The sequence below is a fragment of the Misgurnus anguillicaudatus genome, chromosome 22, assembly GCF_027580225.2.
Source record: "Misgurnus anguillicaudatus chromosome 22, ASM2758022v2, whole genome shotgun sequence".
In the NCBI taxonomy this organism is placed as follows: Eukaryota; Metazoa; Chordata; class Actinopteri; order Cypriniformes; family Cobitidae; genus Misgurnus; species Misgurnus anguillicaudatus.
The window spans coordinates 30021766-30310123 of NC_073358.2; the positions used below are offsets into that span (position 1 = coordinate 30021766).

General features: G+C 38.1%; 5 protein-coding genes across 10 annotated transcripts; 1 reads left to right on the plus strand and 4 right to left on the minus strand.

Annotated features, from left to right (window-relative positions):
- Positions 1-11498: 11498 nt before the first annotated feature.
- On the minus strand, positions 11499-24155 carry enc1 (ectodermal-neural cortex 1). The gene is made up of 5 exons (XM_055199623.2): positions 23912-24155; positions 23694-23811; positions 21954-22253; positions 20218-21746; positions 11499-15728 (listed from the first exon to the last, which is right to left on the minus strand). Exons 3-4 carry the CDS (start codon positions 22245-22247, stop codon positions 20265-20267), a joined length of 1776 nt encoding a protein of 591 aa, XP_055055598.2. The 5' UTR covers positions 22248-22253; positions 23694-23811; positions 23912-24155; the 3' UTR covers positions 11499-15728; positions 20218-20264.
- A 2015-nt stretch (positions 24156-26170) lies between these two features.
- Positions 26171-36762, plus strand: hexb (hexosaminidase B (beta polypeptide)). Of its 2 annotated transcripts, none has more exons than XM_055199621.2 (14): positions 26171-26465; positions 26680-26828; positions 27102-27167; positions 27974-28020; positions 28352-28462; positions 29626-29727; positions 30065-30197; positions 30301-30481; positions 30561-30647; positions 30811-30883; positions 33957-34134; positions 35878-35968; positions 36169-36273; positions 36398-36762. In XM_055199621.2, the coding sequence occupies exons 1-14, from the start codon at positions 26224-26226 to the stop codon at positions 36459-36461; spliced, it is 1629 nt and encodes a 542-aa protein (XP_055055596.1). In that variant the 5' UTR covers positions 26171-26223; the 3' UTR covers positions 36462-36762. The 2 variants fall into 2 exon arrangements, with proteins under 2 accessions (XP_055055596.1, XP_055055597.2); XM_055199622.2 differs by lacking the exon at positions 33957-34134 and adding an exon at positions 32533-32707 and having other exon boundaries at positions 26175-26465.
- On the minus strand, positions 36730-45160 carry gfm2 (GTP dependent ribosome recycling factor mitochondrial 2). 2 transcript variants are annotated; one of them, XM_055199620.2, is made up of 20 exons: positions 44828-45157; positions 44651-44732; positions 44499-44544; positions 44251-44348; positions 43873-43998; positions 43354-43442; positions 43048-43136; positions 42877-42937; positions 42613-42798; positions 42399-42479; positions 42130-42278; positions 41587-41727; positions 40651-40750; positions 40016-40205; positions 39854-39930; positions 39098-39236; positions 38450-38629; positions 38234-38349; positions 37963-38145; positions 36730-37137 (listed from the first exon to the last, which is right to left on the minus strand). In XM_055199620.2, exons 1-20 carry the CDS (start codon positions 44858-44860, stop codon positions 37009-37011), a joined length of 2295 nt encoding a protein of 764 aa, XP_055055595.2. In that variant the 5' UTR covers positions 44861-45157; the 3' UTR covers positions 36730-37008. The 2 variants fall into 2 exon arrangements, with proteins under 2 accessions (XP_055055595.2, XP_073717237.1); XM_073861136.1 differs by lacking the exons at positions 36730-37137; positions 37963-38145; positions 38234-38349; positions 38450-38629 and having other exon boundaries at positions 39101-39236; positions 40020-40205; positions 44828-45160.
- A 2453-nt stretch (positions 45161-47613) lies between these two features.
- aif1l (allograft inflammatory factor 1-like) lies at positions 47614-72632 on the minus strand. 2 transcript variants are annotated; one of them, XM_073860228.1, is made up of 6 exons: positions 72478-72632; positions 72224-72285; positions 64897-64963; positions 59295-59336; positions 58592-58763; positions 47614-49375 (listed from the first exon to the last, which is right to left on the minus strand). In XM_073860228.1, exons 1-6 carry the CDS (start codon positions 72494-72496, stop codon positions 49288-49290), a joined length of 450 nt encoding a protein of 149 aa, XP_073716329.1. In that variant the 5' UTR covers positions 72497-72632; the 3' UTR covers positions 47614-49287. The 2 variants fall into 2 exon arrangements, with proteins under 2 accessions (XP_073716329.1, XP_073716328.1); XM_073860227.1 differs by lacking the exon at positions 47614-49375 and having other exon boundaries at positions 58483-58763.
- Positions 72633-75123: 2491 nt separating this feature from the next.
- On the minus strand, positions 75124-175031 carry lamc3 (laminin, gamma 3). Of its 3 annotated transcripts, none has more exons than XM_055199618.2 (29): positions 174854-175031; positions 174226-174602; positions 167430-167734; positions 147234-147364; positions 143609-143775; positions 138687-138875; positions 136680-136797; positions 131802-131900; positions 131389-131525; positions 129198-129314; positions 117255-117453; positions 113995-114098; positions 110752-110985; positions 92344-92532; positions 91997-92248; positions 91492-91645; positions 91211-91353; positions 89855-90033; positions 86564-86756; positions 86139-86383; positions 85981-86057; positions 84468-84602; positions 83923-84169; positions 83285-83428; positions 81554-81656; positions 80055-80257; positions 78213-78356; positions 77760-77859; positions 75124-75773 (listed from the first exon to the last, which is right to left on the minus strand). In XM_055199618.2, the coding sequence occupies exons 2-29, from the start codon at positions 174599-174601 to the stop codon at positions 75526-75528; spliced, it is 4932 nt and encodes a 1643-aa protein (XP_055055593.2). In that variant the 5' UTR covers position 174602; positions 174854-175031; the 3' UTR covers positions 75124-75525. The 3 variants fall into 3 exon arrangements, with proteins under 3 accessions (XP_055055593.2, XP_055055592.2, XP_055055591.2); XM_055199617.2 differs by having other exon boundaries at positions 174872-175028; XM_055199616.2 differs by having other exon boundaries at positions 174226-175031.
- Positions 175032-288358: the final 113327 nt, after the last annotated feature.

Genomic DNA, 288358 nt, shown 5'->3' on the forward strand with positions numbered 1-288358 from the left:
CCTTTATAGTTGAAGAAAACACTGATCAATCAATCTCTTCACCCTTAAAAATAAAGGATCTTAAAGGGACATATTTTTTTGATAATATGAAATATGATAATTTTCCAGCTCCCCTAGAGTTAAACATTTGATTCTTACCGTTTTGGAATCCATTCAGCCGATCTCCGGGTCTGGCGCTACCACTTCCAGCATAGCTTAGCACAATCCACCGAATCCGATCAGACCATTAGCATCGCGCTCAAAAATAACCAAAGAGCTTCAATATTTTTCCCATTTAAAACTTGACTCTTCTGTAATTACATCGTGTACTAAATTAAAAGTTGCCATTTTCTAGGCCGATATGGCTAGGAACTATACTCTCATTCTGGCGCAATAACAAAGGACTTTGCTGCTGTAACATGGCTGCAGCAGGCGTAGTGATATTACGCACTGCCCGAAAATAGTCCCCTTGGTTATTTCAATAGCACATAGGGGAGCTGGAAAATGAGCATATCTTCAAAAAAAGTGGAATGTCCCTTTAAAAGGTACTTCATAACGATGACTTAGAACAGTGGTTCCCAAACTTTTTCAGCGTGCGGCCCCCCTTGTGTACCGTGCATTCCTTCGTGGCCCCCCAAAGAAAATTTGTGACAAAAAACTGTTCTAAAACTCAACATTTTAATTTAAAGAAACATTAAATTATACAAAAAGTAGTGCTTTTGGTTAGTAGCCTTATTCATAATAAATTAATGTATTTCATAAAATGTCATAAAACTGGGGCCCCCCTGGCACCATCTCGCGGCCCCCAGTTTGAAAACCACTGACGTAGAAGACCATTTTGGTTCCGCAAAGAACACTTCAGTCAAAGGTTCTTAGAAGAATTATTTCTTTCATACCTTTCTAAAAAAAACTTTATTTAAATACATACTGTTTGTTTGTAACAAAAAATGTTCTTTGGACGTTAAAGGTCAACCAAAAAGCAATCTTGAAGCACATTTATTTGTGAGTGTTTTGTACAATACAGTTTTAAAACAAACAAACAAACAAAAACTTTAAAAAGAGTAACAGTGCAAGGACGTTGGAATTGATGAAGTGTGGATAACACCAACATCGTGGCACAAGATATCATATCCGGTTGCCACCCATATTCACAGATGTTTCCACAGTCTAGTTGCACATTGGTCTGGGTTTTAAAACCGAAATCAGACCAGACTATAATGTGCTGTGAACCCGGATGATTGCTTTCATCTTATTTCTGGCCACAATCCATGGGTGTGAAAATGTGTCCAGCATGTGTTTGTGTCTGTATGTGTGTTTACTTACAGTAAACATGAATTGCTGGCCTCTATACAGTAGGCATGAGTGGTTTAAAGTGTGCTAATTACCCGTTATGTTTGCCAGATGTCTTGACATTTGTGTGTGTGGTCTAAAATCGAACTAATTCGATATCTGTTCAGAACATTTATACTAAGAATGTATGTTTGCATACAGTACGTGTGTGTTTCCTGCGTACATTATCTCTGAATTCCTCTGGTTTACATCTAGGACAGCTTACAGAAGTCAACAAAGGAATCTGAATGTTAATTAACCAGAAAATGCCAGATTAGGCAGAAAAATAAGAAGGGAGAGAAAGGGGCGTTCATCCGCTGAAACAAATGGGGAAATAGAGAAACAAACTAAAAGAAAGATTCACTAGAGAAGCCTACAGCTAATAAGCCACCGTGGGAGTTACAGGAAAAGGCTCATAGACTCCCACACACACCAACTCACACTCATTTTCGCATTTAAATGTAGACAAGGGAGATTTAACATATGATAAGAACCGCTGTAGAGTTTCATGCTGATTCAAAGTGTCATGGTGAGGGATTGCAGGATTGCTTATAAAACTGTGACGATTTCAAAACAGCCATTGAATTTCCTACAATATTTTACTAATTACAAACTCTACAGGCCTTCGCCTCCCACTCCCCAAACGCACACTCCATCTGCTCGTGTGCTGTCTAATTAGGGAGCAGCTTATTTAACCGATGAAAGGGGAGGCGGCCCCCAAACGTCAGACCACAGTGCCAGTGAAGAATCTAAATCCACTGCTGATTTAGACTATTAACAACACAAACTGGTGGAGCAGAGGCTGCAGATGGGTACGTGTGTGCATTATATTGCCCTTTATTGGTAGGTATTATAACTTCATACGTCACATTGATAGCTCGATAACTGCCCTTATGAGTAAGTACACAGTCTAATTAGTGTGTTGTACATTTAAATGGCAGGCGTTTTATCCAAAGCGACTTACAGCTATTCAGTCTATACTGAATATATTTTTTCCCCTGAGAATCAAACCCACAAGCTTTGCTATGTTAATGCAATGCTCTACTATGTGAGACAGAGGAACATACTAAAAGGTATTGCAACTGTATGCATTAAAGTAGTGAATGGAATTGCAGTTTTGGCCTTTTTCTCATGCACACACACTTTTAAAAGTATATAAAAAATTTATTAGCAGCATGCACATATGTATATTAAAGGTAATATACACTCACCTAAAGGATTATTAGGAACACCTGTTCAATTTCTTATCAAAGCAATTATCTAATCAACCAATCACATGGCAGTTGCTTCAATGCATTTAGGGGTGTGGTCCTGGTAAAGACAATCTCCTGAACTCCAAACTGAATGTTACTGTGCATTCAGACCGCCACCGGCGAGAGCGTCAATAAAAGCTCTGGCTGCCCTGCCAACGACGCTAAAGAAAAGGTGTAGTGGACGCTCTGACGCTTGAATGCATTCTCTGAATTCCTCTCAGGCGGAGGTTTCCGCCATCCGATTGGTTGCCGCCGAACATTTCCGCCTTCCGATTGGTTGCTGCCGAACTGCGTCATATCTCATTACCATAAAGTTGAGCTGATTTTAACTCTCCTCGACGCTCACGCTGTACATGACGCGCCGCGCAGCTGCTCAAAGGAGCTCGCCGCCGGCTCTTATTAAAAATGAATGACTTCCGGCCACTTTGACGCTCTCGCCGGTGGCGGTCTGAATGCACAGTTAGAATGAGAAAATTTTGAGCATGGCATGGTTGTTGGTGCCGGACGGGCGGTCTGAGTATTTCACAATCTGCTCAGTTACTGGGATTTTCATGCACAACCATTTCTAGGGTTTACAAAGAATGATGTGAAAAGGGAAAAACATCCAGTATGTGGCAGTCCTGTGGGCGAAAATGCCTTGTTGGTGCTAGAGGTCAGAGGAGAATGGGCCGACTGATTCAAGCTGATAGAAGAGCAACTTTGACTGAAATAACCACTCGTTACAACCGAGGTATGCAGCAAAGCATTTGTGAAGCCACAACACGCACAACCTTGAGGGGGATGGGCTACAACAGCAGAAGACCTCACCGCATACCACTCATCTCCACTACAAATAGGAAAAAGAGGCTACAATTTGCACAGCTCACCAATCTCACCAAAATTAGACAGTTGAAGACTGGAAAAATGTTGCCTGTTCTGATGAGTCTCGATTTCTGTTGAGACATTCAGATGGTAGAGTCAGAATTTGGCGTAAACAGAATGAGAACATGGATCCATCATGCCTTGTTACCACTGTACAGGCTGCTGGTGGTGTTGTAATGATGTGGGGGATGTTTTCTTGGCACACTTTAGGCCCCTAAGTGCCAATTGGGCATCGTTTAAATGCCACGGCCTACCTGAGCATTGTTTCTGACCATGTCCATCCCTTTTGACCACCATGTACCCATCCTCTGTTGGCTAATTCCAGCAGGATAATGCACCGTGTCACAAAGCTCGAATCATTTCAAATGTTTTTTTGAACATGAAAATGAGTTCACTGTACTAAAATGGCCCCCACAGTCACCAGATCTCAATCCAATAGAGCATCTTTGGGATGTGGTGGAACGGGAGCTTCGTGCCCTAGATGTGCATCCCACAAATCTCCATCAACTGCAAGATGCTATCCTTTCAATATGGGCCAACATTTCTAAAGAATGCTTTCAGCACCTTGCTAAATCAATGCCATGTAGAATGAATACAGTTCTGAAGGCAAAAGGGGGTCAAACACAGTATTAGTATGGTGTTCGTAATAATCCTTTGGGTGAGTGTATAATGCATACTACACAGCAAACTTTAATGTAAATAGCGTATTGTTTCTTTTGTCAAAGATCTGACAAACACAGCTCAAAGATCAAAAGTTTAAAAAAAGAGATACAATCGATGACTTTAGCACATAAAAGTAATAAATTAACAGTTTTAACAGATTATGTCGTGTAAAGCAGACAACCCTCTTTCTTAAGCACGCATTAGGCAAGTATTTAATGTTAAATTAATCAAAGCAATGGGGAAAACGGTCAATATATGTCCGGGTCAGAGCAGGATGATATTGACAACATCCATTCCTAAGTAATTACTTTTCCAGTTCGTAAAGACCAGCGTTTTAACGAGTGTGGCTGAGTCCGATAAGAGTGAAGTCCCTCATGCAGATTAAAGCCTGAGCATTCTCTTCTTTAATTAAAGGGCAATAAATCTGATAAATTTGTCTTTTCCTTATTCCAGTTTCTGGATGGAGTGGTTATTTATTGTGTGTAGATTAAATATCCACCTTAATCAGTGATGCCAGAATTTCCAGTCTTGTTTTAAATTATGCTTGTTGTTATGACAGCCAGACTAACATGCGTAGCATCTTAAACAACTAGAATATTTTAGGACGGGTTCAAGGAATAGTTAACCCAAAAATTTAAATTCTTTCATAATTACTATCATCCTATAATGATCTATCTGACATCCTTTTAATTAGCTAAACACAAAACTTTTTTCAAAAAACATATCTGTAACTACATATGAAGTTCAGATGCAAAATCCGCAAAGTGTGTCTGGCATGATTTTCTGTTAATAGCATCAAACTGGATTACTGGATTCTTGCCTAGAAACCGATATTTTTACATTTTTACAATTGTTTAAAGTTTAGAAAATATAAAAGTATAAATCAGAAAAAATAGTATAAACCAATATTTAAAGTGACATACTAACGCAAACACCAATTCTAACCCTAAACCGAAGCGAAAATGGTTTGAAAATAGGAAAAAGCAGTTGAGTAACTAATCCGTGAGAATGCCACGGAAAAAGACAGTCCGTAGCAGGGCCACGGAAAAATGCGGAGATCCGTGAGAATGCCACGGAAAAATTAGCACAAAATTCCATGACTATCCCACGGAACTTTGTGAGATCATGTTGATAAAGGAGTGCCTGTCAATGTTTAAATTTTTTCGAGGAGCAAGAATGGATTATATTTCCAAAAACCTGCAGCAATCTAACTAAGCACTTTTCCACATCAAAGACAGTTTTAATAAATATGGACTTTGCTGTGGATTTTTGCGTACACACACTTTATAAATAAGGCCCCAGGAAGGCACTGGCCCACTCAGATTTACGGCTGGCCCACCCAGTCAGAAGAGACACAAAATATTGGAAAAGCAGAAGAAATCCTGCATAAAATATAATAATTTTGCTAATAATAATCCCTCAAATGCCCATCATTCAGAAATAAATAGCTATTTATTTAGAAATTGTATAATTTGTATGTGTTGTTAAACCTTTTAAAGAAGACAGTTATTATTCATTTCATTGCATTTCTGTTCCTAAATACTGTTATACCTTAATTTGTAACTTTGTTCTTTTCAAAAAAAAAATTATGCTTTTCATTTTTTGATTTGTTTTTATATTATTTTCCTCTTTTCCCTATATGTTTTTTTTTGCTGATCCAAAAATTATTCGATCCATGACTCAAAAAAGTAATGTAATCCTTTTAACCACTTCTTTAATGTAAAATTGAGGTCCACCCACTAAGTTTTACTTTTCTGGCCTCCACTGATTTTATGTGAAAAAATTTACTAAACATATAGGTTGTGTCAAGAGCATTTGGTTACAATCATTATCTTATTTTTTTTAAGGAAGTGGCGTTTAGCAGCTTTTGCATCTGACCTCTTTACTGTATGTCCCAAAATGTTAAAGATCTAAAAGCATGTATTTATTCATAAAGTATAATCTAAATGACTCCAATGAGTTAAAGTCCCACTGTGGGAAGAATCAAGTTTTTATTGTTGTTTATATGTCTATGTGGTGTTTTTAATTTGCTTTAAGACAATTCATGTGCAAATTCATCATTCTACACCATTGCTGAGTATTTTCTCCATAAAACTGGAGACAGTCTTATTTTCTGTGGTTTAAAATCGCCTTGGTTTCCATCGTCACAAACATGTAACCAATCACATCAACACAGTTTAACGTGTGGATCAGTAGTTTGAGTCATAGATATATTATGTATGGATATCTCATAGACTGCGCTGAGAGTGAGACGTTTGCAGCACAGCTGCTTTAGCTCTGCTTTTCTGATGCTCACATGTGCTGCTCACACATGCACTGTGAATGCTGTAACCTGTTAACATAAGCGCTAAAAGATTAGTGCTGCAAACGCGCAATTCATGTATACATTGTGTGAAAACGAACTTAGCAGTTATGTGTCTGAAACTGCTGAATGTAGCATCTATTTACATATATATCTATAGTCCGAGGTGGTGCGAAAGAGTAATCATTTGCATATTCATATATGGTCCGAGCTGTGCTACTGAGTAGATGCAGGGAATTTGCATATTCATAGAGCAACGTATACTAAATGAAGCAAGGGTGTAGAGTTACAATCAAGCTGTTTTTTTAAGTATGAAGAAATTACTGTGACAGGGAAAACTTTTATATGTAATATTATGATGGTCAAAGATGAGTTTTAACCGAGGGGCAACCTTCCGATCTCTCTGATAAAGCCAATACGGAAGTGACTTAAACTGCAATTTATCGACTGGCCGCTAGAGGCAGGCTTCAAAAGGGAGTCAATTCCAATATACCCCAATGTTAAAATGGCCAACTTTACAGTAGAAAATAATGTTTACAGCCTGGTACAAAAATAGTTTTTGGTCTATATAGCTAAGTTTGCCCTTCATGACTACTATGAGGGGGGGTGCATTTTTTGTAACTCCTCCATTTAAATGATATTAAGCTTTAAAGTTCTGCATAATTAAGGGCAAGGCCACTTGAGTGAAGGATGACCAGCCACTGTGGTCACTAAAATCGAGCTAGGCGGGCGTGATTTCAGCAACCAGACACCTCAGCTTCACCAACCTCTTTACCCATTTTCGGATATTTACGAGTGATGTGTGATGACGCGCGGCCAAGATGGCGACAGAAGGCAACGCCTCCTCTAAGCTTCAAAAACAATCTTCAGATAGGTGACGTCACGGACACTACATCCATCTTTTTTACAGTCTATGGTTTTAAAGGGAAACAAGGCAGCATTTTTATGTTAATAAATCATTTTCGTAAGTCGGTATATGGTTAAATGACTCATTACATGACGAATGAAGACTCTCTCGCCCGCCCCTACCGTCTGTAGGAAGAATACCCCACTTGCAAGTGTATCCGACCCGGTGTCCTTCAGTCTCGTAAAGTCTCAGATATAGAAAGCATTTACTCCCAGACACTAGGGGGAGCTAGTAGAGAAATAATACTCAGACTTGCCTTGTGTGCCTTTAACTGATAAAATGATTGACTATGGAAAAAAATTATTTTCTTCTAAAGCATAACGATAGGTATGTGAGAAAACAACTAATATTTTTGCTAATTTAGCATACGGAAAAAAAGTTTTTTAAAATATACAAAAATTTGTTGAAATATATTTTGGAACATGTTTACAAAAATGTATTTTTCACTGATATATTTTTTGCCTATTTTTTGTATATTTTGAAATATATTTTAAAAGTAAATAAATTTTAAAGCTTTAAAAAAGCTCCCTCCATATATTTTAATCCATAGAAATATATTCACATCGCATTGGAAGAAAACCATTGTTTATGTTACAAACCTTTAAAAAGTTAAAAATGTAATATATTTTCAACTTCAAAAATATACTTTATAAAATTAACTTGTATTTAGCATATATTTAAAATATATTTAGGCAAAAAACAAATTTTCCATATGGGATGTAAACTTAAAAAATGTTTGCCCTTAAAATACATTTTGAAATATATGTTGATAAATTAAGGTTAAAACTAAATATATTTCCAAATTTAAAAATATATTCAATATTTAGCATATTTTTTAAATATATTTTGGCCAGAGAAGTGTATTTTTTGTGTAAAAATCCGAGTGCTAAACTACACCGTCAAAAATAAAGGCCCTGTCGCTAGGGCAGTACCCTTAAAAAAGGTCCCAATATGTACCATTTAGGTACAAATATGTATCTTTGAACTACCAATATGTACCTTTGTAGTACTAATATGCACACTTTGGGTACAAGGGTGTACCTTTTTGAAAGGGTACTGTCCCAGTGACACAGTTTACCTTTATTTCTGAGAGTGTACAAAATGGTAATAACTTTTAATCTCATTGGTTCTTGCCTGTCTCGTAGCAAAATGTCATAAGACCATTTGAGTTAGAGACACATGGGTGTAATGTTCTAGTTTGCATAGTAGCTACCGTCTATCGCATCAGTTTTTCCTGTAAATCGCATGCGCTTTCAGAACATCATATATTTGCTTAGAACATTACAGTGGGAACCTATATATGTGTAGGCTAGTTTTTAACTTCACATGTATGTAAAGTTAGCTAACAGATATGTTTTTATTAAAAACATTGTTTGTGTTCAGCTGAGAAGGAAGTCATATATATCTGGGATGGCATGAGGTTGAATAAATGATAAGGGAATTTTTATTTTTGTGTAAACTATTCCCAATAGAGAGAGTGCAGTAAGCCACCCCACAGACGCACGCACACACAAGCCAAAAGGATTTACTACTTGCTGCTTCTTCGTCACTGAAAGACATCCAGAAAATCAGTGAGTTGTTGTGGTTTTGGGCCTGACTGCGTGTGCTCAGACTTGATAAATAGCTCACTGTACCGGAGTACAAAATAATGACGTTAAAGCGACGTTTATCAGAATCAAAGGCTCAGAGGGAACCTTTATCACGCAGGTGGTGTAGGTAATGGACGGTATGATAGTGTGTATTGATATGTAATGAGCTGTTTCCAGTTTATAGTGAGGTCGAAAAGCAGTAATAACAACAGTGTGTGAAAAGGATAAGAAAATTCAGCTTCATGCTATTGTACAATGATAAGAAAAGAGAGATAGATTACGTGTTGTGTGTGTTTGTACAGTTTCAGAGAATCTGGGCATGGTATTATAGACGGTTTAAGCAGTAACAACATAAACAAATGACTTTCGTGAAACAAACGTAATCTCCGGTGAACTCCGCAAGGAGTCCTTTTAGAGTAGTTTACTTCTGATAACAATCAAAATAAACAATGATTACCTTAGTTAAATCATAGATAAAGCGTATCAAAAACTACACTGAGCAGCTGTGTAAAATGTGTACTATATAATGTATACAATCTTATACTACAGATTGTCTGCCAAACCTTTTCTCATCCAAGCAATAGCAACAGAGGCTGGTAGGTAATCCTAACCAAATAACCGACTTGCAGATTCTGAGAGGATATTCAGTTCTGGCAGTCCCCGTAATACCGATCCAAAAAGCTCTTAGTGTGAGAGGAGCCAGGCCTGGATGAGAAAAGGAACAGGCTCGGATGGTTCCAGCCATTTGTGTGTGGTCTGAATCACAAGCCCCTTGAGACTCACCCCTCCTCTGCTGCCCTCTTTCTCCATCTATCGCATGTTTACATGCTCACTTTCTCTTCCTTCCCTTCCTCTTCTTTTTAATGTGCTACAGGTGGGCCTGATCACAAACAGGCACTACTGGGGGCAACTAATGGGACCCCGCTAACCTTTCTGGAGGTTGTTAACAGATATAGAGGCTCAGTGAGAGCCATTATGTGCGCGTTTTTTGCGTGTGGTCTTGGAGTGAACCCTGCTGAAACACGGCTTGCTAATTCAAGACATTATACATTTTTTATTTTTGTACTGAAAATACGGTTTACCCCAAAATTTTTATTCTGTCTATCTATTCACCCTTAGAAAGTTTTATTTCTTTACTCGGATTCCACAAGGGCCTAATGCTCCATAAAAGTAGGTAAATGAAGATATACACTTTCATTTTGGGGGTTTTATGTCTTTTTAACATAATTTTACACTCGCAGGAAAAAATATTTTTATATTTAACCTACAGAAAAGGGTCATGTGAAATGTTGTAGATGTGCAAGTAATAAAAAAAATAATGGAGGTATAATTTAATAAGCTGATAAATTACAGCAATAAAAGTTAGGCCTATAAAGTGTCAATTGAGTAGCAGTAGATATGTAACTGTCATATCATTCGTTTCGGAAACGTTCTGTTAGTTTATAGGTTATAAACTGTGCAACCCATAAAAACACTTCAAAAAGTAGATGTAATATAAGACTGTAATTGCCTGTAATTACAGACACATTTAAGCTTCCTTTTAGTTAGCGTTGCCTGTTATTGGCTGGGCTCCAGGTTGCTTTGCACCTGATTGGTGAATGGATCAGATTTCGCAAAGTGACCTATAATTGGTCAAGACACCGTGTGACATCTACGATGACAGTAAAAACAGAGCATACAGGCTCAATGACAGACATGTTGCCAGGCAACAGGAACACAAGACATCATGTCGCTCCAGTGTTTATTTTAAGTGTACCTGTACTACAAATGATTTTTTTTGCATAATTTAATTTAATTTCTGATATCAGTATCTGTTGCTATAAAATATTGTAATCATGGATTCCTGAGCCGTAAGAAGTGCAAACCTTGTGACTTTCTCGGTGTGCAAATAAGCACATCCTTATCTTTCCGAAGCGTGCTTGGGTACATCTCAGCAGCCGGAAAAACTGGTCTTACTTTATCCTACTGAAACGTAGTTGCTTTATCACAGGAATGTAAACACTTGTATCCTCAGGAAGAGCAGGTTTGTAACACTATGCATGTGTCTGTTTATTTACAACCGCAAGCTTGCGGTTGATAATGTTGAAAAGCACACTAAATGACTAGGGTTAAAAACAAAAAGCATATGAAAAACTAAAGAGAAAAAGGAGGACAGCTAAGAACATATGCTAGACAATAAAAGGAGTACGGGAATAAAGATGGACATGGATGGGTGATGAGGTCTTTTAAAATTTTATGTTTTATATCAGCTGCCAGAGTTTGGTGATAATGGTCAGGGTTACCAAGGCAACAATGAAATGAAATGGAAAGTATCTTATGGGTCACGTAGGGTGTTGCTTCCTGTCTTGCAGACAGACACACACGACGATGAGATGATCTCAGCCTTTTCTCTACTTTTATAAGGGCCCTTAATAACCCAAAGTCATTTAATACTTTCTACAGTGCTGCTGGCCACGTAAAGCTGCCCAGATATGTGAGAAATGTTTTAATGAGCTTGTCATCCAAGGCTGGAATAAAAAACTGCTGTACACTTCAAATCTCTCTGCATGAACAACAGAAAAAAGTGAGCTCTGAAACATCGTGTTGAATTAGGAAAAAGAAGCTCGAATGAAACGTTGTGCTTTTATATCGATCAAGAGGAAAAACTCTTATTTTTATTAAGCCATGAATTTCACATTGTGAAAAAATCACTTGTACAAAATAATGTTAACCGCTGTGGTTGAGATAAAATAACAATACAATAATATAATACGACAAATATAGAAAAGAAAAAAAAGACATTCACGAAAACAACAGTACAGCCAACATTGACAGTATTTGAGCAATGCATCTGTTTGTGAAGGCATACAGCGTTGAAGAGTTCTCAGTGCGCACAGGCCTGTGAGTCACATCTGATTCAATCGTTCACTTGAGACGGAGGAAAAAGGAGCAGAGAAGTTCGAGAGAGCGAGAAAGAGAAAAACAAAACACTTGACTATTACCAGTTGAAGTAAAGGGGGGGGGGGCAATGATTGTTGACCATCACTGTGGCAACTGTGGGTGGAATGGGATTTTCTGATTGGCTGGAGGTCAGAATGGGGGAAGGTGGCAGGTCAAAGATGGAGGTGGTGTAAGACCCCCTAAAGGCTAAAAGGGAACACAGTAAGCAAGAATTTCCTACTTTGCTGGGGGGTTGTGCGAGGAATGTGAACTACTCATTGCTGTTTTTTCTTTCTCTCTCTCGCTCGCTCTCTATATGGGCTTTCCAATAGAAAGCCATTACAATATATATAGCTGTTACATGCTATGTCGCTGTGCAGTGAAACAATACAGAACACTATATTCTGAATGTCCATAAATGTAAAGCGATTTAGTTTGTTTGTACTCGACACAAAAGCTACAGCATAGTGAGTTGCTAGCGGTGTTATTCAACCTAACCCAAAAACCTTTGTCGTCTTGTGTCGCTTTAAAACTAATATCTATCTCTACAGATGTTTCGCATTGCCATAAAAGCACCATAGTGTCTTTGCCCTTATGAAGACATCGCTTTTAAAAGTTATTTGGGATGCAGCTTAATCATAACAACACAAAAATTATAATTTTTATAGTATCACATTTTCTACACCACAGGCTGTAGCTACATCATCCAGGGAGGTGGTATTCAGCCACTCATACTGCTTATAATACTTCAAACTGCGAGGGACAGTCAAAATTACGACATGCTGGTGACGGTTCCAGCTGTTCTTAGAGCAGCTGCCGATGTCAAATTCCTCAGATAGCTTTACAAGCTCCTTACAAGTCACAAAGGACGTTTAGAGTGATGGATGCCGAGCAGAGCTTCCTTACTGGACTGTGTTTAGCACTGGGCACTAGTTAAAACCACTTGTAATGGACAACAATCTGTGGTAATGTTTCAGAGGTTTGTAGTTAAAGGGATAGGTCAAAAAAAGAAAAAAAAACGGTCTACTGCAAATTCACTGTGTAAGTAACACTACTGGTTAGAAATAATTTTTTTTCTTTTTAGGACCCACTTCCATGTAAGCTGGAAATGCATGTGTGGTTAAATAGGGTGCCTTTCATATATTCTGCTTAACATCTTTGTATTTCACAGAAAGTAGAAAGTCACAGAAGAAGTTTGGACATGATAAGAGTACGTTTTTTGTGAACTATCCCTTTAAATTTTATTTTGTGCATCAGTACTGGGTATCATGGCATTGGGATCACTTGGGGAGTGGTTAGTGTTAAAGGGATAGTTCACCCAAAAATTAAAATTCTGTCATTTACTCACTCTCATGTTGCTATAAACTTTATACCACGGGCCTGTTGAACGCTTTATTCTGATTGGTTGAGAAATGTTCCATGGGTGTTGATTAGGGCTGTAACGATTAATCGTGCAAATGCGCGTTTTCTCAATTAATGAATTTGAATGAATTATGGTGAAATCCCGGCACATCCCAAAGACAGGGGGCGCTCTCGTTCAGAAACTCCCTTTGTGCCACAGAAGAAGTAGCATTACTAACGCTATTCCAGGAAATGTCTAGAAGAATATTTATATAGCCATTCTTCAGATTGTTTCAGGTATTTTCATGATAATAAAGAAAATTTTGAATGATTTTGTTTAACGAGTGTTGCTTTTTTAAATGCACGTTATAAACGACTCAGACTCATAATGATTTTAGATTGATAAGGACTTCTTACTGACCAAGTACACGCACAAGCTGCGCGTGAAACACGAAATCGCACCCTTGCGATTCAGAATCGATTTTAGACAGGTCTTTTTAATGGGATACGCAATTTATGGTTAAAGCCCTAGTGTTGATTATTTTTCTGTAAACCGCACACCTAACTTGTCAAATGCTTTAAAAATAGGCACCAGAGCAATGTTTGCGGTAACGTGGTATAAGCGGAATAATTGACTTTGGTCCTTTGAATTATTCGAAAATAATGCACACCCACGGTTTAACATTGGGTGTGCATTATTTTCTTATAATTCAACGGCCCGTCGTCAATTATTCCTTACGTATAAATTTAATTGTTCTACTTAACACAAAGAAAGATATTATGAGAAATGTTTGTAACCAAACCCTTTTTGAGCATTTTATTGACTTTCATAGTATTTTTTCCTACAATGGAAGTCAATGGTGTTCCTGTTTCCTGCTTGATTACAAATATCTTCCTTTGTGTCCAGCAAAACAAAATAATTTATACAGGTTGGTAACAACATGAGAGTGAGTAAATAATTTTTTAGGTAAACTACCCCTTTAAGTAGTCCATTTATGACTAACTAGTCCACCAAGTTTCTGCCTCTCACTTCACAGCTCCTCCACCTACTTTGCACCCTGGGTAATATGAACCTGTGACGTCATTCGGCTCATTCTTATCCTGTCAATAACCTACGACCTCCCAAGACCCGTTCTGGTTTTGATCAGATGAGCTCAAGCTGACCACTACAGATTCCACCCGCTCAGTCAAAATTACCATACGCTAATGTGCAAAAGAGCAGCAGGAACATTAGCATTTTGGGCCATGCGCGATACAAAAACCTGTCATCTTTGATACATCCAAACATGTACGCAAGCAGAAAAACAATAAATACAAAACAATTGTTAATACACCATGAATCGAAACAAAAGCAATATAAAAAAAATATAAATTAAGACCATTAAGACACTGAAATATTTTAAGACAACCAGTTTCTTCTTGCACTTTTTATCCTTTTTTAATTTTACAGTTCAGGTTTTTCATTGACGTTGCCATAGAGACTGCGTTCCCTTGCAAGGTGACGAAATGACTCTCACCTCTTTCTCTCTCTCTCTCCTTCTGTCGTTCACGTTTACTGTGAGCGTATGTGCTTAGAATAGTACAGGCAAAGCAGAAGTGTCTTGCACGATACAGGAGTACCTCCAGTCAGTCAGTCATTAGAATCTACTTACGAAACGGACACTGTTTATTGGTTATTTTACGCCGTCCTCAGAGGGCACGCTCGCTCCCTTTTAGGCGTTTACAGTGGCGGGGGTGTGTTTGCGATAGGTTGTTGTGGGAAGGGGCTCAGTGGGGTCAGAAGGATTTTTACTCGGACTAACATGCTGGGACATGACTCTCTCGCACCCACTTAGTCACATAAACACAGCTGGTGTGTACATTAGGACACACTGTGCCCATGTCCATTTTCACACCGAGCTGCTAAGGTCTGTTCAGCAAGAAGAGTCCAGCATCAGTCTGCGTACAGAGGCGTGAAGAACAAGTAGAAAAGCCTTAATCATTTTTTTTTCTTGATCACCTTAATCTGAAGCTTAACATGTGGTCCCTTAGTCTTTGTCATTCCAAGTAGGATTATCTTTTCAAAAGTGGGAGAAGAGAAGGTAAACACACATGATAAAGTGAGGTACTTGTCCTAGAAAAAGAGGGAGTTGTTCATCTTCCCGTCCTAATGTTTGCAATCATGCGCCGAGATTCCTGATCTCCCAGTGAAAAGCTTCCAGTCTTCCTTCATGCAGTACACAAATCGAGGCAGGCATACAAGTCGGTTTTAGCTCGCACAGCATCAACATTATACAAAAATACACAAATATGGGAGAGAAGTGCGACGATTATGCTGGTTATGATGAAAATGTGCTGGGTGCATTGCAGTACTTTTGGTTTTCAAGGTGAAGCCCACTCCACAAAATACTGGATGTGACAATGAACGCACGCCGCTTCCGAAGCAGGAAATATTTTGCAGAAAAGCTTTGTGATCGGACACTGTGTACATCAATGTTTAGCTCTTATGGGAGAGATGATCTCTTCATAAAATTGCACACGAGGGTTATAGAATTTCTTCACAGTTCGAATCCAGTAGACGATACGACACAGGGATATGAGAAACTCTGTGGAGAAAGAAGACACACAGTCAACACACACAGTCATCAGTTTTTCATTTAAACACTGAAGCTACTTCCCCATTACGCCATTTTCAAAAGCTAAATACTATAACAACTAGACTTGTAATAAAATCCAGAACTATAAACGCTCACAGATCTTCTTGCATGTCCTCCAAACAACTACACCCACATTAAAACTCACTCCCACGCAAAATGCAGTCCAGGAAACAATACGTTTACAAGACACAATCCAGACACGGACCATTTGGTCCTACTCTCTTCCTTTTCTCTCAAAGAAAAACAAAAAGGAGAGGATGTGTCAGACGCTCACACCTGTTAAACTGTGGACACAGGTCAGATCTGTACTTCATTCAATCAAATTACTGTCGGAACAACAACAACAGCAATACAATTAACAACAAAACCTTCAGGAAACTAAAGCACATGTAATACAGTAAAACTAAAGCATTCGTCTACTAGTGACATCAAAAATTATTTTATTTAGTCTTTGACTCTACAGCTGCCTTATAGCCTGAAGCTTTAGCAATATGGGCCAATATCCATTTTGAAGTCATAGCTTCCCTGTCTTTCTCTCTTCGCCTCTAGGTTGAATTAAAAACAAAGATGAGGTCATTTGAAAGCAGAAGTTATCCGCTCCCATCCTTTATATTTCATTACTACCTTACAGTTGTGCATGCATGTCATGCAAATAACAGAACAGGGGCCATAAAGCTCTGTGGTTTATTGCAAATTAAAACCGACTCATAGAGGACTCCAAAGAGACAATGCTACATCCAAGCCTCCATTGATCCAGGAGTTGGATGGGTGTAGATTTTACAGAGCTGCTTTTGAAGACAAAATGTTCTGTGAACCGTGAACTTCATATAAAGCAGCATGAAGCTGACAGTGAATGAACGTAGTTTAGACTAATGACCTCCCTTCACTTCCACACCCATCTAACATAGTCCTGCTGTACACAACACACACACACCATGATGTAACTTTGTGTTTGTAGGAAGCAAATTACTTTTGATTATGAGCACCATGGATGATGAAACAATGCATTATCCAAGCCAGTCTTTCAAAGGAACTATGTTGTTATTTCTTTTAGATTAGGACTGAAGGCTTGTCAGAGATGGAAATCTCTTCCTATCTGCCATTTTTAAGGCACATAAAGATGGTAATTATTTTAAAACAATGCTTATCTGTGATAAACATGACTGCAATTTTTCAGAGTTCAACAGAACGAACTTTTTCGTAAAGAGAGACGAAAATAGATACGTCTGTGTGAGAATTAAAGGGAGGATGAGATATCTGCAGCCAGATTCATCCTCATGAGGAAAGAGAGATCAGTAGTTTCAGTGTGAGAAAAGACAGCCGCGTGGAAAGCCCGAAAATCTGTGTTTACCCTCCCTTATCCACTCCTCCCCCATCTCTCCCCTCATCTGTGTTCGTTTTCCTCCCACTCCTCTGGTCAGGAGTGAAACTTCTCATTGTTAGTAGGGAGGAATCTTGCTTTAAACACTTCATGGTCTTTTAAATGCGAAGGAATGCCTCTCTGAACAAAGGAAGGACCACCGCTTTGAAATCAACTGACCTGTCGTGGTGGGCGGCGTTCACACGCACGTTCCAAGATTGTAAAAACTAAACGTCTAACGGCGAACACCAAACAAATTTAAGTGTTGGAAAGCTTCAGTTTTTGTTTTGGTTTGCTTTGCAGAGAAGACGATTCAAGTTAAGTTGGCGTATATCTTGCTTAGTCTACCGTCTTTGACCTCAACTACGTCCAGTTGGATGTGGTTCACTCTGTTTGAGGTTATGGTAGTCGTCCCCCAGCCAAACCGGTTACCAGTCATAAAGACAGATAAATAATGAAGGTATAAATTATTAATACCCATGCAAAGCTTTCTATTGTTAGCTTGCCCTTTCAATCAGCTCTAATGCTACGTTCAGACCAGCCGCAGTAGAGGCGTCAAGCACAAGTGATTTCAATGTTAAGTCAATGTAAAGAGTGGAGGTCTCGCGGCGAGAATGAGCTGTTTAGCGCTTTGCGTTAGTCGTGATTCCGCCTCATTTGCGCGAATTGAGCGTTGCCGCGGGAAATGCGCGAGTTGAAAAATGTGAACTTTGGCGGAAAAATGTGCTGCGTTAACCAATCAGGAGCTTGCTCTAGTAGTGACGTGATTACAGGAAGCGAGTGGAGTCACAGAAGCCTATGGCCCTCCCATGACGTGAATTTCCGCGTGAATGTCTTGATGACTAGAATTTCAAGCGCGAATGAAGCAAGTAAACTCAAAATGTTCAAGCGACAAACTAGATGCGAATTTGACGCCTCGAACGCGGCAGGTGTGAACCCACGGTAAAGCAGAAGAGACAAGGAAAATAATGTTAATATTTCAACCACCGATTCTTATCTCATTTTCATGTGGTTTTGTGTGTCTATATTTGTGGCTAGGGCTCTTCTGTGGTGTTGTCTCTACCACATGTTCTTGCAGTTTTCTTCATTTCTAATTGTTGGCTCCCTCACCCCCGTTTTTATTTACACCCAAACTATATGAACAGCGGTGCTTGATTTTGGTTGCCACCCAGAATCCTTTCATAAGCCCTGAACTGCGATGATTTCAATAGTGTAAAACATGAGTGACCACACTAAAACAGTTTATATGACTCATCCGAGTTACCTCATCTCATTTACTTGTGTGTTTTACTCCAAGTTAGTCGATCCACGAATCAAGCCAGAATTTCTCAAAAATCATTTGAATCAGCATTAAAGCTGAGAGCGAAGCCCCGCTGTTGTTTCACTACAGCAATAAATCAATTAAATTGTTATGTTTGGCATTTAAAACAACAGGCATTTCAAACAGGCGGGCCCGGTCTTTAAAAAGCATTTTTATTGTATGCAAGCATCACCAAACATTACAGCCTCGGCAGCATTTTCCACCATCGCCATGCCAGACCACACCAATCATGTCAGGTACTGTAATGTTGATTCGACTTCCTGCTAGCATGCTGCATGCCGTCAACATGCTTGCTCATCCAATTACACCAAACCTCTCTCTCCCTTTCTTGCCATCTCTCTTCTTCTCCTCCCTTCCCTCCTTCCTCCACCCCTAGACAAATTTTCCCCTCAGGAACAATAAAAGTCTTCTATTCTGCTTCAATTACCCGCTGTGCAACGCCCCTCGCTGCACACTCATAACTCATTCAGCCCTACCGCAAGCCACCTCCTCAAAACACACACACACACACACGCTTACTTTGAATCTAAATTTTAATGCGAACATTTGCATGCACCCACACATAGACCGAAATGCAGGTGTAGCCTATGGCATTGTGGTATACGTAGATGTGTGTCTGAATCTCTGACAGCTAAATCTCTGGCTTTAATTCAAAGTCTCTCAATTCTCTGAAGCAAAGGTGCCAGTCTTTCTTTCTCTCCATTTTTCCTCTTTCACGGTGTGTGGAGGACAATCAGATGCATCAGTCTCTGTATCAGCCAGGCCAGACAGAAGAGACACACAAAGAGACACAGCATCACAGGGAATATCACTGCCGAGCAGAAGATACTGGAAGGCCTGATGCCCTTTTCCATTGCAGTCCTGCTGTGACCCAAGTCTGTTTCGCAGGAGACTGGGCAAGGCTTAATGCTTAATGGCCAGTATTTTTCTGGACTCTGCACAACCATCTTTGTTGAACCGGCCTCAGGAGACAAGTCAACTGTAGCAAACCACTATAACCATCCATTAATGTGCCAGATTTAAAAGCACCACGTTATTGATTAAAGTAAACTGATGCATTTTTGGACATGTCTACACAACAGAAAAGACTCCTTACGGTGCTGATAGGAGAACTAGGAAAGGAAATAGATCATCACAAAAGGAAGCTGAGAGAAGAGAGAAAAGTGGGAAATTGATGGATTAGAAATCTGACTATGCATATTAGCTGACCTGGTTGATATTCTAGGAACGCTGGCTCTCTTCTCGGACACCTACGACGATGTAATTGCTCCGTCAATACTTAATTTGCCGCTGATTTTAATAAGGTTCTTTGTCAGTGCAGGAAGGCCATAGGGGATCAATTAAATCTACATATCCAGTGTGCATATAAACCAAGAAGGATCTAAGATGAACTGTTTTAATGTATCGATATGCTTACACAAGGCCAAAGTTGGAAATTGGAAAAGTAAATTCGCAAATTATTATCTAACAAGTTTATGACTTTAACAAACAGTTGCTTCATGCATCTAAACATTTCTTTTGAAATTTCCTTGTGTTTCTAGGCATAATTGTCTCAGAATGCCTAATTTCCTTTAACCTACGCTCATATGGAGTAATTTGGATGGAAGGCAAACACAACAACGTGATTTTCTGGAGGAATATCCACTATTAAATAGAACTGAAATTTCACATAAGACTCTTCATCCCATGTTTATCTGTTATATGGTCTAGAAAAGACAAGGTCTCATACTGATTTTATTGATTTCATTCTGACTTACCTCTCAAAAACAGCAGGGTCACACAAGGGGGTACATGCATGCGTCCATCAGGCTGGGAGGTGCTTCCAGGTGCTGACAAAAGCAGTGGGGATTAACGAATAAGGTACGGTAGTTATGCTGTTCCAGGCGTCCAATGTGGGGTCGTAGCAGTCTAGCGTTTTACAGCGCTGTGTACCAAAGTAGCCACCCACCACATACAGTTTGTTCCCAGAAGCCACCGCCTGGCAGCTCATACGCTTTGCTGTAACATCTCCTACCTTAGTCCACTGATAAGTCTCACTGCTGAATTTATAGGCAGAGCAGGCTGAGAATTCGGTGTCGCCCCCCATTACAAAGATTTGGTTGCCGAGAACGGCAGCTGCAGTGTAGCGCCACGGTTGCGGGCAAGAAGCTGGAACAGTCCAACGGTTTTCTGCAGGATCGTAGCACTGAACTTTCGGAAGCTTGTCATGGGCTACGCTTGTTCCTCCAAAGGCGAACAACTTGAGCTTTACGCTGACAACTGCTGCATTGCTTACCCCCTCTCGTAGCGGGGCCACCATGTTCCACTTGTTAGCAACTGGGTCGAACTGCTCTACCTGCTTCAAGGACACAGATGGTGATGCAGGCAGGCAGCCAGTGGCGGCTGTGTGACCTCCAACAACATACAGACAGTGACGCAACTCGGCTGAACCGTGGCCGAAACGTGCTATAAGCATCGGAGCTGCTTTGGACCATTCCTCCTGAAGCGTATCATACACCCAAACATCCTTGGACACACCGTTCTCAGAGCCTCGACCCCCTGTCACATACACTTTGCAGCCAATCGCGCAGGCGCTAAACTCCTTGCGGGGGCTGGGAATGTCCGCCTTTGGAATGATCTCTTTGGCTTTCTGGTCCACCAGGTAGAGCTTGTCACACATAAACGTCGGGCCGCCAAGCAGGAAAAGCGCATGACTGGTCTTGCGGGGCCGAGCACACGGACTGTTGACGACGCCATCGTTCTGCAAGATGCGCAGTTTGCATCGGATGGCCTCATCCACCAGCTCCTTGCTTTTGGCTTGGGCGTTGATAAGCTCCTCTGTGGAGACGTTCTCCATGAGAAAGATGGCGGGCAGGAGAGCCAGACGCACGGTACGCAGGAGCTCTGGGAGTTGACAGTGCCTTCTTTCAAGGTCATAGTTCACCCAGTTGAGGGCTGACTCGTAGACCAGACGCTCATCCTCCGTTTCAAGCTCCTCGTGCGCCAGCAGTTGGACCAGCATGTCCTTGGGCAGCTGTAGAAACTCCTCGGTCTTGCAGATAGCAGGAAAATTGCTGAGGCACATGCTCCAGGACAGTTGGAACAGCTGGGTGCACTGGTGAGCATCTGAAAGCAGCAGCATGCCCAGACAGTTGGATGGGTGGAGGTTCTTCTCCAGGAACTCGGCGCAAGCGTCTCGGATGTCCTGAAACTCCAGCATGTCGCCGGCCTCAAGCAGAGACTCCGCATTTTCCTCATTTATTATCACTCTTGAAGAGTAGGCATAGTCCAATAGGAGCTCCAACACCTAGTCAAAATTAAGTAAAAGCTTCTTTATAATTAAAAGCTACAGAAAAACAATGTTGTTCTTACATAGTATCCTTTGGCCATGCCAACCTTTGTTTTACAAAACTAAGAACTCATAGCTACTTTTTTAAGTGACACTCCTCAATCAATTGAACTTTAACATGAAAGTTGAAAGTTAATAGTACACAAAATACAAACAACATAATACCTCTGGATGAATGGAGTCCCTAAAGTCCACTTCACTGTCCTGACTCTCTCTTAGCCCTCCGCTGAACATTGCCTCAAAGTATCGACTGCAGGCAGCCAGCACGGCCCTGTGGCATGGGAACGAACGGCTTCCGGCATGCAGCATAACATCAGTGAAGAGCCTCTGCTGCCGAAGAGCATTCAGGTGCATCAGCACGCTGTCAGCGTATGAGGACTTGTGGAACAGATAGATGTTCATGGAGCCCGTGCTGGCACGAGACTTGCGGTTCTCGTGAACGCAGACAGACATTTTCATTGAATCCTAAAAAAGAAAGAGATATATTTATATACAAAATTTCAAAAGAGAGCAGTATATGTTTCTGATAGACAGATTTTTCTGCAGGCAAATTAAAAAAAAACATGGCATTACTAAATAAAACACAGATCTTTATCATCTTTATGTCGTAAGCACGTCTGAAAGCTTTTGAGGATCGACAAGCGGCAGGGCATTGAACAGCTTGTCAGTTGTTGTATTGCAGGATATGACTGACATCACCCTATAGAGTGATTTGATCAATATCAGCAAAAATCCACAAAGCGCACGCCAAGCCTCAGTAAAGCAGCAGATGATGTAACTCTGCAAACACAATATAAAACCCACTGGAAGCCTCTCTGATGTCTAGCCGACTGGAATGTGAACATTTGCAAGACGGTCTAATCATTACCAGGTGTTCAAAGGCGGCTGATAAAAATGCAGGGAGGCCAAAAAAATAGAAACTTTCAGAAGTAAACACCCCTGCCTCCGTCGTACTGTGGAAAATGAACAAAGAGTCGAGTACCAGGCACAGAGTCAACACTTAGTGTGTCAATGTCACCGGCCACCATCTGGTCGCCTATATGGTGCGCATTCAAATCCAATCAGTATGAATTTCCATGTAACCGATACACATCCCCTGGTCCCTGTCGGCTGTCAGCAACCCTCCGGGGAGAATTTAATTGTGTTTCTGCTAATGTTGTGCGGAGGTAAAGCGTAGTTCAGAACAGAACTAAATACATTAGATACACACAAGCTATGGTGATGTATCACACCTGATAATGCATTTCTCAATTGGCCACAGCTGTGAAGTACACGAGCCAGAAGCCCTGTGCTGACACTGCCTATTAATTATTGTGCAACACATCTCTGTAAAACAGCAATGTAATGTATAGTGCATAACACAAGTGAACCATATACATATAATAATTATTACTACAATATAGGATCAGCTGATAGTTTACAGCAAGTGGTATAATGACAGTCTGTAATGCTTTAACCGGTGTCAACAGATATCTTTTTTTGTACGTTTACAATGCATTCTGCAGTGCATTCAAGTTATACATTTTTACCAGAATTTGATCCCTGGGAATCGAACCCACCACCTTTGCGCGGTTGAGCTACAGGAACACTCATGAACTGCATGTCAAAACACTGCCTGATACTAGACAACCCTTTATACGGAGCTCTTGCGAATATAAACATGTTTCTGTAGCTCAGATGGTAGACAATTGTGTTTGTACCACAAGGGTCATGAGTTCGATTCCCGAAGAAAACATATGGATAAGATGAATTGAATGCAAGTCACTTGGATAAAGCGTAAATAAATGTAAATAAACAAACAACCAACCGCGAAACATGGCTTTCCATGTAATGCAACACATATTCACAGCACACAAAAATACACAAGAATTTACATTTTTTGCATACACAAACTGCATAGATTACCTGTTCAGGAGCAATGGGGACCTCAGCTCTGTTTGCTTTAACCCTCGATCATGCCACAATATTGGCGGCGCTGGACGCTCTCGCAGCCGCGTCCGATGTCTTGTGGATAAACCACAAACTGAAACAAATGATGGGTTACTTTAATCCAGAAGGTTTAGACGTTATAAACTACCGTGCTATTACGGTGTGGTAGATTGTCGAGTTACATAGAAACCAACGTTTAGGTTTTTGGGAGTACGGTTTTAAAAACACACTCGCGCGTATCGCCGTGCAAGCTCCCACTGCCGCCAGCGCTCGCGCAGGTCTGACTCTGAATAATGAACAGCTGAGGGGTGTGAACAGCTTTAAGCGGAGAAAGAAAAGTAGGCGGAGCACCTCCGCTCTTTAGGAGGCGATAGATTGATGAAGTGAGGATGAGCAACTTGTCAATATCAGTGGTTTTTATCAAGTTGCATTAGGCTACACATTGGGGTTCGAGTATTAATTTATTCATGCCATATAAACATTAACTTTTGCCATATAACACCCATTTAATTGAACTGTTATTGGTATTTGCCGTCAATTTTAATTTAATTTATCCTGCTGAGCCTGTGAAAATTCCTTTGGAAACTGCTCTATGTTGGCTTATTTGTTACAAGTTAAAGTCATCTTATAAACTAGAATCTGAGTCGAGACTCGAGACCAAAGTTTGTCGATCATTACTAGTTTGAGATGCCCTGCCATGGACATTGGTGTGCTGTGTTGTGAGCTGCCTTTAAAGTTGTATGAGTGGAACAATGGCGCCCCCTATCGAACATGAAGTGATGTTTCAACATTTTCAAAATGTAGTACTTGATATGTGCAGGGGAGTTTATTTATATCGTTTGGGTAATATTAAGTAAAAAAAAAAACTACGAATTCTGCGAGCTAATAGTAATACACATTAGTAGATATAAGTGAAAAAATGGCAAATGAAAAAAATGCATCTATGCAGAAACGCATTTACAAAATGCAGCGAAATATAAATCCTCGGGAGTGAACATAAGATTATTGAAAGATATTTTGCTGTGGTGCAATATCGAATTTGAAAACGTTTTAAATGAAATTGATATATAGCGTCACATAGCGGAACTTGTTGGTACACATGTAGCTGTCCACAGCTTGAAGCTTGATTTTATTTTCAGTAAAACAGGAAACGTCTTTCTGCTAAGAGAAATTCAAGAAAATTCAACGTTTTTTTCATGCATTCACAAACCCCATTTAATTCTGGTTCACGCTTTATTATCTTTTACCTATGTAGCAAGTTTTACATAAATTGTGTCATATCATACCTAAAATGTTAGGACCACTGTTTTGCTGCCTTGCCATTTTACTTGGGAAAATCACATTCTAATCTATTTTTCAGTGTCTAATTTCGCCAGTTACGTAGGTTTCAGGGCTAATTTTTATTCGCTGTAAAACTAGAGATAATGGGACGCATGCTATTTGTAAACAAAGTAGGCATAAAGCTAGTGATGGGCGATTTTGAAACACTATAGAAGCCTCAAAACATTTGCGAATCTTTTGTTTCGAATCAGTGGTTCGGAGCGTGTTCAAACTGGCCAGTCACGTGCTTTTAGCAAACGATGCTTTCGTACGTCATAACTGAAAATCTGATGGTTCACCACTAGGGGGAGTTGATCACAAATGGTGCAACTTCATAAAACATTCATCCTTCTGACTGATAATAACGCTACCATTTACCTACTTTTTGTTTATAGACAGATTTTATGACAAACATGTGCATACTTAAAAGTGTAGCTAGAATGTTAATTATTTCTTTGCCCTAAATTAAACTAAAAATACAGAATAAACTTTTCTTAATGTCTTAATTAAGTTAAATAATGTATTTTTATTAAAAACATATTTTTAGAAAAACCTTTGCTATTATTTTGTAAAAGTGTTACATATTTGTACTGACATCTTGTTGCTTGTACAACGTTTTCACCAGCAGGTGGAGCCATATAAAGGTGTTTCGAGCGCTTCGAAACAGTGAATCATTTTTCGAAGCAATTGAAAATCTTCGTTTCTCCCATCACTAAGTAAAACATGTACTTTCTTTAGACTTTTAATCTCTAAACTACCTAAAAGGGGTATTGGTAATTAAGTCTAAACAAGACCAGTGCTCCATTAGGCGAATTTATGCGGTGCTGCATTAAAAAATGACATCAAAGAACCGCGATAGCTATTGCAGAGCCTAGCTTTCTAGTCGTTCTCTCGGTACTTTGATGTCATACGCCGATCGCTCTGCGCAGTTTCGCATGTGGCTTTGTATTTTTTATTTATTTTACTTTTTCAAAAATGTTACGTATTAACAATAATCAACTAAATATATTGGAAAGGCAAACAAATTACACTACGTATGAAACACTATTCATGAATAATACACAAATAGGCTTTGTAAGTCGCGTGACTCGAGTGCAGTTTAGACACCGCCCACAAATCCAAAGCACATCTCGATGCTTCATACAAGAAACAGAAGTCAGCTGACCGCTCACCATTCAACACAGCGATGTACTACATGTTTAGACTGGCGTCGCTGGTCGCAGCGATAGCCTTTAGTCACGGCTGGCTGTTCGATGACTTTGGTGAAAAACTGAACGAGCTGGATGAAATCTCACTCTGGCCACTACCGCAGATTTTTAAATCGTCTGACCTTTCTTTTCAACTCAGCCCAAACAGCTTTCAGATCGTCCACGGTAAAGAGTCATCCGCCGGGCCGAGCTGCAGTTTACTTCAGAACGCGTTTCGCAGGTAATGTATACAGATTTTGTATTTGTGTAGGCTACATATCCTCTCGTGCATGACGCTATTGAGTATCCATACACACTCAAGCAAATAGAAATTACAGTATCGCGCACGCGACTAACTTACAAGGGTTACTGTGCGGTTGGTGCTGAAATGTGCAATAGTAAGCAAAATTGACTATTTCAGTCATGAAAGCCATGAACTAACCATCTGCCTTCAGGTATTTTGAGTACATATTTGGTGAAGTGAGGAAGCAGGACAAAAGAAGCAAGCAAGCTTTCAGTCCAGATCTCGTTGAACTTCAGGTGTGGGTCACATCAGCTGATCCAGAGTGTGACGGATACCCGAGTCTACAGACCGACGAGTCATATGAGTTGTTTTCCTTTCCGTGTTTCTTTGGCGGGTGACAGAGCACTAACAATGGCAGTCAACGTAATAATCTGTCACCGGTGATCCGCTCTCTCTAATCCAATAGAAAAAGACAAATCCAATGGCGACATATGTGGAGTGTAATCTCGTTAATGTATTTAGTGATTGTTGAGCTTTTTGTTTATTTGACATTTAACCAGTAAGAAGTAATAGGTGTTCTGTTAAAGTCCTGTAAACAATATTTCTGTGTAAAATTCTGTCCTCTTTGTGTAGATGAGCTGACAGTGAATCAACCATCTGCTGTACTAAAAGCTTCTAATGTATGGGGAGCATTGAGAGGTAAGCGAAAGTTCCCAATAAAAAATAAGTTTTTTTTGGCTTAGTATATAATTATGTTAGCCTTAAGTGTAACTTATGTGCTTCAAAACTTGACAGAACCCTCTAAGAAAGGATGTTCACTTTTTACACATTTTTTGTGTTATGCTATTTAACACATTATGTGTCATGTTGTGTTGCTTTTAATTTTAAAAAAAAACAAGTTGTGTTAAAAGTAACACTAATTGTGTTGTTTTAAACACAAAAGTAAAATTTGTTTGTAAAAAACGACTTAAATGTCCCAATTTAACTAAGGCCTAGTCCTGGATTAATCTAAACCCTGTCCAAGAAACCACCCCACAGTTTCTTACACCATTACAGATCAACGTTTTTTATTACATCATATTGGACTTCACTTTTTCGTAAACTAAACACCATTGGTTGTTTTATACAGGATTCACTTAATATGTCTCACCATTATTTCCTGTTTCAATTAAAATAACAATGACGCATAGACAAAGTGCGAGTATTTTAAGCCACTTCCTTGGGTCTTTAAATAATTTACTTTACCAACAATGTGTATTATGAAAGAACGATAGTTTGTAATATTTGTAAAGCTTTTGCTGCTTATACTTAAGTAAAACTAATAACAATGTAATTACAAGATAAAGTGCCTTATTATAAGCATGCCACAACTTTATATAAGATAGCAGCTCAGTTCCAGTCATGCGTTATTAAAATTCTACTCTGAATACCTAAAAGATATATAAATGTCCTTTTGTTTAAGTGATTTTTAAATGTGTAACCACTATTGTGTTTATTGTTTTAAGGATTGGAAACATTCAGTCAGCTGATTTATGAAGATGACTATGGAACCGTAAGTTCACACCAACCAAACCTTTAACCTTAGCTGCAGTCCCATATAAAACAATTTGTTTTGAGAACTTTCCTTGCCTTATCTCGATTAGCAATGGGGAAATGTCAGTTTGACCTAATTTTTCTTCAAACATGTAGATATATGTAGTTTAACTTGCAAGGTGATGGCTAGGGAAAACTTACAGATTGCTGCCTTACATTTAAAAGCAGTTTATAAAAGCATACCTTTATCTGTTTTATCATTTAAAATCATAAAATTGTACAGGACTAATCACAGTATGTGTATACAGTAGATTTCAAATCCAGGGATCATTTTTGTTTTTTCTTTACAGTATCACATCAATAAGACAGTCATCTCAGATTTTCCACGGTTTGCCCATCGAGGAATTCTCCTCGACACATCCCGTCACTACCTGCCACTCAAAGTCATTTTGAAAAATTTGGTAAGATAAAATATTTTGTTTAATGACCATTAACCATTTACAAATAGGTCTGTTTATTAAATAAGGTAGTGATTAAATCTAAATGAGCCAATATCAAATGCACTCTTTTCTCTATAGTAGGGCTGCAACAACTAATATAAAATATTATATAATATAATAAAAATATTGTTCAACAAATGTCATTACGGTGATGTCACTTGCCTACCGCCCCATTAAACCAGTGTGATTTGCACTGTTACAAAGTCAGGTGTGTCTGCCCTACATAATATGGGCTCCTAAAGACCAATTTATAGTATTGAGTAGGAACTATGCCATAGCTTCTACGCATAGGCTACACTTCTGTTTTAATTTATACTTCTGAAACGTTGTTCCTGTCGACATTCAATTACACATGCAGATTACTAGTATGCAGTGTACACGGGTATGTTACTGATGTAACTTACAGTATCAAGCAAACCAGTCACAGCGCTTGCAGTCCACGTAGAATATAACGCATTGTCATTTTTGGAGAGGTGCTTGTCGGCTATGCAAAGCTTATACAGCAGGTAATACGGAGCAGCGGGAGTTATGTTGTTACATGGCAAAAGAGGTTTGTGACATTGTCTTCATTTGACTTTAATTCACTTATTTATATAGCGCTTCTCACAATTGTTTAATTGTTTCAAAGCATCTTTACATTAATAGATGCAGGAGAAAACACAGAAAAATTGATGGACAACATAAGCAGCAGGCTACAGCGGCAAAGATTAAACTGTACGAGTGAGCGTAGTAATAATATGACATGTAGAAGAGGGTGCTAAGTTAACCCAATGTCAGCTGACTCCCCATACTTTAGAAAGGGGAAGGAAGTTATATTATTTAAAACAGGAAAGTCAGGTTGTCGACACATGACAGGAATCACGAGACAGGTTGAAACTTACCTCAGGGGTTTTCTAAAAAAGTGTGTAGGGCAGAATATGGTTATAACCAGTATACTGTGAAAGAACACTTGTTATTTCTTGAATTGTGTAAAGCTCTGTAATTTGACCCAAGATGTCCCGATCAATGTAATGGCTGTTATTATTATTATTATTATCAATTGTTAACAAATGATCTATTGCTTATTGGTATTGAAGTGCTTCTTATTTCACAGTGTTCTGTAATGAAACACTTTATTTTTACAGGAAGTGATGGCAATGAACAAGTTTAATGTATTCCACTGGCACATTGTGGACGATCCGTCTTTCCCATATCTCAGCCGCACCTTCCCTGACTTAAGTCAGAAGGTGAGCATGTCATGCACTCTAAAATGGTCAGAGTAATCTACGGTCTGTCTATCAGATGTATGTATTGTAGGTTTCAAACATACGGGTAGCAATTATAAAACCAGCTGTAGGAGTCACAGTGTACTCAGGGTTATAATAGCAATTTTTTAGTTTGCTTTTCTCATCGACCTTTTTTGTATATGCTGCACTGGAAGCAAATGGTAAGTGAAACATTAGAATAGAAATACCGAAGTTGTTTCCTTAGGATATTTTTTTTTGTTTCATAGCTTTTGAGGAATTAATCTCAAAGCACTTAAACATTTACGCTGTTTTCTTGGTTTGTTTTGTGAAATGACAGGGAGCTTATCACCCATATACACATGTGTACACGCCGTCTGATGTGAAGATGGTCATCGAATTTGCTCGCATGAGGGGGATTCGGGTCATCCCTGAGTTTGACACCCCAGGACACACACAGTCATGGGGCAACGGTCAGTCAGTGAACATTAACCATAACCATGCATTTTTACCATTTTACCAAATTAGCAGTTATTATGATTGATGAATATGACAATGTTCTCTCCCTGCCCTTAGGCCAAAAGGATCTACTAACACCCTGTTATTCTGGATCTACGCCATCTGGAACATTCGGGCCGGTGAACCCCATCTTGAACTCCACTTATGAGTTCATGACCCAGTTATTTAAAGAGATCAGCACTGTTTTCCCGGATGCCTACATTCACCTGGGGGGTGATGAGGTTGACTTCACTTGCTGGTAATTAATAGAAAAGTGAATACAATAAGCAACTTATACTTTTCCAAAATATTAATGCATACCTTATTTGTTCCTGTAGGAAGTCTAATCCCGACATTCAGAAGTTTATGAAGGAGCAATCCTTTGGCACAGACTACACCAAACTGGAGTCCTACTACATACAGAGGTACTACATACAGAAGTCATTATCACAAAATGAAGAATATGAATATATGATAAAACTTTGATTTGCTGCCCTTTGATTTACTTCATACTGTGAACTAAACTATTCCTCAGATTGCAAGATGTTGTTATTTAACATATTATAACTATTCATTATTGACAAACAGGTTGGTTGACATTGTGGCAGCTACCAAGAAAGGTTACATGGTGTGGCAGGAAGTGTTTGATAATGGTGTGAAGGTATGATTCATCTTTATTCATCAATGCGGTTGTGAAGTAATGTAGCTCCTTATACTGCATAAAATGACTTTCTTACTTAGTATTCTTGTCTTGTTTTTAGTAAAAATATTAAAAAATTCTTAAATTAAGATGCATTTTCTTGTTGAGCAAAAGGACCTAGGAAAATACGTCTAGTTTTTAGACAAAAAAATAAACATTAAGGGACAAGTTCGGTATTTTACACTTAAAGCCCTGTTTTCAGATTGTTTATGATGAAATAGAACGGTTTTGACTGAAATTTCGACATAGGCGGCTGCCCCAAGAATTTTCGGGTGTTTATTGTTTCACCTCCCACCTCTACAATGGATGTATAGGTGCACTGGAACAATCCTTCATAAAATGCATTAAACTTTCGTGTACAAAGACGTGAAACTCACCGAGTGGTCAGGGGTGTTCACTAATATGCTCACACAAAAATCGCTTTCCAACAGGTGTTTTAGCATTCGTTGTAAACTTGTGGACCTATTTTTCCAAACGCCTCACACCCGTACATTCTTCCGTTGAGAGCTTGAATAATAGACACCAGCCCAGTTGGTGGGGATAATCCACTTTTGCCAATTGCAAGAATACAAACAATGTTCCTGGCGCGGAGTAATACCGTAACTCACAGCACATCTAATACAAGTCAATGGAGTTGGACAAAAACTAAGATAAAACCTGTTGGAAAGCAACTTTTGCAGTGATTTTTGTGTGAGCATATCAGTGAGCGCCCCTGGCCACTCTGTGAGTTTCACGGCTTTGAGGGTTGATTACCGAAATTGTCCTTTAAGTAAATTAGTGCTTTTCCTGAAAGTTTACTTTTTTATAAACACCTAATTGAAGAAATTTTTTTATTATTCCATTTGCAGATTTTTAGTTAAGCACAAATTTGCTTACATTTTATAATTTTTGTATAAATTTGTATAAAAATTCCAAGTACGAAAGTCATTTTTTGCAGTGTAAAAATCACATACATAAACATTGAGTCTTGCTGAGACTCTGATTTGAATTAGTTTATGTATCTCCACTTTGCTTCGCTCCGTAAAACTCTGGGTGTGCATTATTTTCAAATAAATCAAAGCAGCGGAGTCAATTATTTTGCTTATACCACGGGTACCACAGACATTGCTCAAAGATTATTTTAAGACATTTGACAGGTCAGGTGTGCATTTATCGAAAAATAATGCATACCTATTGAACCTTTTCTTAACCAATCAGAATAAAGCATTCAACAGCCCCATGGTATAAGTTTAATTGAACTGTCTTTTTGAAAGTATTATTTATTAAACAGGTCAAAACAGTGATTTGTGAAAATCTAAACTAGTTATTGTGAAAATAATTTTAAGCTACTAGCATCAGTGATTTTTAAATGGGATTTCTGAACACCTGTCTTCTGCTGCTTGAAAAAAAACAGACCATAAACTTGGAAAAATTACACACATCAGCTTTGGCTTACATGTATTTGCCTGCTTGCTTGCTCACTGTTTCACTGCTAACATGCAACTAAAACATTCCTTTAATTGCGCTTGCATGCATAACTGCTTTAGCCTTGCTATGCTTTACCCTTACTAACAGCAGGGAGGGAAACATTCAATATAATTTGCACAAAATGTGCTTTATGCATGTTCCAGCTGAAGGATGACACTGTGGTGGAAGTGTGGATTGGGGGCAATATGGAGGAGGAGCTAGCAAATGTGACCAGGGCGGGATTTACAACCATTCTCTCAGCCCCGTGGTACCTGGACTGGATTAGCTATGGACAGGACTGGCAAAAATACTACAAAGTTGAGCCACTCAGTTTCGATGGTTAGTTTATTTTTGTTCAACACAACTACTTTAATTTGCATTCAAATCTAGGGATACTGTAGTAGTTAGTTTAGTTTTACATAGATGTGGTTCTCTGCATGTTCATAGACCTTGTGTAAAAATCTAATATTTAATTTAAGTAAAATCATGAGAAGTGGTGTCAGTTTCAACAAACCTAGTATTTATACTACAATACCTTAAATACATGCATTAAAATACTGATACCCTGAGTGAAGTATGCAAATATGAAATAATCCATATCAAAGTCTAAATATCATAGATGAATTTGACAGATGGATTCATTGCAGTTGTGGGAATTTAAGGGCGTACTGTGGTGTTTTTGTTGTTGTTTTCAGCCTGGCTGTAGTGTTGATTTTGGTTGAACATCCCATTTCAATCAGAGCTCCTCAAGTTATTTAACAATTTCACACATTTTTGCCCATGTGCTGTAAAATACGGGCTGCAATATTTCCCCCTCTATCTTGCCCGTCCCACAAACTATTTAATTTCTTTAACCCTGCCAATTTAAAGGCATTACACAAAATGCATCTCCCTGAATGTTCTGCTTGTCTTTAGCGGACCAGTAAAACAAAATGTATACCAACACTACATTTCTACCTCAGTGATCACAGATATTAAAGTATAAACTGTGTTAACTGCTGTCCGGTTCTAAGGCTACTAACCTGAACACTAAGCATGCTTTGCTTGCTTAATATATGTACAGTATTTATAGATGTTGATATTCTAGGGATGCACCAATATTATTCCAATAATATTTATTAAAAATTTGTTGATTATTTATAGATCTAAATAACTATTTATAGCTAATACATGATTTACTACAATAAAAGTTATTATACATCTATACTGCAATGTTTTAATTCAAGTCCTGTAGGGCATCAGAGTTTAGCTGTAACCCTCATCAGGTTATCCTGAACAGCTTGACTAGCTTGTTTAGGTGTGTTTCGATTAGTAGGAGCCAGAGCTGTGCAATATGTTGAATATTAGATATTATTGCTGACATAAAGAGATAAAACTACAGTCATTTTGTTGACATAAGTATAAAGAAAATATACACTTTAGGTCTACAACAGGATAGGACAACCATGTTTTAGATTTGTGCATCCCTAGGAATATTTAACAGTTGTGTGTAACAAAGTAAAGTTCGGAAATGTGGTGAGGCAGGAAGTATCCGCATATGTTGACGCATGCATGTTTGTTATACATGCGTGTTTGTGTACACGTGTAGCTCAAAGCAGACACACAGATCCATGTGTGGAAACGACAGCCACAGTACCAGGATGAAATGGCGCGAATAACAGCAGCTGGTTTCAATGCTCTGCTCTCTACACCCTGGTATCTCAACCGAATCACCTACGGCCAGGACTGGGAGGACATTTACAAAGCCGACCCACGAAATTTTACTGGTGTGTTTGTAATTTCTTGGATAAAGATTGCAAAAAAGATGCACTTTTTTACCCATTCTGTTTCGGGTAAATACTTGGATACAATAAGGTTTGGTGAATGAGTGGGAAATACAAAGTGCATGAATGTTGTCTGTAAAAAACCTAAGTTGATTCAACATAAAAAAGCAAGTTACCTGTGGTAACTTTCAAATTTTGAGTTAATTCAACTTTTTTGAGTTAACTAATATTTTTAAAGGAGCATTTCACCCATAGAAACATTCACCTTTATTGAAAGTGCGTCATATTTGTAGTCGAATGTAACATACATTTCGAATTTGGTGCCTATTTGACTGAGAACAGGGGTGTTTGTAGTCTCACCCCCTCAACAAAGATTTTGGACTTCCTGCTTTCAATGATGCAAAATGATGATTTTTACATAATTGAAAGAAGGAAGTGCAACACCCAAATCTGTATTTCTCCTGTCTCAGGCAACTGGGTAACTTACTTTTTTAAGTTGAACCAACAATTTTTTTTACAATGTAGATGCTACTCTGTATCAACTGTGTTGTAGCCTCTTCAGGCTATGATTAGTCTGTTTATGGGTCAGTGACAAAAACGATTTGGCAAGATGAGAAATTCAAAAATCTTTTAAAAACATTTTTAAAGCATGCATCAGGTGTATTTATGTTGATTTTATCAATTAATAAAAATGGTGCAAATGTAATTTTATTAAAGTTAAGAATGACTGGATCTGAAAATGTCAAACGGTGTAACGCCAATTGCACCAAAGAATGAGAAGTATTAAATATTTTATCCACCTTGATGGCATGTAAACGTATAATCATCAAAACAATATATATTTTAAATATAACACGAAAATATATTTTATTAGTTATTACTACATGTACATTTTAATGCTTTTTGTAATATTTGTCCAGACATATGCTGTAAAAAGCTCTGTTTTTTAAAATAATCTTCGACAAAATTTTTTTTTAAAAAATATCATATTACACTAAAACCTAGATGATTATATTTTATTCCACATTTTTTATTAATATATTTATATTTTCATAAAAAAATACTAGTTACACCAATTGACACAGACCTGTTATACCACATTGACATTTTTGCAATTATCCCCCGATATTCTTTCAAAATGAAATAAAACCAGAAATTTTAGACTTGGTCCTCAAAAAAGAGAATGTATGCAGATAATCTGCAAATTTATTTTGAAATTTTAACCCTTTTACATTTAATTGAACTATACAGACACAGAATAAAATAATTAATGTAACGTCATTAGGGCCCGAGCACACCGGGGTGCGAGGACTCTATTGTTCTTAAAGGAGTTATTATTATTATTGACCCTTATATTTATATTGATCATAGTACTGGCATTGAGAAGAACCTTGCATTACATGTGAATGAACCTTCCATAAGCAGATAGACTTAATGTGCCGACAGACTAACAGTTGTCTCTAACCAGTTAGGAGCGAGTTCAATTGGTTTGTATAGTATTTAGGTATAGAAGGAGGTGTGTACAGGTATTATGCATGTTTAACAAAGAGTCAATTCACACTCATGTAGAGGATTATATACAGAAGGACCAACTTTTCTAAATTTAATGTTATAAAATAATTATTTGTAAAAAAAAATGGGCAGCTGAACGTAACCATCAGGAACCCTTGCAATTTTTGCGGTTGCGAATTTCTTACATTAGTAAACCAAACAATAATTTTTGTGTAATTGACATTTTGTCCTCAGGCACAGATGCGCAGAAACAGCTTGTGATTGGTGGAGAGGCTTGTCTCTGGGGAGAATTTGTGGATGCCACCAACCTCACTCCTCGATTGTGGTACGACTGAAACCTCCCTTAAACTATATAGATATTAATCATGTGCATTATAACTATAATGTCACAGTAAGCACTGTTAGTGTGTGAGTGTGTGTGTTTCCTCTTGTAATAACTTACTTTTAAGCTTTGAGTATGAGCCAAAACTAGTATTGACTGACATATTTAGAGTTGTACAATAAATGCGTGTTTTATCATTACAGGCCCAGGGCCAGCGCTGTTGCAGAAAGGCTTTGGAGTAATAAGAACGTGACAGACCTCAGTAATGCCTATAAACGCCTAGCACAGCATCGTTGTCGCATGGTCAAGTAAGTATGACTATGATTGTATATCCAATTGATTGTTAGCCTAAATTAATTTGCTAGCCACTTAAAACTCACACAAACAATCACATACCTTTTTTAAGGTTAATTATGTTTTTTTAACCATCAGGAGAGGTATACCTGCACAACCTCTGTTCGTCGGTCACTGTCGTCATGAGTACAATGGCAAATGAAGTATGGGATACAGTTCAAGTCGAGTTAAAGGGATCAACAGAAAAAACACTTAAATCTAAATCATGTTAGCAATCCAGTTATTATGGTTTGTTATGGTATGCACTGAGCCATTTATCCAGGAAATTACTTGATGTTTGTAATTGTTTTTTAAATGAGTAATTTAGTACATTGTGTTAGGAGACGATGTATTAAACCTCTTGTATAAAGCCTTTTGTAATGGGACCTTCTATTGGTAGTTATATCACGGGATGTGTTTTAGGCACAAAATAAATAAAATGTTTATGCATTTATGCACCATCATATGTTTACTTTCTGTACACTGTCCATTTTCATTAGAGAATTAGTTTCAAAGTTTCTCTTTTAAGCGTATACGTGAAAAAAAAAACAGGGCATGTCTTTGTAATGTCCATATGCAGATTTGTCTCAAGGATACAGTATATCTTCTGTTTTTTGATTGGACAATAAGCGTTGTCATGCTAAAGCCAATCAAATTTGTATCTGTAACAACAGTCAGTTCACATTTCAGCTGGTGATTTGGTTATCAGCTCAAGCCAGTCCAGCCATCTTGTTGAGCAGTGTGTTTTGATCTTGAAGATTCATGGGCTCATAGCTGGACAGCTCCAGAGAAAAGGTGGCATTCCCAGAGGTCAAAGTGCGCAGGACGGTCGAATAGCCCTTGAAACAAGCACACGATCACATTATTTTGTTTAAAAATTAACACATTTTTTTTCATGATTAATATTATGTTAGCATAGCCTTAAAGTGACACTCCAATTTTTTTGAAAAATGCTAATTTTCCAGCTCCCCTAAAGTGAAACATTTGATTTTTACCGTTTTGGAATCCATTCAGCTGATCTCCGGGTCTAGCGGTACCACTTTTAGCATATCTTAGCATAATCCATTGAATCTGATTAGACCATTAGCATCGCTATATTGCTGCTGTACCATGGCAGCAGGATGCGCAATGATATTAAGCAGTGCCCAAAGTAACCTTAGTAACTTTAAATAGCAGGGGACTATTTTCGGGCACTGCGTTATATCATTGCGTCTCCTGCAACCTTGTTACGGCAGCAAAGTCCTTGATTATTACGCCAGAATAAAAGTATAGTTCCTAGCCATATCGGCATAGAAAATCGCACAACTTTTAATTTTCCGTCGGTCTTAGTACACAATATAACTACAGAAGAGTCAAGTTTTAAATAGGAAAAATATCAAAATTCTTTAGTTAATATTTAGCGCGATGCTAATGGTCTAATCATGTTCAACTGATTATGCTAAGCTATGCTAAAAGTTGTACTGCCAGACCCGGAGATCAGCTGAATGGATTCCAAAACAGTAAAAATCAAATGTTTAACTCTAGGGGAGCTGGAAAATTAGCCTATTTTTTATTTTATTTATATTTTTAAAAGAGTGTCCCTTTAAAGCAGTAAATCTGTGCTATTACTTGCATATCAGTAACACTTTAGCGACTCAAAAAAAAGCTCTGCGGTTACTACTTACCATCATCTCTGCCAAAGGTACCGTAGCCAGTAAAACCTTGTTTTCCTGCTGAGTTTGGATCTCGCGGACAGTCCCGCGCCGTTGGGCGAGATCCCCGAGTACAGAGCTCAGATTCTCCTCTCCCAACGTCACTTCCAGCTCCATTACTGGCTCCAAAACCTGCCCTCCCGCCAGCCTCAGAGCCTATCAACACAAAGACATCAACAAAATAAAGATGTGCCATTATTTCAAAATTACCATAACAAAAAACCCAAGGCAGAGTTGCAAATACCTTGAGCATGCAGCGGGACACGCAGGCAGACACCATGGCTGAAGAAGTGCCCGATTCCCAACTTACATGCTGGATGACTGTTTGTACTCCTTGTACAGGACATCCCATCACAGGACCTGCAGAGAGAAATAAGAGATGGGTTACCAGCAGCATGTAAATGATCCAGTCTTAAGTGACTTTTCTTCTGTACCAAATACAAGCAAATGGTTCTGTTACCTTGAAAGTATGCGCTTTGAACTCCATGTTCCACGGCCTCTCTGATGTCAGAAGAGAGTTGAGCTTTCACTTTGTCCTCAAAAGTGATGTCACAGGAAGTACCAGACTCGGTCCAAGAATGGACTGTAAGTTCTACAGTAACTACATGCCTCTTATCTCCCAGGGTCCGATCTAACGTATCTGTAACACACGTTATACAGGATTTGGAATTGATGCATTTTTGTTGTTGTTATTAAAATTCTTGCAATTCTTTTGTGTTAAAGTTTAGGCCTAGTACTTCCTTACAAACTATTCTTATCATTGTGTGCACAGCAATAACAGATACAGTATGGCACCAACAGGACTTATAAGCAATTAAGGTCATCCACTTTGCCTACAACTAGCCAAACAGTATATATATATATGTTCTGTTTACCGTGTGTTTACATTTTATCATTTTATGACTATCATCAACACGGACAAAGTCTGTTATAAACATCGTTCAGAATCATAAAGAGTCATAAACAGAAATACAAATGACCTGCCATAAAATAATGTGGTTATAATCCACCACATGCAATATGACTTATAGATAAAGAAACAATTCACATTTTTTGTTTATCTACAATGATATTTATGTTGGTGACTGCTGATTGGCTAAAGCCTCACCTGAGGCTGATGCTGATTGAAGGATGGTTTCTCTGTAGGCCACCTGTAAGGGTCCAAGATGAGTTTCAATGTTGAACTCTCTCTTGATGCGGTCATGGATAATCTCAATGTGGAGCTCCCCCATACCACACAGGATCATCTGTATGCAAGCAGAGTTTGAGAATGAGAGCGAAAGAGATTTCTTTACCAGGTTCTGTTTATGCTTTAATTTGAAAACAAAGATGTTCTGTTAACGTAAATGATGAACTTGACTACGTTTCTTTTAAAGAAAATGTGAGTGGGTCTCACTTGTGTCACCTCTATGATGCTGTGGTGTCGTGTGCCTTCACACAATATGATATTTTAGTATGACTATACAATACGTGTTTCTGCAGCTTATGTGCTGGAGCATTGCGTTAGCAGTGTCATGGGTTAAATTCTCAGGAAACAGACATACTAATATAAAGTGTAGAGCTAAAGTCATTTGAATAAAAGTGTCTGCCAATTGCATAAATGTGACCCCGGACCACAAAAAAAAAACAGTACATTGTATGGGTTAAAATATTAATTTTATGCCAAAAAACATTAGGTTATTGAGTAAAGATCATGTTCCATAAAGATATTTGGTACATTTCCAACTGTAAACATCATTTATTTTATCTTGCTAAGGACTTCTTTTGGACAACTTTAAAGGCAATTTTCCTTATATTTGGATTTTTTTGTAATAAACAAAAATAAGACCTAAAAATTCGGAATAAACGACTGCTAAATGTTTACCTGTCCTGAGTCAGGGTCTGTTCTGACTTTCAGACTGGGGTCTTCCCTCTGTAGGCAGCTAAGCGCATGCTCCAAATCTGTTAAGACAAATCACAGTGAGATCTCCTGTTTGGCACTGGCTCTATCCTTTATTTTCAAATCCATCAATTTTCCTGTTCTTACCTGCCTGTTTGGCCATGGAAGGAGGTTCAATGGAACAGAAGAACACTGGCTCTGGTACTTCCACCCCTGCGAGCACCAAACTGCTGCTCTCCCTATGTGAACTCCTGTTGTCCTCAGCTTCGTTCTCAGCTCTTTTTACTGCAGCTGCTGCCGAGGCTTTGGAGGAGACGATGGTGTCGCCTGTCACTGTCTGACTCAAACCCGGGCAGGGATTAGTTTAAGACAGGACTAGGCCTTAGTTTAATTAGGAAATATGGCAAACTAGTTTTAACTGCCTTACTAGAAACATTACTTGTGTGCATTTTGAGGCAAAACAAAGGGCACTGATGTATTTAATGATATCTCAGTGCAAGTTGTTTTTGGTTTGGACAGTTCTTACATTTATTTTAGTCTAGGACTAGTCTTATCCCTGTCCGGGAAACTGCCCCAAAATGTTATAAAAAAAATTATTCTCCAGTAAATTAATTACAATCTGTAAAAAAACCTTCATATCTGGCCAGGGCAGAATAAACAAAAAACTACTATGTGAACATTTAAACTGTTAACTACAAACACATGAAGAACAGTCATACATTTTCAAGAAAAAAACTATCTTTAAATAACTTATTGTGCATTTAAGGACATTACATATTTACCTGTTTGAGTCCTACTGTAAGCGCAATGTTTCCTGCAGAAAGGGAGGGAATTTCTATGTGCTGATCAGCAAAAGGCAAGAGAAGCCGACTCATTCTTTCCCTGAGCAATAAAAAGATATAAGGATGTTTTTACATGTTTAAAAACTGAAGAGCAATTCAAAACATCAAGAGGAATACTTTTGCTAGATCTTATGTGTGGTCCTGGACCACAAAACCAGTCACGTGGCTCAATTCTTTTTTAATTAAGATTTATACATCATCTAAAAGTTGAATAAAAACTTTATATAATAAATCTGGAATCTGAGAGTGCAAAAAAAAGAGAAAATCGCCATTCAAGTTTTCCAAATGAAGTCCTTAGCAACACACACATCATATATATATGGAAAATTTTACAACATATCTTCATGGAATATGATCTTTTCTTAATATCCTAATGATTTTTAGCATAAAATACTTTTTTAACCTTAAAATGTATTGTTGGCTATTGCTACAAATATTCCCATGCTACTTTTGACTGGTTTTGTGGTCCAAGATCACATATACAGTAGATATCTCATCAGCATGATATGATACTTTTTTTACATGTAAATAATGCATTTTATTTCAAATGTCATTATTTAATTAAATAATTATTTCATATAATAATTATTTAATTATTTAATTAATTTTTCCATTCGATTAATTCACCACTATGAACTTTTCAAAACAGGTCAGAAAATATGTACTGTGATTTCCCATTGGTATGACCATCAAAAAACTTTCCTAATCAATGTCGATTTGTTTTCCTAATTAATCTGAATTCACACATACTACAAAAAGTGTAAAAAGACCTGAAGCCACAAAACATAACAAAATTTTGCATATCTAAAAATATACAGAAAACCAATCTGTGCTCATAGAATCAATCTTTACATACTAAAAATTAGTTGAACCTACGTCCCGTTTCTGTTAATGTTATACACTGCTGACTGAGCCTTCATGGTTCCCGAGTATATCCTGACAAACACCAGCGGACCCCTTTGCTTGTCATGGATCACCTTAAAGGCCAGTGCACACAGATCATCCTTATACCAGCGCCTACACACACACACACACACACACAAACATACACACAAGTACACATATGAGAACAACCATAACTAATCTTGTGAATGTTATGAAGGGTCTTAGGATCTGAGTTTCTGAAAAGCAGCCTGTGTTTGTGTTTAATCTCTAAGAGATGAGTCGAGAGTACAAACATACATTAGTGGTGCATTTTACTACTATTCATACTTTACTACTATTCATGATTTTTATGTATTTCAATGTATGTTTGTTTATTTATTTGATCATTTATCATTGCTGTTCAATCTTTTATTAGGTACCGTAATGTATCCTACAAGAAGGTATCCTAAGATCCTTCATTAACTAATCCATATATAAGAAATAATGATGCAAATTAAAAAGATGTAGAACTGAACAGAAGAGTGTAACACTCACACCAGATCGTGATGCCTCTCATTGGGGGCGGGTAGATAAGCAGTTATGGCATCCAACAAAGTTTGGACCCCTTTGTTTTTTAGCGAGCTTCCACACAACACGGGCACCCCCTTACGTGCTAATGTCACTCTTCTCACCGCCTCTTGCAACTGGACACAAACGCATATAATCTGTATGCCCTAATTTCTTTCTTTATCAGGTGTGTAGCAACGATTAGAGAAACAGAGAAATAAAAGGTGTACAAATACACACAGGAAGTGTTTCTTTACCTTCCCTGCAGGCACTGCATCGAAGTTTTCACCGTAGTCTCCCAACAGCAGCTCAGCAAACTCGTCATCTAGATCTGCTACCTGTCAAAACAAGTGGTGGTAAACATTTGATTCTAACTGTAGTACAAAATGCCCCTGCAACAAATCATACACAATGAATCAATCAATATCGGTGCTGTGGTCATCATATCAGCGAGAACACTTTTCTCTTCACCTGTTCAATCAGAGCTCCTCTGGCCTCACTGACAGACTGAAGCAACTCAGGGTCTTCAGATGGCTGAAGGGCTCTCATCTCAAAATCACGACCATCGGATGCTAGCGAGTTTTCCAGCCACATTATTTTCTGCTTGGTGATCAAGTCAACCAATCCCGTGAAGCCCTTTCCTGAGCCAATAGGAATCTGAACGTGACACAAAATATTAACGCTTATAAAGTTTTTATTGGTCACTGAATAGCTGGTCGGTTACACAAAGGTTACCTGAAGGAGAACAGGGTTGGCCTTTAGTTTGGTCTTTATGCTGTCTATTGAGTATTTGAGGCTATGAGGAAAGAGAGTGATATTAAACTTTCTTAACGTAAGAAAGTTTTAACAAAAGACGATGTGGTATGGCATCCTGAAAATAAATAACAGTAAATATGTGTGTATAACCTAGCCGCAGGTTTGTCCATCTTGTTAAGAAAGCACACGCAGGGGATTTTATGTTTTTGAGCCTGTCGCCACACAGTCAAGGTTTGAGCCTGAAATTGAGGTTACAAACAGACAAACATATGATAAATAAATACAAATGTAAATGAATGCTTTTATTCTCTTTTTAAATGGTAATTCTGTCACAGCTTAACTATCAAAATACTGTACAGTATCTGTATGGAACAGAAAATTACTGGAAAAATCATTTTAATTGTCTTCATTACAAAAAAACAATACGCCAAAACTCCACAAAAGTTTCAGTCGAACCTGTACTCCAGCAGATGCATCAAACACAGCGACTGCTCCATCCAAAACTCGTAAAGCTCTTTCAACCTCCAAAGTAAAATCGACATGACCTGAGAGCAGAAAGACAATCCATCAGAATGTGCAGAATGTGTTAGATGTTAATTCCATATGTGTGTGTACTCTATAAATACACACATTCATGTAAAAATTTAAGAAAAACTTTATTTATATATAAATGTATTTAAATATTTTTATTTAAAAAAATCTCTTAGTGAAAAGTGTAAAATTTTGTAATTCATTACCTGATTGTCTAAAATCTGTGGCAAGTTTTAATCTTTTTTAAAAAGCTACCTAATCATGGTTAATTCAGCAACAATCTTTTTTTTCTCATCTTTATTAAAAAATGTTCTTTAAATTACTTTTGATTGTTGTGTTATTATTATAGTTAAAAAGCATGTCTAGAGTCAAGTGTTGCAAATTAGCTTGATCTACAAGAACGATGATGCATGCATCGGATGACTTATTGTATACGTCCCATACCTGGTGTGTCAATGAGGTTAATTCTGTGGTCCTTCCAATCAAAGGTAACAGCAGCTGATTGGATGGTGATGCCTCTCTCCCTCTCCTGGGCCATATAATCAGTTACAGTGTCTCCATCATCCACATCTAAACCACACAACAGATGTCTAATCACAAAAGCACACATGCACAACTAAAAGCCTAGGCCTGCTACCTATACATAGTTCCTATAGCCCCACTTGGAAAAATGTTGTGTAAAAAAATAAAGATGCTGGGTTCGATCCCAGTGATCACACAGATGTACTGCTTGAATGCACTGTAAGTCACTTCAGGTGAAAGTGTTTGCCCAAATGCACACTGTAAATGTAAACAAATGTTTTAGTTCTGAATTTCTCTTACCTCCAAGAGCTCTGGTATATCCTGAGTAGTACAGCATTCTTTCTGTCGTCGTGGTCTTTCCTGCATCTATATGTGCCATGATTCCTATGTTACGAATCCTAAACAGGAGGATAATCAGACGTATGATTGCATCTGACTACATGTGACTGCTGTTCATTGTCCAGTGCACTAAAATGTTTCTTTGCATGTTTAAATACAGAAAAGATACACATTTGTACATGCATTGAATATACATACTAATTTCTTACTTTGAGATGTCCGGGTTGAGCACCGCTTTAACAGATTTGACATCATCTGCAAAAATGGTGTGAACAGTGAAACATTGTAGATTTCAACTAATATACTACTAATTCAACTGAATTAGCTTATACTTCTTTATTAGCTATACACTTTATTTTACCTCTAAAAAAGCTGTAATTTCTTTTCCACGCTATTCTGCATCTGCAGGTCAGCGAGGATCCATTCAGGAGGTGTCGGATACACTGATAATGACAGATGTTGTCAGACAGTTCAATCAATGTCAAATGTGTGTAAATGCACGCATTCATTTGGCAGACATTCAAGACCACAGACTTACCCCTCGGAGAACTGGAATCGTTACAACGTGCATTTTTAAGGTGAATGTTTGAATAAAGATTTACAGCTTCATTTCTTTAGTTCCACAAGACTGTGCGTGATCAAAGTCACGGTGAGACTGGGTTAGTATGGACTTTAAATTCATGTCAAAATCGATTTTAATGATACGCTAAATTAAACAACACCAGGAGCACCCCCTGTTATTTGTTTCTGTCACTGACAACACGCAGAATACAATTAAAACTGTCAAAAGCTTTTAATATAGATAACTTCCAGCCGGTAACAGTTTCTCGACGCACTCCACTCTCCACTCAGTGGTGCAGCAGTCAAATAAGTCCGTTCGAAACAAATGAACAGAAAACGTTCCGGACATAGCTCACAGCAAAATTTTTATTTATGTTCTTGAAGTTACGTAATGTTTTACTGTTAATGTAACACATTTTATATAATTTTATTAAAAAATTTATTTTGTCAATTTTATTTTTTCTTAGGTTAAACAGATTGAACTGAAACCTATTACTACACTGAAATAGTATGTTACTCGGCCCCATCACAAGCACGGTTTGAACAGCAAGGGCGATTTCGAAACACACGAAGCTTCGAAACATTTACGACTCTTTTGTTTCGAATCATTGGTTCGGGACCTGTTTCAAACTTTTTAGCGTGTTTCAAACTGGCTAAATCCATAGATCGCGTGATTTTAGCAAACGATGCTTCATTTACGTCATAACTGAAAATCAGATGGTTCACCATTAGAGGGAGTATGAAGTAACTAAGAACCCAATTTTGTTCCTTTTCAAACAGCCTTTAAAGTATATTTAGAATCTAAAATGTGTAAGGAACAAAAAAACAACAACAGAGATACTGTTTCAATTTTAAGTGAATTTAATATAGTTTGTGATGCCCTTTATATTTGAAAAGTTTCGTTGCAAAACGAGATAACTCCGTTTTTTTTATTGTTCAGAAATCTTGTTTTTTGGTTGTGCATTCCAATTAACATCAATTTAACTGCAGTTGATTTGTTTTGAACCTTCATAACTTAAAAAAATACAGCTAAGTAGCACCATAAAACAAAATAATAACATGATAACATAATAATAAACATGTTTTGACAAAAATGTTAAAAAAATTTATTTATCTCGTTTTGCAACGTAACTCTTCTTTATTTGTTTATATTATTGTAAACAAAAGCACACAAGGGGGAGTAGACCACAAATGATCTGTGTCTAATAGATATTATGCAAGTTCATTGAGCATCAATGCTTCTGATTGATAGCGCTACCATTTTGTTTATAGACAGATTTAATGACAAGCATGTGCATATGTAGCAAGTGTAGAATGTTAATTATCTGTTTGCCCTAAATAAAACTAAAAACACAGAATACACTTTTACTTAATGGTTTAAGTATTTTTAGAAAAACCATTGCAATTTTTTTTTTGTAAACAGTATACAATTTGGACCAGCAGATGGCGCCATATTTAGGTGTTTCGAGCGCTTCGAAACAGTGAATCATTTTTCGAAGGTTCCATTGAATCGAAGCTTCGAATCTCCCATCACTACCTTACGTAAGGTATTTAACCCTGACCATAAAATGTTGCGAGATACCTTGAACAAGATAAAATTGTAAAACAAAATTAAACTGTAACAAAAAACGATCGGAACAACAACAAACCTGCACGTATTTAAAAAGAACTGTACAAGGTCAATGCCAGTCTTGACCATAACTGGTTAAATATGGAGTTGGCTCACACTTGCAGCTATAACAGCTTCAACTCTTCTTAGAAGACTTTCTACAAGGTTTAGGACCTGAATTTAATGATTTGGAGGGGTTTCCCAAAACTTTTGGCAATATGTGTATATGGCGGCACCTTTAAAAAGGAACAGGGGAAACCCACATTTCTGTGAATCATTAGTGAAATAACGTGCTTTCCTATTTTACACCAGTAGGGGGCAACCCAATATTGACAATAATAAAGTTTGTCTTACACCTTATAAACAGTATCACAGTGCAAACAGCATAATAATAAGTTTGTTAAATCTGTAGGAACTTCCACAAAATGTTGATATGTTCAATCATTGTGATTGCCTCACTGAAATACCCATCAAAACTCCAAGACGTCATGATTAATAAAATATAGATAAAAATAAAGACTACAAAGGCAGTCATTAGTGGATGTGATTCAGTGTTAATCAGTCTAATGCATGTGAGAAAACAAAGTCGCATCATTTGACTGTGTGTGGACAAGGCGGCAACTTGACACTTTATTTTCAAACAATATTTAATATGTAGAGCACATGGCTGTATAAAGAACTGTGTGTGGTGTAAACAAAGCCAGTGCTTTCTAAATCAATAAAGCAGAAGTCCAGAGGAGGAAGTGAACTGACCACTGAGGTTAAAACTTAAAGGTCCTTATCATCATTTTGGAAATGCCTAAACTTCTTCATTTTAAAATATAAGTTACAATGATAATTAGTTTAGGGAACCACATTACACAACTAAAAAAAAAAAACAGTTGTAATCTGGGTTTTTGTTTAAACACGTGAAACAATTAAGTGTCTTGTTTCCATGTGTGAAACGCAGAAGCAAACCCTCACACAAAACGATGCAGCGTGCTATAAACCATAAACCTAATAGATCTTGCTATACCCATAACATATTTTCAGGATGTGGGTGAGATCACACATGCCAATTATAAACTACAGATTAATCATATAAGTGATGTGTTCACATGTGAATATAGCATCAAAACACACACACACACGCACAAAGAAGCACTACTAATAGCTCAAGGCGTAACAGCAGGGTATTTACTTTGGTGTTTGATAAAAACTTTACAAATGCCTTTGCTAATTAATATGCTGGCAAAGTAAACTATAAATCAAATAAATCATTAAAATGCATTTCTAAAAAAATAAGCAATACAGTGCCGCCATTGATTCACACTTGGCCCATATTAACAAAAAAAATTAAAACATGTTATTGACAAACTAAACAGAAGCACAAAAATAAAATCTATAAAAATTCACATGACAGCTGAAAAGAAAAGTGGTTTTGCATGTAGTAATTCAAAATACAATTGAAAGCCAAACCTTTACTGCTAGCTGATTTTTAACACTTTTATCCTTCTCTGTCAGAAATAAAACTCAATTAAAAATCCACACATCAGCTCTTATAAAACAAACAATACAGAATATTACCAGTAGAGCTGCACAACATTTAAGCCTGCTTGGGTTAAAATAAGATAAGATGTCCAAGGACTTCACACAAAGACATTCCTGGATGTCTTAAAAAAAAAGATCAACAATAAAAACAGATCTGAAGCACACACACGCAATCCTTTTCAAAGATGCTTCACTCAATATTCACTCAAAACCTCGACTACATTAAATGAGTGAGGCACTTGGAAAGAGCAGTTTTTCAAACTAATATGCTATACACTGACCACAAGTCTCCTGTCCCGTCTCTTAAGACTGTGCTCGCCTTTATGTCACATCTATCATATGCCGTCATTCACAATTCACATAGGAGACTTTAAAAAAGGCAGGTCGTAAGTGTTCGATTCAAAGCATATCTGTTCTTACAGTATCTGTGAATTTCATGTACAAAACACTAACATTACAGACTGCAGTTCAGACAAATCACGACCAAACATACTCACAATCATCAGGGAGAGTATGAAGACAATGTAAGGAATGAAAATGGAGAGATACAATATCCGAGCGATTATAGTTTGATGAATGTAACCTGCTCTAGCAAATTATCCTTCCTCCTTTGCCACCTCTCTCAAGTTTTAGTATTCCCACTTCTCTTCCTGTGAAGAAATAGTATGAAATCCTGCATTAAGGAGCACCAGAACAACTCAAATCAAGAGCCATTTCATGGCTGAGCACTAACTGGATCTTACTGTAAGCAAACACCCCATTAACATCTACAGTATGATGTCACATTAAGAAATGGTAAGCCAAGTTAATGAAAGCTAAAGCGAATTAGACTGAACTGGCAAACACAAATGTACTGGGATGATAAAACACACTATGGTAAAAAAAGCACACTATGGGAGGAGAGAAATCTTAATTCTAAAACCATTCTTTCCTCACAATTTGAAATGGTATAATCTTGTACACCCCTATACTTAGTACATTTGCAGTGTTTCACACTAAACTTAACAATTACTTCACTCACAGGATTTGTGCTTGTACACACTATTCAAAAAACATAATTTTCATATAAATATATACATTTTGACTTATAAAAAGCTACTGGTTTGAGCATTGACCGATTCACAGCAAATATATATATATAGACTTTTCTCTCTTTTATCCATTTTGTCCTTCACCAAACTAAGATTTTCCCTGGGTCCTGGCAAAAGTTTCTAGGTAAGGCCTAGCCCCTATAATGTTACATGGGCGGGTTTTGCAAATGCAGGGATGTCAATCAAAATCTCCACTTCGTCTGTGATCTATGGCAGGCTGGTGATGTCACGTTTGGGTGGCGGGCCTTCGGGTTTACAGCTGGATCCGTTAGCTTTATCTTCAAACATCATCACCCTGCACAGAAAAAAAAAATCACCCTTAAGTACAATTGCACATATGCTTACAGAAAGTCTATTAAAGTACATACTACATACACATTTACCTAACGGCTATTTTTTTAAGCAAATGGAAAGATTTTAATAAAAAAAAAAGTCATCAGTCACAGCCTTTGGCACTTAAAAATGTAAATTACAGTGGGAAAACAAATTCAGCTTCAAGTAGTCAAGCTATATGAAAAATTCAAGATAAAATATTTATTATATGTTTTGCAAGTCTTTCAATGTGCAAGGTGAACACAACACCTCTAAAGCAATATAAAACAGACTCTGTTGCTCTCTAAAAACATTACATTAGAAATTTAGGTTTCATTAATTAGATAAATGTCCCTTTTAAAAAGTATTAACAAGCATTAACAGGTCAACATATCCAAAATATTTCAATACACAAAACACTAACACAATACAAACCATTGTTATTATTATTGATTCGGTGATGCATCATAATGAACTCCTGATGATCAATACAGCACCCTCCATATCGATTTTGACACTTTTTATAGTATGTAATTATAATGCCCGTTTTGGTTTTGTAACCATTATTAGTGAACGCATGAAGACCCCCAACATTCGAAGCAAAAGAAATTCAATTCAAATTTAACCCATATCGTGATGTGCATCATATCGTGGCTTTGGGATGCATATCATATCAAGAAGTTGTTGGCAATGCACTGCCCTACTACACACACGGTCTTGTCTTTTAAACAGGGTATATACAGCAATCCTTAAGTTAAATTTACAACTTTTTAATACCTTTTTTTAATACCTTTAGAATATTTTTTTTAAAACCATCACGACACTGAATTGCAAGTGTTAATCAGTGACCTTTCTATTATTTACACATATTTTGACATGTATAACATACAAAAAGAATAGACATGGATTAAAGTGAAAAAAATTATTCTGACTGAAATGTTTTTCAGGCCAAGTCATATTCCTTTAACACTTTATTTAGGTGAGACCTATAACATTTTAAGGGGAGATTTTTTGCCATAAATTCCATATTGAAGTCTCCTGTTGCATATATAGGTAGCTGTAGTTTGCAGGGCATTTCAGATGTGAAGGCGAAACGGCTAAATAACTCACTATATAAAAAGAAAACATGAATATCACCACCTTTAATGAATCTTTTATTCATTATTTATTAATTGTAAATGTATTTATTTTAGCATTTACTAATTTTTTTTAATCAAAGTTGAAACTGTTAACATTAGTGAATGCACCATGAACTACCATCAATTACTGTAATGACATAAACAAGAATTCATTAATGCTTATATACTCAATATTTTTCATTGTTTGTTCATGTTACATAATGCATTTACTAATGTGAACAAATACAACTTTTCATATCATATTATTCAGTACCCATAAACGACTAATCCAGGGTCTGTTCTGTTCACACAACAGCTTACAGTCACAGCTATACAAACGTTATGTATGAATATAAACCCTGAACGAGTAACTCGAGTCAAACTCGTGTAGAATTCGCACAGGATGTCTGTAACCATAGTGAATGAAATTAAATGACTGTACCTTTATCAACTAAATATTATGTTACAATAGAGGCAGCGCTGATGTGCTATTTTATGCGCAATGTTTCTGCTGTTTACTTTCTCCTAAGACCTAAATGGTCGTGTTTATATGAGGATATTTGCAAAGACGGGATTTTTGAGGCATATATAAATAAAACGTAACATTTGTCCATATATTTAAGCACCGCAGTTTAAAAACAAGTGATTTTAAGCCATTCAAACACATACAACAGTGCTAAATGCATCCGCTGTTTCTGTGTCAGAGGAGCACGCAAGCCGCACATTTGATTCTCATTGAGCTTGTGTTGTAAGTATTTTTGCCGTGTTATTTAAGGCCAATAAAGCGGCAAAAATACTTACTACACAAGCTCAATGAGAATCGAATGCGCGGCTTGCGTGCTCCTCTGACACAGAAACAGCGGATGCATTTAGCACTGTTGTATGTGTTTGAATGGCTTAAAATCACTTGTTTTTAAACTGCGGTGCTTAAATATATGGACAAATGTTACGTTTGTGTGACCACACGCAAATGCAACTGCAAGAACCGACAGGTCGATGACATCAAAGTCCCGCGAGAGCATTTCGGAAGCAGTCTCCTCTTATGATTCCTCGTCAATCTCTCTGATGGGATTTGGATGTCACCTGCCTCTTGGTTCTTGTGGCGCCGCATGAAGTTTACCCACGAGTTCAACATACCCATCGCGGCTAGATCAGCATAGCATTAAAAAACGTGACGCGGATGATCACGTACGTGAGAAATCATTTACCCCCAAAATACAGGACCCCTAATGTAGTCATACTGTGCGGAGACATGCAAGTTACCTGGCTGTTTGGGTTTCTTAGCCCCCGAACTGAAAGCAGGGAGCTACACTGCGACCAAAATGGTCGCATATGCGACCTTTTGAACTGCCGTTGCGACCCTAATTTTTAATGGGTCGCAAATGTGCTACCTAATGTTTTAGACAATATGCTATGATTTACTATGAGCATTTATTAAAACAGAAATGTGGATTTTAAGAATACGTTTTATAACGTGCTCTGAGCCATCAACACGTTGGCTTCATTTTGGGTGAAAGCACGTCGTGTCTCTCCCTATCAGTGTGCGTTTGCGTGCTCAGCTGTTTCTCAATGAATTAGGTGCGACGCGACGCAAGCGCAGTGTCTTCCATGTTTCTGAACTTGAGCAGAGGTCTTTCTTCACTGAGGACGCGGGACCCGTATGGTTCCGGGTTTATATTTTAAGTGGTCTGTCGGGTCCGGTTAGGTCCTAGTTTAATTACTTTGGGTCCCAAGTCTGATTAATGTTGTGTTTATAACCCGAGTCGATCGGAAAACGGCCATGAGCGCTACCGCGCTAAAGCTCGAGTGAAGTTTCAGCGTGCCTTCGGTTTCTATGGCGATGGTTCTTTTTACGACCACGCGCTGCATTTGCTTTCTCACGTTTTTTTAATAATCTTATTATTAATAAACCATATCTTTTCTAAAACCATATCCATATTAAGTTTGGACAGAGATTGTAGCAAAGAGCAATGCTAATGTCAAGCCAATTGCACTGAACGAGCAAAGCAATGTAAAGTTTGTCACCGGGACAGCAAGTAGACTTTTAAAAATGAGTGGATTAAGCTTTTGAAATCGGCAAGAGAGAAATAGAAAGAGAGCAGAAGCAGGAAAAGTGCCTATCTAATAGAAATTATTACCATTATAACATCAGTCATAACATCAGTCACATTTATAATCTATAGACCTGCACTGTCTATTAATATACTATACATATTGTATTATATTGAGTTTGATAAAAGGGGTCTAATTGCTTCATATATCAGTGCAAAAACAGTAAGTGTTTTCGTGATGCTTTGACAAACAGTGTCAGCTTTGTTAATGGCAAAGAAAGTTTGGGGTGGTTAGATTAATGAAATATAATGTGAAATTAATATTAATTTTCAATAAATCAAAGTATTGTGTTGTGTCACACATTATTAGTTCTACGTCACATGTATAGTAGACCATTATTTGTCAGTGGGTAATAATTGCCCTTTTCACCACCAAGTAAATTTAAGATCTGTGGGAAACACGACTGCAACGTTTAAGAAAACAAGGCGGCATGTGGTTTAAAAGATGGCAAGTAAAATAAAAAGCATCTCTGTATGCAATACAGTTTCATTATTGTTCATTATTATCCAGAGCACCTTAATATAACTTGAAAAAAATATGTGCGACCAAATCATATTTTGCACCAGTAACTGAAAAAGTTGGTAGCGCAAGTGCCACCAGTGGAAAAGGTTAGTGTAGTTCCCTGGAAAGGCTTGCCAATCTTCATCATTTCGCTAAGCCAAGTCAATCTCCATTGGTCTTTTACACCTTTATCGATCTTCAAAACATCGGAGCCTTCCTGCTCTATAAGTTTGACCATGCTAGCTGAAAGTTTTACCTCCGCTTAACGGGATACAGTCAGAAAACCCGGAGTGGATCCGGTGCGTAGTGATTTCAGTACGCTCACAGTAGAGAGGAACGTGATTTGGCTCCACTCCAGGCTTTGATAACATCCCAGAAACGAAAGATCTTTGATTATGTGCCCAGATAAGCCCATATTTAAACGAACTAACGCGAACGCAGATAGAATTTCAATCAGAATAGGACACCTGATAGTCTGAAAAAATAATACCTAATTTGGAAAAAATAATACCTCTAAGCCGAATTTAACACTTTTAATGGCCTTAAATTTGACAATTTTGATTTATCACTTTTTAATACTTTTTAAAACCCCGCGGACACCCTGTTAAAGGATAAGATTTCAGTATCCAACTATAGACATTTAAGAACACATGAAGGCACAGGATTTAAGTGTTTTTGTGTCCACTCAAGTGTCCAGCTCTGACTAAAGCAAGCTTAGCTTCCGACTGAGCAACACGGGTAGATAAATAGAGAGATATTAAAGTAGGCAAAAAAAAACAAAGAAAGATTGTACATAACATACAGATAGACCAAGCAAATAGAGCACAAAATTGATTTCTTCCAAAAATAGTGCATTGTTTTATGCATATAAAAAAGATACAAAAGAAAGCTTTAACAAGCATGTGGAACTGATTTATGACATGGACAAATAACAGAGCAAGACCATCACAGTAAGAATGTAAAGTGAGACTGTGAACAGATCTAGTGAGAGCAGGTGACTTTCCATGTCAGGTAAACCTTCACAAATCTCTTATAAGCCCTTAACTAGCCCTGACTCAACTAACAGCTTACCACCAATTAGCCATTCACAATGTGCACAATTCTGATGTATACAGATGATACAGACTAGGGGTCTACTCTTCACGGGTCTTCTTGGATCCGAATACCCGAGGTCCGACCCGCGCAGTTTCACGTGTGCCTCAGACACAGGTCGGGGATAATATTAACAGCCTTGGGTAATTTAAAATGAATGTGTTTGCCGAACGGACCCGAGAAGACCTGAACTGTCTCACTTGTGTGCACCGAGTCCCTTTCCAAACCTCTGTCTGGTGCATGTGGGCTGCTGACTGCACACACATCGATGCCATTTACATTTGGGTCCAGTTGGTTAAAAAAGCCACTGTGTTGGGTCATACTTGGGTCTTATTCTGTCAGATTTTTCTCAGATCTTTCTTTAAAAAAACAAAAAAATGTATGCATGTCGCGTTCGGGCATCATTTGAGCCATTTAAAAATATCTTGCAACCACCCAGGGCCAGGACACAGCTGGTGTTTTTTTCCCGCTTGAAATATGCAGGCAATACTTTACTTTTTAGAAAAAAAAATTTTTTTTAAATGTTCCTATTAAGCGGACTTATTCATGCCTGGACACATTTTCAACATAAGCTAAGATAAATGTTTTAATTTAGTATCTCAACAGAACAAGGTACTCCAAGATGTACAAGATCATATTTAACCCAAACATCACTCTCATTCGAAGTACAGAGAGATCCATCCCTGGGTTTCCAGTGGTCATTAAACCACCAAGCAAGCCAACATTGTTTTAACCTGGGTATAAGAGACTTCCTAGTGTACAAAAATGACTTAATATGGTAGCATTGTGGAACTTGGGCCAAAGTCACATTTTTGTCACACACACACACACAATCCAAAAAAAGTTGTGAAACCAAGCAAAAAAACAGGAAGCCTGAGGTTTTGTTTATCGTCTTCTCCAGGACCAGGGAGGTGGTCAGTGGAACCCTTGCCAACTTGGACAGGATCTTAACTAGCGTTAATGCAAAACATGATTTTGGGATTGGTCTGTCCTCAACAGTGTGTTAGTAGATTTATGGGTGCCCTGTGGGAATATGACATCATTCAGAATCCAAATCTGCACACCCCTTGTAACTGCTTACAGAGTGCAGAGTTTCCTATAGGATTTTTAAGAGTATAGGAATGGACCTCTTTGTTACATTACATCACATCACATCACACCACACACTAATTAGCATATTTAGGCTACTGTAGCTTTAAGACGTGAAAGAGATCGCTCTGTACACGTGCACTGATGACAATGTATGTGAATGTGTATGCGGACAAAAGGCAGCTGTGAGGAAAATGAAAGTTTAAAAGGTCAAAACGCATGCAAATAAAAAACTTACGGCTAATATGTGTTGTATACGCTGTGTGATGGGGATGTGAAGACGCATCACGCTATCAGGACCGGAGCACTTCCTCATAGAAAATAATCATATCTCTATACAGGCAAAGAGAGAAATCCAAATCTGCACGTCGCATGAGCAACGGGTTATAAAAATGGTCGCTCTGCGTAAAAATGGTCTCTAATTGCAACCGCATTCAGGAGCCCCATGATGACAAAAGTAAACAGAAAGATCGGTTCGTGAGATCGGCAAATTTAGCGAGTAACAATCGAGTCATTTAATGCCATTATCGGCTGATATCAATCTGCAGTCGATCAATCGGAGCATCCCTATGGAAGAGCAAACGCAACATTGAGGAACACCAATGCTAATAGATTTAAGATCAGAAAGTGTATTCACTTTTACATATCGAGTACGATTTGTTAAAGAAAGACACTTGACAATAAAATGGTTAACAGTACGATTTACAAGCTTGGTTAAGAGTAACTGTGGCTGAAGCGTGTTAAAAGCAGAGCTAAAATCTACAAATAGCAGTCGTGGATATGCATTACAGGTTTCTAAATATCAGATGTGTGACAGTATTGCCAGCATCCACAGTCCCCCTTCTCTCCTTATAAGCAAACTGTAATGGATCCAACAATGAATTTATTACATTTCAGTCTGGACACCACATATTACTCCAGGCATTTCGCAATAACAGATGTTATAGCAATTGGTCTGAAGAAGTCATTATCAACAGCACCAGATTTTTTAGGGACAGGTGTAGTGATTTTTTTTTTTTTTACATATGTTGGTCTAGAGATTGCTGGAAGATTGGACACCATGCAGGGGTTAACTCTTCTGCACATTCCCGTAAAAGATAAGCAGAGATGTCATCTGGCCCAGACGATTTCTTTGAACATATTTTAACAAAATATTGAAGTGACCTCTTGAGGGTCCACAAGTAATCTAGCTTATGGTATACACTCAACAGAATCTCTTCAGATTCCTTAATAGTATCTGCATTATCAAACCGTAAAAAAAACATTTAACTGCTTTCATAAAATCATCAGTTGTAAGTAGGTGCTGTTTCTTAAAATTCACATTAGAAATGGATCTCAGAGAGTTCCACAGGTTTTTAGTAGTGGTGTAACAGTTCTCGGTAAAGAATCGAATAGTCCCGTTATCCTGTGGTGCACCGTGTTTGATTCAACCACGTATTTCTAATATAGTTTGGTAAAAAAAACAATAAAACCGCTTATGTATGGTTCCGAATAAGCTATTCGTGCGTTTACATGAGAGTACCTGTCCAATCAACTCGTAGTATGCAAATCTGTTGCCAACCTCAGTTCCTCCTCACGCGTTGGTGCGCGTGTGTGTTTTGTGGACCGTTTAAAACGGCGGCAGAAAAGGAGAAAAGCCGCTAATAGAGGCACCGCCAGTCTACTGCAGCAGCGATGCTCAAAAAACGTGAACAAAACTGTAAAACTCACGAGTGCCGTATGCACATACATACATAAACGTGACTAATTGACAGACAAAATACTACAGTTTGTAAACTTGCTATATGCTTTATCATTTCTCTGAGTCATAAGAACAACAGTTCATTGATTAAAACACGAGTGGTTTACAATTTAATTTTGAAACTTTGCAACTTATGCAGAAACGACAGCTTAATGCAACAGTTTAAATTCAGAAACAGCGCTTTCTCTCATACATGGGAACACACGGACGGAGGGGCAGAGAGAGTGTGAAAGCGAGTGAGAGAGGTAGAGCGTGAGTAAGAGGGAGGGAAAGTGTGAGAGGGGGAGACTGTAGCACTGACTCACCCGCACACGTTGCTTGCTTCTGAAGTATAAAGTGTTAACACACAGTTATCATGTCTCTGCCAATTTAACAAGTACAACATTGCTGTCTGAGGGAAGGGCTACGAGCTCAAAATTTTAGCCTGAACCCAGAGTACTCCCCCCCCTTAGCTGGTATAGGTACTAGTTGAGAGTAAGGCGATGGTCCCGCCGGCCGATATATCGGGCCGATATTTGCGAGTTTTATGTGTATCGGCATCGGCTGACATGTGGCTGCCATGTTCGGCGATTTTTTTTTTGGCATTATTTACAGACAAAGTGCTGGAAGCCGCAAGCGATTGGCAGGTCATATGACTAAAAACAACCAGGCCTTTACAGCTGACAACATCAAAAGCTCGGCCTAATAGCTGATCATAGCTGGACAAAGCAGGTTTTTATGTCTCATCTCTATGGGGCAGTTTCCTGAGCAAAAGCATGTATCGGCTCCAAATATCGCCATCAAGAAAATCTTGGAACAGGGGTCTTGTATCGGTCATCGGCTAAGGCTGATGAAACAAAAATCGGTATCGGCACTGAAAAATCCACATTGGTCGATCTCTAGATGCCAGACTGTTGTGCTGCGTATGGATGTTAGGCCTACTAGCATGATGCATTATATTTAGAAAAAGTAGATTTTCTTAATATCAAAACTTTAAATTTTCTGATGCAGGGCTCCCCTGTTTCAAGATGGTGGCTCCTTTTGACGCATTGTTCCAATGAACTGTCTTAGCCAAGGCGACATCTAGTTTACATATCTATGCCTGTGTAAATGGTACTACTTCTGCGGCACATACCGAGTTTCTGCATGAGAGCCCCCTCTGGCTTTTGGATGTACCTGCAATTCACTGTAATTCATTAAGTAGCATAATCGCACAATTAATTGTCACATCCCTAGTTTAAGGTGAATATTAAACATTTTTTGGGGGTCCTCAGGTATGTTTAAGAACCATCTGTAAAGAAAACAATGGCCTGACAGAGACACCATCCGTCTCATAGTGATGACACAATGATCACCAGTCACAGCAGACCTTCTGCCACAGAGATAATAGCACAGATATGCTGATCCTGTTGTGGATTTGCTGACGAGATTAAACACAAACCTAAAAATAGCCAGACTGTGCCAAAGCACACTTCAGTAGAAAACAGAAGAGGAATTCTGCATAACAGAATTTTCCAACACAGAAACAAGACAGAAAGAGAACAAGTTAAAACATGCACGCACACACACACTTACCAGTTTGAGAACAGCTGATCGCTTGCCAAGCATCATTTTGACAAAGTCCCTGTAGTTGATGGTGTCGCTACAGCCCCCTGTCACCTCCGAGATCATTTTCTTCATCTCCAGATGAGTCTTTGGCACACCCAACTTTTCCATCATTCTCTTTAGACCCATCATGTCTACAGAAGAGATAAAAATACATCATATACACACAACTTCCTTTGATGGCACACGACAGAAGAAATACTACACACACACTCACAGCAGGATAGATGACTAGTTGCCCACCATCTGACAAATACTGTATATTAGTGATGCTGACTAGATTTTTAGCTTTACTAGTTTATGACAATACTTTAAAATCATCAAAGACATTAAGAAACCAAAAGCGCCTTTACATTTATTTCAAACAGAGAACATTAGCATGTAGAATTGGGTCATTCAAATGTGTTTAGAGCAAAACCACTAGTTAAAAGTAACTAAAAAAAATGTATATGGTATCTCCAGAAACATGGTGTTTTTCTTTACATCTCTCCACATGCCACAGTCATGTCTTCTCTTTCAACAGCAATGACAACCTGTGGCTGTTAATGGTTACAGGGAAGTTCTCACGTTTCCCATCTGTCACATACAGTATCATCTACACAAAGAGCTCTTCCCCACTAACACTCACACAGTCTTAACTACACATACTGTACACACATACTTACCGATTTCCCCTTGATCGTTCAGGTCAAATTCTGCATATTTATCTGGGGGTTGAAAAAATATGCAACATTTTATAATCAAGTACAAGGAGCAACAGTCACATTAACAAAGCCTTTCTTTACAGCAAACCGCACAAACACAGCTGTATGCACATGTTTATTCAATTTACACGGGGCAATTTTTTTTTTCTACTCCCTAACCCCTACACACATCTTTCTGCATTTATACTTTCCAATGAAACCATTATTGAGGAGTTTATTAGGCCGTTTCTCTTGTGGTGGGTTCCCATAATCTAGGCAAAATCGGACCCACGCACCCTCACAATTGCTAGTAACATCTGACAGTGGCAGAAACAAAAGTTCAAGCACGACAGATGCAGTCCTGAAACAAACAACAGAGAGGCGTGTTTGGAAAAATGATGCACTTCTCAGTGCTCTAACCGTGATGAGGCCTATTTTACAAAGGGCTGCTGGCTATATCTGCAAATGAGGACAGCTAGTGCCAGATTTGAATCATTGTCCCATTTGATTATTCCCATTCCAGAGTATTTTCTCTCTCTATATAGTTTCAGACTCACAATGAGGCTTCTGTCAGAGCGGTCTCATTGAGTGTGTAATGGAGCCCCCGTGAGATGAGGCTGATGGGAAGGAGAGGGTCACAGTGGATCCCTATGAACACAAACACAGTCTGTTCACCCTTGAGCTGAATATGCATGTGCGAGCGATGGTCAAAAAGGTTGTCGGTCAAAATGCATCGATGCAGCCACAGCCACACTGTACAAACTTTCCCTCCTTAACATTTTCGATTTATACCTCTTTTGGTTTGTGTTCCCATTTATTCTCAGAGTTATTGTTTTTCCCCCAACTTCTGCATTTCATTTCTGTTTCTAGAACAGAGCCATCCACACATACTGACATTAGTAGGTCAAACACTGTGTTGTGGGCTCAGACCATGAGAATGTGCATGCAGGCTTTCACTTCAACATTGTTAAGAGCAATTTAGAGAGTATGACTCTCCTCTTTGTTGTGCTTTAGGCATTTTGTCCTTTTCTGTTCCTACATTTTCTTCTGTTTAACAAAACAACAACAGCACAACCTCAAAAGCTACCTTAACCCTATTAACCTACAGTAACTCTTGCTATAATGACCTACAAACCCACATATGCACACTGCACGCAGTTAATAGTAAATTATTCAGAGCAATGGCGAGCCCTTAGGGTTTGAGTTAACATGACATGTAGTTTGCAAACAGTTTTACTTCCGTAACCTGATGCATTTGTGAGTGAAGCCAGATAATCAATGAGAAAAAAAGTGTTGGCTTGGACCATAACTGATTTGAATGGTAAAAAGCGGGTGTTACATAAAACAAAAATGGCCAGATTGTTAAATGGGGTGGGAGGGGGTGGTTAAGGGCGCACTCACACTATCCAAACCCAGGTACATTTGACCCCCAAAGCCCAGGGTGAGCTCTGACACGGACCACTTGGGCTCAGGCGCAGAAAGCGCAGCGTGATCGGAAATCTTGCCAAGGTGCTGTTCAAAAGGAGAGACGTCAATCGCGGGACCACTCACCTTCATCAGGGTTACATGAATGTAGGGCCCTATAATTTCCGCGATCACGGAATCGCGGACAGAATCGCGGAATTGGCTAATTAACACGGAATCTAGTATTAACGCGGAATTTTGCATATTTTGAATAAAATTATGTTTTTGTGTGGGAGACGAACGTATGTCTGGGGGAAATGCAGACCAGGGGAAGTAAATCTGTGCGACACGCCCCCTCCCGTCGTTTCAGACCCCCTCCAAAACACTGAAACCATGGTGAAGCGGCTCTCCACGACTCTGCTTTCGTCAGCGAAAAAATTAAGAAATTCGACGCTAAGCACTTAGTTCCGAGCAGGTCTCACATGACTTTTATGTGACCGGAGAACTGTTATTTTGGAAGTTTAGTCAACACTCTGTTCACGGTGAGCGCAAAGATACATGCACTCTCTCATCCATGTCTGTCTCACTGTACCTCTCACGTGCACGCGCTCACGCATCTGTCCGAAGTCCGAACACAAATCCTCATGTATTTGTTCAGTTTTATGCATTTCAAGCGAGCTGAGGCAAACTAACTATCCCTCGCATTTAAAATATAATCATCTGCATCATGGCGCCGCTCTCTGTCTCTCTTTCGCTCGCACGTGCAAAGAGCTGCGTGCTCATGCTGTCCTAAGTCAGATCCTGTGTATGTTTGTAAAGTTATATGCATTTCAAGCGATTGTGTATAAAATATGGATCGCGTTCCGCTGGATTGATGTGTTTAAGGCACTTCTGAAGGCACCACTGCTTTGACACCTTGTTGTAGCCTCCTGCAACAACACTAAAAAACAATGCATTGAATTGAGTTGTGTGTGTGTGCGCGCGCGTGTGCGTGTGTATGTGCGTGTGTAATGTATCTTTTATAGTCATTAAGTAATCCTGTTATCCAGTTTTTCCCCCAAATCATTTACATTTTAATCATTAACATTAAAGGCACACTCTTTTTATGACTAAAATAAAAGTAAAGGGTAAAAAATATAATTGCCAAAAATTAAAACAGAGAAAATGGAATTTGGGAAAAAATAAAACGGATTTTATAGGGCCCTATACATGCGACAAATCAACTACGCAATATGATGTGTCATTACGCTCAAATAACTCAAAAAACACACACTTAACATTAGGATGGGCTCCAATGTTAAAAGAGCACTTTATTTCCTGTTTTTTTCTAAACAATCGCATCCTAATGACGAAAGCATGCCGGGGTTCGGATTGCTCAAAGTACAGTGTGAGTGCATGCTTCTGGGGGGAATAGGGAAGGGGGGACAATCATGCTGGGGCACGGTTTGGCCCTAATGTGAGTGCACCCTAAAATGTAAAAGAAAAGTCATTTTATAGGATGAGCTATGAATCTACATTTACATTTATGCATTTGGCATACTAAGTGCAAATTTCAGTGCATTAGAAGGTAAACCTTTTTTTAATAGATTTAATCAGTATGCGTGTTCCCTGGGAGCTATACAGAGTATGCAATATGACCAGTACCAGTCATGTAAAGAACATATTGAAAAAAAAATGATACTGATATCACAATGACTTTAAACTTCAAAGATCAGGTATCAGAGAGAAATCATGAGATTAGAAAGAGGGAGATAAACTCTAAAAGAGTTTAGGTGACCTAAGTTTTTAGAGACAGGGTTCTTGCAGGTTTCAGCAAGTTAAATTTAAGACCTTTTTAAGACCTTTTAAGACCATTATGAGTAAAATTTAAGACCAACACGACACATTACTAGAAGCATTCAAATTATCTCAGAAATTCTTAAAACATTCTATTTTTATTGATTCAGTTATAGAAAAATATAAAATGAACGCAGTTTTAAAACAGATAATCAAAATACATGGAAATACATTATGCTTAACTCTATTAGACCGCGATTGTTGGCGCCGACAAATATTAGATCAGTTAGTATGGTCAGCTGCTGGTTTGTGCCTAGTTTTACACTGCCTCATACAACTAAGCTTTAAAATGCATCACACTCTGTAGTACATAAGCTTATAGGGGAGGTTTCCCAGACATGGATAAGAGCTTTCCAAACTTGAAAACAATTTGCACTGACATATCTTAAAATACATCAAAATGCACACAAGTAATGGTTTTAGTACGGCATGTTTATTAAAACTAGTTATACGTCATAATTAAACTAAGGCCTAGTCCTGGTTTAAGCTAATCCCTGCCCGGGAAACCACCCCATAATGTTTAATGTACAACTGGCTGTGTGCTGTGTATATATCTTGTGCCTGTTTATAAATATAAAAAGAACAAAAGATCACTTTCAATTATTATTCATCCCTAAAAGCATTAATATATGCATTTTATTAATACAAGTTATTAATAAATTAATGTATTGCATTTAATTGAATACAGAATCACAGAGCCAAAAAAACACTCCACCCATACGTTTTATGCATAAATATGCACTATATACTGCCATCAGGTTTAATAGCCTCTCTAATTACACAATAACGGATGAATCTGCATTAAGAAAATGAAATTTTCTTCTTTTTTCAGGTTTAATAGCCTCTCTAATTACACAATAACGGATGAATCTGCATTAAGAAAATGAAATTTACCATTAAAAGGCTGTTTGATATGTGTTGCTAACGTTATCCACTAAGACCGTTTCTCAATCCGAAGGCTGTAGCCTCCGAAGGGTCGCATTTCTTATTTCAGAATATTAACTTTGAAATTAACTTTAAAATATTGATTATTATTCTTAGTTAATCGTTAATTGTTGTAATATGCTTATGACTTGCGAATGTAATGCTCAGTTAACTTAAATAAACCAGGCGATGCCGTATGCAGCAGCCTGCCTATGCGAAAGGGCTCTGATCTACCGCTGTTCATTTAACCGTAACTCCTGAAGCATTTGCGCAATCAAAAAGTTTGAATTGTTCCTAAAAGAAAACAATTGCACTTTTTTGAAATATATGGCTAATTACGGTACTTTCTTGCTTTCCGTCTGCCAATCGCTGCTGTTTGTGAAGAGCTGAAGGGAAAGCGCGTTAGGTTCAAGTGCATCGCAGCAAAGAGCAATATTAAGGTCTAAAATATAAAACTGTGTAACACTAAAGTTGACACGCTGTTGGTGGCTCGTGACTCGATGGCCCGACTGTTTAAGTTGATTTTCAATAAAGCAGCATTGATTTTTGTTCGCTTCTGTGTCCTCTATGTTTCAGAACCTGGCAAATGCTCAGGTAAGCCACGGGCTTATAAATTACCCCGAAAAAGATTTTTGCCTATACAGAACTAAGTTTAAGGATTGTTTCTCCCCAAACCCACAGTAAACAGTCAGATCACAACACCTGAAATATAGCTTATGGCACGATTTGCGTGGATTATGACAAAGGGCGGAACGTTCTTTTTAGAGACCCACCATCATACACTTTCTGCCTCCGCCACTGATTAAGTTAGTTCTTCAGCGTTTTAAATTACTATTTTATATTCTGCGGACAACGCTTTTTGGGAATGAAAAGAGGTAAGAAATTTAAGACTTGGGTAAATTAAATTTAAGACCTGGGATAAAAATCTGGGTGTTTTTAAGACTTTTTAAGGCCTTAAATTTAACATTCTGAATTTTAGACTTTTTAAGACTTTTTAAGACCCCGCGGGAACCCTGTAGAGAGAAAGGCAAAACCACAATACAAACTGACCGAAGAGTCTGAAGGACTCTGAAGTTTACATTCCAGTTGTCTTATTCCCACACACACACCCACAGAGGCTGTTATTTCTCTCTCCCACAAAAAGCACATGTTCAAAAGCCCTTAACGCTAAAACAACAACAAGGGGGCAAGAACAGCACATTCTTGCAAGACCATATGGAAAAACCAACTGAACCGCACATGTGCAAACACCCACACAAGTTATAAGCACTGACATCAGCTCATGAATTATTCCTCCTCAAACAAACAAACAAACGTTTGTAGGCTATATGGTGGCTCAACAGTATGTTGGTGTTCACCCTCATCTCAGCCGAGGTTGAAGATCACTGAAAAACAATCTCTTTTAGTCTGCACCTCTTACTTTTAAAAGAATCCAGCTTCTCTGCCAAATCCTCCTCGTCCCTGTACTTCTGATCTTCCATAAACTCCTGAAAACAAGGACAGAGAGAGTTAGTATGATCTGTAACTGGAACAGAGAGGGTGAATGAATTACGACTCTCTTGGGATAGTTGATCTTCCTCAGGGCAGGAAGCAATATAGAGCATGTGTACAGTGTCCACAGTGATATACATCAAGCCTCTTGAATGCTGATTCTCAGTTTAATTTTCTATCATGACATGCTTGCAATCTGTGACAATTTTAAAATACATGAATAAGTTTCTCACATCCCAGGGCCAGCAAACTTTCCTGATTCTCAAAGTCGTCAGTTTTAAAATTCCCTAACATTCCAATTTTTCTCATGGCTATGGTAACATTTTAAAAACTTTTCTGTTGGTCAGTAATACAATTTTAAAGAGATGGTTCACTCAAAAACAAATATCCTAGCAACATTTTTATGTCAAGTCCTGGTAAATAAGTGATAGAATTTTCATTTTGGAGTGAACGGTCATCATTTTCTCATCCTCAAGGGGTGCACGATTCTTGCTAAAATGTGATTCACAATTTTTCTCCATGGGAAATGAGATCACAATTCTCTCACACGATTCTCATTTTTTTTCAAGAAAAACATTTATTGCATCAAAGTAAAAAAAAGTGCCACACACAACTTTCCCTCTACAGCAGTGCTTCACAATTCTTGTCCTTGAGGACCCCCTTCCTCAAAGTTTTAGATGTCTCCTTATTTAACATACCTGATTTACCTCATCAGCTTGTTAGGGATTACCATTTTGGAAGGAGGCTTATTAGTTGAATCAGGTGCTTTAAATTAGGAAACATCTAAACCTTTTTGAAAGGGGGTCCTTGAGGACCAGGATTGGGAAGCACTGCTTTACAAGATACAATAAGCATTAGGCTGGGATGATAAATCGTGTAATTAATTATCTTGCTATGCTTCTCAATGAATTACGGTGAAATGTCACTACATCCAAAAGCCAGCGGGCACTCTCATGCAGAAACTCCATATGCCCAGCAGTAGTACCATTTACACATGCAGCTCCAGGAAATGCCTATAAGCATATTTATATTGCTGTTCTTCAAACCTTTTCAGGTATTTTCATAATAATAAAGAATATTTATAATGATTATGTTTGACGAGTGTTGCTTTTTAAATGCATATTATAAACGACTCAAACTAATAGCAGTGTTTCCCATATATTGATTTATTTGTGGCGGCCCGCCACAGAATCAACACTGGCAGCCATGAAAGAACGCGCCTCTCTCTCAAATGACAGTGAGTGAAAGAATAAAAAAGGTGGACGGAAATTAAGAAATTACTGTAAAAAACTATATATTGCTCAACAGCGCAAATTGTCTTTTAGGAACAATTCAATTTTTTTCAGATAGTGCAAATGGTTGAGGAGTTACAGTTAAATGAAAAGTGGTAGAATCAGAGCCCTTTAGTGGATGACGTTAGCAACACAAACCACGAACAACCTTTTAATGGAAAATTCAATTTTAAGGCAGATTCATCCATTACGGTGTAATTAGAGATACAGGCTAGTAAATGCAATGGCAGTACATAGTGCATATTTATGCATAAAAAGTATGGATGGAGTGTTTTGGCATTGTGATTCTGCTGGTTACTTTAAACTCATTAAATACGTTTATTAATAACTAGTACTTTGTGTTTTTTCCATTTCATGAAAAAGTAGCGGTTTTAAAGACAAGGAAGGTTTTTATTAGGGCTGGAACGACGCGTCGATGTAGTCGATTACGTAATTACGTCGATTTGCCGGAAATGCGTCGATGCGTCGCATTGTTTACGTTTTCAAATGAAGGCGGCTTCAGCTCCGACCGGATAATACAAGTGTTATACCAAACAGCCAGAACGTGATCAAAAGTGTGGGAATACTTTAAGCAGAGACCAAATAAAACACATACTGTGTAAAACTGAAATGGCATACCACAGCAGCGCAACATCTGTGCATGATCATCTTAAAAGAAAACAACCTGGAGCTCTCCGACCTCAAAATGACGCGACGGCAGCGTAAGTATTTGAATTTTTACAGTAAGTTTTTATACAACAATAGAATCAATGCAGGCATATATTGTGCTTAATACAGCTGTGTTTACATCTTAGTTTAATACGAGCTGCGAGACGCCTGAGAGACACGACATTGCATCGCGTCTGGGCAGTATGTTGAAACAGTAAATAAAGAGCGGGACATGTTTAACCTTTTATATTAAGAAGTTATGAAATAATAAGTTACTGTTACACTGAGATAGGCATGTGCCCGCGTGCACTGAAAGCCAGCTGGCAGCGCGGAGTTCCCATAGCTTATTTTTTTTCTATGTGCGCAGATATTATAAAAGCTCGTCTCGTTAGGTATTCCTGACATGCGTTTATTTAAAGTAACAGCAGCGTAAACGCCGTTTATAAAATATTAGAAGATCATGCTAACTAAATTTGTATTTACCCGAGACTTAAGAAAAGTTAAATGTTGATGCTAAATGAGAATGCAGTAACGTTACTACTGATAGTAATAATATTAACAGTAATAATATAATGGTTACATTTTATAATAAGGGTTCATGAATCACAATGAACTTATTTTTACTTCAGTCTGAACTAATGCAGAGTAAATGCATGTACTAATCATAAACTAATGAAGAGTCATCATTAAGTACAACATGACATGTTTTTTAGTTAATGTATTAATAAACAATGATTTCATGTGAGTCATTTTGTAGTTAATGATGACTCTTGATTAGTTTATGATTAGCACTAGGGCTGGAACAATAAAGAGCGGGACATGTTTTTATATTAATAAGGAGTTATTATTCAGTTTGATTTATTTTTATTTTACTTCTTTAATATTAATATATTTTATTTGTTTAAGGTGAATAATGCCCCTTTTGCACTGTTTATGTTAGGCTGAATTAATGTTGGACTTGTTTTTATGTGATTTGTTATATTTTCCTTGGCACTGGCACTGTTTGTGTATTTGTTTAATTGAGGAAATGCTTCAATAAAATGTTGGCATTAATAGCAGATGTTACATTTATTATTTGTAAAAAAAAAATCTTTAGACTATTCGATTAATCGAAAAAATAATTGATAGATTAATCGGTTGAAAAAAATAGTCGAAATTTGCAGCTCTAGTTTTTATTGTGTGGAAAATACCTTGATATGAATTTTAGCTCATACTGCCCACCCGAACCGTGAAAGTAGTGAAAAATGTGGTGTGCAAATATTTATTTGTGGTAGTCAATTTTGATGTGGCTGACACAAAATCAAATAAATGATTGTATGAGAAACACTATAATAATCAAGTGCTTTTATCTGCGAAATAGCCTTTGTTCTATACTAAACCAAATTCACACGGCCGAAATCACTCTCTTTTTTTGGGCAAGTACCTTTTTTACTATGACTCGGAAGTGACTGACAAATTTACCACATGACAATGCTTAATGTCAAGCCCTGTTACCCTCATGTCATTTAAAACCTGTATGATGACTCTTTATTCTAAGGAACACAAAACATGATAAGAAATGCACATGTTGTTTTGTGTCCATACAATGGAAGGCAATGCAGGTCGATGTTACTGCATTACTTTACTACTGTTTTGAATGTTGTAGTTTTCTAAAACTTCACATTATTAAAAATTTTTTTTTACTTTTGATTCCATTTTTTTATTTCAATTATAGTGTTACTTTTAGAAAAGTTCGAATATTTTATTGGTTTGTAGTCCAAATCAGTCTCACTAAATTAACGAAACTAAAAAAATCTAATATTAATACAATTTTAAAAAACTTCTACAATTGATTTTTTCAGTTTTCAACCAAGTGCATCCAGTATCTGGTATCCGATGTGGACCAGAATCTCCTTTTGGGTAACCTACCCCTTTAAGGCTATACATTTTCAAAATTGGTATTAAATGACCTTTAAAGCCTCTATCAGTTTGAATGAAAGCATATTTAGTGATGCAACGATAAAAAAAAAATAGAAAGTGTTACTTTCATTCCAACTGGAACTCCTGACATTTAAACTCGATTTACTTCTATTTTGAAAAAGTCAAACTTCAGGATGTGCTAGAGCACTAAATAACCGGTAGATTGAGCAGTACTTTAACACATGACACTCGTGTTATTAGAAAAAAATGACAGCTTTAGGAATTTACTAATCATGGTTGAAAACAGCTTTCCGGACCTAGATGTGCAAAACGATACGTAATTATTATACATATTCTTTATTATCATTAAAAAAACCTGAAAAGGTTTGAAGAACAGCAATATAAATATATGCTTAAGTCATTTTCAGAAGCTACGTGTAATGGTTCTTCTTCTGTGGCATATATTGAGTTTCTGTACGAGACCGCCCTCTGGCTTTTGGATGTAGGGGCATTTCACCCTAATTCATTGAGAAGCATAGCAAGCATCAACGGCCTACTTCATTAGTGAGGCATTAAAGCAGGGGTGGGCATTCCAGGGCCTGAAAGGCCACTGTCCTGCAAAGTTTAGCACCAACCCTAATTAAACACACCTGAATGTCATTGCCAAGTCATAAGGTGTGTTCGACTTCATGCGGCGCTGCGCAGACCGATCGGCGGCTGACTTGTAGCAGTGCATTTTGGTTAGTACTTTTGTCCGACTTCAGCTGGCGCTGCAGGCACGTGACTGTGTCAAATGGTTTTTAAGTACCGCGAGAGCGTTTCGAGAGTAGCCGGCTGGCTCAGCCGGTGCAGCTTCTCCAGAGCGGCTGCCCGGAGTTGTGATGACGTAACAGCTTTACTTGATTGGTCTCCTCATTGATGTCAACTATCACGTGCGTTTCAAGTTTAATACAACCTTTAGTTTCACTAATAAACTTTATAAATTCATGTTTTAAAACAGGAAAAAACACTTTAATATGCTTAAATATGTTATATTGTGTCGTGTAATAAAATAAAAATGAAAATAACACGCTCTATTGGCATTTTAATAATATATGCTTGTTTCCCGTTATTTTCGGGTATACAGTATAAGCAGCAATTAAAATATTCGATATAAAATGTTTCTGGTTGCAACTTTTTATTAAAAGATTTGTTTTTATCAAATTCAGCATCTAAATTCACTTCATTCGCGATTAAAAACAAGGAAACACGGCGCACACGTCACTACGGCAAGCAGCAGGTGTCCGGCTTGACGGCTCCGTCTTCAGTTCCTCCCTCGACTGCAAGCGGCAAACCTCGCCGATCGGTCTGCGCAGCGCCGGATGATCTCGAACACACCTATACTGAAGCCTTTGATTGAGATTTTCAGGTGCGTTTGATTAGAGGCTGGACACACCAAAACTTTTAAACGTGGCTGAAAACGCCTTGAGGATGCCGAATGCCAGCTGTTTTTCAGCCAAGCGCTTTGGTAATTCTGATACTTGAGCTGTGAGCCGGTTGGTTGCTGTGGTAATGTCCCGCCCCTCCTCCATTGTGATTGGATGGCTGTGTGAGAACTGACATTGACGAGCGGAGCTTTTCACTCAAAGTTGAATCTCTTTCAACTCTCGACGCTCCGAGAAAAAAAAACACTAGCTGCTGGCTTATTTGAAAAACACAGAGTTTCCATTGGAATCAAATAAAACATGCGCCGGCCGCGGGCGTAAAAGCGTTGGTGTGCACGCCCCCTTAGGGTTGGAGCTAAACTTTGCAGGACAGTGGCCCTCCAAGACCAGGAATGCCCACCCCTGCATTAAACTGTGTGTGTGTGTGTAGTAGGAGTCTGTGTTTTAATTAAGGTTTAGTGAAGATGCTGACTAGAAAATGAATTTGCTGTACAGCAAATACTTTGGGTTTGTGTGTGTGTGTAACATCAAGAATCTTGAACATTCAAATATGACTCATGACATCAATACAGCTCATAGGTTTGCTGCATTATTTGTCTCTGCGTCTCTCTAACACACACACAGATGAAAGGAGAAAATAAATAAATAAACTACTGATAAACACAATGCTGAGAGGATAGGACAGATCTGAATCAGCCTATTGAGTCATGTAGACTGAAGAAGATAAAGCTGGTTGTGGTCAACATCTCACTGCATCACGACTGCCCGTCAACACATTTTCACCTAGGTATCTGAAACTGGCTCGATAAGTAAACTATTTGCTCCAGTATCTCAGCGTTACCATCAAAAACTCTTATCAGTTAGTTTATAAAGGGTTCACCTTCAAGACAACTCTGCAATGTAAAAACCCACACAGATCAGATATTGTATCAGATATATCATCTTGTGGTGTTGCATTATACTAAAGATAATGCATGATGCTACAAGGTTAGTATGCAGCTAAATTCCCCACAAGTCAGCTAAAGCAGTTTTAATTAGGCAGATAAATGTGTATTATAAAAATAAAGTAAAGCAAATATCAAACATCTTATTAGACCCGAAAACAGGCTACATGTTCTTAACGCCGCTGTATTTATTTGACCAGAGAAGTGCAGGTGAGCAGCTGAGCGCTGCAAATATCATATCAGGCCATCATTACCAGTCCTGATTTTCTTCTAGAAATTCAGTGGAACCAGAACAAGCTATCAGCAGTCCACATAAGGGACACGAGAGAGAGAGAGAGAGAGAGATGTGGAGAACAGCCGCTGTTGTCCTTTCCTCCATCTCTCTCCCACATAATGACTCTATTCATGCCCACTCACAGACACCTGTTTCCCCTCTGAAAGCACAGAGACAGCCGTCTCGTATCACTTCAAGGACAACTTATCTTAAATATTAGCTTTACAATAACCCCGGTCTAAAAACGGTCTCTTGGGTTTTTCATGAAAGGTCTGAGATTGTCTGTAACCTTTCAAACAATAGGTCAACACGTCTCCTCTTGTAGCCTATTTTAATGCAGCTGTGACTAAATGCGCGCGTCTAACTACGTTCTAAAACTTTTTAGAAACAGCATTTATCCCTTTATAATGCCTACAGGATGGATAAATTGATATGAAATGTGGTTAAGGTAGACAATAGCTCAATAGGTTTGAGACACGGCCCTGCTCTGGATCGTGAAATGATCTCTGCGGCTTAATGTGCTCGAGTTGTCCAACTAAATTAGGTCATGCCGCTGTAAAATGGAGCTTAACAATTGAGCTGCAGTCTGAAATAACGATTTACAGGTAAGAGATCACGGAGATGAAGTGAAGAAAAATAAGAAATAAGAAAAGCGGTAAGAATAATGCCATTAGGGCTGATGGGGAGTGTTCAAGGCCACTGAGATAAACGCGCCTCACACATAAAACAACGTGTCCTGAAAAAAAAAACAATAATAATCCACGAGCTCCGTTACCTTATTGACTTCCTCCAGTTTGTCCCTCTGTTGAGCTTTAAGCAACCCGAAGGCTTTCCCGCCTGAAAATGAGACATAAAGACCGTTACCCACCCGTTTGGTGTGTTTTAGCCGGGCTGTTTGATACACTTGCAGGCACGAGATAAGGACAGTCGACCGCTAACGGCACGGCACGCACGCACCGAACAAACAAGCGTCGTGCATAAAATGTTAAATAAGCATTGTTTAATAAAAAAAATAAAAAATAAATTTACCTTGTAAGTTTGAAGGCATATTGAGAAGGTAATGTAGATGGACAGCAGGGAAAGGCTTGTGCTGCTCAGTGAATGGTCGCGTCGGTTATGCGGGAGACAGGGAATCTCACGCTTTTAAAAAGAGAGACGCTGCTCTACTGTGTGATGCGCCCACTGGCCGCTGCACGCAGCTGCAGACGCCACCGTGTGGTGAAGAGAGTTAATGCAGGCACATTACCAGCTTTCCCCTGGGAAATATTTTGTCACGATTCATTCACGTCTGGTTTTCATGCTTGATCATTTATATTATAAATTATTGTATTTGTTTTTATATATGGCATTGTTTAGTGGGCTTTATTATGGGTAGTGGTTGCTTACATAGATATTTATCTTTAATATCCACAACACTAGTTTACAGTGACATTTCTGGCAGACACTTTGTCCAAAGCAGCTTACAGTGCATTATGATTCAAGGTATGCATTTTATCAGTATGTACAGCAAAATATTCTGGGTTATTTATAACCCAATGGGGCCATAATGGGACAAACCCAGTTGTGTTAAGTGTTAACCTAAAGGGGACATGTCATGAAAATCTGATTTTTTTCATGTATAAGTGCTATAATCTGGTCCACAGTGCTTCTATTAACCTAGAAAATGTAAAAAAGCAGCAACAGTAACTTTTGAGCTTACGTGAGCTTGTGAAAAATAGGTAATTGAAATTTGTCTCCTCTTGTGATGTCAGAAGGGGATAATACCGCCCCTTAATCTGCAATTAATCCAACCACAGCACAGCCATTTAGTGCAGAGATCAACTAATTTGTATTTAAAAGGACACTTAAAAAAAACTTTTTTCACCCCATTTTTGCTCACACCTACAAAGTAGCAATTTTAACATGTAATAATAAATTATCTATATGGTATTTTGAGCTAGAACCTCACATATGCACTCCGGGGAGACCAAAGATTTATTTGAAATCTTAAAAAGTCTTGTGAAATGTCCCCTTTAATATTAACCTAATGTTTATGTTTGTTAAAACAACCCATAGGTTAAAGGGATAGTTCACCCAAAAATAAAAATTGTCATCATTTGTGCACTCTCATGTTGTTACACGCCTGTATAAATTTCTTTGTTCTGATGGACACAAATGAAGATATTTTGAGGATGTTTGTAACCAAACCGATCATGAGCCGGGCCCCATTTACTTCCATAGTAGGAAAAATATCTTCCTTTGTGTTCATCAGAACAAAATACAGGCTTAGCAACATAAGAGTGAACAAATGACGACATAATTCTCATCTTTAGAAACTATCCCTTTAAATTACAACCAAATGGGTTGGGTTTGTCCCTTTTTGACTAAATGCTGGGTTGAAATCAACTCAACCTTTTTCTAGAGTATGTTTCTTGGTAATCAAACCCATAACCTGTGTGCTGCTTCTAACACAATACTTAAGTTGAGCTATGGGAACATGCATGGTTCTCATTTTGTAGTTTCATATGATACACTTTTTTTTAACTTGGTTGTTTGTCAAAATAGATCACGTTTAGTTCTTTCACTAACTATAATCTGAAACCAAAACTGGTCTGCATTACAAACCATATTCTACCAAATACAATATGAAAGTTGTTATCAATGAGAATTTGTAATGAAATAAACATGTGTTAGCTGCAGTGTAAACATGTTTCTGAAGTGAGGTGTTCCCTAAAATAACAGATTAAAAACTATCACTGAAAGCAGCTAATACATAATCCTTTTGTGGCCATAATAAATGAACAGATGGATAATAAGCACAGAATAAATATTTAATATGATGTACTAAATAATATGATAGATACTAAATATGCTGTCAAAATATGTCAACATGCACTGATGCAAACAATGTTAAACAATGTATGATAAACATCTTTTAAAAAGGGGGTAACAAATTGTTTAATTGGTCTTGATTTACAGATTTTAAAAACAAATTCTAAGTTTCGGGATATTATCTCAAAAACTGTGTGTTAACAACACCCCCAAGTGGCCAAAAAGTGACTACATCTTTACAAGAACTCCCATGAACTGAACATTTAAAGGTCACCTATTTCATTGCTAAAAAACATTATTTTGTGTTTTTGGTATAATTAAATGTGTTTGCATGGTTTATGGTTAAAAAACACATTATTTTCCACATACCGTACATTTTTGTAGCTCCAGATTTTGTACAAAACTCATTGATTTGAAAAGCGCTGTGTCCCATACAGATAATTGTGAGTGGCCTGAATACCTCTTACGTCAGCCGGAAATGTGACGCTCCTTACCATGTTTGAAACATTCGGTTGCTAAAAGGAGTTAATTTACAGGCTGTGAGTCCAATCGGGAGGAATTATGATAATGTCGGGCTTGTCTACATCACCAATCCCAGGAAGTAAACTGTTGTCTACAATGCATGTGTTTGTTGTTGTCCAAGAAAAGAGATTTATGTGCATCATTTACTTTGGGGTTTCCTTTTGCATATCGTTAACATGCACTAATACACACTAACACACCAAAGAAAATGTAAAATCGTGAATAGGATAATTGGTGTTGTTTAGTATTGTAAAATTCCTGCAAATACACTATTTGTAATATTAAGTCAATTTGTAATATAATAAGTCTGCACATCATCATTATTCAAGCATAAGGTTAATATGATTATCTATTAAAATGACACTCAGTTTATTCTTGAATATTAATACATTTAAAGTGCGCACGCTTTTTGACTTTTACCAGTAAGGCTGAAAAATAAATCAGTATAAAAACACACTCAGTCTTCACAACAAATGAATAGTTAAGTAAATGATTTGCATTTAATGCGTCACTTATATGTTTAATCTTCCTTTGTACCAGTCAATACAGAGTTAAATGAGGACTGCAGATGGAGGATTTTAGAAGTTTTTTCTCTTTTTCACTTCAGCTTCTGTTGTTATATGAGGTGACTATTTCTCTTGATCTAAGTCAACATCTCTCTGACAGAGAGATTCATTTGTGAGGGATTCCTCATAGAAATAGACAGTCTCTATAATTCCTCTTCCTTTGCCCCCTCGCACAAGCTCAGTGCCCGCTTTGAGGGCATTTGGGCAAGTTCTGGACGATGTCAGCCAGACTGTCTCTTTCTTCTCGAATCTCCCGCAGGTTCTCTTCAAGACTTTGAAGCTGTTTCTCTTGACTGTGTGCAGCATTGTGAAGTTTGTGGATCTTTCCTGTGAGTGCCGGGCTCTCCACAGCATCTTTGAGAACATGAAGACGGGCTGCTGTCGCATTTAGGATGTTGTCAAAGTTCTCTAGCGCCACTTTATCTTCTGCTCATGATAAAAGAGAGGAGAGTACAAATATGAGATTATTAACTTATTGGAAGAAATACATTTAAAACATATTTAACAACAACATTAACTTATAAAGAAATAAAACTAATATAAAAAATATGCTCTCGTCCCGTTTTTCCTGATCCCATTTCAAACTTTAGTTAGTGTGTAATGTTGCTGTTAGAGCATAAATAATACCTGCAAAATTATAAAGCTCAAAGTTCAATACCAAGCGATGTATTTTCTTATTTCTTTAATATAATTCCCCTTTTAAAGCCTACAGCAAACGGTCGGTTTGGACAACAGCCCTCTGCTTCCTGGTTGAATGACGTCAAAATAAGAGTTTCTGACTAAACTCCGCCCACAGGAATACGTCAGTCGCCTGCTAAGCACAAACGGCTCTGCTAAGCTAAGCTGCTGTTGAATCACAAAACAACAAACAAGCTACACAGTCAAAACTCCATACATATTTCTGATGGAGGGACTTCATAGAACAAGGAAGACATCAGCCCGTTTTTTGAACAATAAAAAACAGCACTATAGAAATAAGTCAATTGTGGGAAAAAAACAGCATTATTCACACGAAACATGAAAACATGTTATATTGCGCACCTTAAACAATCATAGCTTCAAAAACGCAGGAAAAACGTTACCTATTCCTATGTAGTACAAATCTATGTAACTTTTTTATTAGGAACTTTTTTTATTTATATATTCATAACCGTAAATCGCAAAAAAATTACTTACGTTTTTATATATGGGCTTAGGACAACATGAAGGTAAATAACACAACTTTTTTTGGGTAAAGTATTCCTATAAATCATTAATGTATTCAATCAACTATCCAATCATTCTCTGTCTGTACATAATAAAAAAGACATAGTGATGATTAATAGAGATTGGTTTTATGGTTGCTAAAACAAAAGATATTTTATGACGGTATGAACAGAAATGTATTTGTCTAACATTTTATAGAATAGTAAAGTAATATGGACAGAGGCACCATTTAAATTTTTGCACATTAAGTGGAAAGAATGAGGACATGATGACACATTTCAATGTGATTTGTTTGCAGAGAAAAATCATCTGATGCACCTTTAAATACATCAATTATGAAAATATAAATAAATGTATTAATATACATTTGGGTGATTCTCACGAAATTCAGACTTAGAAGGTGTCCAGCATCAGTTCTTTTTAAAAGCCCTTGAAGCCAATTTTATTTTGCACATGTAAGATTAAAGTCTGAACTTACTATAACAATTATTTTTAGAGGATTAAAAAAATATTTCCTATAGAATTGTTTACATTTTTTTAGATTATCATTATCAAAAAGTATCATTACCGCAACGTGATAAACTCATGTTTCGGTAAGAGAACTAAAAAGTTGTCTCGGTACTATGACAAACAAAATGTAAACTTTTATCAAGAGAGAAAAAATAAGAACTGCTTACCTGGTAGCCATCTTGAGTGTCACAGTCAATTATGTCCCTTCCAACTATTTTTTTTTAATGTTTGTTCCTTGAGGGCTTAAACAATGATTGAAAATTTTTCTTGGACACATTTATATTCCTTATTATTGTCTCTACATTTACCAATGTTCACCAAATACCACATGTTTCTACTGTAAATGTTTATAGTATAACTTGCACTGACGCGTTTTGTTTTTTAGATTTTTTTATTATAAATATTGCCATGTCAAAGAACCCAAATCCAGTCATGGACATGTTCCGGTAATAAAAAATTTCCCCTTAAATGTGGAAAAAACAACAAAATAGGTTTGTATGATGTTATTTGAAATTATGTGCAAAATAGTACATGAAGAGATGTTTGTAACTGTATGCTTCTTATTTTGATTCTCTTACTTTGCATTTACTTTTTTTTCAAAATGTTTCATGACACCTCATAAGTCTAATTTTGTGAGAATCACCCATTTAGTCACTTTGCAAGTGAATAGAATAGAATTAAGGGTTGCACATTTACCCAGTTTTTGTAGGAGCTCAGCTAGTATTTCTGTAAATGACTCCAGCTGACCCCTGGCTGTCTCCATGCTGCCTATGACACTCTCTGAAGAATGCAAGTCCTGAGGAGACATAACATTATCAACACCATGGAAGTTTAAAATCACCATCCCCTGACACCTAATCTAGACTTTCCTGATCACACTTTATACTTTTACAGTTCAGTCCTTCTACAGCAGTGGTACTGCACATCTACCTTGTTTCACGGTTCAGTTCATCTGCTAATGAGATGATGATTTAAATAACACAGGTGTGTTAAATAACAAAGTATATTTGTAGTGACTCGGGTCCCTGCAAGACCAGGATAAAGAACCACTGTGCTAATGACACTAAATGTACAGCAGAGGAACACATGCATCCTATCCAACTTCACAAAGACTGGCAATACTACTATAATTGAATGCCAAACGTTTACCTCCTCGGCCAGCACGGCTTCCAGCTTCCCTGCGGCTTGGCTTTCCAGCTCGGTCAACTGCTCAAGGGTGACATCCAGCCCTGAGCTCAGCTGTGCAGATGCATGTTTTGTCCGCTTCCCCCGTGTGAAGGACACTTTGGCCTCCTGACATGAATAACCAAAAAGCCTTTTAATTCTCATGTTTTAGATTTGTTTCAGGCAAGGTGCCCTAAGGCAATGCCACATTTATTCGCTTTTTGAGAGTTTGGGGACTTAATTTGCTTAAAAATATCAATTATACATGAATTCAATAACTGCAAAGTGATTAACCAAAGTTGCTGATATTTTTATACATTTTAACACTTCTTTCTTTACTTATTTAAAACAAATAATGTTTACATTACATACACTTCATATATCCAAAAAGTCTTTAGTTTTATTAGATTTGTAAAAGACAGATTACACAGTCAAAAATAAAGGTACAAAAGCTGTCACTGGGGCAGTACCCTTTAAAAAGGTCCAAACGTGTACCATTTAGGTACAAATATGTATCTTTGAACTACCAATATGTACTTTTTGGGGACGAGGGTGTACCTTTTTGAAAGGATACTGCCCCAGTGACAACGTTCGTACCTTTATTTCTGAGAGTGTACCTGCACTGCAAAAAATTACTTTCTTACTTAGTATTTTTGGCTTGTTTTCAGTGAAAATATCTAAAAATTCTTAAAATGTGTAAGATGTATTTTCTTAATGAGCAAAATTATCTAGGAAAATAAGTCTAGTTTTTAGACAAAAAATACAAAATTTTAGCAAATTTGTGTTTAAAAAATAAAATAAAAATCTGCCAATGGAATAAGAAAAATTTTCTTGAATTAAGTGTTTATGAAAAAAGTAAACTTATTTCTTCATTCCATTGGCAGATTTTTTTGCTTGTTTTAAACACTAATTTACTTAAATATTATATTTTTGTCTAAAAACTAGACTTAGATGTAATGATGTAATTTGTAAAAAGATGTAATTTTTTACTGAAAACAAAAATACTAAGTAGGAAAGTCATTTTTTGCAGTGTGTACCAATTCTTTCCAAATAAACTCAACCCCCTCGAAGTGTATCACAGGCGGAGCAAGTCACGAGCAAGCAACACACACAAAACATTATCCCACTATCTGTGGATATATAAGGATTCACTATGTACGTGTCCTTTACACTATGCACTTACGTGGAGATAGCCAATTAAACACAGACACAGTTTTACTTACCACCTGCGACTCATGACCTGAATGGGACCGCCCCCATTTCAACGAAATCAAGCGTTATACAAACACACACGCACAACTACATTGCTACCCCGGATAAACAAACTATCCATTGTTTCCAACAAGCTTAAATTTTCTTTTTTGACATAGATTTCGTGTAAGCTCTTGGTTGGTGTGTTTGTGCCCTATTCCGGTTAAAGTGCCCATATAAGGACTTCCACTGTACTTCATGCACTGAAATTGCCCATAAAAGAAATAAAGCTTGTTATGCATGAATCTTTCATGTTCGAAAAAAACTTTCTGAAACTTGTAAGAACCCTGGCGAAGTGCATTCGACACAGAAATACTTGAGGATGAGGAATCTAACTCTCATGTCAATTTGTACGTATTTTACAAAGTAATAATTTGTACGATTTGGTCTGGCCCCTGTGGCGTTGAATTTGGGGGTTTGTTTGTTTTCTAATAATCATATGTTTTTGTCATAGGAATTTGATTCACTTCGTACAAGTTTATATAAATTAGCCAGCTCGTTAAATATGTACAAATTCCTGTGAGATCAGGTTGGAAGTCCATGTAGTTTCTGTATTTGTACTTTAGTTTAGCCTACTTTAGCCACTGTTGCTGCAGACGCCTCAGCGAGTTTAGCCGTGTTGTTAGCAGCCACAGCATTCTCGGTTGCACCTTTGGTCAGCCTCTCTCCTTGCTTCACTTTTTTCTTCACATCCACCAGGATCTTCTCCTTAAGCACCTTCTCTCTCTTCAGAAACTCTTTGTTGAGGATGCGCAGTCGAGGCCAGTCTTGCTCAATGTCTACAGCAAAGGACATTATATACATATAATTATATACATAACATTTCCACCTTATCTTTGTTTCTACTGGCACACAATCTTCAGTCATTGTTTCAATCCAAAAAACTGCGCTTAATACTTCAGTGCCAGAAGTATTAAGCGATTAAATGTTTAATGTATATAATTTTGGAAAATACAACCATTCAAAACTGACATTATATATATGAAGAGTTTGGTTCACAAAACGCGATAAACGCCATTTTTGAAAAGTATTATATCAGGTCAGTAGTTAAAAGTAAATTCTTAATTTTATGCAAAATCCAATATCCGCCGTGTTATTCAGTCATCTTTTCTCCTTTTTTTCCCAAAATGCGATAAACGCCACTCCTCCTTTTTTACAGAACGCAATAAATCCATTCCTGAAATTACAGCCCACCAGTCACGCAATGTAAACAAACAATGGTGGCGTTTTGAATACACACAGAATCCTAGTTTTCCTCATCTACTTTGTACTTCGGGTTCAACAAACAAAACAAAATAATACTTTAATTGCATTGCTAAACCTGTGATGGTTTTCTGTGACGGGAAAGAAACGCCATCAACATCTAATAATTTCCGCGAGAGGCACTCAGGTGCTTGTTCTCCCGACAGCATCAAGCTTCTCATGCTAAAACATTGACCCCAGAGGATCTTATGAAAACTTTACATTATTTTACTCAAAGTCAACGAAAATCGAGCAGGACCAAAACATTTTACAGCTGATCGCTGTAAAAAATGTAAAGAGACAACGTCAAGTACAACCGCAGCAATGATAGTGTTCTTAATATAACAAAGAAACTTAAGTTTTTTGGTTGATGCCATTAATGTTTATTTTTTAATCATTGTATATCACTAGTCAACTAAATAAATATAAAATGGTAAAGATGAATGCACATTTATACATTGATTTTATAGATTTATAGCATTTTGAAATAAAAAATGCTTTTTTGTATTTATTGCATTTGGTGGAAAAAAGAATTCGTTTTTATAATAAATTTTTGAAAATCAAGTTATGGATTTGAATTTTTTATGTTTTTATAACCTAAAGATGCTATGTGAAAGTTTGTAACAGAAAATAGTGGTTTTCATCTTGTCACTTTCTTGGTATAGAAAACACGTTTTTACCGAAATTTGTCAAAATGGATTCATTGCGTTTTGGAACCAAACTCTTCATATGTAACTGATTATATAAAGTCAGTTTTGTCAGACTGAATGGTTATATTTTAATAACAACATAAAATAACATTAGATGCTTTAAGTGTAAAGGGAAAACCTTACCTTCTAGACCATTTTGCAGAGACAGAATCTCCGCCTCAATATTTTTCCCTGTCACCACAGAGGAGATGGCTGACACTTTAAATCCTTCAGCCACAGTCGTCAGCTTCAGATAAAACAACAAAGCATGCGTCTCATTACACGTTCTTTTGGCAGGAAATTGTCACATTTGAATTTGCTTCGAGCTGAGAAAACATCACCATTGTTTTCCCCTCATGCAATTTCCCACCCGACTGACTGGCAGGAGGTGCCACTATTCACAGGATGAAGAGACTTCTAATTGATGCCCTCACAAAGTTTGGTTACCACGTTACAATATGGTGTGAAATGGTAAAATCATGCTACTTGGATATACACAAATGGTATTGAAGGATTACCATATATATAACATAACATATGGAATTTAAGATGTAGTACAAGTTAATCCAATGTAATTTAATAAATGTGACCCTGCTTATAAAAACCCACCTTAAAGGGACACTCCACTTTTTATTTGAGAATCATTTTCCAGCTCCTCTAGAGTTAAACATTTTTGGAATCCATTTAGCTGATCTCCAGGTCTGGCGGTACCACTTTTAGCATATCTTAGCGTAATTTATTGAATCTGATTAGACCATTAGCATCACGCAAAAAATAACCAAAGAGTTTCGATATTTTCCTATTTAATACTTGACTCTTCTGTGTTGTTGCATCGTGTACTAAGACCGACGGAAAATTAAAAGTTGCGATTTTCTAAGCAGATATGTTTAGGAACTATACTCTCATTCTGGCGTAATAATCAAGGACTTTGCTGCCGTAACATGGCAGCAGGAGGCCCAATGATATTACGCAGTGCCGGAAAATAGTCCCCTGCTATTGAAAGTTACCAAGGGGACTACTTTCGGCTGCTGCGTAATATCATTGCACCTCCTGCAGCCATGTTACGGCTACAGAAGATACAAGTTTTCAATAGGAAATATATAGAAACTCTTAGCGCGATGCTAATGGTCTAATCAGATTCAATGGATTGTGCTAAGCTATGCTAAAAGTGCTAGCGGCAGACCCGGAGATCAGCTGAATGGATTCCAAAACGGTAAAAATCAAATGTTTAACTCTAGGGGAGCTGAAAAATGAGCATATTTTCAATAAAGTGGAGTGTCCCTTTAAGTCTTTATTTAAATAAAATCATAATACATAATGTTTGTTTGATTTTTATTACTTAATCGCATTCCAGCATCCAGGGCTATATTCATGGTAAGAACTGGTGGTTAATCAACACACAAGGTAATCCATACAGTACACAAGTTATGGAAGGACGATTTGGCATAAAAGATAGGGACACACCAAACCGATGCCAACAAAGTAGTGCACACTGTTGGCTCACATTGCTGCTGGCTGAGTCCAAAGTTGCACTGACTTATTTAGCAGACAGTACAGAGCACACTGAAACAAATAACGTCAGTTTATGTCCAAAACCTGACGACCGCCGATCCTGCATGTCATTAGAATGTGGGATGATACCAGAGTACCCTGAAAAAACCCATGCTGACACAGGGACAACATGCACTCCAAACAGGGGACCATACATAATCTAAAGAACATTTTGTGAAAATATTACTTTTAAAGTGAAATCAGTTCATGAAATCAAATAATTATATTATGGATTTAACAGACAGGGTCACACATGTCATGGACTACCATCATACAGTATGTGTCCAAAAACCTTGTACCTTTTGATTGGTGTGTCAGACTCACCTGCTCAAGCTTCTGAACAGTTTTCAGGTGTTCTTCTGCACTATCCACAAGAGCCTGAATTTCCTCTCTAGTCTTGTTAACCAGATGCTCTTCAGTCTGGACTGTCACGTCCAACTCTGCTGTTCTGTTCATCAGGTCCTCGCTCTGAAATGCAGATCAGTTTGGTTTATAATTGTTTTCTGAATGCAGTTTCATACTCGGACTGTGGCTGTCACTCACAATAAACACAATTAGACCACATAACACGGTTTATGAAAGCTTGTTTATGAGTGTTAGTGTTTATCATGGGATACCGTAAAATAGACAGTTCTGGAGCTTGATGCGGATTGGTTTCAAAATACATCACAGCTATAGCCTTTTCACTATGCTTCTGTTGCTATTATTATTACTACAGCACAGCAGTGCCCGATTGTTATGTTTGTTGCATAGTAACGTTGTATTGCTCAGGGATTATATCTTGCAGGCAACAACAATGCCTAAAGGCCTTTTCAATCCAAACAACAACAAACCACTAGCATTGTTCCATTCCGGTGAATCAATTCTGCATGCACAATAAGATTTCAATTGGTTCTCAATAATTACTGTATTAAAGCAACAATAATAAACCCAAGGCTTCCAATTTGGTCACATGGACAAACCTGAGAGAGTTTTGGATCCTGAGTCATTGTGACATTTGTTTGATTGAATATTTGTGATGTTATGTTGGTCTTCTCTCCCGTGAAGGTGAAATTGACATCCGTCCTGTGCAGTTGTGATATTGATGTGCTGATGTTCTGTAAAAGAGCAGCAATCTCCGAGTTCTGCTTTTGAAGTGACAGCTGTGTCGCTTGAGTCTCATTAACCTCTAAAGTCAAATTCTCCTTCAACTGTTGCATCTCCTCCAGCCTTTCAAAAAGAAAATAGGGACAGAAAATAAAGAGTGATGTTCAAATATAAGGGTTATGAAGGGTCAATACATGCCCAAAACTAGTTTTTTATTGTTTTCTACATAAAATCATCCAATAATGTAAAGAGTATTTTGTGAACATATAACCTTATCTTTAATATTTACCAACTGAAAGATTCAAATTATAATTATTGAATGGAATCTTTATCTAATTATTCGATTGAAACTTTAGCCTGGATTTCATAAAAAGGGTCACAAATGTGCATAGAAAGACAAGACAGACAGAGTATAACTTACTTGACTGTGAGATGTTGTATATGAGATTGTGTAGAGTTGTCTTCTAGCAGACCGATGAGTTGAGAATAGGCGTTGTTAGCCGTTTTGAAGGCATCTTTTGCAGTCTGTTCTATATGAGCTGCCATGTCTATATGACTGTTGAGTCAGACAAAACAAATCAGTACATAAACCATCATTACGGAAATCTGAGCAAACATTTTTACGTGAATCAGTGTCAAACATATGAAAGATACACAAATCCAATTTACTTGCATACATTTTATTCTTTAGGGCACTTATCTACATACATGTACACTCACCTAAAGGCTTATTAGTAACACCATACTAATACTGTGTTTGACCCCCTTTTGCCTTCAGAACTGCTTTAATTCTATGTGGCATTGACTCAACAAGGTCTATTCTTTAGAAATGTTGGACCATATAGATAGGATAGCATTTTGCAGTTGATGGAGATTTGTGGGATGCACATCCAGGGGACGAAGCTCCCGTTCCACTACATCCCAAAGATGCTCTATTGGGTTGAGATCTGGTGACTGTGGGGGCCATTTTAGTACAGTGAACTCATTGTCATGTTCAAGAAATAGCCATCAGAGGATGGGTACATGGTGGTCATAAAGGGATGGACATGGTCAGAAACAATGCTCAGGTAGGCCGTGGCATTTAAACGATGCCCAATTGGCACTAAGGGGCCAAGAAAACATCCCCCACACCATAACAGCACCACCACCGGCCTGCACAGTGGTATCAAGGCATGATGGATCCATGTTCTCATTCTGTTTACGCCAAATTCTGACTCTACCATCTGAATGTCTCAAAAGAAATCGAGACTCATCAGACTAGGCAACATTTTTCCAGTCTTTAACTGTCCAATTTTGGTGAGCTTGTGAAAATTGTAGCCTCTTTTTCCTATTTGTAGTGGAGATGAGTGGTACCTGGTGGGGTCTTCTGTGGTTGTAGCCCATCCGCCTCAAGGTTGTGCGTGTTGTGGCTTCACAAATGCTTTGCTGCATACCTCCGTTGTAACGAGTGGTTATTTTAGTCAAAGTTGCTCTTCTATCAGCTTGAAACAGTCGGTCCATTCTCCTCTGACCTCAAGCATCAACAAGGCATTTTCGCCCACAGGACTGCCACATGCTGGATGTTTTCCCCTTTTCACATCATTCTTTGTAAACCCTAGAAATGGTTGTGCGTGAAAATCCCAGTAACTGACTGGCCCGTCTGGCACAAACAACCATGCCATGCTCAAAATTGCTTAAATCACCTTTCTTTTCCATTCTGACATTCAGTTTGAAGTTTAGGAGATTGCCTTGACCAGGACCACACCCCTAAATGCATTGAAGCAACTGCCATGTGATTGGTTGTTTAGATAATTGCATTAATAAGAAATTGAACGGGTGTTCCTAATAATCCTTTAGGTGAGTGTATATTGGTTTGATGTATATACAGTATACTGTATTTATAACCAGAAGTCACCAAGGTTGAGTCAGATATGTTTAGAAATCCTTTTCCAAACCTTTTAACCAGCATCTCAGATTCATTCACTATGGCGTTCCATTCATTTGGCTTTTTTGGGATGACAGTAGGGATGACCTAGGAAAATATTTTACCATTAAAACATGTTCTCTCCTCAGATGGGTTAAACATTCATATCTCTGATTTTTGCAGAGTTACCATGCTGTTAAGGTCATTAGTCATCGTTTGAAGTTGTTCTTGCATATTAAGAACAGCCGACAGCGTGTCAACAAGCTCCCGGCACTCATGTTCCCTCCTTGAAGTTTCTTTTTCCTCTGTTGATTCCTCAACGCCCGCTGTGAGGTTGCAGTTCAGCGCCGCTGCGATGTTGCGCAGCTGCAGCTGTAAGGTCTGAGCAGATGTTTCCAGCTGTGAGAACTGCTTGATGAAGGCCTCGCGAGCCTCTGCACAAAGGAGGAACATCAGAGATTACTTTTCTTCAACAAAGTAACTGTCAGTCTTATGACAGGTGAACACAAGTAAAGCAAGACACAAATTTGCTTTGTCTCCTTGACTCTGCTAGAAAAGGGTGCCCAAATGCGCCTCTGCTTAAATGCTTTTTTTAATTCATATGGGCTTTTTACCTTGAATAGCAAGAAGGTCTTCCAGGGCATTGGGCAGGTAGTCTTCATCCTGGTCCTTCTGAATGTGATTGTCCAGACTGTTATGCTGGTGTCTGGGTGACTGTCGCCCCTTATACTGGCGAATGTGTTTGTTGCAGTCATAGCTGGAGAGAAGTGTCTCCAACTCCTGCAGTCTGTCTTTCAGTTTACCGGCCTGTTCACATAATAATGTGAAAAATGTTTTAAGCACATTTGAGGAAGAATAATTAATTATCAGATTGGCATGTTAAAAGCACATCGAAACACTCCTTTTAGACATAAAATAACAATGCTTTTTTTTAAAAAAACTAGTGTTACTATTAGGGGTGTGATGAGATCTCGTGCAACGAATATGTATGGCTAAATTAACTGGCCGTTTCTCAAACAAAAGGCTGCATCCTTTGGAGGTCGCATTTGTAGACTGCAAAGTCTTATTACAGAAAATTAACAATTATAAAGTTTACTATCAAATTTAGTTAATCATAAATTGTTGTAATATATTCATGACTTGCGAATGTAATGCTCAGTTAACTGTAATCAGCCTGCATATGCGACCTCCGGAGGCTCCAGCTTTCCGTTTGAGAAACGGCCACTGTCCTAATTTCAGTATAAAGTTAAAGGAAAACACCAATGTTTTTCAATATTTTACTATATTACTCAACTTAGACAAATTAATACATACATATCTTTATTCAATGCGTGCACTTAATCTTTGTACAGCGTGTCGTGAATGTGTTAGCATTTAGCCTAGCCCGATTCATTCCTTAGGATCCAAACAGGGATAAATTTAGAAGCCACCAAACAAATGTTTTCTCTATTTAAAGACTGTTACATGAGTAGTTACACGAGTAAGTATGGTTTAAAAAAAAAAAACATGGCGATTTTTAAACAGATAAAAAATGAGAACTATAATGTATGGTGGAAGAGGACTTAGTTTGCAACACTTCGACCTCGGTGTGCAGTAACATCATCACTCCTGATCATTCCCCCTCTCGCTCAAACTTCCATCAATATTACTGTACCCGTAGTTGAAGTGCTGCAAACTAAGTGGTGATGTTTTCCTTTAAGTTTCTGGCTAAACCTTTTCTAGTGCAATGTGCATGCATTATATTCTATCTTCTATTGCATGTGTTTTTTTTATGTGGGTTTCCAATGATGTTCGTCTGAGAGGCGTTGTGTTTATCTGTTGATCGGTGTCATATGTGAAGCGTTTTAGCAGATTAAACCCTCATTTCGACTTTACATGATTTTATCTCAGCATCTTCTTACTCAAGAATAACAGTGGCTGTATCATTTTTATTGTAAAGAATTGGACACATATTAAAGATTTAAATGGATTTAAACGTTGTTTGGCTAAAAGTAAGCATCTACATGAACGTAACAGAAGCGGGTACGTTAGCACCCCCTGCAGGCATTTGTTATAATACATAAGGCTGTTTTTAACTCCCCGCCATTGACTAGTTATCTCGTCAATCTGCAATACCGCTATTATCCACCAGGTGGCGCTATTCCGCAACTCATATTAACCGGAAGTATTGCCCTAGGGCAAACAGCTGTATGTCTGTGTATGTTTTAAAGATCGCTCTGCATCTGATCTCTATCAAAAGTCCTTCACAAAAATTTAATTATCTCAGCTTTTTGCTCAAAAGTTTGCTTACATATTTGAGAGGTGATAAAAACAGAACACATGAAGGTAGGATGAAACTGATTTTTTTGTTTGAAAGCAGATTTTGTTTTAATTCATATATTGTATGTTTATATATTTAAAATGGAGCATTTTCTGGAAGGCATTAAACTTTTGTGAAAATCATGAAAAATGCTGGCAGGGAAAGAGTTAATTACAAAGGCTACATATTACTGTAATGCGTTTACTTGTTTCGATACTTTATTTGAAACAATTTTTATTTCTTCATCATTGTTATGTAATTTTAAAGGTTATTGCTCACTTGGGTTTATTTTTATTACAAAAAAATCTAATAACTTCATTATCAATTAGCAAATAATTGTTAGGGACAGTTTTAGAATAGTGGAAAATAATGTGATTTCAGTTTCTCATTCATTTATTTTATAATAAAATATATTATAAATCTTGTCTCGTCTCGTTAACCCAATCTCGTCTCGTCTCGTGGATTAAGTGTCTCATCTCCCCTAGTTACTAGTGTTCACACAGGTTCAATTCTGGCCCCCAAATGATTTATCCTCCTTATTATCTTATTTGCGATGGCAAACGGTGGTTTAAAATCACTTTTTTATTTCACATTAAATCACAAATCTAATTTATTTTAAGAGCACATTTTAAGATTCTAACTTCCTTAAAAACCCACATACTAGCCCCAGACATTTTTATTAAAAGACTCATCACACCCATTACCTTTAAACCCTTCAGATTTGCACTAGAGTTTAGAGCCATTACCACCCATTCATGGTCATTATGAACAACTCGCAGTCCTGACATTGGAAGGCATTTAACTAAAAGAGTTTAGTAAATGCTTGAGATAAAAGTGATTATAAACATTTTAATTTCCCTGGCAGCCATTACATAAACAGATCACATTTCTTATATTTAAGTAACAGCAATTGGGAATGAAGTCCGCGTCTGAGTTTTGCTTGTATACTGGAAGTGGAAGGGTTTTTAAAAGTAGGTATAATAGGTATAATGTAGCATTATATAAGGATATTCCATATATGACAGAAAGCTTATAAATCTCAAACTTATCAGGAGACACAGAGCAAAACAATGGGCCCACAACGTCTAAATTCTTTTTGTTTCCAAAACATTTGTCAATAGCTCAAGTTTTGTGTACTGTAAATATTTAGATCTCATGGTTTGGACAACAGATGGCCCTTTGTGCTCACATACCATCTGCAGCCCCAAACGGCATCATACCTTGTTCAATAAAGAACAAAACCTAAACAGCTCAATATTTTTGTTTGCATGTAAAAAAGGGGGAAGTGCAGTTGGAAGCTAATGATAAACCCTCAATGCTCAGTATATGAGCCCTACAGACCGATCCAGAGGTTGAAGAGGGAATGTTAAGCAACTAATAGGTATCATAAAACTACAGGAAGGTTATCGAATGTTTATTGCACACATTGGAGAGGTGATTTTTGTGATTAAAGTCTTGTTTCCATACACAATCACACAAACAAATAGACATACAATGGAAACAGAGCAGAAGCTGTGTTTGAGGGCTCTCTCTCGCACACACACACACACACACACGCACGCACGCACGCACACACACACACACGCGCACACGCACACGCACTGACCTGGTCTCTGACTAGACTGTAGCACACTGGACACTCTTCACATTGGTGAGTCAGACGGTTCTGGTAGAAGTTTAATTCACACTTGTCACACTTGTATCCAACAAACCCCTGGCGACAAGAACACGTCCCATTGTCATGGCACTGCATGGAGGTCGAGCCCATGGGGTCACAATTACACGCTAAAGACAGATAATTACATTAGAGGTGGGCAAAATGATAAACAGACAATGACTTTCTAAAACTGAAGATAAGTAATTAATGACGTGTTGGACAAAACATACAAAATTATGTATTTTTAATTGAGTAAGATTAAGTTATATTACTTCTAAAGTTGTTTTGGTATAAATAAATGTAGTGCTGGGCAAAGATTAATTGCGATTAATCGCAAACAAAATAAGAGTTAATTTTTGCATAATATATATGTGTGTGTGTGCTGCGTGTAATTATTATGTATGTTTAAACACACACACAAATACATGTATACATTTCAGAATTGTTTTATTTATATGTATTTAAAATAAAATTATATATAATATAGAATAAAAATATAATAAATATATATACCAGTGGCGGCTCATGACTGCACTTACGAGGATGCGCTAATTCATAATAAGTGTTCGGATTGTCAGGTGTGGGGTTCCCTTTTCCAAAATATGTGTCATGCGTGTGGAGAGATCCTGTGTGCATCACGTGTTTTGTCAAAATAAGTGCCTGCTGGAGACGCGTCAATGATAAAAGAGACGCTCGCGTTCCCTAAATACACGCAACACACTCCCTTAACAGTAAATTCTGATTACACATGAGACACTGACACGCGAGCGTCTCCTTTCAAGTTCAAGTTCAAGGCAGCAGGCACTTATTTTGGCATGACACGTGATGCACACACGATCTCTCAAAGCGCAGAACACATATTTTGAAATGACGAACCACACACATGACAAGCTACATACATGTTGTGACGAACTTCGCATCATGAGCTTCAAAAAAAGAAGTCACCAGGCGCCACTGATATATACACATGTAAATGTTTCTTAAATACAAACATGAATGTGTGTGTATGCGTGGTGACGCAACGCTAAGATGGTGACAGCAAGCCCCGCCAACTATTGGCTTCAAAAAAGCTCTTCACAAACCTACGGGTGACGTCACGGACATTAAGTCCATACTTTGTACAGTCTATGGGAAAAAATTATATATATTGAAGTGGGTGGTGAATTTCAGACAGGTTTTGAAAATCATTGGGCTTCTTTGACATCATGACATCCAAGTACCGCAAGAGCGATTCGAGAAAACATACGGAGAAGCCTAAATTTGATATGCTCTCGTAGTACTTTGACGTTTTCTGCGTGTTGGTACCTCTGCAGCCTCTTGAGGAAAAACCAAAGAAGCCGGTTCGACAAGCATCACATGACGTCCCCTCCACACCTGGTCGACACATGCACTGGCCTGTGACTGGATGACATGCTGAAGAGGAGGAGCCAATAGGATTGCAGTTACACCTAAAAAATGAGAAAAGAACAGAGCATTATATTTTGTTAAAAATGTAACCATTGTACTGTACCTGAAGTTAATAAAAATAAACAGACTGATAGATAAACAGACAGATAAACAGAAAGGCAGACAGACCCATATCTTACATTTCACAGCCAAAGCCTAGTTGAAGATTAAAGTAGCCAGCTTCACATTGTCCGCAGTCCCTTCCTGTCACATGACTCTGGCAAACACAATTGCCTGTTTCTGGGTGGCAGTCATTGAAAGGACCTGATGTTCCCGCTACATTACAGGCACAAGCTGAGAAATAGAAAAAACAAAAAATACGTATACAATGCTGTGGATACATATTGGAATTTTAAGTGCACATAATAAAAATAGGAATTAACAATTTGACTTTTTTAATTTAGTAGTTCCCTGAATAATCTATTTCACATAAAAGACATTAACAGATAGCACACAACACACAATCCTTGATGCTTTGTTCTTTATACTGTGCAATGTTACCTGGATGACCAACGATTGTTTTTGTGTTGACGTAACAGATGTTGATCAGATGTGTATGTAAACTTCAACTGTATATCTACAATCTGTATCTGTGTAAAGTAAAAAGTAAATTTTGTGCTTTTTCATCTCATACATTACACTCACGTTTGCACTTTTGCTCTGGGCTGACTTGACCAGCCAAAGCGTTACCATAGTAACCAGATCTGCATTTTTCACAATGGTCTCCAGCTGTATGTCCAAGGCATTTCAGACAGCGTCCAGTCACGTGATCACACACACCCACTGCGTTGAGATCCACATTTCCATTACACGTGCACCTCTCACAAGGCATAACTTCACCACCCCAGCCCAGAGGGTTGCCATAGAAACCATCCTCACACAGTTCACACCTTACACCTGAGACAATATTCAAATTCATTAACAGAATATATTTAATTCAAGTTTTTGTGTTTCAGAAGCATGTAGATGTCAAAAAAATGTCTGCAACTGACCTCTCTGGCTTGTTGGGCAGTTGGTACAAACAACGTCCCCTGTGCCTGGCACCTGGGCGCAGGTGGTACGATCTGGGCAAGGACAAGGTGAGCAGTCGCCTGGGCTGCCAGTCAATGCGTTGCCATAGTAACCATCCTGACAACGCTCACAATAGAGGCCAGTGGTGAAATCTGTGCAATCACACACACCTAAAATAAAATATACACAATTAGACAAAATAAGAGTATACTAGATATCAACCTGTGTGTTTTATCAGCTGATACCTAATCATAAATATTCTATCCCATGCACTGTGAATTTTGTACTTTTCTAAAGTCATCTCAAAATGTTAATATACTGGCTAGTTACCGAACACCAAACAAATATATCTGTTACTAGCAGATATATAGTTGGGTGTAATAGTTTTTAGTTAGTAACTAATTTCTGTAATTAAATTACATTCCTCTGAGACTAGCAGCGGCTAGCTGTAGCAGAGCGACGCAATCTCATTGATTTCAATGGAAGATTGGCGACATGAGCGACAATGACCGTTTGCGACTGGACGGGGCGTGTCCAGTCGTGCGACAAAGTTAAGAAATGTTTAACTTATGCAAATTATGAGCGATTTTCGGGAGGGACTACCAATGAGAACAAAGAAGTTTCAAAGCATTTCACTTTATTATGACTCAACTTGTATACTTAAATGTTTGGATTTTTTGTATGAATTCAATATTTGGCTTGGTGAAAATTTTTTGTCAATAGCCCACTTAGAAATCCCCCTACTGATAAAAATGCTGATGTGTCAAATATTTATTTTCCCCGCTGTATATATAAAATGGCAAGCAATCATTATAAGCAATATCATTATCTCATTTTTGACAAAGGTTACGTTTTCCGGCTTTTGCATTGAGCTCTTCATATCTTAATACCTATGTGACCCTGCCTGTGAAAACCCAGCTAATATCATTTTTGTGATTTACAGTTTTTTGCAAAAAATCATCCTACAAAATGAACATTCTGTAAAAATATATTCTTTATATATTTAACAATAACCGAGTAAGGCCATTTCAAAGATTAAAATCATAGTGAAATAATGGATAAAGTGAATGTTTGTTGCTCCTAATCTCATAATTAGATTATGAGACTTAAGCCTGGGTTTCACAGCATACAGGAAATGAATTTGGGACCACATAGAAAGGCACATAATCTAAAACAATCATCAAATTTATTTAACCTCACACACAAACACGCCCACACACAGAGAGAGGGAAACAGTGTGTCTTTTCCCAATAATAAATGTAAAATTAAACGCAAAAAGAAGAATGTTTGTGTGAGTGTGGATCATAATTTCTTATTCTAAGTATTTTAACAGATCGATGCCCCAAAATAATAAAATATCTAGTAATGGAAGAGCGTTATGAATTTAATATGAGTTTCTAAAAAGCAAACAAACTCAGATGTGTTTCTGTGGTGAACCAGAATGCCCAAGGTACAACCTTTCATGTATCAGCTCATCTGTGCATACATGCAGCTCGACATTTCGCTTAAAAAACAGCCTGAAATTTGCCACTGGGAAAACACAGGGCTCTATTTAGATTCTGCCCACATGCAACTGCTGTCCTGACAGTATTCACAGAGATAAACAACACATGGAAATATCTACACCAGGTAAACAAGGAAGCACACAGACACACACAACATTATGCTGTTTAATATACTATAGTACTTTAATATAAGGTTTAATATACTGAAGTGTAATTTTATAATGCAACCAATATCATAGAGGCTTGACTGCACACACTTACACCCTTCAATAATAAAGATGAATTCAGAAAATGCTCTACCTACTTAAAACAGCAGATGGCAATAGACCATTACAAACAGTATATAAAGACAGGGAGGGTGTGTGAGACAAAGAATGAGAGACAGTTTGTGTACAGGTTTGACTACATGTGAGGGCCAAATCTTTAAAAAAAGTCTTTGCAAATATAGAGGAAAAAGGTCAAAAACTGATTTGCGTTGACACTGAAGTTGACCAAACTATATTAGTCCAAATGCTTCATAATGCTCATAAACAGGCTTACTTTACTGCTGTAAATCCAATAATGTCAACCGATTTGTTTGTGTAAGGGTTATGTTTATAGGAGAGAGAGAAAGAGAATGAGAGAAAGAGAGAGAGAAAGAGAGAATGCATCAAAACATCTATGCAGTGAACAAAGACAGTCTAAAAGGTCTTTCAAAATGTACTGCTTCTTTCTAATTCAGTGGTAAAAACTCATTTAATTGATAGGTCCTCTTGATTTGTTAGAAAATAACGATGAAGACTTCAGATGCAAAACCCTCTAAGTGCATCTGACATATTTTCTTGTAAATTAGCATTTTTCATCACTCTTATGTTTTGGTCTAGTAATTTCACTTTAATGGCAATTAAAAGGTTATTGAAATGCATTATTTTAACAATGTCACTTTAGTCATTTCATTGGTATTTAACAATTGTCTGTCTTTCACTCCAAAAAAGCACTTCTAAAAACATTGAAAATAATGAAAGTCAGAAACCAGACATTAAGGGGCACTGTGATCCATGTGACTGCCACATTCGGGTTGTATGCAGGTTACTCACAAGGGATTCAAGTTTGAATGTGATCTACGGTCGTTTAGTGTGCCGTCCTTCTTCCAATTTATCTTCTGTGGATTTAGAGGACATTGATAAAAAATCTATGTGGCTTTTTTGCCATTTTGCCTTTATTTGACAGTGAGTAAGAGATGACAGGAAAGTACAGGGAGGAGAGAGGGGTATGGGACCTGCAAATGACCACCAGCCGGGAATCGAACTCGGGTCACAGAAAGTGCGAAAGAAATACATGTCGAAGCGCTGCCCACTGCATCATCGGCTCCGACATTGCTGTGGCTTTTAAAGGATTTTGCCAACAAAGCCATATTTCTGAATGCCTGAGGCTGGGATTAAGCATTTTTAAAATGAAGGTATTTGATAAACTTGCAGTAGACTGACAGTTATAGGAGGGGCATGATTAATGGGAGTTCTGCCCAATTTGGAAGTACATGTTTTTTAAGGGCAGATTAATAAAAAAATACTGAAAATACGTGCCGAGAGTATTCTTTCAATATCCTTATCTCATTTTTTACAAAGGTGGCATTTAGCGGTTTCTGCATCTGAGCTCCTCAAATAAACCCTGCAGATAACTATCTGTCAGTTTACTGGACAATGGAGCTCTAAGAGAGAAAATTATGGCATTATAGGAGAAAAATTGTATGCCCTGATTGCTTAATCCTACAACGAATCAATAACTTCTGATTGAATATCAATGTTGACATGTATGGAACATACAGAATCAAAAAAACACCCTCCACACTTACACAAAGAGAAGCAACTCAGTACTGAATGTCAGTGTCCATCAATATGTTAGTGTGGAGAAACTGTTATTGGTGCCCTGTGTGCTGCTAATTTACGACTAGCAGTCAAATAATCACCATCATTAACATTTAAGGACAAAGTAAACTGCTGAATCCTGCTGGCCCACAAAATCACTAAGCACCAGTGAGAATGTGTAAGGTTAACAATAACAGAATTAAATTTGTACTAAAAATGAATGTTAGGAAATATGACTAACACTACAGTATTGCTGACTACAGAAATGTAAAGGGAAGGCTTATCACAGTATTATTATTTTTTTTAAATCTATTGAAATGAAAGATTTTATTTTATTGAAGCAATAATAATCTGTTTGCATTTACATTCGCGATGTCATAGAGTGTATACAGTTTTTGAGGCTCCATGTAGAACCTGAAAACATTTTATGGAAAAAAATGCATTTACATTTTACGCTTTAAATTCAGACTTTAATCACATTTCCTTCACTCTGACTAATGTGAGCATGTGCTTGAGCTTCAGATGGATGATGTGTTACTCTGTTTCTTCATGTTTAAAAACGTGTGCATTGTAGGAAGTCACACTTTTTTTTAGAGCTAAGGAAATGTTTATGCTTACAGCTAACAAGTCTGTGTACAATAAAAGGGCTTGTAACAACGGTATTGTAAAATTAGCATTTGAAGTAAGCAAATAAAAGCAGCAACCAACAGGCCTGCTGAGCTTGAACTGAATAAATTGTGTTATGGGTCGGGGTACAAGCACACAGTAGTAAAAATGATAAAACAGCCGCTTTTCCTATTGAATAATAGATGCACTGGCAAGTAACATATGAAGGGGAAGGAACTCGGATAAAAAAGCACCTCCGTCAAAAATAAGTTTATATTATCTTAAGCTAATGCTGTCAGCAATTTTTATACGTTCATCAAATACTTTCGCTTAAAATCTGCTTAATTTCGGCCTCAGGCCATTCAGCAGAAAGATAAAAAATGCTCATTTACAAGAAAACATGTCATACGCACTTAGAGGGTTTTGCATCTAAGCTCTTCAAAGGTTTGTTTTGTGTTAATCCACGTAATCCTTTACTCTCATAATTCTGGATGATCAGGTAAATATAAGCATATTTTTCATCCTCATCTTTCCATTCACATTTTAAAACTTCTATTAAAGTATTTCAGATGAAAAAACTTTTTATTTCTAGAGCTTCAATACTCTCGTTCTCAGCCTCATGTCTTCATTCCTTCAGACTCCCCATCTTTACCTAAGATATAAATAAAACAGTGTGTTGTCTGTGGTCTGGAAGGGGCTCTAATTTGAACAGATTTCGAGTGCATCAACAGATCTAAATCAGAGGGAGAGAAAGCCAGAGACAGAAAGGAATAGATAGATGGACAGAGAAATCAAAAAAGAGAACCAGTGTGGTAACTTTAATAAAAAGCACCTTAGTCCATAAAAAGGTGTGGGGTCTTTATAGAAAAGCCACTGCTTTGGGGGTGTCTGGCTTTTTCGAAAGCTGATTTTGAAAGCAGCCGGATTCCTCTTCCTCTGTTTATTTGTTCTGGTGAATTAGATTTAAGAGGCATTTTATTTGCAGTCTTTGGGTGGTCTGGAGACAGTTTGTGTGTGTGTGTGTGTGTGTGTGTGTGTGTGTGTGTGTGTGTGTGTGTGTGTGTGTGTGTGTGTGTGTGTGTGTGTGTGTGTGTATGCAGGCATGTGTCTCTATCAGTCTGACCTGGAGGAAATGAAATTAAAATTTAGTGCTACTTCTTATATCAACTCACCAAGAACAACTAAACAGTCACAAAGATCAATATTATTCTTTTATATAACACAAAGCACAAACTCTGTATTTTAATACACTTAGTAGGATGAAAAGCGAAGTGATTTTAGTGGTGCTAAAATTTGTTGTAGCTCATCTGGACTTGTAACGTTTTTGAAAAACTGCAATCAAGCTTATCTCTATTAAACAAGCTGAGATGCGTGTAATTGGATGCATTAAATCAAGTCCGAGCAGGATTTGTACTGGTTACCAAGCCAGCATGGAAGTCAGTCCACAAACAAGGAGACTAAGGGACAGATTTACTAAACGGGGCAAATTAGAGAGCGCAATTCCTAAAAAGGATGCGATATGAGTGGTAATATCTGCGGGTTATTAAAGTTAAGTTAAATAACACAGACACAACAGGTGATTTCCATAATGACCGATGCAATCTACTAAGAGCAGCGTAAATTAGTTTAGGGTCGCAAATAAGCAGAGATGATAAGTTGCACATGATCTACTAACGTGTGAGTTCAGCACCACGGACATCTCAGCTAACAAAGCCATAGGACACTGAAAAGTGCTGGTTTGCTGTAAGTTTTGAAACACTTGTGACTCCAATTTAATTTCCTCCGGTAAATAAAAAAATGGCTTGGCAAATAATATTTTTGAATATAAAAAGTTTGGTTCCAAAAGGCGATAAACGCCATTTAAAGAAATAGTTACCGCCAAATATCAGTATTGTATCTGGTCAGCATTAAAAAGTAAAATCTTAATTTTATGCATAATCCGATATCTGACCCTGTTATTCTGTCATCTTTTCTCCTTTTTTTTTTCAAACCGCGACAAACGGCAGTCCTTCTTCTCTACAGAATGCAATAAATCCGCTCAACAAATCACAGCGCACCACTCAACGCATTGTACACAATAATCGCGGTGCTTTGAATACACACAGAATCCTAGTTTTCCTCATCTACTTTGTACTTCATGATCTACAAACAAACAAAAAACAAAATAGTAATTTTGATGACACGATAAACCTGTGGTGGTTTTCTGGGGAAGGCGGGGAAGAAACGTAAGGCAAAACGATAGAATCAGGCACATCCAAATTAAATATGGGTGCAGGATTAAATATAAGTAACAAAAGAGAAAGATCCGCACACCAAAAAGCTCCCTTTCACATTATTTATTGGAGTGACTGTCTGAGGAAGGGTCGTAGAGACCCGACACGTCACTCCAATAAATAATGTGAAAGGGAGCTTTTTGGTGTGGGGAAGAAACGTAAGCCATCAAAATCTAATAATTTACGTGAGAGGCACTCGCGCGAAGGAAAAACACATTGACCCCAGGAGATCTTATAAAAAACGTTCCATTATTTTACTCGAAGTCAACGAAAATCGAGCAGGACCAAAACATTATACAGCTGATCGCTGTGAAAAAAGTTAAGCGACGACGTCACAAGGATGACAGCAGCAATGACAGTGTTCATAATATGTACAAAAATAAGTGTTTTGGTTAAAGCCATTAATGTTTATTTTTTTAATCAGTGTATACCACTAGTCAACTTAATGAATATAACATGGCAAAGATGAATGCACATTTATATATTGATTCAATAGATTTATAGCATTTTGAAAAAAAAAAACTTGTCATGGATTTATTGCATTTTTATAATAAATCTTTGAAAATCAAATTATGGATTTAAATTTTTAATGTTATTATAACCTAAAGATTCTATATGAAAGTTTGTAACAAAAAATTGTGGTTTTCATCTTGTCACTTTCTTGGTATAGGAAACACATTTTTACCGAAATTAGTCAAAAAGGATTTATTAAGTTTTGGAACCAAACTCTTCATATATTCCTCTGACATTCCAAATAAACGGTTACATGTGAAAAAAATCCTCTGCCTTGTATCACACGCTCTCTGATGACTCTTTATCAGCTACATTTATAGCCATTTCAAGCTCAAAACGAAGACATTTTGGCGTTATATAATGGTGCAAAAACACTAATATCACACGCACAAATATTAATAAATCGCATTGTGTGAATCATTTAACCCTAAAGGGGATCGCACACCGGCCGCGCAGCTCGGCGCCGCGCAGCGCCGCGTCGCGTCGCGCCTAGGAGAACTCGGAGGTATTGTAAACCGAAAGTGCACATTAAATAGCGCGAGCTTCGTCAGATAACGTCTATTTCAAAATGTAAAATATACTTTAGCAGCCAATGTTACTTGTTAATGATTTGGGACACATATGATGTTATGTAATGTTAAACTGTGTGAGTGGCGCTGTGTGGCGCGACAGGGATTTGAACAACTTCCTGAGTCACAGCTGGGCGGCGCGGACAGGCGCCACCTGTCGGCGCCGGTGTGCGTACACTCATAGAAAACAATGTGTTACATTTTTTTAGAACGGCGCGGCGCTGCGCGGCGCTGAGTTGCGCGGCCGGTGTGCGATCCCCTTAAGAGCCCTAAGGTCATTTTTACAATGTATTGTTCGTCTGGTTTTATTTTCTTAAAAAGCTTGTAAAACATCAACCCTGTAGTGCACAGAAAATCTACAAACATATTTTTTTTCAGGACAAGTTGGACTGTCAGAATATGTGTGTTGTATTGATGTCACATGAATGTAAAATAAGTTATGGGACCATAAAGACAAATAAAAAAATAAAACAGAAATTGAATCAATTATATATTTATTGTAATCACACACAAAATAATAAAAGCTAAGTATTTTTCCTCTGTAAAACAGTTGTCTCATGTCTTTGGAGTCCTTGAGCACAGAAATGAACATTATAAATTATACAGATCAAAAATTATTTACATTTTTACAAAAAAAGTCCAAGCGTTTTCATGACATTTATTGATGCCAAGCCTCAAGCCACATGCGTGATGACGCACACATGCGTGATGACGCACACAAACAGAAAGCATCAGTGGACATTGTAGCATTTAGCTAGCAGTAAACCCGATAGAAAAATCGATAAATTATGGACATCAAGTGGATACATCTAGGATGTAAGAGTTTGGATGCATTGCTGAACAACTCCGAAAAGAGGGACAAGTTTCAGGCTGAATAAAAAACCTTCTGTAAAAGCTAGAAAGACACCAAATATATCCCCGTGATGGCTAACTCCTCAGCTATTAGCAGAAAAAAACGGTACGAAGCTACGTTTTACGGTTAATAAATTATTTAAATATGAATCAGAGGTGCCGTTTTCAATCGTCGACGATTGATTAGGTTTCTGAGGGTTAATACTCTCCTTCCACAATTTTTTTTGGAGTCTGAAAGGAAAACTCCCATGAATGCATATGCAATAAGGTCAGTTGCAAAAATAACTAAAACGCACCTTTTCAGCGATAATTATCCACTGCGCGTCTTTAGGAAATCTCGACAGTCGTTATTTAACGCCAAAATGATGGTTTGCGCTGGCACAAACTGTTAGTAAATCTGGCCCTTAAGGATATAATCTCTAGCATCAGTTGCAAGTGCACCTCTTGAGATTGGGGAATAAGGCTTATAAACCACACCCATACACTCATCCCTAAACCTCACTCCAATCTGGGTCACGGCACCACTTAAACCGGTTCCACTTGACCTGCGCTTAGTGGGATTTGAACTGGAGGCCAAGTCAGCATGAGTCAGGCACACTAACAAGGAGGCTAAAGGCTATATGTTTACACATCTCACAGGTCATACCAGCAACTGTACCACCCACTTTACACGAGGCGAAAGAGAAAATATTCATTTGTGACTGATTTACATTTACATTTCAGCATTTAGCAGACATTTTGATTCAAAGTGACTTACAAAAGGAGAAAAACAATAGTAATTCTCTGGAGGCAATAATATGAGAAGTGATTGTTTCAGTGTTCTTACAGTCAATACCTGTTTAGGAAGCGAATAAAGGCTAGAATTTTTTTATAAGCAGATCATTCAACATATTTCTGACAATGTTGTGAGGGATGCAGCTGACTGGACAGAGTTTGGAAGAAAATTCAACCAGCAAGGAATAGTAAAGATGAATGAGCGGGAGAGTGATTTTGTGGTCATTTGTGAGGGTGCCGCAGGGTTCTAGATGGGGTGTAGATGTACAACACCGAGTAAAGGTATACAGACCCAGTGGTCGTTCTGCAAGCGAGCAGCAATGACCTGAACTTGATGTGTGCAGCAAATTGTAGCCAATGAGGAGAGAGATTTTCATTTCATTCAGTGCCCACACCATGTTGCAATCCAGGGGCAACAGGTGACAAGTAGATTTAAACCAAAGGTATTCAAAATCACTCTTGATCCTAAAGCGAAGGCTTAAAGATGACAGATGACAACATTCTTGTTAGCACTGTGATTGCTGATGAGAATGTGTGCAATACACCTGAAATGATTAATCATAGAAAGCACATCAGCATAAAGAGGCAGACGCCAAGTCACACACACAGAGAGTGTGAGAGAGAGAGAGAGAGAAAGAGACAGAGAGAAAGAGAGTTACATTCATTTTACATTAATTCCTTTTGAGTGTAAAATACATTCTTGCTACCATCTGCCTGTTGCCCTCGGCGAATGTTAGAGTTGCCCTTATGGTAATATGAGACAGATGTGGCACCTTTTGACAGGCAGATGTGATACACACAAAGAGAGAAACACAGTCAAGGCATTAAAACAGAACAAGACCGTCCCTGTGTGCAGATCAAAAACTGTTGGCGTAGAGCTTGTTCATTTGCATTCTGGAATAAAAGTCTCCTTGTTTCTTCAAACAGCTTTTTGGCTGACAGTGATTTCAGGTCAACAGTCTCACAAAGAGAAACCGATTTATATTTAATGACTACTCAATCAAGATTAATCAGGTTTATCTTAAAGAGCACCAATTATCTGATTCACATTTTTTACATTTCCTTTGGTGTGTAAGTGTATATTAGTACATGTTAACGATATCCAAAGGGTAAATACCCCAAAGTAAACGATGACGCGAGTTATCATCTCCAACGTAAATCTCTTTTCTTGGACTACAACAAACACATGGATTGTAGCCAACAGTTTACTTCTTTGGATTGGTGATGTAGTAAAGACCGACATTATCATAAATCCTCCCACTTCAGACTCAGAATACAATGCTAACAGGAGTTAACTTACAGGCTGACCGAATATTTTAAACATGGTAAGAAGCGTCACATTTCATTTCCGTCTGAAGTCAGAGGTATTCAGGCCAATCACAACAGATTACCTGAACAATCAGTTTTCCACATTAATCAGTGCATTTCAAGAAGAGAGGGAAATCTGGAGCTACGGTATGTGGAAAATAATGTGTTTTTTAACCATAAACCATGCAAAGACATTGTGTCTCATTCACTAAGCATGCATACGCACAAATTTGTGCGTGAGATGTGCGTACGGATGTGTTCACAAACAAATCATGATTTAACAAAATTTTTCGTAAAAATGAATTCTAAATGTACGCAAAAATTCAAGAAAACCTAAAACCACCCGTACGCAATAATCATGTATGCTATAATCAAAAACTAGGCTATAATTATAATGTTTATAATAATGTTAATTTATAAAATTTACGTGATTATATTTTATATTATAGTATTTTCTGTATTATTTATTATTAAACATAATCTATATTATTATTGTTATTATTATTATATACACATTATATTATATATTATACAACAGTCGAATCTGATTGGCTAAGAGCTATGCGATATTGTACTGATAACGGCAAAGTAACTGCTTCACCTTTCGTATCATTCCGCCACCTAGTGAATGGAGGTCCTAAACAGGCTCATCTCTGAATGGAAAAACACAGACGCCCTGTTTTTAAACACTCTCCATGTGTCTCATTAGTTCACTAGCTCATAAATCAGTCTGTGAATCCCCAATCGGAAGTTATTATTCCGTCAAAGATCAGCGCTCTTGGATGTTACGTTAAAGTTAATGGGAGTTATGTCTTGTCACATCGTGTGGACGACTAACACTTGGAAAGAGGAATTTAAACACTCATTTTTTTTCTGGAGCTATATCTCTTATCAGAACGCGAAAACACCGTGGAACTGCAGGTAAGAACCGCAGCTTTTAAATGTGGACATTGATCATTTATTTAATCGCGGAGTGACTATTAAAACATGTCATGAGATATCGCCACTGGTATATTTATAAGCAGCATGCAAAAACATCTCTCTGACACTTATAAAAAACAGTTTTATATAGTACTGACAAGAACGAAGTCTAATAATAACCGAGTGCTTGTGTCGCGTTAAGATGAAATGGTAAACCAATAGTAACATTATAGAAGTATAGTTTTATTAACTTTTACCTCGCGCCAAAACAATAACAACACAAAAGACACTAAATATGAATAAGAAAACAAGTAATAGTTTCATCATGACACCAAATACTGCTGATTTGATCTAATTTTTGACCATCAGGCCAACATGAGAGCCAGGGAATCCCTGTCAGAGATGTAGCCCAGAGAGGGCGGTGGTCAGCGGGGCGAGTGAACACTGACGTCCGCTCATGCTTTGGTTCCCATACGTACCGAATCTCACTAAGCAAACGTTCAAACAGGCACTATCTTTACTAATCGACTGTAGATTTAAATATAATAATACATATATATTCTCGACTGAACTAATCTTAAAACTACACTTTGTGACCAAGAAATTGTAATATTTAAAAACGGCGAATCCATCCATTGAGTTAATATGAGATTCAAAGCAGCCGAAAATGTTACCTGTCATTCTGGCCGCCCTCAAATCCGTGGCGGAAGAAGTAGTTCTCAAACAAAGAGGCTTTTAAAATTACTCCGTTGTTGTTTTCTAGTTTTCGTTTTTCAAACGTGTGCTGTCGAACTGTTATAGCCTACTTATTTTTTTTAAACATATAAAGAAGATCAAATCTTCACGCTTTCCTTCCTCACTTTTTAAAGGATAATTCCGGTATTTAACACTTTGAGTCTCATTTCTGGTTTGTTTTGGATGAACTACAGTGATGGACACTGAAATTTTGACAATGGGTCGTGTCTTGACTTTTTGACTCGTTTAGAAGCGTCTCTTGACTGCTTCAAAATGGAAGTCAATGGCCATGCACAAACATGTCAGTAAAACAACACTTAACGTTCATTTTCAAAACTGTACTACTCACAGAGTGGTTTGTGATGTTTGTTGATGATAAAAAAATTGTCTAAAGAACACCACGAACCACTCGGTGAGTAGCACAGTTTTGAAAATGAACGTTAAGTGTTGTTGTCTGTTTTATTTTTGATACAAATGCGCGTCTCTGTCATATTTAAATGTCATAATTGTTAACGCATCCAATACTTATTTAAAGGAACAGTATGTAAGAAATTTATATAAATTAATCATAAAATGGCCCTGAAATGTCACTAGACATTAAGAAATCATTTTCATTTCAAATACTTATATCACTGACAGTGGTACAGGCATGATATTGTCATTTAAAAAGTGGAGTTGCAGCCCTCAACTGATGTTTATGTTGTCATTTTGTGTATTGGCCACCAGTTGTGTGATTGCAGTACCAGTTTTAGCCACAAGTTTTATGATTGCAATACCCGTTTTGGCCCCAATCCTACATACTGTTCCTTTAATGTTACTCCAGTCGGTGGACAGCACTGGCTTTCTCCAGCGACAGCAAAACCTTCCAAATAAAAAATGCGAAGCAAATCGGAACTTTACCAATAATAAAAATGATCAGGGATTTCTTTTAGAGCTCTTTTGCTTTTATGACAAACTGCTCTAAAATTTTCTGTGGACCAGCACTGCGCTGCGGAAAACTCCGTGTATGGAACTTGTTTGAGCGTGTTTTATGCAAATTACCAACCTCGTGCTCGCGGCCACTCATGTAGAACACTCCAAATTCACTAACGTAAGAACAAGGATAAGATCAAATGAATTAGGCGGAACGTTTTCGTACTTGTACTTCAACTGTGCGTATAAATACGAAAAACGTACGCAATTATTAGTGAATGAGACCCAATGTATTATACCAAATACACAAAAGAGCTTTTTTTTAGCAATGAATCATGTGCACTTTAAATTATGTCTAACTAATAGACACAAGATGGCAAATGCATTATCAAAATCTTAAATATTTGCAGACTCCTCTGAGCTAAACACAACTATATTCATCGGCCAGATGTCTACTGGGATTATTATATCAATGAGATTTCTTTATTTGAAATCTCGCATCTCTTCAGGCAATGTTTTTTCTCTTTGCCTGACATTTGTACCTCTCCTCTTTTTAAATTATTCACTGCTCAACGGTGGCTAAATGTCATCACCTCCACAAGGGCCCTTCCAGACTCTTTCAGAGGGGTAAAAGAATGAGAGTAAAAAAAATCAAGACGTTCCCCTCTTTCTAAAAACAGAAGGATGAAAGGACCCAACCCTACAGCTGTCCTTTAGGAAAAGAAAGGAATATCTTTATCCCGAAACCTGTCGGGGTGTATCCGTCGTATCGCAGTTGCCGGTTGGAATATTCATTAAAGCGTGGTCTACATTAAAGGCCTAATTAGACTGTAGCATTTTAATTCATGAGGCTCCAGATGGTTAGCAGAATACTTTTTGTTGCAAACCCTTTTCCTCAGAGTAAAGCTCACAACAAACAGATTTATTTAGGAGAACGCATGTGTGTCTATTAGAATGTAAATGTGTATTTATTCATTTGTACAGATAAGGCTGGGAAGTTTTAAGAAACTATGAGATGTGCTTTTCATTCAATCATCAATGTTAAGATTGTGTTCACTATAGACTGCTGATATCCTATGACAAGACCGACAGTTGTCTTTTCTCACTAAAAAACCTCTTTCTCCTTCCATTATATGTTTTAAAATGTCCTGCTGCAGTAAATGAGAACAATAGTGTCTGTAGGAGCAGACCGAGAGAAACCTTGAATAGAACATACTGAAAAACAAGCTTTTAAATCCATGACTCACTTTTTTAAAAACACATTTCAACACTTTCTCAGATTTAACACGTATAACATGATGATCTATGAATAAACTTTATTTTTAAAGTCTGAGGCTACCATACAGTATTATGTAAATGTACAACAAAAAAGCATGCTAAGCCGATGTCAGGCTTTAGGCAAGCTTGTGGGAATTCTGTATTTGCTGATATATGAGGTGTTTCATGTGGTGTGTACAGTATTTAGCATACAGCAATTCATTGTTTCCATTAAATTTGCTGATCCATATCTGATTACTCCACGCTTTTGCGTTGCAAGAAGCGCAGAATGAAAGTAAAAAAATTGATAAAAGGAGAAATAGACACCACAACTACAATACATATATTAAGGTGAAGAATGAATGTGCTTCACATCAGTGAGTGAAACAGTTTATACATTTATATGAAAAAACAAAACAACCGTTTCTCTGTTATTGTTTACCTTTTTCCACGTACAAAACAAATACCAGCACTCCCAGCTTAATTTTATGGATGGAATCCCTTAAATTAACTTTCTCAAGTTACTCAAAAAAAAAAAAAAAACACATGGGCACAGAATATATGTGCATTCGTAGGACATATGCTTGACTTCATTAGCCCTCCGGCGCAACGTTATGCAAGAATACCATTTTTCTGCTGCAAATATTAACATTCTCCAATCTGTTGTATTGCTCGCAGGGAAATAGATATGACACAAAGAAGCACACTTTAAATAAATCACAATTATGAAGCACCACCGGCTCCAGCCTGGAGGGGTAAGTGTCCCTCCTCTCCTATCTCAAGCCAAACAAACAACACCTGCGCTGAGTGACAAGACTAATAACCAATTAACAGCCAATTACACCCAAATTACTTTAGCGTGAGCAACACCCGATCATTCTGAGAAAATAAATCGGGGGGCGTGGCCTTTCGGCATGCTAAAACCGTAACCCTACGTTGAGATGGAATTAGCAATCATCAAAGCACTAACATAACGTAATTAGGTTTACGAATACGAAATGAGCATAAAATACGCTGTGTTTATGGTGCACAGTGAAATGAAGAGCGACGTGAGCGTATGCAAATGAAAAGTCGGGACTTAGTTCAAACCTGGAAAATATTTAAGCAGCTAAATGGCAATGAACAGCACCCGCTGTGACTCCTGTGAAATCTGCTTTGAAGTTAAAAAGGTTCCTAAATAAATAAAGAAAGACAGCTCCTCCTTTTCTCCAGGGAGGTGGAGATTTCCTGTGCATACATTCGATATTCGTGCGCCTCCCTCAAGCTCATCAAGCTCCCGCATGCTCACTCCATCCTTTCGTTTTTCTTCTCTTTTATACTTACAAACAATTTGCTCTTTTTTTCCCTCGAAGTAGTAGATAAAGTCATGTCTGACATTAATTTGTAATGTTAAAGTCTTGCACCAAACTAATCACACATTATGCTCATAATACGAATGATGGGGATTTAATTTGCTGCATATTAAAAGGGTGAAATTACTCATCACTTTGAAAGAAAGACAAAGTGAAAGAGAGAGAGAGAGAGAGAGAGAGAGAGAGAGAGAGAGAGAGAGAGAGAGAGAGAGAGAGAGAGAGAGAGAGAGAGAGAGAGAGAGAGACGAAAAGACAAATGCACAAATCCACGCCAGGAGTCGTTGCTTAAAGGAGACACGCACAAATAAATTCTGTTGTGTAATCGACATTACAATTAATTAGCTGGGGGCTTGTTCACAGGTCTACTGGAAGAGAGGACTGAACTCTATCTAGCTTGAACAGAAACACAGCCCACCTTTCTATCTGCTAATGGGGTCAGAGAAAGAACAGGAGGAAGAATAGAGGAAGACCTTAGGGAATGAGAGGAAGCTGTAAAGAATATGACAGGAATGGGATTATAAGAGATTGTGCCGAAGGTGTAGATAAACTGAATAAAGAGACTGTAGTTAGAGACAATATGAGGAGGAGGAGGAGACAGAACACTTGTAGATGAAGAGGAGAAATCACAATGGTTGCAATAATGGCAGCTGCAGGATTGGAGGTTCTGCTTATCAGTTGAAATTCTTATTTTTGGAGTCTGTTATTATATGTAACAAATGTGTGCATTAGTTGGACCGGCCTTTTTATTTATGTATTGTTGCATTTGAGTTAAAATGCAAAATTCATGATACTATTGTTTTAAGCTTTCATTACAAATAATCATGTGTCATAATGTTTAAAAAAATTGAAATGGGTACAGTATGAGCTGGTCTTGTACCTTTAAAGAAAATAGCTGCATTTGGGCGTAGCTAAGATGGCTATACCGATTAAACAGATTTTATTAAAGGGGTCATACATGACATTGCTAAAAAAGAACGTTATTTTGTGTATTTGGTGAAATGCAATGTGTTTACATGGTTAAAGGTTCGAAAAACACATTATTTTCCACATACCATACTTTATTGTTGCTCCTCTATGCCCTGTCTTTCTGAAATGCATTTTTATGCAGCTCACAGATCTCAAATGTGCTATGTGATCTGATTGGCCAACTATCCAGTGCATTGTGATTGGCTGAATACCTTAAGTCTGTGACAGAAATGTTATGATCAAAGGGGTGCAAACTCATCAGGGGTGAAAAAGGTGAAAAAGACACAAGCGCAAGTTTGGTGTGTCTCATCACATCCATCACGTTACAATATATATATATATATAGTGGTATTATTAACAAATGACTTATCTGTGAGCTTCATTATTTTAAAAAAATGTGTGTGTGCTCATAATCTTTAATCAAAAATGCAAATCTCCTCCCCTGCTCAAAACGATCTCTCTTCACTTCCGGTCATAAGTATGGCAGGTTGGCGGGGTCCGGGAGAAGATCGCAGAGATTAGCAATTAGCAACATGACCCAACTTCAAACAATCCAATCAGATCTCGATGGACAAATTCAAATCCAGCCCTGCCTTATTTCATTTCAGAAGCCAGTTTCACTCGGATATACGTCACCACGGGGAAAAAAGGCACTTCTGAGTCATGGGGACTTTAAGTCAAGCAATGCCGTCTATACCTGACACATCAAACTTGCAACACTGTATTCGTGTAAAACAAATAAAACTCCCTCAATGTCTCATTTAAAAGAGAAGCAGAGTAGATCTCGAAATCACAATTGTTCTGTCTTTGGCGCAAAAAGTCACTGAAAGTGTTTACTGCCCATTTAGTTGTGGTTTTTTTGTATTGACCTCATCTTTGTCGTAGACTTTAAAGAAAAGACGCACACAGGTAACTCGCGCACGCATCGCTCTACGAGAACCTCCGCCTCCGCTTCGAGTTGTTCTTCGCCTCAACGTCGTGCATTAAAAACCTTTAATGTGTGGCTAGCTGTGGATTATCCATTACAATATATTGTTAATTTTTGTTCATAATGCATTTACTAATGTGAACAAATACAACCTTTTTGTAAAGTGTTACATACATTTGTATATAATATTATTCAGTACATATTAACAAATAATTCAGGGTCTGTTCTGTTCAGAGTAAATAGGTTTAATACAGTATGAATATAAACTCTGAACGAACAACTTGAATCAAACTCCTGTACAATTCGACGTGTACAATGCGTTGCTTAAATACATGTACAAATGTTACTTTTTTGTCACCACACGCAGAGCAACGTGACATGGGCGCATAACCTCGAAAATACTATGAGATAAGTGTGTGCGCTCAATATGCACAGACTGCTTAACCTTCAGCAGCAAATAAGGTGACTATACATTGTAAAACATAACCCACCAAACTGGCAAGTGATTTGACATCATTACCACAATGGCTGGACATGATCTTCATAATTTCATTCACTGCCACCCTGTCGCAGACCCCCCTCACCCCTCATTTTCAAAAACTCATCAGATCTAGATGAATCACATTTTTTTTTTTTTATCCAAAACGGCAAATTTCACTTAAAGGTGACAAGTTTGCACCCTGGCCCCTTATGATATTTGGAATTTCAGCTCCCAAAGCGTCTCCATGACAACGCAATAACAAAGTTACACCTTCCTTCTTCGCATAAACTTTGGGTGGTGTTATGCCAAACAGTGACATAGAAATGTGGGGGTGTGTTAGGAAGGCGTGGATGAGCATTTTAGAAAGAATATCTCTCTGGGGTTTTTACTTTAATCTTTGCGACTTTACGGATCTGCTATATGCACAAACATCTTTTAACACATCGAAGACAAAGGAAAACTGAAGAAAATGACACATTTAAATGGAGATTGTTTTGCTGGAGAAAGAAAATAGTACATACTAATGTATGTTTGGATGGCACACTGCACTGTGTACAGACTGCACAGACACACAAATAGATCGTCTCTCTTACCTGTCTCAGGGTGGCAGGTCCCATGTTGATTGCAGTTACAGGGTACACAATGGGAGAAGGGTCCACCATTAGGGGTCTCCCTGGTGAATCCAGGGGCACAGAGCTCACAGAATTGTCCCATGAATCCCGTGGGACATGAGCACACTTCCACCCACGAAGCAAGTGGACCGTGTCCTCCCATATAAGTCAACTGGACGGCAGATTCAAGGGTTACCATGGAGAGTTGAGAGGTGTCTGTAAAAGAGAAAAGAAATGTGAAAAACTGTGAAGAAAGGGTGGTGGCTGATGTATGGGCTTCGCTGAAGAAGGAAAGCCGTACAATGATGAGTAACAATTCATACATTGCCGGTTTATGCACTGGTCTTTATTTGGTTTCTTTTGGAACAATTTCGGTTAGTGGAGGAAAACTTGCCATATTGTGTCTAAAAGTAACTTACTCAATATTGTCATCTTGTTAATATAACTCTGTATACCAGTCACATTACCTTCGGCTCAACCTTCAGACTTGTGCCTTCGGCCGAAACCTGGTTGTGTTGATATTCAGTACATCAGCTCTTGCTCGTGTGATACTGCTTAAGCGTTTCTTCTTGCATTCTAAGCTAGTTGCCACACTGCTACTAAGCTAAGCCACTACTTGTTATGCCAGATTCACTTTAGGAAAAGTAATCACGGTGTCCGATCCAATTGCAATTGCCCTCACGGTGTATCACAGCTAGCCTGCCTGCTAAAGCTCACCTTTGCTTACACACAGACATGGACCACTGGGTGCAAACAGATTGAATCTTTGATCACCGTATGAATAAATGAAGAAGGAATGAATTAATCAATAAGGACTGGGTGGAGGAGAGGTGGAACATGGCGAAGGTGAGTGGGTCTTTGTTTCTCATAGATCCATGCTGCTTCATAAATAGTTAGAGGGAGCCTGTACACAGACAACTTTCTCTCTCTCTCTCTCTCTCTCTCTCTCTCTCTCTCTCTCTCTCTCTCTCTCTCCCTCTCTCTCTCTCATCTCAGGGTCCTTTGCTTCTCAGCCTCTGAATCTTCAAACCACAGTTACTGCAAATTAGATTGATCTGCATGCATGTTGTTGTAGTATCTATAGTGCAAATTTGTCTATATAGAAATTGATTACAATCAGCATATTGTGGCTGAGAAGTTAAAGGAAAACACCACTGTTTTTTCAATATTTGATTAAGTTATTACCTTAACTAAGATGAATGAAAACATACCTATCTTTTTTCAATGCGTGCATTTTTAATCTTTGTACAGCGTGTCGTGAATGTGTTAGCATTTAGCCTAGCCCCATTCATTCCTTAGGATCCAAACAGGGATGAATTTAGAAGCCACCAAACACTTCCATGTCTTCCCTATTTAAAGACTGTTACATGAGTAGTTACACGAGTAAGTATGGTGGCACAAAATAAAACGTTTGTTTGGATCTTAAGGAATGAATGGGGCTTGGTTAAAACTTAACACATTCACGAGGTGCTGTACAAAGATTAAAAGTGCGCGAATTGAAAAAAAGATGAATTTGTCTAAGTTGAAGTAAGAACATAGTAAAATATTGAAAAACTGTGGTGTTTTCCTTTAACGCACATACACTCATTTTAACAAAGCAGTTTCTTGAATCAATAACAGCAACTGTGTAAGAACTGGGAGATGAATAATAATGGTCTTTGGTGAGCTTTAATTTACTTCCTTTGATAAAGAAAACACAAAGAGACAGAGATTGAATGTGTGTGAGAGAAAAAGAGGATGAGACTCATGCTGATTAGCTAAAAAGCATGTATGTGTGTACAGGTTGGCAGGTATGAACCCAGTTTCTTGTAATTTACTCTTTCGGCAGCTCCATACTGATGTATGCATGTGTGTCGTGACAAACTTAAATTCATAATGTTTAGCTTATTTATTCAAATTACAGCAAATTTAAAGAAATATAACACATGCATGCTTTTCAGCCATGATAACTGTGCCACAATCAAAAGCAAATCTCTTAATTTAAAACCTATTTATGATGATTTACTTTAAAGCAAAAAACAATTTTTTTATTTAATTGACCTTTTACAATATTTTAATACATTTTGCAGTAAATTTAGTACTGAACAACTTAAATTGTGCATACATCCGGCCATATGACATACAATCAATATCCAATCACAGGTCAGGGGAGAATTTAGGGGCATGGCACAGACTGCAGGCTCACCAGAAAAACGACTATTTGATCGCTTATTAAAGTACAGCAAATCTAATTCCTGTCATGAATTCGGGGTGATAAATGTGTGCAATGTAGCAAATATAACCCAGCCACAACCCAGAACTCAGTTCAGACTTGACTTGCTGCACCTGCCTCATGAATTTCAAACTTTATTTGTTCAGTGACTCAATCATAGACTGTAAAAAAGATGGACAATACGTCTCTATAGAGTTCCATTGTAAAAAAAACGAAGCCAAAATGCCAGCTGACATCTTGCGCCGATGACATCATTTGGACCAGAGTAGTGATCATGAGTTGGAGCAGCAGTAAAAAGGCCCTGCCTTTTTAACCGTTTATGATAAAAGAGACGCTCACATTTACAAAATACACGCAAGACACTCAATTAACAGTAAACTCTGATTATGCATGAAATTATGCGAGTATCTGGCAAACGTGAGCGTCAATTTTATCATAAACCCTTTTGACGTGTCTGCAGCAGGCACTTATTTTGACAAGACACGTGATGCACACAGGATCTCTCTCTATATTTTGAAATTACGAACCACACACATGTTTAACAGCATCTAATAAACAACTTAAACCAAACCTATATTTTGGTATATTACATGTATATCAATATGATAATAAATAAATAAAATAACAGAAACCATAATTTGGAAAAATTTGAGAGGGCAGCACTTTATGACCTTTACTGCAGCTAGCCATCAAAAGGCGATCAAAATGTTTTGGCTTCAATTTTTAGGACGTGTGTGGCACCCTTGGACTCAATTCTTTAATCTTTCGTAAATTGCAGGGATTGACATGTTTATTTTTTAAAACACCATTCATTCATAAATCACAGGTCAGGGGACAATTTTGGGGGCATGGCCAAGGCTACAGGCTCTGCAGAAAAAACAACTATTTGATGCATATTACAGTAAAGTACAGTATATTCTGTCCGGTTCGAGTAAAGATCACATTTTATTTTGAGATGAATGATCTAATTTTCATGCTTGCCCAAACATACACCCATATAAACAATCACTCACAGTTCTGGCCTCCTGCGTTGTTGACATGTAGAGCAGTCAAATTGTAGAGCATTCTGAGAAATTCATACGTGGTTATAGATGGCTGTACATCCATCTCTGTCAACCTGGGAACATTAAAGAGTAATAACAAGGTTTTAGAGTAATCAGAGTGGTTTTTAATACATTGCTATGCGGTTGCTATGGTATTCATAGTGATTTTTAGTGGATTGCTAAGTGGTTTCTAGGATGCTCTGGGGTTTTACTGTTACTGGCCTCCAAATCTCTAAAATTAAGGTCCCTAGATATTATGTTTCTAAGCTAGATATTTTCCTATAAGGCAAATATTTTTAGCACTACTTCCCACCTTTTCAATTATCACATATGCAGGTGGCATGCCTGTTGTTCTTGTTTTTCCATAATATTAATAATCTATCTTCTCTGTCCCTGCTAAAAGATTATAAAAAGAAAAACAAACAGAAAAAAAACAAAATATGATCTATTTTAGGTCATCTTACTATTTACCATTAGCTATAGCATTTACAATTCAGCCATTTAGCAATAGCTACGGTATAATTGCTTATTTTTTTACCTTTTGACAATTTTGATGATTCTAGCAAATTACATGAAAACGTGTTTTATTATTTCATACATTTAATTTCTGTGATAAATCTCTTTTTTCAACCATGACAGATATACATACAGGTACATTTGAGCAATATAACAAACATTAACATTGTCAGCAAGCACATTCTCAGTTCAACACTGACTTGCTGTGCACCTCCCTTATGCATTTAACAAACTTTTTTTTCTTCATTTAAAGGGGCCATGGCACAAGACTTTTTAAAGATGTCAAATAAATCTTTGGTGTCTCCAGAGCACATATGTACATTTTAGCTCAAAAAACCATATAAATAATTTATTATAGCATGCTAAAATTTCCACTTTGTAGGTCTGTGCCAAAATGTGCCGTTTTGGGTGTGTCCTTTAAAATGCAAATGAGCTGATGAAATTCAAACACTTATCACAATGATGGTGGATTGTTGCAATTAAAACTCAATTGTGCTTTTCTCTGCATTAAATGGCAGTGCTGTGGTTGGATAGTGCAAATTAAGGGGTGGTAATAATAAGAGCTTCTTATGACATCATAAGGAGGGCCAAATTTCAACGACCTATTTTTTCATGTGCTTGTAGAGAATGGTTTATCAAAATTAAGTTACTGGGTTGATCGTTTTCACATTTTCTAGGTTGATAGAAGCACTGGGGACACAATCATAGCACTTAAACATGGAAAAAGTCAGATTTTCATGCCATGCCCCCTTTAATCAATTCTTAAAACTTTTCTAAGCTGCAGGGATTGGCATGTTTTTTAAACACCAGCATCCATTTATAAAAGTGGAAAAAGGCCTCTCAGAAGGCCATGCAAACTTCCTAAAAAAGCATAGTTTCTAGGAAGATTGTTTACTTGGTTATCTCACACAAAAACTGAAGAAAAAATTGATGACAGCACACAAAAGAGCATAATTATAGACAGATCAAGCAAGCGTCTTGTCATCCGGTAGCATCCCTTTCGTTCTTTTCATTCTTTTGTAAATAAAGTTGCTCTTACCACATTCTCTTTGCTCTTAACTCTTTCTCAGCAGAAACATTTTTGAACTTTACTTGTCTATTGCCAGGCTCATGAATCTTGTCTGCAGTATTCCACAGAAAGCACCACAGATTTCTGCTGATTCCTCCCCTTATATTTTTGTTTACTAAATATTTAGCATTGCCATGTGTGACTTCCATTGCCAGGGTGGCCATGTTGAGCATTGCATTGTCCCCTATTCATAGTAATAAAAGTGCTCAATCTTGTTATGTCCAATGCCTTCCTAAATAACAAAATATATCATAATAAATAATTTATTTCAACATTGTTTCAACGTGATGTGGCCGGTGATGTAGTTGAACAATGAGATACAGGCAGAGACATGAGTCATGGCAAGCTAGTTGTTAGTACCCTTAGTTCCATTTAAAGGGGAAATATCATGAAAATCTGACTTTTTCCATGTTTAAGTGCTATAATTGGTTTCCCAGTGCTTCTATCAACCTTGAAAATGTGTAAAAGATCAACCCAGTAACTTAGTTTTGGTAAACCATTCTCTGCAAGTATGTGAAAAAAAGGTAATTGAAATTGGGCTCCACTTGTGATGTCAAAAGGGGATAATACTTCCCCCCTTAATCCGCACGATCCAACCACTATACTGTCATCATCACTGTACTGCCCACCTACAAAGTGGCAATTTTAACATGCTATAATAAATTATCTATATGGTATTTTGAGCTAGAACTTCACATATGTACTCTGGGAATACCAAAGATTATTTGACATCTTAAAAAAGTCTTGTGAAATGTCCCCTTTAACACTTTTAATTGTATCAAAATCCATCCTAAAGAAAATTAAATGAGGGCAGGAAAAGTTGACTCCATCTGGTCCTATTACCAATGTTTACGATACAATACAAACATGAAGTACAAATGACACAGTTTCAAGATGGCCTGCTTTCTCTTATTATAAACCAGTTGTCTTTTATAGTGCATAAGTCAATGCAGTCACATACTGTAATTTAAAAAAAAAAAAATCTCGTCCAATAACATTAATAACATTACCTTGTTATTTTGCCAAACCTTTCAGCTAAACCTGATCATTGAATCAAATTTAACCCATGATTCAACCCATGTTATTGTTAGGCAAATTACAGACAAAACCCTTTCGGTAGGTTAATAAACACGGAAAACACATTATTAACATATTAATCAATATAGCTTGAATTTACTATAAGCGTATGAAAATGTATAAAAATGTAAATGTAAAAAAGTTAATAGTGCATTGAATTTTAACGTCTGATTTTGACAACTATTCCACCCACATCAGGGTATATCATAAATATGAAGAGTTTGGTTCCAAAACGTGATAAGCGCCAATTGTAAAAAAAAAAAAAATAGTTACTGCCAAAATCAGTATTGCATTTGGTCAGTATTAAAAAGTAAATTCTTTCTTTTCTTTTGAAAAAAAATTGTCATGGATTTATTGCATTTTGCTGAAAAAATAATCAGTTTTTATAATATATTTTTTTAAATCAAATTATGGATTTTCATTTTCCTGCTATTACAACCTAAAGATGCTATGTGAACGTTTGTAACAGAAAATAGTGGTTTTCATCTTGGTATAGAAAACACATTTTTACCAAAATTTTGACCAAGTCAAAATCATATATATTAAAGAATAACAAACTTGCACACACCTGAGAGTGAAGGTGTTAATGGGTGTCTTGTCCAGTGAGCGATGAGGCTCCTGTTGAGAGTATAATTCAGCACTAACAGATATTCCCGCTCCTTCCAACACCACGGTCACACTTCTGGGCAAGAGCTCCTCCAGTTCAGCCGTAAATGACACGCTAAGGGTCCGCCCGTAACTTAGCAACATGTTCCCCAGAAATCTGTCTGTGAGATAAGATAAAACAGACCCTAATTTTTCAAAGTGGCACCAATTATCATGTGTATTACGATTTGCATACTGTTTTGGTGTGATTGGGAAACACAACTGTAACATCTATCAGGCAGCAACAGCTGGCCTGTGAATTGAGTTAAGAGGTTTGCTCAAGGGCAGCGCAGAATTTTCTGGAACACAAATTCACAACCTGCAGATTACCAGCACATTACACCAGCCACTGAGCTGAGATGACCCGATTACCAAAGATAAACACCAGAAGAACAAAGTGTGTGCGTGCTTGTACACCATAACTGTAAAAATATAATTGGAGGCAAACATTTTTAATTCACAAAATAAAGAGATCTTTCTACTATGGATCTCTGTGTTTTACACCTCCAGATGCAAGAGAATGTAAGAGGATGGCCGTAAATTCAGCTCATGTCCCACTGCCTCATTAAAAGGCATTAACAAAACTTCAAAGAACCCCGTGATGTACCGCCACACATATCCTCAAAATATATCTGCATGCATGCACACAGCAGAGCTCACACAGTGCAGACACATACAATTACACTGCTTGTTTTTCATGTTTTTCAGCGTCTGCTGTTAGATCTCATGAACATCATTAAGGTTCAATGTTGCATTGTGAATGGGTAAGTACTATTGTAAAATGTCAAAATGGATTTATATGCATGCATCCAACTCATTTTAAAGAGTAGCAGCAGTCATATGCTTGAAAACATTTCTTTTACTATTACCAGTTAACAATGCAATGCCTTTTTATTGAATCCATTTTCTGTCTTCACTGAATAGGCTATAGGGGTGAACTCACGTTGTGTTTGTACAGTATGTAGGATTTATATTTTATTTGTAATGTGACTTGTTAATAAAGTTAAATCTCTTAAAATTGAATGTATGAGCGTTTTTTTTTTGTTGCACATTTTATTTATTTTTTTCTCATTGTTTTTTTCCTATCTTACCATTGTCGCTTGGGGTTGGGGTTAGAATAACTTTTTGTTACATTTTTAGACAAGTCGTGCCAAGGACATGAAAAACTATTTAAAGAAATTTGTGCGGGTTAAACGAAAAAGACATTCCTGCTCAAAGCAGGAAAAAGCTGAATTTCGTGCCATGGACACAAATAAATTAATCACATTTTGCGTGACTATAACTAGTGCTGTGTTCAAAATATCGATACGACAATACATTGTCATGGACGCCTGACGATGCGTGCATCGATACATCATCTTCCATATCGATTCGGATGCACTTTTTAAAGGCTCTCTAAGCGAATCTGCGAGACGTTAGTTATTGTTGACGTTTGAAAGTGTTTTCAAACAGACGGAGCGTAGCTAACTCCTCCCCCTTCCCCTCCCTTCCGTGCTTTCATGAACGCGTCCAACCCCCACCCCCAAATCCTTTTTGTCGTTTATTGGCTGGAATACTTTGTTTTGTTATGTGATGCTAGGTTTGGCCACTTGTTGATATTGCCGTTTGTGAAGCCTGGGCTGTCTACAGAGATCGCGTTTTTTTACAGTTTGATCAGCGGACAGGCAGCAAGCAAATAGTGAGGAGATGTTTCCGGTATGTAACAAAAAATGTTTTATGGTCTAAAACGCTTCAATTCGCTTAGAGCGCCTTTAAAGTAACGTGACCAATCGCTGCTGATGCGTGATCCATATGGAAAGGATGCATATGTCCCGCGGAGTATGTAGAAAGGTAGCAGGGTATATTTTCACTTTACGTGTCTGTCTCGCTGGCGCACGTGCCTGTGAGCCGCGTTCTCTCTCTCTCTCTCTGAAAAGTGTACATATAGAGAAGAGATACAGAGCTACTTCAAACTATAGCTGTCACATTAATAATCTGATTTCTATTAAATAGTATTAAGTCTGACTGCATGTTTACACATATATTCATAGATATAGAATAATGAAATGAGAGACAAATATAATGCCTAGAGTAAGATACTTTTTTTTAACTCTGAGATTTTAAGAATTTCTATGAGTTACCCCAAAAGCTAATAAATGAATGGCAAAAAGACAACTGTTACAACACTGCTTATTCAATGTACATTAAACAATAATAGTAATAATGTTACTTAATTCTGAACAAAATTGTAATTCAAAATAGTCTTGTATCGTGATGCGCATCGTATCAGGGTCCTTGTATCGGGATACGTATCGTATCGGGAAATTGTTGGCGATACACAGCCCTAACTATAACAGGACTTTCCGTGAGATCATGTTGCTATTTTGACATTTCAGGAAGACTTTGGTTTATTTTTGAATGAAATATGGTTGGCTGGTGCTGCATCTTATAGACAGGTGCGCCTTGTAATTCAGTATGAATTCATTTTGACATTTATGAGGCAAGAGACAACATTACCGTCTACAGCCGTGAGAGTCCGCCATATGCTGCTCCTGTATTTATATAATTCAATGGATTCTGTAATGTGGAATGACGAGTAGCCTATTCAACCTTCCAGGTAAGTTCTGTATGCTATGGTTTATCGTTTAAATACCTGATAATATTACTTAAACGTACAGACATCTATTCAGCTTGCTATTCTGTCTGCTATTGTTTAGTTGAATAACTCGCCTTAACAGATTAAATTTCTGTTCTTTGGCTTGAATTTTATGAAATAATTATCTAAATAAACGCGACGTACAGTCCACTGTGACTTATGTTATTTTGTCTTAATGACGCATTTTTGAATGATGCGGCTTATACTCGGGTGCGGCTTATAGTCTGGAAAGTATGATAGTTTAGAATGTTTAACATTTTTTATTTGGTCAATAAAAAGCAATTAATGCAATCTCCTGTGTCTAAATATTTTTTAAATCTACCCTCCCTGAAAAAGTAATGTGTAATTTGTCTTAATGGCTAGTCATTAATATTAATAATTTAGTAGATGAACTGTTGCTTACTTCAAGTAGAGTTAATGTTATTCAAATTTTTATAAGTAATTAGTTATGTAATGTAATGAGAAATAGGTAGGATATAATCTACCAAAACAAAGTGAATGCAAATTGTTACCTCAATTTTATTGATTAAATTCTTTGTTTTTTACAGTACTGTATGTGGACCCTAAAAGATTTATATGAATTAATTTCTATGAAATAGTGTATTTTTACAAACAACTGTGAGGGTTTTGTAAGAGATGAACCCAGGCGCAGACAGCGGATGAAGTTTAACAGATAATTTATTGAACAAATAAACAAGAAAACAAAAACCCACGAGGGGGCAAAACAGGACAGGATAAACACTACACTAAACTGACACTAAACTTGACAAGATATACATACACTAAACTGCACAAAAACAAGACAAAGTAAACACTAGAAAAATACTCTTTTGATATACACTCACATGGAACAAGACAGGAACCAGAAAGAACAAAACGCACGTGTAAAGAACATCAAACACAAGGACTTTAAATAGGGACAAAATAAATTACATACACCTGGAAATCATTACAAGTAAGGGATCGGGGAAAAAGAGACGAGACCCGGGAAATGCGTGGCCAGAATAAACCAATACTAAAACCACGCATTTCCCACATAAAACACGGTACTGCCAGGACCCCATCACAAAGATAGATATAATTCAAGACATGATTCTGGCAGGATCCTGACAACAACATCATAAAAAAGTATAAAAAATATGTGTTGATACTCTTTATTTGATTTTTTTCAGGTTTTAACAGATTACATATAAGAATAACCATATTATCGGGAAATTAAGGAGTTTGATTAAATAAAATACAGTTTGTGCTGTTAGTTTGGCTCACTCTGTATTCAGCTGGTTTTTACCTCACAAAGATGTTAAAGCTTTCATTTCCCAAAAGGTAAAGTTCATTTCTCAAAGATGAGGACATAAAGAGAAAGTAATATCTCCGAGTATGTGGTAGAAAGAACGTAAAGGGGGAAGCCATGGGAAAGAGAGGCTGTAAAAAAATTGTCTAGACATCAAAATAGCCAGTGGTTAGAGTAAAATTGTTTTATGGTTTTGGGACGTTGAGAAACCTTTCGTAACGCTATCAATATTTGAAAATAGCTGGTATTATATAAATATTAGTGTTGATTCGAGCAATGCTTTAGGAGAAATCATCTGGCTTCTGCACTTTCATAGAAAAGGGTACAAAAGTTGTGTCTTTTTGTCACTGGGATTTAGGTACACATATGTACCTTTGAGGTACCAGTATGTAGGTACAATAGTTTCTTCTGCTTTTTGCTTTATATTCATCAGACCAAATGATTTGAGGATCAAAATATAAAATCATATTGCATACAAAAAAAAAACTGTTAATCTGTAAGGCAATTCCAACAATTTCCTAAAAAAGAGATATTAATTTCTTTAGCTGAAGCCCACACACAAATCAAAGTAAAATTACAGTCCTTCATTTTACATAAAGCAGTGGCCTTCCGTGGGGCACAAATCTCACATATTGGACCATTATCAGACACCCCCTGAGAGTTTCCTGTTCCCATCATCCTCTCACCATCGACCTAAGGCCTCAAAAACATGTACCGCGCCGCATGCCTCATCTGAAACAAAGAACCATAAAACATTCTGAGCCTAGACAACCCGAAAGCTTGTTAGATACTTAGCAGGAGTGCGTTTTCTTCTCCGCCCCCCCATCGCTCTACATGCAGAGACAAGTACGAATCAACTTCAACAAAGGGAGGCTAAAACGTTCTATACCTGTTGAGGTCCTGCTGTTTTCAGGCTTGACAGCATGTTAAAAACAGCCCTATGAGAGTTGATTCACAAACTGTGGCACCCACGGGGATGCAGAGGCAAACTTTAACTTCAAGAAAGTATATATAATATATAGTTGACATGTTGTTTCTAAAACCCAACACTGACTTTCCCAAACCAGAGGCACTTACGATTCTGTCTCTAGTGAAAAACTGAAACTATAAATGAGAAAATATAAAAACGACTGAAGGAAAGTGAAGAGGCATTCACAGCGCAAACAAATAAAATATCCCTCCCAGCACTTGTGTTTAACTCCATCTTCTCAACCTGTTAACCCTCTCTCAGACAAACAAATTAATGGTGGCCGCGATGACAAAGCCTGGTGACATTTAGCCAACCACCATCAAACTCAACAATCAATCCGAGCTTTAACTTTTCCCTGACTCAATTAAACCCACAAAGCTGCAATTATATTTCTTGAGCTTCACACAAACAAGAGAAAAGGAAAAAGGACCCAGGGGAGACGCTGATAAAATGCACTCCCTACATCTTTTTTGAGGTTTTGGATTTGTGCTTTTAAAAGGAAATGAGAAAATGAGATTACGATAAACAGTATCTCCAAAGTAACACAATCCCTTTTATCCCTCACAGCCACATTTCTGTTAGCGTCAAATTTAATATGTTGTCTGCCCATACTGAGGTCTGTAATTTCACACTTCTGAGTTTTTTGTTACACTGGGAGCCAGGGGAGCAGGAGGGAAACATAAATGGGTTGACACACCTGCATCATCTGTCTTCACTAGGACTTCCGTTTAGAGTTGCGTCTAGTCAGTGAGGGTCGACATGTTCATATCAAGTATTAACCTCTGAGCATTCTCATTGAAACCACAGTGGGGTGTGCTTGCACTTTTCGCCGGTGTCATCCCACAACATTTAATTTAATAGAAAACCCTGCAGGGGTATCAATGCGGTATACTCTCTCACAGCAGATCTTTTAACAGAGGTGTGTGTTCACCCACATAATTGGCCGTATTGCTGCAGTTGCTGCTATTGACAGCTCTGCTTTTAAAAATTAACTATTTTAAAATAAATAACATTTTAACCAAAGAGCCATTCAAGCCAAGTAGACTCCAAAATGAAACTATATTTCAAATTACAATACAACTACAATAATGTTTGTTCACTAAATAAATGAAGAATAATGCTGATATTTTATATGCACCAATTCAACAATCCTACTGTGGTCAGCTAAAATGAGCTATTATAATGATAAACAAAAAATATTGCTTGCAAAGTAAACTCAAAATATTACTAGTTTTCTCTCACAAATGTATTGCTTTGCTTTAGAAGACATAAATACATCAACTCATTGAGGTCATTTGGATTATTATAAAGATGGATGGATGTGTTATTGGAGCTTCACCATGATGAGCCACAATAACATGATGACATTTATAAAGAAGTCAAATATATCTGGAAAGACATAACGGTGAGTAAATTATGAAAGAATTTTTATATTTTGGTAAACTATCTCTTATAACATGTTCCCAGATGTAAACAGATGTTGCACATCACAGAACATAATGTACACAATCTATAAATTTTTACAAAAGGAGAAAGTTAGGTTTGAGCTTTATTTTTATATTTAATCTGTTAAAACCAGAAATTAAACAGATATTGAGTATCAAAAAAATATTTTGTATACATTTTTTATGTTGCTTTCAGTGTTGGGGAAAGTTACTTTTAAGAGTAATGCATTACAATGAGTTACTCCCTAAAAAAGTAACTAATTGCTATTTTCATCTTCTGGGTTTTAAAATGTAGATGTCACAGCTTTGTGTATCATTCTTTCCAACGATAAGATGTTCACTTAATCCTTCATGAAAAAATACATGACACTGTTGAACACACACTCTCAAAAAGTACACTATTGTACTGGTACCTCAAAGGTACATCCTGTATGTGTACCTAAATCCCAGTGACAAAAAGTGGATAAAAGCATCTGCCAAATGGATAAATTAAGTGTTAAATGAATAAAAAGAGGCGTTTATGGGTCAAAACTAAATGTTTCTGTGGTGTATTCACACCAGACCCGGAAGAGGTGGCAAGCGTGAGTGATCTACATTTGCAAATTGAGTGCCGCAATGGGAAATGCGTGAGTTAAAAAATCTGAACTTTGGCGGAGTTTCGCATCGCGATAACCAATCAGGAGCTTGCTCTATTAGTTACGAGATTACAGGAAGTGAGCGGAGTCGCAGAAGCCCCTCCCATTTTATGTGAAATTCCGCGTGAATGTCTTAAATGACTAGAATTTCACCTGCAAATGAACTGAGTAAACTCAAAATGTTCAAGTGTCTAACTACGCGCGAATACCGCGTGTTTGCCGCCTCGACCGCATCTGGTGTGAACGCAGAGTAAAGCTTTGTTTATACACGCGCTTTGGTCCGCAACGCAAGCCTCCGCGGATCACGCGCGCGTCTCACCAAACGGACGAGGCGTTTATAGTTAACGCGCTCGCTGTTGCACTATTTTTTTAACCACTGGGTGGCGACGCGAGCAATAACGTCAAAAACAAACACAAAGAAGAGGATAGAAGAAGTCGTCCGCTGGAACAACACTAGTGCTTTTAACATTAGAGTTTGATATATATAAATATGAGAACATGAATAAAACAATCCTTTAAATATGTCTTTATTAAACATTATCATTTCATTAACGTTTTTACTAAACAAACATTACAGACATCTTAAGGTTTGTATTTTATTCCTCATCCAGTGGTTCATTCAATACAAATATAAGCCAAACATTCTGAATCGTGTAAAATAATTAGTGTTTTAAACTGCTAAGTTTCCATACTTTACTTCCAGAGTGTCAGATGAATATATACATTGTTTTGCTTGGATTGATCAAAGAGATACGTCACAGGCATGCCTGCTCGGACAGAATCGCCTCGAGTTCGGTCATTTTCGGATGCGGAGCCGCGCGGAAAGTAAAAAAAATGCCCACTCCACGTTGACCCGTGCGGACGCGTCGAGTATAAACATAGCTTAAGAATGTAAGTACATGCCATGATTTTCCCTGCCATGCACTCAGGGCTAGACTTGGTTTAGATGCAGGCAGTTGGTTTACCATCAGCTACAATTTATCTTGGGAAAGCTTCAAGAATTGGAGACAACAGGTTGACCTCCACCTTGCTCAGGAAGGCAGTTTGCGTCTAGTCTGAAGGGGGTCGCGGCATGAATGTAATAACAGCACACATTATTTTCTATCTATGTACTCACACCGGCGGCGCCTGTCCGCTATGACTCTGGACACTGCTCAAATCCCCGAGCGCCACTCACATAGTTTAACATTAAATAACATCATATTTGTCCCAAATCTTTAACGATTAACATTGGCTGCTAACATATATTCAGCATTTTAAAGTAGATGCAATTTGACTAAGCTTGCGCTATTCAATGTGCACATCCGGTGATACGGTACCTTCGAGTTGTCCTATACGCAACGTAGCGCTTCTCGTCCGGTGTGTGACCCCCTTAAGGATGCTGTACGATGTCCTGAGGACTTTTCCTTTTTTTTGAAAGGTGGTACTTTCATATTTCAACTATAACAGTTTCACCTGACTTTTCTTTTAATTAAAACAAGTGTAATTCTTTCTGTAATACCACTGCTACTACTCTACGTCAGTCTTACTAATTGTTAATGATATTTTTGAGAGGCAACTGACATCACAGTCGCTCGTCCTCACTTGTTCTCCTGTGCCCCGCCCACTTCTTGCTCTTCTCACAGGGTCACACCCATTTAAGTTGCACTTTTTGAAGCGATGGTGAGGTAGACTAGAGCTGAAAGAGGGGGCTTTCATAACCCTTTAGTAAATCTGTAAAAGATCCCTGAATCAGAGTTTTGAGTCGATTTATCACAACAGACAGTGCACACAACTAATTAACCAAAAATATTCATTTAAACTAACCCCTAATCCAACTTTAATGCAACCTCAGTTTAAATTGGAGATGGTTCTAATATATCTATGTCTTGTTCACAATTTTGCTTTATATAAGTCATTGTGAGTAATAGTATGTCATAAATATCTGATCTATCAGTCAGCCCTAGTTGAGATGGAAATTATGACTGAATCATAGTTTTAAACATTAATCTGAGCGATTAAAGAATTGAGCATAATTTGTCTCAGTTGATCACCATAGACACCGTACATCCCACCAATGAGTCCTGATCGCCTGTGAGAGTTCATCCAGGCATATGTTGGGCTGTCAGAGTGCACTGGCAAAGGTGTCCATAGACACAATGGTACCCGACCGCATCTATCAGTCGACAGGGGATATTTAGATCTGCTTTCAAACCTTGCCCCATCCTTCTTTTACTTTAATCTTATTCCGACCCCTGTTTCTCTCCATCTGTGTTTCTGACAACGAGACAGACTGTGACCAGCTTTAGCGGTGTGTTGAGAGTTTGCGTGTGCATGTGTGTTTACGTGTGCATGTGTGTGTGACACGTTGTTTTCTCCTCAAAGCTATGATAAATGTGCTACTCTGTCCTCTCACCACGGAGCAGATGTAGCTCTGGGGAGATCACTCACACGCATACAAAGTCTGGCTCGGTCTGCTAGCTAAACTCTTGGCTTGGTTGCTTGGCTATGGTATCTTGTCACCACTGTTGACATGGCAGACTCACTGGTGTCAAAAGCCCAACGCTGTGCCGGGCTAGATGAGCTATTCAAGTGAAGAAACATTTGCGGTTTCATTCAGTAAAGCATACACAGAAATGTAGTATCTATTAAACTCCTTCCAATACTCAAGACAGGCTTAGTCAGAGAAACATCCCTTCTTCGCATAGAAATGTCTCTCTGCAGAGTGCAGTGATGTGTGGAAAGCATTAAAAGTACAAATAAAGCACACGGCTCAAATCAAACAACAGCGTTTATAGAAAGGATCACTAAGCAGTCCTCAGGTGGCGTGACGGGAGAAATGCGGCCGAATACAGGGACACCGCCGAACGAGACGACAGGGGAGGGAAGGAGAGAAAATGAGACCGTTAAAAGCATCGGGGGAGCAATAGATCTCTGCGCATTTTAACCAAGCAGCCAGAACAGCACAAACAAGCTCTGCGCCGCAGCGATAAGCAAAACTGTACCGAGTGTTGCAGAAAGCTGCGAAGAGATGCAACGCTGCATCTATCCGGCTGGTTGGCCACTAATCAACGCAGGTTAAACAAAGACAGATGAGACTAAACATGCACGCTACACACACAGACTTGCTCATTTGGACCTTGTAAATACATGAGAAAGTCTGCTTAAGATGCAATTTATGCACTGACATGAATGCATTTTAGTTTTGTTTGTAGTAAGCTGCCAGAGATGAAGACATGATGTTAACAGGATTTACTCCAGAGTGAGCAGGAGAGCTATTTTGGCTAAGTGTCTTCCCGTGGTGGTGAATTGCTGTGTAAACTGCTCAAAAGTAAATACCCTTAGCCTATCCACTATACAAAGAGTACCTGGACTAAAATCTAGCCTTTGGGTGGCTCTGTCTCACTGTTTTAACATCAGAGCCTGCATTTTGGATGACTATTTATGGCCAAACATGTTGATTCTTGTTAATTATTTATCATGTGTCGACAAAGGATAAAGGCGACCCCTTCCTTGTTATTTCTAACCGATTGTGAAATGCGACAAATGAACATTTTGTCAGGGGCTTGGTTTCACTTTTTGTTTTAGCATTGTGTCTGGTAACCTTTTCTGTAATGAGAATTGTTGGACTAAAAACCTTATGTACTGTACTGTATCAACCATCCAAAGCTCTTCATTGCTTAAAGTCATTGTTAAGTTGGCACATGGTATGTGGTTTACACGGTGAAGGGATTTGGCATATATTCCAGTTTTCTTCAAAACAATCGCATCCTAATGCCGAAAACGTGTCCGGGCTCGGATCGGTCAAAGTACAGTTTGAGTACATGCTTCTGGGGTAGGGGAACAATTGCGCTCAGGCACGGTTTGCTTGGGTGAGTCCTAATATTGCTCGTCACTGGAAACTTGTTGGATAGGACAGTGTTAAACTGCCATGGATGGTCCAACTAGCTTGGTACATTACAGGAAATTTTAATCTTAAAAGGGTGGTTCAATGGTATTTCATGCATTCTGACTTATTAACATAGTTATATAGTTGTTTCCTCATGCTTAACGTAGGCAAAGTGTCAAAAAAGCAATTGACCGTGTTACAGAGTATTTCTGTGACGAATGCACGTCGCCAGGGTTCGTACAAGTTTCGGAAAGGTTTTTTCAATTACAGGTCCAGCTGACGTTTCAGGGGTTTCTATATGCATCACTTCTTTATATGGGCACTTCCCCCGGAAACCCGTCAATCAGCGGGAGACGCTAGAACTTACAAACATCACATCACGGGACAGCTTTGTTTAATTTCAAAACTCAACAATGGCAGGAAAGAAGAAGTGTGTGTTTGGATGTAAGGAGAAGAAAGACAGCCTTATGGAAACAATGGATATAGTTTATTATCCGGGGTAGCAGTGGAGTTTTGCGTGTGTGTTTGATGCGTTGGATTTCATTGAAAAGTCCCAACCGGTTCAAGAGTTGCATGCGGTAAGTAAGACTTCTGTCTTATGTTGGAAATAGGTGCGTGCATTTTATATAAATGACACGAACATGTAGTAAATCAAGTTAAACAGTGTTGTATAAAGTGTTGCATGACTCGTACTCGCTCCTCCCGCGGTAGTAACTCCTCCTTCTTCATTTTTTCATACGTTATCGAAAAGATTCGGTAAAGCTAATCTTTCTTTTATAAATCTGATTAATCTAAAGACTCTTCAGAGATACAAAGTATGTAATACTACTCTCTAGGTACTAAAGATTAACATCAGAAATGCAGAAACAGCGTGTGTTATGTGAGCTAACAGACCTAAAGAGACAAACAAGGTAAATCATAGTAAACTATTTAATGACACAAGAAATCTTTTAGCAAATGTTGTGCAACAAATTACTTTGGAAATTGGTGTTTGATCAATTGTAAGGGATTGGCTTTCCTACCAGGTGCTTTGTAGAAGCCATTCTCCTCTCTGTTGGGCAACAGATAAACCTCTCCCTCCTTCCAGATCAGTGATTGGTCCTGTCCTCTAGTGAATACACCCCTCCATCCATCTGGATCTTCACATAGAGCACAATTGACACTGAGAAATATTTAAAGCATGTGTAAAACACATAGGGACAGTTTCCCAGACAGGGTTTAGATTAATCCAGGACAAGGCCTTTGTTATATTTGGACATTTAAGGGTGTTTTCACATATACACTGTTTAGGTCGTCCCAAATGACGTGTCGCTCCGAGTACGGTTCGTTTGGGTCAGTGTGAACACAACAGCTGCACTCGGGTGCGCACTAAAAGGCCGCTCCGAGACCGCTCTAAACAGGTGGTCTCGGAGCGGCTGTCTCCAAACTCTGGGGCGACCCACCTGTGGTGTGAACACTGCTGGACCTCGGGTCGAACCAAATACAGGAAGTTCACCACGGTGTGCACCAACATATGTGAAAACACCCTAAAGTAGTTTTTACAAACACACCTTACAAAAAACATCTGGTGTGCATCTTGGAACAAAACAATGGGTCTCATTCATGATTGTGTATGCACAAATTTGTGCGTGAGATGTGCGTACGGATGTTTTCACAAACAAATCGTAAACATTTTCGTATCAAAACGTCTTCTAAATGTACGCAAAATTGCTTGTCATAACTAATAATTAAATGTCATATTTGTTAACGCATCCAATACTTATTTAATGTTACTCCGGTTGGTGGACAGCACTGGCTGCCTACAGCAAAACCTCCCAAACAAAAAATGCAAAGCAAATCGGAACTTTACTGATAATAAATATGATCATGGATTTCTTATCGAGCTCTTTTGCTTCTATGACAAACTGCTCTAAAATTTTCTGTGGACCAGCGCCCTTATATGGAGCTGGTTTGGCTGTGTTTTATGCAAATTTCCAACCTCGAGCACACGACCGGTCATGTAGAACACTTCAAGTTCACTAACTCATGAGCGTACGCACGTGTTGTGAATTAGGCGGAAAGTTTTCGTGAGAAGTTCAAGTGTGTGTATAAATATACGAAAAACGTATGTAATTATTAGTGAATAAGACCCAATGGCACTGGCATATGTAAAGATATGTCAATCAAAGTTGTTAAAGCAGCTCAAACAGGCATTTTAGTCTGGGGCTATTGTACACTCTTTTAAAAAGGTCCTAATATGTACCATTTCGGCACAGATATGTACCTTTGAGGTACTATTACTGTATGTATTTCTAGGTACCAGCTTGTACCTTAGAGGTACCAATATGTACCTTTTAGTTAAAAAACTGTACTTTTTGAAAAGGTACTCGCCCAGTGAAAACTTTCGTACCTCCTGTACCTTTGTCTGAGAGTGTAGGATAAGCCCTGTCTGGAAAACCACCCCATGAAGTCACATTAAAGATGTAACTATATCTGTTCAGTCAAGATTTCACTTAGTAGGCAAACCTGACAGAAAAATTAGCGATGTTACATTTTAATGTTTTTTATTTATGAGTAAAAATAGCTCTGTGGTTTACATTATCTTCATGTTTGGTTCTTCAACAAATAGTATATTACCTTTATATTTTAATTTATTCTGAACTCACTGTGTGGTTTGAAAATGCTACACAATGATTATCAGATGACTCAAGCAAGTAAACTCATATCCTTGTAAATGAACAGCTCTTACTTAAAAGAATGTGCGTATATAAATGTGTATAACCTATGAAGAAAGAACAAAATTACCATAAATGTGAATGCATGTAGCAGTGCACTAAACTTTTAATGCATACTGGACAAAATCATTTGCTAAAAAATGCAAACCACAGTATATCTGGGTTTTATTTGAAAATAAAAAAAATGGCTAGAAAAATGCCATACGAATAATAAAGCAAACATCAATTATATCTGTTATTAATATTATCTTTTGTGGTAATAATTTGTAGTAATTGTCCTAGGCTATGTCTTTATAAACGTGTTTTACTGTATGTCATTTTTTTGCCAAGCCTCCTTAAATTCTTCTCAAAACTGAGCTTTATTTTATACTCCATTGTAAATCCATTTTATACATCAATGCAACATGCATAAAAATAAACCGCAAAGATGTCAATTGTTCAAAACTGGACTTTACATCTGGCCACCTGTCAAACCATTGTAAGATGCTTTGCAATTTACCTTCTAGAAAATCTGAAGTAATATTGACAGCCACATGCTGATTGGAGGATGAGCAGGCGAGGGAGTGGCCAAAGCAAAAACATTTCTTACAACCTTCTGGATTATCCAGCTGAAGGTTGAAGGAGCCTGGTTTGCACCTATTACACAAACACACACACATCATATAGGTTTTATCTCTATCTAAATTATATATATAAAGACATTTTAAATGCTCTACTTATTTATTGAGTTGTTTGCAGAAGTGATTAGAAATGTCAGTTTCTTTATTGATTGATGGTAACTGTAGATACCCTGACTGTATGTGTGTGATACGAAAACAATAGGAGGCATTTTTAGCAATTTATTACATATCAGTAATCCAAACCCTCCAATGAGAAAGAGAGGCCAAGAGGGGGTGTTAAGTATAAGGTCACCTGTTGCATAACTGTCCTTCCACATTATTTCTGCAATGACAGTGTCCATCTTCAGTTGAACACACTCCCACACTTCCCCTCTCATCACACTCACACAACCTGTTTGAAACACAGACATATAATGTATATACAGCCATTAAAAAGAGCGAGCTCAAGCTGATGCACTGCTGTTGAGCTGGAGCTGATCTCTCAGGTGTAAACTTTATGTCACCATCTATGATCTGCAACATGGCCTTAAACCTAAGCTTTAACTGAGTTGCTATTACCCATAATGCTATTACCTGACAAATGCTCCACGTCTTTCACCCTTTTCCCATCTCTCTTCATTCAAGTTTCGCTCCAATGAACCAATTAATTTACACCCAAAAACACTTATCCACATGGACCATGTTGGTAAGAAAAAGTGCAGATCTCCTCAGCTGGATGCTTCAAAATGCAATATTTCATTTTATTAAATAATATTTCATTTTTATAAATAAGTAAATAAATTATTTTAAATTAAAAATAAAACTGTGAATTATAATAACAAAATAATGAATTATGGTAATAATAAACATTGCTTTTCACTCTATTGTTATGCTTGTCTTTCTTTTAAAGGTGATATGATGAACTATTTCATTAGTACTGTATTAGTTTAATCTAATTGGTATCAATGTTGTTCTGGTTCAGAGCCCTTAGCAAGGTTGTGTATATAGGTGCACTGCAATGTGTGTATAGGTGCTCTGGAACAATCCTTCCTAAAATGCAATAAACTTTCGTTTACAAAGACGTGAAACTCACCGAGTGGTCAGGGGTGTTCACTGATGCTCACACAAAAATTGCTGCAAAAGACGCACTCCAACAGGTTTTATCGTAGTTTTTGTTAAACTCCATTGACTTGTATTAGATGTGCTGTGATGTACGGTATTACTCTGCGCCGGGAACTTTGTTTGTATTTTTGCAATTGGCAAAGGCTGATTTTCGCCACCAACTGGGCTGGAGTGTCTATTATTCAAGCTCTTAACGGAAGAATGTACGGGTGTGAGGCATTTGGAAAAATAGGTCCACAAGATTACAACGAATGCTAAAACACCTGTTGGAAAGCATCTTTTCAGCGATTTTTGTGTGAGCATATCAGTGAACACCCCTGACCACTCGGTGAGTTTCACATCTTTGTAAACGAAAGTTTAATACATTTTAGGAAGGATTGTTCCAGTGCACCTATAAACCCATTGTAGAGGTGGGAGGTGATAAACAAACACCCGAAAATTCTCGGGCCAGCATCATATGTCCAAATTTCAGTCAATACCGTTCTATTTCATCATAAACAATCTGAAAACAGGGCTTTAAGTGTAAAATACCAAACTTGTCCTTTAAGGGTTGGGGAATCTTTGATTAAATGTTGATCCAGGATTAAAAAAAAAATTATTTAAAAAAAAAGACTCATAAGGGATGTTTAATTTATTATAAATTATAATAATAATACTGGCTCAGTGTCGTTTTCTTTTAAGGTTGTTAATATGAACATCTGATGGGAGATGCCATCTTCATCACTCCTATTTATTATTAATCCCAGAACTTACTAATATATGCATTTTTTAATACAAGTTTTTAATAAAATAATTTACTGCATTTAATTTCATTAACCAGCAGAATCACAATGCCAAAAACACTCTACCCATATGTTATACCGCCATCGTGTTTAATAGCCTCGTTAATTACACAATAATTGATGAATCTGCATTAAGAAAACAAAATGTGCAATTAAAAGGCTGTTCGTGGTTTGTCATGTGTTGCGAACGTTATCCTCAATCTGTCCTAGCCTGGCCCGTTTCTACTAACATCCGCCTAAATGTACAAATTTTTGATGAGAAATAATCCACTACACACTCATTAATACACAAAGTGATTTGATTCAAATGTATTGCATAGAGACAGAGCGCAGTTATGCAAATTTGAAAACCACGCCCACCTGGGGGGGAAATCAATCACAACCATCTCCATTGACTTTGTTTTGCGAGAAGCCGCCTCCTTGTCATTTCTGGCTTATAACAAAAAACTGAATAATGACTAAAAGCTGCTGTGTGACAATATGTACAGCTAACAAGCCAAATAACCCAGAAACAAGCTTTCACAAGCTGTCGAGCCGTAAAACCCAGTCCTCAAGGAGAACAAAGTGGATCGCCGACTACGTTTCCCCCTATTGGACGCAGTTCTACTAATAGAAGTACTATGAAAAGTTGCCTGTATCCATTTCTGTGTCTTTAAACGCTCGTTTTTTGGGGTCGACAGCTTATAAAAACTTATTTACAGATTAAACTTAAAAACAGAATAATACCTAAAAGCTGCTGTGTGACAAGGTGTACATCTAACACGCCAAAAAAAAAAAAAAAAAACGTTCTTATAAGCTGTCGACTTCAAAAAACGAGCGTTTAGACACAGAAATGGAAACAGGCAACTTTTCATAGTACTCCTATTAGTAAAACTGCGTCCAATAGGGGGAAACGTAGTCGGCGATCCACTTTATTCTCCTTAAAGACTGGGTTTTACGGCTCGACAGCTTATAAAAACTTATTTCTGGGTTCTTTGGCTTGTTAGCTGTACATATTGTCACAAAGCAGCTTTTAGGCATTATTCCGTTTTTTGTTATAAGCCAGAAATGACAAGGAGGCGGCCTCTTGCAATACAAAGTCAATGGAGACAGTTGGATTGATTTCCCCCCCGGTGGGCGTGGTTTTCAGGTTATGACGCGCTGCGCTCTGTCTCTATATACAATCAATTGAACTGAATGGAGTTGACAGGTTACTAAAGGGCTCTGATTCTACTGCTATCCATTTATCCGTAACTCCTCAACCATTTACGCTGAAGAGGGGATATAGGCCCCGTCCCAAATGGCAAACTTCGCCCTTGTGGAACTCCACACTTTGATGACATCATGTAGTGCAGATCTTAGGGACCCTTGACGCGAGACCACAAGGGCGCACCGGAGTCGTATTTTGGGACAGACTCGAGCGTCACACCAGAAATAGGAAGAGAAGCTGCCCATCAGTGTGAACTCCTCGCATCCATTGTCCGATTGCTATTTTGCAAGGACCTCTGGGTTGGTAAAGTGTGTGAAGCCTGCACAGGGCGCCGGCGTCATGGGGGGGCATTCGCGGGCAGTGCCCCCCGAACAAGGTGTTGTGCCCCCCCTACAAAGTTTTTTATTACTTTAATATATATCAAGAATAATTAAAATAAATTAAACATTGAATGTTTCAATGTTACTTGTAATATAATCAAATGAGGAAAATATAGTTGATATATGTTTTCTTTAATTAAAATAGACCAGTTTCTCTGATTGGATGTATTGCCGCGTCTCACCCGTCTTACGTCTTTAGCATATTTGTGACTTGATACTAGCAACGTGTTTTTTCACGGCATTTTATGGATCGTGTAAAATATGGATATTAGAACATTTAGAACGAACCAGCACCGCCTGCTTCATCTTCATGCAAACACCGATTGGCTCAAACTCAGAGATTAGAGGTCGAGGTGGAATTTACAAATCTACAGGACACTGTTTTAAGGAAGTTTAATGTTCTTACACGCCGTCTTCAGCTAATTTAAAGGTAAGTTAGCGTTGTTTTAAATAACGTAAGCTTAAATGTGAAGTGTGGCTATAGACCGTTAACAGCATTACGACGTGATTATGGTAAAGCGGCTTTTTTAAAGCTAGGACGTGGTGTGCTGTTGCGTCGAGCCAAGCGCGAGCGCAGCGGAGCTCAGCTTGCGCTCATGCTGCGGTCGAAGTTCAATAGTTTTGCGCATAGTTTGTGGTCTTTTGCACTTTATACGGGAAATGAGCTCGTCTGTACGAGTTGTATGAGTGTGTGCTTGCTGTATTTGTTGTTTAAATTTCTTGTTTTTGCAAGTTATTGTTGCAATTGCGTGCCTCCCGTTGGAAGCCGAGTGTCCCCGTCTACGGACTCGTAGACTAAGCAAGCATGCACAATTTAAGGCCACGAGACCGAAAGTCCACATGAAGTGCACCATTTGGGATAGGGTTTTAGTAGAGCACGCAGAGTACACTGCAGCAGAGAGCAGTTTTGAAGTAAAGGGAGTAAAAACTTATGAAGCAGTGGGGTAAAGAAAACACTCCTTTACATCACTAAAGTTGACTCACTGTTGGTGGCTCGAGACTCGATGGCCCGACTGTTAAGTTGATTTTCAATAAAGCAGTGCTGCTTTTTTTTGCTTCTGGGTCCTCTACAGTATTTTTCAGAACCTGGCAATGCTTAAAGAAGCCACTGACTTTTAGTTGAGTTAAATTAACCCAGAAAAAATTTGCTTATACAAAACAAAATTTAAAGGTTTGTTTCTTGCCAAACCCACAGTATACAGTCAGATCACAACCCCTGAAATATAGCTTATGGCACGATATGCGTGGATTATGATGTGCACCCTCTGGTGCGATCTGAACTTTTTTGTGTCCATATTTTTATTGGCCTGCTCATCATACACTCTCTGCCTCCACCACTGATTAGTTCTACAGCGTTTTACCATTTTATTTACTGCGGACAACGCATCAGAGGTAAGAAATTTAAGACCCAGCAGGAATTCTGCCTTAGTGTAGGTAGTTTCGCAGATGTTAATAGATGTTAGTGGACCTTTTGGACTTTAGATACAGGGCAGCTAATTAAGGATAATGTTTTTGTTTGCTTTGCTAAACTACTTCGGCAAGCCTTTATAGAGCTTAATGTTATTTACAGAATTTTATTTTTGCACTTTTTAATTAATGTTAATTGACCCAATTCTGCTTGGCACAGAACATTTGTATAAGACTAAAGCTATTTTCACAGTCTCAGTGTGATGTTTATCCCTTTCGTCAAATTTTTGGAAGTGATTATCTATTATTACCTGCATCCACCAGGGCTGAGAGAATGGAAACCGGACTTGCAAATGTCACATTTTACACCAGAAACACCTGGCCAGCACACACATACTCCCTCGCCATTACACTGCATACTCATAGAACCTGAAGAGAGAAAAGGAGCGAACAGACTTTAACACAGTCCTTCACAGCTCTTGGGTTTTTAATGAGTACATGGGTAGTTCTTACACTCATTTTTGATCAATAAATGATAATAGATGTTTGTTTCCGCATACAGTATGTGACCTAAAGCAATAGCTATTTTAGATATAAGATGGACATGTGCGTAATGATATATTGATAAAGCTTGTTTTTATTTTATATATATGTGGTAAATATAAATTAATTAACACCGTTTCTGAATGCAACTTCATATTTAAAATGTTATAGCTTCAGGCAGGGCATAATGTTTAAAATAATAATGAACACAGTATTCTTGTTGATTTGTGATATCCTGCAGTCCTGCGTATTGCTTCTTTTTGCTAAAAGAGTCAGGTTTCACATACATTGTGAAGAGCAAATAAACAGTAAAATCTTAAATCACCAATATTGTGAAGAACACACATATAAACAAACATACACTCTAAAAAATGCAGAGTTATTTTCAACTAAGCAATGGGTCTAACAGGGACGAGCCCAGCACTTTGTGTTGTAATTTATCCTATGCTGGGTTGTTTTAACCCATTATTGGGTCAAATATAAACATTTTCTCAACCCAACAGCTGGGCTTGACCCTTTTTGACCCAATGCTGGGTTTAAAATAACCCAGTATTTTTTTAAGTGTACTAAATCTATTTTGACTAAGTCAAAAATGGAAAAAACAAACATGTAAGATTCTTATTTTCTTATGTGCACTTACTTTATAACTGAATGTTAGGATTTATTGAAATTTGCATGAGCATGATTATGATGTATGTGTGAGATTTAAAGCATTTAAGATTACATATAATACAAGGTTAAATTCCATTTAGCACAATAGGTAAGTTATGTCAGAGTCACTTTGGCCATGTAGAGCTTACACACGGTAAAAAAAATGCAGCATGAAGTTAAAACAAGTCAATTTAACCTACTATTCTAAGTTTTGAAAAGTTTAAATAGTTTAACTTATTTTTTTAAGTTAAAAGGAAAGCCTACTTTTTTTGCAAATATGCTCATTTTCCATCGCCCCTAGAGTTGAGCATTTGATTTGTGCCGTTTTGGAATCCGTTCAGCCGATCTCCGAGTCTGGCAGTACCACTTTTTGCAGGGCTTGGCATAGTCCATTGAATCCGATTAGACCATTAGCATCGCGCTCAAAAGTAACCAAAGAGTTTTGATATTTAGTTTCGAAGAGTTTGACTTTTCTGTACAAAAGTTACATTATGTACTAAGACTGACAAAAAATGAAAAGTTGCAATTTTCTAGGCAGATATGGCTAGGAACTATACTCTCATTCTGGTGTAGTAATCAAGGACTTTGCTGCTGTAACATGGCTGCAGGAGGTGCAATGATATTACGTAGCGCCTGAAAATAGTCCCCTTAGTAACTTTCAATGGCAAACTCTTTGGTTATTTGCCAACTTAATGCTATTGGTCGGCTAAATGGATTCCAAAACGGTAAAAGTCAAATGTTTAACTCTAGGGGAGCTGGAGTATTTTTTTTTTTTAAATGGAGTGTCCCTTTAAAGTAACATAAAAATATATGTTGATTTGACAAATAATCTGGGTATTTTTTTACAGAGCATGGTGAAACTATAGAAAATTTGCCCAGAACCAACTGTGCTTAACTTTGCATAACCCTTTAACTGTGCATAATACTTTTAAATAGACAAAAAAAGACAGAATAAGTATATCCAAGAAATAAATTGAGAACTTTACACATTATACACAAACTACATAAGGCTACATAACGTACATGTGTGCAAACATTGTGTGTGTGTGTGTGTGTGTGTGTGTGTGTGTGTGTGTGTGTGTGTGTGTGTGTGTGTGTGTGTGTGTACTGTATGCTTGAGTCACCTAAGGCATTGCAGTTGCAGTTTTGACAGGGCTGCTGTGGTGATGATCTGTAGAAGTTCTCTCTGCATGTCTCACAGTGAGGGCCAGCTGTGTTTCCCCTGCAGCCAACACAGCGCCCCCCGTGTCCTGTGCTGCGGTACTGCTCCACATCAAACACACATTCATCAGCAAGACCACTGCAGTTACACCCTGAGAAAAAGAGTCAATTGAGGAACACATGAATAAAACTGACATGGGGGAGTAGAATAAATTGACTGAAAAAGTACAAACATTATAAATGTGCCAGAATGAGCACAAGGTAAAATAGATGAAACAAAATAAGATAAAAATGAATGAATGAATGAATGAATAAAAGGAATCTGCCAAATAAAAGCCAGGTAAATAAATACATAAATAGCAGCCAATTTTATAATGCCTTTAGGTAAACTTTACAACAGCTTGTTCAATTTTATTAAGCATTATATCACGTATTAACACAAACACCAACCAGCCTAATAAGCTCCCCTGCCACAGGCCTGTGAGATAACAATCTTCCTTATTATCATATCACCCAATCAGAATACGAAAGCCAGCTTTATATGCACCAGTCACCCAGGGGGGGCATTGTGGGACATTACCTGTTTTATTACAATCCACCAGTCTATTGACTCTGCAATAACTATCACATTACCACACTCTAATGGGGCCTGGTTTCTGGAGCTGCCGCTGAGAAAAGGATTACCTACCATTATACCAAAAGCATAGCACAGAAGACTATGAGGAACAATTATTAACCTGTTCAGAACTGAATTATGAGGTACAAAAAAACATATAAAGATGTATTATCAAAAGTTTACAATACAGTGATACTCAAACACTGACCAAATGATAAAATGCATACGTGGCATCCATTAGCATGTACATTGTAATGTTTTTCCTTTCCCAGCATAATGTAGACAGACTATATGTAAGCCATTTTAAGCTATTTTAGCTCAAAAGTATACATATTTATGGCTCTGTGGCAATTATAAAACATTGCTCTGTTTGGGGATGGTTTGAGAAAGCACGCAACTCTAAACATACTGCATTAAAGGTCACGTTCTTTCTGATCCCATTTTTTAAACCCTAGTTAGTGTGTAATGTTGCTATAATAGCAAAAATAATACCTGTAAAATGATAAAGCTAAAAGTTTACTGCCAGGTGATATATTTTCTTAAACAGAATTCGCTTTTCAAAGCATACAGCGAACGGCCGGTTTGGACTACAGTCTTCTACTTCCTGCTTTAATGACGTTAGTAGAACAGTTTTTTGACTAAACTCCGCCCACAGGAATACGGCAGTCACCAGCTAAGCTAACGGCAAGCCAAGCTAACGGCAAGCTAAGCTGCTATCGAATCGCAACACACTAAACAAACGACACAATCAGAACTCGATACGTATTTCTGAAGGAGGGACTTCGTAGAACAAGGAAGACATCAGCCCGTTTTTAGGACAGTGAAAACAGCTCTATATAGATAAGTAAATTGTGTGAAAAATACAGTGTTTTTTTACAGGTGAAACGTGAATACATCTAATATTGTGCACTGTAAACACAATCAAAGCTTCAAAGACACAGAAAGAACGGGACCTTTAAATAGGACAAAATGACCAAATGTGAACCTACAGTAAGTCTGATCATTTAATTAATGAGCATCAATGCAGTCATCGCTTCCTAAACATTCATTTTAATCTTCGCCTTATGCAATATTAAAGATATCAACATTATATTTTCATAAGTTGTTTAATACATTATGTAGGCTACAGTAGGATGATTTTGTATAGAAATCTGTAAATCACAAAAATATTTACAGATTGGGTCACATATAAAAATCCAGACATTGCCAAATAGAACATGTGTGAATGTAATCTTCAAACATCTTTAGGTTGCTCTATTACCAACGTTTGAAAAATTGTATGTATGTTTATACATATACATATACATATGAAGAGTTTCGTTGCAAAACGAGATAAATCCGTTTTTAAAATTTTTGTCAAAACATGTTTATTTTTATGTTATCATGTTATTATTTTGTTTTATGGTGCTACTTAGCTGTATTTTTTAAGTTATGAAGGTTTAAATCAAAACAAACCAACTGCAGCTGAATTAATTGGAATGCACAACCAAAAAACGAGATTTCTGAAATATAAAAAAACGTTATCTAGTTTTGCAACAAAACCCTTCATATAAATATACATATACATATATAGCAGCGTAAAAAAAAATATATTTTCATATATCAAAACTAGGGTATCAACCCTGTGAAGGCCTGCAAACATTCCAGAAAAGGAAAAATAAGCATTTTTTGATGTTCGCCAGCTGAATGCGCATAATTTCTCTCGCACTGTTTCTGCCTCTTTTAGACAAGGGGGTAAAACAGACGTCCTTTGTCAATTAACATATCCGTTAAATGAAGTTTTACAAGAGACATATGGTGGTAGAACTCACAGCCTGCCATACAAATGATAAATTTGGCACAGGCAGTGAAGAAAAACTTTGTGACGCAACCATGCATGGAATGCATCAATGGTCCATTTCACCTCTTCACCAACTGATGCCGCTTACGCTTATGAAAACTTGTTTATTCATTAAATCCACTTTGATGAAAAGGAACAACAGTTATCAACAGAAACAACAGAAACCCATCTGTTGACCACAGAAACCTGAAGTTAATTAATGGAACGTGGGGCTTAGCGTGATACAGAAAGAAAATAATTAACATGCTTTTTTCGCCTTATGGGTTTGTCAGAATAGCCAATTACAGTCTTCCCCTAAAGCAACACACACACACAGACTTAAATTACTTAAATGCCGCTTTCGTTGCTGCGAGGGTAAATGGTACACTTTACAAAGTTACGTTTCCAGCATATGATGTAACATGCATCGTCTCATCTCTTCTTTATACGTCGCTACATACTCACTTCTGAACATACGTCGGTCATTACCGAAAGCTACTATTTTAGTCTGTAAAGTTTTAAAAATGTTTTTTTTTTACAAAATTACACTGAGTGCCCTCCACCGTGTGTGGATTACTTCTGTAAAGGATAGATGGACTTTTTTGTACATTTTCTAACATAACTTCGATCGTGTTATGCTGGGTACACACCAAAAGATTATCGTGCTGATTTTGGGCTGATTTCCCCCTTTCAACAATCCTAACTATGTTCCGATTATCTTTATGGTTCTACAGATTATCTTATCAGATTTTCCATTTGGTGTGTCCGATCCTGATCGGAAAAACGTCGGAGCCGCCACGTTCGTGAATCATAAATATTAAACATGTTTAACTCATTCACCGCCATTGACGAGTTCTCTCGTCATTTATAAGTTCATATTTAACTAATAAACGTGCCTTTCTGGACGAATTTCAAAGTGAAAGTGTAATACCGCTTTTATCCACCTGTTGGCGCCAAAACTAATTTATCAAAAACGGAAGTTAAAAAAAATAATGATTTATTTTAACTGCGTTTATGTTTGATAGTCATTCTGAGTCTGATCTCTAACATAAATTTCTTTACAAAAACGCAATTTTTTAAGCTTTTTGGTCAAAATGTTGTATTTTTTAAGAGAAATATCCATATTTCAGTCGTAAATTAAGTAGAAAAAGTAAATATATAATGAAAGTTTTTTCCCCATTTTGTTTGTTTGTTTATTGTTTGTTTGAAAGCAGAGGGTGTGTTCTTTAATTTGATATAATTTGTATGTTTATATATTTATAGAAAATAATTTTTCCTGCAAGGAATTTTGTGAAATTTTTGTTAAAATCACAAAAATGCAGGTGGGCAACTTTTCTCAAAAAGGCTGGCGGTGAATGAGTTAATATTTACAATCAGAAATCCTGATGTGTGTGGGGAACCCCGAGGAAAAACACGCACATGCTCTTGAGATTATCACGTGAAACGAAACAATATCCAATCAGAAGGCGAGCTGATGGAAGACGAAACCATAACAACTACAGTCATGGCACAGCAGGCACAGTCCAAAGTGAGATCAGAGATCAGAGATGTTCAAAAGCACATTTTATGTCATTTCTTTATACCCATTGTTCACCATGTTTGTTTTCATTGTGAAGTCACCTTTGGCCACGAGAGACATTGCGAGATCTCCGTGAGATTTCCTGTGTTCACAGTTGAGACTCTGGTTAAAAAAAAATCTGTTCGTGTGTGTGCTATCTTTGACACATCATGGCACACCACAGGATTAAAACTGTTAAACCTAGAATTTTTTATCGTCATGTTTGGTCTATCACATTTGAAAATCTTATAATATGTAAAAAAATCTTTTGGTGTATACCCAGCATTATTCTGAAAAAAGACAATCATGACTTAAAGGTAAATCATGGGCTCATTTTCATTTTATATAGTGCCTTTAAATAGCACCTTTAAATAAAATTATGTTAATAAGTTCATAGTCAAGTCCGTATGTGTTAAAACATTTCAAGGTGTAAGGTAAGGCAAAAATCTAGCGCTGAATCTCTGCATTTGTGCCGCCTCTGGGACTCATGCAGTGTGAATGCTGCGACTGTTAATATGGGCTGCGAAATGAATGCACGCAACCCAGGTATCGCAAATGAAGAATGTGTAAAACAGGCCATGTGTAAAACTCAAATTTATAAAACTTTTAATAAGACAAAAAAACTAAATCTAGACCCAAGTAATGTTTTCTAAGACATACATTTTTTAAATATTGTAATTTTTTTACCTGTATACTTTTATCCAAAACCAGCTGTGCAATTGTGTGTTGTCTGGGAATAAAAGACCCATGATGACCTTGCTGTTCCTTATACATTATTTATAAAATATACTTTTTACAAATGTATTTTGTACTTTTTTTTATTTCACAGTCTCCAGTTACAAACAGAACTCTCTTTTATAAATAAAGAGGCTTCAGGTAGGCTAGTACTCACTCACACACTGGTTGGCTGAGTCAGCAGTGGCCCGTGCCCATGGGCGGTCCTGGTAGAACGGAGCGCAGCGTTCACAATCGACCCCTGCGGTATGGTGCTCACAAGCACAAACCAGACGTCCCTCCTCATTGGTTCCGCACTCACTGGCGTGACCGTTACACTTGCACCTGAAATAATGGTAAGATCACAATGTTAACATTACTTTCTCATTATTTTCAAGTGTTAATATCTTGTAAGACAAGTGTAAGTGTGGATATTAGTCAGGAAACTTAAACGAAATAACAGTATACTGGGTAAAAGGTTACAAAGTAAATTGGTTGAATTTTTTTTACCAAAATACAAGGCAAATATTGGAATACTGTAGGAACCTTGAAATAAGAATAAAAATCTGCAGGACATATAAATACTTAAAAAATACAACAAAGATTACAATAGATTAAAGGGGTAGCCCATTTTCTTAAAAAAATCCAGATAATTTACTCACCACCATGTCATCCAAAATATTGATATCTTTCTTTGATCAGTCGAGAAGAAATTATGTTTTTAAGGAAAACATTCCAGGATTTTTCTCATTTTAATGGACTTTAATGGAAGAACACTTAACAGTTTTATGCAGTTTAAAATTGCAGTTTCAACGGAGTTTCAAAGGACTCTAAACGATCCCAAACGAGGCATAAAGGTCTATCTAGCGAAACGACTGTCTTTTTTGACGAGAAAAATAAAAAATATGCACTTTTAAACCACGACTTCTCGTTTATCTCCGGTCCTATGAAGCACCAGCGCGACCTCACGTAATTGCTTAATGCCGTGGAAAGGTCATGTGTTACATATATGAAACGCACATTTGCAGACAATTTTAAACAATAAACTAACACAAAGACATTAATTAGTATCATTCGACATACAACAACGTCAGAACGGTCCTCTTTCTCTACACTAAACACTGCGGCGTAGTTTCGCATACGTCATCCGTGACCTCTTGACGTGATGACGTATTACTTGAGGCCGCGCTGGCGCGTCACAGGACCGGAGATAGACGACAAGTCGTGGTTTAAAAGTGCATATTTTTCTTGGCATAAATGACAATCGTTTTGCTAGATAAGATATTTATGCATCGTTTGGGATCGTTTAGAGTCCTTTGAAACTGCAATTTTAAACTGCATTAAAACTGTTAAGTATTGGGGTTCATTAAAGTCCATTAAAATTTGAAAAATCCTGGAATGTTTTCCTCAAAATACATAATTTCTTTTCGACTGAACAAAGAAAGACATCAACATTTTGGATGACATTGTGGTGAGAAAATTATGTTTTTTAAGAAAATGGACTAATGCTTTAATATACAAATTCTCACCAATGACCCCCTCACCGACCACAGTCTAGACATCACATTTGTTACTTATTATGCTTTGTGGTGTGCGTCAAATGTTTGACCACTACATGACCTGATTAACGTGTATTTTATTATAAGAAAAACGGAATAATCAGAATAAAGACCAGACTGTTTTCAATCAATGAGAAGAAAACTAGACATGCACACCAGTACACAATTGCAGAAACACACACAATCACAATACACAGATGGCGAAAACATCTGTGCATACATAAAAATACACATATCCTTTTCATCCTGTTTACTCTACAGATAAACTAGGTGAGGAAAAAAACTGGCCCTGCAGCACACAACTCACTCACAAATCTCTCTCTCATTCATCAGTCTCTTTGTGGACACTTTAATTTCATTCTCATCCTTTTTTCCTTCTTTATGTGTGGCATCACACATCTGGCAACCAGATGCATGGAATCTTTAGTTCCAAAGGTCTGAAAACACTTGTGATTTGTGAAAATGCTTTTATTGCCACTGTTTATATTGTATTCTATTGCATATGAATGTCACGCATGGTGGTTGGTTTTGTTAAAAAAATAACTTGAATGCCAAAATAAGCATCAACTAGAAATGTTAAGTCCAATTTATAGTCGTGTGTAAGGTCTACGCCGTTGGTTATCCGTAGCCTCTGCGTAGCTTTGCGTAGCCTGACATGCACATCGCCAAATTTTTAACAGCGCGTCAGTTCTACACAGACCGCAAGCGCTGTGATTGGTCCACTAGAACTCCTCCCGTCAGGTAAAAAAAACTGTCTCATAGGTATTTCCGTTTGCGACGGTGAGAACAAAGATGGGCCAAGTTGAGGTGTAATTTAACTCAAACTGCAACAAAAGTCACTGTTTATTTCCTTTCATCACTGCTGGTCTTCTCAAAACATACACAACAAGCTGCATTTTCTTTTTCGTCTGTGGGTTAACTGAGCAAGCTGCTGCTGCTTTGGTGGTTGAGCTGCTACTGTGGTTGCACACGAGGATACTGCCTACCAGCGGTCTGCGCGTTTGCACGTAGACGACGCAGAAGTATATATGAAAATCGACGCGTAGCCTACGCCACCATGGCTACTCCGCAGGACATACCCACAACTACAATGAGCCCTTTAGTATTTGGTGCACCCCTATCACTTTAAAGACCCCCTGAAGAGCCTTGTAATGCACTGCTTCGTTAAATGCATTCACAGAAATTCCACTGAAACTCAAAGACAGGGCGGGACATATTTAAAAATATCCAGTGCCATCTCGACTCAAGCTAACATGAACTTTCCAAATTTGTGAAAACCTCAGAGTCAATGGCTGCATTCCACTCCAGTTTTTGCACTCTCAAACTGCCCTAAACACTGGCATTTTGAAGTGCGTTCCACTTCATCAAGTGAACGAGGGAAGTTTATATAGACTGACCCTCAATCCTTTGATTTTGACCGAGGGAGCGAGTCTACTTCATATGTACACTTCAGGCAGCTCTATATCCCACAATGCAACACGATTGTGACGTCACTTCAGCAGCTCGCGCTTTGCAAAGTTCAAATGATGGGCGGTCTCCATTTTCCATGTGATCAAGGGCATAGGGCACTTCATTTGAACCCACTTCAAGTGTTCACTAGTTTTACCGCCAGTAGTGGGCACTCGTGCAACGTAAGCAATGACATACATCCGAGTGAACAAGACTGAGGGAAGTTAGCGAGGGAAGGTCATAAAAAATTAACTGGAACGCAGGGCACGTTATCCCAGTATGATCTGAGAATGTCCCAAATTGTTTTACACATCCCAGCATGATCTGAGGAAGTGTTGTCCCAAAGTCCTTTAAACAGGCTTTAAAAATTTCTACTAAACATTTTCATAAAAGGATTGACACCTATTATAATGTATGTATGTGCATTAAAGTTGAATTGATGAGTAAGGAATTTTTACTTATTCCCTGCTGTATTTTTCTTCTCTCTCTTTCTCTCTCTCTCTCTCTCTCTCTCTCTCTCTCTCTCTCTCTGTCTAACTTATTATTTTATTTGACTATCACAATGTTGTATGTGTTTTCTATCTACTCTTTTTGGTACTTGGTTTTTGGAGTCACTATTCCTGTCAAGGTTTATGTTTAATTCATCACTTGGAATTTGTCTTAATATTATATTTGTCTTAATATTTTAAAATAAAGTTAAAAAAGTTTTCATTTGATTAAATGGAAAACAACAAAAACTTTAAATGTTGTCTCTTTTAGGCCATATTTCCCTTGTGGTTGTGTTGTATTTTTTACCTGCCCCCCACAGAGAAGTCAGATATGGCATAAAAATATGAGCGCAGCACTTTGGCATCTTTGAAGAACTCATCACCAAAAGTGTTCAGTCTGTCCAGAGAGATGAGGATATCTGTAGCTGTCACCCAGTCCTAAACAGAGAAAGATACAAAAAAAAAAAAGAGTTTGAGCGCCCAATACTTTGATGCCTGTGTGTTCTTGTTTTTTTGTGTCTCACAAGATCACAGCTTGTTTGTACATACATGCAATGACAAAGAGTGAACCAACCCTTTTACATGATGCAAATCAAAGAAAAAACAAACTGGTGCACACACAGCTTTAAATTCTCTGATTTTTTTACCCTTAGGGGTAAACAGGGCAAAATAGCATATGAATGTAAAAAAAAACCTGGCAATAAGAGTGGAACTGGCGCATCTTAAAGTTACCATAAAACAGAAGTAGCAAACGTATTTTTCCCAGCGTGACGTATTTTCAAGTGAAACGCTTCTGAAATAGGAATGGGAATCACAGGATATCTAACAAGTAAGGGATAATGTAGAGGCAGCCGGTAGTTGTCGGGAAATAGGCCCCGACAGTGTGATCAGTCTTGTATCAAACTGAAGGGGCTTATTTCCCGATAACTACCGGCTGCCTCTACATTTTCCCGGTTATTACACGGCTACTTGCCACATAAGAAAAAAACTGGACATGAATATGAATTTGAAACATTTTATTGGTTGTAAATTAACATTTTTATCCTTCCGCGAAACTTTGCACAGATGCATAAAATGATCGTAATACCTTATTAAGATCCTCTGCTTCATACTTGTCTGTCTCCATTTTTTTTTCTCTTTTAGCCAGTCTTTGAGAAGTTTTAATGCCCATTCTGTATTTTTTTGTGTGTTGGTTTCGTAGCTGTCATGCTCTATTTTGTCAAGTTCAGTCTCAGTAAGCTCTCTGTGTCTTCGTTGTTCGTTCTTCTATCCACTGTTTAAATGTTTTGTTTTTTCCGTACATGTTAAAATTAATGTCAAAATTTTCCATTATTAATTGTGGTTGTCCAGTATTTGGCACAAGATGGCGCCAAACAGTAATCTTTATTGATCTTTATTGGCGCGGAGCGATTTTACTCGTAAAAGTAGTACCGGCTATGCGTTATTACTTTGGAGCGGTTATTATTTGAAAAGAACGAACCTGCAAATGTCTCAACTGACCAATCAGAATCAAGCATTCCAGAGAGCCGTGTAATAATATGATTCAATTTACGGTACATGGCTCACGATATCAATAGTATCATGATGCACCGATACTCCAATAATCAATGTATTGCTTGCCAATCCTATAATACTTTAGGTGGCTGAGGCAACTATTATTTTACGTGCATCCGCCATCCTAATCTCTTTCAGACAACGTCTGTTCACATTTCTCGTGACTAGAAGAGCAAAAAGAGAGATTGTTTTGAGGAGGGGATGAGATTTGCGTTTTTTATTAAAGAATATGAGGGCACATGAATTTAAGAAAAATAATAAAGCTTACCGAGTCATTTGTAAAAAAAATACCACAATATTCCAAAAATTATTGAAGTTCTTAGTTTCAATTTCATTGTGACTTTAAAAAACACAGGCATAAAAATCTCATTTACAGAATGGCCAACGCAATCTACCAAGAGCAGCGCAACTTAGCGTAGGGTTTAAGACAGGTCTTAGGCGTTAAATAATGGCGCAAATACCAGTAACCTGATAAGCGCAAATCTTAGTAAATTGTGCTGCGTGATTTTCCCTATTTGCGTCTAAAAGGGAAACTCCTACAAATGCATTTGCAGTCGTAAGTTACTGTGTCCATGCCTATTCAGTGCTAATTTTTCATATCTTGTTAGTAAGTTTGGCCCATTATCTCAACAATTACATTTATAGTGCGAGGTCAGATCTTCTGGGGTTGGTGCCTGTTTGTTTATTCACGTGTTTGCACATGAGACAAAATAAATTGGAAATAATGAGGGGTGATTTTATTTTGCCTGAGCAAATATTACCATGTTATACAAGTCTGGTCAAGTCTGTGTGTGAATGTGAATTATACAGAGTTTAGCCATCCTTATCGGTCGTTTGCCCATTGACCGGTTCATGTTAATGGGTTCTGAGCATGCGTGACAACCCGGCGGGCATACAGTAGGTGACTGCATCTCTCATTCAGTGCAACGAGGGAGCAAGATAAAGGAAAGAAAGGAGTTGGCCGGCAAAACTCTGGAAGCAAATCCAAATTTGCTCTCGGAGAGCTGCTAACTCCATTCCTATTCAGAAGAGTCGAGTAAACAAAACTGAGAAACAAATAACCCCATCCATGTTTCTTTGTCTCTCCAGTGATGCTCCTCCGGCTTTGCTTCTGTTTTCATAATATTGTCCCTCTGTTCTTCTTCCTCCACCATTCCCCGTGTAAATTATTCTTCATCTTCCCTGCTGTCTTTTTGTACCTTCATCCGCAATCCTGCACGGATTATTCCTAGCCCTTTTTTTAAAGTTTGTTTTTGTCTCAATCCTCTCCGCGTCTTCCCTTGCTTGTGTTTTGCATTGTTTGTGCATGATGTAGAAAAGGCCTTTTTTAAGGGGAGAAACAATGTGCCGTGAATCCTAAACGTAGATAACTTTAGGACTGCAGAGCAAAAAATAAATAAATAAAAAAAGAGATGGAGTGGTTAGCTGATCTCCTTTGACTATATTCTATTGGGCTAAACAGTTGATCTATCTAAAGGTGGTTTGACAAGACAGGTAAGCCTGGCAATCGCATGGGCACGTACCCGAAAGGCAGCCCCTGAGATTGGCATAATTCCAATAATACACCAGACAAATCTGCAGGAAGGGCCTGCAAATGTATTCTTAGTCCCTCGAATCCCCACAAACTGCATTACTTTTCTGATCCTCAGTGGCTGGGGATATTTCAAAATAAGCATGCAGAGCTTAATATATGCGTGGGTGTCAAGCAGGTCCTGAAATGACATTTAGATTCATGTTTCATTTATTTATTTCATTTTTTTAAGCGGTAGGAGCTATGGTTGAGTAAATGCAAACAGCAAGTCATTTATTTATTAACCTAACATTCAGAGGCCTTTCAAAAAAAGTGGCATATTATTTTAGATTTAGATGGAGATAATGCCTCTCTTGCTGTTAGTACAACTAGACACACACTGTTAACCGTGTATTTATTCTGTGAGACATCAACTTAAAAACTTCCACCCAAAGCCCCAGTTCAATAAATGGAGGTTTAATTCAATAGGGATGGTGATCAAAATGGAACAAGCAGAACATGCAAACCGAGCAAGCAGAAATAAAAAGAGATGCAAAGATTTCTTTACCCTGTTGGTTTATCTGCTTGAGTCAAGGCGGTGTTAGCAAGCGCTCTATCATTTCTCCGTGTTTGTACCGTGATTAATCGTATTGCCACTTCACAGCTCAGCTTATTGGCTCAGACTCTATGCCATTAAAGGATGTTCCCTGGGTTAGAATTAAAGGCACATTTGATTCGAAGTGCCATGAGGAAGTAAAATGGTTGATAATCCCCAACTGCAACTTATCTATGTCTTCACTGTATGATAACAGAATATGGCTAAACACAAATCATTTTAAAGCTGCATTTAAAACTCTGGTTGAAGAAAAAAATTATTTTACCTACTTATCTGTACTGTACGTGGACTGAAATGACGTCAAAATGATATTTCCCATAAAATTATAACTGACAGCCAACACAGCTCAAATGATAAATCAGTTTACCTTTGCGAATCACAGTAACAAGACAGTTAAACGTACTTGTATAGTAACTGATATTTGTTTATGTATTTCAATGATGAAGTTATGGACCGCAGCTTTAAAGGGATAGTTCACCCAAAAATGAAACCATGAAGATACATATGTCCATAATTTTTCAGACAAACACATTTTCAGTTATTTAGAAAATGTCCTAGCTCTTCCAAGCTTAAGGGGGTGTTAAAATCTTGTTTTAATGTTCAGACATCTGTATTAAATGTAAATATATTTGTTATGAAATCAACACATTTCTGACACAGAAAGCAGCAGGCTACTGTCACTTTAAAGGAATAGTCTACTCATTTTCAATATTAAAATATGTTATTACCTTAAAGGCAGGATAGGCAGGAATCATCCAAAAAAACCTTTTTACAAATTTGTCCAAACTGACCCCATATATCAATACACAAGTAAAATGTAAGTACTCTGAAAAAGAGAGTACAAAAATCGAGTGTCTGCAGACCCCTCAGCACCGTTCCAAACACAGCCAACTTTTCCATTCACTCCACCCCCTCCCTTCTGGGTTTCTTCTTAAGCCACGCCCCCAAAACACATGAACGCGCGAATTACCTCAGACAAGCGGAGAGGAAGGAGCGCCGGGCATGTTATAACATCAAGTCACAATCACATGTAATAATACACCTAACTTTATCACTAGGAATATAAACAGATGGCTTTTATAAACGGATGGCTTTTAGTACTCACTCAGCCAGTGTTTTGCATGGAAGAGTTTCTGTGATGAAAGCATTGTTGACTCTGACGAGGACTACACTCCGCAGACAATACCGCTACCGCATCATCGACTAGAGGAAAAGCCACGCGATATTTACTCTCGTTTGATTGCTTTGTTTATTCCTTTTTTGCCTTCGCTGACTGGATATGCAGGTACTGTAAGATGTGAATGCAGTTTCTGTGAGTTGTGAGTGCGAGTTCTCTGCTGTACTATTGCTCTTCCTATTGCCTTGTGCACGTTCAAATCAATCGGGTGTGCGCATGTCTGGGCAGATCCCATAGCAACGGGTGGAGCCATGGTCGCGAGAGAGAGTGATATTTGAGCAAGCTAATCATATGTTTCGTCCCGGATGGAAATAATTAACTGTGTTTAACACAGTCGTGAGAGGTCTACAGACACTCGAGTTTTATACTCTCTTTTTCAGAGTACTTACATTTTAATTATGCATTTGTATATAAAGACAGTTTAGACAAACTTGTAAATAAGTTTTTTAGATAATTCCTGCCTACCCTGCCTTTAACTAAGAATTGTTGATACATCCCTCTATCATCTGTGTGCGTGCACGTAAGCGCTGGAGCGCGCTGCAACGCTTCGATAGCACTTAGCTTAGCCCCATTCATTCAATGGTACCATTTAGAGATAAAGTTAGAAGTGACCAAACACATCAATGTTTTTCCTATTTAAGACGAGTAGTTATACGAGCAAGTCTGGTATAGTACAAAATAAAACATAGCGCTTTTCTAAGCGGATTTAAAAGAGGAACTACATTTTATGGCGTAATAGTACTTTTGGGAGTACGTCGAGTCGCCTGAAAATTTCTTTTATTAGAAAACTAAAATTTATTTAAAAAAATATTTTTAAAATGGATGACTTTGACTGAATACTAAAGATAAAGCAGCCAAGAGCCCAGAATAAATGTAAACTCTGTCAGCATTGTTTAAAATGCATCTCAGGGTGAGACCTTAAATGGGACATTTCACAAGATTTTTTAAGATGTCAAATAAATCTTTGGTGTCCATAGAGTACGTATGTGAAGTTTGAGCTCAAAATACCATATAGATATTTTAATAGCATGTTAAAATTTCCACTTTGTAGGTGTGAGGAAAAATGTGCCTTTTTGGATGTGTCCTTTAAAATGCAAATGAGTTGATATCTGCACTAAATGCTGTGCTGTGGTTGGATAGTGCAGATTAGGGCCGGTATTATCCCCGTCTGACATCGCAAGGGGAGCCAAATTTAAATGACCTATTTTTTCACATGCTTGCAGAGAATGGTTTACCCAAACTGGGTTGATCTTTTTCACATTTTCTAGGTTGATAAAGCACTAGGGACCCAATTATAGCACTTAAAAATTGAAAAAGTCGATTTTCATGACATGTCCCATTTAAGAGACTACTTGATAAAAAGATTATTTAGCTAATTTTAGGCAAATGGTACTGTCTCAACATAATTCATTAAATTACATGTTATGCCATAGTATTGATAAGTTTACTATTATTCTGAAATGTGGAAAAAATTGAACAGTCCTTCCAGAAAAAGTTTTTTGTGATTGTTGAGCGCAAAAATCCTTGATCTTGCGACACGTTTTCTTAAAAAATGCGATGGAATATGCTGGATATTTATGCAATTTTATGCGATGAATTTGCAGGAACTAGCCAAAATTGCGGTAATGTTCCAAAAATGCGGGAACGTGCCAAAATTGCGGGAACTTGCAAAAACTGTTTGCAGCGTTTCATTGATGTTCATTTACATCACTTCCTAACATGTCCTCATGACAACAGGGGACATGGCTGCGCATATGTGAAGTAAATGCAACATTTTCAACTTTCTGCTAAGATATATATGACTTTTTGCTACGAAAATGCGAGGATTATGAAACCCTGCTAGCCCGCAAATTTTGCGAGCAGAAATCTGCAATTTATGTGGCGAAAATGCGGTGCATTTAAAAAGTGCGGCCCCCGCATAAATATGTGGACTTTGGCTGATTATGCATTGAATCATGCGATCGCATAATCGTGTTTTTTCTGAAGGGGCTGATTGAACATTGACCAGTACTGTAGATAATTCTGAGAAAACAGGTGTTTTGATTTTAGTCAAATGAAAAAAGCTTGCCACCTTGATACAAGTAATCCAGTATTATACGGCTAAACCGCATTGACATTCAAAGTGACGGCATGCCATAATGAAGAAAATATCACATTCGATTTTAATTTTGTCTGGCTATTTTTTCCTGATTAATACTAACTGAACTATAGCTAATTGTCTCGGGCCGGTTGCTCTTTGAGATATTATTTACATGGCAGGATGGAAGTAATCCTTGAAAGGTTAATTATTAGATGGCTTATTGGCGGTTCTTTGTGCAAACGGCAGCACGCAGTTAATTACTCTTCATTTGCTTCTGCCGGTTCGGCTGATGAGTTCATTAAAACTGCTGACTAAAGAGAAAAAATTTTAAGTCAAAAATTGAAAAATCGCCTCTTTGGGCCTCAGTTTTGCAGCATGTTTTTATTCTTACGCTTTGTGCAGTGTTTTTAGTAAAATTACACCCCTCACAAGCATACTTGAGTGCCTCTCAGGGGCACATCCTGTCTTCCCATCACACACTGCACCATTTTGTTTACAGTCCCTCTCCTTCTCTTCCTCTCCAATCTCTCTAATATGAGGGTCTCAGCCAGGAGGGTCTCGTGATTAGAATGCATCAGGAAAAGGCTTGTTCCTCATTTCAAACTGAATAACTTTTTTTAATTTGATTGCTTAAGTTCACTGTGTGCTACTCTTTTATGCTCTCCCCATCTCTCATTCTCATTCAACGCTGGCATTCCAATTTAACACCCAACTCTTCAGACCCACCCGGAGAGAGAGAGCGCGTATGCTGATTTAATGGATGACTGAACAAATTAAATTTAAATTCATAGGACAACTTTCATCTTCAGCATGAATTTTGTTTGCGGGAAAAATATATATAATAATGCCGTACTGAGTAAAAACATGCATACAAAAATCCCTCTTTGATGTAATCCATTACTTTGCAGAAACCATTAAGCATCTGGTTACAAGGTGAGTGTTTTTTATTCCAGCCAATTTGTTTTATAATAGTGGAAAATTGAAAAGATGCATACAATAAAAGATCAACATTGACATCAGCGCCATTCCAGCATTTAGGGGTGTGGTCCTGGTCAAGACAATCTCCTGAACTCCAAACTGAATGTCAGAATGGGAAAGAAAGCAACTTTGAGCGTGGCATGGTTGTTGGTGCCAGTCGGGCCGATCTCAGTATTTCACAATCTGCTCAGTTACTGGGATTTTCATGCACAACCATTTCTAGGGTTTACAAAGAATGATGTGAAAAGGTAAAAACATCCAATATGCGGCAGTCCTGTGGGCGAAAATGCCTTGTTGATGCTAGAGGTCAGAGCAGAATGGGCCGACTGATTCAAGCTGATAGAAGAGCAACTTTGACTGAAATAACCACTCGTTACAACCGAGGTATGCAGCAAAGCATTTGTAAAGCCACAACACGCACAACCTTGAGGTGGATGGGCTACAACAGCAGAAGACCCCATCAAGTACCACTTATCTCCACTACAAATAGGAATAAGAGCCTACAATTTGCACGAGCTCACCAAAATTGAACAGTTGAACAGTGGAAAAATGTTGCCTGGTCTGATGAGTCTCAGAATTTGGCGTAAACAGAATGAGAACATGGATCCATCATGCCTTGTTACCACTGTGCAGGCTGGTGGTGTAATGGTGTGTGGGATGTTTTCTTGGCACACTTTAGGCCCCTTAGTGCCAATGGGGCATCGTTTAAATGCCACGGCCTACCTGAGCATTGTTTCTGACCATGTCCATCCCTTTATGACCACCATGTACTCATCCTCTGATAATTACTTTCAGCAGGATAATGCACTGTGTCACAAAGCTCGAATCATTTCAAATTGGTTTCTTGAACATGACAAAGAGTTCACTGTACTAAAATGGCCCCCACAGTCACCAGATCTCAACCCAATAGAGCATCTTTGGGATGTGGTGGAACGGGAGCTTCATGCCCCGGATGTGCATCCCACAAATCTCCATTAACTGCAAGATGTTATCCTATCAATATGGGCCAACATTTCTAAAGAATGCTTTCAGCACCTTGTTGAATCAATGCCACATAGAATTAGAAGGCGAAAGGGCGTCAAACACAGTATGCTGTTCCTAATAATCCTTTAGGTGAGTGTATATGCAATGATCCTGTACTAAATATTAGCACATCTGTGATTTGGCTGGCAATACTCAATACAGTGTGACTGCGAAAGTGAAAAGTTGTATCAAAATTTAAAAAATCACTTAAATTGGTATCACCTAAAAAAAGTAGGTTGATCCAACTTTTCACTTTTCACAGTTTAAACAAAAAGCTGCATTTAAAACAATATGCTATTTATTCAAACCCACACTAAAATCAACAATTTTGACCCAACCCATTATTTTTGGTGGAAATAATCCAGCATAGATAAATGTGTAAGCCAACCATCGGCTTAGTCCCTTTTTAACCCAACCATGCATCTGACAGAGTTTACAAAAAAGGCTTAATACAGTAGCTATTACAGCACTAAGCACACTACTGTCATTTCAAGCACCGTTCTGATTTTTTTCTTTCCCCAAATTAGTCTCAAGATGGAAATGTAGCCCAGGGGGCTTCTCATCTCTGTCATCCGATTTGGAGTTCAAACATCTTTTCATTTCTCTCTTTTTTCTTCTGAGAGGTTTAAGCGAGGAGAAAGCTGTCTGTTAAAATTCTTTCTACAGAAAGCGCAGTAGGAGAGACACGAGGATTAAAATGCTAATACTAAAGGCTGGATGCCGTCTTGTGGCTTTAAAGCTGATGAAATATGAATGGGTTTGGGAGACTGGTGAAGATCAAGGCAGGAAGGTCAACCATGTGTCAGTGATACACTTGCACTTTCTCTTTTGTTCTCTTTCATGCTTTGTTCATGTTGAAAATGACTTATGAACAATTAGATATTCACTGTTAGTCCAGAATAACGTAGCCACTCGGCTAGTTTTTATTTTTAAGCCTTTCATTTCATTTTTTTTCAAAGCAAGAGCTTCAGAGTGGCCTTTAGAGATTTAATGTGCCTAGCCAAACATATAACAGTAAAAAGGTCTGTGTTCTTGCATTTGTGTTTTGTTGTTGCATTTAATGGTCTTCTTGAGCTAAGTGGGTGAGCTGAAGGGCTTTTAAAATAGTTTCCGTCTAGACTGAAAAAGGCAGAGGAAGTTCCGATAATGAAAAACATACTTCCCAAGTCTTGTCTGCCACATTTACAAAGGTCAGCGCATCTTTATAACATCCACAAGTTCAGCTCATTTCCATGAACATTCAGGTCGCTACGGCTAAAGAGTTGCAAGCGGTCAGCCAAATGCGTCACTTTGCCTTTTCACATTTTAATTTAACAGTGTCACAGAAAGAAAGAAAAGAGAGAGAGAGAGCAGGAGAGAGATAGAGAGAGAGAGAGAAAATGTGTGTGTTTTAATGAAAGGGTTTGACTTCATTGATCTCAGTTGCATTCAGATTAGAACTTAGTCTGTTTTCTCGTTAAAATAAAGAGGCGTGCAAAGACAAGAAATGACAAAAAGGTGGCAGAATGAGATTCTGCCCAGATGGGATTTACAGAATCGATCGCATTTTACGGATTTATTGTGACAGACTTTTTTATAAGTGCACGGCGATGATGAAACTTTATTGTACATTTACGCATTTTATAGAAGACAATTTTATCCCAAGCAAATTTCATTCAGATATACTTTGCCTGTTTGTGTGTTTTAAACGATTTAAACCCATGACCTTGGGATTGCTTATGCCATGCTCTACAAAGTTGAGCTACAGTAAAACAAAAAAGAAAAATAGAGGAGCTAAGAGGTGCTCAAAAAAAAGATTTGTCACCGCTTTCATGTAAACTGGCTTGCTTATTGATCTGGGGTTGCTTTATAATCAGCATGTCGATGAACGCCTCACCGAGCAGAAATCTATGGAAAACTGGGCCATTAGGGAAAGCTCAGCTATTAAAAACCCCGACAGAGGTTTTGAAAGCAAAAAACAGTCAATCATCAAAGAAGTGACAGAGAGGGGAAATGGGAGGCATGCTGTGCCATCATTCTTGTTAACGATCACAAAAATGCAGAACTGCAGCGTCGCGCAACCTTGATCAGTTCCACCATGAAAGCTTGGGAGGTAACAGCAAATAATGGCTGTAGCTGTCTCCTGAGAGATGCAACGTATATATTTTATTCCTGCGGAGCTGCTTTCCAACTAAAGTGACATACGAGAAAATGTGTGGGATAAGTTAAGGGCGTCAATCCCTCTACGCAGAGTAAACAATAGAGATGCTGTTTATACCTCGTATTAAGATGCGCTTGGTCGATTGGATCACAAGTGGACGAGAGAGACACATTCCCGTTCATACATGTAGCTGGAGTTTTAATCCATCTCTTTTGTCCACTGTGGACCGTTTTTGTCCTGAATACTTCAAGGGAATTGGCAAAACACGAAAACCCGAGTCATTAAGAAATTACATATTAAAATTGACCCACACTAATATTATGTCAGAGTCATTTTACAGCAATTGATAAAAAAAGTTTGCCCAACTTTCCCACGCTTGCTAAATAAAACCAAAATGAAAGAGGCGAAGAACCCTTCAATTTTTTAAATGATAGCCTAAAGACTGCGCAAGTTTGATGCTAGAAGTCAGAGCCAATTAAAAACATTGTGCTCGGTGCTTTACACATTAGGTCAGGAGGCAGAGAGTATGTCGTCTTGCACTGTACAGCATATTCATAAATAACAGCTGACGTTACTCACATCTCATACTTGTCTTCCGCCATTTTGATTACATGTCTGTAAAGTAAAAATTCTCCCACAAATTACCATATTTTGCAGAACACAGAGGTCCTGTGATAATACCTGAGCGCCTTTTTATTTCGTTTTGCGGACCAGTTGCACTCGCTCCTTCTGCTTCTTATGACTTTCCTTGTGAAATTTGAGATTCGTTTTATATATACTTTTAAACTTCTAATCAGTCTCTCCTCATCCATGTTTAATGATCAATATTCATAATGTTCAGAACTTTCATTAAATGGAAAAGGTACCTTTTACTGCGTGTCGCTGCATGTATAGGACACGGTGTAAGTCAGTCAAATCACAGGCTTTGCTTATTCCGTGTGAATGTGCCACATGAAACTCAGATGTAGGGAAGTAATTTTTAAATCGCACGTGGTCCCCAGATAATACTAATCCCGTGCGAATAGGGCTTAAGTGAGCAAACTCCAGAAGCCAAGCATTTTTCAGTAATGTGGTGCACTCAGAGATTCAATTGGCCTTAAACCTTTCAATGTGTGGTAGATGTTTGCAGTTTCCTGTTGTGTCTCATTTCTGAAATAAGCCCTCTTACTCAAGCTCAGCATGGCCACAACATTTAAATCGAACTATAACTCAAATTCTGGCGGGTCCAAAACTGTATCTTCACTTTTTTTAAATATACAAGTTGTGGAGCACAACGTTTTTGTGTAAAATAGGAAAATTTATATCAACTTACTACAAATTATGTGGGTAGATGACTCTTTAAAATTCAGATGTGCCCAATTCTGCAAAAAATATATTTATACTGCAGAGTGTAAGGTCTCTAGCAAGTGTCTTATGCTAGTTTCCACCCTGCCCAATTATAAATTTCACGTTTAAATAGCAAATGCATTTGCGCCCCTTTTGCGCCCATGGGCGTTCTGGTCTGAAAACGAGGTGTGTTCAGGCGCATTATTGGCGTGTTGCTATTTTGCGGCAACTAAAATAGACTACGCCATTGACCAACAAAAACCTGGTCTACAGTCAATGGCGCAATATGTCTTTTTGTTATTTAAAGAGCGCATTAGTAATATGCGCCTATAAACGGGACGACAACGCGGGTTTGCTTATCACATACATGAATGCAGCAGCACAAAAAGGCTTTTAAATATGAAAGATTAAAGGATTGAATGTAAAAGATGATTATTGAGTCTCTTGGACATAAATGAGGACTAATTATGAGACGTTAGAAGACAAAAAGAGCTGCTTCACCTGCAGCCTGGTAAGTAAATAAATGCTTTGCTTTAAACAAATGCATCTGTCTTTAAATGTTTTTTTTTTAATGCTACCTCACGGATTTATTGTAAATGATGACTCTGTACCTGTGGATATGGTGAGATGAGAAACATTTTTAAGTAATGCTTAAAAAAAACTCATGACGCTGTCCAAGTGCTGAAACGTGCGGAGAGCCGTTTGTAAATTCTTTATCTCCTGTGTATTACAAATAAAGTATTTTTACAGTACAAACCTTTTCTTACATACTTGTAAATTATTTTTTGATGATATTGGATAGCCATTTAAAGCAATTAAAAGCCTGCTTTTTTACTTCCATGACTAAAAGAAAACGGGTTTTAAAGGTTTTAATAAAAAAATAGCAATCAATACGTGACTCCACAATAAGTGAAAAACAACACAATTATTTAACATTAATCTTAAACTGGGGATCTTCTTCCTCCGCTTAGTTATTCAGTTTACAAAGTCCGTCATCTAAATTGGGATTAGACATAGCGCCAGCGCAACTGGCTTTTAAAGGGGATGAGAGCTGAGACTCTCATTGTTTTATTGCACGTTACGCCCAAAATACTCCCACTACTCATTAAAATAGGACCAACCCTTTTCGACCATGCTCTCGGCGCACAAACCATTTTTACCGTCGTTAAATTATCAAAAGTGGATTCGGAAACGCCCATTAAGACGTTGCGCTATGTGCTTTATAGTAGACAATGAGCTTAGATCGTTAAAATAGGGCCCTAAGTAGTTAATGACATTGGAAACTGAGAAGGAAACTGTGATTTAGACAAAATGCTTTCTCATTTGTAAGTCACTTTAGATAAAGCATCTGCTAAATGAATAAATGTAAATCTGTAATTAATATGAGAAATTAGGGGTACATTTTGGACGCAGCTGGTAAGCAGTTTTTTAATTGGAGAAAGGGGAAGAACTATTCAACCTGAGAAATGTGAGAACCTCAATGACATACAGTATGTGTTTGACCAATACAATTTCTGAAAGACGCACCCGAAATCCTGGCCAGGACACGAAAAATGGCACGTATGGCCCTACAAAGCAGTCAGACTGTGGCTTCTATTAAGACTAACCTGTGCATGTGGAAAGTTCAGCAGTCTGGACATTAGCAAAGGGGAGAAAAGATAATGAAAGACACTTGACACTTTATTCAAGTGACTAAATCACTACATCCACTCTCTAATTACAGAGTGAAAGAATTAGTGATTAAAGTAATGAGTACAGAGGGAAATAAATGGAGGGTGAAATACAAGTGTGTGTGTGTGCGCTTATGTGGAAGACATACTGAAAGAAGTACAATGACCTGCAGGTGGGGTTGCCAAGCCCCACATCTCGCCCAGAACAGCTGTACTTCACACCCTGCATGTATAGTGAACCCTCACTTATTTCGCATACTATGGTGCCATGTAGTTTTTCATCACTGTGTTCACCCTGAAATAATGTGTCGGTTAGATATGAAGAGCTCAGATGCAAAACCATCAAAGTGTATGACATGTTTTCTTGTAAATAAGCATTATTCTCAGCTTCTCATATGTTGACTTTCTTGTCATTATGATACCAACATTTTAACTTAAAGGAATATTCCATTTTCTTAAAAGAAAAATCCAGATAATTTACTCACCACCATGTCATCCAAAATGTTGATGTCTTTTTTTGTTCAGTCGAGAAGTAATTATGTTTTTTGAGGAAAACATTGCAAGATTTTTCTCATTTTAATGGACTTTAATAGACACCAACAATTAACACTTAACTCAACACGTAACAGTTTTTTTCAACGGAATTTCAAAGGACTATAAACAATCCCAAACGAGGCATAAGGGTCTTATCTAGCAAAATGATTGTCATTTTTGACAAGAAAAATAACAAATATACACATTTAAAGCACAACTTCTCGTCCGGTCCAGCGCGACCTAACGTAAATGCGTAGTGACGTAGGGAGGTCACGTGTTACATATATAAAACGCACATTTGCGGACCATTGTTAACAATAAACTGACACAAAGACATTAATTAGTATCAGTTGACATACAACAACGTAGGAACGGTCCTCTTTCAACACACTTGTAAACACTGGGGCGGAGTTTCGCGTTCGTCTTCTGTGACCTCTTGACGTCATGACGTATTGCGTGGGGTCACACTGGCGCATCACGACCGGATCTAGACGAGAAATTGTGGTTTAAAAGTGTATATTTGTTATTTTTATTTGTCAAAAATGACAATTGTTTTGCTAGATAAGACCCTTATGTCTCGTTTGGAATTGTTTATAGTCCTTTGAAATTCCGTTGAAAAAAACTGTTACGTGTTGAGTTAAGTGTTAATTGTTGGTGTCTATTAAAGTCCATTATAATGAGAAAAATCCTGCAACGTTTTCCTCAAAAAACATAATTTCTTCTCGACTGAACAAAGAAAGACATCAACATTTTGGATGATATGGTGGTGGGTGGATTGTCTGGATTTTTCTTTTGAGAAAATTTAATATTCCTTTAAATGATGCAGTTATTTCATCATTATCATTTAAGCTATTTTTCGCTTTCTTGCTCTGTTTACATCCTTATGTCAATCACAGAGAAGCAAGTTAGTGAATTAATATAACAAAAGGGTGACATTTAAATAATTGGAGAGTTTTACTACCGCTCCCATCTGCAGAAGATCTAGTTTTGCTTGTACAGAGGCCATTATTTATATATATAAACTTTATTACAGGCTGTAGACCCAACAACAAGACATACAACAAAAAAGGAGCTGCATTATGAGGAGCGAGCAGAACTCGGACACAATGTACACGGCAAATCATCAGTGTTAAATGTACATTGCTGGTGTTAATATGAGTACCACCAAACCTGGCCAGCATTGTACAGTACATTTAAGAGCAGTGATTTTGCTGTGTAGGTGATAAATGGATGCTGAGCTGTTAGTCATTATAAACAAGTTTATGCAATAAAAAAACACAGATTGGTGGGGGAGAAGGGCGCTCTGTGTGCATTAAAGAAAATAGCTTTATATTGCCTTTGAAAAAGTGACCATTATTTAACCTCTCTCTCTCAAATTCAATTTTCAATTTAAGTGTGCTGGAATGACAAAAACTGTACATTTGTATTGCCAAAGCATTTGCGGCTTGTCTGCGTACCAATAGTGCAAATAAAAGTAAAAATTTAAACAAAGTATATAGTGCAAAATTAAAGGTAGAATAGTAAAGTAGAAATACAATAAAGAATAAAAACAAAACGCAAAAAAAGTAGTATCTACATAAAATGGAGACATTAAGTCAGATCAGATTGATTTTTTTCTTATATTAAGACGTGCAGACACATATTGTGCTGCTAACACACAGCAGTCCTTGCGTTTTCCTAACAGGTTTTTAAATGTTTTGTTTATGCAGTTTATTTTTTGGTAGAAAATTGTCTGTATATCCGTGTACTTTGTGCATTCTGTTAGAAAGTGCAGCTGTGTCTCAATTTGGTTTTTGGTCACAGTGCGGACACAACCTGTCCTCCTGTGGCAGGCAGCCATGTTTTTTTGTGTGTCCATCTCTATAATAAGCTTGTGTCCACTGAGTCTGTATGTGGTCAAGATGGATCTCAGCTTTTTATTTGTCACCGTGAACAGAAAGTTTGCCTCTCTCTCTCTTTCTCTCACGCTTTGTGTGAGAGTTAATATTGCCTTGTGTGACTCAGCCCATTCAGTATATATTTTTATCTTGTGCAAAAATCAAAACATGCAAAACAAGAAACCTTTAGGTAGTTCTCACACATTATCCTGTTAAAAATTTAAATCATCTCCCACCTGTGATAGAGACACTATTCCTAAAATAAGACCACAAGCGTCGGTCACAAAAAGTAAACTCTATCTCATACAGTATATCTACTGACATATGATGGAATGACATCTTTCTGCTGCACCCTCCCTCATCCTTTCTTTAGGCTTTTTCTGAAAAAGGTTTAATGGCAAGGACATGATGAATGAAGCATGAAGCTTTTATTTAATATGAGCTTCCAAACAAACCTCACGTCAAAATATAATGATGCCTGTTTAGCTACTGCACTAATTCATTGGAATAAAGCATCTGACTGTGTGAAGCATCTGAGTATACTAATAAGTAAATGTGAAGGTGTATCTGCTGTAAAAGTCTGTTATTTTTCTCATAAAATGACTTTCCATTTCATGCACATAATCTATTTTCTTATAAGTGCACAAGCAGAATTTTTAGGGCTTATAAAAGAAAGCTAAAGGTGTTATTCAATGTTTCTTTTGTGGGAGCACCAGTAACCCTTACAGTATAATTCAAGTTGCTGATCTAATAGCATACACTCTTAAAAGCTTTAAAGCAGTTTTAACATCTGAAGAACCTTTCTGTTTCACAAGAGGTTCTTTAAGGTGATAAAAGGTTCTTTAGATTATAAAAAATTATAAAGAAATTGATATTAAAGGTCCCTTTCCTCTGTCGCTTTTATTGATTTATACTGTTTTCTAAGGTCTACTCATGACGTTCGCGTGGTTTATACATCCAAAAACATCAAAGGCAATAAGTAATAGGCAATTTTGTACCCTGGTTTTGAGGCTGGTTCGAGAAAGGATCTGTTTTGAGGGGCCAGCCGCATTGACGACTTGGAAGTAAACGCCCACTGCTATGATTGGATAATAGTTTTTCATAGTCATTTATTTCATCTCATGTGTGTAATCAGTTTACTGTTTAGTGAGTGTCTTAAGACACAATGGGCCCTATTTTAATGATCTGAAACGCAAGTGACTTTGTGGGCGGATCTTGGGCGCTGTTGCTATTTTCCCGGCGGGAGAAATAACTCTTGCGGCAGGTGCAAATCAATAAGGGGTTGGTCTTTTAGATTCATTATTCATAGATGTGGTTTGGGCGTAACGTCAAATAAACCAATCAGAACGCTATCCAACATTCCCTTTAAACGCCAGGGCGCAAGTTCCATGGCGGGTTGCTATTATTATGACCGCCCAAGGAGCGCAAGTTCATTACCTAGTTTGCCGACATACGTCTGTGGAGTGAAAAACCCGCTGTGCGTTGGTGCAAAATACGAATGATACATGCGTCACTGAAAAAGTCAATTGCGCTCGGTGCAAGATAGGGCTCAATGTCTTTCTTACCGGCCGTCACTGTGACACATTGTACTAAAGTGCTTTACTCACATAAGCTGCGCCATTCTGTCTGGATCCAATATTGATGGAGTAGCATTGCTTTTTAATCACAGTCTCTCTTCAAATCCAGCGTTCTTCTGAACATCCGAACACAGAGCAAATGTTATGCTTTCCTCGTTTGATAGGAATGATGTCTCTCGACAAAAACAATGGCCCGAATACAGTAGGTTGACATTCAGCCATCCTTGCTGTAACTTGTTAGAAACTCACTGAACTACACGTATTATGTGGGCGCGGTCTCAAGTTGGAGAGCTCATGAATAGTAATGACCTCGATAAATACCACGTCACACTGGGCAGCTTTTCTAATTGACCTGATTTCTCCGCTTATTTCTTTTCAGTGGCTAGAGCTGACAGAGGACGTAGAAGTTAATTTTCACATTCACAACACAAACACATATGGACCTGACACATATCAAAAAACAAACAAACAAGTAAAACAGTTTTATGTGGAAGGACCCCTTAAAAGAACCTTTAATTAAGTGGAACCAAAAAAGGTTCTTCAATGGCATCGCTGTCAAGAACCTTTGTAGCACCTTTACTTTAAGAGTGTTACGTGAAACTTCTCAAACCTTTTTTGCTTGAGTAATTGTACGACTTAATGATAACATTCACTTTTTTCAAAGTTACAGACAAAGGCTGCTAAAAAAAACCCTTCATGAGCACACTTTAATCCATCTGTTGGCCAGTCTTGTGTTCTTTTTCCTCACCATCATCATCTTTTATTTTAAAAATAGATGTGGAGGTGGAGACATTTCATTCTTTTGGCAGGTAGTTATCATCTAATTTCTCGTCAACTTAGGTTTGATTTGTACTGGACCTATACATTTAATAAATGTGTGACTCTGCGGTTGTCTTTTTTTAGAGAATATCAAGCTCTGACTGTTGGCTGTCACCTCAGATTTTCTGAAATTCATTTGATGGCTATGACTGTATCTCTATGTGGGAAAAAGCCTATTACAGTACAAACCTTAAGAAAGGTTCTAGTCTCTGTTTAGAAACATGACATGGTGAGCACACCCACATTGGGCCATGTGATTCTGCTGTGAAACTCGGAAACTTAGAGGCTGTTTACACGACAATTTGTTTGTTCGTTTACACGTTGACAGCGATTTGGGGTCCTGAAAATGCAAATTATATATTATATAATAGTATATTAAAGAGCAACTATCGTCTGATTCATGATTTTTCCTTTTTGTTTGGTGTGTAAGTGTGTATTAGTACATGTTAACGATATGCAAAAGGTACAAACCCAAAGGTAAACGATGCACGAGTTATCGTTTCCAACATAAAATCTTTCTTGGACTACAACAAATACACGGATTGTAGGCAACAGTTTACTTCCTGGGCCGGTTGACGTAGACAAGACTGACATTATAATAATTCCTCCCACTTTGACTTACAGCCTGTAAATTTGAAATCGGTGCACCTTAATGCCACGTACACACCAAACGCTTAGCATCGCATTGCTCGCTCTAGATTACTAGATTTTTTGCTTGAGTTGAATATTTTCAACCTGACTTGCGCGAAGGCGCGTTTGAGGCAAGTAGCACGTGTTTTCACGCTAATCGCGCTGCCCAATTCACGTCATTCACATCGCCCCGCGTGAGGATGCATCTGATCGCGTCTTTGCATTGACTTTGTATGTAATCTACTTGCGCAAATCGTTGAACTCATGTTTGGTGTGTATGCCCCATAACACTTTTCCAGCAAAGTTTTGGCACTTTATAGTCATGCAGGGTCACCTCCTAAAAAAAAAATGCTTGATGCTTCCCATCTTGATTGTTTGAATTTATCGCGCTGTAGAAGAATGTGGTTTTTCTAAGGTAAAAATAACCATCTACTGTCCTGGCATACGTAATTTAGTCGTCTTGGCGGAACCACAAAAGAAAAACTTATCTATTTTCACTACATCGTTGTCATGTAAATATGGCCTTAAAGGTGTAATGTGTTTTTTTTAGCAGCATCTATAGCATTTAGATTGTGAATTGCAACCAACCTCAATTTCGAAACACAATGACTACATACACACTACTATTAATATAGTTATGTATATTAAATTGTGTTTATGTCAAGAGATCCTTTTAAAAGCCCCACACTGCACCCTTAAAAGTAATGAATATTTCCTTGAAGTCTCCACATATTGTACAGGGAAGCACTAAAAGCCAATAAAACAAGTTATTGACAACAATAAAGATAAACATTATGTATGCATGGCATTTAGTAGTCAGCAGTTTCAGATTATTGATCATTAGCTTTAGCAAAACTGTATGACTGACCTCTTAGTCAGGAAACCACATTTGGAAATACACTATACTTTTTGGCACAAGCATGTTTTTAACCTGTTGTTAATGCATTAAATGACATGTCTCAGATAAACTGTAATAAAATGATTTAACAAACCTGTAAAACAGGACTCTGATCAAAGTTGTAGGCACTGGGTCGTCCCTCCAGCGTGGAGAAGGCCACATTTCCACCAGTTAGGGGAGAGATATCACTAAACTCATCTGTGCAGACAGCCATCCTCTCATTGTCTCCTGGACGTATGAAGCCCTTCTTGTCTCTCCCGTAGGTTTTACGACAGGAAGCGCTGTAATATTGGTAAGGTTGCCATGGTCCATTGTCTTCTGTACGCTTGTAGATGGCAAAGCTCTCTGGTCGGCTGGTGTAGAACTTCAAACGAACATATGTGATCTCAAAGGCCTTACCTTGGGGAATAAAATGTGTACAAAAATGAGTTTGTGTATAATGCCTTCACACAAATAATATTTATAGTTGTTATAAAATGGACATCGCAGAAATGATTGTTCAATTACTGCTGTTGCTATGAAGATCCCACAAAAGTCAATTTAAGCGATCTACAATTAAAGCACATAGAGTAGCCTGTAAACCAGGGGCGTTGCTAAACATACAGTAGCTTTACTGGGGCACAGGCCCCCCCTTTACTTTTTCTATCACTTTTAAAAGCCACCGTTGCTTAACCCACCACCCCTAAACTGTAACAAGCACTGGGAAATGTTAACATGTATGCATTTAAAATACTGAAGTTTTTAGCCAACTATTATTGTCTGAAAGATTTATTCATTGTTATCATACAAAAATGCTATTCTATAAACTTGACAGAGGTTTTCTTCAGACTTTTCATTTGATATCTAACCTGACCTGATTAAAGGAGCAGTGAATCAAATACTCAATTTTAACTTGATAATTTGTTATATGAGATTATCATAGTTAAATGAACATCCTGCAAGTTTCAGAACTGAAAACGTCCGTGCTACTGAAATATAACAGTTTTGGCACCAAGCCAGTATTACACCAAGTGTGGAATTCGGAGAAATATGACATCAAAGTAGAATTGAAGCACCTCCCCGAATCCAAATACAGCTATCACTTTTGTAGCCCCGCCCACAGCTTCGCGTGACACACGTGTGTCTCAACAATCAGTAAACATGTCTTTAAAGATTGCCAAATGTAACCAAAATTACTTTTAACATTTTTTTTTTCGGAGAGACTTTTATTTTGACGGGGTGATCTGTTATACCATGGAAATAACCATGTTGTGGAAGAACTGCGTGGAAACAACACAGAAGCTAAATACTTTAATTCGGAGGCTCGGAACATAACATTAGGAATGCATGGATAAAGGTTGTTTTTGAAGAAGTTCCAGCTCGCGTGGGGAGTGTTTGATTACGTTGTGTACAGCGGATTCATTTGTGGATTCATTTGTAAAGAAGCAAGTCGATGCTGGCTGGATTTGCAGAGAGACTGTGATAAAAGCACCACTAATATTGGATCTGACGAAAATGACACAGCAAGTAAGACATTTTATTTTATTTAAGTTACTGCGTTTCACTATTGCTTTGTTAGAAGAGATCGCTTGATATGTCCTGTTGTAACATCCGTGTCTAAACACGTATGTTTGACTGTTTTAATTTACTAAAACATTAAATAAAGGTACAACACTTAATAAAGGTACAACACTTAACAATACGATTGTAATTTAATGGTAGAAATATGCAAAGTTAGTGATAAGCAAGGACTCATCATCCGCAATTTAGATTATGATGCCCGCTTACTGTGTTGTATACGGTAATTTAGGCAAGTTGCGTTTAAAAGGTCAAACACTCAACAAAGCTTTTTTATCAAATAACTGTGGTATGTAACGTTACGTGTATCTAAGAGCAACCTTACAAGCACAATAGAAATATACAAAGTTATTGATAAGTGTTGTTTACGGTACTTTAGTCACGTCGAGTTTAAAGTTTTGTTTCTACTTTACTATACGTATTGTAATTTATGTGTATCATCTTTAGCACCCAGAATCTTTTGTGGGTAAAACATATATGTGTTCGTCTGCTATTTTTACACATGTTTTTAAAACATTTCCCCACATGTAATGACGGGTAATGAAGCTGTCCAATCACAGCAGTGGGTGTTTACCTCCAGGTCTTCAATGCGGCCCGCCCCTTCAAACTAAGCTTTTCTCCAGAGAGCCACTAAATAGCCTATTACTTATTGCTTTTGATGTTTTTGAATGTAAAAACAACGCGAACATCATAAGTAGACATGAGACAACAGTATAAAACAATAAAATCGACAAATTCACCGCCCCTTTAATTTGATTATCAAGTCTTACCTCCCTCAAACTCGGTTCTGCTGAACGCTTTCACTGCCTCGCCCAAAAGTTATGTCAACGCTGCATGTCAAAATAAGATTAGTTTCGTCAGTTTTTCATAGCGTACCTCAATCATGCACCGTCACCTGCACTTCTGTGTGCGCACGCACGCACGGCTACGTGGGTTGCCAGATCAGATCCGCGTAACAAAACCATCCCAATGTCCATTCAAAACTAGCCTTAAAGCATTCCAATGATGATTCACAGCCCAAATACCAACAAATAATGATGGAAATCCTACTTTAACCCACTGAAAAACATTAACTTGCAGAAACAGTTTAAAAGTAGGCTAGCCCAATTCTCAACTCCGCCTGAAGGTCTCACACCTGGCAACAGTCGCGCGCGGACATGTATTTCTGCGTCAGTTTGTGTTCTTGATGTACGACTGCTTCGCTTTAATAATTGTGAATTTGGTTAACTTTACTACGTTGCAATGCATACAGATATTTTTCATTTTGTGCCACGATTATCAATGTAAATGAATAGCCTACACTAAGAAATTCAATTGTTAAAATTTAAACTTGAGATTTATACACATCAGATTTAAGCTGTTGTTTACCAAACTTGTGTAAGGTTTTCCTCCGCATCTTTTTATCCTTTATGTATTAAACATCACATTGAACTGTGATTTTGTGCATTTCTGCTATCCATGACATATTTGTTTATTTGTCTAAGAAATATAAATAAAACATGTCAAGAAGGCTGTTGTGTACAAAATGACAAGAAATATCCTTTGATTTGTTTTCTTTCTGGCCATTATGAAATATATTGTTTGATCAATGTAACCATCAAAAAAGTTTGCTGTTGTACTGCCTTATTTACATTTTTGTTCATTTTTGTAAAGCTAATATACTGAATGTGTATGTCTTAATCCACAAATAAACTGAAACATCTCTCAACTGTCTCTCTCTCTCTCTCTCTCTCTCTCTCTCTCTCTCTCTCTCTCTCTCTCTCTCTCTCAGATCATTTGGTTTGAGACCCCATAAATATGGCCTTGGTCTGTTCTTGACCTGAAAGTATCAGAATACAATTCAGATATTTGTATCCACCGTAGTTCTGTCTTTCTAGTGCTGTCTGTCTTCAAACATGGTCCATGATGGTTGCCATGTTAAAATCATTTAAGCATCATTATATCTCAGCATGAAAGCGATTATCTTGGCTGGAGAAAACAGTTCAAGGAAATAGAGAGACAATGAAAAAGAAAAGCTAGAAATAAAAGTTCCTCTCCAACTCTAATTGTGATGAATGAAACTGCAGTCTGAAATAAGCAGCAGATTACTGAATGTGTGTAACACACCAGATTTATAAGTGCATTTTATTTTATACAGTAAGCCATCTGGTCATACTGTAGCACTGCAGCTGTTATTCTTGTTTGTCCTGAAAAACAAAATGAGTAGACTAAACGTATCTGTGTATACATCTGTGGGTGTGTTTTGTCTGAATTCACTTAAACTTGACCAGACTTAATATTTACCTAAAACTCAAAAGTCCAGCTATGAGTAGACCCACTTCTAGCCAAAATAAACTTGAATTTGGTTACATGTTGTTATCAAAATAACTTGCGAATGTGCGATATTTACTGCATCTCGTAAGTAAAGTCAACAGTGATTACGAGGTGTTTGGTTTCATTTACTTATTTTATTTTGGGGCTTCTTTAAAATGTTCATCGACAGCCCAAATGTTGTCTTGTTTTAGCCTAGAGTGTTTTGTGGCTTAGACGTCTTTAAAAACTCAAATTTGCTTGCTGGATTGTTGCAATCATCTCTATTAAAAGTAAACTAGATATTTTGTTAAATTAAGGTTTTGGAATATCATTAACAATCTTAGCAGAGGATAAACACTGTAAGTTAAAAATAACAGCAGCATTCATGGTTTAACTATATTGCTTTAAAATGTATATAGGCTACCAGTCAAAATGTAATATGGTTCTATGTCTAATTTGCATTTGACAATTTTTCATGTCTGGAAGTGTCTAGCTACAAACATCTGTATCTCATTCTGGTTCTTTGAAGATGAATGAATCACAATGGAAACCAGATGTGGACACATTCCTCAAACCTCTGTGTATGTGTGTTTGGTTGTGTGTTTATATGTGTGTGTATGGGAAAGACCTGACCTGCCACTGGACACTGGCAGGTCTGTGTGTTTGTCTTATTCTTTGTAATGTTTTCTGTACCACCCCTTTAGCTTCCTCCGCTGTCTGTGTAGGCCTCCCTGAGATGTATTCTGTTTGGTTAGGAAACATGAAAAGACCTTTCATAAACACCCAACCGCAACCCATCTTAGAATCAAAGCTAATAAATGAACATGTTAGAGGGATGCGGTTCAGTATCTAAGTATTCAGATCTAAAACTAAAGTATCTTTCCTTCTTTCTTTCTTTTATTGTTTCTTTCTCGAGAGTAAAAACATTGTATTGTGTTCATGTCTACTTGTAGTTTCTTGTGCATAGATCTGTCCAGACAGTCAGGTATTTTGTTGAGCAACTGATGGCTTTGAACTCTTTCTTTTTTTTAACAGTGCAATAGGAGTAAACAGAATTGTTGTTGTTTTACACCAAAGACTGTGCCAAATGGCTGATCTCAGCGTGTTTAAAGTCCTCTCTGGAGGATAAACAATTCTTGTCATCTTTGGTCTAAAATGTGTTATATTTCCCTGCTTTCACATGTTAAAAAACTGGATAAATGTTTTGTGGTATGTGTACATGAAAGTACCCCATTCTGCATTTTAATCCTCTGCTGTTTTCTACCTGTTCAGCTATTTAAAGGTGCAGTGTGTACATTTTAGCGACATCTAGTGGTGAGGTGCTGGTGAATTGCGACCAATGGCTCAGTCCACTACTTACCCCTAGTTTTTTAATCACATAAAGAAGCTACGGTAGCCACCACCGGACAAACATGTCATCGGAGACATCTTAGGTAAAAAAAGTTTGTCCAATAAGGGTTTCAGTAGAAACATGGAGCACAAAATGGCGACTTCCATGTAAGGGGACACTCTGTATATGTAGTTAAAAACGTCTCATTCTAAGGTAATAAACACATAACGGTTCATTACGAAAGTCTTTATACACCACTGATAATATAGTTTTGTATATTATTTTGCATTTCTGTCAAGAGATCCTTCTAAAAATTACACACTGCACCTTTAAAAAAAAACTATAAAAAATAAGAAGATCTAAATATTAACCGGGCCAAAATTTTGCTACTCAAATTTCCATGTTGTGGGATTTTTAAAGAAGATCCCAAAAAGATTTAAAATTTCATGGCAGCTGTTTGCCAGTAACTTACTGTAGATTTAAATGTATATTATTTATTGGCAACAATTAAATTAACATTAAGCATTAACAAGTCTTTATCTTTACAGAATAAAACTTAAATAACAGCCTCATGCAAAGCATTCTGGGAACTAAAATCTGAAGGAAAAAAACAGAAAAAGGTTGATGAGGATTTCTGGTTACCAGAATGCTTTGCATGAGGCTGATATTTTATAGTTTTATTCTGTATAAAGATAAAAACTTTGACTTTTAACTTTGAACAAACTTTGCCAGTAAATAACATACATTTAAATCTACAGTAAGTTACTGGCAAACAGCAGCAATTTTTACAGTGTAGAATGCTTTAATGTCAAATACAGTATATAAACAAAATAAACAAACAAATGTTTAGACTTATACTATTAAGATACATGCTTGCAGACAGTTTCACAGACAACTAACTACAAATAAAGAAACTAAATGCAAATTACACGTTTTCACATATTCTGGCAGAAAAAAAACGTTTAATAAATTATTCATACCAAAAGAGGTACCAGAGAGGTACATATTCATACCAAATATACTTATCTGTACCTAAATGGTACATATTAGGACTTTTAAAGTGCTCTGCTATAAGGAAAGCTTGGGACAATCCTTCATGTTTCCTTATTTTTACACACTGCATTACTTCCATTCTACCAAAAAATGTCTTTTCATTACTGTTTTGTACACATTTAGAGACATACAGTACTGTGCAAAAGTCTTAGGCCACCATCACCAGCTTTTTTTTAGCAAAGTTTTAATATCCATCCATATTTGTTTTACCCTTTTTAAGATACAAACAGAATTTTTAGAACTAAATGTCTTCTTCAGGCATCAGTCAGTATTTATTGTGACCTCTCTTGGCATGAAACACATCTTGAGCTTTTTTGAGGAGACTAAAGTCCTGAAATCATTAGAAATTAGGATTTAATTTCATTTAGGTTTAAGAGATCCTGCAGCAGGCTGCTATTGCTCAAGTGGAAGGGGAGTTTACCCTATATATTCGACACTTCAACTTATACTTTTATACTGTTTTTAATACTACATACACATTTCCTGTATTTTCTGGTTGTATAATGAGACTGAGAAATAATTATATATGATCACTGCAATTGCAAAAACAACAAATCTAATGGTAGCAGGTACCCTAAGACTTTTGCACAGTACTGTATATTTTCCATAATTTTTTTTATATGAAAAGTAATTTTTAAATCCCAACTTGGCGTCTTACCGAGATGCAGAGTAAGGTTGACTGAATTAGGATACTGAACTCCATAGAACATGGACTGACTCTGCCACCAGGTGTGCTCTTCATCCGCATGGAAGTCCGTCAGGTAAGAGGCGTTGCGGTTCAGTTCCAAGTCATAGGCGTCGCAGCGGTGACATGATCTCGTGGAGCCCGTCTGCATGCAGTAGTCCTCGGGCGGGATGCCGCACACGTTTGAAACGACCACGGAACGATTAAAAGCTGCGTTTTCAAATTTAGGCATGCAGCGGTTCGGGTTGCCCTCCTCATCGTAACAAGAGTCCATACCAGCAAGAATAGAGGAGAAGGTGGTGAAAAGCAAAAGAACAAGAGAAAGTGAAGCGTGGAGTGTATCCATCATTCTGCTCAAAAAAGAAACAAACTTCAGAAGAACAAGGAACGTCTAGGAAATTATCCAAATCAGACCCACATGCTACAGAGGAAGTTCAGTGGTTCTGTGCTAAAGTTCAAAGACAAGCAGAAAAATATCCCATAGCAGTCATGCATATAAAAGATGCACTTATTCTACGCAAACTTTAAAAAAGCACACCTCTGAATTTACATCCATGCAACAGTGTTTCACACAACATGCAAGCTGTATTATCTCACATACCAACTCATGCACACATACATTTGACTGAGCAGGAAAGGTGTGAAGAATCCAAAATATTACTCCATCCTCCTATCCACAGTTTATTTCCATCTTGTTGCCTTTCAACAGGTTATTTAACAGCTCTATCCAGCCTGGGATACAAACTCTCTCATGCGAATTCACAGTCGAAATAGAGGGTGGAGAGAAAGGTTGGAGGGGAGTTGAGGGTCGACAAATAATTAGATAAAAAGAGGGAGGGGCTACAAAATGGAAAAGAGAAGTTTGGATGAGAGACGGCCTCTCTGTGTGGTGAGACATGGCTAATAAACTTCCTTAAACTACTAACACTGACAAAGGGATTTGTGGGGACCTATTTATCACTTAGCAGTACATTAATATTTAACTTAATCTAATTGAATGCAAATTACATCAAGTTTTCTTGGTACATATAAATATTTGAACTGATCAGTTGACAGTCGCACAGTGTTTGCGGTAAATGACAATAAATTTCAGCAAAGTTTAATTTAATAATATGAGCTTATTGAGTAAATGCAATCTCAAGTAGTAACTAAATTATTTATTTAACAAATGCAGTTTGTATAGCATTAAAGAGAATGGATTGTTTGATTTTCATTTTTAAATACAGTAGAAGAGAGTTTGTGCCGCACCGAAATGCAGTCATTACAGATGAACAAAATGAAATGCAATATACCCACGACATGGCTTTTCTTTGAATAGATAGTGATTCCATTTAGTTGTGGAACAATTTCTGTACTGCTTAAATTGAAATGCAATGCAAAAGTCAGCATCATGCGGGGATATGCAATTATGTGCCAAATGTACCTGTCAGATGTGAAACAATACACTTGCAATATAGTCAAACGTGTGGATTATATTTCAAGGTGTGAATGCTATTTTTATCATATTCAATTAGTGTTTATTTTTTTCCAAAAGCAAATTATCACTCAATTTAATGAAGTGATAATTGGCTTTAATTATTAAATAATGACAGTTTAACCTTTTTCAGTTTGTCACTGAAATGTCACTGTTGTATGGTATTCAACGTCGTTCCACTGTAACGTCTTTGTTATAAAAAATCTCCATACTTGTAGCCATATTAGTAAACAGGCATTTAATTGGCTTTGTCTCAAAGCGAGCAGGGTGCAATCTGGTGGCTTTATAGCACGGTGCTGCCGGGCAGCTCCTTAGAGCCACAACTGCTGTAAAACTGGCCCATCATTATTTTATCAAGACGAATGAGCACACTTCACACTGTGGACCAACTAAACATCCGTGGGAGAGAATAGTACAGGGGTAGGGGAGCGTACATTCATTTATCATTTGGCACACAAAATCTCTCCTATTACAGCGTTTTAACGGGCATCATTTGTAAATGAACTAAAACTGGTCCTTAGTAGCACACTTGCGGGAGGACAGCTGTCTGCGACTTCTTGTCATAATTCCCATTTAAATAATGATATGAGTTAGTAATGAGGATAATTAAATTAATTCAGTGTCTTAACTGTAGTATGAAGGCCTGCCTTGGAACTTGACAAATGTGGATCAATATCTACTGAAACTTTCAAACTGTGCACTAACATTTTACATTTATTTATTTGGGAGTGATAACAGGGGAAAAACATGAGGGCAATGAGAATGTGGCCGTGACAGTATCCCCCCTCCAAGGAGTCGCGTCCTCGCGCATAGAAACGGAACAAAGTAGTGCCAGGGGGGGGGGCATCCTGGAGGTTGGGAGTGGATGGGAAACCTCCACGATTGTCGACATCAGGGTTAACAGGGTGCTGCCCACATTAGTGGTCACGGAGGTGCGGGCAGTTCGGGTGGCCACGGAGGCCCCGGCAGGACAGGAGACCACAGAGGCGTCGGCAGGACAGGAGACCACGGAGGTGCCGGCAGGAAAGAAGACCACGGAGGCGCCGGCAAGACTGGAGGCCATGGAGGCATCGGCAGGACAGGAGGCCACGGAGGTGCCGACAGGACAGGAGACCACGGAGGCGCCGGCAGGACAGGAGGCCACGGAGGCATCAGCAGGACAGGAGGCCACAGAGGTGCCGGCAGGACAGGAGGCCATAGAGGCATGGACAGGAGGCCACAGAGGGGTCGGCAGGACAGGAGACTACGGAGGCGCTGGCAGGACAGGAGGTCACGGAGGTGCTGGCAGGACAGGAGGCCATGGAGGTGCCGGCAGGATAGGAGGCCACGGAGGCATCGGCAGGACAGGAGGCCACAGAGGTTCCAGCAGGACAGGAGGCCATGGAGGCACGGACAGGACAGGAGGCGCGGACAGGACAGGAGGCCACGGAGGCGTCGGCAGGACAGGAGAGGACAAAGGCGTTGGCAGGACAGGAGGCACCGGAGGTGCATGCAGGACAGGTGGTGCTGGAGGCGCCGGCAGGACACCAACGGTCACAGTAACCATGACTCTGAAGACAGGTTAGCACAGAGAGCTCACGGTCACTGCGACCGTGGTGGTATTGCCCCATTAAAAAATTATTTGGGCCAGCCCGAGAGTTCAGTTCATTTGGGAATGGCCATCTTGAGCTGGGTATAGAGTTCAGGGAGCACGGGAACAGCCCTCTTGGGCTGGGCAGAGAGTTCAGGGAGCTCGGAAACGGCCATCTTTGGCCAGGCAGTGAGTTCAGGGGGCTCGGGATCTGCCATCTTTTGTCGGGCAGTGAGTTCAGGGAGCTCGGGTGAACCAGGTGAAACAGGCGACTCAGGTGAACCAGGTGAAACCGGTGACTTAGGTGAACCAGGTAAAACAGGTGATTCAGGCGATTCTGGTAAGTCAGGTGATTCAGGGTTACGGGCTTGAGAGTACTCACAGGAAACCAAAGAACAGTAAGCAGACCACGTACACCACAGAGCCATGGCAAACATGGGAAGCACAGAACTCAAAGGACATACCTCCGATAAAAGAGGGACCACGGAACCGTACACAACTGGACTCAGGATTCCGGAGGCCCACGCAGACATTATTTGAGTATCCTCCAGACTAGAGATCATTCTTTGATTCTTCATCTCGGGCTTATCCTAGTCGCAGATTAGAATGCATGTTTAAGCTTCCTTAACTTCAAAACATACACTGAGATAACTTAAAATATATCATCATCAGTTTTTGTCTCAATATACACACCAGTATTGTTTTTGTAAGCTATGTTTTAAAAAAGCTATGTTTTAAAAAACTACTTAAATGCCTTAGTTATATTAGGACATAACCCTGGATCTTATGCATGTTTTATCCTTCTCTATCCTTTTCTTCTCTTTCTCTTGACTAAGTGAGGAAATGATAAAAGCCTCAATTATAGTACTTTCCTCTCACTTTCTATGCATCTGATTTACACTGCTGACATTTTTCATTTAACAGTTCATCAGTGGCTTAGATTAGGTGCTTGCATGCATTATATTTAATGAAACATGTCAAAAATGCTGTACTGTAGGTTGTTCTGTTATCACTGCATTGTCTTTGTTTATAATACTATTTGAAAAAGTTAAACAGGCAGTGTAAAACGTATAATTTAGCACTAACAATAGAACTAAAAGTGGTTCACTGGCTCGTAATTACAGGGGGACTATTTTAAGTGCTAAACATCACCTATGTAGAACCCGAGTAGCACCTATAAAGAGCCATATTGTGCCTGTTGAACCATTAGTGGTGCTATGTTGCTTTAGCACCAAAGATATACACTGAAAACAATTAAAGATTTACTTTAAAATATAGTGCATCATTTTTTAAGTAAGTATTACATGGAATTTTAAGCAATTTATGCAATTGGTTAAATTTTCAAGTAAAATGTACTTAAAAATGTAGATGCAAAATTGATGCACTATATTTTTAAGTAAATCCAGAATATAATTTTTTACAGAGTAGGTGCTCTGTAGTGCTAAAAACAGTTCCCTTATGATTACGAGCTTTTAGTAGCATTAAGGACAATTTTTTGTGTGTAGAATAATGCATAATTAATGCATATTCCCACAGGAGCATATGGCACTTTCCATGGATGGGATACAAATTAGGGCACTGCACTTCTTAGATATTTTTTTTTCTCAACGAATGGTCAGTGAAAGGAGCTTCTTAACCTTCAACAAGTCCTTGTCAACCTCAAGAGGCCAAGCTAAATATTATATGAGCTATTTTATTTTCCATTCATTTTATATGAGGTTTGCAATTTTTGCAACCTTGTTACCAAATTTTGTTCATGTCTAAACACATCTTGAAAACCCTTATTTGTGTGATATTGTAATGTTTTACCAATAAACATCTGAATTAAGTAGATGATGGATGGGTGTACACAGGGGCTGAGACTAATTATTTGGGGCACCAATAAAATATTAAAATTTACATTTTAAAGAGAAATGAGCCTTTAAAAACATGAACCTCCAGCACACACACACACGCACGCACGCACGCACGCACACACACACACACACACACACACACACACACACACACACACACACACACACACACACACACACACCTACAATCCTATAAAAAGGAGTCAAAGGGTTAATTAGGGGTATAAATTACATCTAGTTAATGTAAAATGTACTTACATATACACTCCTACACACATTCAACACACATGCAGACGTTCATGCAAATGTTTATCTTAAGAGATGGTAACATCCCCACCGGTTAACTTCCCATCGAGACTAGACACTGAGCTTCACTATGAGTCAGCCAGCCTTTTATGAAAAAAATATAGCTGCGAAATCCCACATCTCTGATAGAAATGAATGAAAATTGTGTGTGTGCGTTTGTGTATGTGTGTGGGTGGTTTTGGACAAGTTCATTAATTTACTAAATGAATAATGCCTTTTACATGATTTATGATGACTCGAGCCTCAAGCCTTTTTTTTCTGATTTTTAATTGGTCTGGGAGGACAGGGTGTCACTGGGGAACCATGAGCCTCTGAATGAAACATAATTCATTGTCTCAAATTATTTTATTTTTTTACATCAACTTATGTGATAACATCTCTGTTTACAACAATCACAATTAGAGGTTGACTGACAAAGACTTTTGCTAATATTATGCTGATTTTCTTTTTAGTTTTGTTTTGCCAACAAAGCAGTATTTCTGATGGCCTGAGACCAGGATTAAGCGGATTTTAAGTAAAGGTATTTGATGAAAATATAATACTGTATGTGCCGACTGCCGAGAGCATTCAGTTAATATCATTATTTCATTTTTTTTTGACAGAGGTGGCGTTTATCAGCTTTTGCATCTGAGCTCCTCATTTTTTATTGTTGTTGTTTAATTAAAATTCTATTTAATCACAATAAACGCCATTGTAAATACCAGACATATTGTTATGGACAACCAGTCAAGTCAGTTATTTTATGATGAGAACAGCAAACATAGAGTTAATACTGTTGCAGTCTTGATGAGTCATCATGTTGAAGACCGAGACACATGTCTCTAATAAAAAACTGCTAGACAAATACAGCTGTACAGTGCTTGTTGGGGGTCCTTCATATATACAGGATGTATCTGTCTACACTGTTTTTGTTTTTCTACACTGTAAAGATCCTAGAGGCACAATTTGGGGTTCCAACTCTCCTGGCTGAAAGTGCCGCAAAGCAGTTACAGTATGACTCTCTCTAAGCCTTAAAAGTTTTAGCTTATTTTGATCCATTTATGGTTGCTGACCCACATGGACTTTGTAGTTCCTTTATGTTGATACAGCTGACAACTCTCCAATCATAACCCTTATGTCTGTAGTGCAACCTTTAAATGCAGACTCACTAATACCTAGCCCGTGGTCTAAAGTTAACACAGACCACCAAAACCAACCATTGATTTACCTCATCAAGATTTGCTTGATTTGTTTTTATACAGTACTGTATGGCTTAACTGGACTAACTGGGAGACTTAAAGCAGGACCACAACCATGGTCAAACAGCAATATATTACAATGCATTTTTGTTGATGATATAATATAATACCAACATAGTACAATACATTTTAAGTCATGGGGCTAAGAAGGAAAATGCAAATAGAAGAAAGATAAGCTGTTTTTTTTGAGGTCCTGTAAAAAAGTATCAAAAAGCACAGAGACCAAATTATTTATCTGACCAATCTCACAGAAATTCCCACAGATCCACAAATCATAAATATAATGCTTAACATTCGTAACAGTCACAGTCTGTTGATTCATACTTTACATAGACATTTGTGAAATGGTTTTGATATTGCATTTGTATGATTGATGACAAACGATCGGTCCGCCATTGAAAGACCCCCGTGCCGACATGCTCAAATGGTACTTTACATGTAATAAAACCCTGGAGTGAGATAAATCTAAAGTCAATTGGCTTGCTGTCATTGATGGAGGGCTTAAGCATGAGACTACTCGAGATATCCCCATAGACCACTTGATAAATGTTTTACTGAATGTTTAATAGAAATTTATAGAAATGGAGTTGGGGCAGTCAAGGGATGCCTAAAGAATAAGTCACAAGATAAGCATCCATTTACTTACACTTGTTCGGTATGACAGAATAAAAATAAGATGCTTCTCTTCGAACTCGTTGTATGTTGAAGCTGTGTCTCTGTCACAAGATGTTATTGTACAATATGTCCTGCTCTGTTATGTCATGCCCACACCTTCTTAATGCATAATGCACTTTACTGGTCTGAATTGAACAGTGTTATAAATGCACTACAATTGCTGGGTTGTTTCAGCCTATATGGTTGGGTAAGATATGGACAAACAGAACCTCTGGTTTAAATTAACCTAGAAAATGTCCATATTTGAATCAGTAATGGGTTGAATCAACCCAGCTTTTTGGATTGAAACAATGTAGCATAGGTTATTGAAAACCAGCGAGTTTTCATTTTTTTTATTTTTAGTGTGGGATTGCTTAATCTTGCAGGTGTCACCAGCCTCTTCATGAAATCCAAAGTCTAGACCCTCTACCATAAAGCTCTCTCTAAATCGCTATTTATAAAAAAATCTTGAAAGTCCTTTTTTACTGCTTCCTTATTAAAGATCAATCTCTCTGCCACATTTTCAGTTGTGTTTTAGGCTTGGTAAATAGAGTCAGCTATATAGATTTATAGCTAAAAGTGAGCTTCGTTGTTGTATCACTTTAATTTTTTATTGGATGTTAGTGAAACAATTGATCATGCTGTTTTCATTGGCCGTCTCTGTGAGGTTTGGCATTCCAGGCATAGATCTGTAAGGTGGCTTACCTCCTACCTAATGAAAGTATATTCTCTGTCAGCATTAAACATTTGTCATCTTCTTCAGCTTTTATAACATTGGGGATCCTGGTGGTGCAGAGATTTTAAACCAGGCAATGATCCTTTTAAATCCCTTTTTGATATTCTGGATAATGTTAAATGAATAAAATTGTTTTTCCAGTTAAATGAGAATGAAAGATGAATTATCATTTTGGCCTTACTGGATGTAAGGATATGAGGATGTAACTACCTTAGGGCTTCTATCTGCTAATGGATGGTGGATGCTGAAGTAAAAAATTTGGCTGTCATCTTTGATTCAGTACGAAAATTTGACAAGCAGATTAAATCTTCCAGCCTAGAGCTTTGCAAGAGTAAAACCTGTTATCTGATTTTGTTATCTTTTCACGTCTTTGCTATATTGTGACACTTTGTGTCTCTGTCTCACCTGACATTTTTCTGATTGATGACTAGTTTACTACTGTCTATACTGTCCCATATGAGACCTTGATTATTATTATCAATGTGTTTTAAACTCATTCTAAAGATCTTTGCACACTCTAGTCGTAATTTTATGCGTTATTTTCAGTGTTGGGGTAACGCATTACAAGTAACGTGCATGACGTCATAATATTACTTTTCTGAAGTAACGAGTAAAGTGACGCATTACTTTTTAAATGTACACATTAATATTTGAGTTACTTTTTTAGTTTAATTCATTCAGGAAAAAAAATATGTACAAAATTAAACAAAACGTAGTTACATTATGCACTCTATGCATATACGCTTGTGTGGGAACAGTTTGAGTCAGAAACTGAGATGGCAGGCCAGAGCTCGACATTTATGTAATGAAATATGCAATTTCTGAATGCAGAACTTTTCAGTCATAAAACACCTTCAAGGTCTGAAAGAGATCAAGCCTCAGCAAAGAAGAAGTAACGCAAAAGTAACTAAAAAGTAACATAAGGATTATGTTCCATGAAAGGTAACTAAGTAACTCAACTAGTTACTTTTTTGGGAGTAACTTAATTTTGTAATGCATTACTTTTAAAAGTAACTATTTCTATATATTTCTAATCCTACAAATTAGTCAAGCACATAAACCTTGCTCACTGTATCCAATGCATATCAGTTAATCCATTGCAAAACATTCGCAAAACAATACAAAGTCTTCATAATGTTTGCACTAGTCACTATGAATGGATGAATAGCACAATAGTTGTTGATCAATCGTCTCATGTCAAAGCGCCTCTCAAAATGCTTGCTATGGATGCAAAAATTGCAAAAAAATCAACCCTGATTTAAACCGTCTTTTTATGACGGATGAAAGTTTCGGAGGCAGTGTTGTAAGTGTAATTTACACAACATGAGGTTGTATTTATTTTTAGCATGCAAACATTTCGGACGAGTATTTCAGACCCAATATGCAAAGGTCTTAAGATTGCTTGTCCTCTTTGGCCTTTGTGACAGCGTATTTATCATTGTGAGGGCAAATGAGTACATCGGACAAGTTGAGTGTTGTTGGTAAAATCAGCTTTGTGATCAAGTGCAAATGGAGTTTGGTGTCAGGCATGCAAATCACTTGCAGGAAGTACAATAGCTCGTTCTTCCATCAAGCTTCATGAATCTGTTTTTCACTAGACAGGTAATACTTTCCCTTCAGGCGAAACTGAAATGAATAGATAATTTTTAAAATGAGTGCGCAAGTCACTCTTCTGTATATGTTCCCTTTGAATGATTTTGTGTTATTCAGTAAGCATTTTCAGATAATAAACTCATTTGTCTTTGTGTAGAGACACACTGAAATGGAACACATGGCTAAAAAACACCAAAAAGTTTTTTTATGGAAAAGCATTCCTGTTTAAGTGCTGCTACTGCTCTTAATTAAGGGTCCGATGGTAAAGAGTCATGCCGTTTATTTCCCACAACGGTCTCAGTTTGACCTTTACAGATTTTTATCACTGATTTCAATCTGCTCTCTCATTTTCTTTCTCTGTTTCCTGTGGAGGCCTAGAGGTGTAAGAGCAAAGATTATAAAATGTACCACTTTCACTACACATAAAAACATGCTAGTGCAGTTAACTTACAATGGAAATGACCACAAGAGGCATTGTTTTCCTTATGGCTTAATTCCATGGTGGTTTTTATTTGATTTTATTACGTTAATTAAATTTATTGCACTAATTTTGTTAATTTCCCTTTAGCCCATAGTTCAGTCTGGGGGGTGCCTTTAAATGCATGATTTTTGTCAATTGCAGAAATAGCGCAGATTTCTATTTTCATTCATGTACTGCTATGAAAGTAATTGCTGTGAGTGTGATGAATGTCATTTATCTACTTTGTTTTTCTGTCTTTCTCTGTCCATCTGTATTTTGTTAACCAATGCTTTAATTAGCATGAACACAAACTACTTAGCTATCTCTATCTATGTCAGTTAATTTGATCTAATTTCAAACTAATCAGCTTTAGCGCGAAGTACAAATTTTGCACTTATCTGCATGTATATGTAAGTGCTTTTAAATGGCAACAAATATGCAGCCATTTGTAAGCCGAGCATCGTTTGAGTTTGCTCTCTTTTCCCTGTTGACCGAAGGCCTCAGTTCATTTACTCTGTGAAATGTGTTCAAACTGTAATCAAAGCACAGGTGAGAATTAAACTGCCTTTGGGTTTCAGTAGGGATCCACAGTGGAGTGGATTTAATGGAGTGATGCAGGTTGTTTCAAGGGGTGTATTGCCAGTAAAATAGTGATCTTTCTGTATTCTAGTGCTGGTGATTTTCTATTGTTGTATGGTCTTTAAAAAGATTAATTACAGTTATATACTGTACAGAACAGAATTTTTAATCTGCACCTATATGTACAGCTCAGTTTTTGTTGGAGCAGAACAATTTTCTCTTCTATACCATGTCACCATCTGCCTACCCAATCAACTTTATTTTTCTTCTTTTTATCTCCATGTACCATTAGCTCACCTCCTCTGCATCCCATACACCCTTCACCCTTCCACTACCTAATTGTCATCTCCTTTCTCATATCCATCTTATCACACTTGTTATTTCTCAAGTCATGTGTCTTTGCTGTCTCAGTCTCATTTACAAGAAACTTTTTTGGACTTGTTTAAATCTGTCATTCTATAATGTGACAGGCTGGCGTACAATTGATGGCCTCTGCTGCACCGTCACATATGGCCACATGCTCAGTTCATCTTCTCTCAGTCTGGATTGCTCCTTTTCATGTTCAACCTTGGTAATTCTTAAATTGGCAGGAGAAAATCTATTCATATCACAGACTTCATTACTTGCACTCACCGTGTGTGTGTGTGTGTGTGTGTGTGTGTGTGTGTGTGTGTGTGTGTGTGTGTGTGTGTGTGTGTGTGTGAGACCTTTACAGGATCCAAAAGTTCATCATTGTTCATCTTGACCAGGTCATCTCTATAGGGTGCAGACTAACTTTAGGGAAGTGGGGTAAGGGGTGAAGAGCGCCACCCGTCTAGATCTCCTTTTACTTTTCATCTCTTTCTTTTTATAAAAAGAAAAACGATGGACATATGCAACTTGGACAGCTTGGGGGTGAGTAAATAATGGGTTTAATATCGTTTTTGGCCGAACTATCCCTTTAAAATAACATTTCCAAAAAAGTTCAGTCGTTCATTCACTCGAAACAGGGTGAACAGCACTTTCACATTTGCTTTGCAGCACTCTATCGGCCAAAACCGCACTAAAAAAGTTTCCAACCGTCGGGTCGCGGTCCTGTAGTTCGATTGAAAACTACAAAAACGTGCTTTACGGCAGACCTACAATCCAATCAGAGCCAGATATGCTGCAGTAGGCTAAAGTATTTATGACAGTGGTAATGGACAATCCCCCTTCCAACCTGTAGGGGGAGCAAAGAGCAAAAACTCTTTAGTGTTGCTTTAAATGTGTCTAATCTGATGTATAAGGCAAACACCTTTAAACCTAACAACAGGTTGTATAAGCTACTGCCGCTAGAGGACACTAATCCCTTAATACGTCACTTTACTTCGTAATAAGGTGCTTGCACAAACAACCTATGAGGTCATTATTTTTGAAGGACAGTCTTGGTTGGGATAGTTATGCAGTGCTTAAAAACAGAACAGGTTGTCAAACAGACAAGATCTGATGTATAGACCAAGTGGTGACTTTTGGATGGTGGGTCTTCCTTTTCTAGCATACTGAATGTTGAGTATCGAGTTCAAATTATGGTCCATTTCTCCAGTAAACAGTGTCTCTGGTATCACTCTGTTCCCCTTGCCAGCCCTTCAGCCCTTATGAGATTACATTTTGTTTGGGATACTAACATAGAAGGCAGCAGCCTATGCAGGTAGTACGCAGTGAAGCAGCTCACCATTTTTGGAACCTAGCTATAGATTAGATTGTGTTATAATTATATTTTAAACCAGACTGTCAGCCTTGATTTAAAAATACATTTTTCCACATGTCTCAAGAGACACCTATAGGACCCCGTACACACATACTTTCTATGCTGCATTTATTCTTTTTCCGGTTTCCCAGACATGCAGTTCTGAACTTGGATATGCACAATACATGCTAATGAAATTTCTGACTACTTTAAATATTCAAAGCACCATAGCAACATGCATTTTTTATGCTTTGGTGGTTTTGTCTGTCGCCACCCCCGAGAGTAACTCCACTACTGTTCTCCTAATTGCTTGTAGATGCTGTGAGTTTATGAATTTAAATTTGGTCATCTCAAAAGACATTCACAAAGTAAATTAACGAGAAATTAGACAAAATGAAAGACCAATCGCATTAGCAAGTTTTCCACCCTGATTGCACAAAATAAAAATGAAAACTCTCCCAAGACGAACATCTTTACGATTCAACTGATTCAGATTTTACACTAAATATATGAAATACTAAAAACAAAATCCTTCTGTTTTTTTAAAGGGCACCTATTTCATTGCTAAAAAACTTTATTTTGTGTATTTGGTATAATACAATGTGTTCACGTGGTTTATAGTAAAAAAAAAACATTATTTTTCACAAACCTATATTTTTGTAGCTCCAGATTTCACTCTCTCACTGAAACGCATGGATTTGAAAAGCGCTGTGTCCCTGATTGGCCAGCTAATCTGTGCTTTGTGATTGTCTAAGTACCTCTGACATCAGCCGTAAATGTGATGCTCCTTACCATCTTTGAAAGATTCGGTCACAATGCAATGCTAACAGGAGTTAACTTACAGGCTGTGAGTCCAAGTGGGAGGAATAATGATAATGTCGGTCTTGTCTACATCACTAATCCCAGGAAGTAAACTGTTGCCTACAATCCGTGTGTTTGCTGTAGTACAAACAGATTTACGTAGGAAACAATAACTCATCGTTTACTTCGGGGTATGTACCTTTTGCATATCATTAACCTCTCGATGCACACTAGTTCGTGTACGGGATGACGTCAGTTTTTTAACACTGCTAACAATATCTATACAGCCTACTGTCTACAAACATTAATATATTAACATTACTTTACATCGTTTAAAAGGTCTACGGGTTTAGCATCATAAATGTAGTATTTTGTGACAGAAGTCTAGATAACAACATGCAAAATATGTGACTTCTGACCTTTGTGTTGATATAATGATTGCAAGTCGAATCCAGTCTGTTTTAGATGTGTGAATGACCCATGAAAACGGTCTAATACAATACATCCAATAACCATTTTTGTCCACAAATGCGTATAATCCATGAAATATATATATATGAAGAGTTTGGTTCCAAAACGCAATAAACGCCATTTTTGAAAAAAATGAGTTACTGCCAAAATCAGCATTATATCAGGTCAGTAGTTAAAAGTAAATTCTTAATTTTACGCAAAATCCAATATCCGCCATGTTATTCTGTCATCTTTTCTCCCTTTTTCCCAAAATGCGACAAACGCCACTCCCCCTTTTTAACAGAACGCAATAACTCCATTTCTGATATTACAGCCCACCGTTCACGCAATGTAAACAAACAATGGCGGACGCGCTGAGTACACGGAGTCCTAGTTTTCCTCATCTACTTTGTACTTCGTGATCAACAAACAAAACAAAATAATAATTAAATTGCATCGCTAAACCTGTGATGGTTTTCTTTGATGGGAAAGAAACGTAAGCCATCAGCATCTAATATTTTCCCTGAGAGGCACTCGGGAGACGGGTGCTTGTTCTCCCGACAGCAAGCTTCTCATGCTAACACATTGACCCCAGAGGATCTTATGAAAAACTTTCCATTATTTTACTCAAAGTCGACGAAAATCGAGCAGGACCAAAAACATTTTACAGCTGATCTCTGTGAAAGACCTTAAGCGAGGACGTCAAGTAACCGCAATGACAGGGTTCTTAATATGACAAAGTAAGTGTTTTGATTAATAACATTAATGTTTATATTTTTAATTAGTGTGTACAACTAGTCAACTAAATGAATATAACATGGCAAAGATGAATGCACATTTATATAGGCGATTGATTCAATAGATTTATAGCATTTTGAATAAAAGCATTTTGTGGAAAAAATAATCCGTTTTTATAATAAATCTTTGAAAATCAACTTATGGATTTGAATTTTTTATGTTTTTATAACCTAAAGATGCTGTGTGAAAGTTTGTAACAGAAAATAGTTGTTTTCATCTTGTCACTTTCTTGGTATAGAAAACACGTTTTTACCAAAATTTGTCAAAATGGATTTATTGCGTTTTGGAACCAAACTCTTCATATATATATGAAGATGTTGTTTACATCTTGTAATAGAATATAATTTACAATCCGCAGACTATTTGCGTCGTAACACTGTATATGAGATCACCCTTTAGGTTCCGCTAAACACATAAACCACATAAAGTGGTCAAACTTTGTTTCTAAAAGTAGGTGGGAGTATAACACATAATATCCAAACAGCGCTGTCAAATATTGTGACGTCATCTGACTCGCTCATTCCTCCAATGACTTTATGGAAAATAATGATAGACAGAACGTGTAGCCAATTAGATAACAAATCCACCGATTTTTGTGGTATGTTTTATTTCCTTGTGTGGAAACGGCATTTTATACGCTAACATAAGTATAAATAATAACAAGAATGAGCGCGTATGCATGTAAACAAAAGACTTTTATTTTGGGGCTGAGTGGCACTTAGAAAAGGCACTAGTCTTACAAAAACCCTTGCAAGAACCTCATTTTGGACCTATTGACCTCAAACGTGAAACATAACTTCTTTAGACTTGTGGCTTTGGGATCATTGCATTAGGTTTCACACATATTTATCATTAAGTTTTTTAGTAATAAAAAGATTTTATTCCAAAGTACTTCGTCCTCTCCAATTTTTTACATTTTTAACTTAGAATAATGTTGAACCCTGGAAAATGAAGCTCAAAGTGATGATACCATAGTTATGTGTATACTCTTAATGGTTTAGTAAAAACAACCATTTTAGTAAAAGTAGTTTTGGGCTAGAGTATGGGTGCTAATAGACACGTACACACCAAAAATCATGAATCGGACCATAGGTGCCCTTTAATAGCAAACTGTTACAATTCACCTGCACTATCCTGTACCTGCAGCAACTATGTATTGCTATGTATCTAATATTCTGTGTATTAGTTTAGTAGTGATTTCTAAAATGTATGAGTGTATTTATAAGTGCCTTTAGATTGACAGAGAATAACTTAATTGCTCAGAGGTTTCTTTTGAATTTTTAAAAAGCATGTTAACTTTGAGACATATGTTAACATAAGAGTTCATAGCTTGAATTTGGTTTAAATAATTAAATTCTTGTTAAAATGACATTTGATTGCAGATGTTGTATGTGGGAGTAAAGCTAAAGACAAATGTTTCTTGTGAGAACAATGAGAGAAGCATGTTGCTGCCTACAACCATACCGGATGCCCGTGATCTTCGGGCTCTTAGACAGCACTGCATCACATACAAGAATTCTACTGTAATGGAAATCACAACATGGACTCAGGAATACTTCCAGAAAACATTGTCAGTGAACACAATCCACCGTGTCATTCGCTGTTTCCAGCTAAACCTCTGTAGGTCAAAAAATAAGCCATATCTAAACATGATCCAGAAGCATAGGCGTTTTCTCTGGCCAAGGCTCATTTAAAATGGACTTTGGCAAAGTGGAAAACTGTTCTGTGGTCCGACGAATCAAAATTTGAAGTTCTTTTTGAAAAACTGGGATGCCATTTCATCCGGACTAAAGAGGACAATGACAACCCAAGTTGTTATTAGCGCTCAGTTCAGAAGCCTGCATCTCTGATGGTTTGGGGTTGCATGAGTATGTGTGGCATGAGCAGCTTACACATCTGGAAAGGCACCATCAATGCTGAAAGGTTTATCCAAGTTCTAGATACATATGATCCCATTCAGACGTCGTCTCTTTCAGGGAAGACCTTGCATTTTTTGCAACTAGAAGCCTGTTTTAGACAAGAATGGGACAACATTCCTATTCCTAAACATTGGTCCTCCTCCAGCTGTTCCTTGTATGTACATTTAACTTTTATGGCCTCCCATTGCTACCTGTCCCAACCTCCCCTGGAATGCGTAGCTCCCATCAAATCATAAATGAGCCAACATTTGGCATGACATTTCAAAATATCTCACTTTCAACATTTGATATGTTATCTATATACCACTGTGAACAAAACATAAGTTTATGAGATTTGCAAATTACTCCATTCCTTCTCCACCCACAATCTCCACTGTGTCCCAACTTTTTCTGTCCTGGGGTTGTACAAAAGAAGGACATATATTTGCACCTATAGCACCTAGAACCATAATGGTGCTATAGTCAGGCTATAGCACTGCTTATGGTTCTATATGTGCTATATAGCACTTAAAGTGGTTCCTTATGATTACAAGACAGTGAACCACTTTTACTATTTAGCATAATTTTTAGAGTGTATTATTTGAGAAATGTTTCTAATCAAACCTTTCAGGATCCCATTTACTTCCATAGTATTACATTTTCCTACCATGGAAATAAATGGGGTCCACGAATGCCTTGGTTACAAACATTTCTCAAAATATCTTCCTTTGTGTTCATTAGAACAAAGAAATTTATACAGGGTTGTAACAACATGAGAGTGAGTAAATGATGACAGAATTTTCATTTTGGGTGAACTATCCCTTTAAACCCATGACATCTAACAAAGGGAAAAGTGTCTGCGAAGAACATGAATGTACATAAAGTTTCTGCAGTTAATACTTCAATTTGTTAAGTCATTTCCAACTTGGCTAATACCACCATGATACAATTAACAAGACTTTTTACGTGAAAATGACATGCGCCTCTGTTATAAAGCTTTAGTCTTTGTTCTACTCCCGTGTTCTTCCCAGTAAATTAAAAACCCTGCATTAATGACCCAACCATATCAAGAGCGACGGGAATTTCATATAAATATGGACAGCTTGCTGCTACGCATTAGCGCGTCGCAATTAAATGAATAATTAATAAAAGAACCCCAGGAATAATTCAGGCAGTGTAAAGCCAATGTCATCAACATAAAGTCAGCAGTTACAGAGCACATCGGTGTCTTTTCAAACACACAAAGTGGTGTGGTTGGGAAGATTTCTCTTAATTTAATGAACAACGGGTTCAGAGCCGTTTCAAAAGAAGAAAAACCTGTCATACTTTCTCTTTCTTAAAAGCCCGTGAAATTGCTTTACGAAAACAGCTTGCTATTGCTACTTGCAAGTCAGTTATAGTGGAAGGGACATTCCTATTCTGGAAAGCATTTAAAGTTAGCAATATTTGTGATTTGTTTTTCTCAGACAACAAAGAGTGTGGCGCATATCTGATCCCAAATCAATTGAGTCAACTTTTAGCACCATACAGAAGCCACAAAACAAATTTTATTCATTGTGAACTTTTCTCACACCAACAATCTCCCTATAAGTTTAACAGAATGTCAATTTAACACTCTTTCTATAATAATCTCTACTTACAAAATAAGATGCTCCTTTTCTTTAAACACTTTAAAGAAAATGCTTTTTTTGTGTAACCTAATTTGTATATTCTATTTCCTTCCCCTAACCCAAACATAAAGGCTTGTTTCCTCATCTCCAAATTTCCCCTCAAGGTCAAAAATTTACTGGTATTCTTATCTTTTTGGGGACAGGATGTGTAACCTTAATGTAAAGTGTTAACTCTCAATCTCTTGCTTGTTATTTAAAAATGGTTTGCAGCCAAGTTATCTTCTCAATTTCTCTGATCACAAGAATGTTATTGTTCTTCAAAAATATGGCCAACAAACATGACTTACGCTGCCCCGTTGTCTAACCTCAGGACAATCATTGCGTTATTTGTCTGTACACAGTGTGTGTGCTTGCATTTGTGTTTATTTTTTCTCAGACTTGTGTAATCCTTGCTTTATCCTTGTATTCCTCTTCAGGAGCTGTCACTATTCATTTTCTTTACTTCTTTCCGTCTTTGCCTCTCTTGCTCTCACTTTCTCAGTCTCTCGATCTTTTTTTCCCTGAGGCTATATAGGCGCCTTGGGCAATTGTGCATTAATTCACCAGTTTGCTCCTTTATGCCCTTTCTATGTACTGTATTTCTTTGACACATAAGCGTGCACACACTGCTGTTCCTCTGTCAACTGCAGATATGAGAGAGAGAGAGAGAGAGAGAGAGAGAGAGAGAGAGAGAGAGAGAGAGCACATTCTCTCTGATAAGATGGGGACAGTCTGAAGGAGCTATTCTTCACAGGTCTCTCTCTATGTCTCTCTTGATTGCCTTTTTTTTTCTTTCACATTTGGACATTTGCATCTCTTCGACTTTCTTGCACTGTAACGCATTAATCACACCCGCCGACACCTTGCCTTCACAATGTCTCAACTAACGCACACACTTACTGTCTGTATGTCTGTCTTCCAGTATTCTGTATGTTTATTAGTATCCCCTTCACCAAGCATTGTTCTGATGCCATCTTTACTGGCATGACTAACACTTAACATTTACGTCGCCAAAGCACCTGCTAAACTGTAAACAATGAGTTATGATGCTTAACATATGGGGAAAGTGAAAATAAACTTCCAATAATTTGAGGAGGACTGAAATGAGTTCTCAATTATGTTTCTGTACCACAACAGAGCTTTAAAGTTTATAGCTCAGAAAATGTAATATTACAGTATTTTAAAAGTAAATTCTCCTATTGTCGCAGTTTCTGGCTTACAGTTAATCTCTTTCAGCCATATGAACATATATAGTAAATTATACTTTTTTATGTACTATACTATACTGTACTGTACTGTATGACACTGCATTGCACTACACAATAGAACCGGGGCAAAAGTAACGTGGGATGAAAGTAACAAATCGATTTTCTCCGAGCCCTGATAACATTTGCATTCAAAACTATGACAGCATCTTTACCACACAAACCCTTGACAGAGCTGACAAACAGTGCGTTATTTACTCACCGTTTTCCGCGAGATCCAGAAAGCTGTTTCAACCATGATAAATAAATTCCTAAAGCGGCCATTTTTTTCTTGTAACGCATTGTGTTTCTCATTTCATGTGTTGCAATACTGATCAATCTACAGGTTATTTAGTGCTCTAACACATCTTGAAGTTTGACCTCTCTGAGTTTTTCTAAATAAAAGTAAATCGTGAGGAGATCATGTCGGGTCGAAAGTAACACTTGTTACCTTTGTCCAGCTGCTAATACTGTTGTATATGTTGAAAATTTATATTATTCTAATTTGCTTTAATTTTATTTTCATAGTGTTCAAACGGTTGAAAAATGTTTTATTCTTTGTACTGTTGGTTGCTTTTGAAACATTTAATAAAACTAAAATTTTAAATAAAAATGTATTTTTTATGAAGATAAATGACAAAATAAGTTTGCATACTTATTACGAGGTCATAGTCATGTATATTTAATACAAACAAGTGTAACACAAAAATCTTTCTTGTTTTGTTGTGTTACTTTTGAACCACATATGTGTTACTTTTGTCCCAGCTGACAGGGTCAAAAGTAACAATTCACTACTCATGTTCAAAGTGAAATTATACTGAAGTCATTTTACATTTTTACAAAATTCCACCTGGTATTGATAGACCACACTTGTGAGTTATTGACAACAGCAAAAATATATCTCAGTCTATAACATTATCTTTCAAAATTAATTTATTTCCTGAAAAATTTTTACTTTCGCCCGTGCTCTCCCCTGCTATACAATAACTGAATAACCGAATACTGTATTTTTGTATCATTTCTGTAATTTATTGTGCCCATTATTTTATGGTGTTTTTCTAGCACCCCAGCTGCGGCAATTTTACAGATTTTTTTACAGTGTACTATAATTTTAAGTATACAAATTACCCTGCCTGTGAAAACCCAGTTAATTTTTTTTTGTGATTTACTGTGCTTTCTACAATCATCCTATATAATGTAATGGATGATTTTCAAATGCTGTGAGAATATAACATTGATATCTGTATAACTGACTGAAAGACTTTAAAGCAACAATATGTAGTTTTCATGTAAAAATGACTTACAGCTCCCCCATGTGGTTGAAAAGCGCAACAGTGCCTGGTATCAGACACTCTTCTGCAGGCAGGGGGAGGGGCGGCGCTGTGTTTCCTACCCTCCACCGCCACTTTCAGAGTGTGCTAGTAGCAGCTAGGAGGCTGCTCAGTTTGCAGCAACAGTACAATTTGTGACCAGTCACGGAAAGTAGGGACACAAGTCGGATCTGGGGAATTTTGAGTTATTCACAGATTCTGAAAGTGCAGTTTCTAAGCTTTCCAACGATCTGTAACACATGGAAATTTGATAAGATTTGGAGAAGTTGTGGCCATTTGAATATAGGAACTCAGAAATACTCAAACCGAGAAAATCGAGACGAAAGGGACTCTTCTTTCCAACTGGGGGAGACAATAGGGCTCATTTACATCTCATTTAGCTAAGCCATACCCCCTGTAAAGCCGTTTTGAGATACAGATGTTCTAGCATGATATGAAGTATTTTATGACCAAATAACAACATGCAAAAATAAACATGACTCTTTTTACCTTTGTGGGTATCACAAGTCGAATCAGATTATCCAATGACCATTTTTGTCCACAAATGTGTATAATATATCTCATAATATCTCATAATATAGATTGTTTACATCAGATTTCGCATGAATGTCTGGTAATACAATATAATATACAATCTGAAGACTATTTACAACGTAACATGTAAGGGTATATGAGATTACACATGAACCCGCCTTCAAAGTTTGTATTTAAAATAGGGAGGTAGTATCATAGATCATCCAAACAGCGCCGTTGAAAACTGTATTTCCGATGCTTCAACACAATCTTACTGACCAACTGATGTCACATGGACTACTTTGATGATGTTTTTATTACCTTTCTGGACATGGAAACCATACATAGATTTTCAATGAAGGAGAAAGAAAGCTCTCGGACTAAATCTAACGATAAAACATCTTAAACTGTGTTCCGAAGATGAATGGAGGTCTTACGAGTTTAGAACGACTTAAGGGTAGGTCATTAATTACATTATTTTCAGTTTTGGGCGAACTATCCTTATTTAGTAGTCACGCTGTGCCCTTTGGGGGCGGAGGCGAAAACACAAGCTTATACAGTATGTCAATATACACAGAAAATGACGCCCCCCGCTGCACGCTAGAATCTTCCCGAAAAACAAGCCTATTTTAACCGCAAAATGTACGCTTTTAAATATACAAAAACCGCTATCTCAAACATGGAGAGGCTTCTTCGTGATCTCAACTAACAGATTCTGCAATAAAACGAAAATCACAAATTTTGAAAAAAAACCTCATTTTCTCGAAACTTGTGCTGCCGACTTGTGTCCCTGATTTCCGTGACGGGTCACATTTGTCCAGTTAAAAGTTGTTCTATCACTGAAATAATTTTAGAGACATTATTTAAAGGTAAAAAACTACATACTGTTGCTTTAAGATTGCAAATAAAACGGAGATCAATGATTAAAGGGGACAGAGAATGAAAAACCATTTTTACCTTGTCTTTGTTGAATAATGGTAGTCTACCCACATTCACAAACATACAAAAAGTGCTAAACATGCTAAACATCTCAGTCTCATAGAAATTCCTCTTTTAGAAATGTCAGCCAGAAAACAGCCTAATCTGAAAAACTGATGCTTATGACATCATAGGCATCTAACCGCCCTTCCACTTTAAAATAATTGGCTACATTTTTTGAGTGGCAGCAAAGTTAGCCAATCAGTAATGAGATTGCAAGTTAAGCCAGTAGGGGGAGCCAAATACGTGCAAAACCACTTGTTTAAAATCACCCACCCTAATAGAGCTTTCTGAGAGAGGTTTTTAGGAAGCTTCTAAACCATTACAGACCCAAACAAAAAAAATGTGTCTACATTTCACATCACAGAACAAGGATAAATACTCCGTTCAATCATTCTATTAACTTTAAAAAGTTTGATGCTCCTAATCTCATTATAAGATTTTGAGACTTTAGCCTGTGACACTGCCCGTGAAACAAGTCTCAAAAAATGATTTTAGTTGGGTTTTCACAGGCAGGGTCACTGTGTTTCTCAATATGCGTTCTTCAGCGATCTTGCATTCTTGTATTCTCGCTCTACATCATCATTTCCCATCGAAGTTCAATTCCTATTCTCAAGAATGCAACTACAGAGGATGCACTAATAATACCTGGATGATATCAAGGATGCATCGAGTGCAGACTTGCGCGCAGAAATAATGTTTTATTGGCATAGAACAACTAAACTTAATTGAGTTTTATTTTAGATTATATAATTATTTCTTGACAAGGTAACTGAAAAATTTACATATTTGCCATTACAAATAATGACATCATAAAAAATGTACATAATAATGCAGATAATGGTATGTTTGTCACTTTATGAATGTTGCAATGTTAAATCTGGGGAGGTCAGGTGACCAACAGGAAGATCGCGGACATCTCAATTCTCACAACCTTCTGAATTTGTTCTTCCAATGTCGCCTGGCAAGACCGATCTCAAGGAGAACGCAAGTTTGTTCACTGCGTTCTTGGAATTGGGAAACAGCCTTAGTCTTTTTAATTTGTACAATATGTAAAGAATAATTGTTTACCCACTTATGCCACTTATGCCACTGTGGGTGTGCATTATTTTCAAATAATTTAAAGGACCAGAGTCAATTATTTCTCTTATACCACGGTAACTACAAACATTGCTCTGGTGCCTATTTTTAAGACACTTGACAAGTTAGGTGTGCGTTTACTGAAAATGAATCAACACACATAGAACATTTCTCAACCAATCAGAATAAAGCATTCAACAGACCTGTGGTATAAATATGCAGTATACTGCATGTAGGCATACTCAAGTACACTGAAAAAAATTATTCATTTAATTTAATCATTTTTTTTTAAGGTAAGTGGTTGCAATCAATTTATTTAAGCTACATTTGAACAAAAAAGATTAGTAACGTAAAATAAAATATAAAAGTTTTGTTTAAATTTAGCTTAAATAAATTGATCGCAACCACTTACCTTAAAAAAAGATTAAATTTAAATAATCATTTTTTTTCAGTGTAACTCAAAAATGACAGTAATTCAGTCATATATTTGTATATACTGTAAACAGTCATTTTGTTGTATTTTGAGTAAGTGGCTCATTTTTGGGTCTGTAAAACCAATAATGTTGAATATTTCCAAACATCAGATTTCTTTATGAACTGAATGCTACATCAGACACATTTGTAGAAGAGAAATTGTTGATAAACCTACCATTCAATCTCATTGCTGTCTATAAGAAACAACTGCGAGACAAATCTCATCATCATTTCCGATGCTCCTTTCCTACAGGGAGTAAACACGTAATATTCACAATCATAATATAAAAAAATCAAATCAATTTAATTCATTTAGCTCTTTTTCGGTTCGAATTAATTCAAAGCAGCTTTACTGGAAATCCATTAGTGGCAATGTTTACATGCCATCTCATAATGTGATTAAGGGAGTACTGTGATTATAATGATGCTCATATAAATGAAATACTCTGATTGGGGTTATGAGCGTAAACACAATAACATTATGACAGAAAAATTATGTGGAGTACTGCGGTTTTACAGTAAGTGCTCTATACAGGTATTGTATACCTTGTAACCACAATTATTGTTGACCGGACCACAGGAAAATAGGCACATCTTCACACATTCATTATAACTGTGTAAACGTTTGTCTAGATAATTGTCTGGAAGCAGGCAAGGTCTAACATTTGCGTTTAACAATTTAAAGTCTTGCGTTGTTGATTTGATCAACAAGTGAACATAGATAAAATGTTGGTAAAAAACAACCGCAATTCTCAGCAAATAATTGAAGCGCTGGTAAGTAAAATAGCATGCAAATGAGATCGAAGAGGTCATGCATTTGAAATTGCCTACCCCGATCACTGGTTTACATGTAAATATAGCCACCACTATCAAAGCAACACGTTTGATTGACAGGAGGGGCTTTCCCAGGCCCACAATATGATTTATGGGCTATGTGCTGCGAATGGACAACTTGCGCATGAAGCGTGCAGCTTGTCAATAAGGAATGAAAAAGCAAAGGTGTCAGTGTCATCCGCTATCCCTAAGCAATATGCACTGTTTACCATCACTCATGTGGAGTGATGGTTTTTGTGTAATAATGAGATTTCCGGCTAATTCCCCCCTGAAGAACGTTAATTGACGAATAATAAATGGAACGTCAATATCAAGCTCACAGAGTTGTGTGATGTTTGTTAGGCAACATTGTGCCTCCGTTGTTGTTATTCTGAGCCCAATTGTGCATCCTGTTTAAATAACTGCACGTGCAAGACCCTGGATATTGTGTGCATTTGTGAGGAGTTGGATGTGCGTTCTGCACCAGCGTGCGTATATTTGCATTCTCTGCCTTTAGCTCACTTCTCCCGGGAGGTAGTCGTACATTAATTAAGTGCATTCATGTCTGACATGAGCTGACTCTTTGCAGAAGCAATGTCTGCACATTCAATGAGAGAGACTAGGCGAGAAGATTACTGCCCGAGGGTAGTCAAAACTCATCTCTTAGTCCTTCCTGGGCGCTCACGAAAAACTCCAGCGTGATTTTGAGGGGCTGCGTGCAAACCGTCCTATATTACCGCAGATTGGGAGTCAGGTCTACATGCTTGACGGTCTGACTCTCTGCATTCTAAATGAGTTGTAGCTAATATAGTTTCCAACTGCAAGTCAGCACTACTGCTTACCATAAAGCTCCACTTATATTCTCTACATGGCCATCAATTCACACCTGAGTTCTGATGCATATAAATGTTCATCATGTAAGTGTACATAGCACTTATGCACTACTAAAAGGAAACAAAATTTGAGAAGGCAGTAAAGAGCATGTGCTATCTTGGTTGAAGTAGACCTGTACACTCTCAGAATAAAAGGGACATGAAGGTACAAAAGTTGACACTGGTATCTTTAAGGAACACACTCTTAAAGGTACATATCTGTATCCACAGTCACTGTTAGACTTAACTGTAATTTCTACAGTTACTTACCACAAAATGCCCAGTAAAATCCATCATTTTCTTTTACAGTTCATTACTGTAATATGCATTGCATTATGGGTATTAACATTTAATTTACAGTGATTTACTGTATGTTTTAAATTTGCTGTTGACTGCTGCAAAACAACAGCAGTACTGTAGTTGAATAAAATAGTGTTATAAAAGAATATAAAATTGAAAAATAAAATATATCTATGAAATGAAATACATTTTATTTGTTATGCTTTTAGCAGTGAAACAATTTTCAAAATGTGAATTGTTTTTCAGCAGTGTAAATAATTTTTTGAGAATTGTAGATAGAAACAAGAAAGGGATTATGGATAAATGCTTTACCGTCAGATTTGAATTTGACCTCAAGACTTTAAAACACTAGTGACGCCAAGATTTCGCACCTCGGAGTGTCAGGAGAGTGACTGAAGAGGCTACTTGGGGAGTGTAGCGAGTAACTTTCATTAAGTGACTCTGTGGCACTGTGGTATTGTTATTTAGGTACTGACCTAAAACATGGGCAACCTGGGTTCGATTCCCCTTCAAGGCAATATTTTTTTAAAACTAGGTTACAGTAAGGGTATTATACTGTAAAATTGAACTGCGGTAAAGCCATCATACTGTAAAAAAACATGTACAGTTATGGTACTGTAATTGGGTAGTTACAGTAACTCACTGGCAACACGTTGCCAGTGAGTTACCGCATACAGTGGTACATATTAGAGCCCTATTCGGACGGGATTAGTTTTACGGGGGTAGATGGAGTAAAGTAATTTTACCACAGGACGTCTGTAGTATTGATTGTCAGTTCGCACGGGATTAAAAATCTCAGTAAAACATTCAGAACTGGGAGGGGTAACTGGATTACGCAGTGCGTCAACTCCCTCGTCGTCATGTGCACATTACCTTGCTTTCTGATATCACATGTGCAAACACGGCAATAAAAACTTGAAATCGACCAAGGAGGAAACACTGTGTTTAATTTTGGTTTGGGGAGAACGTCAGTTTCAGAAAAAGTTCGGTGCCTCTGAGAAGTGATTTTGACATTTTTTTAAAAGTCTGTGTCATGTTACGCAGGAAGTAACTTGCCACCGATTTGTTCCACTGCCTAGATCGCAACTGAATGCTTCTTTAAGGGCTTCTATATTTGAAAAACTGTGCAAAATTACAGGAAATTACGAAATTACTTGTATATCTACAACTGGTCTATCCACACTGGATTAGTATTACTTGAGGTAATTTCTCTGGACCTTTTTACAGAAGGTAAAATTACTGACATGGAGCATTCGGACAAGACTAAAATCACTGGGAAAAAACAAAACTAATGCCGTCTGAATAGTACTTAGGACTTATATAAAAAGTAACACCCCTATGACAAAAAGGTACAACTTTTGTACTTATTTTTCCTGGGAAAGTTTTTTTAATTGTAATTTTATTTGTTGTATATGCAATAAAAGTTTGCAGTGTAGTGTGACATAAGACACAAAACTGGTGAGAACCAGGAAGGTCTTATGTGCTATAGGGGTCATTTTATGATTATTAGGCTGTCAGTATATCATATATTCAATCTTAGAAAGAAATCGATTGATTCTCTATCTACCTACTTTTTAAACAAACTAAAGTGTGAAGCGTGAACAAGAGTGAATTATTTCTTAATGATCAACTTCTTCCACCTAGACAACTGACTCTGACTAGGTTCAATATAGCTTGCCTTTTAATCAGATCAATCCTTACCATTTCACTATTGAACCGTCTGCAATTCTCTCACCCTGATAGACATTGACTGATCCTAGGTAGTAAAGGCCAAAGATTGTATCATCAGTTATACAAGAAAGAGTTCGGCTTTCTCTGTAATTTTACCAGTAAGTAGATTACTTTAATGATGGTCTTCAACATCCCGGTATAAAAAAATCCTTGTTAATTGTAGCAAATTAAGCATAATTGAATTTGACATGACTGCTAAAAACACCTGCAGAGTATACATTTCCATGCTGATCCAGTTTGCTTAATCCTGGTTAAATGCTGAAAAACCATGTTCTCTGCTTTAGTATATATAAACCATAACTGTATTCATGGGTTTTATGTGACATCACATGGTGCAGGCGTCATTTATTGGATCAAATTGCAACATGCATATGGCTGTATTAACAGCAAATTACAAACAAATAATTTACGTTTTACAATATGCCCCAAAACTCTGAGCATCGTCAGAAATGAATGGCTCCTACTAAGAGGAAATGGCAGTATTTGAGGAGTGCGTCTGACATGTTTTCTTGTAAATTAGCATTTTTATCAAGCTCTTATGTTTAGGTTCAGTAATTTCCCTTTAATTCCAATAAAAAGGCTAGTCAGTAATTAAAATGTCCTATTTTCACAAATGTTACTTGTCATTTCATTGTTACTTAACAAATGCGACTATCTTTTGCTGCAAAACCTTGTGCATGCAAGCTTATTTGGCAAAAACCTTTAGGCTACTTTTGAAAAACCTCCATTACTTTGAACAAGACCTGCAAAATCACTAAAGATGCCACTAGGAACATTGTCAGAATGTAAAAGTGAAGAAACTGAACCACATCTTAGGGGGTGCTGTTGTCCATTTGATTACCACAAATTAGTTGTATTCAGGAAGTATTCTCACAAAAGTTATTCAAGTTTGAATGTGATCCACGGTCATTTTGCAGCCGTTTAGCAGATTCTGACAACAAATCAACATAGCTTTTATCGGATTCTGACAACAAATCGCCGTGGTTTTTGGCGGATTCAACAACAATGCCGTATTTCTGAATGCCGCGTGGCTGGGATTAAACGGATTTGTATGTATTTGATGAACATGTAATACAAGCTGAGAACATTTGGTCAAAATAATTTTCTCATTTTGACAGAAATGCTGTTTAGCTGCTTTTGCATCTAAGCTCCTTATTTACATCCTCATCTACTTTCCATGATGATATAAATGTGTTGACGTGACTGAAAATACACAGTAGCTTACTTACATTTCTAGACATCCTTTTGAAAGTATTGCACTCAAATCATCAAGTTTTAAGCAGTGGTGTAGTGCCAGGGACTCGAGTCCCAAATTTGATGATCGACATAATTTAAAAAGACTTGAGACTCGACTTGACTTTGACAACAATGACTGGATTTTTAATATAATTCACTAACTGCCATCAGTTCCTCTTTCAGCATGTTTGCTTGTGCCTCAGTGTTAAACTTCCCTTTTGAAAAGTCTTCATTTTTTATCTTTTAAGATTGTAATGTAAAGGGTCTCAAACTTCTGTGAGGTAATTCTGTTTGCATTGATGTTCATATCAGACCACATAATCATAAGCCATGGTGTGGAGATTGTAAACAGTTTATTAAATACTTATTATTAAATACTAGTTTATTTTGGCCCTAAATTAAATGTTGATTAACACTAAAACAGTCTAAAATCAGTCCAGTTTCCCTAGCTGTAAATGGCATTGCAAGTCTTTTTTAGCTTATAATAAACTGGCATGATGATAACACATTAGCAGTGTTTCAGAATGCACTGAATTATATGTAGATGCTGTATACTATGCATTTGTGAGTGTGGTGGTGCTTATGGGGTGTTGCGCTAGGACAAGTGAGCATAAGGGTGAGAGGAAAAAAATCACAGTATACTCACTACACAAATCTAGACCACACCACTGCTTCGCAATTTGACAGTGCAATGTGCATACATTTTTTTGTCAGACCTCTACTTTTTGTTCAGTCAGTCAAATATTTAATTTTTTTAAACCTCTATATTTAATTAAACCATAATCGAGATTTAAATCGGAGTTTAAAGTTATGGTGCAACAGGACTAAAGTTAATCTTAAATATAACTTAAATCCATGATCAAAATAATGGGTTAAATGTAAACCTCATTTTATTTAACCAAGGTTTAAAGTTTGGAGTTGAAGGTTTAAAGTTATGATATGTTAAATCCTTACAAACTAGGCAGCTAAATTCAATATATTTTCATGCTCACATCAAAAACCGACATTATCATAATTCCTCCCGCTTTAACTCACAGCCTGTAAGTTAACTCCTGTCAGCATTGCGTTGTGAGTAAATCTTTCAAACATGGTAAGGAGCGTCACATTTACGGCTGACGTCAGAGGAATTCAGGCCAATCACAAGTACAAATTAGCTGACCAATCAGGGACACAACACTTTTCATATCGCAGAAAGCAGGGTATCTAAGCTATAAAAATGTATGGTATGTGTAAAATGTGTTTTTTTAACCATAAGCCACGTGAACGCATTGTATTATACCAAAAACACAAAATAATGTTGTTTTTAGCAATGAAATAAGTGCACTTTAAATAAAATGTTTTATCAAAAGATACTTTAATACTTTGAAAAATATGTTGTTATGCAGAATGCACTTTAACCAAATCTATAATGATATATTGGGATATAATGATCCAATAACAGACATCTTTCAAATGTGCTGCATGGACAGGTCATTTTTTCTAAAAACCAAACAAATAATGTATTTACACAAACATATAATATATGAAGATATCTTTGACATGACTTGAACTCTCCCATTATATTGAACTTGTAAATCTATGTACAGTTTTTGTCTTTCACTTGAAGACGCTATATTGTATCCCAGAGTTGATGTTTCGAATTACTGTATAGTGCTGTCCACCTCACAGAACCTCCATATAATGATGCTCCACAGGCTCTTAATAGACTAAAGTCAGAAGATGGTGGTGGTCACACCTTGACTTGTTTCTTATTTTATGCCTATATGAATTAAAATAGTCAGTGGTGTATAGGGCAACATGGGATGGTGTATTATTCTGCATGAAAATACATTTATCTCAGAAGACAAGATTATTTTCATTTCCCATAGTGAAAATTTTTTTTTTAGGAACTCTACATACTTTATCTTGTAGACACCATCAGGGACCCTAAAGGGACCTACCATCTTACTTCCCAATATTCCAGTCCAAATCATTACTCTGCCCTAATGTTACAGTCTTGTTTGACATTCATACTATTCAGTGTATGGCATGTCAATGAATAAAACTGTTTGAAAATGGTTTGGGGGCAGTGCTTTAAGTGGGCCGGAACGCCCCGGTACTCAGTACCGCCACTTCTAAAAATAGCTCTTGAGCGTACCACCACCTCTCCGTGCGCCCAGAACGTGCTTTTAGCGTACCGGAACGCTCATTTGCACATCTGTTTAAAAATCAGAGGTTTAATTTAATCCTTTGGCTGCGCTGCTGCTTTTCAGAGCGCCCTTAATGTATGCTTCCTAATTCGTCCCACCGAGAGCAGAGACTACATTACCCATACACCCTTGCGTTTACAAGTTAAAAGCGCATGCGTCCGTCAGTCAGTGTCAATGTGCTCTGTAGAGGTGTGTGTTTCTGTGTGAAACGCGCAACCATAGCTGCTCGGTTAAAATGAAAATACAATGAACACGTAATATGCCCTCCTTGTTTTAGACTCTGAGTAGTAAAAGAACACCTTCAGAATCAGAGGACTCGCTGCCTGACATCCCACCAAGCCAGATTGATAGCTGCAGGTCAAAGGCAAGCCTTGTAGGTAGGTACGTGATAATCTCCGCTGTCGCGGCTGTCAGTTTGGTTCCCCTCGACGCAACTTCGGATTTCCTCAGGCGATGTGCAGAAAACATTCTTGAAATTATAATATACATTTAGTTTAATTGCTAAACTACAAGTAAACGAAATTTCAATTAATTTGAACGACGTGCACAATAGTTTTACCATCCGCAAAATGTAAAACAATGGGACAAAATAAATTACTTTAGAGTTTCAAATGGCCAGTATTTTTTTATTATTGACCCCATAGACATGGTTTTGGTGTCATTTAAAAAAAATTTCAAGCTCTTTCTATCTGAACAACTAGTTTTAGCATTTAACCATGCTAAAAATTTTACTCACATATCTACCTTTTGCACATTTTATTTATGTTCAAAAGCTCTTTCTACAGTAGCTATTTCTAATGGTATTTTTTCAAAATCCTTTTGCACATTTTATTTATGTTCAGTAGCTATTTCTAGCTCAAGCAAATACACAAATTTAAAAAAGGATTTATTATTTTTTACATGGTCGTCTGTTGACTGCTGAATATAAAACCCCTTCAATATAGGAGTCGAGTCAGCAAAAAAAACAAAAAAAAATTAGAGTACCGGCACCTCTTTTGGGCCACTTAAAGCACTGTTTGGGGGGATATTATGCACTGAAGGATTCCGTATTGGGGGGTTCTTGGGATTACAGAGACACCAGCAGGTTTAAAGGTAGGGTAACACATTTTGAAAAATGCTAACGGTAGCCGCCTAGCAATGAAATCACGATCCCACCCTCAAGTCAAATCGCCATCCAAAGTCACGCCTCTTTCAAAACACATGAACACGCACAGATCAGACGGTCACATCTCATGACTCATTCACCAGTGAGAAAACTTTGCAGTACAAAGTGAATAACATTACCAAAAGAACCAACATAAACAATGTGTTTACATCAGAATAAATTTAAGCACACGTTCGGTTGTGTAGACGTAGTAACTATATCGTTACGCTAATCCGTAAACGAACACAAATTTCATAAGCAACACAATGTTTCATCAAAGTAGAATATCTGAATCCATCTCAATACAAACATATCGCGTACCTACCTTACCAAAATAAACAGTGCAACGACCCTTTCAGACCCTTTGCCTCCTGCAGCTGTTTGCATCTCGTGGTAAAGCAGTAAAGTTACAGATGTTCATTTGGGTTTTTGTTCTTTGCTGATCCGGGCAGTTTTTGCTGCTGTTGTTATAAAAGATGCCTTTCGTTTTGTGGCTCCTGTGCAGGTTGTCAATTCAGCAGAAAAGTTTGCTGTTCTCACTGTTTACAGACAGGAGGTGAGCGACGTGAACGCACCGATGACGTATGGTGTCTGCGTGGACTCGCTGCGCGGTGGGCATTCAAATTACGCTTACGTATGAGGGACAAAAAAGGAAACGTCCGTTCTGACCGAAATCTATGATTGGTTGAACATTTTTTGGTCCTACGCCTTTCACAGATAACATAAATTTCTAGAAATACATTTAAACAACAGTGATTGCTATCAGGATGTGAGGAGACTTTTAGCCAGCACAACTAAAAATGTTTTAGGATCAAATCTGTTACCCTACCTTTAAATACATGTTTGCTTCTTAATGTTGGCTTTTATTGCTGCCTTTTCCTAATATTTTCCTTAAAAAGCCTTCATATAGCCAAATCCTTATGTGTTGGGGTTGTGTCTGCAGTCTCTTTGTTTATTGTTTCTTTATTTGGTTCTTGTATGGTCATATGCCTTGCTGTTTTGTATTGTTTGTGATTCCACCTCTGTCATCTGTTACCTTGGACTCATTGATAACATCTTTCATTACCCACATGTGTTTTGCATTAGTTAATTATTGTTCCTGTCTTACCATTGGTCATTGCTATGTATATATTCACTTTCTGTTCACTTGTTTGTCGCGGTTCATTGTGTATATGTCGTGATTTGCCCCGTGTGATATATCGTGTTTGGTTTTTGTAACTGACCTGAGTTTTGTTCATTAAATTCAACTGCAAATGGATCCCTTCTCCTGTTTCTTCTCTCGTCCGAGCGCAAATACTGACACTTATGTACATTCCTCATAAATCTTATAACAGTTCAATAATTTCTGTCTAGGTCAACCAAATATGAATTTTTATAGGAAATAAATTGCGTTTTTAAGATAATGCAAACTTTTTTGTCTTTAGAAAGATCTTTTTTCATTCCCATATTGTATGAGAACTATAACTTGCTTAATAATGTGGAAAACTTTTTCTTTTACTAAGATCTCCCTGCAAACTAATGAAAAACCCTGTCTGAAATTGATACCAGTTTGCTAAAAAAGATATGGGAAATACAACAAAAAGCAAGTTTTTTAAAGTTTACCTGAATGTCTTTTTACTGAAATCTTCCTGATATGTGACATGCATAATAATTTGGAATCTGTTATAAATGTTATATTTTCACAGAATGTTCTTTACATGAATTTATGAAGAAAACAGAAAAATCCCCAAAAATGACTTTAGCTGGTTTTTCAAAGGCACAGTCACATTTATAATCTAAACATTGCAGTTCATCCTTTTTCAGTGTAACTCTTCTGATCAACATTCAGTTTTGGTATTTCTCCAATGGTTAGCTGAACATTCTTTAGCTCTTTTCCCACAGCAACTGATCCACACTTCTCCCTCTTCTTAGATTCCTTACAGAACACACAGTTCTCTCTACGGCTGTACGTCCAGCTCAGATTTGTGGCGAGACTGTATGTACCTCCTTTTATTTTTTAACATGCCACCTTTTTATGTGCTTTCATTTTGTGTAAGGTTTGTGTTAGACTGCCATGCTTCTGAGATTCTGTATTCAACACCTGTGGCAGACTCAATATTCATGTTTCAGTGACTGCCATGGCCAAGTAACACAATTATGATTTCAAGGGGGAAGTAGGGGTAGAGTGCTAATAAATGAACCTAAATTGGTTTAATGTTATTGAATTTATGTCATTCTGAATGATGGTTAGCATTTGAAATGGGATGAAAGACTGACAAGGGGAATCATGGACATGAAGATACAGGATAATAGGAAGACTGAGACAGATTAATATAAGGAGACATTCAAAGATGAAGATAGAGCTTTTGGGAAAATGCTTGGTTAGCAAGCTGAAAAGAGCAGTTTGTGTTTCTGGATGGTTTATCAATGTTTGAAAACAAACATTTCTTAAGCTGGTTGGCTGATCTGTTTACTAGTTTTAGAGGAGTTTTGTGCACATTAAAAGCTGATCAGGCTGGTAGACCAGGTATAATAACAGCTTGGACAGGGGAAATTTAACTACGACTTAAATCAAGACTAGCAAATCATTTTGAATGGTTTAAGTCAGTGTTTCCCAACCAGGGGGTCTGGGCCCACATCAGATTTCCCACGGGCCTCAACATGACTTAAAATTATTACAAATTGGACAAAACAAGCATTGAAATAAGCTAAAAGAAGCAAAAATCAAGATTTTTCTTTTTTTTGGCAATTTTAAATAAATCTGTCTAGTCATTCCAAGTTTTATTTCATTTTATGTGGAAAAAATTGAGTGAGTGGGAGGCCTTCAAATATTGTTGTGGGCAACTAGGGGGCCTTAAAGTGAAAAATGTTGGGAACCACTGGTTTAAGTTATTTATTTTTTCATCTTAAACCCAAAACATATGCTGCACTCTCAGAAAAAGGTACAACATTTTACCTCTTTGTCACTGCAACTGTACCTTTTAAAAGGTTCTAATATGTACCATTTAGGTAAGGTACTAGCGTGTACCTTAGAGGTACCAATATACACCTTTTAGGCTATGTCCACACGAAGCCGGTGCATTCCCTATCCGATCATTTTGTTTCCTTGCTCTAAAAAAATAATCCGTAAACACGAAACCACTGAAACCGACTGAAAGCGGTGTAGTATATATGCCGGACCAGTATGGGGCGCTGTAATTCTGCCACAAATATACACTATACACGGAGAAGAAGACTTTGAGCATGCGGATAACCAACGTATGGTGTTGTCCATTATCGCTTGTTGGTCACCACAATTGCACAGAAGCAATAGATTTTGCTGTAATAAAGCTAGAAGGCTTTAGTAGCTTCTGTAGCACGAACACAGTCACGTAGTCCGCCGTTATTGTTGTTGCTGTTACGTGTGACGCTTCCGACACGTGATGCGATGACGTTTTCGCTTTACAAAATATACGGATTGGCTGTACAGATGAAACCACAAGGGTGTCGGTTTCAGATTTATCCACTTTAGGACCCGGTTTCAAAAAATAGTGGATTCAGTCTCCCAAAACGCCGGATCCGTGTGGATGAAACGCCAATACGATAACAAATGTATACGTATACAGTGATACGCGTCTCCGTGTGGACAGCCCCTTAGATTCTTTCTGAAGAGTGACAATGTTTGTACCTTCATCTTTTTTTTAAAGTGTGTGGTGGCTAGTGATGGGGACGAGACCGCCTATGCCGAGTCCGAGTCTTTGAAGGGTCAAGACCGAGACCCTTAAGCTAGATTGGGAATTGTTTAGAGGAGCAGTCTTAACGTCTTAATATGGACTATGCTTTTACTATCATTAAAAAAATCCCTACCACATGCATCATCTTCTGCCTATCTTTCTAAACTGCCTCAACAGTGCTGCTCTGTCATCATCAACATGTTAAGCCCACCTTGACAAGTCAGAGAAAGCAGAAATCGGTCTTGAGTACTACATCACTAGTTTTGGCTATAGCCATACTGACACTGGTCTTTTCAGCAAGGTAGATAAACCCTTAAATCCTTGTATATTAGAAACTATAACTCATTTTAGAAAATATAAATCCATGTGAAATTAACTTGTGAAGAAGAGACCAAAAGAGCCTCTTTAAACTCATAGTCTTAAGTCTGTCCAACATCAAAAGAAAGCAACTGGCTTAAGATACATTTTTTTCCGCCCAGGTGGAGGGAAGGAAGAGTCAAGGAAAGTATTTGAATAATCAGGCAATGCTGTCTGGTTCCCCATCTTTCTTTAATAGTCAGAGCCCTTTAGAAATATGAGAAAATTAAGTCATTTTGAAATCACTATAACAACTGACCTGCTATATGTAAATGTAATGATAAATGTGTTTGTGTTTGGTACCATGCGATTGTTCAAAGTTATATATGTAGAATACCTCCAGACCTAAATAGCTTGATTCTCCTTTACTTAATTCACTTGAACTTGATTTACATTGTATTTGAAAAGTCTTGATTCAGTATGATATCTATCTCTGAGTCAGCAGCACCTCATGGTACCAAAAGAAAGAGACACAAAATCACTTTCACCCACCTTCACATTCTCTTTACTCAATAATCTGAAATGATCTGAACAGCTGAATTTCTCTCTTTCTTCAAAAATTCACATCCAATGTTAGTACTTGACTCATGAATACACATGCTAAAAAAATCTAACTCCAAAATTCTCTGCTATTCTCTTTCAGTTGTTCACACAGCGTTGCACTCACATATCTGCATCAGTACTCTATGCTGACACTTCTCTCAACTATTCTGGAACTTTTCTTATTACTGTCTACCCAGGATGAATCATTTTTCTCGATTTGTAAAGCACGTCGCTCTGGATGAATGCATTTGCTAAATAACTTAAATGTAAATGGATCAAAGTCTGTCTAATTAAAGCAGGGGTGTGTGCTCCCTCTAGGGGACAGTTTTGAAGCTCGCCTTTAACATCAAAATTACCTTTTCTTATGTACAATTAAAGAAGACATTCAAAAATAACAAACTATTTCAATGTTTCAAAAAACTTGCCAGACACACAGGCTGATAACTTCACATCACACACAATAGGCCTTACTAAATGACTATAATCTTCTTCCTGCAATTAGTCTGATATCAGTGGTCTCCTTTTGTAATTTGCTAAATAAGCCGAGCAGACGTAAACAAGATAAAGGAGTATGAAGCAATCAAGATAAATCGTCAAGTGACAGGAAAAGCCAAAGTCATTCAAACCTTTATACACCTCCGTGAGCTCCATTATTCAACATCAGCACGTGATACGCGCCTCAGGAAGAGTTCAGAGGAAGGAGAGAAGATAATGATTAATTATCTCCAATTAGACCATTTAATGATCAGCACGGCTTGCCCTTTTCGTTGTCACAATTATAAGTAAAAAGAGGTACAGCATCATGTCATGTCTCACATTAGACCGTTAGGCTAGTTTAAAGGAATAGTCTACTCATTTTCAATATTAAACGATGTTATTACCTTAACTAAGAGGAGTTGATACATCCCTTTATCATCTGTGTGCATGCACGTAAGAGCTGGAGCGCGCTGCGACAATTCGATAGCATTTAGCTTAGCCCCATTCATTCAATGCTACCAATCAAAGATAAAGTTAGAAGTGACCAAACACATCAACGTTTTTCCTATTTAAGACGAGTAGTTATACGAGCAAGTTTGGTGGTACAAAATAAAACGTAGCACTTTTCTAAGCGGATTTAAAAGAGGAACTATATTTTATGGCGTAATAGCACTTTTGGGAGTACTTCGACTCGGCGCAGTAACACTCTCCCTCTCCCATTATGAGAGGGAGAAGGGGAGCGGACTTTTCAGGCGAGTCGAAGTACTTTGCATGACTTTACACAAAGAATGCAAATAAAAAATGTGAAAATAATTTATTGGAACAAGTAAACTATCCGAGTGAATTGTATTGTAAAATTGTAAAGCCCATCAACCTTTTCCCTCATTTTTAATTCACAGAGAAGTGTTGTGTTATAATGGTTGCATTTCACACTGTAACAATTTATTTTACAGATGAGGTTAAGGTCTGCATTTATCTTCATAAACAATCGCCAAGGACTCACTGCAAGTGTTTCACACCTGTTAAATATTGAAGCTATAAAGATGACCTTAATTCTGAAACATTAAAAGTGGTGTTCAAACTACATGCACAATTCAGCCTTTTTCCAGACCTTTTGTTCTTATGAATATTGGTGAGCGTATTTCAAATGTATGCAGCAACAAGAGCTGTGTGTGTGTGGGTCATTGAAGTAGAGGATCAGAAAGCCAGAGTGTGTTTGGTTATTACGATGAGAAAAATGAAGAATATTCTTTTTGATCAAGAGGAAATGTGCGTGCATACGCACAGCTTCACACATGCACTTCACCTTAAGAGCACTTTAAATGCTCTGACCCATAAATAGTGTAGCTTTCATCTGGGGCCATCCAACACTGAAGCCTCTCTGACCTGTACACAATTCAAACTGACATATCTTTCATGTGGGGTGATGTCGAAACCTCCTTTTCCCTTGGGAATTCAAAGAGAACTAGCTAGGCTTTTATCTGAGGCCGAGTTCGGTATTTAAACCCCTCTCACTTTCAGACCTTCTCTCCCCGCTTTACTTTGATCTTTAACAAACTTCCTCATGTACATCCAGTTTCACCCAAGGCCGTTTTGAGAACTGGACCTTTCATTTGGGCAGCACACCTTAGCTGAATAAGTAAAGGCAGATCAATTTGAATTGGTGCTCATGGCCCTCAAGAGCTTTGAATCTTGACTATGCGTCTTAGCTTTACATCAGTACTACTCTAAAAGTCTAAAAGCACTAAATACTTCTATTTTAACCATGTTTTCAGTTATAACTTTAAAAAAAGTTTTTTTATTTATCAGTATATCTCTATATAAAAATGTTGGGTTGTTTCAAACTGTCGTTGGGTGAAATATGGACAAACCCCTTCGTTGGGATAAAAGGATTACTTTTTACTCACCCCCATGCTATCCAAAATGTTGCATTTCTTTGTTCAATCGAGAAGAAATACGTTTTTTTGAGGAAAACATTCCATGATTTTTCTCAATTTAATAGACTTTATTGGACCTCAACAGTTTACAGTTTTAACGCAGCTTCAAAGGGCTCTAAACGATCCCAACCAAGGCATAAGGGTCGTATCTAGCAAAACGATTGCTAAAAAATATGCACTTTTAAACCACAACTTCTTGTCTTGCACCAGCTGTGTGACACACCAGCGTGACCTCACTTAATGCGTTAGCACGTCGAAAGGTCATGCATGACGTATGCGAAACTACTGCCCCAGTGTGGAGAAAGAGGACCGTTTCGACGTTGTTGTATGTTGAATGATACGAATTAATGTCTTTGTGTCAGTTTATTGTTTAAAATGGTCTGCAAAGGTGCATTTCACATTTGTGCGTTACGCATTACATGAGGTCACACGGCTAGTTCAAGACGAGAAGTTGTGGTTTAAAAGTGCACGTTTTTGATTTTTCTTCCTGAAAATGACAATCGTTTTGCTAGATAATACCCTTATGCCTCAGTTGGGATTGTTTAGAGCCCTTTGAAGCTACGTTGAAACTGCAATTTTAAACTGCATTGAGACTGTAAACTTGTTTGGTGGGTGTGTCAGAAATGTCGGCCCAATCAGTGGCAAGATGTAAATAAACCACGCGGTACTAAAGGGACAGCTCGCTCAATGTTTTCAAGTTGGAATGATGTCTTTCATTGTGGACGGCAAGGTCAGTGACTGTAATATTGAGTGTATTTTACAGTATTAAACACACATTTATAACGATTTCATCAGGCTTCAGAAACATTTAAATAAGAACACAAAGAATGGCCTCTCAGCTACCGTAGTTGCAACTCTTGCGTCATCACAACAGGGTGTTCAACACACCACTGTTTCTGTTTAATAAACGTTGTGCAGCGTTTTGTCAGGGCTGAACGCAGCCCAGGTTATGTTTATTCGGCTATCCAGTGCTGAGCTTCGATGAAAATTCACGAGACCGGTGAGATGCTTCCACAGGGTGGGAGATAGCTTTGACACCAAATGGATATACGTGAAAATCAGATGACATGATTTTACAACTTTTCATTGGCCATTTAGATATGTGAAGCATACTGTATACGGAAATGTACCTGGACATTCAATCCATCGAAAAATCTCAAAATCGACAAAATGGACATACGTGGTTTTCATTGGACAGCGACGATATGCTGTTTTGTTTCAACCCTTGGTTGCGTTAAATGTACATTTTCTAGGTTGGGTTTGCCCATATTTTACCCAATCATAGGTTGAAACAACCAAGCATTTGTTTAGAGTGTTGCAAACAAATAGGTCATAAAAGCAAAATTACCTACTTGACCTAAAGGAGTAAATGGGTGATTCTCACGAAAACTTGGTTTTAAAAATGTCAAGCATGAAAATGTAAAAATTGCTTAAATTTACTTTTTTTCCCAGCAGACATTGAAAAACAAAGTCTGGAGTAAATGGGAACATTAATTTAAAAAGTTTTACTTATCATTTAACACTTTTTGTAACATAATTTAAAAAATTAGTCCTAAAAAATCTCATTACCGCAACAGTCAGAAAACATCAACACTGACATATTTTCAAAATGACATGACAAACCTGAAAGAACATAATTTGGATATTCTGCACATGCATTTAAAATCAAAGTATTATGCTTCTATTAATTAAATTAACATTTAATAAGCATCTGTTGTGGTAATGATAATCAAAATGTCGTGTAAGCATTTTGACACGACAATATTTCAAATTAACTGTAAAAAATGATCTTACCTGGTAGCCATCTTGAAGTAACTGGTCCATGTGCTTGGTCACTCAAAATCAAACTTTATTAAAATTCTGTATGTGTGCTTAAACTGTTCTCAAAATGTGTTGCGGAGGATGAAAACATCAGGCATGGACACATCATTTTCCTAATTTTTCTTCATTATTATTATACATGAATATTCAGTAAATATTTTTCTGTCATCTAAAGTAGTCTAGCAAAACATCCATTTATTTTTTTTTCTTAATATTTTTGTGTTAATTTGATTCAATTACAACATAACGCATGTTCAAACACAGCCGGACACATTGTAATGAGAATTTCAGCAGAAAATGAGATAAAATTTACAATTATAAATTCTTATGTTGAAATCACACATTGTGCAAGGTAGACAGTATTGTGTTAATTCTGATGCTTTTTAATGTTACTATATTACACATTTTAAAGCTAAAATCATTAGTGCCGTGGTGTTTCAATGGTTTCGTGAGAATCACCCAAATATTGTCTATGCATAAATATTTAGTATCCAAAAAAGTGCATTGTGTACTTTAATTAACTGTAATTATCCAACAAAATTGACCTAAATTTTTTTATTTCCAGTTAAACACACAAGCGCATGGTCTAAAGTGTACAGTAGAAGCTCACTTAGGGCGTGTTTGAATCCACTTTTGCAAGTTTAGCAAAGAGTGAAATAGGTTGTCCCTATTTCTTAATGAGTCATGGCCAGGTGTGTTTTGTGAGAGTCTCATCTCCCATGTGAAAATGAAAACTGCGTCGGGCTGAAACTAGCAAAAAAAAAAAAAAAAAACTTGCGTCGTCGCTCATTGCATGCATTGTTCCGGGGTACTGTAAAACAGATTAAACTGAGGATTTACTGTAGGGCATAATAAAGTAAATATATGCAGTGATTGTTTAGGCTGGTGAGTGTTGACAAAGTTTTTTCAACTGTGTCACTGTAAAAATGGTTAAACATGTGTTAACATATAAAGATGTATGTTTACACAGAGAAAGAGACAAATTCTCTCCCACCTTGTCTAATTCTCTTATTCAGCTGTTGTGTGTGTACACAAATAAAAATAAAATCTTTAGCTTCTCGTCTCCAAGGGCCGAGAGACGATTCATGTGCGGCACATAAATCTCAAGCTGGAATGAAGCCCAGATTTTTCACTCCCAGAGAGAGGGAGTTTTAAATGATTTCTTAATGAATTTCTGCACGCCCAAAGCTGGTATCAACTCTACAATACAGCGTAAGGCAAAACTGCAGCAATTGGAGCCATGCCAGTATTTATGGTACCTGCACACTAATACATAAAAACTTTGATCGCCAATGGATCCAAGCATAAGAGAGAAGGGTCAACATAATGAATGCCGCTGACAGCAAGGCATATGAGAACTTAATGGTGCCCTATCACCGCTGATGTTAAATCATACAAACACCTCTCCATAAGATACTAGACTCTATACACTTTTCACCAACAAAGACCCACACCCCAAAGATGGCCGACTGTTTCAATATGTGTGTGGCCAATATGTTGGGTCGCTATTCTTCTGCGTCAGAAGGTCTCCATGAAATGAAGGGAGAGCAGCTCATACCTTTTCTGACCTTTGCTCAATAACAGCTAATACATAGCACCTTTTTTCACTTATCACTACATGGACATTTAATTTATAATACATTGCATCTCTAAATCCACAGGCCACACCCACTGCATCTGTTTCCACTTACCCAGACGCAACTCATCAAACAAGCCTCTTTTCACCTTTACCCAATCTGTCCGATATCCAAAGCATTTCGTAAGCAGCTTTTTCATTACACTCTTTAGTTCCACTCTCTTTTTCTTTCTCTCTCTTTAATAATGTTGAAGGTTATATGATACATTCTGATGATAGATCTTGCTGAATGAAAGGCCGGGGACAACAAAAGATGATCACCATCATCTCTCTTTTTAGTCACACACACAGACTATAAATGGGAAATTTAGATTCCAAGGCTGCGCTATTCTTCAATCGAATGTCTTCAATAAGAGTGCACTGAGTTAAAGTGAACACAACAGATTCTCTCAGACTTACTGTGTGGTATATTTGTAAGGTGACAAACATTTGCAGCACATATTAGAGAAGTCAATGTTAATTTATTTGAAGATTTATGCAAGTGCAACTGCACAATGAGAATCAGTCTATTATGGGACATGAAGTGCAATGCATTAAGCATTAGAGTGCCATTTGGCCAGCAGTATGGGAATTTCATTGTATTTTTGTGCCTATATGCACCAACTGGGATTAATAATTTACAATGAAGTTAAATATCTTGGACCATTTTTCCGAAAACTATTTTCCATTTACGGGTAGGCTGTTTGTGGTATTAATAGGCTAAACCTAATCACATAAGTAAATCATACGTAAGCGTAATATCTTACCTGCAGGTGTTGGTCTTAATGCTCGTGAGGGGATTCATTTGCAGCTTTTTAATGGATTATAGGAAAACATTTCATCAAGTGCTCATATTTCTCTTTATGTTTTAAGTTTGCTGCTTTAGAGACATTGCGGCAAACAATTTAAAGCATGATAAAGCTGTATAGATTATATGAATTGATTAAAATGCAGAAATGATCCAGACTGTTTGGCTAACACCACATTAACTGACTCAAAAGATTCATTCATTCACAATTCAAGCATGGTTAGTTCCCGTTTCTCAGGCCAGTCAACTGCAAAACCAAACAGTTGATGGCTGATTGTGTTTGCAATAGCATATTATGTTAAATACCTCAAATTCCTTAAAGTTCCCTCGGTAGTCAACAATTTAACCGCTTAAAACTTATATTTGAGCATTATAATAGCATATATAAAAGTTTTTCCTGTGACAGAAGTTTGTCATTCTTTAAAACAGCTTGAATGTATCTCAACACCCTTGCTTTATTTAATATACGCGGATATATGGATGCTCGAATTTGTCGAATTAGTCCCCACCTCAACTCAATCGTACGGCTTGGACCATATTTAAGCAATATCGTTCGAGTAGGAGTGTGACACAGCGCCATATCATCACGGCTGTGATTCGGCCAGAGGCACGAGGCCGTAGGCCGAGTGCCGGAGGCAATCACAGCCGTGATGATACAGAGCTATATCACACGACTCCGAGAGCGATATTGCTTTCATACAACAGTTCGACGGCACACGTTTGAAAAACGAAAACTAGAAAACAACAACGGAGTTATTTTAAAAGCCTCTTTGTTTGAGAACTACTTCTTCCGCCACGGATTTGAGGGCGGCCAGAATGACAGGTAAAACTTTCGGCTGCTTTGAAGCTCACAACAACCCAATGGACGGAAAAGCCGTTTCTTTATATTACCGTTTCTTGGTCACAAAGTGTAGTTTTAAGATTAGTTCAGTCGAGAATGTATCTGTATTATATTTAAATCTGCAGTCGATTAGTAAAGATAGCGCCTGTTTGAACGTTTGCTTAGTGAGATTCGGTACAAATGAGAACCAAAGCATGAGCGGACATCAGTGTTCACTTGCCCCGCTGACCACCGCCCTCTCTGGGCTACATTTCTGAAAGGGATTCCCCGGCTCTCATGTTGGCCTTGTTTGTTTATGATCGTCAAAATGAGATCAAATCAGCAGTATTTGGTGTCATGATCAAACTTGTACTTGTTTTTTTATTCATATTTAGTGTCTTTTGTGTTGTTATTGTTTTGGCGCGAGGTAAAAGTTAATAAAACTATACTTGTATAACGTTACTATTGCTTTCTCATTTATTCTTAACGCGATACGAGCACTCGACCACTACTATCAAACTTTGTTCTTGTCAGTACTATACAAAACGGTTTTTTATAAGTGTCAGAGAGATGTTTTTGCACGCTGCTTATAAATATACCAGTGGCGATATCTCATAATATGTTTTAATAGTCACGTCACGATAAAGTAAATGATCAATGTCCACATTTAAAAGCTGCGGGGCTTACCTGCTGTTCCACGGTGTTTTCGCGTTCTGATAAAAGATATAACTTAGCTCCAGAAAAAAACGAGTGTTTATATTCCTCTTTCCAAGTGTTAATCTTCCACACGATGTGACAAGACATTTCTCCCATTAACTTTAACGTAACATCCAAGAGCGCTGATCTTTGACGGAATAATACTTCTGATTGGGGATTCACAGACTGATTTATGAGCTAGTAAACTAATGAGACACACACACGGAGAGTGATTCACACAGCGCGTCTGTGTTTTTCAATTCAGAGATGAGCCTGCTTAGGACCTCCATTCACTAGGTGGCGGAATAATACGAAAGGTGAAGCGGTTACAGTGCTGTTATCAGTACAATATCGTATAGCTCTTAGCCAATCAGATTCGAGAACCAGAAAGAACTGTTGTATAAATATATATATATTTCAATAAATAGATGCTACATTCATCAGTTTCAGACACATAAGTCCTATTTCACAATGCGTATGTGAACTGCATGTTTGCAGCGCAATTTTTTTAAAAAATTTTTTTTAACACACTGCACATGTGAGCATCACAAAAGCAGATCTGAAGTGCTGAGTCTATGTGACATCCATACATATCTATGGCTTGAACTACTGATTCACTTGTTCAACGTGTTGATGTGATTAGTAAGGCTATTGCGGAAACCACAATCCTGTATTACTGTGAGACTGACAAGCCAACCGCATGGATGACAAGCAACCACACAAACCCCGATTTTCAAGGTAAATTCATAAAGCTATGTCCTTCTTGTTTTACACATCATAGGCCTACATGTATAATAAAGGCCAAATAAATCGTTAAGAGTTAAGAGAGTAATTTGTTTTTCGTAATTTTTTTCAATTAAAAATGTAATACTAGGCTATTTATATTTTGTTAAAGGGACACTTCACCCATTTGCATCAAGCTTTGTATAGTTAGAACCCCAGTCATGTTTTTGAATGGTCCTGCATCATTTCCTCAGTTGCCGCTGAGACAGGAGAAATACGGAGTTCAGTGCTGCACTTCCTTCTTTCAGTGATGTAAAAATCATCATTTTGCATCATTGAAAGAAGGAAGCCCAATCTTTGTTGAGGGGATGAGACTACAAACACCCCTTTTCTCGGTCAAATAGGCACCAAATTTACATTTCGACTACAAATATGACACACTTTCAATAAAGATGTATGTTTCTATGGGTGAAATGCTCCTTTAAATCATACAGTGTTTGAAAAGCATTGAGCATGCAAAGTGAAACTGAGATGAAAGAATTAGCGTTGTCTGCCTTTTAAATGCCGTTTTAAAGTTTAAAATTACTTTAACTAAACAACACAAATACAAACCACTATAATAAAACTGATTGCTTAACAAAATTCAAACCACTTTAACGAAATACCTGCGCCCACACCGCAGATGAGCGAGGAAAAAACATTTTTTATGAATAATTTTAATCAACGCAAGGGAAATTCCTTCTAGATACCACCCTAGCAATTTCAAACCATTTTTTTGTCTTTGGAAAATGGTGCTGAATGATGAATTTACACATGGTTAATAAAAAAACACCATATACTGTAGATATAAACAACAATAAAACTTAGATTTTTACCACAGGAGGAAAACACGATGAACACAAAATGGAGATGGATCACAGAACCACTAAGCAGGAAAATCATAAAAATTCAAAATTCAAAATGGTCGCTTTAATTTTGGGTACACTAAGAACAGAAAAAAACAGGCTTGTTAAACATGTTTTTGTGTATAGTATTTATTTACAATATATATTCAGTTGATATATTTACAATTTTTTTATAATTGTTTCATGTACAGTATATACTTTTCATATACTTGTAACTATTTATTATAAATTCATTATTATTAGTATTATTTATGTATTTTATCTAGGGCTGGGAAAAGATTAATGGCATACAAAATAAAAGTTATTTTTTTGCATAATATATGTGTGTGTACTACTGTGTGTAATTATTGTGTATATTTAACCACACACACGAATATATTCATGTCAGATTCATATATATATATATATATATATATATATATATATATATATATATATATATATATATATATATATATATATATATATATATATATATATATATATATATATAATTTATATATAATATAGAATATATAAAAATATAAATAAATATACATGTAAATGTTTCATAAATACATGAATGTGTGTGTATTTATATGTATAATAACACACACTCATATATTATGCCAAAATCACTTTTATTTTGTATGCGATTAATCACGATCAATCTTTTCCCAGCCCTATCATCACAAAAATCTGACAACAGAAAACTCCAAACAACATGAGCGGCCTTATGACAATGTAATATATTGAAATAAGATCAATATCTTTAATAACATACATAGCTAAAGAAGTAGAAAATGTAAAACTGTAATCTTGACACAAACATTATGTGCCAAAGGATCCTGCTTTACCATTTGAGGCTGTCAACACAGCTAATCTTTACTCCCTCAGCAGACGTGTGTGTGTGAAACTTTTCCTCTTCCCCACATCTTTTCTTCTCTTGTATTCCATCTCTTTCACAAGAAACCGAAATGTCAGTTTGATCCTTCATTCACACTTATACATCCTCAGCAGAGTGAAGAAGCTCTTCTCAGCTATACCAGCTGGCCCACCTGTGTCCTCTTCTCTGTTTATATCCTTCCTCACGCTTTCTCTTCCCCCTTTGGTGCACAGGGCAAGGCGACGAGACATTGCTTGTCACCAAAGCTATGATATTTGTCTACTCACATGTCTTTTTCTGTCTGAGACACAAACAGCCTTCCTTAAACTTGATTGTCAAGAGTATTCATCTCATTTTGAGGGCAAAACACCTTTTTTATTCCTCCAGGTATCTATTTGTCTGTCAGGATTCAGTAATACATTTCCCTTTCTGTCAAATTCTCATTAACTTTACTGTAATTGCCTCAGAGCTCTAACATTCTCTGTCAGCTTTTTGTTGGAAAAGCTTTCCTGCGGCTGTGCTATGCACGTGACAGCTCTTTTATAGATTTTTATGTGCATTTTAATAAAAAAAAAGAAACGTTAATGCCTTTCCACACATTAGAGTGTTTAACTGGAGTATGGATGGGTATGAGATTAATGTAAAGCTACTAATAGAAAGAGAAATGGTGGAATGTAGAAATGGACATTAACCAGGCTAAAAGCCGATAGAAAAAAAAGAGGGGGATACTTTATATACTATGGCAAGAAAAAGTATGTGAACCCCGAATGAACTGGTTTTCTACATTGATTTGCCATAAAATGTGATCTGATCCTCATCTAGGTCTCAACAATAGACAAATACAATGTGCATAAGCTGACAAACACAAAAATAATCCTAGTTTCTTGTGTATTTTTTGAAAACATCCTTTAAACATTCACAGTGCTGGAGGAAAATGTAAGTGAACCCTTGGATTTAATAGCTCATTGAACCTCCTTTGGCAGCAATTACTTTAAAGAAGTGCTTTCAGTAGTTCTGAATCAGACCTGCACATCATTCAGAAGGAATTTTTACCCATTCCCCTTTACAAAACCGTTTCAACTCAAAAACATTTGTAGGATGTCTTGTTTAAACCGCTCTCTTGAGGTCATTTCAAAAATGTGATCAGATCACATTTTATGGCAAATCACTGTAGAAAACTAGTTTATTCCTATAGGTTCACATACTTTTTCTTGCCACTGTAGAAATGTACATACAGTACACGGTAAAAAAATACTTTGCTGCCTTAAAATTGTTTGTTGAATCAACTAGTCAACCAGTCATCTCAACTTTCTATTATTTATCTTGATTAGAGAGCAGTTGTTATAACTACAGGTGAGTTGTTATAACTTATAAAATATAGTTGAAAAAAGTCAACTTTTATTTTTTTAAGTTGTAACAATTCCTCTCTTGTCAAGATAAATAATAATAAGTTGACATGACTTGTAAATCTGAGTTGATTTAACCAAAAATTTCAAGCAGCAAAGTATTTTTTACAGTGTAGACCAGCCCAGTCTCCTGAAAATGCATATAAATAGCACGAAGTGTAAAACTCGTGCCATACATACGCCAAATTCCACTTTGGCGTGCATATGATACGCAAGTCCTTCCCATTCACTTAAACGGTGCATCTTTTTTTGTTGTTTTATTTATTGGTTTCTCAATTTTTTTGCTATTTTTTACCTTTTTCGCTTGGGTTTAGGGTTAGAACAACTTTTTGTTATATAAAAATGACATCCTAACCCAAACCCCAACTCTAACCCCAACTCCAAGCGACCATGGCTTAAATATGGACAAAAACATTGAGAAACCTGTATATTAAATAACCTCATTAAGCAAATCTAAAATCTAACCCTAAACCCAAGCGAAAATGGTTTAAAAAACAGAAAAAAATGAGAAACCAATAAATAAAACGACAAAAAAGGATGCCCCGTTTAAGTGAATGGGAAGGACTTGCGTATCATATGCACGCCAAAGTGGAATTTGGCGTATGTATTGCACAAGTTTTGCACTTCGTGCTATTTATACGCAACCTCAGGAGACTGGGTAGTGTAGACAGGCTCGGCATGGGGGGGGGGACTTAGCCTGCCCTGCGATGGTCTCAAGCCAAGCATTTGCATCACTAGGCCCTGTTTTAGGTGGTCTTTCGCCACCAAAATTTCTGCCCAGTCTGCCTACATTTTTTTTATTTCACAATCTGTGCACTGATTTGTGAATGCTTTAGTACCCCTTTAAATCTCATATGAAAACGGCATTGATTCCGATTCTGCAGACATGGCACAGAGCAGAGCGAACTTCAAAGTACAAGGTGTGTACATTAACTGATAGATTGTCATGACATCTGCATATGTGTCGTTTTAATGCTATCTCATGGCAATTTCTACGTATTTTACAAGGTGGCTAATTTGTATGACCACATTCATTTTTTTTACAATTTGCCTTGACCGTTGTAAATTTGGGTTGTTTTTTAATGATAATCATGCGTTTTTGTACGTTTAACTTGTACAAATTGAACCGACTATGAATTCTCATGAGTTCAGGCTGTCGTTCTTTTACTATAAAACAGTTTATGCAGGATGCAATACCATGACCGTTGAGTGCATGAAGTGTGAACACACCACTTACACATTAATACTAGAAAATGAGTAGGGTAGTGCATAAGTGTTACATTTGGGATGCACCTGTAGACTTCAATTAGCTTCTTCAGGTGTGTTGGTTTATGGTTAGAGCTAAACTCTTCAGGACAGTGGCCCTTCAGGACCTAAACATAAATATCTCTGCTATAAACTATGATTAGTTATAAAATATTTTTCACCAGCACCTACTCATTAGGGGTCAAGCACCGAAGGTGCTGTGACACCTATTGGAATTGTTAGTATTATTAGGGGTCAAGCACCGAAGGTGCTGAGACACCTATTGTTTCTGTTAATATTATTAGGGGCCAAGCACCGAAGGTGCTGAGGCACCTATTGGAACTGTCAGTATTATTATTCTTCATCTTCTTCCCCAATGGGAGTCTATGGCAGCCCTATGAACCGTACGTAGGAAAATGATGAAATTTGGCACAGTTGTAGTGGTGGTCTTAAAAAGTCATGTGACCAAAAATGGGGTGTCTAGTCCTAACTCTATAGCAACACCAGCAGTGCAAAAATTCAGTGTTCAAATGGTTATAACTGCTGATCCGCTTGATCTATGAAAATTCTACTTAGTACACGTGATTGCTCTCCTCATGCTTGTTGTTTTTAATACCTTACAGTAAAACTCCACCCATTACAGTAGCGGCCATTTTGAAATGTACAGTATTCCATTTATTCGCTACTCCTCCTTCAAATTTGGTTCCATTGTTATGAAATTTGGCACAGGTGAACTTTGGAGTGAGCCGCACAGAAATGACCGAACATAATTTTTATATTTATCTTTGTTCAAAAGTAATAAATGCGCAAACTTAACGAGGTTGACGCAAAAATGGTTCTGAAGCTGTAGCTCGGTCATTCTTTGATCAATTGAAATGAAATTTGGTACACTTCATGTGGACCATGAACTTGGGGTTCATGCCAATTTTGGTGACAGCGCCACCTATGGGTCATGAGATATGAAAATAGGCTATTTTTGCCCATAACTTCTGAACTGTTTGTCAGAAAATTATGATCTTGATGTCTATGAATTGCTTACCTCATGCCGCATCTGTTGATGTGTATTATGCCGGGTTTGACCGAACCGCCTGTCCGCCATTTTGATATTTCACATAATTTTTTATATTTTTTGAACTATTGGACATATCCGCGCAAAAATTAGTAAGGAGCTTCGGCATGATGTCCTGAAGGTACCTGGGAAGTCAGAGTACAGCGCCACCTAGGGGTTATAAACTATAACAGTTCTTATGGAACTGCTTATAACTTCTGAATACTTTGTCTGATATTAATTTCTTTGTGAAATTGTATTCACTGGTTTATGCCGATTGCAACGATACCTCGTTTGTCATTTTCCAACATTCTGTTCATGTGTTATTGTAAAGCATATGGTAAATGATTTTTTCGCTACTCCTTTTACAAATTTTGTTTATTTTATGCCAGGTACTGCTCGTATAATGTTTGGAGCAATCCGCACAGAAATGACCGAACAGATTTTTGATATTCTGTTCTCTTTCTTAGAAATACCACTCCAAAGTTGACCGTGCCTGTGACATTGTCTATTTGTCATAGTAAATTAATGTGACTGTATATATAGCATTACTATACAGAATGATCTTCTTGTCTTCAATCTCACTTGAGCTTTTTGATTCTCATATACATTGTATTTCTGTTAGTTCTGCTCTGCACTGTCAGTTTTGCATCTGTGTTGATTGGCACATGTCAATCCTCGCAGCACCTAAGCTGTTTTTTTGCTGCCCTTTGAGCTGTGTTAACTGAGTTGTGCATCTGGTTAACCACATGCCATGAGATTCTGAGGTCATGGGTTCGAATCCCATGTGCAGTGATATTTTGTCTTAACTTTTTTCTCACTTAAGTTTTGTGAATCTCATACTATACATTGTATTTCAGTTATTTGTGCTCTCTGTTGTCATTTCTGCACTTTTGGTAATTGCTGGATATCAATGTTTACAGCTCTAAATCTCTATTCTATAGCTTGGACACACCAACTCAGTGGTTTAATCGTTTACTCAGTGGCACATGCCGTAACTGCTGTGCTTTGGGAACCTGAGGTCATGGGTTCGAATCTCAGCTCTTACTTTCACTTATTGAGATTTCCTTTTGTGTTCACTTTAAAACGTTCTTCTCGACCTGTCTGGTTTTCCACACGTGTTATATTTTTGCCATCTTTACTGTTGTTGCTCCGCACTGCAGTGGTTCTGCTCTGCATTTGCTTTGCTTCGGGTTCGGCCTCTGTATTGCGCGCTTTCTGCGTTTTGCACATTTGCTGTGTCGTGTGGTTTTTGCTGTGCTTTGGGTGCTCATTGCGCTGAAGGTGCTTGGCCCCGCAATTGCTGCTTGCAGCTATATTTATTATTATTATTTTTCCCCAATGGGAGTCTATGGCAGCCCTATGAACCGTACATAGGAAAATGATGAAATTTGGCACAGTTGTAGAGATGGTCATAAATAGTCATGTGACCAAAAATGGGGTCTTTAGCAGTAACTCTATAGCGCCACCAGTAGTCCAAAGATTCAATGTTCAAACTGTTATAATTGGTGAACTATTTGATCTATGAAAATTCTACTTAGTACACGTGATTGCTCTCATCCCGCTTATTGAATTTGATACTTTACAGTAAGACTCCACCCATTACAGTAGCGGCCATTTTGAAATGTACAGTATTTCGTTTTTTTGCTACTCCTCCTTCAAATGTGGTTCAATTCTTATGAGATTTGGCACAGATGATCTTTGGAGTGAGCCGCATAGAAATGACCGAACAGAATTTTGATTTTTATCTTTGTTCAAAAGTAATAAATGCGCAAACTTAACGAGGTTGACGCAAAAATGGTTCTGAAGCTGTAGCTCAGTCAATCTTTGATCAATTGCAATGAAATTTGGTACACTTCATGTGGACCATGAACTTGGGGTCCATGCCAAATTTGGTGACAGCGCCACCTATGGGTCATGAGATAATAAAATAGGCTATTTTTGCCCATAACTTCTGAACTGTTTGTCAGAAAATTATGATGTTGATGTCTATGGATTGCTCACTTCATGCCGCATCTGTCGATGTGAATTATGCCGTGTTTGACCAAACCGCCTGTCCGCCATTTTGAAATTTCAAATAAATTGTTATATTTTTTTAACTATTGGACATATCCGCGCAAAAAATGGTAAGGAGCTTCGACATGATATCCTGAAGGTACCTGGGAAGTCAGAGTACAGCGCCACCTAGGGGTTATAAACTATAACAGTTCTTATTGAACTGCTTATAACTTCTGAATACATTGTCTGATATACATTTTCTTTGTGAAATTGTATTCACTGTTTTATGCTGATCGCAACGATACCTTGTTTGTCATTTTCCAACATTATGTTCATGTGTTATTGTAAGGCATATGGTAAATGATTTTTTCGCTACTCCTTTTACAAATTTTGTGTATTTTATGTCAGGTTCTGCTCGTATAATGTTTGGAGCAATCCGCACAGATGTGACCGAACAGATTTTTGATATTCTGTTCTCTTTCTTAGAAATACCACTCTAAAGTTTACCGTGCCTGTGACGTTGTCTATTTGTCATAGTAATAAATTAATGTGACTGTATATTACATTGTATAGCATCACTATACATAATGGTCTGCTTGTCTTCAATTTCACTTGAACTAATGTACATTGTATTTCTGTTATTTCTACTTCTGCTGTGTCAATTCTGCATCTTTGGTGATTGACATGTTAATCCTTTCAGCTCTCTAATCTCTTGTCTGCTGCCTCATGAACTGTGTCAACTGAGTGGCGCATCTAGTTAACCAATTGCATTTAGATTCTAAGTTCCTGGGTTCGAATCCCACCTGAGTCATGATGTTTTGTTCTTCCTCATCAAATCTTCTCAACCTGTCTGTAGTTCACATGTGTTCTATTTTTCCATGTTTGCTGTTGTTGCTCTGCATTGTGGTGCTTCTGCTGTGTCTTTCCTGCATCTTTGGTGATTGACATATGTTAATCATTTCAGCTCTCTAATCTCTTGTCTGCTGCTTTATGAACTGTGTCAACTGAGTGGCGCATCTAGTTAATCATATGCATTGAGATTCTGAGTTCCTGGGTTCAGATCCCACCTGAGTCATGACGTTTTGTTCTTCCTCATCAATTCTTCTCAACCTGTCTGTAGTTCACATGTGTTCTATTTTTCCATGTTTGCTGTTGTTGCTCTGCATTATGGTGGTTCTTGCTGTGCTTTGTGAGCTTGCTGTGCTTTGTGTGCTTGCTGTGCTTTGTGAGCTTGCTATGCTTTGTGTGCTTGCTGTGCTTTGTGTGCTTTGTGAGCTTGCTGTGCTTTGTGTGCCTGCTGTGATTTGTGTAATTGCTGTGCTTTGTGTTCTTGCTATGCTTTCTGTGCTTGTTGTGCTTTGTGTGCTTGCTGTGCTTTGTGTGCTTGCTGTGCTTTGTGAGCTTGCTGTGCTTTGTGTGCCTGCTGTGATTTGTGTAATTGCTGTGCTTTGTGTGCTTGCTGTGCATTGTGAGCTTGCTGTGCTTTGTGTGCTTGCTGTGCTTTGTGTGCTTGCTGTGCTTTGTGAGCTTGCTGTGGTTTGTGTGCCTGCTGTGATTTGTGTAATTGCTGTGCTTTGTGTGCTTGCTGTGCATTGTGAGCTTGCTGTGCTTTGTGTGCTTGCTGTGCTGTGTGTGCATTGCGCCGAAGGTGCTTGACCCCGCAATTGCTGCTTGCAGCTATATTTATTAGTGGTGCTTGCATTTATGCAAGGCATCACTATTACTATTGCTTTCGGTTATTATTAGTGGTGCTTGTATTTATGCAAGGCATCACTATTATTATTCGTCAGGGATATTCTTCTTCTTCTTCTTCTTACATCCGGACACTTTTTTCGGCACGTAACTCGTCCCGCACGGTTTGTCGTAGACCCATGAAAGAGGGCTCAAATCGACCGGATTATTGAGGAGAGGTGTGCTATGACTTTTATAAGGGATCGGGTGCAGGATTTCCGAAAGGGGGGCGTAAAACCACCCGAAAAATCCCATTGACTTAACATTGGGCCCAACTTTGACGGGTCATAGCTCCTCTCAAGGATTTTGTAGAAACATGTGGGTTACAGCATTTAAAGAGGGTGATAGGCTTTGTAAGAACATACATCACATTCGGGTGTGAGCTGTACCCCTGGGGTGTAAGAGGCTCCCAAAAGTGCCCTAATGAAAAGTCAATGGGGCAAAATCCCATAGACTTAACATTGCAAAAACTTTGACGGGTCATAGGAACGAGTGAGGATTTTGTAGAGACATGTGGGTTACTAAATTTGAAGAGGGTGGTAGGCTCTGTAAGAACATACATGACATTGGGGTGTAAGTTGTACCCCTGGGGTGTAAGAGGCACCCGAAAATTACCATTGACTTCTAATGGGGCAGGAAACATGCCCATATAAGGGAATAAAACAGTTCGAGATGGGATATCTTTGCTTTACAGTGTCGTAGAGATAAGTGGGTGGGCTCATTTCACTCGGGCATCTAATCAGTTTCTCAGGATCATCCCAGAGCTATTAAGCCACGACCCTAGCAACAATTTTGGGCACCCTAGCAACATCTCCCATAGACTGCCATTATAAAATGCCCCGATGTATATATGTGCAGCACATTGTCATAGAGACATGGGGGTGGGCTCATTTTACTCAGGCATCCAATCAGTCTCTCAGGATCCTTACATACGTATTTAGCCACGCCCCTAGCAACCACTTTTGAGCACCCTAGCAACATAAAATTCAAACAGTTATATCTCGGCATCCGAACATCGTAGAGACACGGGGGTTGGACCGTTTGACTCGTGACTGAGAGTGTAATCACTATGGGATGCCAATTTTTTCCCTAGCAACCAAATACAGTACCCTAGCAACAGAGTAAACAAAGCCTTATATCTCCGCATCAGAACATCGTAGAGACACGGGGGTTGGACCGTTTGACTCATGACTCAGTGTGTAATCACTATGGGATGCCAAATTTTCCCCTAGCAACCAAATACAGTACCCTAGCAACAGAGTAAACAAAGCCTTATATCTCCGCATCAGAACATCGTAGAGACACGGGGGTTGGACCGTTTGACTCATGACTCAGTGTGTAATCACTATGGGATGCCAATTTTTTCCCTAGCAACCAAATACAGTACCCTAGCAACAGAGTAATCAAAGCCTTATATCTCAGCATCAGAACATCGTAGAGACACGGGGGTTGGACAGTTTTACTCGTGACTCATAGTGTAATTACTATGGGATGCAAATTTTTTCCCTAGCAACCAAATACAGTACCCTAGCAACAGAGTAAACAAAGCCTTATATCTCCGCATCAGAACATCGTAGAGACACGGGGGTTGGACCGTTTGACTCGTGACTCAGTGTGTAATCATTATGGTATGACAAATTTTTCCCTAGCAACCAAATACAGTACCCTAGCAACAGAGTAAACAAAGCCTTTTATCTCAGCATCAGAACATCATAGAGACACGGGGGTTGGACCGTTTTACTTGTGACTCGGAGTGTAACAACTGGTCACATCATTGGCCACTCCCAAGCCACGCCCCTAGCAACCAAATTTTAGTACCCTAGCAACTGAATAAACAAAGCCTTATATCTCAGCATCAGAACATCGTAGAGACACGGGGGTTGGACCGTTTGACTCGTGACTCAGAGTGTAATCATTATGGGATGCCAATTTTTTCCCTAGTAACGAAATACAGTACCCTAGCAACCGGATAAACACAGCCTTATATCTCCGCATCAGAACATCGTAGAGACACGGGAGTTGGATCGTTTTACTTTTGGCTTGAAGTATAATCATATATGGTCCCCAGAATTTTGCCACGGCAAGCACCACTCACATTTTCTTTAGGAAATGTACCTATCTAGTTCTTCTTCTTCTTATATCTGGACAAAATTTCGGCGCGTAACTCGTCTCACACCGTTTGATGTAGACCCACGAATGAGGGCTCAAATCGACCGGTTTATTGAGGAATGGTGTGCTATATCTTTTATAAGCGATCGGGTGCAGGATTTCCGAAAGGGGGGCGAAAAACCACCCGAAAAATCCCATTGACTTAACATTGCGCCAAACTTTGACGGGTCATAGCTCCGCTCGTGGATTTGGTAGAAACATGTGGGTTACTACATTTGAAGAGGGTGGTAGTCTCTGTAAGAACATACATCACATTGGGGTGTAAGTTGTACCCCTGGGGTGTAAGAGGCACCCGAAATTTCCCATTGACTTATAATGGGGCAGGAAACACGCCCATATAAGGGAATAAAAATGTTCCTGATGGGATATCTTCGCATTACAGCTTCGTAGGGACAAGGGGGTGGGCTCATTTTAGTCAGGCACCCAATCAATCTCTCAGGATCATCCCAGAGCTATTAAGCCACGCCCCTAGCAACAATTTTGGGCACCCTAGCAACATCTCCCATAGACTGCCATTATAAAATGCCCAGATGGATATCTTTGCACCACAGTGTCATAGAGACATGGGGGTGGACTCATTTTACTCAGGCATCCAATCAGTCTCTCAGGATACTTACATAGGTATAAGCCACGCCCCTAGCAACCACTTTTGAGCACCCTAGCAACATAAAATTCAAACAGTTATATCTCGGCATCCGAACATCGTAGAGACACGGGGGTTGGACCGTTTGACTCATGACTCAGAGTGTAATCATTATGGGATGCCAATTTTTTCCCTAGCAACCAAATACAGTACCCTAGCAACAGAGTAAACAAAGCCTTATATCTCCGCATCAGAACATCGTAGAGACACGGGGGTTGGACCGTTTGACTTGTGAATCCGAGTGTAATCATTATGGGATGCCAATTTTTTCCCTAGCAACCAAATACAGTACCCTAGCAACAGAGTAAACAAAGCCTTATATCTCCGCATAAGAACATCGTAGAGACACGGGGGTTGAACCGTTTGACTAATGACTCAGAGTTTAATCATTATGGGATGCCAATTTTTTCCCTAGCAACCAAATACAGTACCCTAGCAACAGAGTAAACAAAGCCTTATATCTCTGCATCAGAACATCGTAGAGACACGGGGGTTGGACCGTTTGACTCGTGACTCGGAGTGTAATCATTATGGGATGCCAATTTTTTCCCTAGCAACCACATACAGTACCCTAGCAACAGAGTAAACAAAGCCTTATATCTCCGCATCAGAACATCTTAGAGACACGGGGGTTGGACCGTTTGACTCGTGACTCAGCATGTAATCATTATGGGATGCCAATTTTTTCCCTAGCAACCAAATACAGTACCCTAGCAACAGAGTAAACAAAGCCTTATATCTCCGCATCAGAACATCGTAGAGACACGGGGGTTGGACTGTTTGACTCGTGACTCGGTGTGTAATCATTATGGGATGCCAATTTTTTCCCTAGCAACCAAATACAGTATCCTAGCAACAGAGTAAACAAAGCCTTAAATCTCCGCATCAGAACATCGTAGAGACACGGGGGTTGGACCGTTTGACTCGTGACTCGGAGTGTAATCATTATGGGATGCCATTTTTTTCCCTAGCAACCAAATACAGTACCCTAGCAACAGAGTAAACAAAGCCTTATATCTCCGCATCAGAACATCGTAGAGACACGGGGGTTGGACCGTTTGACTCGTGACTCGGAGTGTAATCATTATGGGGTGCCAATTTTTCCCCTAGCAACCAAATACAGTACCCTAGCAACAGAGTAAACAAAGCCTTATATCTCCGCATCAGAACATCGTAGAGACACGGGGGTTGGACCGTTTTACTTTTAGCTTGGAGTATAATCATATATGGTCCCCAGAATTTTGCCACGGCAAGCACCACTTCACATTTTCTTCAGGAAATGTACCTATCTAGTTATTATTATTATTCTGCTTCCTCTTCTTAGCCATAGGCGTCTATGGCAGCCCTATGAACCGTACATAGGAAAATGATGAAATTTGGCACAGTTGTAGTGGTGGTCTTAAAAAGTCATGTGACCAAAAATGGGGTCTCTAGTACTAACTCTATAGCGCCACCAGCAGTGCAAAAATTCAATGTTCAAATGGTTATAACTGCTGATCCGCTTGATCTATGAAAATTCTACTTGGTACACGTGATTGCTCTCCTCATGCTTGTTGTTTTTAATACCTTACAGTAAAACTCCACCCATTACAGTAGCGGCCATTTTGAAACGTACAGTATTCCGTTTATTCGCTACTCCTCCTTCAAATTTGGTTCAATTGTTAAGAAATTTGGCACAGGTTAACTTTGGAGTGAGCCCCACAGAAATGACCGAACAGAATTTTGATATTTCTCTTTGTTCAAAAGTAATAAATGCGAAAACTTAACGAGGTTGACGCAAAAATGGTTCTGAAGCTGTAGCTCGGTCATTCTTTGATCAATTGAAATGAAATTTGGTACACTTCATGTGGACCATGAACTTGGGGTTCATGCCAAATTTGGTGACAGCGCCACCTATGGGTCATGAGATATAAAAATAGGCTATTTTTGCCCATAACTTCTGAACTGTTTGTCAGAAAATTATGATCTTGATGTCTATGGATTGCTTACCTCATGTCGCATCTGTCGATGTGTATTATGCCGGGTTTGACCGAACCACCTGTCCGCCATTTTGAAATTTCACATAATTTGTTATATTTTTTTAACTATTGGACATACCGCGCAAAAATGAGTAAGGAGCTTCGACATGATGTCCTGAAGGTACCTGGGAAGTCAGAGTACAGCGCCACCTAGGGGTTATAAACTATAACAGTTCTTATGGAACTGCTTATAACTTCTGAATACTTTGTCTGATATTATATTTTTGCCATCTTTACTGTTGTTGCTCCGCACTGCAGTGGTTCTGCTCTGCATTTGCTTTGCTTCGGGTTTGGGCTCTGTATTGCGCGCTTTCTGCGCTTTGCGCATTTGCTGCGTCGTGTGGTTTTTGCTGTGCTTTGGGTGCTCATTGCGCTGAAGGTGCTTGACCCCGTATCGCTGCTTGCAGCTATATTTTTTTTTTACAATTCTCCAGTTATCTCCATATAGCATATAATATTATCTGCATGTGTTTAACCTAGAATCCAGCATGTAATGCACGTGGTATTCATTTTATTCTGCTTTTCACTCTTTCTAGCAAGAAACACTACAAAAATATGACTTCCCCAGTGAACTGTGAATTGCCTGCCACGGGAAGTAAAACTGAAAACACAGCTTAGTGGGTTTTGAGATTCCTAAACTGAACTCGGAATTGCTGAGATTCAGAGGGTCGCGGGAAGTTGCACAAAAGCATGTGGAGGAGGAAGGTTATCCAATTGTAATACTTCGCTATTTATTTTTGTTTCTGTTTCTATGTCATTCTAACTGATAACTTGTTTCTCTCTTTGTTTCTTTCTGTCTTTCTCTGTCCCTAACATTAGCTGTATCTTCCTGTCATCTGAAGGGATTAATCGCTTGGTAAACTGCCGATGGAGGGAACATTTTAAGACTTTTCCAATTTGTAGTCCTCCTGGAAGTTTTGTGATAATAAATACATGAAGCTTTCCGCTCCGGAGCAACCAAATTAAGCTCTAGGTGTGTAACTGATGCTTTTTCTTTGTATTTTATTATTATTGTTGTGCCACAAAGAATGATGTGAAATATATAGTAGCTGGGTCAGCGAAGTAGTGTATTGTATTCTGGTCAGCTTTATCCCTGTTCATCTTCTTAAAAGCACACACAATTCGTACAAAGTGAAAAACATGCTTAACCTATTACAACTTATTATATTCATTATTTGTTACAGATGCAATAATTTAATTCACACACTCACACATTGCGGTTATTTATGTTTTTTTTAAACATATAGTGCATGCTTTGTGTTTTTATGCTTATTAGAGTATTGTGTTGTTAGCATAGCAACATGCTAATGTTATGCTATTAAAACAACATGATCATACGGAAAGTCTTGTTATAGTCAAATTTTTTTTTTTATTTGTTCTGTCCATGGCACGAAATTCAGCTTTTTTTCGTACGCTAATGTCTTTTTCATGAATTTCTATACAGTAAATAGTTTTTCGTGTCCGTGGCATGACTTTCTTTTTCGTGATTTTATGTATTGTTTATGTATTTTTACCCCTATTTTTAAATCATTGTTGCTTGGGGTTGGGGTTAGATTTGGGGTTTGGCTTAGGATGTACTTTTATGTATTGGTTTCTACAGTGCCTGAATTGAGGGGGGGCTGGGGGGATCCGGGACCCCTCATAAGGCATTAGGGACCCATAATAAGAAGTCAAAATTATACTTAGGGGGTCCCTCAGATATTTTTATTTTAGTAAAAATAATGCTGACAAACCCGTAGTACATTTTGTGAATGACATTGATGGCAGTTCAAATAATTTGAACAGCTTTTTTGCTGAATTATGTTTTGAGTAAAATATTTAAATGTATAGTCTAAGTGACTAATAAAGAAAGCAACTTGCCCCACCTAATGTAGGCTATCCTGCACTCAACTTAAACACCACTTATAGGCCTAACACATTTAGGTCCTATCTAGTCAAACTTTATATTTTGAAATGATTATAGTTTCTAGCCTTTATACAAAAATATTTTGGGAAGTATTACATGAATCATACATTTGTGTTTACATGTACTAATGTGTTGCCATTTTGAGTTTGCTGCTATGTCATGTTGCATGGTGGGGACCCCCCATAAGACTTGATTCAATTTGAACACTGGGTTTCTACATGTTTTTCTTCGGCTTTTAAAACCTGGAGTTGGGGTTAGATTAAGGGTTTGGGTTAGGATGTCTAAAAATGTAAAAACCCCAACCCAAATCGACAATGGTAAGAAAATAGGAAAAAACAATGAGATAACAATACATAAAATGAAACAAAAAAGAAAGTCGTGCCACGGACATGAAAAACTATTTATAGAAATTTATAGGAAAAAGATATTCGTGCTCAAGGCACGAAGCTGAATTTCGTGCCATGGACATGAATAAATTAAGAACATTTTTTGTGCCTATAACACGATTTTCCATGTGATCAGTCTGTGTTAAAATTAACTGCAAGTTGAGTGCTAGTTGCACATGGGGTTCCCACGTATACCATTCAAATTTGTTTCCAGTCCTGTCACTTAGGAGTTTTCATCTATGAGTTAACAGCTGCGAATTTAGGATGTAGGCAGTGAGGCAGCTTACTAGGTTTTGGAAAAGAGATAATGAGAGAACATAGAGGGAATCTCAAACTCTCAGTGGTACATCCTACAACTCTAATAGACTCTAATGAATGTAATTGGGTTAAGGGTTAGAGATAAGACTGTGCAAAAACACCAAGAAGAAGCCTTACAGCACCGCACATATACAGCAAGTCACACCAGGGAAATGGTGTATACTTAGCGTTTTGCATCCCTAAAGCGTGCTTGAGGCCAGTCATTCTCACATGTTGCAGGTCAGAGCTGCTGGTGCTCCTCTGAACATTTAATTTTCTTGAACTCATGCTGAGATAGGGGGCTGAGGGATGTCACCAAGGGCGAAAAAGCCTGACTAACTACAGAGCAATGAACTACACAGAACAGTGTTAGAGATCCTAAACAAATATTATATTATGCGAGTGTTGCACACACACAAACTCGCACACTAGTGGTTTTAATGCTAGATTCTTCTCCTTCACTTCTTGAAGGATATGACAAGCCTGTAAGGGTTCTTGGCAAACTATGAAATGCCACCACCTTCTCATTCTTACCTTCTATCAGTCTTTCTGTCATTTCTTCTATTAGTTCACATCTTTCATTGTCACTTGTCATTACTGTCTGTAAATGTCAGCCGATAGAGTGTCTATAAATCTACCGGGCAAATTCATCATCCTTTGTCTCACACGCAAATGTATAAAGTAAACATATGGAGAGTTGTGTTTTATTATGTATATAATAGCAGTTCTCATTTCATGCTGTTTTTATTCACGGATATAAGTAGAATTAAATAAAGACTTTAATAAAGATAAATATAAGAACACTGTCATAGCTGCGGTTATACTTGACGTCGTCTCTTTACATTTTTCAGAGCGATCAGCTGTAAAATGTTTTGGTCCTGCTTGATTTTCGTTGACTTTGAGTAAAATAAATGTAAAGTTTTTCATAAGATCCTATGGGGTCAATGTGTTGCATGAGAAGCTTGATGCTGTCGGGAGAACAAGCACCCGAGTGCCTCTTGCGGAAATTATAAGATGTTTATGACTTACGTTTCTTTCCCGTCACAGAAAACCATCACAGGTTTATCAATGCAATTAAAGTATTATTTTGTTTTGTTTGTTGATCACGAAGTACAAAGTAGATGAGGAAAACTAGGACTCTGTGTACTCAGCGCGCCGCCATTGTTTGTTTACATTGCGTGAATGGTCCGCTGTAATATCAGGAATGGATTTATTGCGTTCTGTAAAAAAGGAGGAGTGGCGTTTATCGCATTTTGGGAAAAAAGGGAGAAAAGATGACAGAATAACACGGCAGATATTGGGTTTTGCGTAAAATTAAGAATTTACTTTTAACTACTGACCTGATATAATACTGATTTTGGCAGTAACTCATTTTTTTCAAAAATGCCGTTTATCGCGTCTTGGAACCAAACTCTTCATATGATGCACTGTGGTCTGTTTCTTACATAAACCTGTTGTATGATTTCCATACTTTGTTTTGTCGTTTTAAGAGCAATAAATGTGTGGTTTTATAGCTGGATACAGTAAAAAAGTTTTACAACAAACAAGGGTCTAGAACAACACAGGGATGATTAAATTATGACCAAACTTTTTATTTTCAAAATTTTATATTGACTATCTCTTTCATTTGTGCAGTGAGTGTATGTTTAAGGTTAAAGCAAAGCAATGCTTTCAAAGGATCCCCATTGCATATTTTTAGAGTATTGTATGCCTTAAAGAGCACCCCCATAATCCCACGTGTTTAAAGAAGATTTCCTATCCTAGTGATCTATGTGGCTTTTATAGTATAAAGACGTGTTTCATTCTATAATATTTCTGCCAGGAGCAGGGAATAGCTCTATTTATTTTTGACATGGTACATTTAACTGTGTTGCTTAGGCTTAATTTATGTATGGATCTATGCATAAATATGTAAACAAGAAATCTAAGACAAACATATGATCACCAGGTAGACAGTAATTACTTTTATCACGAGAGATGGAAGTCTAAATGTGCAAAAAATGGCAGGCTTTGCATAATAAAATAACCAGCCTGTCATATTCTCTGTTTCTCTTGCTCTCTCTTGTGGGTATGTACAATGTGCTGCCTCTCTGATGAAGTTAACAGACTAATTAAGACGAGGGAAAACTTGTTTCCCAAGGGCAGTCTCTCCAATCCTCCGCTAATTAAATCTAGAAAGTGTGAGTGATACACAGCCAGATCAGATGTGAAAGGAAATTTCAGAATGAAACAGAGAGAGAAAGAGAGAGAGAGAGATACATGCATTGATACTCATAGTGCCGCACTGGTCCTGTAACTAAAAGATTACGTAATACAGTACAAGCTGTAGTGTGTTCTTTGTGCAGATTAAACCATTGTACTGTTGACAACTGTCTTTTTTGATGGTTTTTTTATTATTTTAACACCATTGAAATATTCAGATCGACATGAAGAATGTCAAATGAAAAAAGGGTTTCTAATTTAAAGGTTATGAAAAAGTACAGATGGCTTTTCGCATAGCTGTACAAGCTAAAATATATATACAATAATTTCAAAATGTTCCTATAATTGTTAAAACGTTATTTCTCCAGTTTCTTTTATAACAGAAAAAAACATATTCATTTTTCGAAGTGAATAGAGATTTCACATATCAGTCCACACACCATATCTATATCTGCTATAGGCCAGCATATAAATGTCTTGATTGGTGGTTATAGAAAAGAGCAACCTGATCTCACTCTAAAACATCTATTTGCCGTGGTGGCGATTTCAAATAAATTCATATGATGTAAATCACACAAAAATGTATGTTTGCCTGACAGCAGGTATGAAATCCCATCCTAACTTCAATGTCCCAGATATAAAGATTGTACAAAAAAAAAACAGATCTTATAAATTCAGTTAGCCATCTCGTAAAATAGTTTAGTTTAGTATTGCTATAGGATTGTGTTAAAAGATATCATGTTCATACATGCTCTTAAATCTAACTTTGTTGCTGCAACCATTGTTGTGTGAAATGCAAATTATAAAACAGCCCGTACTGGTTCTTCATTCTGATTGGTTGAAACGCGTTCTAAGCCGTGATAAAATAACCCGATAACCCCACGTTCAGACCACATTACATAAGTATCACTGCGCCACTGTTGCTGCGTACTGATTTATGAAACTAAACACCACAGTCTTTAATCATATTTTTAATTTGTCTACAATTGCACAATTAATGGCGATATCCAGATAAATGTCAAAAAATATTGTTGAGTCATCTCGTCAATAAAGAGAAAATGTTCCCTGAGGAGTTTCTACCTCACATTCATATTTCTGCTATCCACTGGGTGGCGATCTTACCCAACTTAAACACTGACGCATTCACTCAACACTGAAAACATCGTGTAGTACTGTTCATGGCTCTGAATCTGATATCCTACAAAAGTTCTTCACAAAAAATTGAATTATTTCCGCTTTTAGCTGAAAATTTTAGAGGTGATAAGAGAACAAATGAAGGTAGGATGAAACTTTTTTTTGAAGCGGAGTGTCTGTTTTTTCATTTGATATATTTTATGTTTATTTAAAGAAGATAATTTTTCTGGAAGCCATTAAAATAAAACTGGGTGGCAACTGGCAACTTAAAAAAAAAACGCTGACGGGGAAAGAGTTAAAGTTAAGCATTCTTCCATGCATATTTGATTATAACTTCAGCAGTTGCACAAGTTAAATGTTAATGTATATTTTAGATGAATGTTGATTTATGAAAACAAACACCAAAGTCTTTAATCATATTTTCATTGTGTCTTTGCTGCGTCTGTGTTGGTTGGGAACTACTCTGTTGCAGCCACACTTGATTCTGAGGAACAATTTTGTTTGGCTAAAAAGTAATATTTGTACTAATATAATTAGAACTTATTTGTGTTTTATTTTATGAAATCCTGCTAACGTTATGCATATGAAGTAACCGTTTTATAAAAACATTAAAGCCCCGCAAGGCAGTGGGGTTACAGTGCATTTTATAACAGCTAAGGGTTTTTCCGCTTTGCGTCGTGCCTAACAACGCCCCTTAGGTGTTATAAAATGCACTGGTAACCCAATGCTTCTTGGGGCTTATTGCTTTATTATCCAACCTTTATATACAAAGTATTATAACCAATATAAATCTGTATTCTATTGTTTTATACACATTTTATTGTTTTATACTCCAAGTGTTGCTTTAATGCAAGGTATTATAATCAATGAGTTGGAAATATGCCAGCTCTTAAATTGCATGTTTAATAAAAAAAAAAGAAAACACATGTATGATTTTAAGTTGATTTACTTAGAGTAGAGAGATTGATGCATGTATTAGATAGAACAAAGTAAAAGAGATACATTACACTCTGATGCGTTATGGGAATTCCCCAGAAAATTTAAGATCAAAGGATCTTGCCATTAGGCCTTGAACATGATCCTAGAATTTGGCCTTGAGACTTTGCCTTTAAATTGGTGCTGCTGCAGGACTTATTCAGATCTGGATGCCACAGCCAGCATCTCCGTTTTCTGAAAGCCTGAAATCTTGTGTGCTCTAGACTTAGTATTTTTAGACTCTGTATTTTTGTTTCATTACTTTTTATTTAATATTTTTATTTCTTTTCAATTCGGCAAAACTTGTAATCGCAAACAACCATAATTGTATTAATACATTATTTTATAAAAGACAATAAGAAGTCCGCTTTTGTGAACTTAGCTCAGATAATTAACTATTAATAATTAAATTAAGTCTTCTGACAATTATACATGAGTACAGTGTGATCTAATCTTAGAGCGTTACTTTACTTGAGGTAATGTGATTGGTATACTTAGGGATATAGTTTGACTATTCTTGCCTACCCGGAATAGAAAAAGAATAGGCAAAAGGTACTTAATTTCCATACCATAAAACACAATGTGTGCACACAATACCCATAATATAGCAACTAGATCTTTAGCTTTTAATACCAAGTCAGGTGTGACATTTAAATATGTTCCTCTAGGAAAATCCCTAATCTTCTGAGACACCAGAAGACTAACTTTTAGAGGACATAACCTAATATATCATTATATTCAAATCAAGTCACTTTTTTAGCACATGTGCAAGTGCTGAGTGGAAGTCTTAGGTGCATGCTCCAGAATACAATAGGACAAACTGTACAAATCACACTTTTACATAAAATACATTATACAGAGATGTACACAATATACACATAATATACGAATAAACGAACTGTGTATATACACATAATACACAAAACACAATGTACTCATGAAGTGCACTGTGGGTGGGCATAAGGATAGATGTACATTTGATATACATTAAGTACAGATTAAATACAGTGCAGTTATGTTGTCCTGGTGTGATAGGGCAGTATCACACTTTTTTCATAACTTTTTTTCATTAGTCCTTGGTTACATCTTCAAGACCATCATAATGGATATTTAGAAAATATACTGTAAATACATTTAATCATAAAAACAAAGATAATTGTGCTAAATTCCCAAATCGGCACAGTTGGTTAGTGTGCTGTAATAAAAAGGGTGTTTGCTAGAATCTGGGCACATCAGAAATAGCAGCGTCCAGATGGACAAAAAACAAATAAAATAAATTAGAAAACGAAAGAAATACAGTAGGAAATGGATATTAATAATAACTTAAAAATTAGGCAAAAAATGAGCTGAACATACTATGAACATGAATAGATTCACATCCACTAAAAGATTTAAATTAAGTAGCCGTCCCTAACCAAGCCATAACCCTCTTGAGCTGTACAGCATAAAGCAGAAGTGATATTCATAGGTTAATTACAAGGCTAACCCTATGAAGAAAATGAAGAACCTAATACATTTGATGACTTACTTCTTACCAAAGAGGCCTGCGTTATGAGAGAGAGAATTGCCATTTAGAACATAGATGGTCATTCCATTACTTATTCCCTAGTGAACAATTAGATGACTGTATAAATAGGTTTATTCATTTTCTGACGTTATAAGAGTTTCCTATCCTGTGTTTTTTAAAGGGACACTTCACCCATTTGCATTAAGCTTTGTATCGTTAGAACCCCAGTCATGTTTTTGAATGATTGTGCATCATTTCCTTAGTTTCCACTGAGACAGGAGAAATACAGATTTCAGTGTTGCACTTGAAAAATCATCATTTTGCATCATTGAAAGCAGGAAGTCCAATATCTTTGTTGAGGGGGTGAGACTATAAACACCCCTTTTTTCGGTCAAATAGGCACTAAATTCGAAATGTATTTCGCCTACAAATATGACGCACTTTCAATAAAGATTAAAGGAATATTCCATTTTCTTAAAAGAAAAATCCAGATAATTTACTCACCACAATGTCTTTCTTTGTTCAGTCGAGAAGAAATTATGTTTTTTGAGGAAAACATTGCAGGATTTTTCTTTAATAGACTTTAATCTTTAATAGACACCAACAATTAATACTTAACTCAACACTTAACAGTTTTTTTCAACGGTGTTTCAAAGGACTATAAACAATCCCAAACAGGGCATAAGGGTCTTATCTAGCAAAATGATGGTCATTTTTGACAATAAAAATAACAAATATACACTTTTAAAGCACAAATTTTCGTTTAGGTCAGGTCCAGCGCGACCTAGCGTAAATGCGTAGTGACGTTAGGGAGGTCACGTGTTACATATATAAAACGCACATTTGCGGACCATTGTAAACAATAAACTGACACAAAGACATTAATTAGTATCAGTTGACATACAACAACGTAGGAACGGTCCTCTTTCAACACACTTGTAAACACTGGGGTGGAGTTTCGCGTTCGTCTTCTGTGACCTCTTGACGTCATGACGTATTGCGTCGGGTCACGCTAGCGCATCCCCACGACCGGATCTAAACGAGAAGTTGTGCTTTAAAAGTGGATATTTGTTATTTTTCTTGTCAAAAATGACGATCGTTTTGCTAGATAAGACCCTTATGCCTCTTTGGGATTGTTTATAGTCCTTTGAAACTCCGTTGAAAAAAACTGTTACGTGTTGAGTTAAGTGTTAATTGTTGGTGTCTATTAAAGTCCATTAAAATGAGAAAAATCCTGCAATGTTTTCCTCAAAAAACATCATTTCTTCTCGACTGAACAAAGAAAGACATCAACATTTTGGATGACATGGTGGTGAGTAAATTATCTGGATTTTTATTTTAAGAAAATTGAATATTACTTTAATGTTTCTATGGGTGAAATGCTCCTTTAATGCAATCATTCAAACAATCGCTCAGTCTTCATACACTGTCAAAAATAAAGGTACAATATTTGTTACTGGAACAGTACCCTTAAAAGGGCCTAATGTGTACCATTTAGGTATATACATTTAAGGTACTAATGTTCACCCTTTAGGTACAAATTTGTACTTTTTAAGAGGGTACACCCCGAGTGACAGCATTTGTACTCTTATTTCTTAGAGTCTAGGATGAAGGTACAAAACTGTACCTTTTCCGTCGCTTGGGGGTACCGTATGATTTTGTACGTTCACAGTGTAGGACAGGTGGACAAGTTTTGGTTTGGGAGCTGGACCATAAAACAATAAAAAACACATTCTGTGTCTATTTTTGAGAGACGTGTTGTCTCTCTCCACAGGGGTCACAGATACACAGGAACTGATCTGTATTTCACCCCCTCTCTCTTCTCCTTTAAGGTTTTGGTTACTGGAAATATACTAAACACATGTAACATTGGATATATCATATGTTGTGATGCTACAAAGGTTTCATCTTAATGTTTGGTGTTGTTTTAAAGGTCATGGTGCGATGGTTAAAAAGGTCTAATTTCTATAATGCTAAGAGAAAGTATATCAAAGTTTAAGACTTAAGACATAATCTGTACTCCTGTGATGGGTGTCAACTCATGAGGAGATCTAGATTACAGATGGTTAACAGTCCCATTTGGTGCTCCTTCAGGTCACGAGAACCGACCAACCAAATCCTGTTTTGAGATTTTATTATTCTTTGTCTCATTCTGTGTATATAAGGTGGCTTGGCAAGAGACTCTGGGAAGTATTCTTTAGCAAGAATCTTCCCCACACTTTGCGTGTGTGTATTCAGACATTATGGAAGTATTCTTTAGTAAGAAACTTCCCCACACTTTGTGTGTGTGTATTCAAACATTATGGGAGAAATCTTTAACAGAATCTTCTTACACCATTTTGGGTATATTATATTCATGATGGAAGTACTCTGTAGCCAGAGTGTCTATTGCCAGGTATGACTTTGTAACTTTTGCAACTGTTGATCATTTTAATTAATTGGAATTGAATCAAATTCTGTATGATATTGTTTAATTTATGTTTGAAGCTGAAACCTGCCTGGTATAATAAATTGTTACATTTGATTCATCTGAATTCTTCAGGAATTGTATTGATTTATTTTAATTCTTTCAGAAATTATTATTTCCAGTAGATTAGAAGGAGTCTGATATTACCGCAAAATAAGTATGTCATGATATGTACACACTGGTGTTTTGATGTTGGATGGAGCAGGTAGCACATTCACCAGGACTCTCAGATTTATGTCTATCACCTGCCTTAGCAAGTTGCATGATCGTGACTAAAGTAACTATTTTTATGATCGGAGCAAGCATGGGGCGGCCAGACATAAAAATATTAGTTTACCCGGCAACCTCTGACTAAGATCAGAATTGGCAATTTTGTGTCCGTGAGATGTACGCAAACGGCCGGCGTATATCCTGTGCGATATCGGGTCCCTAATGAACGAATAATTAAGACTATGGGAATATATAAATAATCAAACATCTAAATTATGATCAACAGATAATTGGAATAATGCACAAAATTCTTAATATATTAAATTGGAGTCAGATTATAATTTAAACACAGAGATCAACGAAATTAATTTAATCATGATATGGAATTATTCTTCTAGAAGCGCTGAGGAAGGAACGAACACGAGTCCCCTTCACCCACTCCACTTGCATCCGTCGTTGGGCTTGTGGGTGGTACCTTACAGCTTGGTGATCCCGACGTGATCTCGTATACCACGGGACGTGATGACGTAGTACACCCGAACAAGTGACGTGGTACTCCAGGAAGCTTTCCAGCGCGACATTTCAACCATAACAGAGTATTCCATTCATCGCAAAATAGGAGGTTTAAACGTCTACTTTTCTGTCTGCAGCTGTGTTGGTAAGTTGATTTTATTTGCCTATTAGAAATGTTGAGGGTGAACATAAACGCACCCGTATGTTGTAGAATGGGACGTTAAACTCCCATTGAAAGTCCGGAGAAATCCGGTTAGGCATGACAATTGGAATAACAACACAGCTGTCAGAGAAATAATAACATTGCGGATAGGGAAATAATATATTTCCTCGCGCTTCGATTCAAACATCATCTCCTGCGTTTACACTCAGTAGGAGTGAATATTACATGGACTAATGACTAAATGTTATCGTGGTACATTACGCAAAGTCGTAAATTTGAGTCTAAAAGTGGAAACATCGCCGTGGCGATTATCTATTTGCTTCGTGGAACGATCTCGCAATTATATCGGAAAACCATAAAGTATTAGAATATCCGTGATTAATAAAAATCCAGTCGGGATGACAAAACTCCTTGCCCAAGTCAATGCGTCCATGTATGTAAACAAACCTGCGCAAAACAGGCGATAATAACTCTGTTAATGGAAATACACAGCATGACAACAGCAGTGTAGATGAGAATAAATTCCCTTTGGTAGCAAATTAAAGATCTTTTGTTTGTTAAAGCAACAAAAGATTAACTTAAAATGGATTAACATCTTCCAAATTTTATTCTGGTTCTCAAATAAGGGTAAACATTGAATTAATACAGTGATAACTATTGAACTCTCTGTATGAGATTTTATGTTGTTCACAGCACATGTGCAACATTTAAAGGAACAAAATCCTTCAGAGCAAGAATTAACTTAAATAAAGGATGTTATAAACTACAGTGTAAGTTAAGGTGTTTGCATATGAGAAGTGAATTTCAGGTTTACATGATTGATATGACAAGAGCAAATGTTTGTATTAATCTTTATAGGATCAGTAAATGCAGTAAACTATACAGTTTACATACTATACACGATGAGTTAAGGAGATAATTGTAATTATGGAGAATGAAGGAGAGATGGAAGTGTAAATGATTGAAGGCAGCATTGTTGGGGTTAGAGGTTCAGTGCAAGCAGAATGGAACTAAATGTTGGATATTAAGCAAATAGGGAGATAAGTGTAGATAAAATGGAACTAGGAAGTTTTGTTACAATTCCTTAATTAATGCAGAATTTCTCATTGTGTAAATAAGGTAAATTGAGCTAAAGCTTTGACTTATGCACAGCAAGATAATGATGAAACTGCTAAAATGATCAATAAAACACATGTGATCTTATCTGACTGAGAAAGTTTCACCACTGAGACCCTCTCAGAAAAGATCTGCTGTTTCTCCTTGTTTCAAGGTAAATATTTTAGCTTGATTGTAACAAATAACATACATCATTATTTTCTGTGAATCAATCAAAGTGATTTAAGGCGATGATTAACAACATGATATACAGTACAGCGGTGTTAAAAGTTCTAGGCTTAGTCCTTTCTTTATGAGGTTATGGGAATTGTCAAATAAACAATTTAGTCCAGTTGTCTAGAGATTGTTGAAGCTGAGTCTTTGTTTCTCTATGAGATTGTGGTAATTGTTAAAGAGCAATTTGTTGTCTAATTGTCTAAAGATTGTGAAAGTCATAAAAATAGAGCTTATAGCTGAGTCCTGACATCAAAGCAGGAATATAGAATTCCTGTTTAAAGTGAATCAGTGGGAGCTAGTAAAAGTGTTTTTAGAATTCTGTATGTCTTCAGGCTAAAAGTTTCTGACTTTAAAATCTAAAGCAAAATTTGTGCCTTACGCTCTATTCATTGATTACTTTTCATATTCAAATAGAATAACATCTAAATAAGACTTAATGAGACCTCAGCTAAAAACATGAGGAAATTGTGCCCAATTCCAGAGGGTCATAAAAAAAACCCAGCTGAGCAATGAGTTAAGTTCTGTACCCAGTATGTGCTGCGGTGCATTGCATCCTAAAAACAACAAAGAGTTGTTGTTGTTAGTGGACCTGTTAATACAGCTGCTACTGCAGGGTCAATTCACAGAAATGTGTTCTCAATTTTGCAAATGTAACATCATTCTAGAAGCCCTTGAGACCAGTTATAACATTTATTTTAATTAATATTATTTTTAATATAATGTAATTTATATTATAATTACATTATAATATATTATATTATAATGGCCAGACAGGCCTAATATGGTGAAAAATGATGCATTACATGCATTTCAAACTTACATGATTAAGACCCACAAAAGGCCCAGGGAATATTTAGATTCAGATTTATTTGGTCCACCATCTCGTGCCAAAACGGGGGTATGTGTATGTTTTTGCTTGTTCGTTTTGTTGTTTATTGTTGTTTGTTTGTTGTTGTTTGGTTTTGTTTTTTGCTTTGCAGGAACACTGATAATATCATGGCACAAGATAGCAAACCAAACAACTCTTTTATAAATTTGAAACATCAATTTAAACTGAATCTGATCAGTCAATGTACTTTTATAGTTGGTTAAAACTGTGGGAAATGTTAAATCATCAGAAATTACAGTCCTACAGGTCACAGAGATTGAAAAGTTTAATAGTGTGTACCATAAACAGACAGCACAGCAGTTAAACATGTGAGCTGACGGTACTGAGAACAACTCAGAGTAAAGCCATTTAAGTTTAAGATTAAAAAGTTAATCCAAAAATTTCCCCAGCAAAACTGGGACTTCTTATGCTCACAGTTTAAATGCAAGTGCAGTTTATGGTGCTATACACACTCAGACTATACTGAAACAACATAGTCAAATATAACAGAAAATTCTCAACTTAATCTGGCCTCTGAAATTAATTTGCAGAAAGTAATGATACAAATCTTCTTACCAGGAAGAATTTACACCCTAATGCATTGCTGTCAGTGATAGCTGTGTGATAGTGACATCATTTTTAACTAAAGATGATGCCATATCTTAATGCGAATTGCCCAAAATTTTAGAAATTAATGTTTCTTTGTTTGTTATCTTAACTTTTTTTCCTTTCAGGTGGATTACTATGACTCCTTAAGAGTCCTGACACTAGAGACGTGTCTGAGCCCAAATACAGGCACAAACCTAAAATGCAGGAGGTGGGTGTGATAATGCTTTGAGGGGTCATACACATCTCACAGTAATAAACTACTATATTCATTATATGACCTCCCGATGTAGCATCGGAACTAAAATTTTGCAACACAGATTACTTTAGGCTAGAATCCACCCACTTCCAGGCATGAACATGTAATGCACATATTTTCACCATTGCAACAACATAACACTGCGACCTGGTATAAGTTTTAAAACTATCCAGGCTTAAAACATCACACATATGTATGATAAATGACTTAGAATCCAAACTCTAGAGTTTGTCATACATGCAAACCCATTTAGCATCTCACACATAGGAGAGAAAATTAAAGGTCAACTTATGATTTTAATTTCATGGTAATATAAACTATTGGGTCAATTTTCTCTTGAACTACATGAAACATTTCAGTGTGCATGGAACATATGTATGGTTATAGTCACACATCAATTGTTTTGTCTCTGATTGTACAAATACAGGTAAAATAAGAACTATTAATTGATTACATAAGACCTATTTCAGATTAAAATAAGTAAGTGAAGAATGAAATGGCTAGCATGGCTGCAGACATGTCTAAACATTTCAAACTTTACAAAATGGTTATATTTGAAGTGCTGACACTTCTAATGATCAATCACATAAATCAGACACCTTACCATTGAATGTGACTAAACCAACATATATGTACAGAATTATTTGACAACATGCAAAGAATTATTGACAATGGATAAATAAGAAATTCAGAAATTATTTGATTTAAGTTTAAGTTGTCTGGGTATGTTTTAAGTACTTAATTGAATTCTTAGATATACATGGTTAACTTGCATTTCAAGGTTTTGAATAATTCTATTATTATTAAAATTATAAATATATCATATTATATATACTTTAGTATAAATATCTGTATTTTATATACATATAATTTACATTTATTTGTATTATATTTGAATGGTATTGTTATTATATGCTTTAATAATGTATACCACTGGTAAATATGCTAGTTAAATTAACTTTTGCCACTCTCCCTTTAAAATACACAGATTATATCAAAATTCCACTCTATGTTCAATATGCATAGTAGTGAAGAGTTTGGTAATGGGATCACCTTTTGGGACAAATTATTTTGAAAAAGGAAAGGAGACCTTATTTACCATTCGCACCAATATCATGAAACATCTAATAATGTCATGTGTTATTGTAATCATTCACAACTATTTCCTTCCAAGGAAAGTCAAGTTCATCAGTGTTCAGTCATTTCATGGTCATGTGTATTATATTCTAATTCCCTCTCATACAGTGGTACATTCTCAGTGTGAGGAATTCCTTCACCTACGGAGGTCTGACTTTTCTATCAAAAAAAATACCTTCTGCCAATAAGGTAACAGAGGACTGTTCAAAAGGTCAGGAAAATATCCAGGGGAGGACCCCATTAGAGACAAATGCTTCTAAATGTTGAGAGGAGACAGGTTCCATGAACAGAGCGCATGCGTTTGGCTGACACAATGGACTTTGTACAACAAATTTCAACCAGATCCATTTGGGAGATTATCTAACTACGAGAACCACAGAGATTCTGTCCATCACAGACACCTGTTCAGCACAGTTAAGTTCCTGCTTTGATATCTGCAGGCATTGTTTAACATTACAGGTGTTCATCTTGAAAAGACTGTTACATTTACAAAGGACGTATGGAGACCCAAGAAGTCCACCCAAAATGACCCCTTGGGTACTCTGACAGTTTCCCAATGGTCAGGGGAGGAGATGTAGGACAGGTGGACAAGTTTTGGATTTGGAGCTGGACCATAAAACAATAAAAAACACATTCTGTGTCTATTTTTGAGAGACGTTTTGTCTCTCTCCACAGGGGTCACGGATACACAGGAACTGATCTGTATTTCACCCCCTCTCTCTTCTCCTTTAAGGTTTTGGTTACTGGAAATATACTAAACACATGTAACATTGGATATATCATATGTTGTGATGCTACAAAGGTTTCATCTTAATGTTTGGTGTTGTTTTAAAGGTCATGGTGCGATGGTTAAAAAGGTCTAATTTCTATAATGCTAAGAGAAAGTATATCAAAGTTTAAGACTTAAGACATAATCTGTACTCCTGTGATGGGTGTCAACTCATGAGGAGATCTAGATTACAGATGGTTAACAGTCCCATTTGGTGCTCCTTCAGGTCACGAGAACCGACCAACCAAATCCTGTTTTGAGATTTTATTATTCTTTGTCTCATTCTGTGTATATAAGGTGGCTTGGCAAGAGACTCTGGGAAGTATTCTTTAGCAAGAATCTTCCCCACACTTTGCGTGTGTGTATTCAGACATTATGGAAGTATTCTTTAGTAAGAAACTTCCCCACACTTTGTGTGTGTGTATTCAAACATTATGGGAGAAATCTTTAACAGAATCTTCTTACACCATTTTGGGTATATTATATTCATGATGGAAGTACTCTGTAGCCAGAGTGTCTATTGCGAGGTATGACTCTGTAACTTTTGCAACTGTTGATCATTTTAATTAATTGGAATTGAATCAAATTCTGTATGATATTGTTTAATTTATGTTTGAAGCTGAAACCTGCCTGGTATAATAAATTGTTACATTTGATTCATCTGAATTCTTCAGGAATTGTATTGATTTATTTTAATTCTTTCAGAAATTATTATTTCCAGTAGATTAGAAGGAGTCTGATATTACCGCAAAATAAGTATGTCATGATATGTACACACTGGTGTTTTGATGTTGGATGGAGCAGGTAGCACATTCACCAGGACTCTCAGATTTATGTCTATCACCTGCCTTAGCAAGTTGCATGATCGTGACTAAAGTAACTATTTTTATGATCGGAGCAAGCATGGGGCGGCCAGACATAAAAATATTAGTTTACCCGGCAACCTCTGACTAAGATCAGAATTGGCAATTTTGTGTCCGTGAGATGTACGCAAACGGCCGGCGTATATCCTGTGCGATATCGGGTCCCTAATGAACGAATAATTAAGACTATGGGAATATATAAATAATCAAACATCTAAATTATGATCAACAGATAATTGGAATAATGCACAAAATTCTTAATATATTAAATTGGAGTCAGATTATAATTTAAACACAGAGATCAACGAAATTAATTTAATCATGATATGGAATTATTCTTCTAGAAGCGCTGAGGAAGGAACGAACACGAGTCCCCTTCACCCACTCCACTTGCATCCGTCGTTGGGCTTGTGGGTGGTACCTTACATAACTCTTAACTGGACACAGCCCCAGAATTTGCTCTCTGATTCTCTAATGCTTTGCCTCAATAGCTCAAGCTTTAAGGGTTGCTAGATTAACATGGTCTTGAGTCATCAAAATGGACGTTCAATTTATACATTGCATTTTCATACCCGCACAGCTGTGAACAGTTGAATTGTGTGTCTGTGTAGGCTACATAAACACTTACAGCTGGTATGAAATGGCCGATATGCTAAACCTGGAGTCTCCAGCTGGTGTGATTGTCTTATTCAACAAGTGCCAGATAGAGAAGTGATCTTCAGGTAATGCAAGGACAAACATGATAGTGTCTGAGTTATTTGGCTCTGATTCAAAAGAACAAATATAGAGTATTAAAAATAAATATGACGTTGATTTTTACAAGCTATGCACACGCCGCAATCAAATGTGCTGCTACATCGCACTCTGAAAGCACATGCAAATTAAATTTGTGCGCACTGAAGGCTGGTTTTTGATAAGCAAGTGAAATACTCGATAATATAATTTTTGCACATCGTTAAAACAACAAGAACGAAATTATTGCAAACGGTATATCTTGCACACCTCTGTTAGGTGCTATATGAATTCAACATCTATACACCTAATACACTAAACTTCAGAAGTTTCTTTTGAAAATCAACTTAAAGGTAATTCATCAAATATTGCTATGTACACAAGACAAGAAAGACACTTGAGGCTTCTCTGACTAACAATGCAAAAATAATAGATTTCATTCTTTTTGTATTTTAACACTGTCAGAAATAAAGGTACATAACTGTACCTTTTCTGTCGTTGGGGTGGTAGCTACCCTCAAAGGTTTATTTTTGTACCTTTAGTCGTATACAACACATTGAAATGTTGTACCTTTCAGGGTACAATATAATACCATGTTAAGGGTACAGAACAGTTAACTGTAGCTTTAAAGGTACACAATAGATAATTAAGGTACAGTATAATGTACCCAAATAGGTACAATGTTTTTTTATACCTGTTGTAAGGGTGGATTCACTACAGTGGTTCAGTCTGTAGGAACGCCGAAATGACTGAGAAATGTTAACAGCAAGATATTATAAAACTGTGTATTTCTGGTCAATTATCACCCTTCTGCAACCTATACCAACGACGGAAATAAGTGCAGTTATAATAGCAAAATATGTGGGAGAGCATTGCTAGAATATAAATATATTGAATTGCAATATGTAGCGTTTAAGTATTAACACTAAATCAAAACTAAACAACAGTTTGGTAAATGAAAGGTTTAATAACAGCACTGACTTAAAGTTACAATTGAAATGGTTACACTTTAGATGCATGAAATGGTACTTAATACAAACAATTAACTGTTTCCAATGTATGTGAGATATTACCTGATAAGATAGAGAAAGAAATAAAGTTTAGAAGAAAGAGAATCACCATTAAGAACTGGAATCTAGGCCTAAAGGCCTAAACCCAAGAACTCAGGTAAAGAAGAAAAGCAGAGGGCAGAAAGCAAATGGCAAATGCCAAAAGGCAAAAGCCCAGATCTCATGAAAACCAAGACCTATATTCTCTTTCCCTTGACCATGTGACTAAACCTAACATCATCCATTCAAACTGACCAATCAGAAGACCACACCTTTAACCCCCACTGTATTGAATAAACAGCTGTGACAATAGTCTGTGATCAACATCAGTAGGCACAGAAATGCAGATGGTACAGTATGGAAATGGGGGTTGTGACAAAGTAATAAATTCCTATATTTTTTTCCTACAAATCCGCCCTTTGGCAGCGTGGGCCACACGTAAGAAGACCCATGATGACACAGTTCATAAGATTATGCTTTCAGTTGTGTGCAGTGGTCATCTTCAGACTTATTGTCCAAACTGGTTGCTGGTTGATGAGACTTGAAGATGTCCTTCTCCTTACAGCCCTGCATGAAAGGCTTCATCGAATGGAATTGCACCTTTCGTAATCATGCAGATTTCCATCGATACTTCACACTTTCACAAGAACAGGCCCTGAAGGGGGACTTCACTTTTTTCCTTCTCTTTGAGGCAACACCCAAGATGTGAAACAGCAGGAATCCTGTGATTTAAGCAAATGGCACAACAACAGCAAACATATGGCATTTGTCACTGAAGTTTTAAATGGTCAGATTGATCTTCAGCCTAAAATCCCTGTCAAATACATTAAAACATGGTCAAGGTGAGAATAAAAGAAAAAATAATAAAAGCTCTTACATTGTTTTTGGAAACATGTAAATGAAATGCTTCCTTTTAAACTTAGCAAATGTTAGTTTTAACAACCCACTTTGTCAGTAGGAGTAACAACAACAATATATTCAGTGTAACCAAATACATGATATTTAAAGATCTTAATGTCCCAGTATAACCATTATAAATGAAATGAACAAAATGAAAACAAAGAACATGATAGTTTTAAATGTCTTACATAAAAAGCGAATTATGTGTGAAACATAATAGCAAAATGAATGATATTATTACACATAGAAAATAACTCTATCAAGATTTCAGTATTTGAGACATAAAACTAATCAAACTTTTTGAAAAGAAACCAAACAGATGCTTAAAATCAGACAGTCTGAAATAATGACTAAAGTGAGGCTAATTGTGTTTGCTATGTGATTGAATTTAACTGAGGCTATGTGTGAATACCATGCTGCAACAAAGGTGAGGAAGTTAAGATTGTGATGCAAATTTGGTCCTGTTGTTAAACAGGGAGCCATTTTGATATTAAAAGTATGAGATTGTAATCTGGCTCTGTAAATCTTCTCACACCCATGTTTTTAGTTAAGCATGGTAAAAGTGCTACTGGATCCTGTTGTGAGGTAAAACATTTTCATTAATGCAATTATATAACACAATGTAGCCACATGGCATTTTTGTGCTCCTCTTTAGGGTCTTACTGCAGCTATACAAAGAATAGCAGAGTTTACCACTTAGGAGACAAATCTTTCAACATAGAAACACATACAACTTGAAACTAATAGACAATTTCAAGAGCAAAAGTTATTCCATTAACACAAGACGACAGGTCTAGAATACATGTAGCTTCAACAACCTCTCACTTAAATGTTTTGTCTAACACTTACAATGGAAACAGTCAAGTGTTTTAAGAAATTAACTTCATTAGCCTATGTGTACATATAGTATAACAAACAACTAGAATTTGTGTTCTATAGAAACAACAATGCATTACGAACAATTACAAATCAGGAAATGCAAACAGGATCATCTATGAGAATGTTAAACACATGCTAACTGGCTGCTAAGCCACTAGCAAGTGAGGTTAACAGCTGGAGTCCTTGCATAAACAATGCAGTTAACTCAGTAATGGTTTTACCTGCAAAACCAGATTGTTTATATCTGCCCTTAGAAAATGATTTCCTACATTTCAAATAATAAGGTGGAGGTCTGCCCCTGCCCAGTGACCAGCATTTCTCCTCTGTATGGCCTATTTTATGACAGGAACTACAAAGCCTGTTCATTTTGCCACCGGGTCTGTAGCTTGGTTCTACTGGAGCTTCAGGAGGTCTGTGACTCTCTAATGCTTCTTTCACAACATGCGATTCTGTTCCAGCATGATGATGCATCACCCCAATCACTGAAATAGGAACACTTTTCTGGGTTCTGGAATATACATTCTCTTTAGTACAAGTAGCATCTTTTTTAGTCCCATCGCTGTTAAGCGTTTGGGGAGACTTAGTGTCTCGTACAATTAGTTTAGCCCTTACATCCGCAATGATGTCTTTATACTTCTCACACTGTTCAGTCAGAGCTAACTGCTCAGATAATTGTTGATCTATCTGAGTTTGAAGATTTTGGATCTTTGCCTCTGACTTTTGTAATTCAGCGTTTCTGGTTCTCAATTCATCACCTTTAGCATTCAGGACTGAGTCAAAAATCGCATTATTTTTACGTAGCTGCTTGCACGTCATGAAATTCAAAGCCTCAATTGTTTCAGCATGTTTGGATTTTCTTTGTTCACTACCAACTGTGTGCCACCATGTGAGAATATCATCAGTGGTAGCGTTGTAATTCAAACCCTTTTTATATAATTTAGAAAGTGTAGGTTCAACTTTCTCGCTCCATAAAGCAAACAATATATCATTACTTAAATTAATCCCTTCCATCCCTGAGGAGATAATCTGAAATAATCTCTAACTGTACAACAATGTTAGAACTATTTAAGGTCCTTCTATTTTCTGTTCCATACAAATCATGCAAATGGAGATTTTACTAACCATGCCATGAAACAATGAAAACAGACTTACCCACTATGTGGTCAGAAGGCCTTTAACAAATTCACAAGATAAACTGTGATAAAGTCCTCATTCAGTTGATCAAACAAAGTACAACTCAGAAAACTCACTGCAAGGGATCCCGGGTTTCGGCACCAAAACTGTAAGGGTGGATTCACTACAGTGGTTCAGTCTGTAGGAACGCCGAAATGACTGAGAAATGTTAACAGCAAGATATTATAAAACTGTGTATTTCTGGTCAATTATCACCCTTCTGCAACCTATACCAACGACGGAAATAAGTGCAGTTATAATAGCAAAATATGTGGGAGAGCATTGCTAGAATATAAATATATTGAATTGCAATATGTAGCGTTTAAGTATTAACACTAAATCAAAACTAAACAACAGTTTGGTAAATGAAAGGTTTAATAACAGCACTGACTTAAAGTTACAATTGAAATGGTTACACTTTAGATGCATGAAATGGTACTTAATACAAACAATTAACTGTTTCCAATGTATGTGAGATATTACCTGATAAGATAGAGAAAGAAATAAAGTTTAGAAGAAAGAGAATCACCATTAAGAACTGGAATCTAGGCCTAAAGGCCTAAACCCAAGAACTCAGGTAAAGAAGAAAAGCAGAGGGCAGAAAGCAAATGCCAAAAGGCAAAAGGCAAAAGCCCAGATCTCATGAAAACCAAGACCTATATTCTCTTTCCCTTGACCATGTGACTAAACCTAACATCATCCATTCAAACTGACCAATCAGAAGACCACACCTTTAACCCCCACTGTATTGAATAAACAGCTGTAACAATAGTCTGTGATCAACATCAGTAGGCACAGAAATGCAGATGGTACAGTATGGAAATGGGGGTTGTGACAAAGTAATAAATTCCTATATTTTTTTCCTACAGTTATACAGGTAGATTTCTTCCTTAAAAATGTGCATATACTGTACAGAGTAGGGTGGCACAAATTTATGCTAAGTTGATTTTTTAAAATCACAATACTGTATGTGCATGCAGTGTTGTGCACACACATTTCTAGTTTTATGATAGCTTTTGCTAGGATAGTTTTACTGTATGAATAAGCAACTTTTAAAAATATGGCCTCAGGCATGGTAACTGAAAGGTTGCAGTTTGAGGATTTGGTGAGCCTGAGGTATCACATTGCTCCAGGTTGCTCCAGAGGGTTTGTCCCCATGTGTACTGTTAGTTGCTTTAGAGAAAAGCATCTGCAAAAATTCCTATATTCCGGAATAACAGATTAGGTTCACTGACAGAATAAACAAATTGGGATATTGTCCCCGTGATTTCTACACAACTTCCACTCTTAATCCAAGAAAGCCTTATTGAAGGTTTTGCTTCTTTCTTTCTTTCTTTCTTTCTTTCTTTCTTTCTTTCTTTCTTTCTTTCTTTCTTTCTTTCTTTCTTTTTTTATTTATTTATTTATTTATTTCCACAATGGTGGAGAACAAAGCTTTGTTTAGTGTATTAGAGCTACGCCGAGGTCAAAGGTGAATGTGTTGCAATTCTGTGTTGGAATGGTTATTTGTTATGTGTAAATGGTTATTTGTTGCTTTTCGTGGAAATTTAAAAATTATACAAGGAAAGTCATGCACTGGGTTTGAAGTGCAAAAACAAACTCATTTCAGCTTTTTTCCCCCATCCCTTTCTGCCTTCAAAGGAAGACAGTCTTTTATTAAGCCCTACAAATTGACTTGGTAATTCAGCGACGTCAAGAGCATCATAGAGGAATAGCAATGCGAAATAGAGAGAGAACAAGTGTTTAGTGTGAATGTATCTGTGTATGTGAATGAGAAGAGAGGGAGGGAGAGAGGGAGTTGCATTGGTGCCCATGAATACCAAATGGCTAAGTTAGCCTGTTGATAGACAAAACAGTGTTTGTTAAAGCCAGTGGATGGTAAGACTGACTCACACCCTCTTTCTGTTTTGCACCTGCACTCATTGAAACCACGAAAAATAAGAGCAGCGATTCAGTTGAATACCCTGTATATTACTTATATCCACTGCTGTTCCTCTTTTGGCAATGACACTAAAATGTATTACCTTTTATACAGTAAGGATAAAAATAATGCCATAAATAATTGAAAATATATGCTTAATAGGTTCAGCTGTAAGAGCATGATGCTTGCAAATGCAAAGCCATGCATTTGATTTCCATTAAACAGACATAAAAAACGCCTTTGGCAGATGCCTTCGACCAAAGCATCTATCATTCAAGATACATTTTGTTTGCCTCCTTGGTGTTGTTTGTGCCATGCTCAACCAGTTGAACTTGTGGGAAATGTAAATGGCCTTAGAATGGCAATTTCGGACTTGTGTACTTTTTGGTTTGGACTTGACAAGAACAGATTCGGGAATAAGAACTCGGGGAACACAGTCTAGTTATATTGCAAATGGATCTGCAGGGTACTCCTAAAATTAAAACTTAAAACTACATTTTGTGAGACAGAAAGAGTCATATTTTGAATATTATATGGGTTTTCTGCTACATTGCTGTTGATGCAAAATGCATTTTGGAAAACATAGCTGTCATAAGTCCACACAATTCACCTCTTGATACATCCTTGATTAAAGGGAAATTTCATCGATAGAAACATTAATCTTTATTGAAAGTGGGTCATATTAATAGTCGAAATGTAACATCAGAGGTGTCAAGTAACGAAGTACAAATACTTCGTTACCGTACTTAAGTAGATATTTTGGGTATCTATACTTTACTTGAGTAATAATTTTTCAGACGACTTTTTACTTCTACTCCTTACATTTTCACGCAATTATCTGTACTTTCTACTCCTTACATTTCAAAAATCGCCTCGTTACTTCTTTTAATTTCTGCTTGTTTTCTTTTTTTACATTCCGGCTTGTCAGCGTAAAAACCTATCTTGATAAATTGCATCATCTGGATGAATGCGATTGTGGTTGGATGAGAAGTATAAACATACACCATACCGACACCCTATTGGTTTGTACGCAATCCCCGCCGTACGCAATCCCCGCCCCCCCAGCTGACTGCAGATGATCAAAAGTTTGTTTGATAGCGCTGCAAAGATAAACATAAAAGAACCGCGAGAGCGATTAGAAAGCATGCGGAGCAGTTTGCTCTCGCAATGCTTTGATATCATCCGCCATCTGTTTGTACAGTAACAGAACGCGGCATTCTGCCTTCAAATGGAAAGTACGAAATAAAACTCGCGGATCACTTTCAGGTCAGTTCACATTCACAAGCCTGTGTAAATATATAGCTGGCTGCTGACACCAATCCATCTGTGTGATTTAGTGTAACAATACCAATTTATATCATGTAACTTCAGTTGTTCATTGTGCTGCGTTGCGTTTTGAAGCATGGCAAAGATATCTATGCTAAAGACATCTGTTGTTTTGTAATAACTGCTCTAAATTGTATTTGCATTAACAAAACCTACTTAGCTAAATGCTTGAGTGTTAAATCAATGAAACACATAACCATACATACCAACTTTTGCTTTTGTTAATAGACATCAGCTGTTTCCTTAAACCTGACTTTTAATTTACTTACAAGAAAGACAGTCTTCAAAATTACTTGGATTTACACTGACATGTAAGATCAGCTTTGTCACATTAGATTAAGCTGAAGTCCATTAGCTCTACTGGGACAGATGCAGAAATATAGGCTTTAATATATAATTGCATATGTGTGTAATTGTAGTTAGTGTTGCTGTCAAAATACAATTATAAATGATAACAATAGCATATTTCTATCCTCACACATACTATAGTTTGTTGTTTTTTAACTTAAGAGGGCACCACTGTAAAAGTTTGACCAGCAGCGGCCCTGCTCTGAAGTTTGACTTTTTGCACCATTACAATACTTAATATTTATATATAATGCTCAGTAGTACACATATAAGGTTCTTTAATGCAGTGGTATACAAACCATTTTTTTTGTGGCCTCCCTTGTGTACAGTGGATTCCTTCGCAGCCCCCCTCCCAAAGAAAATGTATGACATAAAACATTCTAAAACATAAAATTTGAATTAAACAAAACATATTACATTATACAATGTAATGCTTTTGTTTAGTAGCCTTATTGTTCTGAGGTTTAATTACACAGAATTTATAATAAAGTATTTCTGTAATAGTTTTGTTATGTGTTCTGGTTGTATTCTGTGCATTTTTGTATTTTGGACTTTTATTTTGATATCCTGTTCTGTTCTGGCTTTTATTTTGAAAAACATCCTGCCATGTTTCACTTCACACTTCCTGTCTGTTTGTATAAAGCCACTTCCTGTACTCCAGTTCAATGCTGATTATTACATCGCCACATCCTGTCTGTATCTGAATCTGTTACCTGCTACCTGTTAATCTGTTTTGGTATCTGTATCTGTTCCTGTTTTGACCTGTGCCTTGTATTTGGATATTGCCTGTTTGCCGCCTGCCCTGATATATTTTGCCTGTCTTTGGATTTACGATTTGGATTTACCTTTGGATTTGTTTGCTGGCCCTTATTGGGATTTTACAATAAAACACCTTTTGCACATGGATTCACCTCTTCATCGCTTTCATTAAAGCAACCCCTGGTACAGAATAATCAGCCATAACCCGGAATCCAGCAAAGGTCAGTAATCTCCCACCAGCACCATGAAACCTGTTTATGCCCTGCTAGAACTCCGTCAGAACCACCGTCCGATTGAAGATTATGTGAATGATTTTTTGGACTTGAGTTACCAGGTACATTTTGATGATATTACTCTTAAGAACTTTTTTTACAATGCTCTTGATGAATGGCCGCGCTTGTGTATGCCCCATGATATGTCTGCCTGGTCCCTGGAGAGTTATATTGACTTTGCCCTGCTATTGTGTGGCTCACCATTCACTGTGGGTGTTGCGGATACACCTCCAGAGAATGTACACAAACCACCAAGCCATGTCATGCCTGTTCTACCCACACCTGTACAAGTCATGCCTGATTCTAAAATGGCCGCCACCATGCTTGCTCCTAAAATGGCCGCCATCCTGCCTGTCCCTAAAATGGCCGCCACCCTGCCTGTTCCCAAAATGGCCGCCATCCTGCCTGTCTCTGCACCTGCACCTGTCTCCAAGAAAACCACCACAATCCTGCCTGTCCCTAAAATGGCTGCCATCCCGCCTGTTCCCAAAATGGCCGCCATCCTACCTGTTTCCACACCTGTTTTCGAGAGAGCTACCATCATTCCTGCACCTGCATTTCAGAGAGCTATCATCACAACCACACCTGCACTAATGAGAGCTATTGTACACCCTACACCTGCCGTCAAGATGGCCACCCTGCCTGAACCGACGACCACAGAGGTATGTTTCATTGACTCAATACTGCCTGAATTTGCAATAGCCCTGTGGTGCGTTTGGTCTGCCTTCTGCTCTGTTGTTCCCGAGGTTCCTCAAGGCCCTGAATCTGAACCATCCGATTCATCTGTCCCGTCTATCTCATCTGATCTGCCCGTCTCATCTGATCTGCCCGTCTCATCTGATCTGCCCGTCTCATCTGATCTGCCCGTCTCATCTGATCTGCCCGTCTCATCTGATCTGCCCGACTCATCTGATCTGCCCGACTCATCTGATCTGCCCGACTCATCTGATCTGCCCGACTCATCTGATCTGCCCGACTCATCTGATCTGCCCGACTCATCTGATCTGCCCGACCCATCTGATCTGCCCGACCCATCTGATCTGCCCGACTCATCTGATTCACCTGACCTGCCTGATTCACCTGATCCGCCCGACTCCTCTGATTCTTCTGATTCATCTAATTCATCTGATATGTCTGTCCTGCCTGATTCACTTGTCCCATCTGATTCGTCTGTCTCACCTGATTCACATGATTCGTCTGGCTCACCTGGCTCACCTGTCTTATCTGACTCACCTGGCTCATCTGATTCACCTGGCTCATCTGATTCATCTGATTTGTCTGGTCCACCACCTGGGACTTCGCCACCCTGGGCTTTGGAAGCTTTTCCAAGTTTTTTTTGGGGGGGGGGTAGTACCCGGACACAGGAAGGAGGCAGAGGACGCTGAGGCGGAGACCGAAGTGGACTCTGATCCTTCCTCTCCTTGTGACCCAGGTCCAAGCCTGCCCCATGACCCAGGTCCAAGCCTGCCCCATGACCCAGGTCCAAGCCTGCCCCATGACCCAGGTCCAAGCCTGCCCCATGACCCAGGTCCAAGCCTGCCCCATGACCCAGGTCCAAGCCTGCCCCATGACCCAGGTCCTAGCCTGCCGCAGGACCAAGGGCCTCGCCTGCGACATGACCCACGTCCTGGCCTGCCCCATGACCCAGGTCCTAGCCTGCCCCATGACCCAGGTCCTAGCCTGCCCCATGACCCAGGTCCTAGCCTGCCCCATGACCCAGGTCCTAGCCTGCCCCATGACCCAGGTCCTAGCCTGCCCCATGACCCAGGTCCTAGCCTGCCCCATGACCCAGGTCCTAGCCTGCCCCATGACCCAGGTCCTAGGCTGCCCGATTACGCAGGTGCTTGCATTCCCGATGAGACAGCTCCTAGCCTGCCCCATGACCCAGGTCCTAGCCTGCCCCATGACCCAGGTCCTAGCCTGCCCCATGACCCAGGTCCTAGCCTGCCCCATGGCCCAGGCCCGCATCTGCCCCATGTTCCTGGACCATCCTGGCCTCATGACCCAGGACCTCTCCTGAACTGCCCTGCCTTCGCCAAGAGGTCCTGGCCCGCCCGCCCACCCTCTATTGGACTTTATTATGTGTATGTTGGGCTCCGGGAGTCGCCCTTTAGAGGGGGGGTTCTGTAATAGTTTTGTTATGTGTTCTGGTTGTATTCTGTGCATTTTTGTATTTTGGACTTTTATTTTGATATCCTGTTCTGTTCTGGCTTTTATTTTGAAATACATCCTGCCATGTTTCACTTCACACTTCCTGTCTGTTTGTATAAAGCCACTTCCTGTACTCCAGTTCAATGCTGATTATTACATCGCCACATCCTGTCTGTTATCTGAATCTGTTATCTGTATCTGTTAATCTGTTTTTGGTATCTGTATCTGTTCCTGTTTTGACCTGTGCCTTGTATTTGGATATTGCCTGTTTGCCGCCTGCCCTGATATATTTTGCCTGTCTTTGGATTTACGATTTGGATTTACCTTTGGATTTGTTTGCTGGCCCTTATTGGGATTTTACAATAAAACACCTTTTGCATATGGATTCTCATCTTCATCGCTTTCTTTAAAGCACACCCGTTACAATTTCATAAATTATTATAAGACTGGCACCATCTCGCGGCCCCTAGTTTGAGAACCACTGCTTTTATGTACTTGTTTGCATTGTACTAAAATGCGTTCATTTTTAATGGGCATGTACCGTATGCAGTTGAAACAGATAGCCTAGTGCAGGGGTAGGCAACATGGAGTTCTGATGTCCTGCAGAGTTTAGCTCCAGGTCTAATCAAAAGCCCCTGAAAAAGTCACCTGAAACTACAGGTAGCCAAGGTTTTATAAGGGTTGGAGCTAAAATTTGCAGGACATCGGCACTCCAGGACGGACATTGCATACCCCTGGCCCGAGTGCATCCCACATTTTTTAACATTAACATTTTAATATAACACTTTAGTTATTATGGCCTTTAGAAACGTTTTTTAGAGGAGATAGGGTAGTGCACAAAAGGCCCCTATGGCGCGGCCTAGGCTTTTTTCCATAATTACATATTTTTCCTTACATTACTTTTACTTTTATACTTTAAGTAGTTTTGAAACCAGTGCCCGGTTGCATGAAAGTCCTTAAGCTAAGAAATCCCTTAAATATATTGTTAAGGGTGCCATTTATTAAAAATGGGTTGCAAGAAAAACCCTTAAGTGAACCTTAAGGCTGTCAATAAGTATTTACCCTTAAATGCTAAAGTATTACCTTAAGTTCTGCTATGCGTTGCTACAAAGTCCTTAAGTCACATTTTCCCTTAAAAACTTAAGGGACTATAACAGGTCCCTTAACGCCAGACGCGATGGCTGATTTTATGGTTATTTAAGAAAATGAAGTACCAACGCGCATTTCTAACGATCGAAATAATCCCTAGAGAAAAGGATGCGCATTTATTAGGAGAATAGCGGTTTGATCGTCCGTCAATCTAAACTGTTTCCAGTTTGAATTACTTTGAGGTTTTATACACGCGGCACTTTACAGTCTGTTATTTGCGATGTTTCATTGTACACAAATCCGCCGTCTGTTGAGCTGCGTGCGTTGATTTGTTACCGCTGTGAGATTTTGTAACCATAGCAACCGCGTCTCCGCTGCCGTGTTTTGGCAGAGACTGCTGTAAAATACTTAGTATAAACACTTAGGTAAGGGTGACAGTTAAGACCTTTGTTGCAACGCTCTTAAATAAATCCCTTACCTCAGGGATTTTTTCTCCCTCAGGGAAACCCTCACTTAAGGAGTTTCATGCAACCGGGCACAGTACTTTTTCACTTTTACTTGAGTAAAGGGCTTGAGTTGATACTTCAACTTCTACAAAAGTCTTTTTAAACCCTAGTATCTATACTTCTACTTGAGTAATGAATATGAATACTTTTGACACCACTGTGTAACATACATTTAGAATTTTGTACCTATTTCACCAAGAAATGACAGAATGTGACTTTAGGGCACATTTGTATGGAAAACTTCAACTCCCACAATGCACCACAATGCACAGCTCTGCAAGCCACTCCCATTAATCGGAACACCGCTCAGATATGTTATTGTGTACATAAATGCCACGTTAATATAACAAAGAAAATAGAAACACTCACTTTATAGTCAGACATCCGTTTATCCCTGCAGGCTTTGACTGTCGCTTCCAATTTAGGATCCTAAAAGATGTATCCATGACTTCGCTATCCATATACGGTATGAAGTTTGGGTTGGAGCAAGCTTCATTCAGTTTCTGATATATTTTTGAGAGTGCTTGGCCAAACATATATATATATATATATATATATATATATATATATATATATATATATATATATATATATATATATATATATATATATATATATATATATATATATATATATATATATATATATATATATATATATATATATATATATATTTATATGAAACTGCCACATCCTGCACACAAACGCGTCCACCGCACAATATGTATACTCCACAGAAGCGCTGGCTCAGCGCTTGTGCTTGTAAGCCGAAACACATCTGTGAAATAAACACACGCAAAGTACCTTTTCTTGCTCGGGAACATTCACCAAACAAACGTCCATATCCTGATCTGATGCAGAAATGTTATACAGAAAGCACACAGCGAGAGTACAGCCACTACAAGTCCGTCCAAGCTCGAGCCAGTCCGGGCTTCTCTACGCAGCAGAGGCCGAGGGTTGCTCCGGCCTACTCCTGGTGCTTCTGTTCCTCCATCTGCCTCAGCTCTTTGCTGTATTGTGGCTCATAAAGGTGCCATGAACAGCGGATTAGAGCATCACGCTTGCGAAATCACCCTCTTCCATATCATAACGATTACCTTCCACTATTATTGTAACATGAAGTCTGGCTCACTCCACAACGTCTGTTAGCTTAGCTTAGCATAAAGATGGCGGCTGATCATTTTTTTCGCCTGTGTTCGTATATTTTCGTAAGTCCCACGCACTGATCTGTAATAGGTCTTTAGCGTGAGTGGCTCCCACAAATAGCCCCCACCATGTAAACATGAGGAATGAGTGTCTATAGTCTTTCACCCTCGACAAAGATAAAGCAGTTCCTTCTTTTAATGATGCAAAATGATGATTTTTACATCATTGAAAGAAGGAAGTGCATCACTGAAATCTGTATTTCTTCCATCTCTGGGAAAATGATGCACGACCATTCAAAAACATGACTGGGGTTCTAACAATACAAAGCTTAATGCAAATCGTTGAAGTGTCCCTTTAAAGGGGTGGGTCAAAAACTCATCGGGGGACTTTATGCGAACTTGGCTTGATGTCAACTTGGAATGGGAATAGTACTTGGACAGCGACTGATGATGTTTTGAGCGCAAGTACAGACAAGAGCGCATATTGAGAAAGCTAACATGTATCATGTGTGCACTTGAGTCATTGAGAGCAACAGACAGAGAGCGTAAGAGAGGAGATTGTACAGTCAGCATTCTTGTATTGTACAGGAAGACATACTTTGGCATAGACAAAGATGTTTTAAGAGATCTCATTTAACTCCCTTTAGTGATACCCGCTTTGCTCTTAGACTCTATTACCTCTCCTCTCTGTGGAACACTCTAGAAGTCCATTCTGCACTAAAGGGACAAAGGGCTGGCTCAGGCCCAAAACATCTACTCAGCAAAGCTGCTTCAAAGCTGAACAAGATATATGAGCCATTTGCTCTCAAATGCTCAAAAATAGCAATTCAGTTTTCACCACAATGCAACTAAAACACCCAATTCTGTTACTAAATCACCAAATATTTTATGTTTGGGTGACAGAGAGGGAAGGGGATGTAGGAACTAGTCAAATAGTAATTGAATAGTATATCATTTATGCAACTCATGACACTGATTTTTGTTTTTTATTTTTCTTATAATGAGATTTTGTAGTGAACTATTTCATAAAAATTTTCTTTTTGTTTATAGGATTGACTAAATACAAAAATGTACTTTTCTTTTGATAGACCTGTTATTAAAACTGCCATGTGTTTGGATTTATTTATCAATATTTTTTGTCTTTATGTTAGTATTCCTCTATTCTTCAAAACATGTTTATTACCAGAAACTGCTGCCCTCAGAGGCTCCCAATGGCATTAAAGTTAACTACTTAGCATATCTGGGGATATCTGCTGCCTGGGCCACAGACTTCAAACAAGCCAATTTTTATTCGGCATTGTTTCAGGTCAGTTACTCAATTATTTTCTCCCATGAGTCGTTTTATTTCACTTCTTCTCACACAAAGTCCATAAGGTGATGAACGAGAACCAAATGGGGACACAACTGAGTAACTCTATTATTAAAAATCTATCCACTATTATACAAGTTCTGGTTATATAAGTGCATTCATATTCATATTATATAAGTGCACTGGTATGGATTATTACAAATGCCAAAAATAATATACATACTTCTAAAGTGTTATTGGACAAATTGAAAGACTTCATTAAGGATCATACGTACTGTATAGGTTACTTTAAGAATGTTGAATAGAATATTTACAAAAAAGCTTGTTTAACATTATATAAAGTAAGGTTTCTGTTTGAAATACAAGTTACAAAAGCGTAAATAATAAAGAAAATCCAATTAAATTCAGGCAATAGAATCTGCAGTATATTGCAAAGCATGACTCCACTTGTTTAATAGTCTTGGCAGAATGTTATTATACTTTAGATAAACTCTTTCTACCTTTGACAATGTGTCTCTTTAATGAACACTGTTTCTCTTTAGCTACTTGACATTTATATTATTGACAGCTTATCTTTGCTTATGCTTCTGTTTTTGTTTATCTTCCTGTCATGTTCTCTGTTCCTGTAGCCATGACCACTTAGTCAACTGAGTTTTAGAATTTTCATGACTAAATATTTTGGTAACACCTTCTATGAAGCCCATGCTTATAATGAATTATAACCCCCTTAATAATTATTTATAGGCAGTTATTACTATTCTATAAATATATTTATAAGTCACAACAACACCTATACACCATTATAAGCAACCTGATCTCACGAATTTCCGTGGCATAGTCACGGAATTTTGTGCTAATTTTTCCGTGGCATTCTCACGGATTGGTTACTCAACTGTTTTGTCCTATTTTCTTACCATTTTTGCTTCGGTGTAGGGTTAGATTTACATGAAATGACATCCCTACCCAAACCCAACTCTAACCCCAACGCCAGGCAACAACTGTTTAAAGTTTAGAAAATATAAAAGAATAAAAATTACTACTATTTCAGAAAAAATAGTATAAACCAATATTTAAAGTGACATACTAACGCAAACACCAAATCTAACCCTAAACCGAAGCGGAAATGGTTTGAAAATTGGAAAGAGCAGTTGAGTAACCAATCCGTGAGAATGCCACGGAAAAAGACAGTCCGAAGCAGGGCCACGGAAAAATGCGGAGATCTGTCAGAATGCCACGGAAAAATGAGCACAAAATTCCGTGACTATCCCACGGAACTTTGTGAGATCATGTTGGAATTCTTGTAGATGTGCTTTTAGTGTACACAAAATCTGATCATATTAGAATGATATTGTAGTGTACTTTGTTGCATTACTGTAATATGACTTAAAAATAAATGTATTGTGGCATTTCAGCATGGTACTTTTGCCATCATATACTGAGAACTGGAAGAATACTGCCATACAAATAATTTGTTCCCCCTGATTTTTCCACTATCAGATATTATGATCCATTTACTTGGCAGGCACAACGTCAGAAAATGACTTGGATTTCCATCGGCACAGTCAGTCAGTTGGAGTTAGTGTCTTGAGAATTTGTCGAAAAGCTTCCGGTGAAGAAGGAATGTGGTGTTCCTTCCACTTGCCTTGCAAGGCAGCATGCCAATCTCGATAGAACGATGAAAGAGAAGTGGCAGGCGTCTTACAGTAGATTTAAGCCACGGGTGTGCATGTGCTGTGCGAGCGAGGTTATGTTGGGGCAGAAGTCAAATTTGTTTTTAGACACTCAGGCATGTGATTGGAAAAGGAAAAAAGAAGGAAGGAAAGCGAGCAAAGAGCAATTCAAAAGCAGAGTCCTTATGATTTCTCGAATCACTCTTGTGGTACTTTGATGTCACCTGCCTGTCGGTTTTTGTGGCGCCCTATGAACTCAAACAAACCTAATGTCTAGGATACATGTTGGAGGCAAAGTGTGCATCTACAAACAACGCGCATCAGTGTTGTTTTTGGCAGCCCTTTTAGTTTTAGTCTTAGTCTTTTGGACAAAAATGCTTTTTAGTTTTAGTCACATTTGAGTCACTTATAAACTTGATGGTTTTAGTCAAGTTTTAGTCGATGAAAACACAAAAAGGTTTTAGTCAAGTTTAGGTCAATTTTAGTAAAAAAGGAGTCTTTAACGAATTAATTTACGTTAAAAAGTATTGGAAATGGGCTTAGGTTTGACAAGTAGATACATGTAAAACCTTAAGCTTACCATGAAATGTGTCACAAGCCGATTGTGTCACGACTGGTATAAACAAAAGAGAACCCAAACGCAGACACGACTGAAATAATAATAAACTGAAGGTTTATTAAACACAAAAACCCACGTGGGGGTAAAACAGGGAAATAAACACGGAACAGGAACAAAAGCACTGGAACATAGAAACAGCAATCAGAAACACGGAATACATGAAACTCTGACCTAGACAACTGTAGACAATGAACGCGCACACGACAGACAACCAAAGGGCATTATAAAGACACGACATCAATGGGGAACAGGTGAACATAATTAATTACGTAAGACACGAGTACATAAGGGAGTAGGGTGAAAGTGACAAGACACTGGGAAACACGTGTTACACATACATGATGTGAAAACACACGTATTCCCACATAAACACAATGCTGCCATGATCTTGCTCTCTAACACAGACCTGAACCTATACTAAGGTCTGGCAAGATCATGACAGCCACAAGACACCGGGAACATGTGGAAACCACACACACCATGTGATTCCACATGTCCCCACACAGAACATAATACTATCACGGTCCTGCCAGATGCACTCAGACCTACATCTAACACAGATGTCTGACAGGACCGTGACAGATTGTCCAGTAAAATTTTATGTATATGATATGTTAACAGTGTGACTTGTTAGTTACCTTTAAAAAAAATATTAGCGTGATTCACGTGCCGCTTGAGGTTGGTGGTATTCTTCCCACCTACTTTGTGGCCACATTTAGCGTCATCTCCCAATATGCATTCCATTTTCTTTCTGATGGATTATACCGAAAGTATGTCCATAAATCATCTTGTTGTTTCCGTTTATTGGCGTCGCCGCCATGGTCCTTCGAACTCTCCACAGCCGCAGGTGTGTTGTTATGTGGAATCTGGTGCACGTGCGCGGCATGGCTGCAGCCGGGTGGTGGGCATACCCAAAACAAGGATAGGAAGTGACAGCATTGCTGATACTTTTTAGCTTAAAACAGACAGATTTTCACGCAAAATAGGCCGAAATGACATGCGTTGTGAACGTCAGACAATCATTTTCGTTCCGTCTCGTCTCGTCAACGAAAACTCGAAAGCGTCTCGTCATGTTTAAGTCACTTTAGAGCCATTTTTAGCTAGTCATCGTCACGTTGTCGTCTTAAAAAACGGTGCGTCAATGAAGTAATTTCGTTTAGCGTCATCGTTGATGAAAACAACACTGGCGCTCATACCCACCAAAAATAAAACTGATCAGATTTACGTGATTTAGAGAAGTCATCCCACCGAGGTAAAAAAAAAAATACGGAAATCCATATTTATACGGAAAAATCCCTGACACTCATTCCTTTACAAATGCAATACATGTTGCTGTTTACTTCACACCAGCTCAGAAACAATTGCTAACCTGCAGAGCCAGCGTTCCACAAACAGGCTCAGAGAAGCATGAAATCCATACCTTGTAAACATGCTCACAAACAGTCAGCGAGTGACAGAGAAAGACACAAATTAAGCAAAATTAGGTAAATCACTGCACATAATCCCCAAGCACAATATAAAACCCCCTGCTGTTCCACAACAAATCCCTGAATTTAATCAGCTGTCACAGTGAATAGAACCTGTATATTGCTTTCTTTACCTGGTGCTTTATGCCACGGTCATGTCCCACAGTGAAGACAGGTTAAAATAATACTGGAAGCTGCCTGAACGATGAGGCAGTCACAAAAATGACACCTTTAATTTGCAAAATCGGCTTAATGGTGAAAAACACTGCACATTATGCCTAATGCCCCATCTCCCCATGCGACTGCGTATCCACATGCTCCGATGGCTTTCCGACAGTCCAGCCACATGAAGGGTTATGTTTGTGTGAGCCAATGAAAATATATGCGTGGATAAGTTTACACATGGTTGACACTGATTATAAGGTACAAAAGAATAACAAACCACACTCGCAATGTGTGCATGCAAGCACCTGCCATGCATCTGGCTGACGCCTTCATTTGCTGTACTGTAGCTTTGCTAAAATGTGAGAGCCCAATGCCTTCAATGGATTCTACATGCTTCACTGAGCTGCGTGTGCATGAGCACTGTGAATGATTTGACACTCAACAAAACGGTAGCATGGCCGTTTCTCAAAGATGAGGCTGTTTAATTCTGACATGAGCTGCTGACACTCCTGAGCTTTAGTGACATAATACGTCACGGCTGCGGGGATAAGCTGTAGCAATACTATTGATTATATTTATTGACTTATTTGAGTGCACTTGGAAAATGTTAAAATAACACAAGAGGATCGTTATTTAATGCAGATTAGTGAACAGCGTTGCATATATAGTAGTTCCCTTTCAGTCGGTCACTACGACGTCACGTCGTGACCGACGAATTGGGAACCGCTTCGCGGGTGACCTATCTACTTCGAGAACTATCAAAAACGCCAATGAACTTGGCATGCAGGTATTTGCATAATGCCGGCGCCGCCCCGCCAGGTGCGTATATAAGGCACAGGTGCATAATACCAAATCAGCTTTATTGCTTCGAAGCCGGCAGACATCTGCTCACGAGAAGCTATTCTAACTGATCTTCGTAGATCCTGTTCTGGGAAGAAAAGTCTCAGCTTGCTGAAGTTGGTTGGGCAAAGACACCTCAGCGGAGGCTCGCAGTGTTTTTTTCCACCCTTTCTCTCTCTCTCTGTCTCTTAATTTAGGACTTGAGTTCGAGTGAGTGCGTTTGCCTCTCCCTGTGTGTTTCACCAGCTCGCACAAAAGAGTGATTTCCCTAAAAGAGCAGCACGTTTGAGCTTTGTGTCTTTTTAAAGACAGCCACTCATTCGTGTCACGGTCGGGGTCGTCTTTTTAAAGATGGATTTCCGTCCGTGCTCCGTTTCTGGATGCGGTGTGTTTATCGCCCCCCAGGATGGCCACAAGCGTTGTCTCTCGTGTCTGGGGCTCCAGCACGCAGAGGCAGCGTTGCGTGATAGTTCATGCCCCATCTGTGAGGGCATGACTATAGCGGATTTGCGGAGACGGGTGTCGTTCCTCCGGCAACGGCCCCCGCCTTCCCAGTCTGGTGCTGCTAAGGGCGCAGCTACCAGATTGGCGAAGGATGACCTCCGTATAACGGTGCTGGGTCGGTCTGCTGGTTCGTCCAGTAGCTCCCAGCGCCCTGATCCGTTGCCAGCGGAGGTCCCGATGGAGACGAGCGGCCCGTGTTCTACGGTGTCCTCGCGCTCTGTCGAGCCTCCACCTGACGCGATATCCACCGTAACGTCGGAGGGGGGGTTGTCAGCCTCAGACGTCGATCCGGATCCGCTCCCGCCTTCGGGCCAGGTTGCGGCTTCTGCGTTCGACCCTGAGATGGCAGCCATGCTCGCTCGGGCGGCGGAGGCGGTCGGCTTGGAGTGGACTAAACCTCCCCCACCTGAACCGTCCCGCCTCGATGATTGGTTCTTCGGGGTGCCAGGGCTTCTCAGTCCTCGCCCCCGGTGCCTTTCTTCCCCGAGGTGCATGAAGAGCTGACGCGGTCGTGGAAAACCCCGTTTTCCGCCCGGAACCGGCCGTATCAGCCTTCACCTCTCACCTCTCTCGAGGGTGGAGATGCCAAGGGGTACACTGGTATCCCGTCAGTGGAGCGCCCGGTCACGATGCAGTTGTGTCCGGCCGGTGTCGCTTCCTCCTGGCGGGACCAGCCTACTCTCCCCTCACGGGCCTGTAAGCAGTCTTCGGCGCTGTCCGGTGCTGCTTACAAGGCTTGTGGGGAGGCAGCCTCTGCCCTGCATGCCATGGCATTGCTGCAGGTCCATCAGGCTAAGGCTCTGAGGGATCTGCACGCGGGAGGTCACGACTCGGCGGAGTTTTTCGAACTCCGTGCGGCTACTGATCTGGCGCTTCGTGCGACCAAGGTCACCGCACGCGCCGTCGGGCGTGCGATGTCTACCCTGGTAGTCCAGGAACGCCATCTCTGGCTGTGTCTGGCGGACATGAAGGACGCTGATAAAACCCGGCTCCTGAATGCTCCGGTTTCCCAGACCGGCCTGTTCGGCGAGACGGTCGAGGAGTTTGCCCAGCAATTCTCCGCGGCCAAGAAGCAGACTGAGGCCATCGCTCAGATCATGCCACGTCGGAAGCGTCCTGCGCCTGCCCCATCCACGTCGGCGCCTCAGCCTGCTCCTCGCCGAGGGCGTCCTGCGGCGGCCGCCTCCGTTCCTCCCCGGGGCTCTTCTAAGAAGCGAGGAACCGGTCGTCAGCAGCCCGCCCCGCCCGCTCAGCCCGCTGCAAAGGGTGGTAAAAGAAGATCAAAGCGGCCCTGAGACGGGCGACCTAGAGATGGAGGGGATCGCTCTTCGGGAGATGGTGAAGGCACCACTCCCCCCACCGGAGGAGGGCCGGTTGGGGAATCTTTTGTTTCATTTTTCTGTTCCGCCGACTTTTCAGTCGGCACCCACAAATCCACAAAAAGAGCGAATTCCACTTCCATCTCTAGGTCTTCAGATGAGCTCCGGAGATACGAGAGGGCTCATAACCCCCCCTCGTTCTCCGACTCATCAGAGGAGAACGAGAGCGACGCACGGGCTCATAACCCCACCGCGCTCTCAGCCGGTAGGAGACAGCTACGGGCTCATAACCCATCGTCTCCCTCCTCCTTCGCCAGAGGGTGCATCGAGTGGTGTGAGGTGTCTTCAGCAGAGCCTCCCTTACTCAACCACCCAGCAACGGACTCAGGTGAGTGTTATCACACACAACACTGCTGTCGGTGCGGCCGTTACGCACACACCGGCGATCACCTCCGTTGCGCCCGCCGCGGGTACACCGATCGTGCCTTTAGTCCCTCTCGCACGGTATCTGGGGGCGTGGGAACAGCTTCCCAGCCCGTCGCGTTGGCTTTTACGCACGATTCGTCTCGGCTATGCGATCCAATTTGCCCGGCGTCCCCCCAAATTCTCCGGCGTTCGTTTCACTACGGTGAGAGCTGCCGATGCGCACGTCCTCCGTGCGGAGATCGCTGTCTTATTGGCGAAAGACGCGATTCAGCCGGTCCCTCCAGCCGAGATGAGGTCGGGGTTTTACAGCCCTTACTTTATTGTACCCAAGAAAAGCGGCAGCTTGCGACCGATCCTGGACCTGCGTTCGCTGAACCGTGCACTTCACAGAATGCCGTTCAAAATGCTGACGCCCAAACGCATATTTCCATGCATTCGTCCAAACGATTGGTTCGCATCTATCGACCTGAAGGACGCGTACTTTCACGTATCGATTCTCCCCCGACACAGGCCGTTTCTCCGCTTTGCGTTCGAGGGGCGAGCATACCAGTACAAAGTCCTCCCATTCGGGCTCTCTCTGTCGCCCCGTGTATTCACCAAAGTAGTGGAGGGGGCTTTACAACCCCTGAGAGAGAGAGGTGTGCGCATTCTCGCGTATCTGGACGATTGGCTAATAATAGCTCAAACACGTCAGACGCTGTGCGATCACAGAGATTTAACTTTAAAACACCTCGCTCGTTTGGGTCTTCGGGTCAACTGGGAAAAGAGCAAGCTTTGCCCCGTGCAGAGAATCTCTTTTCTCGGTATGGAACTGGACTCGATCGATTTGACAGCTCGTCTAACAGAAGCGCGTGTACAGTCGATTCTGACTTGCCTGAATACATTCAAGAGCAAGAGCGCGGTCCCGCTGAAACAATTTCAGAAGCTTTTGGGGCATATGGCAGCAGCCGCAGCTGTAACTCCGCTCGGACTGCTTCATATGCGACCGCTTCAGCGTTGGCTTCACGATCGAGTCCCGAGGAGAGCGTGGTTGCGCGGCATTCACCGTGTTATCATTACACCTGCGTGTCGTCGCACTTTCACTCCGTGGTCAGACCGTGCGTTTCTCCGAGCCGGTGTGCCTCTGAGACAGGTCTCCAGGCACGCGATAGTATGCACAGATGCGTCAGACACGGGGTGGGGGGCCACGTACGATGGGCTTGCGGCTTCGGGGGTCTGGACGACACCCCAGCTGCATTGGCACATAAACTGCCGGGAAATGTGGGCTGTATATCTTGCGCTCGTCCGTTTCAGCAACGAGTTACGGGGCAAAGATGTATTAGTTCGTACAGACAACACTGCGACCGTGGCGTACATCAATCGTCAAGGCGGTTTACGCTCGCGTCACCTGTCGCATCTCGCCCGTCACCTCCTCACTTGGAGTCAGAAGAATTTGAGGTCTCTTCGTGCCATTTACATCCCGGGCACGCTCAATGTAGAGGCGGATGCGCTCTCTCGGGCTGCGCGTCCCGGCGAATGGCGACTCCACCCCATTGCGGTTCAGCAAATTTGGAGACGTTTCGGCAAAGCGCAGATAGATCTGTTTGCTTCCCCAGAGACGACCCATTGTCGCCTGTTCTATTCACTAGCCGACGACTCGCTCGGCGTGGATGCATTGGCACACAGCTGGCCGCGAAACATGCGCAAATACGCGTTCCCTCCGGTGAGCCTCATTGCGCAAACCTTATGCAAAATCCGGGAGGACGAGGAGAGCGTGCTGTTGGTGGCACCGTATTGGACAACCAGGAGCTGGTTTCCAGAACTCTCTCTCCTCACGACAGCCCCTCCGTGGAAGATTCCCCTGAGGAAGGACCTTCTTTCTCAACAAGAGGGCACATTATGGCACCCGCGCCCCGACCTGTGGAACCTCCATGTGTGGTCTCTGGACGGGGCACGGAGGATATGAGTGATTTACCGCAAGAGGTGTCTAACACTATTGCTGCTGCGCGAGCGCCGTCTACGAGACAGGCTTACGCGCTTAAATGGAACCTGTTTGTCGACTGGTGTTCTTCCCGAAGTGAAAACCCCCGAGAATGCCCGATTAGTGTTGTGCTTTTATATCTCCAGCGTCGCTTGGAGAATAGGCTGTCACCATCCACTATTAAAGTCGATATCGCTGCGATATCAGCTCACCATTCACCCGTAAACGGTAGAACAGTGGGTCAGCACGACCTAGTCATTAGATTTCTCAGAGGCGCTCGAAGACTGAATCCTTCGCGTCCCCCCTCTATTCCTCCTTGGGACCTGTCCTTGGTGCTGAAATCACTCCAGGAAGCCCCATTCGAGCCTCTGCATAGTGTGAGTGTTAAGTTTCTTACAATGAAAACTTTAACTCTCCTTGCTTTGGCTTCTGTTAAGAGGATAGGGGATATTCATGCATTTTCGGTCGATGAATCGTGCCTTCAGTTCGGGCCGGCTGCATCCAGCGTAACACTGAGACCCCGGCCCGGCTTTGTGCCCAAAGTTCCCACCACTCCTTTTAGAGATCAAGTGGTGAATCTCCAAGCACTGCCTTTGGAGGAGGCAGAACCAGCCATGGCTTTGTTATGTCCTGTTCGTGCACTACGTGTGTATATAGACAGGACGCAAAGTTTTAGGACCTCAGATCAGCTCTTTGTTTGTTACGGTGGTCAGCAGAAAGGAAAAGCTGTCACCAAGCAGAGGATGTCCCATTGGATTGTGGATACTATAGCCCTTGCATATCAAAAGCAGAATGTGCCTTGTCCATTTAATTTACGTGCCCACTCTACTCGCAGTGTGGCATCATCTTGGGCACTGGCTCGCGGTTCCTCGCTAACAGATATTTGTAGAGCTGCAGGCTGGGCGACACCTAATACGTTCACAAGATTCTATAGTGTTCGTGTCGAACCGGTTTCCACTCGGGTTCTTTCTACTAACTAGTTAAGAATGCCGAGGGTCGGCTCGTGTGTCGGCTTGGAGCCTCTATTTTGGTGCTGCACATTTGCACCATTATGGAAGGCCATCGGGGCAAAAACGTCTAAAAAACTGTTTTTGCCTCTCCTCCACCGCCCTGATAGCTGGTGTTGCGGAGCATCCGCTGTCAACCTATCACTGATGTATTCTCTGTAAACCTGTGTAGGCTAGGCGTCCACATTTGTCCCCTACGTGGGGTTCATTTGTGTGTATAGTCCGTGGGGTTCTAATCCTCCACGTTTTTCCTTAGCAGAGCCTGCTCTGCATCTCTCAACATACCATGTATTGTTCAGAGACTTTATTTTGAGCAACCTGTCGGTTGTTTCATATATTTTTATGTCATCCATTTAACCTTCTTAGGGGATGGCTTCCGCAGTGTTCTAGCTCCGCTCAGTTTAGACGCTTCTCCCAGTTCGCTGCTTCACTATCGTGGGTTAAGGAACAGGTAGTGACCGGCCTTCTGCATTTCGCCTTAGATTCCGCCCCTTATGTGGAGGGCGGAGGGCTTTTGCAGGCACTGGAAGGGTTCAGCTGCAGTGGCGTTTTGGTAGGGATTCCCAATTCGTCGGTCACGACGTGACGTCGTAGTGACCGACTGAAAGGGAACGTCTCGGTTACGTATGTAACCCTCGTTCCCTGAAGGAAGGGAACGGAGACGTCACGTCCCGTCGCCACAGTTTGCTGTTCCATTGCTGTTCAGGCCGGGCACTGTTGCTCGGCTTCTCAGCAATAATATAGCTGATTTGGTATTATGCACCTGTGCCTTATATACGCACCTGGCGGGGCGGCGCCGGCATTATGCAAATACCTGCATGCCAAGTTCATTGGCGTTTTTGATAGTTCTCGAAGTAGATAGGTCACCCGCGAAGCGGTTCCCAATTCGTCGGTCACGACGTGACGTCTCCGTTCCCTTCCTTCAGGGAACGAGGGTTACATACGTAACCGAGACGTTGATATGCATACATTTATTATGGGAGTTGTACCAGAGGGAATTTTCCAAGGAATGCTGATTCGTTATATTGATTACTTTAGTAAAACATTGTAGTATGTTATATATTATTATTTTTAACTGGTCATGCAAAAGTAGAATTATTAAAAAAAATGTAGGAAAATGAATTTATAATAAGTAAACCAATTGTAATGCATTACTTGTGAAAGTGACACTCCCTAAAATTTTCACATTTTGCACACTAACTGATACACCTAAAATTGGGTTGTTAGTGACTCATATCACTATAGAAAAACACATTTCAATGTGCTAATTGTCAGACCTTTCTCAAAGATGGCACATTGTACTGAAACGTCTGATGTGATTCACCACACTCAAACATTTGCACATAAGCCCATAAGGTCACAGAAATGTTGTTATTCATGTGTTTTGGTTGTCAAATTTTCAGAGATGGATTAACTAGATTTGAAATTACAGATGTAAGAGGGAGGGATCTGAATACAGATCAAGACTACAAGTTTATAAATGCACATTTTAAGGGGTTGACTTCTAATAAACAGTGTGGATATCGAGGCGCTCTATCCACTGGACTTTTTTTTTTGGATGTATTTAACAATGACGAGTAACATCTTCAACTAAACCTTTTTTTCACCTTCACATTCACACACACATAATGTGAGCTATTGAGCACCTGCTTGGAATACAAACGCACCCGGAGCTCACGTATCCTGGCAACAAACTGCACAATTCTATAAAGTTACGGAGGACGAGTATCCATGCTGCTGTCCATCAGGAATAAAGTGTGTGTGACGACTGATCAATCAGCGATGTTTATGGCCCATTGTTACTGACATAATTCAAGACATACTTATTTAGAAATAATGTTACAAAAGTTGTTCCTGCGGGACGATAATTTAAAAAAAGGTCCTTTTATGTATTATACCAGTATGTACATCTAATGTGTACCTTTGAGGTACCAACGTATACTTTTTGAAAAGATATCACCCCAGTCACAGTGACAAATTTTTTTCTGAGAGCGTAATTATAAGACATCATTTAAGATAAAAGTTTCGCTACAGAACTTTGGCCTCTCTATTACCATCAGTAGTTAAAAAAGCAATTATGGTCCGAATTAATATTTTACATATCCTTTGGTGTGTAAGTGTTTATTAGTAGGCTACATGTTAACAATATACATGGTAAGGAGTGTCACATTTCTGGATGACGTCAGAGGTATACAGGCCAATCAATGCGTTTGAGGAAATCAGTATATCTGGAGCTACAAAAAAATTTACGGTATGTGAAAAATATTGTGTTTTTTACATAAACCACGCAAATAAAATAGGTGCACTTTAAAAATGACTTATGGTGATTAAATGTACTACACTACTGTGATTTTCTATACAAATTAATTGGAATGTTTCAACCCAGTCTCCTGAGGTTGCGTATAAATAGCACGAAGTGTAAAACTCGTGCAATACATACGCCAAATTCCACTTTGGCGTGCATATGATACGCAAGTCCTTCCCAATCACTTAAACGGGGCATGTTTTTTTGTTGTTTTATTTATCGGTTTCTCAGTTTTTTTGCTATTTTTTAAACCATTTTCGCTTGGGTTTAGGGTTAGATTTTAGATTTGCTTAATGAGGTTATTTAATATACAGGTTTCTCAATGTTTTTGTCCATATTTAAGCCATGGTCGCTTGGAGTTGGGGTTAGAGTTGGGGTTTGGGTTAGGATGTCATTTTTATATAACAAAAAGTTGGTCTAACCCTCAACCCAAGCGAAAATGGTAAAAAATAGCAAAAAAATTGAGAAACCGATAAATAAAACGACAAAAAAAGATGCCCCGTTTAAGTGAATGGGAAGGACTTGCGTATCATATGCACGCCAAAGTGGAATTTGGCGTATGTATTGCACGAGTTTTACACTTCGTGCTATTTATACGTATTTTCAGGAGACTGGGCTGAATGTTTGAAGCATACCTACAGTACAATTGTCTGAATTATATTAGAGCAATTTTTTGAATGTGACATTAACACACAAGTACAAGTGATGTAAACCTGTAAAAAACCTCATGTAAAATTCCATGTTTTAAATTGATGCGAGCGAGTCAGAGAAGGCGTCTAGGTGAGTTAAACTTGATGAGTCACACTGTTTAATTCAGATCCTCAATTCAAAATGCATTGAAGTGGATTTTTACAAAGCCATGCTTAAAAATATATGAAAGCTTTGCATGAATTGTATTACTTTGAGAGAATAAATCAATATTAAATGTACCATTAGCAGTGTATTGAATAAAACGAGTGTCTAGCTTCTAGCTGTATTCATGAAAAAAGTAGAAGGAGATTAAATGAAAAGAAATAATTGGCATACTACTGTGATATATAGATAGGTACCAATCTATATAGGTGGTAAACAGTGTTTGAATAATGCCTGTCTGCGTAATTTGTGCCAGATGTTTCATAAAAAGATAAATTACATTTGTATTTCATGTAATACTGCTCTGTTTAAAGCTCCACTGTGTACTTTTTTGAGTTAATTCTTAGCAAAAACCCATGCTTTCTTTCAAAAGTATGTGCTCATTCATGTGTAATTACTTCCACCCCACTAATCAAAGTATTCTCGTAAGTGTAGAATCTGCTATTTAAAATACATACGGTCGAGTCGCTGGACTGGCGCGTCCATGTTGTGCCTCCATCTTTGAAATACATTTGCAGACGAGGGACATTCCTGAAATTCAAGCTCCACCTTTTGCGCTTTCAGTCACTCACGCTGGCAGCTAGCTGAAGCCTCCGGAGGTTGCATGTGTAGGTGGTAAACGTCATCGAGACAGTCTTATTTCAGAATATTAACTATTATAAAGCTGATAATTATTCTAAGTTAATTGTAAATTGATGTAATATGCTTATAACTTGCGAATGTAATGCTCAGTCAATTTAAATAAACCAGGCTTGATGACGTATGCAGCCCGGATATGCGACCTGCGTAGACTAAATCCTTCGGATTTTACAACAGCCGCACACCGTGATGATCCCGCGATCTAATGCTTTTATTTGAGGCAGATTTGAAAGCCTGTTGAAGAACTATTCTCGAGGACATTAAAACACGTCGCCAAGGAAGCTAAACGGGGATTTAAAACGACAACGCGACAGGAAAAACATCAAGACCGAAGTCAACATTGGAGTAAGTTAATGTTAGTTTACCAAGATCATGAGGCTCAAGGGACACAGAAGTTGCACACTTTCTATCTTCTCCACAGGTAATTCAGCATATTCGTTTACATCTATATACAGTCTATGTTGTAAACTTGAAGTTTTATAGTTCTTTGGCTAACTATATCATGGTTATGCATAACACTTGTTAATGTTACCACGCATGTGGTTTAATGTGTTTGAACAGCCACACGCCGTCTCTCCGCCCATTTATGTAATCTGAGGTACTGAGATAAATGTTTTTCATCTTTTCTGACCTCTAGCACAAACACACGGTGTACAGCGCTATTTTTAGCCTTTCATTGATAAAATCGTGTCTTTCGTTTCATTTTACAAGCGTGTGAAAGTTGAGCGATCTTATTTCACCAATATCAGAGGAAGCTCTTACATATACACGGACATGTATCGTTTACTTAAAACATAAGCATTGGACTCTGACATAATATTAGTTCGCGTCCATTTAAACCCGTCATTACTCCCGCTCATGATTAAATGACAGTAGAGGGACTCGTCCACAGACCATCCCCTCAGTAATCTGGAGAGAAGCGGTCGAAAATTGACAAAAAGAGACGGATTTAAACACCAAGTGTAAACGTGATGTGTCTCTCTCGTCCACTTGTGATCTGATCGACGAAAACACATCTTAATACCAAGTTTAACAGCCCCTGTGATATTTTTCCTTGCGTCGATGAAAAAGGAGTGTCTAAGCTACGTTTATGGTTGCTTTTTGTATGTGATTTTAAGCGGACATATCATGAAAATCAGACTTTTTCCATGTTAAACATAAATCTGTGTGCTTTGATGAATCACAGGCAAAGGACATTTTAAATTGTTCATTTTTTTTCATTGCTTTTGCTTTGTAGCTACTGGAAGCCATGTTAACCTTGGCATGACATGGCTGGGCCACCCTACGAGTTAAAATGCGTTACGAATGGGGGGGGGGGCTAGAAAGTAATATTCAGTTGGTTGTCATATAGACTTTCACCGCTAGATGGGAGTAGATCCTACACAGTGGAGCTTTAAACATTTTACATACATTATAATGTTTACATACATTCCACGAGAATAAGTAACAGCTGAATTTGCATTGGAGGAAAGTTTGCTGCATCCTAAGAAGTGAACCTGCCATTGTACTTGAGCAATATCCCACAGTACGCACACTCTTCCCCACGCTTGTTATGATGACCCAGTTTAATATCCAGTTTTTCACACATACTACACTTGATGCTCTCAAGGTGCTAACATTCCACATACTGTAGAATGCAATGTGCAATATTAAGAAAAATATATATTCATTAAAAGGATACACTCTAAAAACAAACAGTGCTAAATAGCACTTAAAGTGGTTCACTGGCTCGTAATCATATAGGGGAACCATTTTAATTACCTGTGTAGCACCTGTTTAGAACCATTTTGTGCTGTACAAAACCATATCTAGTGCTATAGTGGTGCTATATCACCCCCGGATGGTTCTTTATAGCTGCTTTATAGAATGGATGTGTTAAAAACAAACAACACATTAATGTTGATTCTGGGACAACACACTAAATGCGTTGTCCCAGAATCCACCCATCTCTGTGTTATTATTAAAACAACACATTTTGTGTTACTTTTAACATAAATTATGTTATTTGAACACAAAAGGACACATAATGTGTTAAAATTACACACAATGTGTTAAAATTACACATAATGTGTTAAAGGCTTAATGCACAAAGATGTGCTAAATAGCACTTGGTTCCCCTATGATTACAAGCTTTTAGTGCTATTTAGTACCATTTTTTTTCATTTAGAGTGTCATTTAGAGTGTAGTTCACATTATGAATATTACTCCATGATTTACTCACACTGTAAAAATACTTTGCTGCCTTAATTTTTTGTTGAATAAACTTAGATTTACAAGTCATTTCAACTTACTATTATTTATCTTGACTAGAGATGTAATAACTACAGGTGAGTTGTTATAACTTTTAAAATATAGTTAAAAAAGTCAACTTCGTTTTATAAGTTGTAACAACTCATCTCTTGTCAAGATAAATAATAGTAAGTTGACATGACTTGTAAATCTGAGTTGATTTAACAAGAAAGGCAGCAAAGTATTTTTTACAGTGCACCCTCAAGTCATCCGAGATATAGCCTATATGTCAATCATTTTTTAGACAATTTCAGTTATTTTAGTAAGTGTTTGAGCTCTTTAAGGCATTTTGGACCATTGAAGCCTTGTAATAGATTCCTGAGAGATTCCAGCATATAGAAATTGCAATAGTCCAACCGGAATAAAACAAAAGCATGTATGACTCTCTAAAGATCTTTGGGGGTAAGAAAAGATTTAACTCTAGTAAGGAGTTTCAGATGAAAAAAAACTGACTAGACTGTGTTAATGTATTTGTTTAACTTTAAGGAGGAGTTAAGAGTAACTTCCAGACCCTTCACAGTTGGTTTCATATAAGGATACAGATCTCCTACATTAGCAATGGTTATCTCTTTCCCCGCAAAGGGTCCAAACACAATCGCTTCAGTTTTACCCGCGTTGAGGTTTAAAAAATGTGAAAACATCCAGGATCTTATATCATTCAGACAGGCAAGCAAGGTTTCTAGGCCTTTCTTCTTTGTATGCTTGAAGGGTAGATAAATTTGGGTGTCATCTGCGTATAAATGAAAAGACACTCCATGCCTATTAAGAATCCAACTAAGAGGAAGCATTTAAAGAAGCTGGGTACAGAATGGTCCACATACTACACATACTGTAATTTGCATTTGGCTCTAATGGAAGCAAGCTATTTTTGTTTGTGAAGTTTTAAATATGGATACTTCTCTTACATAACCTCATCAATTAGAAGGCCTTTATTTTCCTCTCCGGAGCCATGTGGATTATTTTTGTGAAGGACAGATGCACATTCTTTTGGCTTGAAGAAAGTGGACCCCATTTTTAACCATTATAAAGCTTGGAAGCTAGGATATTTTCTAAAATAACTGAAAACTTGTTGATCTTAAAGATGATGCAGTAATGTGCAAAAGTCTTAGGCCACCATCACCAGCTTTGTTGTTTTAGCAAAGTTTTAATGTCCATCCATATTTATTTTCCACTCTTTTTTAAGATAAAAACAGAAAATACAGAAAATATGTACACATAATTAAAAACAAAACAATTTTCAGAACTAAATGTTTTCTTCAGGCATCAGTCAGTATTTAGTGTGACCTCTCTTGGCACGAAACACATCTTGTGCTTTTTTGGGGTGACTGAAGTCCTGAAGTCATTTGATTAGAATTTGAAATTAGGATTTAATTTCATTTAGGTTTAAAAGATCCTGCAGCTGCCTGCTGTTGCTCAAGTGGAAAGGGAGTTTACCCTAAATACTTGACACTTCAGCTTTTATACAGTTTTTTAATTCTACATAAACAAATTCTTGTATTTTCTGGTTGTATTCTAATAAAGAGACTGGGAAATAAGTATAAATGATCACTATACAATTGCAAAAACAACAAATCTAATGGTAGCATGATGCCCTAAGACCTTTGCACAGTACTCATCTCGGATGGCTTGAGGCTGAGTAAATCATGGGGTAATTTTCATCAACTATTGCTTTTAAATTTTGTATTGTCAAAAATATGTTCATATAAAGCGTATGCATATGTTCATATAATGCATATTAAATTTGCTCAAATAGCTAAAATCTTGCAAATTCTGCAAAGTGGTATGCAAGTTTTAACATGTTGGTCTTATTGTTACTGGCAGATTTTCATATAGCGTTCCACCGTTAGTAAAAAAGTAAAGAGGAAACATGGACATTTGTCATGGGGATCTATTGGTGCTTTTCCATTGCATAGTACCCCACAGTTTGGTTTGGTTTGGGTCAGTTCGGGTCAGTTCACCTCACTATATTTGCACTGCCTACTGTTGTGACATCATACAAGTGAGAGCGTTGTTGGAATGCTATACATCCACATACAATAATTTATTTCTCAGTTCGCCGCAAAATTAAAATTGACCACCACAAATAGATGTTTGCACATCCCGTTTATCACTACCTCTGTCTCACTGTACAAACACCTGTGGCGTCATTTGAAGTGCTCCGCTGAGCCTCATAAGTTGCATTTAAGCATATATGCGAACGTACACGTCGCTAATGTGCCGCCACAAACTGCAAGTCTGGAAAAAACTGATATGGTGTTCCTGATTCATAACCTGTGGTTTTTCTATCGCTAAAATGGAGTTTGGGGACTTATAGCAGAGCACAGATGACAACAGGTTTGCTCGAGACAGCCCAAGCAAGGTAAAGCTAATCTTTTACATTATAGCGATGACGCTGGTAGTGACGATTCTCTCTTAGACCAATCAGTGATCTACAGTGTTTTTGCATCACGTTTTGGTTTCAGCTCGGGTCCCTTGGAACCCCAAACTAGGTGGTACTAAAAAAAAGTATCGGGTACTATGTACTGCACCCAGTGGGAAAGCCCCCAAAAGTAAGCTGAACGACCCAAACCAAACCGTGGGGTACTATGCTATGAAAAAGCGACATATGTTGGCTTTGTGAGACATCAATTGTATTATCTGTCAGTCTTGATCCTCGTCACTTACCTCAGTGTTTTTGGCCTATCACACATCTTATAGTACAAGAGCAAGAGGCCTGTTAAAGCCATAGACTAAATGTCAAGCTGAATCCAGTGAGCATGTCATACTGTACTGTCTGAGTGGGCTCTTTGATTGGCCGTGGCCTTAATGAGCTGGGAAACCTTTTTGCCTGGTCATTGCTGGGAATAACTCTAATGAGGGTACACTCTTTAAAATGGGATGCGAACCAAAACTCTCAGCACTAGGAGATCTAATAACGGACGCAGTTAATGTATACCCAGGCGAGTCCATCCATTTTCCTGCAGAGTGCAATAGGCCTTGGCTGCTTAACTACGTGTCCAGTGAATGGATTGATGGAGAGAGAGAGACAGAGGGGAAGGAATAGATGGAGACAGACCAATGGAGGGAATGAGTGAGTGAGAGGGATGGGGGATAAAACAGAGTGAGAGTAATAGAGTTTATATGAAGATTGAGAGAGGTGAATGAAGGGGAAATTGAAGTGGAGAGATAGGGATGGACGAGAGGTACGATGGAAAGTAAAGTGCAGATTAATAACTAAACCAACTAATTACAATTCTTAGTGTTAGATCATCACAAAGGTTTGTGAATTATCCTAATAAAAAAATAAGTTTGATTCCCAAATAATGTCCTATTGTTTTCATTTAACGTCACACACTGGATTGTTGTCGCGTGTTGAGGAAACGAACTACAGTTATAAGTTGCATTAACTGCTAAAGTTTCTTAAATTAAATAATAAAAAGACTGAAATGTTGTTGATTGGCTTTGATGAATTAGTCAATAGGATGGATGTGTCATGACTGGTATGCTGGTGTGAGGAAGTGAGGACGCAAGTGCAGAGTTTGTAGACTTAATAAATAACATTAATAAATAACTGGGAAACAAAACACGGGAATCAAAATAACAGCAGGTAAGTAAAACACAGGAACAGATGAACAGGTTACAAACATGGTATTACTGACAATGATCCGGCAATGAGTGTGACACAAACACGGGTATAAATACACAAAGACTAATGACACACAGGTGGAATGAATGAGGTGATAATTAACAAATGTCCAGGTGATGACAATATGGAACCGACACAAAACATGACACGGATCACCGTAACATTACCCCCCCCCCCCCCTTAAAAAGTGGCTTCCAGACACCACAAACAAAACAAAGTCTGGGAGGGCGACTCAGGGGGAGGGGCGGAGGGTTTGCATGACCACGGTGGGTTGGACCGAACTGGAGACAGGACGAAACCTGACGTCACCAGCCTGGCCAATAGTGGAACAGTCTCTGGTGCATAGACCATTACGGGAACCGACTTGAAAGTTCAACCATGGCAGGAACTAACTCCGAAAGTTCAACCATTGCGGGAACCGACACAGAAAATTCCACTGACACAGGAAATGACCCAGAAGATTCGACCCATAAGGAACCGACTTAGGCAACTCATCCCTCACGAGAACCGACGAGGATTTACAGTAACAGGCCCAGGAATGAACTCCACTCTTCTCAGGGAAATGGCCTCGTAGATAGCCGTGACCATCCCGGGGAATAAATCGGGCATGATCGCTGTTGATCCCAGAACCGCATCGAGCACGGCGGGGCTCCTCCCAAGAATTGACCCTAAGATTTGTCCGTCCGGGGAACCATGACCACAGACTCGGGCCTCCCAGGACCCGGCCCATGTGTTGCGACAACCACCCCGGGGAATTAATCGAGCGTGGATGCCGCTAACTTGAGCCGAGCCTGGAGACCCGAACGTCCGCTCTCCGCTGACTCCAGTAGATGTATCCCGACATCCATTACTAAAAATCTTGGGGAAGCTCCCCTCCGCAAACTCGCTGCGTCCTTTTCTGGCCGGATCATTCTGTCATGACTGGTATGCTGGAGTGAGGAAGTGAGGACGCAAGTGCAGAGTTTGTAGACTGAATAAATAACATTTAATAAATAACTGGGAAACAAAACACAGGAATCAAAATAACAGCAGGAAGGTAAAACACAGGAACAGATAAACATAGAACAGGTTACAAACATGGTAGCAACGACAATGATCCAGCGATGAGTGTGACACAAACACGGGTATAAATACACAAAGACTAATGACACACAGTTGGAATGAATGAGGTGATAATTAACAAATGTCCAGGTGATGACAATATGGAACAGACACAAAACATGACACGGTTCACCGTGACAGGATGCCTTTTAGAAATGATAACGTTTATGTTAAGCCATCTTACTCTGTACATAACCTTGGTGTCTTTTTTGAGTCATCTCTTTCTTTTGCCTCTCACATTTCTACTGCTGTGAAAACCTCGTTTTTCATCTTAAAAATATTGCACACTCTTCTTTATCTGATACTGAAATCATAATTCATGCCTTAATCACATTACATCTGAATTATTGCAGTGCTCTATTTTCTGGTCTCCCCAAAAAACTAACTGCAAGGTTACAGTGTGTACAAAACTCAGCAGCTAGGGTTCTCATGTACACCAGGCACACAACTCACATAACTCCTGTACTGCAAGATCTTCACTTATTGCTGGTGGGATCACATATTATTTTAGGATCATATTGCTTACATTTAAGGCATTAAATGGTCTTGCACCTCCCTATCTTTCTGACCTACTGAACAGGGTCTTTTGTCCATTACACGCTATCGGTTGTCTGCCGCAGGTGACAGGTCATTTAGTGCTAATGCCCCCAAATGGTGGAATTTGTTAACATTTAAGCCTGGAATACACTGCAGGATTTTTGCTCTCCTATAAGATCATTACCTTATCACACTGTGCGACATGAATAGTTTAAACTTGGGTACGACAGGCATGTAGACTGTACGATGATGACACGGAAGCTTCGGCGGCTGCATCACACGGTAGCGCAACGTCACCAGCATGCGCTCGTGGTAAACAAAACCAGTACGCATGTCGCAGCAGTAAACACACTGTACATTGATCATACTGAATTTCTGACGCTGTCAGAAAACTATCGTAGGCTATCTTTGGACGCAAGACCGGGAAAACGGCCGTCTTT

Coding starts and splice junctions, on each gene's coding strand:
- enc1 (XM_055199623.2), bottom strand. CDS start 22,247: ATGAAAATGTCTGTCTGCGTTCACGAGAACCGCAAGTCTCGTGCCAGC. Junction 21,747..21,953: donor GGGACTCCATTCATCCAGAG/GTATTATGTTGT, acceptor AATTTTGACTAG/GTGTTGGAGCTCCTATTGGA.
- hexb (XM_055199621.2), top strand. CDS start 26,224: ATGTACTACATGTTTAGACTGGCGTCGCTGGTCGCAGCGATAGCCTTT. Junction 27,168..27,973: donor TGTATGGGGAGCATTGAGAG/GTAAGCGAAAGT, acceptor TATTGTTTTAAG/GATTGGAAACATTCAGTCAG. Junction 30,884..33,956: donor TGTTTGATAATGGTGTGAAG/GTATGATTCATC, acceptor GTACACGTGTAG/CTCAAAGCAGACACACAGAT.
- aif1l (XM_073860227.1), bottom strand. Junction 64,964..72,223: donor AACTGGAGGAAGTCAATAAG/GTAACGGAGCTC, acceptor CCTTGTTTTCAG/GAGTTTATGGAAGATCAGAA. Junction 58,764..59,294: donor GAACGATCAAGGGGAAATCG/GTAAGTATGTGT, acceptor TCTCTTCTGTAG/ACATGATGGGTCTAAAGAGA.
- gfm2 (XM_055199620.2), bottom strand. CDS start 44,860: ATGCACGTTGTAACGATTCCAGTTCTCCGAGGG. Junction 42,480..42,612: donor GAGGAGCTCTGATTGAACAG/GTGAAGAGAAAA, acceptor TTGTTTTGACAG/GTAGCAGATCTAGATGACGA. Junction 38,630..39,097: donor TCAATCAGCATCAGCCTCAG/GTGAGGCTTTAG, acceptor CGTGTGTTACAG/ATACGTTAGATCGGACCCTG.
- lamc3 (XM_055199618.2), bottom strand. CDS start 174,601: ATGATGGATACACTCCACGCTTCACTTTCTCTTGTTCTTTTGCTTTTC. Junction 91,646..91,996: donor CCCAGAGCAAAAGTGCAAAC/GTGAGTGTAATG, acceptor TCTATTTCTCAG/CTTGTGCCTGTAATGTAGCG. Junction 84,170..84,467: donor ATACAACATCTCACAGTCAA/GTAAGTTATACT, acceptor TCTTTTTGAAAG/GCTGGAGGAGATGCAACAGT.